The sequence below is a fragment of the Molothrus aeneus genome, chromosome 15 (genome assembly GCF_037042795.1).
Source record: "Molothrus aeneus isolate 106 chromosome 15, BPBGC_Maene_1.0, whole genome shotgun sequence".
Lineage (NCBI taxonomy): Eukaryota > Metazoa > Chordata > Aves > Passeriformes > Icteridae > Molothrus > Molothrus aeneus.
Genome location: NC_089660.1, coordinates 15858352 through 16091703, shown reverse-complemented (window position 1 = coordinate 16091703; position 233352 = coordinate 15858352). Strand labels below are relative to the sequence as shown.

The window sequence follows — 233352 nt, the reverse complement described above, 5'->3', positions numbered from 1 at the left end:
TATTATTTACCTGTTCTGAACTGGTGCCTTCTTCAGAAGATAAATACTTGTGAGTCAGGAAACCTGGTTTTAAAGGATAATTATGCTTAACATTATCAGTGTTTCTTGGGAAGACCGACAGAAATCTATCACTTATATTCCACAGAAAACAGATAAGATGCAGTGTCCATTATGCACTTCTCTCCCAGGAGAAAAAGGAACCAGACCTGTAAGCTACAGAAATTCTCTCAAAGTAAACCTCAGAAGAGAGGAATAGACATTCCTCAACACAGATGGGCAAGGGCCCAAATATCTGCCACATTGCCAATGAGAGACAGGAAATAAACACAACAACAAACAAACCCAGCAAAACTAAAGCATGTGCAGTTCGATAGGGAAGAGAATAACAATAATAATAATAAAGTCCCATTCTCCTGTATTGAAATGCAACTTTTGGCAACATCTTGGATACCAAGACCCATCTAGCGAGAAAAGAGCAGAGAGGCAATGAGGGAAAGATTCAGAGAAGGCTCTGCTGCATGATCCAAATTCCAAAAGGTTCTCTTTGACCAACAACATCCCACACCAAACCCAAGTAATTAAAGGCACGAAGGGCAGATGGCTTCACTAAGAGCAATACCTGGAAGAACAACAGTGCCCTAAGTTATGCAGAACTTCTGGGTGTCCTGAGAGGATCCCAGGAAAGCAGCACTGTGTGATGGGACCATTCCTGAAGTTTTCTACTGTGATCCTGTATATTGCACCCTGGGAACTGGGACCTCCACAGCAAAACAGACATTCTCCATTCCCTCCCCAAATATGTATGCAAATCCTCCCCTTTCCCCACGCCTGCCACAAAGAATATACAGGGTCCTGCAAATGCATTCTGTGATTCTTTGACTTTTCCCTCATGCCAGGATGCTTTGTGTCTTTTCAGCAATTTGAAATACAAAACAAGTTCTTAAAGGTTCTGCAAATAGTCAATGAACAACACTGATTCCAGTCCCCACAAATCTTCTTCAAGAAAATGACACCAAATCTGAATCACAAATCCAGTCAAAATATGAACTGAGTGGAAGAATTTCTACAATAGAAAACCAGAGCTGGGCTGCTCTGTAGATGTGGAGGATTGGTGTGTACATCCAGACACCAGAATGAGCCATGTGTGATAACAGGAATCACCATCTCTACCCAGACTGACCATACCAGGAGCACAAGAAGGGGGAGAAAAAACACAACAAGATTACACCCAGCCCCTCAACTGCACTTAAATATCATGTCTCAAGAGAAGTACAGATCCACCATGGCAAGAGCTGTGGAAGCTGCTGTAAGTACCCTACAATACACATGGAAAGCAGTTTGTAATGCCACCCTCCCACAAGAACACCCCCAAAACAGCAGCAAAAATGTTCATCAGTTTGCATGTTACCAACTGTTACCCCACATATTCACGGTGTCAGGCTAGAGGCAGTACAAGGAACAGTCTCTGATGGAGATATTCATAACCTCAAAGATCTCCGCGGCCATTTCAATACCACACATTATCTCAAGGGCCAAAAGGTCTCCAATATCAGATCCTTGAAACTTGGGAAAGAATCCTGGGCAGAAACACTCCATGCCAATCCTGCCTCCTGCTAGGCATGCTCCGTTTCTCACTTGGTAACATTAATTCTGGAGAAAAAGGCATCATCTCACATCTCCTATTCCTCTCTTCTTTTGACATGGACCATGATTTTACAGATTATTTCCAGCTCCCTCAGACCAGCCTTCCCACTGCTCCAGAACACCATCCCAGTTTTCACAATGACTCTGTGGGACCAACCAAAATGGAGAAATTACACTCTGCCGATTGAAAATACATTAGACCACAAGTCCAACTGTCCCCACAACTCTTGTAGAGGAAAACGACAGAGAATGAGAACAGAGAAGAAACCAAAGGTGATCCCATCAAAGTCAGCACTCTGCAAAGGCAAAAAGGCAGTACACAGTGCCTGGGGGCTGCTACCAGCACAGCCTCCTGTTTTTGCATTCCTACAATTAAGGCGGCAGAAAATACAACCAGACAGCAAGAGCGCTATCTGCAAAGCTGACTCCTTATAAAAGTGATTTCATTTTAGGGGAAAACAATTCATATCCACGCCTGGACCCTTCACCTGCGGACCGTAACAGCACAGGGCTGCAGCTAAACATTTTTCACTAGCAAGCCTTCCCCTCCAACCAGAAGGAGTTCTGGGGACTGCGGGAGGACCCTGCAACAGATGCAAAGGTGCCTTTGATTTCTTAAGCTCCCGTCCAGAAACCACCCCCCTCACAGCACCGACTGCTCAGGGCACAAAGAAAAAGAGCTAGAAGAAGGAGAGAAGAAGTAAGGTTGAGCAAGGTATTGCCACTGACCGTGTCGAGGAGAGCGGAGGGCTCCGGCTGCGTGTCCTTGGCTGCAGGGCCGGGCAGCGGCGGAGGGAAGTTGGGGCTGAAAACCATGAGGTCGCTCTTGGCAGCACCGTCCGCCACGCACAGGCTGCGGCTGTGGCGCTGCGAGTAGGACCAGCTGCCCACTTCGCTGGCGCACACGAGCGTCGTGGGCCCGGGCCCCGAGAGCACGGCCGCCCGCGGCGCCCAGCGCGACGCCCCGTACAGCACCACGGCCAGCAGGAAGAGGCTGGACACGGCGCAGATGGCCACCACCAGCCACACGTTGGTGGCCGCGCTCGCCGCGCCGGGCCCCAGCTCCGCGCCCGCCGCCGAGCGCGACACCGCGGACGACGACGACGACGACGCCGCCGAGGATCCCGCGGCCAGCGCCGCCTCGGCGGCCTCGAGCAGCGACACGCTGAGCGTGGCCGTGGCCGAGCGCGCCGGCTCGCCGTGGTCGCGCACGACGATCAGCAGCCTCTGGCGAGGCCCGTCCGCCTCGTCCAGCGCCCGCGCCGTGCTCACCTCGCCGCTGTAGAGCCCCACGCGGAACGGGCCCTTGCCCCCTTGCGGCTCGCACAGCTCGTAGCGCAGCCACGCGTTGTAGCCCGAGTCGGCGTCCACGGCGCGGATCTTGGCCACCACCTGCCCCGCCGGCGCCCCCCACGCCGCCCACGCCCACAGCGTGCCCGACTCTGAGCCCGCCCCCGCCAGCGCCGCCGCCGCCGCCTCCGCTGCCGAGCCCGCGGCCGGCAGCAGCGCCGGCGCGTTGTCGTTCTCGTCCAGCACGAACAGCTGCACCGTGGCGTTGCCGCTCAGCGCCGGCTCCCCCGCGTCCACCGCGCGCACCTCGAACTGCAGCACCTGCAGCTCCTCGTAGTCCAAGGGCTGCAGCGCCCACAGGCGCCCGCTCTCCGCGTCCACCGACACGTAGCTCGACGCCGGACGCCACCCCATGCCACCCGACGACGACCCCGCCGCCCCGCCCACGCCCACGCCCAGGCCGCCGTCCCACACCGAGTAGCTGACGCGCCCGTTGGCCGCCTCGTCCGGGTCCCGCGCCCACAGCCGCGCCAGCTCCGCGCCCGCCGCGTTGTTCTCCCGCGCCAGCACCGTGTACACGGCCTGCGCGAACAAGGGCGCGTTGTCGTTCACGTCCGACACCGGCACCCGCAGCCCGCGCCTGGCGCGCAGCGCCGGCGCCCCGCCGTCCTCCGCACGCACCTCCACCTCGTACTCCGACACCCGCTCCCGGTCCAGCGCCTCGCGCAGCACCAGCGAGTACGAGCCCAAGAACGTCGCCTCCAGACCGAACGGCGACGCCGGCCACACCCAGCACCGCACGCGACCGTTCTCCCCCGAGTCCCGGTCCGACACGCTCAGCAGGGCCACCACCGTCCCCACCGACGCGTCCTCCGCCACCGGCACCGACAGCGACGTCACCCACACCTCCGGCGCGTTGTCGTTCACGTCCAGAACCTTCAGTTCCACGCTGCAGTGCCCCGACAGCGGTGGTGTCCCTTGGTCTGTCGCTTCAATACGAAAATCAAATACACTGACTTCCTCGAAGTCCAGGGCTGCTGTGAGGTGAATTTCTCCCGTGTTCGGATTGACGGAAATCACATCTTTTCCACTCGGGGGAATGAAGCTGTTCGCTGTAAAGGTCACTTTGCTATTAGTTCCCAAATCCGGATCCGTGGCATTCACCCTCGTCACCAGCGTCCCCACCTCAGCACTCTCCGGCAGTTGCACTTTATACACGGACTGATTGAATTTGGGCGCGTTGTCGTTTGCGTCCAGCACCGAGATCACCAGCTCCATGGTGCCCGTCAGAGACGGCCGGCCCCCGTCAGTCGCCGTCAGCACCAACCGGTGCACGGGAATCGTCTCCCGGTCCAGAGCTTTCGTTAAAACGAGTTCGGGTACAATATTTCGCTCATTCGATTTCTGTAAATCCAGAGAGAAATGCTCGCTGGGGCTGAGTGTGTAGGTGAGCTGCGCGTTCGCTCCGATATCCGCATCCGACGCGCCCTCCAGCGGGAAACGAGACCCCGGCACAGACAGTTCCGCGATGCTGAGGTTTTTCCGGGCGGCGGGGAAGACGGGGGCATTGTCGTTGATGTCGGTGACCTCCAGCTGCACATGGAAGACGCGCAGCGGCCGCTCCAGCAGCACCTCCAGGCGCAGCGCGCACGGCGCGCTCTTGCCGCACAGCTCCTCCCGGTCGAGCCGCGAGCTCACCAGCAGCGCGCCGCTCGCCCCGCTCACCTCCACGCTCGCCCGCCGGCCCTGCGCCACCAGCCGCAGCCGCCGCGCCTCCGCCTCGCCCGCCTCCAGGCCCAGGTCCTGCGCCAGACGGCCCACCACCGTGCCGGCCTTGGCTTCCTCCGGCACCGAGTAGCGCACCTGCCCGCCCGACAGCGCCCAGGCCGCCTGCAGCACCAGCAGCCGCACCAGCGCCGCACAACAACGCTCGCCCATCCTTCCTGCCGCTCTGCCCGCCGCCAACGCCGCTCTGCCCGCCGGCCCCGGCCCGGGCCCCGCACGGCTCCCCGCCGCCGCCCGGACGCGCCGCCTCTGCTGCCCGGCCCAAGCCGCCCCCCCGCGCTCACAGCCGGGCTCTCCGCCGCACCGGGCCGGAGCCGCCCACACCGAGCCGTTCCTGAGCCTGCAGCGACACCGTGCGCTGCTCCGCCGCCTCACACGCTCCGTGACAGCGCCTGTGCCTCTGATCCGTCATGGCCATCTCCTCTGCTGTTTCTTCCTACCGTGGTCGAATTTCTTTCTCTGTTTCTTTGTCTCTTTTGTCTTTCCTTCTTTCCTTTTCTTCCTTCCTTAGCCTTCTCTAGTTTCTCAGTTGTCTCTTTTTTTATTTTTTCTTTCCGTTTTTCTTCCCTTTCTTCTTTCTTTTTGTTCTCTTTTTCGTCCTTGCCTTGTCATGCCCTATCGTTTACTCCCCTTTCCCTTCCCTTTCCTTCCATTTCTCTTACCCCTGCTGGTCGATCGTTCCTTGCCTCCGGCACTGCGGTGAGCATCATCAAACGAGCGATCAGCACTAATTAGGGACACCAGGGCCGGATGCGGTGCTCTCTGCCAGCCGGACCTTTTTAGGCACCAGCTCCATTCCACATCTAGAGGTAATTGCGGTGCGTGTTGGTCATCTCGCCTGCTTTTCTCTGTCCTTTCTTCTTCGCTGACTTACAGATCTATATTCCTTCTTAACTTTCTCCCTCAGTCCTGTGTTCTTCGGCCATGTTTTTGGTGCACTCTTGTAATGTAATTTATAGTTTCATCCTCTGTTCTTTTCTTTGTAATCTTTTTTGCCTCCTTTCTTTCTTCCTTTCTCATCTTCCTTTCTTTCTGTGTGCAGTGATACCGTCAATGACATGTCACTAAAATAGTTTATGGTTTCTTCTGTTCTCTCTTTTCCCATTTATTTCTTCATCCTTCTCTGCTTCTCGTTCATTTCTGCATTGTTTCTTCCTTCTTTCTCTTCTTTCTCATAGTCTTCTGTTCCCCCGATTCCTTCTCTTCTTCTCTTTTTGCCTATCCTTTGTCTCCTTAACTAAGTAATTTTTCATATGATTACATCACACTCGACATGGAGTGCAAACATATGTTTTGGCAAAAGTCCCCTTCCTCTTTCCTGCTGACTTTCATCTCTCCAGATGAGGAACAAACTTCCTGCTTTTCTGCAATTTATGCAAGACAGACAGACTGTCCCGTCTCCATCGCTTCCCTCCCCTTTTGGAAAACGGATACACTCCTGAACCCATTATCTCAATGAAGAAAATCCACCTCCCTCTGACAGAGCAGCCCAAGCCCCAGCTTTTTCGACATCTGTGCAAAAGGCTTCGATTACACCAAAACCCCAGGGGATTGTTTGAATCTTTCCTTCGGAGATTCAAACCCATCAGAGCTCATTCAAACACCAATCCTCCAAGACCAGCACAGCTCCTGCATGCTATTCATACAGCTCGATGAAGAGCCGTTCCTGCAGCCTGGTGAATGGCAAGCTCTTCTCCATTCCGGCAGACAAGCTCTGCCAGGATACAGCAAGAACCTCTCTATGCAGGGGCAGAGATCCCCAGCTAGGCAGACGTTCGGCAGTTTGTCACCAATAACAGAGCCCACGTGCTACACAGCATGACCTTTCATCAAGGAAGACTCTTCCCTACTCAAATTCAGCCTCCCTATGACAAATCCCCAATCCCTACTCCATGTCACTCAGAGAGAGGGATCACTGCCACAGTACGAAGACACTGCCCCACCACAACATTCCTCATTGATGGGGAAAAAGAAAAGAAAAAGGTGTACGATTTCCCTTTCTCCATTCCGGCAAAGCCGATTTCGTGCTGTGGGAAGATTTCTTACCACAATTTCAAGCTTTTCTTACCACCATTTCAAGCTTCAGGGCAAATTCCTCCACATGCCCACACAGCTCTTGCCTGCCCTTGTTAACATTCACCACCTACCCCACAGCACCTCCCTAAGGAGCACTAAGGACAAGAATAACTTCTGCTGCTACCTCTGTAGCTTCTGTACACAAACCACGGCTCAAAACATTATTAAATACGATTGTGTTACTGACCTGTTTGTGTTCCTGCTTTATTGATCTCTGCAGTGCCGCCGGTTCATATGGAAACCTGCTGCTGAAGGCAGTCAGGCTTTCTGTGGATATAAATGATGTCTTGATTCCAGATCCATCCCTGATGCCATTTTTGTCTGGCCTATGCCATCAATGCAAAGATGAATTCTTCCTACTGTGTCTTTGTAACTTACCTGTATTTTCGTATCACAATCAGCAACAGGGTTTTTTCCCCGAGGAAGACATTCAGACAGTTTGTTTCATATCCCAAATCCTGGTGGAACTAGGCTGTGAAGATGAAGAGTGCTCCTCCCTTCCAGCGCTTCTCTGGAGCAGCCCACGGTAAACAGCAAAAGGAGCCTCTGGCAGGCACTGCTGTCGCCGAGGGCTCGGGTTTATTAAACCCATTAGCACATCCTTTTCTCATTCCTAACATCCACACGGGTTTTGTCCTTCTCCTCCTTGGATTAGGTTTGCAGATTCACACTCTACTTACCATAGACCACAGGTAAACAGACACAGACAAATCCATTCTATCAAGTACAACACCATTTGTTAACTTTTTTCCAGGTGCAGACAACAAAACTGATCTTTTTCATAACAGAGAACTGGCCAGAAAATCCTGCACAGCACAATTTTTGTCAGGTTGATCTGGAGACACGTTCAGGAACTCGTGAATTTCCTGGAATTTTCTGGCAGTTTGTTTTAATTTTTGTAGCAAAAGGAAATAACGGTTTGGGTAGAGATCACTGTCTTGACTCGTGGATAGGAAGAGATGCTGGGGATGATCTTCTGTCAACAAATCAATCATGTTTGCTCCATGTGAATCCAGGACAAGAGGTGTTTAAGCAGGACAGATTTTGGCTTTTGGTGTCTTTTTGTTTGTTTGTTTGCGTTTTTAATTTGGTTATGTTTTAGGTTTTTGGTTTGTTCGGTTGGTTTTTATTTTTATGGCAAGTTTGTTTCAGTTGATTGAAGTTTTCTCCGCTACTTACCTGTTTCTGTTCGCTAAATTAATTCACTTACCTGGAATAAGTAGGTCTTCTCTGGAGAAATATTTCATGCTGTGTTCATGGAGGTGAAAATCTAATGCCGATGTCAGCAAATTCGATCTACAGGTATCTTAAGAGCCGTACTAAGTTAAGGCTGCTGTATGCAAAATGTAGTAGAATGTTTTAAATCAGTAAAACAGCTGTTAATGAGGTGACAAACACTGACGTCGAGGACATAGGACACGGTGTCCTTTTTATTTTGGTCTGAACGCCTGTCTATATAATTTTCATATCCACCAAGTAGCAGCTTCACTAAATGGTTCCACAACGCCAAATATGTGAGCTTAGCTAGATATAAAAATGTTTCTAAACGCGAAGACAGAGTCAAAGACTCCAAGATCACCTACAGGAAGAGTTGTTTCTTGCTTATTCAGATGCAGTCCGTGCGGGATTCTCACACTGATGAAATCCAGCTACTACCCGAGTAGCAGTGGGGTAGGGGGTGACATGGGCGAATCCTTAGGCATTGTAGCATTGCACTACTACCACAGATGCACAACTAAGTGCCTTTTATACCACCTGCACCTATAAGAGGAACCCACAAATGTGCTAAGAAAAAGCTGAAATGATCCTGCAAAAAGCACCCGAGGTAGTGGAAGGCTTGGTTTAGCTAATTCAACTTTGGTCAGCCTCGGAGCATTCCCAGCGCTTCTGACTAAGCAGCGAGATGTGAGGAATGGTGATCTACAGAGAGGATCTGTAGAAAAAATCCGTATAAACTACTCATCTTAACACCCTGAAAGCCCAACAAGCGCCTGAGCGTTACTTGAGCCTCCTCCATTAGGCAGGAACGGATGAAAGCCGAGTTAAAGTCCTGAAAAATAACGTGTTTCGACATTCCAAATTCAGAGCACCCATCAGAGCTCAGGGACTCACCACTGGACTCATAGAGAAGCAAGTACAGCCCAGAGGCAAACACAAGTCAAAAGGTTCGTCTCCTATTGTTCTTTAGAGAGCGGAGAGACACACAGACTTTTCCAGGGGTGTTTGGAATGCTCTGTTTAGAACCCCGCTGAAATTAGATCGTTACTCCAGTTACACTCGGAGACAAGACATGGAGAATTGGCAAGAGAAGGAAAAGCAGCAGCTCCGACAGAATCGCTCCCGTCACACAGGACACTTCCAGCCCCACCACGCCAGGATGGAAAGCACCGCACAGCAGCTCCACATCAGGGAGCCTCAGGGCGACTCTCTCCGCCGACGAGGATCTGGAAAGAAAAGCCCGTTCCCTCCAGAAGGGCAGACGAGTCCCGAACTCGCACCGTGGGATTTGCCTTTGTGTCGTTCTCACCTCCTTGGCGCAGTTTAGCGCTTAGAGCACCGCATAGAAAAGCCGGGTCCGGTTTCAAAGCCTCCTGAGGCCGAAAGCTCTTGTACCATTCAAGAGTACCCTAAGCACCAAGACAAGGGCTGCTCACAGGGTCCCATCGGTCTTTCAGCGAGGCATTCCTCCCTGGACAATGCGGGTGGGGGACGAGGAAGGAGATGCCGTGGTGGCTCAGCGGCCGGAGCACCCACGCACGGGGTTTCGTCTTCGCTTCTGCACATCACCTGCAGCAGTGACCGAACAGAAGGGGTCAGGCTCAGAGAGCGGGGAATGGACAAAAAATCCGTCCCCTTCCCCTTCTGTCTCCGGGGCCTGGCACAGCTGAAGTCCCGACCTTCTTCGGGAAGCTGCTGGCGGTGCCGATGACCGGACCCGCGGTCGGCCCTGAGCTGTCCCGCTCTCCCGGGGGACTCAGTGCCTTGTCAGCTCCTTCATTCCCTCCGCAGAGGCCCAGCTCCCGGCTTGGCCGGGTTTCCACGCCTTAATCCGCAGGAAGAGAAGAGCGGCACCAGTCGGAATGCGCGTTAATAAAATATACAAAAAATAAAATAAAATCTAATAATAATAAAACACTAACAGCCACTGCGAAGCCACTCCCCAGGCAGTGCGTCCGTCCCGGGCCTGCACGGAGCCTCTCGGTGCCGGGGCGGAACCCGCTTCCCTCCACCTCCCCCGTCCTCCCCGCCCCGCCGGAAGCTCCCGGCAGCCTCCGTTCCACCGGCAGCGGCAGCTCCGGGATCGGCGTCGCTGGCGAGAGATGGAGCTGGAGAGAGATGGAGCTCGCCCCAGCGGGTCCCGGCTCTCGCTCATCCCCCGCGGGCAGCGGCTCTTCCCTCGCTGTCTCTCTCCTGTCGCTCGAAGTGCCGTCCTCAAGCATCCTTTTTCGGCTGAGTTCCGCTGTGTGCGGTTTATGGAAGCCCGCACAGGATTTTCTCACGTGTTAAGAGCTGTAGGGTTATGGTGCCTGCCTGGTGGCCGCTCCTGGATTCTCCCTCTAAGGGAAGGCACGTCTGCCCCCACGGACTGCGGGCAGGCAGAGATGTCCTTCAGCAAGAAACATTTTGGTTGCTTATTCCGCGATGAGAGCTCATGCGATGAGCGCTCCACGCTCCCGGCCTTGCTCAGTTAACATAAATGACACTCAGACATTGGCAGTGGCCCAGGAGTCCCGGTTTTCCCGGGACACAGCGGGCACCGAGCCCTGGCCGTGGGCTGAGGGGGTTCTGCCCTGCCCGCTCCTTCGCTGTCAGCGCGGGGAGGAGCTCAGCTGAAAATCCCCCGAGAAAACACATGAGGCACCCTTACAGATGGAGGATAAAACGTGGAGAACAGTATTTATGGGCTGCAATTAGCACTGACCCACAGGAAAAGCGGGAGAGGTCGGGGATCCCGCCCAGGGCTGGACAGCGCCTGGGAGCAGAGCTTCTCTGGGGCAGGACTCTCTGGAAAGGATCTCGGAAAGGAGCCCGAGTTCCCAGGGAGCTGGCCGAGCCTACGAGGCTTGCAGAGATGATGATGAACACCCACGCTGGGCCTGAATCCCCCCATTCTTTGCGGATCCATGCGGGTCCTGTCCCGGGGGTGAGGGAAGCTCCGCGTTGTCCGTCCCTGGAAAAGCCGTGCGGGGACCGGGCGCTGCGGGAGCCCGGCTGGCCGATCCCGCTGCTTTCCATTTGCCGAGTTCATTCCCCAGACACCATTAGAGCTGCCCCTCGGGAGCAGATGGTTCCCCTCCGTCCCGAGCTTCATCCCGGACAGATTGCATACAATTTATTAATAACCCAACAGATGCTCGGGCACTTTCCAGCTCAGATTATATTTCCTGATTGCTCAAATCCCGGCGGGGGGGGAGCTGTTCGTTTATCTTCCACCGTTCCTCTTTGTGCCTTACCAGCACCGACCCCACAAGGAGGGAAAGGGTGACATCCTCGTGTGCGTGTCCCCGTCCTAATTCAGGGTGTAAGTGTCTGATAAGTAAACGTGGCCCGATGCCAGCCTTGGTTTGGGTCTCCGAGCCCCGTGCCCGGGAGAACCGGGCTCTGTGCTGCCGGGGCTGCCCCGCTTCCCCCCGGCACTGCACGGACGGGCCCTCCGGTGCTGCCGGTGCCCGGCTCGCCAGGGTCTGGCACATGTCGTGATTCCCAGTGAAACAGCAGGGACTTACGCCCTTTAATTCCAAGGGTTGTGCTAATTGGGCCGCGAAGAGCCAGGTTCCCCATCCCGGAGCTGCGGGGATTGCTGCATCCAGGTGAAATTAAAACATCATCGTGAAAAAACGCTCGACACGAACTCCCCCAGCCTTGGGCAGTTCAGGCAGCGAGACAGGCAGAGCTGAGGGCCGGTAACCTCTTCTCCCTCACCAACACAGGGTCTGAAGAGAGGAGTATTTGTAATTTCAGGAGGGGGATGTACAAGGAGATATACAGGGCTTATGCCCTGTGAGACCCCTCCTGGAGCAAGATAAAATGCTCCGAGCTCCAGAAAAAGCCATCACAGACCTTTCAGCAATGCTGTGTTCAATTTTAATGTATAAAATGGGCTTTTCTTTGCTCTGTAGGGAGAAGCACAAAAGCAGCAGGTTGTTTATCCTACTGAATAAACTAAATGTAGGTCTCTGAGGGTTCTTATGCAAACCACTTACCTTGAAACACAGCCCCACGGGAAAGTGAGCTATGGAGAGAGGCACAGTAAATGTTTTACATCTTCAAAGCAGCATCCAAATGCCTGGCTCAGCACCAACTACCATCAGGTATCAAGGAAGGTAGGGGCTGCGATTGTAATTAGGAATGCAGGAATCACTTTTAAGGCATAGGTAACAGGATATTTGGGGCTGGAGTTTATTGGAGCCTGAGGCAAGGATTGACCCTAAAGGCTCACGGCTAAAATTAAGTCTTGAGGCTGAAGGTTAATTGCTAAAGAGAGAGTTTGGAGGGAAAATGCATTTATTATTAGGACACATGCCACAGTGTAGCTTTAAAATAAAAATAGGCAATCATTTCTGCTCAGTGGTAAAAGGCACTTCACTTTCTGTGAATGCAGGTGAGAGACACTCTCAGCAATAACAGCAGAAGAATATTAAAGTCTGTTACATTTTTCATAGCCCTTGACATTTGCAATATAATTCCACTTCCTTGCCTTCACCAAGCCAAACAGATTTAGTGCGGGGGGGAGTTTTCTTCATTTCAGCCTCTGTAAATAAAGTCAGAGAATGATGTGGTTGCAGGAGAAATAGTTCCTTCCTCCTTGCTCTACAGCAAGAGGGGAGAGCAGCATGAAATGATGGAAAGGGAAATCAGGGTATAAAAGCTGAGGGGGTTGTTAAGATGGCCAGAGGAGAGGATGCAAGGGGGGGCTGTGGGCTGGCAGAGACTGAGCTCTTTGCAGTTTCAGGCAGAATCCCTCTAATACCTTGCACCCAGAACCCACAGCAATTTCATTTCTTATCCAGAGGTTCCCCTAATGCCTCAGGTTCCCTGAAATGTCCACCAGAAAGGAAGTGCAGGGAAATTCCGACACTGGCACAGGTTTCCTGGCCAGATAGTAGCTTTTAAATCCAGGTTTTAATGCTTTGTCCATCCTTTTTCCTTGTTTTTACAATAACAACTACAAGTATTATCCAATGGCAGAAATTCTTAGAGTTGGTTAAATTAGACAAATGTCTACCTGTAGTTCTTTTCTCTCCCTTTGCTGTACACCAGCTGTGCAGGTCCTGAAAGCCATCTCCTTTTTCTTTCACAGGCCTTCCAAATGCTTACATCCTCGATGAGTTTTACTAGGTCCCAGAATAAAGCAAAGAATGAGCAAAACCTGAGACAGCAACAAATCATTTTCTGGATTGATCAACATTCTTCAATCACTCACCACTTTCTGTCACTGACAAATTGTCAGCACAGTAAGTAAATCTTCCTTAGTCACACACATATTTTAAGGGAATGATGTAATGATGTGATCTGATGCTGTCTTGCTTATTTCTGGTCCTTCTCATTAATAAACTCAAGAAAAGGGAAATACAAGAACAACCAAAATAACAGTGTTACAATTAGAACCTTGTAACAAACCAAACTAAAATTGTAAGGATTGACCTCCTACATTTCCCCCCTTTGTTCCCATCATAATTGCCTTGTGAATGAAAGGCTCAGCTGTACTATTCATCACTTGGAGGGAGAAACATCCATATAGACCAAATGGAATCATCCTCTGAAAGATCAGCTGGATAAACTTGCAGGAGAGACCTCAATTGGCAACTTCAGCTGTCACCAGGGAAAGGGAATGTGGAAATGTCTGGGGAAGAGGGAGAGGGGTGGGGAGCTGGGGCTCCTGCAGCACTTATTCCAAGTAGGAAAAAATGTTCATTTTCTGCAGACTGCTTCTACCTGTACAGATTTCTAAACAGGCACAGGTAATGATGCAGGGCCTGGCTCTGCAGGTTGTCCTTGTACAGTTTGACAGGAAGACATTGAAGTTTTCTCTAAGGTACAAATCTGGTACAAACCTCTGTCTATATTCTAGACAGAAATGGTTGAATTATAAGTGATTGCAGAGACTTGGGCAGTTTGGAAAATTGCTATGACTAGTTGGGCCTCTTCCACATGTCTTAAATCACACTACAGTCTTAGCTACAACTCTCCTCTCCTCTCCTCTCCTCTCCTCTCCTCTCCTCTCCTCTCCTCTCCTCTCCTCTCCTCTCCTCTCCTCTCCTCTCCTCTCCTCTCCTCTCCTCTCCTCTCCTCTCCTCTCCTCTCCTCTCCTCTCCTCTCCTCTCCTCTCCTCTCCTCTCCTCTCCTCTCCTCTCCTCTCCTCTCCTCTCCTCTCCTCTCCTCTCCTCTCCCTCATATTCCCAAAATTTCCAGTGTTTAAACTCAGATGAATGATCCTGGCAGTATCACAGAGACACTTTCTTCTGCCCAAGCAATACCAAAATTACATTGCCCTGTATTTGAGGTGGGAGGCCAAAAATTTGGGTCAGTCAGCAGAGCCTGATGGGTGTGCAAGTAATAGGAGACATGATTGGTGCAGGGCACATCCAGGCTTTGGGAGATTCCTGGGAAGCCTGGCTCCAACTGAGACAAACAAAAAACAGGACAGGTTTGCTTGATAATTCTGCAAAATTTTGCCCTGAGCTACACAAATGTGTACAAACTGTACACAAATGTGATGCAAATATGGAAGTGTTCAAATTGCCTCATTTCTTGCTGTGGTCACAGCAATGTGTTTGGCTATTTTGGGTTAATGAAAGCAAAACCTGTCAGCACAGAATGCCAGAATAGTTGTGTTTAGAAGAGATCTCTGGGCAATACTTGGTGTGTCATGTTGTGTCCCCTTCCTCTGCTCACAGCAGGTTCCTTGGGACTGAATCCAATCAGTGATTTTACTGTTTGTTTCTTTGGGATCAGCTTTCAGCATTTGAAAGCTGAAAAAAAAAAAGGATTTATTTGAAGGGTTTTGCTTGGTTTGTTTTGATGGAGATGTGTCCACATCATTCTTGTTTCAGAGGCATTTTTGTGTACATGAGCTTAAAAATGTTCCCTGTCTTTGTCAAGCCTGCTGCTCTCTGCTCATCTTTAAGGCAACAACCAGCTGTATGTGTGCCAAAAGATTTTACTGGAAAAAACCCCATAAAGCAGCAAGCAATCCAGTTAAGCCAATGAATGACAGCACCACAGCCCCAGCCTAGAAAGCACTGAGAGCTGCATCCAGACTGATGCTTAATTTGCCACCAAAATAAATAAATAAATCAAGCCTTAAGCACCCTGAGGTTCATCAGGGGAAAAAAAAGCCAGTGCAGATTAGCAGATTCCTCACTAGTAACTGGGAGGAAAGGAAAAAAACCCTGGAGCCTGACTCACAGGCTCAGCCCTTGCAACAAATCCAGGCGTTACTGTCCCCTGTATTTTGCAAACTGCAGGATGTCAGGGGCTGCAAATTTCCATCAGACACCCTAGTCAGACTTGCAGCATAGAAAACTGTCCTTGGTCTTTAATTTTTTTTTCCTTTCCTTATCATTTTAGTCTCTTTTGGACAAAAGCACATTCAGGTCTGCCCCACAGGATGATCTGCTGTCTCTTCTCTCTGTCCAGGGCCCAGTTCCAAAGGGCTCACTAGAAAGCTGCAGCCTGGGGGATTCTGCAGCTGCTTTATTTGTTCTGGAGAACATCAGACAATGCTGCTTTCCCAATTTTTCTGTTAGTACAAACTTCTTATCAGGCTTATACCACTGCCTTGTTTACCACTTCATGGCTTTTCCACTGAATCCCAGAAAGAAGCCAGACATACAATCCTAATGAAAAGCTCAGCATGTAAAGAGAGAATTTATATTTCAGTTCTTGCCTTTGCTATTGGTTTTACAAGTGATTGCTCATCAGAAACCAATTACCCCAGAAAGACTTGGGTTTGGGTCCCTACTGATGTTAGCAGGATGAATAGCCTCATTTACAGTCTCTCAACTGGAAAACAAAAAGTAATGATAATAAAAAAAAAAAAAAGTATTTTCTAATTCTCTCTGCCTCCATTGTAATTCACAAGAAAATTAAACTAATAACTCTCTCTGTGAGCGTGTTATGCAGATGCCAGGAGTCAGGGATAAATGTATGAAACTATCCCAGGGAAAGTCCCCCGGGAAGGAACCTCTGAGCAGACAACTATTATACCTTGCAACACTCAGAGCTTCTCCAGCAATGCAATCTGTGCAGAGAGGAGGCTCTTTCAATTTCCTTTCCTCTCCCTCCCCCCCTTTTCAGTTGAATTCCACTTGCAGGCAGCAAAAACTTCCATGATTTTTTGCTGGGCTTATTTCCCACTCCATCTCCATTCCCCATTTGCATTTAGAGGCCGTTTTTTCTTTATGAAAAAAATTCCCCATGCCAACAGAATCAAGCTCTTCAGAAATGGCTCCCAGAGTGGTCTTCCTTCCTAATACCTTCAGCAACCAGGCAGGAAAGCTTGGGGAGGTGGCACGAGGGTCCCCACTGTGTGCTGTGAAGATCCCTGCAGCTCACATCCATGTTTTAAATTCATTTTTATCATTTAAAGAAGAGATAGCATTAATAAAAAAAAAAAAAAAGAGTGTGTGATTTGTCTGCCCATCTCCAAGAGAGGAGGAGCAGGAATGAACTTCCAGCTCCTCCCTTGCAAGACTGGGGGTGTTTTGCTGGTCCCTGAGATTCCCTGTGTGGATTTTGGACACACAAGGCTGGGCACAGCAGGGCTCAGGAGGCACAAGCACAGCAGATGGATGGTCCTGTCCCAGCTGGGTGCTGGTGGAGCTGTGGGTAACATGGAGGGGGCACCATCTCACCAGGGATTTGGGAGTTTGCAGCCAAATCTTTGTGGATCTTTATGGATACACAGGAAAAGCAGAGCAAAACTGGAAGTGACTGGGTCGGGCTTCTGTTCAAAGCAGGGTCAGATTTGGTTGAAATGCACAGGGGAGCTACAGCAGATATGAAATTTGGACACAAAAAGATGCAAAAAAGAGGCCAGAAGGTGGGTCCTGAAGCGACAGCAGGAGCCTGCTGGAGGCTGCTCGGATACCAAAGGAGCACAACCATCAGAGTGTGTGATATCTGATGGGCATTGAGGGGTTAAATGGTTCATGTCACATGGCACAAGGAGCCAAGAGGACTCTTGGGGAACATGGGGAAAGGATTCAGCCCCAGATGATCATCCCTTTGATGATCTCCTTACATTCTGGGGCAGCTGTCAGGCTGTTCTGCAGGGGGAGATTAAGACAAAGAGGTGGTTTAGGTAAGCAAGTGGATTATAACATGGCATTTCCTAGAAATAGGAAAAAGATAAATTTCACTTTTAGGAACTAATTTCAGGATTACGTTCCTGAAGTTTGGTCTGTTAGGAGATACTCAAATGGTAAATCTTTTCCTCTGATCTCTGATAAAAAGCTAATGTCAGAGGGGTGCTGGGCATGTCTCCTCTAAATGATATTAAAGGAAGATCAAGAAGGAAAGTGGGGACAAGATCGAATCCTACAGGTGGGATTCAACCCCAGATTAAACTCCTTACATTTAGATCCCTGTGTGGATATGTTCCATCTGCACTCTGGGGAGCTTTGGAGATTTAGTCAATAGAGACTGAACAACTGCAGAGCAAGAGCAGTGACAAATTAATCCTAGAGTCCCCAGCCTTCACCCTCGGCAGTATGAAAAAAATTCCTGTCAGCTAAAATACCAAGAAATAAGGACATGGACTTAAAAGTAAACTCATCAAACCAGTGAGGCTCCCCTGTGATGCCACAGTCTAAGCTAACCTCTGAATTTCAGATATACTTGGGCTGGAAGAATCTCTGTGTTATTGTCTGCACCATGCTGAACTCCAGTGCTTTCTAGAGGAAAATTTGGACACAGAAATTGGGTGACTCACTGCAATAGAACAGAACAAATTCAGACAGCTCATCTTTTCTCTGGGTTCATGTAACAGTTTAACCCCAATTTTTCTATTTCCCATGCAGCCTGCTATCAGAGAGTCTCTGCATCCTGGCCTATCAGAAATCCTACAAATGTTCATAATAATTTTCTTGATTGATGGTTGCTTTTCCTGCTTCTATTTCCTTTGTGTGATTTATTTTCTATGAAGGCAAAATGTATGATAAGAGACTTCTGGAGCTATTTAATGATATTTTCTCTTGTAGACATCATTGAAATGGACGGATTGGATGTGAAGACCTTAGTGAACCTTCTGGGAATCTTTGTTCTCTCTCAATTTCTTCTGACGCAGTATTTTTCACCTGTTGTTGCAGATATTCCTAGCAATGAATTAAAATAAATATCTCATCAGGAATGCCTGCAGATCCTCTGAATGTATTTCTGATAGTTGACTGCACAAATGTTTTATTTTTCAATCCGTTTAACATGAGCTTGTTTGCCTTGCTTGCTGGCGCTGGAGGAGCACTCTGAATCCTGAACACTGAAATAAAAATCACTGCTATTGTTTAAAACATGCAAAAATGTATCATTTATTCAAATGTAAGATTTGTAAGTCATTGAATTTCATGGGAGAAGAATCATTAGTCAGAGTGCAGGCTGCACTAGGGGTCATATTTAATTTATTTTCAAAGCCTTCATTCGTGCTTTTTGGTCCAGTGTGTCATAAGTTATTCAATACACAAAGGTGTCTACTTATGTCTCAAAGTAATTAAGCTGATTAAGTCATATTATCACTAACAAGAAGCATTAATTCCACTTGAGTGAATGCTGCAAAACAGAGCCAGTGACATTTCCACCACTTAAACTGAAAATACATTATAGGCTAACTGGGAAGCAAAAGTTTCCCTCAGCCCTGGCCTGTTCTTCCATCTGATCTCTATGGAGGAGTTGGCAAGTGATGTTTTCAGAGCAGTGAAAAGAGAAAAGGTGCAAAGGAGCAGAGGAAATCAGCACGTGACAATCATGCAGACGTTTTTCAGTGTGGCACAGGCTAAGCTATTATGACAGAAGCTAAAGAATATTTATTTCTACAAAACATTTACCAAGATCAAAAAAGGAAACAGGAGGAAGGGATCCAGCCAGGAACAGGCTGCTTTGTTGGTGGGTTCAGGGACACATTTAAGAGGCAATTTGAAAAGAAACCCAAATGGATCCTGACCCAGTCTTGAATAAATTAAGGCAGGTTCCAGCATCATCGAGGAGAGGAGAGGAGAGGAGAGGAGAGGAGAGGAGAGGAGAGGAGAGGAGAGGAGAGGAGAGGAGAGGAGAGGAGAGGAGAGGAGAGGAGAGGAGAGGAGAATAAATTCCTAGTATCTTTGGAAGATCTAATTAACCACTGAGTGCCACAGATTGGGCTGGATCCAAGGTCCATGCAGAGGTTCTCATGGATTTTGGCTCTGTCCTGCCAATACCTCTGGGAACTGAGACCCACCTGTACCCATGGCTGTAGCCAGCCTGACCCAGCTGCATGCAGAGTGCTGTGTCCATGCTGAGGCTTTTTGGGGAATTTGCTGGCTGCTTCTTGATTCTGTGTGTGGCAGATGGGAGCAGATCTGAGCATCAGCCCCTCTGGGTCTTTCCCTCTGGCCTCTTTTCTCTCTACCTCTGGATTCGTTTTGTCTCTCTGGGACACATTTTCAAGTCATTACAGAGGTACAAGTGATGTTTCCATCTGAGCAGTCTATTCAGCAGCAGCAAAAGCACAAACCCCTGTTTGTGCTGGTGCCCAGAAGTGCTGTGTGCCTGCCTTGCATGGCCTGAAGCATTTTGCAGCCAACTGCACCACATGGCAGCTTTCCCACTGTCCTAGAAGCAAATCTCAAGCTGGCTGGCGGGTCCCTGAAAGCCAAATTTGCCTCTGGATCTCTGAGAGAGCTGGAACATGTGAGAGAGGCACCCAGAGAGGGTTCTGCTGAGCAGATCTCCAAAGGAGCTCTCATGCCCAGTGCATTACCAGGCTACAGAAACCAGCTAATGCTCAGGAGTGTTAGCACAGGGAGAGTTGTAAAAATAACCAGTTGTAGGGCAAAGACCTTGCATTTTTAATGAAACCCTGTCCCTGTGGGAGAGCTTCAAAGGAGATCTCATCTATTAGATGGACGATTCTGACCAGACATGCCCTTTGAAGAGGGATAGTAGTATGGTTGAATTGGATTTATGCAAGTCCTCTCTGCCCTAAAGCATGTCCCTTTTTATTGTCCTTTTTATCAGTATGGTGATTGAAATGAAAGATTCAAACTGAGCTCCTGTCAGTGCAGGTTTTCCTTCAACTGAGCAAAAGCAGATTCTGGGGGAATGTGGGGTGCTGGGGCCTGGGCTGGGTGCTGGCTGCTCAAATCCCTTTTGGAAGGTGCCTGAACTGAACATGAAAACCTGGGGGTCAGCAAGAAGTACAGATATGTGTGTGTGTGTGTGTGTGTGTCATGGTCAGGAGTAATGGACAGGACATGGAAGCAATTCAGTGGGTATCAGTGAGCCTTGGTAGCAGGGATTAAAAAATGCCAAGAAAATACTCTGGAGAGTGAGAGGGGAGATGGCAAACCTGTCCCCCTTGGTTGCTCAACCCCACGATTTTCCAAAGACAGAGATGCAAAATGCAACTTTAATATATCTGTGGTGTTTGGGGGTCAGCTTTGAGATCAATTTCCCTTTGGGAAGCCACACCTGGGAATCTGATGCAGAACACCAGTCCCATGTGCTCATTTAGCCCATGGATGCCATGGAGCACAGGCTGTGCTGGATGCTTTTGCTGTGTGAGCTGGAGCACAGTGAGCAGCTGGGCCCTCCTGCAGAGGGGCTGCAGTCCTCTCCCAGTGCTGACCAACACCAAAATGCAGCAGAGGTACTGCCAGGGTTAATCCAGGAGAGGGAGAGGCTTGCTGCCCTGCAGGGGCTCAGGTCCATTTGATGCTTTTATTACTTCTTGAGGCTGTTATTAATCTTATTGTATCACTTTATATAATTCCCTTGCTCTTTTGAAGCAGTGGAACAGGCTAATACTGTGCAGAGGTCTCAGGCAAGCTGTTTGGGGTTCTTTTTTACCCTTAACACTCTCTGGAGACCCTTGAAGAATGCACTTGGCAGCATAAAATCCTTCATCCTACTGTCTAATTGGGACAGGGAATATTTCATCTACCCGCAGCCAGGCAGATGTGAGCTGGGATTGAAGTCACCAGCAGCAGCCAGGTCCCTTTCATGTCCAAAGCTTTGTCCTCCCGGGCCCCTGGCTCCCACGAGGCCCCTTTGAGAGCTCTCTGGCCCTGCTTCCACTGAAGAGCACATTGCCCCCTTGCAGACAAGGACTTTTCTGTGTTAATCCCAAAAGCTGCATTGCAGCCTCCCCGAGCCAGCCACCAGCAAGTTCAGGGTATGGGAAGGACAACCATGGCCTGGCCACCTCAGGACTTCATCTGGAGGCCAAGTGCTTCCCACATCAAACCAAGAGACATCCCACCAACAGATACAGGCTTGCCCATCCCCAGGGAGCTGCCCCTACACCTGGCACAGGTCCAGGTTATCTCTGTGGGCCCTGTGGGTGCCTATCCAGGGAAAAGGGCAAAATAACCAGAGAAATCACTGTAACAACCACGAGTTGTTCTGCCATTAGTGCCACATCCAGCCCCTCTCCCAGCAGCTCATGGATGCCCCCACCACGGTGCAAATCTCCCCCTGCCCGAGCTGGAGCATTGAGCAAGGAGCTGTGTGACATCTCCAGCTCTTCTGGCCATGACCCCAAAGTGCTCCTGAGTCCAGGGAAGGAGGGAAGGGGACCTTGAGCCCCCAGAATCCAGGTGAAGTGAATAAAATGAGCTCTAGGCACAAAAGGAGCTCTCTGCTCCAGAAGTCAGAAGGACAGACGTATTTCCTGGAGCTGGGAGTGCTGCTCCAGGAGCTGTGCAGCAACCCCTGCTGTTGTGTGCAACTCAGGGACAGCCAGGAGCCAGGGTGAGCTATTAAAATACAATTTATTGGTACAAATCAGACAGAGTGAAACAAACTCAGTTTAGAAAGAGCTGTCATGTTCTGCACAGATGGATTCAAAATGAACTGTCCCATGACCAGAGCAATTGGCAATGATGGCAGACAGACTGGTGGACAGGTGCAGGGTGCACAAGGCAGGGGAGAGACTGTGCTGGGGCTGGAGCCCTGCCCTTGAGGGCTCCTGACTGCCAGCTAAAGGTTCTAAAAGAGAAACAGGGCACACTTGGAGATGTTTGTCCTGTGCAGGTGGGGCCCCCAGTGCACCAGAGCAGGGGTTCCTCCAGGCATTCAGGACTTGGGGAACACAGAGATCCAAGTGAGGGCAGGGGCTGGAGGGAAGAGACCTGTGCTGGGGTCATTCCAATGGTTGGAAACTGCTTTTCATTCAGATGATATTGCCTTGGGCTAGAGAGCTACCCAGCAGGGCCTCACCTTGTGCATCTCTCAGGTGCTGAAGCTGGCAGCCCCTCTGGCCATGCAGTCCGTGTGTGCTGCTCCTGAGCAAGGCTGGCTCTGCCCTGGACCTGGGCTGTGTCCAGCCCTGCAAGTGTTGGGTCAGGGCTGGAAGAGAAGCACTCATGAACATTGGGGTTTTGTACTCATTTCCCAGGGAAAACAGACACCAATTGCTGCTCTGGACATGCAACACATCCTGCTGGATCTCAGGGACAGAACAATGGTCACTGCCCCAGTGGGTAAGGTCAGGCTTGGCTGAACCAGGCCTGGTCTGCACACACTTTCCATGCCTAGTGGGACAGAGATACAGGCATGCAGCTCAGTACATTCACACAGCCAGACAAGACAAAGAAGTGACAATGTTTACAGAGATTAATGGTCCCTAGGGGGACATGGGAATGGATAAACTCAAGGCAGATTTGCTTAAATCTGGTCATATGGACCTCAAACAGCACCTGCTGCCAATACAGCTCTGCAAGATGAGATGGGAGAAACTCCCCTCGCCACCACCCCCCACTCCCTGTAATTTTCAGTCTCTTGCTCCTTAAATCCTTCCCACATGCTCTGTTGAGCCACTCTCCCAGCATCTCCATAAAGTCTTGAGTGGTCCATACATGGAGGTGTGTGCTGTGGGTGGACCTGGCAGCTGAAATAATGCAGAAGATTCCAAGGATAGAGCCATCCAGGCTCTATTTCAGGTCGTTGTTGATAACCACACTGTCATGCATGTCACAGTAAGTTGTCATCTTCTTCCTCTTGCCAAAGGTGGAGAAGCTGTTTTTGTTCTCCCGGCCCGGGAAGAGGGGCCCATCCTTGCTGGAGAGCAGAGTGGGGGTGCCAGGGATGTAAACGTTGTGCTGATAATCCAGGGCTGGGTACAAGGGGCTGTAGTGGGGTGTCCAGATGCTGTTGGGGCCTGCTGAAGCCTTCTGAAACTCTGGAGAAAAAATGAGTGAAAGATTGGCTCAGGTCACATCCACATCCCAGGATGCAAGTCCTGTGTCACCAGCCTCCATCCTGGTGCCTGGACGCCCCTTCCACCCACAAAACTTCACCACTGCAAGGAACAGGGGTGTGATGCCCCCACTGCACCTCCAAAAGCAACCGGAGGGTCTGGTCATGCCAGCCCCAGTATCCCAATACCAACCAGAGACAGGGGTCACCAGTGTGCACAGCCTCTCGTGCTCCTTCTGGAGGGCTCTACGGATTTCCCCCACATCTTCCAAGCTCTGGGAGCTAAAGAGAAGAGACTGGTTCAAAGCTGTGTGGGACATAACCTCCCCATTCCCATATCCCCCTTCCACTTGCTTCCCCTGTTCCCCAGTGCTGCATTTGGTACCTTTTCAGGGCAGGTCTCTGTGTGCTCTGTGTGACTGGAGGCAGCCACTCCGTGTTGGGCTGCTTGGCCTGGAAAACACAGGGAAGAGCAAGGCTGGTTATTGGGAGCCTCTGTCAATCAGCCCTGGGACCCTTTGTCAAAAAACCCAGCCCTGCCAGCACAAGGCTTCAGCAGGCAGGGAGGCAGGACCACATCTCCACTTTCCCTGTGTCCTTTGTGGAGAATCAAGCAGCACATTCCTGTTCTGGGGAAACTGAGACAGCATGGAATCAGCCTGTTCCCTCCTGGACCTTCCTCAACCTCCTGAGATATGGGGGTGGTTCTGGGCTTGTCCTCTGTCTCTGGGGGTTTTAAGCCTGTCATTCTGGGAAGAGACAGGTGGTTTTCTTATTCCTGCTAATTTTCAAAAGCCTTTCTTCATGTGCAATGTTTACTTAGCCCAGGTCTGAGGTACTAAATGGTGAGAGATGCAGAAATCAGCTGTGTGCTTGATGTCCCAGGAGGGTTGCAAAAGCTGCAGGAAAATCTAATTAAGTATTAGAGAAGAGAGTCTAGGGGTGCAAGGAGACACGTGGAGAGACTCTCTTGGCAGAGAGTCCTGGGCTCTCCTCGGAAGGGCTGGTTTATTAAAAGACAGACATAAGTGGATTAGATGCCTCATCACTCTCCATTCTTGTAATCGTGTTTTGGAGGGTCTTTCATTGGGAAAATTAGACATTCCTCATTTCAATACCTAACAAATGTTGACATCAAAATCCTGCCCCGCAGACCCCACTCCCTGCCTGCTGGCACAGCCGGGTGCAGAGCAGCAGCCAGGCCCGGGACACTGCGGGCCCTGCCAGCACAGGGCGGCAGAGCAGCAGCGATGCTCCCACTGTCCCAGTGTGAATTGTTTACCCGCGCCAAGGAGAAGCCACCCCCACTATCCCACCGCCCCCAGGGCACTGGAGCATCTCTGTTGCCTCTAATGGGTACAAAAGACGGTGAGAAGGGATTTCCTCTCGCCTCAGCCGAGCCCGGCACTCCCCCGGTAATTAGACCCGTCGGGAAGCTCGGTGGAGATCCCGCTGCCTGACGGCTCCTAATTCCCGCACTGATCAAAGGCTCCGGTTGTTCTCTGGGAGAAGCCGTGTCTGGCTTCCCTCGTGGCAGAGGCTGAGGGAGGGGGCTGGGGGGACCTGCGGAGTGCTGCTAAGCACTGCTGGGCGTGATGTTACCTCTTTGGAGACCTGGAGATGCTGCTCTGGCCGGGACCGCTTCCCGGGGTCCTTCTCATTGTTCCGGGGAGGGCTGCAGGGTTTGAGGAACATGAAGTCACTCTGAGCAGACTCAGGACCAAGGCAGACCTTGTAGCAGTAGCCTGGGGGGCCGCCCGCAGGCACATCAAGGCAGGTGGCAGCCGCGGTCCCTGCAGGGGGCTGCGCCGTCAGGTTGGAAGTCTTCAGGCCATCAGAGGAGGGTCTGGACCCGGGACAGCAGTGACAGCGAGGTGGCGAGCAGCTGCCCCCCTGGCGGGAACGCCGCTCGCCGCGGCAGCGAATGGCTGTGAGAATGAGGATGGCGAGGAGGAAGGTGAAGGAGATGGAGCCCAGGGAGACAAGAAGATAGAGGGTGAGCGGGGAGGATGAGGAGACCTCTGGAGGGAGGCTGAACTCGCTGAAGTCGGAGAGAGTCTGGGGCATGGTCTCCACCACCGAAAGCAGGAGGGACACGGTGGCAGAGAGGGCTGGCTGCCCCCCGTCCCGCACCTGCACCACCAGCTGCTGCCGGCTGGCATCCTGCTCCAGAAAGGAGCGCAGTGTGCGCAGCTCCCCCGTGTCGGGCGCCACGCTGAAGAGGGTGAAGTCAGTAGCCTGGAGGAGCTGGTAGGAGAGGCGAGAGTTCAGCCCCGCGTCCGCATCCACCGCCGACACCGTGCCCACGAGGTAGCCGGGCCTGGCCGAACGCGGCACCAGCTCGGTGGCAACGGAGCCGTTGCGCGGCATGGGGGAAACGATGACCGGGGCGTTGTCGTTCTGGTCCAACACAAAGATGTGCACGGTGACGTTGGCACTGAGTGGGGGAAACCCCGCGTCCTGCGCTTGCACCTGGATCTGGAAGCTGCGGATCTGCTCGTAGTCGAGGGAGCGCAGGGCGTACATGTGCCCGCTGTCTGAGTTGATAGACACGTAGGTGCCCACGGGCATGCCGTGGATGTGCCCGTCGGCAATGGAGTAGGACAGGTAGGCGTTTTGCTGGCAGTCGGGGTCTAACGCGCTGACAGAGCAGATGGAGGCGCCTGGTGCATTGTTCTCCATCACGTAGACGCTGTAGGAGGGCTGGAGGAAGCGCGGGGCGTTGTCGTTCACATCAGACACGGGGATGGTGAGGGTGCTGCGGGTCAGCAGGGCAGGTGAGCCCATGTCCCGAGCCGTGATGCTCACGTTGTACTCAGGCACGAGCTCCCTGTCCAGCGCTTGCGTGGTCACCAGCGTGTAGTAGTTCCGGAAGGAGGAGCGGAGCTCGAATGGCACATTGGGGCCGACCTCACAGCTCACACGCCCATTGTCCCCAGAGTCCCGGTCCAGAACACTGATGACAGCGATCACAGTGCCTGGGGGGGCATCCTCCAGCACGGGTGTGGACACTGAGGTGAGGGTCACCTCCGGTGCATTGTCATTGACATCAAGGAGGTGCACGAGCACCCTGCAGTGCACAGCCACAGCCGAGGGCCCGCGGTCCTTGGCTTGCACGTAGAGCTCGTGGAGGCTGGCCCGCTCATAGTCCAGGCGGCCCTTCAGCAGCACCTGCCCGCTCCGGGGCTCCACGTGGAAGAGCTCCCGGACACGTGGCGGTGCGTGCCCACTGAAGGAGTACTCAATCTCCCCGTTGGGGCCCTCATCCAGGTCAGTGGCATTGAGCTGGATGACCAGAGTGCCAGCAGGAGCGTCCTCAGGAAGGCTCACACCATAGGAGGGCTGGTCAAAGGCAGGCACGTTGTCGTTGGCGTCCAGCACGGTGACGAGGATCTGAGCCGTGCCGGAGCGCTCGGGGACGCCGCCGTCGAGAGCGGTGAGCAGCACCCGGTGCACGCGTTGCTGCTCACGGTCCAGGGCGCGCTCCAGCACCAGCTCTGCAAACTTGCTGGCATCACTGCGTGTCTGCACCTCCAGTGAGAAGAAGCCATTGGGGCTGAGGCGGTAGGTGTGCACAGAGTTGGTGCCCACGTCAGGATCCTGGGCGCTCTCCAGGGGGAAGCGAGCACCGAGCACGGCAGACTCGGCCACCTCCAGCACATATTCCTGCCAAGGGAAGGTGGGTGCGTGGTCGTTGATGTCCAGCACCTCCACCTCGACGCGGTAGAGCTCCAGTGGGCTCTCGACGAGGAGCTGCAGGTGGAGCAGGCAGGTCCCCCCGGCCTCGCACACCTCCTCCCGGTCAATCCGCTCGTTCACAAAGAGGATCCCGTTCTCCAGGTTCACTTCCAGGTGCTGCCTGGCCCCGGCCCGCGACACGATGCGGAACCTCCGTGCTGACAGGGTGGACACATCCAGTCCCAGGTCCTCACCCAGGTTGGCCACGAAGGCTCCGTGCTCCAGCTCCTCCGGCACGGCGTAGCGCAGCTGCCCCCGCGCCGGGGGTCCGGCCAACAGGAGGAAGAGGAGGGAGCGGAGAAAGAGCTGCCCCCGCCCGGAGCCTGCTCCGGCCCCCATGGCCCCGCGGCAGTCCCGGGAACGAGGAGTCGCACCCGCGCCGCCGCCTCCGCCCTCGCCTTCGCTTGCCTCTTGCACTTTCAAAGAGTTGAGGGCTCCCGAGGGCGGCGGAGGAGGGCCTTGCCCGGAGCTGCGGGGCCGAACCGCGGCCACCAGCAGCGGCTTAACCCTTTCTTTGCTGGCCCCCGCAAGGGGCTGCAATCCGGGGCCACAGCAGAATCTGTTTACCGGAGCCAGACGCACCTGAGGAGGGGACCAACTTCGGGGAGATCCCGTTAACGGCGGTGGGAGCTCCAGCAAGACCGATCGCTGCCCGGGGCACCGGTATTACCCCGCAGATGCTGCGTTCGGACCCGCGGTAGATTAAGAGGAGCCCAGATCGCGGCTGCTGCCAAATCCCCCGGCCGCGTCCCCCGCCGTGCCGGTCCTAACCTTTACCAGACGGTTAAGCCCCTCCAGACTTGATTACATTTCCCTGCACACCGTTTTCCTTGTAATGCGGAGTTTTTAATTACAGGAGCAGGGGGATTACAGCCCTGGATAAAGCTGAGCCCATCAGCGCGGAGGCACAGAGACCCCCCCCCCCCGCCCCTTCTTTCCCTGCCTCCTTCCTACCCCCGACACCCCGCTTGCCCACGGCCCCGCGTCCCAAATCCCGCTCCCCCACCGGGCACCCCAGTGTCAGCCCCCTCGGGCTCTCGGCGCACGACCCTGCCCAGAGACCCCCGGATCTGCCTCTCCACACCCCCAGCCGTGCCCCCACCGCGGGCACAAACTTTCCGCCCCCAGCGGAGGGGGAGGCGGGAGCAGAGCGAGCCGCGAGTCCCCCGCCGGCCCCCGAAGCGCGACAGACGGCGGCCCCTGCGCCCCCCCTTCCCCTCCCCGCCCCGGTACCGCTCACGGTCCCTCCGCGGCCGATCCGTTCTCCCCGCAGACCCGTCTCCAGCCGCCGCCGCGCCCGGGCAGCTCCGTGAGTCGCCTCCCACCGTCGCCGTCCCCGGGGGCGCTCGGTAACGGGACGGGGCGGCCGCTGCCCCCGCCCCGCGGCTGCTCAGGGTGCGGATAATCCCCTAACGATCCAGTTAAAGGCTCGAAGGGGCTCGCAGCCGCTTTAGCCGGGCACTGATATTTCACCGCCTTTGTCCCTCCTCACCGGTCCCCGCTGGGAAGGGAACCGCCGGCCCCAACCGCTCCCCCCACCTTGCTCCCCACGGGGACCCGAGTGGCAAGCAGGATGCAGAGCCGACCGGGAGACCGGAGGAGGCAGGAGGCGGCGGAGCTGGTGGGGTTTGTCGGGCTGGGAAAAGGATTTGGTCCCTGGGAGTGCAGCGAGACCCACGCGGGACGTGCCGCGCTCGTGGGGTCGCCGGTCGGGGAGGAGGGCAGGCAGGGCGGGCAGGTGGAAGGAGCGGAGCGCCTGGGGCACGCGTGGGCTCGGGCCGCTCGCGGGTGGAATCGGGACGGCTCCCGGTAAGTGAAGCCCAGCCCGCATCGGCAGCGCCGGTCACTGCCAGCCTGTCCCCCGCGCCATCTCCCACGCCAAGACCACCCCTGGCGGCGGCGTTGTCACCCCCGCCCCGATCCGTTTCTTTCTAATCCCCCTCCAATCCCCGATTTGCGCCCCCCCTGCTCGCCCCCCTCTCTCCGTCCATCACCGCCCAGCCCTGCCGGGGCTGAGATGCCGGAGGTGGGATGGAGCGGGTATTGCTCCTCCGGGAACCCCCTCTGGTGCTGCTCAGGCCAGAGGGGGATTGCGGGTGGGGGTGAGACAGGACAGAGAAATTTTCGGGGGTCTTATTTCATTCCCTCCAGTCTTTCCCCCGTCTCCGACCAAACGCATTCTGCAAAATCATTGGAGCGGCTCCGGTCCTATTGTTTGATTGAGAGTAAAATATTCACCACCACCTCCTGCTCCCCCAGGTGCACCGGCAGGATCCGAGCCCCCCCCGGCTCCCTGCCCGGTCCTTCCCGCCCTTCTCCAGCTCTGCTTGGTAAGGTTCCCCCCACCCTGCACATCTTCATCTCCGCTTCCTTTGGGGAGGGAACCGTGTCATGTCCCCCCTTGCTTCCCTCCCCTAAGGGAGATCATAGGATAGTCCCATTCTGTTCCTTTCCCTCATCTCCCCAGACCTTGTAGTCCCTTCTAGCTCCCCTCCCAGACCCCACGATTCCAGAGGACCAAGGTCAAATGGGGTGGGGGGGTGGGAGGGGTTAGGGAGAACAGACTTGTTCCAGGGATCCCTTTCCTGAAGGAAATGGCTCTGGCTGGGGGTGCTACAAAGGGGTGAGGAATCCAAAGAAGGAAGAGCCTTTTTTGGGGGGAACATAGCAGAGGAGGGTGAGCAGCAGGATGGGGGGGATGGAGTGGGGACAGTGCACCACTAACACCCCACTCCATACCCTACAGGTTTTAAGGCCCCTCTTGTGGTGCAGAATAGTGCTCAGCTGCCAGCCCTGTTCTCCCGGGGTAGGGAATCAGGATGCGGCTAGGAGGCTGTTTTTGGAAAATGCTGGAAGCTACAGGGGTTCTGTCTCTCTGAGATGCCTTGGCACAGGCGGGCGGGTGGCCAGCTGCCTCAGGTCAGCACTGACGAGCTTTGGCAAGGCCAGCCGGGGAGATCAGGGTGGGATGTGGGATGCAGCAGGAGACGCCGCAGGTTGAGCTGCCTTGGAAAAGTCACGCAGAGAGCAAAGGACTGGGGGGGGGACACACACAACAACACTCAGCTGCCTGTGGGCACTAAACCTTGCCCAGCCACCACCGCCACTCCATTTTCCTGCCTGCTGCGTTCGGGGGCAGCAGAAGGGGCTGAGAGAAGCGCGGTCCCTGCCAGAGCACAGAGCTCCTCCCCCAGCTGCCCAGGGCGGCCTCTGCCCAGCCGTGCATGCGGCTGCTCCCCCCTCGCTCCGAGGCTTGTGGTGCCCAAGAGGGCAAACACAGTGGGAAGGGGGGGGGTCTCCTGGTGGGAATGAGAGCAGCCCTGGCCCTGCAGCTGGGAAGTCACTCTGGGGTTGCTTCTGTAGGGTCTGGTGGTGGGGATTCAGTCTGTGAAGCCACAACGCTCTCCGCAGCAGGATGCCCTGAGCAGAGCTCCTTCCACTTCAAAACTTTGGTTCCCTGCCTTGCCTTGGGAGGAAAATCACTGTCCTGAAGGGGATGGTGGCTGTCTTGGCATGTTTATCAGGGCTGGTGGGCACTCTGCCTGCCCTTGTGTGCTGGGATGCAAGATATGACACATGCCCATCTCCTTTCAGAAGTGCACAGGGATGGGATGAGAGAATAGGGGCATGAGCTGGAGAAAGGAAATTATCATTAAGGAAAAAAATCTTCACCATGAAGGTGTCACAGGGACCAGATTGGGGTGGGGATTGTCATCCTGGAGATCCTCCTGAGCTGCCAAATCTAGCTCTGAGTAGGGATGCTCCAGGGTCCTCCAGATGTCCCAACACCACTGTGAACCTGGAAAGTCCCAGTCACTGAGCAGAGGTCACCAAAGCAAGAGAAAGAGCTGCCCAAAGGGCCCAGGCTTGCAGAGCACAGGTCCCAGATTTGTCAGGAGCCACTTCTCCTCACAGGCACCATGCCCAGGGATGGATGGAGCAATGAAGGATGCCAGGACTCCATTCCCACTGGAAATCCTTGTCCATGGGCTTTGCTCTGCAAGGTGCTGGAGTTGCTTACCACCCTCCTCTTCCTCTGCAGTGGTGCAGGAAGAACTTTTGCACCAGGCATGATGTGTTCATGAAGTTCCAGGGGGTTTTTATGTGAGGAGATGTCCCTGAGGTGACCAACTCAAGGCTTACTACTGGTAGCAGGCACTTGACTCTCCTGGCCCAGACAGACACACAAAGGGACAACTCCCCCAGTCCCTTTGCCAGGGACAGATGGAAACTGAAACAGGCTCAGCTCTGAGCAGACCCTCTCTAGCTGTCACCTTCTTTTGGGCATTTCCAGTGGGGCCCAGTCCTGCTCAGCCTCTGAGGGAGCAGTTCTGACTCCCTGTAGGACACAGACTTCAATGGCAGCTCAGGAAGCCAAGTCTCTCCTCCTGTTCTGCAGGGGTGGGAATTTCTTGCAAACCCAAGCTGCCAAAGGAGCTGCTCTCATGGCTGGTGTCTTGTTCCACTTGAATAACAGACTTGGGACCTGAAGCAAAAGAAGGGGTATGTCCCCATTATCCTGAGGGCTGGGACTACTCACTTTGCTGTGGGCATCCTCTTAGAGGGTCTCCCTAAATTGCCCTGAGGGAATGTCTCCTTCCTGCTGGGAAGGAAGAAGGAACAGTGAGCAGGAAAGAAAGGTGGGCAACAGTGTGATGAGTGCCTGGGGGAAGAGCAGCTTTGTGAGAGAGGAGGTGATACCTCTCCTCTGTCAGGCACCAGTGTGACTGGTGTTGGAATATTATGCACAACTCTAGTGCCTGAAGTTCTGAAAGGTTAAAAAACTGATTTAAGGCTTGGAACAATACCCTATAGGGAGAAGTGTAAGTGAAACTGCCTCAGCTCTGTGGAGAAAGAAACCAGAGGAGAAATGATGGTAGGGCCAGGGAGGTGTTACCAGGAGGAAATGCTTTGGACAGTTAGAAGAAATGCAGAGCCATGGCTTCAGCCTGAGAGCTTCATGTACTGGGCAGTGAGAGGGGACCAAGCTGTCAGGACTTTTGATGGTGTCTATGTCTTTTGGTGTCCACAGATCCACGTGAAACAAAAGATTCCCAAGTTCCCCACTGTATCATGCTAAAGTGGGAAGACTGAGCCTGGGAAGAGTGATTCTGATTGATCTCACCTCCTCCAGCAGAGAAACCACTGCAGCTCTTCTACTCATGTTGAAGCTGCGTCCCCAGTGAGGAGGCCAAGGGGCAGAAGTCAGAGTGGATGTTTCCTCTCCTCACAGACATCTTGCATCAGCACCCAACCAAAAACTGTGTGCCTGCAGTTCACATTGAATCCCACATCCCTGGGATAGGTTGGTGGTTTCAGAAGGGAAAGGCATGGAAAGGCATGAAAAGGCATGTTCTTCTTTCTCCCCATTTCTAAAATGTAATTCTTCCAGTCCTGGACAGTTATGGGGATGTTTCCTGCTTCCCTGTCCCTTCTTTCACTTCATTTCTCTGTCTCCATTCCCAGGGCAGGGACCACCTCTACCCTCCCACTCTCCCCTGGCCCGTGCCAGGGACTTTGCCTCCCTGAGACACACCCCACCATCCCCATCTTCTCCAGGGAGCTTTGCAGATCCTCCAGGCCTCCCTTTTCTCCCCCACCAGCCCTACTTCTTTCCTCTCTGTCTGAGAGATCAGTCATCGAGGGTGTCAACGCACACGCACCCGACTCCCCCGGGAGGATGGGGAGCTGCAAGCTGGGGGTGGTGTTCTGCTGCAAGGAGGCAAAGCTGCCATCAGCAGCTGCTTTGATCTGGAGACAATTACAGATGAGTGTAGGACCCTGCTCCACTCAGCCAATAAATAATGGAATTTCTGTGTTGACACAGACAGATTTCCCCCAAACTGTCAGAGAAGGGGAGACGGAGTGAGTGAACGGGAGCCTGAGAGGCTGGAGGGAAGGGGAGAGAAGCAGGAAGGGGAAGGAATGAAGTGGGCCTGTGGGAAAACAGGGAGAAGGGAAAATAAAAAGAAGTTTGGGAAGGCAACACTGATGGGGGGAGCTGGGCAGGGAGGAGAAGAAGCCTAAGGAACACATATTTGTAGAGGGGAAGGAAAATCAAGACAGGAACTGTGGGTGGAAACGGAGCGGGGGGAGTGCTGCATACGCAGCTGGAAGCAGAGGGAAAAAAAATCTGAAGGTGGAAAAGAAAGAGAAGGAGGAACAAAGGCATGGCAGTGTCCCCGGGGCTCCCTGGCTGCCTGGCAGATCACACGCTCCCCGAGCAGGGACCGTATTCCCGCAGCCCTGCACAGAGCGGCCCTGACCCCCCCGGGGCGCTCAGCGCTGCCGAGCCGGCATGGGAGGCACGCATGAGTTAGTGAAATGGTGCCACTGGTGTGCAGCCAACAGCAGAAATTTGCTCTGAGATCACAAGTCCCTGAAAAACCTCCTGCGGATGGCCTGTCCCCATGCTCCCCCTGCTCCTCCCCATCTCCCTCTCCCTGCTCCCTCTGCAGCCTGGAGCTGTTTGTTCTCTGCCTGGTGATGGTTTTGTACTTCACTTACGACAAAGCAAAACCTCCCTTGTGCTCAGGAGCCCCACACCGAGCCCAGCAGAAACCATCCATCCCTCCTGCAACCCTCCAACCTGGGTGCAGCAACAGACCTGACAGGGATGGGGGGGCACTGGGGTTGTCTCCTTCCTCCCAGTTTGGAACACTCAAGAGCCCTACTTGTTCCCTCTTGGCCCCATCTGTGGCCTGAGCTGGCTCAGCCCCAGAAATTTTGGAGTATGGCCCAACTTGCCAAGGTCTCCAGGCCAAGCACCACTTCACTGTGGGTGTCCCTGGCTCCCAGCTTGATCCTTTTTGCAAAAGCTGGCATTCAAGCTTCCCACCCAAGCTCCAGATGGGATGCAAATACCTCCCAGCTCAGGGATTCTCCCCTCTATAAATCTTCACCTCACCCTATCTCTGCCTCCCACCTCTTCCTCAACCAATGCCCAGAGAAGTTGTGGCTGCTCCATCTCTGGAAGTGTCCAAGGCCGGGCTGTATGGGGCTTGGAGCAACCTGGGACAGTGGAAGGTGTCCCTGCCCATGGCAGGGGGTTGGAACTGGCTGATTTTCAAGGTTCCCTTCCAACCCAAACCATTCCAGGATCCTGTGATTCCTGTTCTCCTTCACAGTAGCCCCAGCTCTAATCAGGGGCTGAACCTTGCCCTGGCACAGATCAGATTCTCCCCCTTGTTGCCCCCACACAAGGAAGGCAGGACAGGATCAGATTGGGCCAAGCACTGACTGATCCAGGTGGCTCTCGGTACACAGCTCTCCACAGAGCTGGGAGGGGGCAGGAATTCTGCCTCTGGAGTTGTGTGGGATGGTGCCACAGCACTGATGAGACTGATGGCAGCTTGGGACACCCAGGAGCCTGGACAGAGCAGGGGGTGGTGGCACAGACTGCCAGCACCACGGCACCAGGTCAAAGCCAGGCAGGGGGGAGGCTTTCCAGGGATATTGCCTATGGATGTTGTTTAGCTTTAACACTGGCAAATGGCAGGAATGCCTGCCTAACTGGGCAGCAGTAGCTTGTGGCCTGAGCAGTGGGAGGACTGGAGCTCCTGCCAAGCACTTAAATCTTTCAGGATGTAAAACTGGTGTAAATTGCTGAAAAAAAAGGCCTTTCTGCTAATAAAGTCACAGGGAATGATTCAGCTAGCCCAGACAGGGTAACACACAGGGCCAGGCTGGGACCCCTTCTCCAGAATCACTTCAGATCCCTGGTCCCACTCATCTTACTGGGATGGTGGGAATGCTGCTGCTGCTCCTCTAGTCCCTAGCAGGATGCATAGAGAGTGAGGGGAAGGTGGTTTACAGGAGAGGGCGGGGTTGAGGAAGTGCCCAGAAGCCTCTCAGGGTGCCCAGGAAGGAAGGAAAGAAGAGCAGCTGGGTATTTGTGCTCAGCCCCTCCATGAGACCTCAGCCCTTCATCCCAGGATGAGGCCAGGGAAGATGTCAGGAGAGGGGAAGTGGAAGTGGCAAGACAGATTTATGTTTTTTCTGGGGTCTGCTGTGATGCCTGAGTACTTCTCCAAACACTGCCATCAACAGTCAGTGGGATGGAGACAAGGGAGGTCAGCTCAAGCTGAGCACAGTCCCCAGCCTTCCTCCAGGTCTTCCATGCCATAGGTCACGAGGAAGCTGCACCTCTGCCCAGGCATTGGGAACAAGCACCAAGCTGGCTCCAAGACCTCAAACACTTTTACATTGGGAACAGGCAGGACATCCCAGCCTGGATGAGCAAACCATGCAAAACATCTCTCCTTACTCCACCAGATCCGTTTTAAATTGTGGAAGAGCTAATGAGAACCAGCAGTGACAGAGCACCCCAGCCTTGTTCACTGGTGAGAAGAAGAAGGGGAGCTGCAGAGCTGGGTCTTCTCTCAAAGTAAAGCCCCAAGTCCTGACCCATCAGCACCTTAAATTCAACATGGAGATGGCAAATGCTAACAAGGAGTCATGGAGAGCCACTGCTCCAGATGGGGGGCTGAGAGCCAGGAGTTAACACCTCGCTAAGCAGTGGTGGGAGCAAAGAGTTAACATGGCTGGTAAAGGGAATGTTATCTGTCTCTTCTCTAAATATTATTTCCTCCCATGAAACCAGCTTTTCATCCTTGGCTAGAGGCAGCTCCCGCTGCTGGGAATCCAGCAGGAGCTTGTATCTGCTGCTGCACACACCACTGCTCCCAGCAAGCTGCCGAGACAAAGAGCTGCGCTCCCCTGGTGCCAGCAGCCCCAGCACGGGGAGCTGGGGCTGGGGCTTTGGCCCCCAGGGTGCAGGTGGCCTCGGGAAGGGCTTGGGGATGACAGGCTTTACACCAAAGAGGAATCTTGTTATTGAAAGCACTGCGCTGTGGAGGGATTTGCTCCCTGTCTTGCAGGGACAGGCAGGGCCCAGTGGCAGGAGGCTGTGCAAACCTCACCACCACCCCAGGAAGGTTTCTGTGGGGCTGCCCATTTCACACCTTGTCCCTTGGGTGTGCCAGGATGGACAAGATCAGGATACACCGTGGGAAAACCAAGACAGCAGTCACTGGCTCCAAAGTCACAAGCTGGAAAAGATGGGGGGTGTGGGGCAGCCTCTGCCCCTTTCTCAGCAGCATCAACTGAACAGCTGCATTGAGGGGCTGGGTGTCTGCAAAGCTGGTGGCTGGAATAAAATGGCTGCTGCTAAATCTTCTCTGAAACATCCTAAACTTTTAATGTGCATGAAAGCACGGCAGCATCCCTTTCGCACCCCGGAGGGCACAAAGGCGCGAGCGTCTCCGCTCTCCCATTCAGCCGGAGCCACGTGCTGCAGCCTGAACAGCGCCAGGAACGTGGCTGGAATGAAAGTCGCCCTCCCAGCCCGTGTGCTCAGAGAGCCAAAGTCAAAGGATTGCCAAGTTAAAAGGGTCAAACCTCCAAGGACAGCTGTATCTGACTGGCTATATATCATTTCAATAGCATCTTCAATGGGGATTATAATCTGAATTGAAGCGGAAAGACCTGAGGCAATGAAGCTGTCAGCAGGCTAAGATTAAGGAATTAAAACAGCAGCACAACATTACAGGATTTGTTCTAGATGTATTAGAAAGAGCAGGCTAAACACTGCAGCCTTCCCCAGGCTGGAAATTTCATACGAGCACGGAGAAGGGCAAGCACAAGGATTTCATCAATATACATAAAAAGAGAGAGGAGAGCGAGACAGAGCTACCAAAACCCAGCCATGCAAAATATAAATCCTAACTGCAGACGGAAATGAGTCACACAAGGTTTGACTGAGGTAAATAAAAGCAGAAATGAAGTGGATTTAGGGGAAGGTAGAGGTGAAAAGACACTGACAGCCAGCAGACAGGAAAAATATGGCCCTTAATATACTAAGGCTGGTAAAATCTGGAATACAGCCCAGCCTGTCTTGAATTGCCTGATGGGAATGAAGGTCCCCAGCCCTGAACTCCCTTCCCCTTCCATATTCTTACACCCATCTCCAGAATTACTTAAAAAAGCAAAGAATGATGGCAGTGGTCTGCCTAGGGCAGCTGGGAGCTGAGCCAGGAGAGGAAGGCACACACCTCACCTCTGCCACCACTGGGTCCCCAGAGGGCCACCCCAGCTCCGTGCTCTTCAAAGCTCTCAAAATAAAGAAGGCATCAAACCCCCACCAAAGGGCCCATTAAAACATTTCATTTATTTCTGGCAAATTGTACACACCTTTCTTTCATTGGCTCTATCCTAGACCAGTCATGGGGAGGAATTTCTCCCCTACCTTAAAGATACTGAAATTATGGGCTAAAACACAAAGAAAAAGAGGGAAGTCTCCCTTGCAGATAAAACACACAAGAAAGTTTCAGCAACCCAGACTCCATGCAGCCACCAGCTCTGCTCAGCACAAGCCATAAAGATGCACCTCTCACACTGCTTGCTGTGGCACATTTCCTTCATTATGAGCCTAAAAGCAAGTGAATCCCTCCCAGTATCTCAAACACAGCTTGGGTGACAAGTAGGGCCTGGTTGACAACTAGATTAATCCTGAACCAGGCCACCTGTGCAGAATGTGCACTTTATTGACAAAAAAATGTACCCAACAGAGCACTTCCCTGCACACACACGGCCACAGAGCAGTCAGATCTAGGACACAGAAGGAGAAGGGGAGCTAATGAGAGGCAGAGCTCGATCTGCAGCACAGGTAGAGTATGGAATTGCTTTTCAACTCTTCCAGCCAACTTCTACTGGGAGATTTACATACATGTCCTCAATCAAGTCTTTGAAGAGTTATCCAGAGTTCCCTGGGTAAAAACAAGCTGTTTAGAGAAAGAAGAGAGTCCAGAGCTGTTCAGTGGCTCTTTTTGGTTGAGCCAAAACCAGAGAAACCCATCACAGCTGCCATTTCATCATCCTCTTCAAAGGTCAAATCTTCCTCTGCCCGCCTCTTCTTCTCTCTCTGCTTCTCCTTCTTGTAGGCTTTGGCCTTCTCCTCCTGCAGCAAGGGACACAACAGCAAAACAATTTGACCTCCTGAGCTGAAGGAGTTTTGAGACACCAGGTACTGCACAATTACCACAAATCCTGCCCACAGTAGCCAAGCTGTGCCTGAGGAAATAAACAGCAGAAATCCTGGCCTGCAGTCCTCAAGGAGGAAGTTCATCAGTGAATCCAGGCCACCCCATTTCCCAGGCCAAGAGCAGAGAGACACACACACAAATAGACAAAATGAAGCATTATCAAACTCTCTCTTCTGAGCAAACATCCCAGGTTTTGCCTGGAATCAAGGCTGGGACAAGGAGCTGGTCTGAAAGCAGGAGGCCATTCCCTTGTCCAATGCTTGGTGGCAGTGACTGTGATGCCTGCTGGCTCCCAGCCTGGCACAGTGACAGCTGCTCACTGGAACAGAGGCTGAAGCTCTGAGCAGCTTTCAGGGGGGTTTTGGCATCAAAGAGTTTGCACTGCTCTAATCAAAGTGTTTTGCTCTGTGATGATCATGAGCCCTGGAACAGAGCCAGGTCTGTGCTGGGTGACACCAAAGCATGGCTTCAGCTCCCAACTTAGCAACTGCTCCCACCATGCTCATCACTGCCCACTGTGCTCCTGAACACAGCCATGCCCTGGAGAAAGCTACACCAGGAGTTGCTGCTGATTTCCTTCTTGCCATCCATTGACTTGCAGCAGCTTTTCAACCCACAGCACCCCCTTTGCTGCTGGGGCACCTCCCTCCTATCCCCCAAACAGATGGGGCTCAGCAGCACCAGAGCCTGCCCGAGAGCAGAGCACAGGGCTGCTCTGTGAGCCCCCAAAGAGCTCCCCCGTGGTGAAGCAAAGCTCAGGGCTTGGCAGGAGGACCCAAACAGGCAGTGATTTGTAACCTTTGGTTATGTGCTGCTGATAGAGGAGAAGCACCCATAGAAGCTTCTCAGCTGTCAGAACTTTGTTGGGTCTTCAAATAATTGATTTTCATGTCTACTAACATCTAAGTGCCAGTTTGAGAGAAATCTGTTTGTCTTTTACCATCTCCTCACACATCTTGCATCACAACACACCATTCACAAAGCCCTTCTACACTCAGAGAGGCCACACAGAAGCAAGTGCCCTGTGGAAGGGGATTCCAGCAATCCTAAGAGCTGAGGAAGATAATGGATGAAGATGCAGATCTGCTACCAGACCACACAAGTTCCAACACAACTAGCGGGGGACAAAAAATGGACTTGTCCTGTTCTGAGTGGAAATCTGAAGCATCAAAAGTTATTCTCACACAGAAAGAGGGGAAAAGGGTTTCCAGGGAAAGCAATACAAACTTTTCAAAGGCAGAAAAACAAACCCCACTCATAGGAGCAGATGAGAAGCCCAAGCTACCAAGAACAATGCTTATGAGGAACAAGTGGGAACCAGGGTTGATTTCCTCCCAAAAATTGTTTCTGGGAAGCTTTGCTTCCTCAGTTGTTGCCCAGACTCACCTCCTCACGGAGTTCCTTCATCCTCTCCTCAAAGTCATAATCCTTCTGCTTCTCCTCCATCTTCTTCTTGTTCACCTCAAAGCGTTTCTTCACCTGGTCCAGCGTGGAGCGCTCCACCCGCATGGACATGCCCAGATTCCTCTGGTCTGGAGAACACGAGTGGAATCAGCAGTGCTCTGCACTAAGTCTCCATCCCTGATCCCAATTTAAACAGCACAGCACCACCTTCCTGCCTGTCACCCCCCTCAGAGCACCTTCCAGGGCCACACTAAGGGTTTCTTAGGTTGGGGAGTGGGCTTTAGGGCCATACCATAACCCACACAACAATCCAAACACTTGTAACAAGAACAGAGACTATTCTTTAAAGGTTCCTTATTTGGATGCTCTCTGTCATTTGCTCTGATGCCTCAGGAAATTTAATCTTGGACCAGTGAAATAAAAAAGGGTTGGAGTGTTGAAAAAGGAGCTAGAATAAAACTGACAGGCTGGCATCTCTCAGCTGTGGGCAATGCTAAACAAGACATGAGTGGCACTCAGAGATCCTGATTACACAGGACATTCTCAGCTAAAGCAGAGAATATAAAGTCAGGCCTCTGATTCAGTGGCTCCTCAGAGCAGATTCACAGTTTTTCTCTTGTGAGTAAGCCTGTGCTGACGGGGCCACCCAAGAAATGCTTCCAACCCACATTCCTGAGTGGATCCAAACAGCCTGTTCACTCCAGCAGCCCTGCACAGGTTTGACCCAGGGATGCAGCAGCACTTGAAGCTTAAACTACACACCAGGAATTAGCAAAAGGGCTGCCAAGAACAAGCAGGTTTGAGCCAAATTTACTGACAGGTTTAAAAGTTCCCAGACATACTCATCCACTAAGGTAGTGTGCAACCAGCCACTTTCCAATCCATGCCCAGCCACATAGCCATGGCAGGATTTTTGATTCCAGATTCTCTCCTATGAACTTCTTGCTGGCACCTTCCTCCCATGCACATAAAAGCACAGGTTTTTAAAACACTGTGTTTTCTTTTCTGAGCTACAGAAAACCAGTCCTCAGGTTTCTACTGAGCCTCCTGCTCTCAAACAGCCCCATGTGCAGGTCTGAGGCACACACGTCCCTGCGTTTTTGTAAAGGGTTGATTTCCTGACTTCCACTACAAGCCAAAAATACCTTCATGAGCAGGAACAACATGCAAAGTGTGCCAGTCTGTCCTGCTGCTCCTTTACTTTCTCTACATTCCCCCCTCTCTGAACATGCCAGGAAGAAGCAATATCCACAGTCAGATCAACGGTGATATAGTCCTGATCCATACTCTGGAGCTCAGGTATCAGCTAATTCTGAGCTTTATATCCAACTTCTACAAAGAGAAGTTTCTGATCCACAAATAAGCCAGCCCCAGACCTTTTACTTATCTAAGTACTTCTGTACAGTTTCAGTGCTGTAAAAAGCCTCTCTCCAGATTTACAAAGGAGACATCATGATTTAGGGGGTGGACTAAATGATCTCTGAGGGTCCCTTCCAACCCAAACTATTCTAGAATTTTCTGACCCTGGGTTTCTCACAGCACTGACAGGATGGACAGGGAAAATATGTTCACAACCAGAGTACACCAATCACTGTTTCTGCTGGGCTTACTCCATGAAAATGGTCCAGCACTTTGGAAGGTGTCAGGAGATAAGGGCAGCATCTCCACAGCTCTCATGATGAGCTTCTACATCCTGATCTCCTAAGCTCTCTGACCCATGGATAAGTGTTCAGCCCTCAGACATGGGTGATGCACAAAAGGAACACTCCCTCCAACTCAACCAACCCTCCAATGAGGCAAAGCAATGGTCCTTACGTTTTTTGCCATTGATGTGATCCAAGAAGTTGATGGAATCCTTCACCACACAGTCACATACATTACAGTAATACCTGTCAGGGGAGACAGAAAAATGAACCCCAGAACATGACACAAAGCTCAACTCACAGAAGAGACAATCTGCATGTCACTGGGGACACAGGACACTTCTCCAAGACAAGAGGACCCCAGTGAAGAGCAAGAGCAAGGGCAATGGACAGGGCTGCCATGGAGGTACCAACGCTGATACCAACACCCCTCTGACATGATAGAAACAAATTCTGAGCTGCTCTGCAGGACACCAGGCACAGCATTTTCCTTTGCAGCCACACCCCACTGGATGGCATGGGCTTTGAGACACAGTCTGCCCTCCCCCAAGGCAGGGCTGGCCAGCAGCCCAGGTTTTTATTTCACAGCCCTCTCACCTGGCTGCAAGGTAAGTGAGCCATCCCTATCACTCCCAGTGCAACTCCCTGATGAGCACAGCTCTGCCTTCTGCCCATCTTAAGAGCTGCTGCAAAAGTCCAGCCAGGGGCTGAACTGCTGGGCGCTGGTCAGGGCTGCACATCTCCCTGGCACTACTGCCCAGGGAGACACTAACAGCTTCACTCCTGAGGTGACACAACCTCAACACAATCTTTTGATGCTTTTGATGGCTTAGGGTAAGCTCAGAACCGTTTCAGACTTTGGTGGAACATGAATCACACAAACAGTGGCCAAACACCATTCCTAGGAACAGCTATCTGGCTATTTTTCCTATTCCCAGTGCACAGATACCCAAATGAGCAGCAGTCCTGGTCTCAGTGCAAGCAGGCCTGGTTAAAGACCCAAGCAAGCAGCAGAGATCTGCCTCTGCTGGTCCTACAGGTGGGCAACACTGATACCAAGGAATAATGTCCAAAGGGGCTCAGCCTGCTGGGTCTGTTCAATACGTTACCCCAGGAGACACAGTTTAGGTGTAGAAAAATGCAGCCCCACCATCCCAGGCTCCAAACACAGAAGGACAGCAGCTCCTGGTGCACTGTGAGGGGTCTCTGCTGTGTCACAGCTTCCCAGTCTAACCAGCATGACTCTGAGACCTCAATAAGATCACAACCTACCCTCCCATCTCTGACTGAGGGGTAGTTTTGGTGATGACAATGGTTTTCCCCAGCTTGGATTCCAGGTCCACTTTGTAGTCCCGGTGCCGCAGAAGTTCCCTTTTGACAGGCTGAGCTGGTTTGCCTAAAACATAAACAAAAGGTCAAGCTTGACATGCTGGATTTCATGTTCCCAGATAACCTGCTGGCTATCTGGGACTCCCTGCTCCATGCAGAAAATGCACCTTTGTTTTTAAATCAGTAAAGGATATAATTTCCTCCTCACTGTTTCCTGGCTCCTATTAGAACCAGGTACATCTTTGAGGTACCTCCAGCTCTGACTTGAGTCATATTCTGAGATCTTGTTTCCAGCAAATGACTGGAAACAAGAGTCCTCCTTCCCCAAAGAAGAGTCAGCCCCTGGAAAGGTTCTCAGGAATTTCTTTTGTCAAAAAATATATACTCAGTGGCAAACAAAGGAGAAAGGGAAGGAGCTCTTTCCATTTGGGATTCAACTTCTCACTGCTCTGTCCCTCCCAAATTCCAAGGTTTGGGAGCCTCAGTGCCAACCCAGCACAGCTTGCCTGGAGCCAGCACATTGCTCACCATCTTTCTTCTCCCTCTCCTCCGTGAGGCGCTTCTCGGCGAGTTTCTCATACTCATCCTTGTCCCACTTCCTGCGGAAGTCCAGGTTCTTGGTCTGGGAGGGAAACAGAGTTCATTACCATTTATTACACAGCCTGATCACCTCTGAGGGGGCAAAGAGGGGGGAATCACATGGCCTGTGAGGCCAGTGCAGAAAATTAGGAGAATTGTATTATATCCCCCTGTCCTCTGTTTTCCATCCAGGAGTTATGGATGTGGTTTAAGATAATCACTCTCAGCATGCCTCTAGCTGCTACTAGAATAATTTCAGAGCACTAAAAGAAGAAATGAGTTGATCTTAACAGCTCCTGAGATGATCATCCAGGCTTTTGCCTTGAAAATCAGACTCAAACGGGATTGAAACTGATGGATCTCAGACCTGGGAAGTGCCCCCTGACAAACACAGCAGCAGATTACACCTCCTTCTTCCAGAAGCCAAAAGAATCCAAGCTGCAATGTCAGACAAGGAAGCTGCAAAACACAGCCTGAGCTAAAGAAGAGTTTGATTACCCTGCAGGAGCAGGGAAGGGTGCGCCTGTCTGCTCTCAGCAGTGTCTACGTGGTGCAGGCATCAAAGTGCTGAGCTTGCCATGAAATCACAGGCACCAGGGTGGGATTTCCAAGTAAGCACATGGACAAGCAAACCAGAACAAGCTCTGAAATCCTATCAAAGCAGGGCTTGGAGGTACCAGGGAAGCACCTGTACAAAACCCACAGGTTTTGCTGTTCTGCTCCTGCAGTTTCACATAGGAAAGGGCAGAAACACCTCCAAGGCATGCTGGTCCTTTGGGGGCTCCACAGAACTATCTGGCAGTGACAGGATACTTTAATAGAATCCTGGAATGGTTGAAGGGACCCTAAAGATCGTCTTGTTCCACAGGCAGGGACACCTTCCCCTATCCCAGGGTCCTCCAAGCCCCATCCAACCTGGCCTTGAACACTTCCAGGGATGGGGCAGTCACAGCCTCTCTGGGCAACCTGTGCCAGGGCCTCACCACACACAGAGTTTTTCTTCCCAGTATTAATTTTTTTTTTCTTCCCAGTATTAAATCTAACCCTGTGCTCTGGCAGTGGGAAGCCATTCCCCCTTGTCCTGCCACTCCATGCCCTTGTTCCAAGTCCTTCTCCAGCTCTCTTGGAGCCCCTTTAGGCACTGGAGGGGGCTCCAAGGTCTCCCTGGACAGAGATTGGTGTTCAGTCCCTGCCAGGCTGAACAGCCCCAGCTCTCTGTCTCCAGAGCAGAGGGGCAGCAGCCCCTGGAGCAGATCCATGGCCTCCTCTGGGCTCACTGCAACAGGTCCATGCCTTTCCTATGCTGGGGCACAGGAGCTGGACACAGCATGTGCATGAAGCCAGGCTGAATTCAGGTGAAGCTGGCATTGAAGAAAACAAAGAGTACTTTTTTTGGGTGGATTTCACTCAGTCCCCAATGCTGAGGGCAGAAGTGATTGGGAAATTCCTATTCCACTCACATCCACTCTGACCAACCCAGCTCAAGCTCTTCCCTGCATGTGCCCCATCTGCAGCTCAGGCCCCTACACCTGGGATCAGTCACGGTTTCATTCAGCCAGCTCCTGAATTTCCTGAGCAGAGAACCCCCCTTTGGATAGAGCTGCATTTCCCTCAGCATGGCAGGGAGAGCCTCTCAGTTTCACATTAAAGAAAGGACAAGATGTATTTAAAAACACCTCCGGGGGAGAAGGACCCCCCTCACCCCACACCCCACCGCCTTCTCCGCTCAGCCAAATCAAGAATCCAATCACAATCCAAAGGACACAAATCCCATTTGGAGCTACAGCAGCAGCACAGCCATTTAAAGTTCTCTCCTCTGGCAATCCTTCAAATGGAACGAACAACTACTGATAGGGATGAAAATGCCTTGGGGAGGCGTAGAAAAATTCTCATTTATTCCCAGAGCTTCTTAAGCACTTTAAGGATGTCGTAACAGGTTTTATTAACCACCCTGAGCAAAAGAAAAGAAAATATCACTGAGTGTAAATTAACGTTTGGGGGTATTTTCCAGACTCTCCTGCATGCCAGGCATTATCACAAATCGTAGCTGGTGGGAGCCTGCAGAGGGGGAGGTTTATTAGCTGCTTCTCTCTCCTGTTGCAATAAAAGGAAAATAGTCTTTTGCAGCTCTTTTACCAATCTGCCTCATCCAGGCGTGGGGAAAGGAATTAAACTAAACTGCGTGACAAGATCTTGGTTGGACAATATTTGAGGGGATGTTTCTGAATTGCTCTGGTGGAGGCAAGGGAGCTGCAAGCCCCCAAAATCTTTATCTCAGAGCTGTTTTAGATAACAGAGAATACTTCCCAAATTAATAACAATGATTAATAACCAGAAGTGCCTCCTGCTCCCTCTGGAGATGGACACCAATGGTGTGCCCAGCATCAGCACCAAAGCCTGTTAAACAACACAGGAGTCTCAGGCCAGGCTCAATCCAACAGCAATTCTCAGCTGGCAGCTGACAAAAAGCCACAGGCCCCACCTCCCTCACAGGCAGCCATCCCGCTCCTGACCTCCCTCACTTCATGGAATCGATCCTGGAATGGTTTGGGTTGGAAGGAACCTTGAAGATCAGTCAGTCCCACCCCCCTGCCAAGGGCAGGGACACCTTCCACTATCCCAGGCTGCTCCAAGCTCCATCCAACCTGGCCTTGAACATTTCCAGGGATGCAGCAGCCACAGTTTCTCTGGGCCTCACTTCTCAGAAAGTGGCTTCAAGGAAGGAAAGATGGGCCAAAACCTCTCAAAAAAACAGCCCCTGTGCTGCTGACAGCTTTGGGATGGCACTGGAGGTGTTCCAACAGCCTGGCTCTCCAGTCAGGCTACACCTGCAGCACCTACCTTACCCATCCCCTTTTAACACACACAGAATCTTTAGGTTGAAAAAACCTCCAAAATCATCAAATCCAAGCCGTGAGAGATCCCCCCCCTTGTCACCAGTCCAGACCACTGAGTGACACATCCAGCCAGTCCTTGAACACTTCCAGGAATGGTGACTCCACCACCTCCCTGGACAGCTCCTTCCAATGCTGGACAGCCCTTTCTGGGAAAAAACTCCTCCTAATTTCCAACCTAAACCTCCCCTACTGCAACTTTTGAGGCTGTTTCCTCTCATTCTGTCTCTGGTTGTCTGGGAGCAGAGCCCAACCCACACCTGGCTCCACCCCCCTGTCAGGGAGTTGCAGAGATGTTCCTCCATCAGGACAGCGGAAAAACGACCCTGGGAAGGGAAGGGAAGGGAAGGGAAGGGAAGGGAAGGGAAGGGAAGGGAAGGGAAGGGAAGGGAAGGGAAGGGGCCACCTGCAGGAGCCATGGCCCAGCCCCTGGAGATGGGTGGGGGTCCCTGCCAGGGGTCTGGAGATGGGTGGGCACCTCCACCCCGGAGGCTGAGGCAGCTCAATCAGGAGATTGTCCCGGCTGGGACAGGCGGAGCTCTGGCCCTAGGACGGGAGGATCACAGAACCACTGCGATTGGAAAAGTCCTCGGAGATCATCGAGTCCAACCTGTGACCCAACACCACCGTGTGAACCGGACCAGAGCACCGAGTGCCACGTTCTGCCGTGTCCCAAACACCTCCAGGGACGGTGACTCCACGACTTCACCGTGGGCGGGATCGCGCTAGGGCCGCCCCACTCCCAGCCCTGAAGGTATCAGGAGAACCCCAACCTCCCACCGCCCACACACAGAGCTGGAAAGAGCAGGGATGAGCCCCCTCCCACCCCACACCACCCGCCCACCGCGGCACCCCCGGCCCCGCCACATCCCTCATCCCGCGGCCTGGCACCGGCCCGACCGGAGCGCGGCGGGGCCCTGCGCCCGGCCCTGCCAAGCCCGGTAGGAGCAGCGGGGGCGGCCGAGCGGCCGGCAGCCCACACTGCGAGGGCGGCCCCCACCCGGAGGGAGCCCCGGCGGCAGCACCTACCCCGCTGCCGGACGCCATGGCGAGCCGAGGGCACAGCACCGGGAACTGTCGCGCGGCGCCGTAAAGCGCGGCCGCCCGCGCAGTCACGTGTCCCGCCGCGGTCACGTGCGGGCGCTGCCGGTGTCCTGGTGCCGGCCATGCTGCGCCTCGGCCCCTTCGCCGCCGCCCGGTGCCTGCCGGCGGGGCCGCTGTGCCTCGCTGGGAACCGCGGCAGCTTCGCCCGGCCCTGGCCGCCGGCCGGTGACCGCGGACCCCTGTCCCGGCAGGTGCGGGCGGCGGCGGGCGGCGAGCGGCTGCCGGTGCTGAAGACACCCAAGGTAAAGGGGGGGAGCGGGGCTGCCGCCGGTGGGTACCGGCTGTTCCCCCGCGCCCTTGCCGCTGACGGCCGCTCTGTATCCCGGGCAGGGCACCCGTGACCACGCACCGGCGCAGGCGGCGCTCCGTGAGCGGCTCCTGAGCGCCGTGGTGTCCTGCTTCAAGCGGCACGGGGCGGCCGCCATCGACACCCCCGTGCTGGAGCTGCGGGTGAGGCGCGCCGGGAGCTCTCCTCGCCCTTGGTGCGGGGAGCGGACCCGCCCCGGGGCTGTGGGTCCCCTCTGCTCCATCCCGTGGGACCGGGGAGCGCCCCTGCCCCCGGGGCTCCCTCCGTGCGGGGCACGGCCAGGCGGGGAGGGATGCTGGACATTCACTCTTGGTGCTTTTTGGGGGGACGGGGAGGTGGGCTCAGATCCGAGAGGGCTGCAGGGGGGTTTGTGTGTAATGCCCGGTTCGTGGGGACCGAGCTTTGTGCCCCATCTCGGGGACCCTTCAGCCCAGAGCCACCCGGTCACCAGCCCCTGTGTCCCTCCCCAGGAGACGCTGGTGGGGAAGTACGGGGAGGGAGCGAAGCTCATCTACGAGCTGAAGGACCAGGGAGGGGAGCTGCTGGCCCTGCGCTATGACCTCACCGTATCCTGTGCTCCCGAGGGGATGGTGGCACCCCGAGGGGATGGTGGCACACCAAGGTAGTGGCCACCTCTGCCTTGAGGGATCGCTCTTACCCTGGCCTGCCTGCAGGTCCCATTGGGGTGATGGCAGCTCCCTTGGCCATCCCAGCTGGTCTGGCTGTCATTGTCATGACTCCACACCATCTCCCAGCCAGGCTCACAGCAAAGTCCCTTCCTGCTGTGGACATGCACCAGTATGCTCCACTGTACTGGTTTTATCTCCACGTCTGCCGTGCCCATCCTACCTTGCTAGTGCCACCTGCAGGTGTTCATCCCAGGCCTTCTCAACCTCCACATCTCAACAAAATCTCTTTTCTTCAAAGTCCATATAGCTGTGCCATGCATTGAATTCCCACTGATCCCACTGTGAGAGGGTGGAATGATGAGAGGGTGTCCTTGTGTATGTGACATTGTCACACATTGGGTCTGGAGGAGGAAATTGAGCTGTCCCAGCATTGAAGGAGCTCTGGTGGTTCACTGTACTCATCCTCAGACTGGGGGATGATCTCCCCAGAGGTCATAGAGTTATAGAATATCACAAGTTGGAAGACATCTGTAAGAATCATCCAAGTCCAGCTCATGACCCTGCACAGGACACCCCAAGAATCTCACCATGATTGTGAAAAATATTGGGAAGTAGCTGGCAAAGGGAAGGGTGATGGGAGGCTTTGGGGTTCAGCTTCTGCAGCTCTGGGGATCTCCATGTTCCCATCCTTAACTCCTCGGGCCCAGGTGCCCTTTGCTCGCTACCTGGCCATGAACAAGATCACCAAGATGAAGCGCTACCACGTGGCCAAGGTGTACAGGAGGGACAACCCGGCCACCACCCGGGGCCGCTACCGCGAGTTCTACCAGTGCGTGAGTGTTGTGGTGGCCGCTGCTGCCACCAAGGCCACAAGGCCAGCAGGGTTTTCCCACTCCAGCTGCTGCAGAGCAGCAGGGTGTGCCTGGCTAAGGCCCCCTGGCTCTGCCAGGAGCTCCCATCACTTCTTCTGCCCCCAGGACTTTGACATTGCTGGGCAGTTTGACCCCATGATTCCCGATGCCGAGTGCCTGAAGATTGTGCACGAGATCCTCAGTGACCTGCAGCTCGGGGACTTTGTCATCAAGGTGAGACTGGCTGGGTTCTCTGTGCCATGGTGGGAAGCAGTGGTCATTGTTCTGTGCTTTTACGCAGTAGCACCTGCTCCCACTCTAAGGCCTGACCCAGAAGTTCATCCCACATCTCTGCCTCCTCATGGTGTATATACAAAGGCTGGACCTCAGCTTGGACATGCCTTAAGCTGGGAATACCAGGAGTCCTCTTGAGGATGTAGTCAGCAGAGTTCTCTCCAGGACTAACCACAGTCTGCAGAATTCCAGTAGCTGACTAGATCCATATAGTCACAGGGTGGTTTTGATACTTGGTTTTCATACTTCTACATCTTCTCTTCCCATGGAATTTGGGTGCTGGGGGAAAGGCATGAGGAAATGCCAATAGCTGCAGCTTCCCACACACTAGGCAAAAAAGAAATTACATCAGAGGGTGCCCCCAAGGTAATTGTGCCTCTCCCTCCCCCAGGTCAACGACCGTCGGATTTTGAATGGTGTGTTTGCTGTCTGCGGTGTTCCAGAGAGCCAGTTCATCCCTGCCTGCTGCACCGTGGACAAGCTGGACAAGGTCAGCATTGGGCTCAGTGGAAACACTTCTGGTCTTGGGATAGATACCTTAGGCTGGGCAGTGTTGTGGCTGTTCTTGTTGAGAAGAGTTTCACAGCAGCTGAGATGGGGTCTGTAAAGGATATGAGGAGTTCTTGGGCCTGGTTAAGAATAAAGGCTGGTGATTTGTTAAAAATTCCTGTGAGAGAGAGAGGGGCATGGTTAGTGAGATTGCTGCCTATTGTCCCACACAAGTTGTGCCCATGTGGGGAGAACATCCTGCAGCAATTGATGCCATTCTCTGCCCTGCAGGTGCCATGGGAAGAAGTGAGGAGTGAGATGGTGGGAGAGAAGGGGCTCTCTCCTGAGGCTGCCGATCGCATCGGGGAGTATGTCCAGCTCCACGGTGAGCCCCAGGGGGTGCTGCCCTCGGCCTTGTTCAGGGCTGGGGATGGAAGGTGCAGGGCACAGCCCCGGCTGGCCGGGGCCACCGTGCCGGGTGCTGCTGCCCTGGCACAGCTGAGGCACGGCTGTTCCTCACAGGTGGGCTGGACCTGATCGAGCAGCTTCTCCAGGACCCAAAGCTATCCCAGAACAAGGTGGCCAAGGAAGGGCTGGGGGACATGAAGCTGCTGTTTGAGTACCTGAGCCTGTTTGGCATCACAGGGAAGGTGAGGAGCTGTGGGGGCAGGAGGGGGAGCTGCCCCGCTGGGCCCCGAGCGGGCGGTGACGGGGCCGCCCTTGTGCCCCGCAGATCTCCTTCGACCTGAGCCTGGCGCGGGGCCTGGACTATTACACGGGGGTGATCTTTGAGGCTGTGCTGCTGCAGCAGGACAACGAGCACCTGGAGGAGCCGCTCAGCGTTGGCAGCGTGGCCGGAGGCGGCCGCTATGACGGGCTGGTGGGCATGTTTGATGCCAAGGGCCGCAAGGTGCCCTGCGTGGGGGTCAGCATCGGCATCGAGCGCATCTTCTCCATCCTGGAACAGAGACTGGAGGTGGGTGATGCAGGCAGTGCATTGGGGAGAGCTCTAAGAAGCAAAATATTGTTTATTATTCTCCAGCTCCACAGTGCTCAAGGGAAAATAATTTTGGGGTGGTGCTTCCCATGCTTTAGGCACACAGAAGACAGAGTCCTTTTATGCAGCACATCAGGATGCAGGTGGGCAGCTGAGGGCACCATTCCTTAGGAGATGTCAAGGAAATGTTAGAGACATTCTTGAGCTCTGGGCCTGGCTCTGAGCTTTGTGCCCCAGTCACTTGATTGTGTCTTGCCACTGAAGTTTTCTGTCCTGGGAATTCTGAAGCAATGAATTTGGTAACAACTCTGAACTCACTCTAATAAACCCCAGGGAAGCCTCTGTGGAGATTTATCATTTTGTGTTTGGTTCCAAGCCTGTGATTCCTTGCAAGTGAAGCTTAGGCAATGTGTTTGTACCTGAAGAATCAAAGGAGACTTTGGGAAGATGTCTTCCATCCAGGAGGTTGGCCAGGGTCTCTGAGGAACAGCAGCACACAATTAAGTAGTGTGACACAATGCAGAATCTCTGGGGGGCTCATTAAAGGTGCCCAGGTTGTCACTGACTGAGTTAAGGTCTGGAGATAGATGAGGTGAGGTGTTGTGAGCTGCAGATTCCCACGGAGTCACCCCCATCAATGTCCCATGTCTGTCCCTTCAGGCTTCTGGGGAGAAACTTCGAACAACTGAGACCCAAGTGCTGGTGGCTACACCTCAGAAACACCTGCTTGCTGCCAGAATGAAGCTCATCTCCGAGCTGTGGGATGCAGGGATCAAGGTAAAGAAATGACTTGGGCTTGGCAGTGTCACAGGTGAGGGAGGGAGAGCCTGAAGGGAGCTCTAGCACAGCAAGACCAACTCCATTAGTTGTGTGTCTCTCCAAGATCTGGGCCTGTCTGAGATCACAGAGTCATTCAGGTTGAAAAAGACCTCTAAGACCATCAAGTCCAACCTTTAGATCTAGGCAGGCAGAGAAGAACAGCCCAGAGCAGTAACATGGTTGCTGCAGGGTTTGGTTTTGGTGCTCTTCTGCAGTATCCATCAGAGCAAAGTTGGGTTAGTGGTTCACCCTTCCCATTCCCTCCTAGGCAGAGATGCTGTACAAGAAGGACCCTAAATTGCTGAAGCAGCTGCAGTACTGTGAGGACACAGGGATCCCCCTTGCTGTCATTGTGGGAGAGCAGGAGCTGGCAGATGGAGTTGTCAAGCTGCGAGATGTTGCAACAAGAAAGGAGGTGAGAATGCCCTTTTACACCAGATGTTAAAGTACTTCCAGACTCTGGAGATCACTGAAGAGCTCTGGGTTTTCCCTCAGTGTTCCTATGGGAGGCCATAGCACAGATCTATCGGATGACTGCAGAAAACCAGTCACAAACTGCATTGGTATCCTCACTTAGTCCTTAAAAGTGCTCTTCTCTACTGCTGCTGTTTGCTTTGTAGGTTGATATCCCCAGAGAAAAGCTTATTGATGAGATCAGGAGAAGGCTGGAGCCCTGAAGACTTCTCTGGCTGGAGCTGCTTGGCAGAACTGCACAGCTGGAACCCTGCAGCACCCTCATCCCCTCCCTGCCAGCTGTGATCTGGGGACATCCACTGGCCTAAGGCTCATTGCCTCGGCTCAGGCAGTGAGAACTGAGGAGTAAGACGGTTTTAGAAGCTATGGACGGTGCAGTCACCAGGTTAACCTTCAGGTTAGCTTCTCTGAAGGTCAAGTTTGCGGGTTCCTAATCCTGCAGTCCCTGTACAGCCATTTCCGTCACTGGAGTTGGTGGTGGCACTGATGGATGCGGTGAAGCTCAAGCAGGATCAGGTGGAACTCCAGATTTGGGAGGGGGAATCTGTGGTGTGTTGGGGACCTGCCAGCTCAGGGAGGGGGCAGTGGAAGGGACCCCCGCCCCTGTTCGGGCAGCAGGGCCGGTCCCAACCCGCAGCCGGGCGCTGCCGGCGGGCGCGGAGCTGCGGGAGCGCCCTGCAGGAAGTTGTGTCCCATCACCGCGGGTGGAGCAGCTGCGCAGGCCGGGGCGCGCGTGGGAACATTGTATTTTTATATATTAAACAAAACCCCCGATAATAAACCCAAACCGCGCCCTCCGCTTTTCACTTCCCCGCGCTGGCGGCGCTGCGCGTGCGCGGCGGCAGCGGCGGCGCGGGAATTGCGCGTGCGCGGGGCGGGCGCGGCTTCGCCATGGCGGAGGAGGCGGCGGTGCGGGCCCAGGCGGAGACCGTGCGGAGGCTCAAACAGGACAAGGCCGATGCTGACGAGGTGCGGGAGCTCCGGTGCTCCCGGAATGGGGTGCCGGGGGAGCAGCAGTATGGCTGGGAGCGGCGGGGAATGAGAACGGGGGCCGTGTTGGGATGGGCAAGAGGGGCTTGGGGGAGCTGCGGGCACCGGCGCTGGGCAGGGAGAGGGCGGCGGGGCTGAGGGTAGGGGGAGAACTGGGAGTGCCGGTGTGGGGACGCTCGGGCCTGGGCTGGCGGCATTGGGAAGAGGGGTCGGGAAGGGTGGGAGTGCAGCGCTGGGAAATGGAAGGGCTGAGGGTGCAGAGGAGACTCGTGGTGGGAACCGGGGATAGCGGTGTTAGATGGAAGGGAAGGATGCTTGGGAGGAGGATGCTGGAAACAGCTGATGCTGGTGCGTGTAGCAGGAGCTGGTGGTGGTGGGGATAGGAATGGGGACGTAGCTGTGGGTGGCAATGGAGGTCGTGGGAGTCAGGGAATGGTGGGGGTGTTTGCGTTGCTGAGATAGGGGTGCTTGTTTGAGAAGTGCGAAGTGCTGGAGAGGAGCAGGGAATGTCCCTCTGGTTGCTGAGAAACTGGGAATAGTGGGTGTATTGAGGCTGTGGAGTCCAGGTGCGCTGGGAATGCTGAGGTTGAAGGTACTGGGGAAGGCATGGGCTGGGGCTGGTGGGTGGTCTTATCCCCAGCTCCCTCCTTCTCCATCCCCAGATTGCAAAGGAAGTGGCAAAGCTGCTCGAGATGAAGGCGCAGCTGGGGACAGATGACGGGAAGCACAAGTTTGTGCTGAAGACCCCGAAGGTAACTCCCCTCTCCTGTGCCCCTCTGTGTGCATGTCCTCCTCCACACACACAGCCAGCACCCCCCACACTTCTGTGGGCCAAGGTCCAGCATGGCCACACCTGTCTTTGTTCACATTTCTGTTTCCACTTTCACTTTTAGCAGCAAGGGGGAGAGGGATGAAAACATTTCCTGACAGCATTCAGCCCGGATACTCACTACCTTAGAGACTTCTGGGTGCTTCTGTGACATTCCAACCACTGCTGGTGTCGTCAGGAAATTCCCTCCTAATTATTGTAGGCCCTCAGTGTGAGAGGGCTCATATCTGTCCTTGGTCTGAGAGGCTCATTTACTGAACAGGTCTGGCCAGCTGCTGGAATTTATGTCCTCTGTTGGAAGGACCCTTCCTTTACAAGTGGTTTTTCAGCCTCCAGGCCCCTAAGAATAGTGTCCATAATGCAATTTCTGCTGAAATACTTTGTAACCTGAATGTTTCACCACTGGCAGCTGATCAGAGACCACCTGCTCCCATGCTGTGCTGTGGAGACAGTTATGAATCTGTTCACAAACAAACCAGGCTATGGTGATGCCACTGACATAGGAAATCATAGACACATGGAGTGGTTTGGGTTGGAAGGACCTTAAAGCTCATCTTGTTCCACCCCCTGCCATGGCAGGGACACCTTCCACTATCCCAGGTTGCTCCAAGCCCCATCCAGCCTGGCCTGGGACACTTCTAGGGATGGGGCAGTCATAGCTTCTCTGGGCAACCTCACAGGGAAGAATTTATTCCCAATATTTAAAAGTCTCAAAACTGTCCCTTTGTCTATTTCCTTTATGATATGTTTTGTTGAATGTAATTGTGGTGTGATGCCTGGAAAGTGGAAGGGTATTTCACTGTTTTAAAGTGTGGAGAAGGGGATTTTGCTGCTCAGTTGTGTTTCCAGCCTATCTCAGGCTTGCCAAAGGCAGCTGAAGGCCACCTGAGTGATCTGTGGGTGGGGGTGCTTCCTCCTGCCTAACAGGTTTTTGTAAAGTGGAAGTTGGAGGTCTAGCTAATAACAATGATTTTATGTTACTGAGAGCATGAAGGTGGGTCATTGAAATAATTCAGTGATCCTTGACACCAAAGAAATGGAAAGGGTGCATGGCCCTGTGAATTGTAGACAGACATTTCACAGGTGTTGCATTTTGAAAGGTGATTTTTCTCTCTGTTAGGAAAGTGCAGAGCTGACGGTTATTGCACAGTTTCAGAGCATGTCTGTCCTCTGTTTCCACCTTTGGGGGGGCTCACTGGGCAGGGGTCTGGCTAACAGGTCTGCATCAGAGCTGAGGACAGGTCCTGGTTGCACTGTCAGGCTCGAAAGCACTGAACTCTGACTGCTGGATCTGTTTTATCCCCTTTCTTTCCTGTACTGTGAAACTCCTGACTTAGGTTTCACTCTGCAGACCATGGCAGACTCTGTCTGAGCTGTGTCCTGATGTTTTCCGACGTTTTTAGTGCTGTTTACCAATATCTGGTGTCTGGACCTGCTCTCTCTGGTTTTGTTAGCAATATGGCAGCATCTTTCTCATGTCATGCCTCTAATCCAAAGTATCCTTTGCTCCTTTTGTTCCCTCACCCCAGGGCACCCGGGATTTTGGCCCCAAGGAAATGGCCATCCGTGAGAGGGCCTTCAAAGCCATCATCTCCTGCTTCAAGCGCCACGGGGCCGAGGTCATCGACACGCCGGTGTTTGAGCTGAAGGTGGGTGAGGACACAGCAGGCTGGCTGAGAGCTGAGTTTCCTTCCCTTCCTAGGCATTCTCCCTTTCTCTCCTTGCTTTCTGTGTGCTCTGGGGCTGATCCCTGTCACTGAAGATGCTGTTTGTTTGTGTGTTTTGTTGTAGGAGACACTGACAGGGAAATACGGGGAGGACTCGAAGCTCATCTACGATCTAAAGGATCAGGGAGGAGAGCTGCTGTCCCTGCGCTATGACCTGACAGTATCCTGCCACAGCTGGTGCTGAGGGGCCTTGGCAGCCCTCCTTTTGGGGTAGCACTGTCCTGAGGGGGAGGAGGGACCCCAAACTGACAGGAGAGCATGAGCAGGCAGTGTGGTTCAGTGGTGCAGAACCCTTGCTTGGTTATTTACTCTGCATTGCTTCTGTTTGGTGAAGGAATGCATAGAATCATGGAATATCCTGAGTTGGAAATGACCCCAAGGATCATTAAGTCCCACTCCTGACCCTGCACAGGACACTCCAGCCAAGTGCCTGAGAGCATTTTCCAAACACTCCTTGAGTTCTCTCAGGTCTGGTGCCATGACCACTTCCTTGGGGAGCCTGTGCCCGTTCCCAACAACCCTCTAGGGGAAGAACCTTTTCCTGGCATCCAGCCTGACCCTCTCCTGACACAGCTTCATGCCCCATGTGTGTGGAAGTACAGAAGATCTGTGTGAGTGTGGTTTCTCCAGGCAGGATTCCCAGAGCAGGCTGCTGCAGTACACAGCCCATGTCAGACTGAGATCCAGGCCAAGGTACTGCTGGAAGAATCCTCAAGGGACACTTGGAGGCAGCATGTGGAGACCCTGGGGAGCTGGGATAAATCCAGCTGTCTCTTAGCAGTTCTTTGCTGTGTGGGAGGCAGTGAGGACCCAGTGCTGCCTCTGACTGACAACTGGGGGGATGATCCCTTCTCGTGTTCATCCTGAACTCTGTCTCAGGTGCCCTTTGCTCGCTACCTGGCCATGAACAAGATCACCAACATCAAGCGCTACCACATTGCCAAGGTGTACAGGAGGGACAACCCGGCCATGACCCGGGGCCGCTACCGCGAGTTCTACCAGTGTGTGAGTGTGGGCAGGGACACTGCTGGGACAGGCTCTGGGCTGGGCAGTGCCTGTGGACACATAGCACTGTCAAAATAACAGCTGTGTTACCCTTCCCTGTGCCTGTGGAAAGCTCTGAAGGATCCACTAATCTTCTCCTTAGTGTGTCCTTATGAGTGTGAAAAACAGCTGGAGAATGGGAGAGTGGGTGTGACAGCTGTGGCACAGTGCTGGCGTGGTGTGGAACTTCATAGAGCCCCCAGGTATCACCTCCTTTGCACTGTATGGGAGGGCAGCTCCTTGCTCCATCCCACAGTGCTTGCTGGATGGGTGGTGGGGAAGAATTTCCTTCTGATCCCAAATCTGGAAAACAGTTCAGCTCTGGGTGTGTTAGCAGGACATACCGACCGGGCAAGGCAGTAACATACCGTACTTCCCCTTCCATGTTTACTCAGTTTTAACTTCAAAGGAAGGGAAAACCCAGAGGCCAAATTACAGAACAAGTAACAAAACAATTTCCTTCATGGCTCTCTCAGGGTAGCCCTAGGGAACAACAGCTTTGCTCTGCTCTACTGACACAGTCCCCAGAGACTCATATTGCAAACTATTTATTTTGTTTGAGAATATTCCTATTTCATTATACAACCCTTGGGAATACCTTCCAGCTTTGGCTTGGTGATTCCTGTTTCCAGATGACTTGGGGTCATTGCCTCCTGTCTCATCTACTCCAAGATCTCACTCCTAGGATAGCTATAAATGGTCTCCTAATATCCAGGCTAAATTTATTTGTATCTGATTGTTTCCTTCCTCTAGTTTAAAGAGTTCAGCTCTTAAAATACTAGCTATCATCCCTTGATATCTATTCTTCCCCTTTCCAGGTAAACATTTGGGAAATGTTTAGAGAAATCTTCCCCTCCTTAGACCATATAAATCAAGCTCTGTTACCTCTGCTACCTTCTCTCCTTGGATATGTTTTCATTCTTTTCTCAGCCTAGGACCTTTTCCTGCAGCTTTTCTTCAATATAATTTACCAGCCCCTGTTTTTTTTTTTTCAATGACATTTCATCTGTGCCATTTACAGCGATATCAGCACTTTCCTGACTTCCTGTACACTTCCTGTACTTCCTCACCCAACTTTCCCAAGGATTGCATCAGCCCTTTTTGCACTCAGCTGATCAGGAATTAACTGTGTGATCTCATCTCTTCCTCCAATGCCCCTGTTTATTTTGAGAGCTTGGTGAAGCCCTATTGAAATATATCCACATAACGAAAAGTATTCTTGAACCCAAAATCTCACAGAAGACTTTGCATTTGGGGATTCCTAAACAGGAATTGAAGATGGGCTCTCTTGCTTCTGTGTTTCATTTCTCTCTGAACACTGATGTTGTTTCCAGTCATGGGATACCAGCCTATTAAAGCTTCTTGATATTGGGCTTTGGTTCTTCTATGTGTTAGTTCACGTGGTGATCTCTGGTGGGGACCACTCAGGGTTCCTGATTGCTTTTTCTGTCTTAGCAGTTGAAACTCTGGTTTTCCTTCTTCTGCCTTCCCTAATCATTAACTTGGTTGGCATGTGCATTAAAAAAAGCATCCTAAGAATCAAGGCCAAACATTTGGCATTTAGGTCATAGCAAATGAGAAGTAATTTTTCCTCTTCTTTCTGGTTCCTTTGTTCTATTTATTTACTGCTGCTCCTCCTTTTGTTGTTTTTTGAGGATCTCTGTTTCAGAGTATCACACAGCAGCTGCAGTGTGCAAACTCTTTGAAGTGCAGTGGACATGAGAGCACTGCTGCCTTCCATGGTAGAGGCCCTTACCCACATCCTGTCCCTTCTGGACTGACTCTGTAAGGGATAATGCTCCCTGACATCCCAGTTCTGTAGGGTTTTGTATACAAACTGCTGTTCCCAGCAGCTGAAGGTGTTTTTCTGCAGCCATGCTGTGGTGCTGAATTGCTCACTGCCTTTTCCTGTGCCCCCAGGACTTTGACATTGCCGGGCAGTTTGACCCCATGATTCCCGATGCCGAGTGCCTGAAGATTGTGCACGAGATCCTCAGTGACCTGCAGCTCGGGGACTTTGTCATCAAGGTGAGACTGGCTGGGTTCTCTGTGCCATGGTGGGAAGCATGGTCATTGTTCTGTGCTTTTACACAGTGGCACCTGCTCCCACTCTAAGGCCTGACCCAGAAGTTCATCCCTCTTCTCTGCCTGGAAGCTTCCCCTTGTGTTAAAGATTGGACCTCCACTTGGATTTGCTTTGAGCTGGGAATGACAGGAGTTTTCCTGAGGCTGCAGTCAGCAGAGTTCTCTCCAAAACTAACCGCAGTCCCTTGCAAAATTCCAGCAGCCAGCTACAATGATAGAATAGTCTGGGTTGGAAGGGACCTTAAATATAATCCAGTTCCATTACCCTGCCATGGGCAGGGACCCCTTCCACTATCCTAGGTTGTTTTAAGCCCTATCCAGCCTGGTCCTGAGCACTTGCAGGAGTGGGGCAGTCACAGCTTCTCTGGACAACCTGTGCCAGGGCCTCACCACCTCTATAATAAAAAATGTCTTCCTAATATCTATCTAAGCAGGTGATTGTCATATTCACTGCCTGCAGTAAAACAGGCTCTGGTCCAGGATTCCTGCCCTTATCCCAGCAGGGGTATCTGCTCTGTGTGTGTGGTGTTGCCTGCAGACTCCTGCCTTTCCACCAAGTCCTTTTTGGAGCTGAAGCATTTTCTAGACCAAGAGTTGTGCCCTACTGTAGGCTGAGCCTGCTATTTGCTTCCAGACATCTCTGTTCCCTTGGGATGGCAGCAGATGGTGCTCAGTGTGTAGGTGAGGCAGGATGGGAAGAGTGCACAGGTGCAGTAGAGCAATGGGTAGGAGTGCTGGATGCACAGGAGGGCAGTGGGATCTATGAGGGACCTGGAGCTGGGCCATTCCTGGGCACTGCAGGCTGGATGTTGTGCTCCTATTGCAGCCCCATGGAGCAGGGGCCAGGTACTTCCCCTTGCACCTGTCTCAGGTGAGATGAAGGAACTGGGTTTGGGCAGTGGTGCCTTTGAGGGTGCACACTCCTGCAGTGGGGAGCAACAGAATAACCTGCTGTGGTTATTCTTGTCTCCCACAAGGCACTTTCTGGTTTATGTTGATGCTGGAGGATTCCAAATTCCTGTGCAGTTTCTTTGTTCCTAACTAATTGTAGACATTCTCACTACCCATGGAAATGTTGAATGCGGCTGAGTCTTTGGCCTTAACTATGTGCTCTTACAGAGCATAATTAAGCTATAGAATTCACTATACTATAATTAAAAAAATAAATCCTCATTGAAGATTTAATATAATCAGATTTCCCTTTTGTTTTAGGCTGATAGTGTAAGGTAATACTCTGAATTCATCTCCTTGGCTGTGGTCTGTTCCCGAGCTGGTTTTACATGTCCACATGAGGGGACTCATAGGCCCTGATGGTTTTTTTTCTCTGTTGAGTGGAGGTGTCTGGACAGCTCTAGAAAGAAATGGGATGGCTCTGCCCAGGCTTGGTAGATGTCAGTTGTGCTATTTGCTCTGCTCTGGGAAGCTCAGCTCCCCAAGAATGGGAAACAGAAATTACAAATAGCAAACCCCCCCCTTCATATACGTCTCCTATATTCTCTTCCATGCTTAAAACTACAGGGAGTGAAGCAGGACAAGGCTGAAGCATCTGCTTGAGTTCATAATTCCTGATGTTCTCCCTTTCCCCAGGTCAACGACCGGCGCATCCTTGATGGGATGTTTGCAGTGTGTGGGGTTCCGGACAGCAAATTCCGAACCATCTGCTCCAGTGTTGACAAGCTGGATAAGGTATGGGCTGGAGCTCCAGGCTGCATCTGCTGCTGCTGGAGTCTCAGTGAATGAGCCATGGTCCATGAGAATTGGCTGCAAAATGCTGATAAGCATCCAGTTGTTCCCACCTTTCCCTGGAGGGGATAGTGCAGGGCACAGCATTCACATAGGAAGAGTGGATCCTCTGCTTTGTTATCCACTATCCCATGAGGTCCTGATAAAAAGAAAGGTGGGAGGGGGAAAAGTGCTCTTCACATAGGAGGTTCAATATCCCAAATCTTTACCTGCTCAAGGTGTTGGTGGTTATGAACCAGGCTCATGAAAACCTGCACCAAATTAGGCTAGGGCATGTTAAAACCAGCAGCTTGTGTGTCATCACATGTGGTCATGGTCCTTTGTTGAAGGGTGAACTGCCTTTTCCTGTGGAGGACTCATTAGGCAACTGGAGGGGGTCTCACTCACAGCCCTGTTAGCAGAGATGCATTGCAGAGGCATGACCAGAATTTGGGGCTGTGTACGTGTGGAAAAGCAATGGAAGGGAGCACTGGGCTTCTTTCTGATGGGATCATTTCCTTGTGATTTATCTCAGGGCAGCTGGATGAGATCAAGATGCTGGTTCTCTAACTTGTGGTCAGTGGGAAGATGGCAGCATGTTAAGCTTCCACTGGGTTTTTTCCATTACCCAAGCAATACCTCACACCTTTCCAGGTGATTCCATGACCAGCAACATTTTCCTGAGTGGTGTTTATGACTAAGTACCTAACCAGGGAAACCACAGCAGCAAGATGGGTCTCAGACTTGGTGGTTATACAGTGCTGATATTTTATTCTGGCCAGAAATCAAACCAGAAGTATTTTTATAGGATTGAGATACAGACAGGCTGTGCAGAGTTACAAGAAATGGAGTTATGCACACATGACTGTGCTCTGAGAGCTGCTACTGCTGTCATGCACCTTCTAACCATGATGGTGGGATTCTGCCATGCACAGGAGAGCCCATGTCCCTGGTGCAGTGGCTGATGCCCTTCTCTCCCCTCACAGGTGCCATGGGAAGAAGTGAGGAGTGAGATGGTGGGAGAGAAGGGGCTCTCTCCCGAGGCTGCCGATCGCATCGGGGAGTATGTCCAGCTCCACGGTGAGCACCAGGGGGTGCTGCCCTCGGCCTTGTTCAGGGCTGGGGATGGAAGGTGCAGGGCACAGCCCCGGCTGGCCGGGGCCACCGTGCCGGGTGCTGCTGCCCTGGCACAGCTGAGGCACGGCTGTTCCTCACAGGTGGGCTGGACCTGATCGAGCAGCTTCTCCAGGACCCAAAGCTATCCCAGAACAAGGTGGCCAAGGAAGGGCTGGGGGACATGAAGCTGCTGTTTGAGTACCTGAGCCTGTTTGGCATCACAGGGAAGGTGAGGAGCTGTGGGGGCAGGAGGGGGAGCTGCCCCGCTGGGCCCCGAGCGGGCGGTGACGGGGCCGCCCTTGTGCCCCGCAGATCTCCTTCGACCTGAGCCTGGCGCGGGGCCTGGACTATTACACGGGGGTGATCTTTGAGGCTGTGCTGCTGCAGCAGGACAACGAGCACCTGGAGGAGCCGCTCAGCGTTGGCAGCGTGGCCGGAGGCGGCCGCTATGACGGGCTGGTGGGCATGTTTGATGCCAAGGGCCGCAAGGTGCCCTGCGTGGGGGTCAGCATCGGCATCGAGCGCATCTTCTCCATCCTGGAACAGAGACTGGAGGTGGGTGCCTTTGGTGCTGAGCTGAGCATGGTTAATCCCCCACTCCAGCAGATGCTGAAGTGAGTGTTCCTTGCCCCAGCCTTTGGAGAAGCCAGCCTGGCCAATGCTGTGCTCTGCACCAGGAGTCAGAAGCAGGATATAACTTCCAGTTCTCTCTGGCTTGGTGGATGGTATCTGAGGCTCCCACTGAAAACAAGAGCCTTCTTCCCACAGCCCTTAGACATGGCTTCTCCAGCTGCAGCTGGTGGGGGCATTTTAATCTTCTGCAGGGGCAGGTACCTTAGTGCTCCCCACTGCATTAGGCATCCACATGAGCCCACATCCTCCTCGGTGAGGCAGCAGCCTCACACATCTATTTGTCCTGCCTGTGGCACTGCAGAGACCAGACAGGTACCACATGTTCCAGGGCAGGAACAGTAGTGCCTCTAGGGGTTTCCCAGATAGATTTTTCCTCATCCCTGTCCTCAAAGTTGTACTGTTCTCCATTCCAATCAATGGGTGTTAAATAGGTCTTTGTAAGCTCCCAAAATGGGCTACATGTTCCCCTCCCCCAGAAGCCTGGTGTTAGTTCTCTCTCGGCAGCCAGACACAACTGGAATTTCTAAATAGAAACTGAATTCCTCCCCCACCACCTCCAGTCCTGGCCAGGTTTGTTCCTTTGCAGGTGACCTTTTAAAAGCTTCTCCCTTCAGCAAGGCAGCAGGGAAATGCCACATGGAATATCCAACATCTGCCAGAGGGGCTGGTGGAGTATTCAGCTTGCTGCTGTTTAACCCATGGTTTGAACCTCAGCTGAAGAGCAGGCACCTGCCTGTGTCCACCTTCTCCTGAGTGTGTTGCTTCTGAGCTGCTTGGAGCAGATATTTAGGAGGCCCTTGGGTGTGGAGAAACATGAGGGAGGCTGTGTTAAGCACGCATCATTGACAGTTGATTCTGCTCTAGGATGGGATCTGTGGGATTTCTCTGACTCTGAGTTAAGGCTGTTGATCCCTCTGAGCCCAGTCCTTTTCACTGCTAGATTGATGAGCTGAGTGGTGACCCATCCTGCCCATAGAATCTCAGGTGTCTTGGTGTGTCTGTGGCATCTTCTGGGTCTTGTCCCCTGTCTAGGCCTCTGAGGAGAAGATCAGGACAACAGAGACACAGGTGCTGGTGGCCTCTGCCCAAAAGAAGCTCCTTGAAGAGCGACTGAAGCTCATCTCCGAACTGTGGGATGCTGGAATCAAGGTATGACTGGCTGATGGCAAAGCCAAGAGCTGCCTGGTTCACTCTTTCTGGGAATGGAGCAGATCTGGCTTTGCTTTGGGCAGGAGTTACAGGGAGCAGGTGGGAAGCAGACACTGCCTTCCTGAATGGAGCCTTCCTCTTCTCAGTGTCCCAAATCATGGGCTCTCCAGGAATGGCTGGGCAGCAGGACTTGGTTAGCCCTGTAACTGCAAGGCCTTGTGGAAGCTGGTGCCCAGCCTTCTCCAGGAGTCCATCCTGTCCCCACCACACAACCTCACACTCACCAGACTGGCCCAGCAGTGCCTGCTTGAAAGGGTCCAGTGAAACATCCCAGTTTGATGATTTGTGCTCTGGCTTTCTCCCAGGCAGAGATGCTGTACAAGAAGAACCCCAAGCTGCTGAATCAGCTGCAGTACTGTGAGGAGACAGGCATCCCTCTCGTTGCCATTGTGGGTGAGCAGGAGCTCAAAGATGGAGTTGTCAAGCTGCGGATCGTGGCAACCAGGGAGGAGGTACGGCCTGTGGCACGGTGGGGTTGGCTATGTGACCCTTCAGCCCAACCCTCCAGACCCAGTGGTGTTTCCAGCAAGTTCTCTAACACCCCATATTTCAGTTCCTTGCCCCATGCAGCTCCCTGGAGTCATGGAGTGCTGTTGTGTCCAGCTCTGGGGAGTTTCCTATCACGTGGCCTCCTTGAACTGCTCAGTTCAGGAGCCTGGAGCATGCAGGGGTGATTCAGTGGTGCTCTTGGAATGAGTGAGACTGAACAGAACTTGGTTAGCCCTGAACTGCAGGGCTGCTCTGTGCCTGTTCCCTCAGGACAGATTCCCAAAACAGGCAGCACTGGAATCAGTGCCTAGGTCACTGGCTAAGATCACTGCATAGATCAGTAACCTAGGAGCCAATAGGAAAGTGTGGGAAGAGCATCTTTCTCACAACCATTATGCAGGAGAGGGTTTATTGGGGTTGCTGGTGTGTGCCTGCTCCTACAGGTTCAGCTCTGTGGCTACTGCAGCCCACCTGATCCCTGTAGAGAGGCTGGTGACACCTTGGTGTGACCTCCTGAGACACAGGGCCACGACTGTGGTGACGGGTCAAGCTGCTGGAGTTGTATTGAAGGAACTTTTTGTTTCCCTCGTGTAGGTCAATGTTCGAAGGGAGAGCCTGGTGGAGGAGATCAGGATACGAACGAGTCAGTGTTAACCCTTCAGATGCCTCTGCTCCTTTGCTGGATTCCAGCTGACAGATCTCCTTCCATAAACGCCTTCACCAGGCTGTGCAGCAGTGGGTGGGGTGTCAGGGTGACTTTGAAAGCTGTATTTATTCTTGTCTTAAGCCCTTCCTTCCGTGGTGGGAGCCAAGAGGCTGCACTGACTCCTGTGCCATGCCCTGGCCCTTGAGATGTTTCTGGGAAGATGTTGTGGAAGTGGCTGTGGCAGATGCTGGCCGCACGAATGCCGCAGCGACCCATGGAGCAGCACGCTGGCAGCAGATCCCGGGGGTTTGGCTGCAGCTTCTTGTTCCCATCACTTTGAATAACCATCCCAGCCCATCTCTCTGCTCTGGCTGCAGGGGGTGACCTTATCCCCAGCAACATGTAATGGCACTGCTCCCAGAAACATAATAAATCTGTCTGTCCCCTGCTGTGACTCCTGTCTCTGCTTGCTGCTCGGGGCAGGGATTTGCTCACCTGCCTCGTTAAGCCCAAGCTGTTCTTTAAAGGTCATTGTGGATGTTTCTGCAGCCATAATGTTTCCTCCTCCCTCTGGATACCCCTGGTGTGACAGGTGCAGAGCCAAGCCCGACAGCCAGGTGGGGCTCCATGAGCGACCTCCCAGTCATGGGTGTGACAGAGCCCCCAATCTCCTGTGGGTGGCTCAGGGTCTGTCCCCTGGCCCCCTTCGCTGCTGAGCCACACATTTTACCTGACGTCCCTAAAACAGGTCAGTTTTTAAACCTGTGGCTCTCTAAACAAGGGTTAGACATGAATAAAGAAACAATGCATCTTTTCTGTGCATGAAAGGACAAGACAGGGGAGTGGCAGGGAAAGCGAGGTAAGAAAGGGCTAGGAAAAGGTAGGACAAGGAGGCAGAGGCAGAACAAGGCAAGAAAGGGGTATGCAAGGCCTCCCTTGTCAGACTTTGCCAACCCCTGCCTTGCCCCGTGGCCCGATGGGAGCTCTGTGAAGGGTTCTAAGGTTGCCTCGGGCCGGAGCTGCAGCTCTCACCTCCACTCGCGTCCGCGCTGCCGCACTGGCACCGGTGCTTACCTGTGCACCGTATTTATAACCTCCTGTCGGCACAGCGCGGCCCGGCCCAGCCAATCACATTCACAGGGCATGCCCGGCTCAGCCAATCATATTCACAGGGCATGCCCGGCCCAGCCACTCCTGGCCCGCCTGTTCCCGCCCCGCTCATTTCCCTGAGCTCCGCTCTCCCCTCAGGCCCTGCCTCCGCCGCTCCGGGAGCCGGCCCCGCCCGCTCCCCGCCGTCCCCTCCTTCCCCGGGGAGAGCTCCCAGCCGGGGCCCGAACGGGGAGCCCCCGCCGGCCCTTCCTGGGCCCCAGAAGCACCTGCCGCGGGCTGCCGCAGCGAGGCCGCGCCTCCGCCGTCTCCCGGAGCGGCGCCTCAGGCGAGCGGGGAGGCGGGGCCGGGCAGAGGAGCGGGGCCGCGGCTGAGCGGGCAGAGTTTGGCGGGAAGGCGGCCGGATTGAAAGGGCGGCCGTGATTGGACGAGGCGAAGAAAGGCGGGCCGGGATTGGCCGGGCCGGGTGCCTCCTCAGTTCGGGTGGGCGGGGCTTGGGGGGGTCTGTGGGGAGCGGCCGAGGGAAGCCGGGAGTGCTCGGGGGTGAGGGCTGGAGAGCGAGGCCGGGAGAGCGAGGCCGGGAGCCCTTCCCGTGGGTTCCGGTGCCTCCAGGCGAGGCCGGGAGCCCTTCCCGTGCGTTCCGGTGCCTCCAGGTGAGGCCGGGAGCCCTTCCCGTGCGTTCCGGTACCTCCATGCGAGGCCGGGAGCCCTTCCCGTGGGTTCCGGTACCTCCAGGCGGGGCCGGGAAGGATCAGATAAACAAGGCATGGAACAGGCTGGCAAGGGAGGGATTGGTACAGCGAGGCAAGGGAAGGAAATCAAGGCATAGGAGGGGAGGGGAAGGGAAGAGAAGAGAAGGGGAGGGGTGGTGGACAAGGCAAGTGAGAGCTTTGTAAGGCAAGGCAAGGGAGGGGTGGGGAGGAGAAGGCAGGTGAGCCGTAATCAATGGAGGGACAAGGTACATAAGGCAATTGAGGGAGTGGTTGAAAGGCGAGGTGAGGCAGTGCATGGGAACAGCACAGGCTCGGGGCAGAGGGGCTGGGAAGCTGCCCTGATGGGAAAGGCCCTGGCAGTGCTGGCTCACGGTGGCTGAACGTGAGGCAGAGTGTGCCCCAGAGGGTCAGGAGGCCATGGGCATCTGGCCTGTACCTGCTGTAGTGTGACCAGCAGGACCAGGCCGTGAATTCCTCTCTGTCCTGGGTGAAACCACACCGGGAGTGCTGCATCCAGTTCTGAGCCTGTCACAGCAAGAAAGATTTTGAGGGGCTGGTGCATGTCCAGAGAAAGGAATGGAGCTGGGGAAGGGTCTGCAGTGTCAATCCTATGAGGAGCAGCTGAGGGAGCTGGGGGGGCTCAGGTTGCAGAAAAGGAGACTCAGGGACTTTCTCGCTGTCTTCAACTCCCTGAGAGGAGGGTGGAGATCAGACTCTTCTCCCAGGGACAGGATAAGAGGAAATGGCCTCAAACTGCACCAGGGGAGGTTCCTGTTGGACATCAGGAGGAGTTTTTTCATGGAAAGGATGGATAAACGCTGGAACAGGCTGCCCAGGGCAGGGGTGAAATCACCATCTCTGGAATTGTGCACAAAATACTCACTGCTCCAGTCTGGTTGACAAGGTGGTGGTTGGTCACAGGTTGGACTCAATGATTTTTGGAGGTACTTTTCAACCTTAATGCATGATAAAAAGGACAAAGAAGAGCATTGAAAACCGCCTTTGCTGATCTTTTCCATTTAGAATGTTTAATTACATTTTTAGACATTAATTTCTGTTTGCAGTTACACTTTTCTAAAGGTTGTGCATGTCAGCATTGGGCTGTTGAAATAAAAGCTTCCAGCAGGGTTAAAACTGGGAGCACCGCTAGTAAATATGAATTGAACCTTTTTAGTAAATGAAGTATCTACTTTCATCATTAAAATGAAAAGAAACCCAGATTTTTTGTTGTTGTTTGATGGCTCTGGTAATAACTAAAGAGAAAAGAACAAACCTAGTGCAATACAAAATATGAAACTTCAGTGATTTCAGACATTGCCTCACTGGGCTGATTAACTGTTTCAAATGCTTAAACATGCAGAAATGTAGGTGATAATCTGGGTTTTACCTTAAAAATAAGGCCAGTGGAGCTTCCTCTTCATAAACTGCTGAATAGAACTATATTGCAGAGTCTTCAACTGAGAAAATTAAAATTAAATAGTGCTCTTATTAAAATGCTAAGTAATAACACCAGGCACTAATTCTTATCTGGTTTAAGTGAAGACAAAAGATATTTCTGAAGTGGAAGTTTGATGCTGATGCAACATTTCCCCCCATAAATTTATACCACTTAAGGTTTATATGTTTCCTTGTGATGCTTTCTAGCATGTACCTCAAGTCTTTTCTCATCATAACTATTAGGTGCTGGAACTAATTAATAAGAGAGCAGTACTGCTGCAAGGGAGGTCATTTAGATTTTAGTTTAAAGCAGTCAAAATGTGCTTAGAACCTCTTGATATAATGTCACATCTCTAGAAGGAATCCTGTAATTAGCAAAGGAAAGCAGCCAGTGGACACTGCTGGTCCAGTGGTTAAAGCTGCAGAGCTCTGACTGCTTTCTGCACTACCCTAAAGCTGTTTGGGGCCTGAGGTGCTGCTTCTGGGAAGCATCAGCACTGTCTCCAAGAAATTAGATGAAGCCAAGAGCAGCATTTATCTCACTAACACTCAACATTTTAGCTGCTGATTTTAAGTTCCTTTGAGAAGTTCCTCACATGGATTGTTTGTGTTCCAGAGCGTGTGCACTTCAAACTGGGAATGGATTTCCTCATCCTCAGTCCCCACCCCCAGGCTGCCTGAGATGGATTAGGAGTGGGTGACAGCAAAATTTAAATGTGTTATCTGAGTGTGTGTGAAGCAGCTTGAGAAATCGAGACTATGGATACTTCTGCACTCTGTATCATCAGAGAGGTGTGAAATGATCAGAGGATATTAACAGCATTTCTTTAAAAAACTTAGAGGAGAGGCAGTGCTCCAGAGAGCTCTGTGGGCTATGGGGTGGAACTGCATAAACCAATTAAATCCACAGTGCCAATAGCTCACAGCAGCTCTGCAAATCAGGGCTGTTTACAGGAACCAGGCAGTAAAACAGAAAAGAAAAAAAATAAGGCCTGCTGGAATTACAGTTTCAAATGTGATGCCCTGGGCTTTTTTCTTGGTTCCATAGATTTAGGGGGTTGACTTGGACCTGTCTTCATTCATCTTGTGGCCTCTTCCTTTGTCTCTGCTTGACTTGCACAACTGAGGTGGAAATAAGTGATGGTGGAAGCACAGAAACAGCTTAAACTGTGGTTTTTTCTGCCAGGTGGGGTGTTGGGACAGGGATATTTGATAACTACAGATAACTGAATCTGGGCTGCATAACATGATCTCGGGTTTCCAATAGCTGGGAGGAAGGTAGTGGAAAAGTAGAATTGCTACCTAATATTTCACTTGATTTCTTTATGAAGGGTTTTCATAACCTGAAAATTACTGATCTGTCACATCAGAAACCTCTTTCTACAGAGTGAATGAAGACATGTACCAGAAAAATTACCTGATGGGAAGTGGATATTTTCCTTGAGGGGGATTCTGTCTTTTGTCTCAGGAGCAGTGCAGAGAGAAACCTTGTATGTTTATCCCCTGGAAATTGGCATATACAAAAGATCTGGTTGGGAATCAAGTTATCTATTTTGTTATCTTAGGTAAAACTGAGCTGGGCCTGCTGAGATCTGGATCTGATTGCAGCTGTGGAGTGTTTTCATGTAATGAGCCTCTTTAGGAGACTTTTGATCTGCAGCTGACAGATCTGAGAACCCAGACTGCTCCAAGGAAGCATGTGAGTGGTTTTTTATCTTTCTGAGGGAAGTGTCAAAGGGGCTGAGAGATCCCCCTTATATTGTGAAGAGATCTAGCTGGTGTTTGTACTAGGAAGAACAAATTCAATCTTTACAAGGAGAAATCTTATTCCCCTTGTCCAGGATTTCATCATTCAGGCCAGAAGAACAGTTTTGGTTTCTAACCCAGCACCAAAAATGACACTTGCCACTGTACCTCTACTTCAGGCACAAACCAAACCAAACCCAGATCTCTCACTCTTCAGGGCCAACCCCAGAAAATGATGACTTGTAGAGTTACAAGATGTCTCACACCTTTCCCTGAAAAGTATCATGGGTATAGGCTTTCCTTATTCTTATCCTTACACTTTCCTTATCCTTTTCTTCTTTTGAACCACCAAAATGTTCCCCACTCTCAGACAGGCAGCTCTGAACAGGGAGCACCAGTGCAAAGATAAAGATGATGTAATGAGGGTCTAGGACAGCCTGCAGTGCTGGAGCCTGCTGCTGAGGCTGGCAAGCAGAGCTACCACTGCCCACACACCACCAGAACATTTCCTCTCTTTTCTTTCTGCCTTCCCATGCTTTTCCTCCCCTGGTCCCTCCCTTTCCCCTTCCCATGAAACATCCCATATGCCATTCCATACATTCCATAGGTTCTGCTCTGCACCATCCCAGATTTCTCCTCCCTTGCTCTAAGTCTGATACCAGCAGGGCTATCATCACCCTTGAGCTTCATGACATTGCCAGGAAAGAGTTGCCTTCACCTTGGGCTTGGATGAGCCAGAGGAGGAGGGGGACAGTTTGTGTTGGGGTTGTTGCCTCCTGTCTGATGAGCTGAGTGTGGTTTTTGAAAGTGAAACGTGTGTTGAGATAAGGACAAGGAGAGATGTGCAGCAGAGGACACCAGAGCAATACCAGTCACCATGATGAACTTGGTCCCCCTTGGAAAAGGTGGAAGTCTGGGGAAAGCAGAAGTGGAGGTGACACCTGGGACTCCTCAGACACAGCTGAACTTAGGGAGCCATGAGCCTCCCCTGCTCGGCTGTGTGGGCTGGGTTAGGTCAGGAAAATAATGTCCCAAGGACACAGGGCTTGAATGGAGTGTTAGAAATCTGAGTAGCTCTGGACAGATGCAGAAGAAAAAGCCTGTATCCAAAAAATGAGCTGCCACCAGGAGACAGAAAATATTGTGGACAACTGCAAAACTGGATTATGGAGCTGGTGCTGTTCTCTGGCCAGGTGAGTAAGGTTAGAATGCATAAAAGAGAGGAAGTGTGTCACAAAATCAGGGGCATGTTACCCATGGAATGCATGAATGAGACCAAGCAAAGAAAGAGAGACCAAGCATGGAAAATTAATTCTGCACATCCAAAAATTGCTCTGAAGAAGAAAAGGTGGAGAGGCCATGAAGGACTGTCTGGAGTAGCCACCTATAGCAACCTATCTTGGAATATTTCATCAGGCACCTGTAGCTTGGAAGGACTTTTTCCTGAGCAGTACTCAAGGAGCTCCATGGGGAATTCAGGTGTACAACAAATGTGTCCAGAACTTCTGTTCTTGTGTGCTAATCATCAGCCAAGATAGAATGGAAAGAAGTCTCAAACTGGAGATGCAAATCTTTTGGCCCCTGGTGAGAAGGGGAAGGTAACCAGCACGGACATTTGGGTGCCTTCAGCACTGGCTGATGGAGGCTGGACACAGGTGGAGGGGAATGGGCAGACCTGGGCATGAATGGAGAATGAACATGGGATAAACGTGGGTGGAGAGGAATGATGGTGAGGACAGGGAGGGGAATGGAGGAACCCTAAGAGCGGGTGGAGGGAAAGGGAACGAACCTGAGGGCACAAGGGGCTGACCTGGCTCTGCTGTCTATCGCACCAGAAACCTTTCCAGCCCCAAAATCCCCTTCCCTCCTCAGGATCCCACCCCGAGACAGACACACCCCAAGGGCCCCGGCCATCCCCGCCCTTCGCCAGCTCCGTCCGGGCGGTCCCCGCGCCCCCCCGGCCTCACTGCAGCCCCCGCCCCGGCCCGCCCCGGCCCCGCCCCTCCCGCCGCAGCCGCCGCGGCTCCGGGCCTGGGCAGGCGGCGGCGGGGGCGCCGCGCCGGGCGGGCGGCGGGGCCATGCTGGGCAAGGACTACATGCTGGCCATCGTCCTGGTCAACTGCGACGGTCAGCGCGGGCACGGCGGGCACGGGCACAGCCTGCGGGCTCAGGGGCGGGCCGCAGCAGCGGGGATGAGTTGTGGGGCCGGTGCCGGGCTGTGGGGCTCCAGTCGGGTTCTGAGCCGGGGTCGGGTTGCGGGGCCCGGGTCGGGTAGCGCGCCTGGGGTGGGGTTGCGGGGCCGATACCGAGTTGTGGGGCCGGGCCCTCAGGGTGGGAGCGGCGGCCGCGCCCGGCGCTGTCCGCGGTGCTGATCGGGGCCCGCGGCGTCCGGCCCGGCCCCGCCGCTCCCCGCCCCGCCAAGGTCGCCGGGAGCCCACCCGCTTCGGGGGCACCTCCATATCCACCTCCATATCTCTCCATCCCCGGAGCGCCCCCACCCTCCCAGCCCCCGGAGCCCCGCCCGGCCCCACAGCCCGGCCGGTCCGGGCGCGCCGCCCCCGCGGCCCGGGCTCGCTCCGGCCGTGCTGCGCCACGGGCTGGAGTCGGTGCCCGCGCAGGGCTGGGGGTGCGGGGCCACGGCGATCGCACCCTCCGGCTGCAGCCCCCGGGGCACCATCCTCTGCCCGGACCCCGGCGTGTGTCCCGGCCCCTTTCCCGGCCGAGGGCAGGGGAACGCTGGGCTGGCGGCCGCGGGCCGAGCCTGAGCCTGGTGCCCCGCAGGGTTCCCGCCTGGCAGGCCCAGGCTGCCCCTGCCCGCTGTGCCCTGCCGGGGTTCTGCTGTCTCCCCGGGAGCCAGCGAGGCAGTTCCCTGCACTGGGGTCTGCCTCTGCTGCAGCCTCGCTGGCATCGTGCCACGTTCCCTCGCCAGGCTCCTCTCCCGGCCCATGCACCCAGCCACGCACCCAGAGGCCACCGCAGGACCGCTCTGCTGCTGGGCAAAGCTGTTGGCTGCTCAGGGCAGCTGCAAGATCTTTCTCCCCACCCCGTATTTCACACTCCCTCTCTGCACAGACAATCTCTGGAGCGACCAGAGCCTGGAGACAGACCCTGACCTTCCCCCAGGCTGGAGGAAAATCTGTGACTCTTTGGGTACCTATTACTGGCATGTGCCAACAGGCACGACACAGTGGCAGCACCCTGCACGCAGCACTGGCCCAGGAGGGCACACGGAGGCTGATGGAGATGACACAGTCCAGGGAAGGGTAGGGAATGTGGGCATGGGTGTGAGGGCTGGTGTTGGATTCCACCCCTGGCAGAATCCTGCTGAAGGGCCCTCTGGGCATGACTGGTCCAGTGCCCCCTTGGAGCACCCTGTCTGTGTGACTCTCAAGTCCTGCTCAGCCCATTCATGTCTGGGGTTGAGCCCTTTGAAAGGTTCCAGCAGGCCCCATCCTGGAGCTCATCCTAGTTGGACTCGACTACCCAGGACACTCACAAGCTTGTTGCAGTCCTGTAGTTGCAGTCCTGGGAGGGAGGGCTCCTACCTGGTGCCTCCTGACTGCCTCTCTTGCAGCTCTCACTCCTTTCCTCTTCTCTCCAGGAATGCCAGGGCCCTGCAGGGAAGCACTCAGCAAAGGACCGGCCCATTCCCAGCCCCATGGCTTCGCTGTCCCGGAGGTGGGGCTGTCCTTGTGCTTTGCTGGCTTGTTGATCCCTGAGCAGCGCTGGGCCCCGGTGCTGGCCCCAGAGCAGCCCCCCCATGCTGAAACCAGCAGGACCATGCTGGGCACCCCATGGGATGCTTCCCAGCTGGTGGCATGGGGATCAGCTGGGTCCAGGGCATCCTGATGCTTCCCTGGGTGCCCCAGGAGCACACAGAGGGAGCTTCCCCTCACTGCCCTGTCCCTCTGCAGGCACTCCCTGTCCTGGCATGGAGATGACTTCCAGCACAGCGCAGAGCCCGGCTCCAAGGTACTGCCAGCTTCACTGCCGCATCGTGGGCTGTGCTGGCAGAGGAGGAGGAGGGTGGCAGCTGGCAGGGACGTGGATGGGAGCCAGAGCAGGGGTGACCACTGTGGCTCAGTGAGGCGTGGGGACAGAGGTGGCTGTGCCAGGGGCACTGAAGCCCCTCGTGTCTCTGCTCAGTGCTTTGCTGTGCGCTCTCTGGGCTGGGTGGAGATCCCCGAAGAGGACCTGGCACCTGGCAAGAGCAGCATCGCCGTCAACAACTGCATCCAGCAGCTCTCCAACAGCAAGGGCCAGGGCTCTGCAGAGAACCAGGGCGAGGTAAGAGCCTGGGATGGTGCTGCCAGGCAGGGTCCCACCCCAAGGCTGCTGTTGCTGAGGCTGGACCGTGCTGGATGGGAGCAGGTGGTAGAGTCAACTCTCTACACACGGCATCCATCCGATGGTCCCAGGTAGAGCAGGTGGGCGGGACAGGGCTGTTCCTTGGGAACAGAGCCAGGGTGCCTGGGTGGGTCCCCACACAAGGGAACCGTAACTGGGAAGGGCAGGGCTGACCCCACAGCTGGGGCAGAGTAGGCTGCTGGGGAAGGGGTTTGCCTACACAGAGGTTGGGTGCTGGGGATGCCCAGGCTGTCTGCCAGGCTGAGGGAACCACTGCCCCTCTGCAGGGCCAGGACCTAGTGATGATTCTGAAGAAGGACACCATGAGCCTGGTGGACCCCCTGGACCGCAGCCTCATCCACCGCCAGCCCATCCTCAACATCCGTGTCTGGGGCGTTGGCTGCGACAACGGCAGGTGCCAGGGGCCAGGGCAGAGCTAGAGCCAGGGGGGTGGCTCTGCCCACCTGGGGGGAGGCACCCCAGCAGTGACCTGTCCCCTCTCCTCCCTCCCACTGCCACCACGGCTGCAGGGACAGGTAAGGGGGCACAGGGCTGGGGGGCAGTACGGGCAGGGGGCTGCCTCCGTCGGGGTCTCACTGCCTTGCTCGTGGCCTTGCAGAGACTTCGCCTTCGTGGCCAGTGACAAGGACACCTGCGTCCTCAAGTGTCACGTCTTCCACTGCAATGTGCCTGCCAAGGGCATCGCCAAGGCTCTGCATGAGATGTGCTCCAAGGTGGGACTCAGGGGCCACCGAGGGAGCGAGCATAGTCGGGGATCTCGGGGGTGAGGGGAGGCTCCGGGATCCCCGTCTCTTGCAGATCGTGGCCGAGCGAGCTGTAGCGAGCAGCAGGCTGCCCCGCGCCGCCACGCTGGAGCCCATCTCCGCCGAAGACCTGCCGCTGCAAGGTACCGACCCCAACACTGCCGGCTGCTCCCCCTGCCCACAGCCCGCCTGTGAGCCAGAGCCCTCTGGCTTGTCCGGCTGTTTCCCCGGAGTCCTTGGGGATGTTGGGGGACACAGCGGGGGACACAGGGGTAGCCCCTCTCCCGTCCTGGCAGTGGATATCCTAGAAGCGGTGAGACAGTCGATGCAGACCTACGAGGCGCTGTACATCGGCAGCCTGCCCGTGCCCAGGGCCATGGGTAAGCGCCGCTGTTCCCCCGCAGTTGGGGGACGCCCAGGAAGCCCCTCCGTGCTGGAGACGGCCGGGCAGCCGTGCCCTGGTGCTGGGCAGCCAGCCGGGGCCGAAGGGATGGGGTGTCCCTCTCCCCAGGGATGGATGTGTTGAACGAGGCCATCGAGAAGCTGACGAGGCGCCCTGGGCGGGAGAACTGGACGCCCTCTCTCATCTACGTGTCGGACACGGCCATGAGGGTGCACCCGGCCCAGGTGGGGAGGGAGCAGGGGGCTGCGGCCGGAGCGGGCACGGCGCTGCCCCCGGCAGAGCGGTCCTGGGGGGCGGCAGGGCTGCCCGGGCGGCGGCCGGGGCTGGATGGGCCCGCGGGGTCCCCGCAGGAGCCCGAGGAGGCGGCGCACATCTGGGAGTGCCAGGTGCGGTACGTGACCTTCCTGGGGGTGGGCCGGGACGCGCACACCTTCGCGCTCATCGTGGACACGGGGCGACGCTTCCAGTGCGCGGCCTTCTGGTGCGAGCCCGACGCCGGCACCATCTCGGAGGCGGTGCAGGCCGCCTGCATGGTGAGCACCGGCGGCACCGCGGCCGGGCACGCCCCGCCCGGGGGAGGCCGGGCTGTCCCCGGTGCCGAGTGCCCCGCGCTGCCTCTCGTGTCCCCGCAGGTGCAGTACCAGAAGTGCCTCGTGGCCGCCGCGCCGGGGACGAAGGCGAAGAGCGCGGCCGGGCGGGGCCGGGCCGGGCCGGCGGCCGCGGGGGACGCTGCCCGCGGGGCGGCCAAGGCGGGGGGGGGCGGCGGCGGGGCGGGGGCCGGGGCCCGCAAGCGGGGACTTTTCTCCTTCCTGGAGGTGTTCCGCCTCCGGCGGGCCCTCCTGCACAGCCCGTAGCGGGCCGAGCCGGGCCGGGGCCGGGGCCGGAGCCGCCGAGGAGGAGCCCCCGGCCCCGACCCCGGCCCAGCCCCGGCCCCGGCCCCGGCCCCGGCCCCGCCCCGGCCCCGGCCCCGGCCCCGGCCCCGAGCGCGGCCCCCGGCGGGGCGGGGACAGGCCCGGCCCCGCCCCTCCCGCCCCTCCCCGCCTCACGGGCCGGAAGGGGCGGGGCTGGGCGTGACGTGGCGGGATGGCGGAGTCCTACGTGAAGCCGGGTGAGGGGGCGAGGGGCGCGCGCGGCACTTCCGGTGCTGGGGGGGGTCCCGGTCCCGGTCCCGGGACACCTCGGGTCTGCCCGGGCGGGGCTGCGGGGCCGCCACCGGGGATCGGCTCCGCCGGGCTCCGTGTGTAGGGGGACGCCGGTTCCGTTACGGGTGCGGGGAGCGCCGGGAGGGACGTGCCGGGAGGTCTCGCTTGGCGCGGGGGCTCCTCGGTCTCCTCCGGTCTCACGGCGCCCTTCGCTGCTGCAGGGAACCAGGAGCGCGGCTGGAACGACCCCCCCCAGTTCTCGTACGGGCTGCAGGCGCAGGCCGGGGGCTCCCGCCGGACCCCGCTCACCCGCCGGGCCCCCCCTCCGCCCGCGGGGGCACCCCCAGGTCAGCACCGCGGGGCCCCAGAGCCCCTCAACTCTGCCCGGCCGAGCCCCAGGGGCCGCTCCCCGCCGGGACCCGCGGGAACTGCGGCCCGGCTCCCGCAGCCGCGGTGCTGGGGGCGGCGGAGCCGTGGCTCGGGCCCCCCCCCTTGTGCGGGGCCCGCTGCCAGCCGGGTCCGAGCTGACGGGCTCGGCGCCTCTGCCCTGCAGGTGCCCCCCCGGGCCCGCCCAGCGCCCCCGCCGACCCCGCAGCGCCGCCGCCCCGGGCGCTGGGGCCGCCCCCGCAGGGCTCTGCCGGCGCTGCCCCGCGGGCCGAGGCCCGGCCGAGCGCGGCGGGCCCGGAGCAGGAGGAGTGCAGCGTGTCCGCCGACACCGTCCTTGCCCCGCTGCGGGCAGCCCTGGACGCCTGCCGGGCCACGGTGCAGGTGAGGCTGCGGCCCCTCCCGCCGCCCTGAGCCGCGGTGCCGGCGGGGCGGCAGTCGGGGCAGCCAGGCAGGGGCTGCCGCTTTCCAGGAGACCTGAGGGCGGAAGAGAGCCGCCCCTGCCCCGGGGCTGCCCAGAGCTGGCGGGGGCACGTCCCCCTCACTCCCAGCTCACCTCTGCTTCCAGAAACAAGTGTGCAATGACATCGGGCGGCGGCTGACAGTGCTGGAGGAAGCCTGGGCTCAGGGGAAGCTGTCGGCACCAGTGAGGAAGAGGATGAACCTCCTGGTGCAAGGTATGGGGTGAAGGGGGCTGCAGCCGCAGCAGGCCCTTGGGCAGAGGCACACGCAGGGCGGTGGATCCTGCGCCCCTGACGGGGCTGTCCCCCTGTCCTGGCAGAGCTTCAGCAGCAGCACTGGGACGCAGCTGATGAGATCCACCGCTCGCTTATGGTGGACCATGTGAACGAGGTGAGCCAGTGGATGGTGGGCGTCAAACGCCTCATCGCTGAGACGCGGGACCTGCCCAGCGGACAGACGGACGGCAGCACTGACACCGAGCCCGTGACTGAGCCCGTGACTGAGCCTGTGACTGAGCCCGCGACTGAGCCCGCGGCCGAGCCAGAGGAGGAGGAGCCCTGACAGCAGGGATGGGGCTGTGGACTGTGAGCGGGGCAGCCCCTACCCAGGGCCACCGGCAGGAACAGGGACCCTGCTGCTGGAGGGAGTCTGGGCACCCCCTCTGCCTCCCAATCCTCATCCAGGAAAAGGGGATTTTAATCATTGCGACATTTTAGTGGCGATTCATTATGTTTAATAAACAGCACCAACCTGCCCCCTCCTACAGTCTCCCTGAGGGTTCTGGCACTGACAGCTCCTGGGGCTCCCAGGGTCAGCTGGAGATGGGATTGCTGGGTGAGGCCATGGCTGCTTCATCAGGCTTGGCCATATCAAGGGAAGAATTCAACATCTGGCTGGAGCAGGCAGTACTGTGTGTCCCTGCTGCACTGTGTCCTCCAAAGCTCAGCCCCTCATCTGGCAGCAGTGGGCCTGCAGCAGCCCCAGGGCCCAGCCCTGCTGCAGGAGGGGTCTGGGCTCGCTGCAGAGGCCGATGTGCCAGCAGCTCCTGGCATGAGCAGGGTTTGTGCTGCAGCCACAGCCCTGGCTCCCATCTGGGCACAGCTCAGAGTCTGGAGCCCAAGAGACCTGGGTGACCTCAGGGAGGTCCAGGGACAGACACATGCCCCGGTCAGGTGTTAACTGTGCTGTTCTCCCCGTGTTCATGGCATGGCCTCACCCCCTGCCTCCACCACAGCTGAGAACAGACCCCCAGGCCCTCACTACCTGCAGGGTCACCCTCTGCACCCTCCTGGTGGTGCTCACCTCCCCTCCCTGGGGGCGAGGACCCTGCTGAGCCCTGACAAAGACACACACCATGTTAGCACAGGGGTTTCACGGTGTTTATTGATCAAGCATGAGCTCCTAGGCAATTGCACCAGCCACTTGTGCTAGAGCCTGAGGTGTCACATGTCCATCCCCAGCATCAGAGAGGGCTGCAGCCAGCTGGTCACGGTGCCAGCACCTCCACGAGGCCCAGGAACAGGCCCAGCCATGGCCTGGAGACGAGGAGATGGAAACTCAGATGTCCATCTCAAACTGGTCTTGATCTGCAAGGGCACGGATGGATACAGGACCAGGGTTAGGATGGGGCTGGCTTGGCAGACATGGGCAGGCAAAGGGAGCAGGAGCTGGAACTGGGCCAGGTTGGGATCTCGCCTTGTCCCATGCCCCGGGCAGGTGGTCCTTGGGCAGGGGCCATGGCCCTGGGCTGCTCACCTGGCATGGCCTCTTCGCTCTCATTCTGCTCCTTGAGCTCCTCCAGCTTGACGAGGCTGGACTGGGCCAGGGATGTGACACCGGGGGTCTGGGGCAGGCAGCAGGGAGGGGTCCTGGCCGCGGGTGAACTCTTGCACTCCAGCAGGAACTTGCGGTCGCAGATGATGCGGGTACCTGCCAAAAGCACGGGGCTGTCAGGCACTGCTGGCCTGGCCACCCCCACCCTGAGCCCCTCGGCCCAGAGCAGGGGTGGGACCCAGTGCTCGGCCATGGCTCATGGACACATCTGCCTCTGGAGCCACCACGTCTGGATTCCCACAAGGCAGCCTGTGACACCCATCCTGCTCAGCAGCTATTCCCCACATTATTCCTCCCCTCCAGGCTCCTGGAGCTCTACAGGGTGCAGCACAAGGGGGTCCAGCCTCCCAAGGGCTACCCCATGGTGTAGCCTGGAGGGCAGGGCCGGTCCCGGGGCACACAGCGAGGCCCCAACCTGCTGGCCAGGCAGCAACAGCTTTGTATAGCACCCTGTTCCAGGGTGGAGCAGCAAGGGCTGGGTATCCCACCTCAGGGACCTGTTCCCGTTGTCTCAGCCAGCCACCTGCTGGTCCCTGCAGGAGGACAACAGCTGCGTTTGATGGGACATCTCCTCCTCCAGCCTGCTGGGTGTGCAGTGTCCACCCCGGGCACACGCTGCCTCCTCCCCATGCTCCAACTGCCTGCCAGCAATGCCTGAGGTGGCACCAGCCTGTGTGCCACGCCTGAGGCCCTGCTGTCCCCTGCCCATCCCTCCCTGCAGCCCAGCACCCGTTCCCTGCCAGGCTCTGGCAGAGGGTGCAGCCCGGGGTTCCAGGAGCCCAGAGCTGCTGCCCGAGGTGCCAGCCTGGAGCTCCTGCTGGGCACTGCAAACATCTTACACAGCCCACACCTGCACAGCCCTGCAGCACCGGGCTGGGCTCTCATCCCAGAGCAGCTTAATTGAAGGCACAGACAGAGCTAGTGCCCACAGGGAGGGCACCTGGGGCTCAACCCAAACATGGCCAGCTCAGGAATGAGGCACATGCTTCCCTGAGGACAGACAGCAAAGGAAAAGGACCTGCTCAATGGCTGACCCAGGGGGTCAGAAGGGGGAAGGAGGACAGGTCTGGGGGAACCCTGCCACCCAGGGCTGGTGAACTCAAGTGGGCACAGACTCTGCCATTTGTTACCCCCACGCTCTCTCTGGATCCAGGCAGCCTGGCCTGAGGGACCAGCACTGCACTCACCAGCCCCCTGGCATTGCCAGCAGCTCTCTCCCCAGAAGAACAAGGCCCCCTGCCTCTGCCTGTACCCCCTTGTAACCACGGGGCAGTCATGGTCCAAACTTTGAGCAGGATCTTCCTACAAAACTTGGGGGTTCCCTTTTCCACTTTAGTGGAGGCTGCTGGGGTCACTTGGATCTGGTGCCCAGAGCAAGTGCCCATGTCCTCAGGGAAGGAGCTGTGCAGGGAAGAACCCAGCAAGGGACCTGTGCAGCAAAGAGCTGCCTCTCTGGCAGGGCTGGGGTGGCCAAGGCTGTTCCAGGGACAGCCCCATCCCCATCCCCATCCCCATCCCGAGTCTTGCCCCCTGGTGTCATGGAGCACACTGTGCCACCCACCCTGGAGCTGCAGCCCTCCAGGACGGGCACACAGTGGCGCCCCAGGATGGGGCAGGAGGAGGTGGCACTGCTTGCAGCAGCCAAGGAACACACAGAAGTGGGCACCCTGCCCCAGAGAGCACACACCTACTAACACAACACTGTTTGTTTCCAATTCAGCTGCTGCTGACATGTGTCCCCTGCCCATGTCAGGGCATCAGATTGGGTGAACTTTAAGGCCACTTCCAACACAAACCTTTCTGTGACTCATTCTGTGTGTATCTCCTTTGGGGTTGGCACTACCACTGGGGCAGCAGCAGTTCAATTTTTTTTTTGCATTTCATCCTCAAACACCAAGAAAAATATCTGAATATACCATCCAGTAGTGCCTCTGAGGTTGATTTGCCTGTGGTACATAGATACTGCTTGTGCACTTTGGGTTTTCAGTACTTTTTTATGCTTTTACTGGGAAACTCTGCTGCTGCATGTAGGGATTTGTCTGGATAAGGTGGAAGAAGCTGAAGTCTCCACCTGGTCTGAGATTGATCCATTGCATTAGACACTATGTGCACCGGAGTTTCCTGCTTAGGAATGGATTCCATGTAGTTACTGCATTGCTTTATGCAATGCAAAAAGCAGAACTAAGCAAAAGCAGAACTAAGCACAGTCCAAGTGCAGAAAGTGGAGAACTGGGTCAGGAGCTAACATTCATCTTAAGCAGCGTGCTAAAATCCTTTTCTTCCTCACAGAAGGCCTGAGGAGCTCTTAGCAGATTCACAGCATTACAAGAAGCTTACAGCTGAACCTATTACATCTTCCTCTAATGGGAAGCACTTTTCTAAGATCTGCTCCTGGACAGGTGAACAACCCTGCATTCACCTGTCACTCTTGTCAGCCCTTCTTTGCAGCCCTGAGCAAAACCTGATCTCTCAGGTGACATCTGCCAGAAGTGCCAGAAGCAGCAGAACTAATCCAGAAGGAAAAGACCATAACACAGAAGCAGGTTCACACCAATAAAAGGCTCACAAGTGGCAGGGGCAAGGACTCTGCAGACCCCTGTGGCTCCAAACCCTCCCAACCTGACTGCACCCATGTGCTCAGGACGTGACCCTGGGGAGATGTGTCACCCAGCACGGCAGCAGCTGCTGGGGACAATAACATACAGCCCTTTCCAAAATTCTCACACACAACCTATAAATGCTGTTTGCCTTTTATTGAGTATTCAGGTAAATATTTCACATTAATACAGGCTACATAAAGTAGAGCCACTATACGACATGAAATTTACTCAGCTTTTCCTTGTAAGTCTGTAAACAATTATACAGGTATTACCACCCTAAAAGGTCAAAATCATGTCATCACCTAGTTCTCTGCTGCATACAAGGAGCATTCAGTAGTGTTTAGCCAAAAAGCACTAGTTTTGTCTGATTTTTAAGTTTGAAGTGGCTAAACTAACTGGAGAACAGAATCAGTTTGTATAGGTAAGTCAATTTGTTCTTATCCAACGGGCAATTGAAATTCCATTGTTACAGCCCACAGAAAATCGCTTAGTTAGGCACATGAAAAAAATCCCCAGGGTTCTTCAAGGTCATAAAGATTCCCAAACCAGGCTAAAAAGGACAGACCCCTTTAAATCAGTTGACGTACTTGAGATGCATGTTTCCAATGTGAGGTGCCCAGGTGCCAGGCCAAATCTACAGCAAGAAATAAAAAGACAAATCTATTATAAAAACAAATAAAGGTTCCTTTAACAGTGTTTTACCACTGAGGGCCAGCATAAGGCTTCCCTCAAAATACAACCAGACTGTCCAAAGGCACGAGCTCTTCAGCTCTGGCCAAGGTCTGACTGACAACCTGCAAGGTGCTGAGTATGGAAATAAACCCTCTCACTTGTACCAGTCCATTACCTGGCTGAGCAGTCTTGAAATGCTGCTTGTTTTACCTGGAAGGTTTGGTATCAATAGCACCATGGATATTTTATGACACGTGCACACACACACACACACACATTGTAGGGAAAAGTCATGCAAACAACCTCAATCCTAGGTTCAAAGAACAGAAAAAACCAAATGTGTCACCCAGCCAAAACTGGGTCTCACAGCACCACATAAAGCCCCAGGAAAGCACAGGTGGGAGAAGACAGCCACACTACCTGCTGAGCATCAGTACATTCTGTTGAGTTCTGGACAACTTTGATCATGGGATTCCAGGCAGGATCTGGAGTATGGAGCCCGTTAAAGAGGGGCCCTCCTGGGCCATCTGCCAGCTGAGGGTGCGAGGGGATCAGAGTGCCGCCGTACATGGAGATGGGCAGGCCCTGAGGGGACAAGAGAGCTCTGGTGAGGGACATGGGAAGGGTGGCTGAAGGAGCAGACACAGCCAGGCCTCCTCCATTCCAGTACTGGCAGGAATCTCAGCCCTGTCAAGGAACACTGGGGCAGAATGTGGACACAGTGATTTCAGAGCTGGAGATTCCAGCCAGTTTAGCCATTTCTCTGAACTTACACCTAAGCAGAGGCTGCAGCACACACAGAGGTTTCAGGTAAGCCCACAAAGCCAGGCCAGCAGCTGAACACTGTGACCTCAGTGTTCCCTCCTCTCTGCAGCACAGGACAGCAAAGTGCACACAGGGCTGCACTGATCCGGCCAGACTGGGTTTAAGATCTTCCCTTATTCCTAATGACCATCTAAAATAATTCTGCCTATTCAGAAAGAGCAAGTTATAGAGCAGCTTTTTGCAATTAGAAGAATTCTTTTCCTATGTGTGAATGGCTCTGCTTTGCCACACAGATGCCAAGACCACATGCTATGGCTCTTTCTGAAACATGCTGGGAGTCCTCTCCTCCTGCCACTTCCCTAAGGAAGGTGTGGGGCATTGTGGCCATGATTTGTGCTGAAAGCATTAAGCAAACTTGTAATCACCCTCAGGAGCTGGGCAAGCTTTGTGAAACATTTCAGGAGAACTGAGCTTCTGAGAGATGAAACACTGAAGAGTGATGAAGGCCTTCAGCTACTGACCAGAGAGTATCTGCAACCTACAAACTCTGGCTTTGTTTAGACCTGCCTCCAGGCTTGGGCACCTTTTCTGGTCAGTTCTGGGATAAAAGAAGGTTCAGGACTGGGGTAACAAGCAATGGCAGCAGAGGCACACACACACAGGGTGAACAGGCAGAACAAGAGATGCAATAAAGCCAGGCCCTGGCCATTTCATAAATCCAACTCTCTGTAACTTACTTTAGAAAAATCCACAAAACTATTTGGCATAGGTTGGTGGAAAATATTCGAGGGAGCCACTATTCCAGAATCATCTCTCTCCATTGGCTGATGCTGAGAAAACGTGCCCGGGTCTGACAGCTGCTGATGCATTGGATGACTTCCCATGACAGGCTGAGACCAACCCGACAAGCCTTCTGCAAAGAGATGAAAAACGGCTGATGAAACTCACTGCAGACACTCGAGCAGAATTCAGCAGCTGCACACACCTAAGGCCACCCAAAGGCACCCTGAAAACACACAGCCACAGAGGGATCTCAGGTATCCAGACAAGGGTGGAGAAAATGGGGACTACCACGAACTGTGAGTTCCACATGTCCACTGCAAAATGGCTAAAATCCAACAGAGCTCCCAACACTACCTGTAAGCACATACAAGCTTTTCTTAAAAACACACAGCAATGCTGAGACATGAGTTAACCAAAGTGTGGAGGGCTTCACTGAAGCATATAACAAATGCAGGACTCAAACGTTTGTATTGAAAGTTACCAATGGAAACACTCTACACCTCAAATGCTGCACCTCCTCCTTTCCACAAAATCCAACTACCAGGAAACTGAACGTAAAACTTCAGCTGTTTCAAAGTCATTCTTTGGGAACCAAGGCTGCCTGGAACAGAAGTTATCCCATACTGTTCAAGAGTCATGAGGAAATCAGTGCAAAAACCAGCATCCACAGCTCTGTGTCCCTGGGTGCATCAGCTGCACCTCAGCTGACACTGTAAAATTTGAGTGGAAAACAAGAGAGAGACCTGGACAGAGAGAGCCAACAGTCAGGCCTAGCAACAGCCCCCTGAACAGATAGAAACTGTTTACTCTGAGCTCTGGATCATTCAGAGGACTCTGTATGAGATCTCTGCACCATTTCAGGCTCACAAGTGCCTTGATCCAGGCGAGTGAGAACCACCAGCACCACGAGGGCAAACCACAGCATCTCCATTGGCCTGTGCTCTCCCACCACTGCCACCAGCTCTCCCCTTGGACATTCTCCATGGGAGTACAGACCGTGGAGCTTTACTCCTCCTGTCCAACCCTCCTTCCAGACACATCCCTCCGAGAGCCCTGCGGCGTGTGTGCAGCACACTCACCAGACACGCTGTTGACGCCGAAGGACCAGATGCCGCTGTGGCCCACGGGCGCGGTGAAGTTGGTGCCCAGGGGCGTGGGGGTGACGGAGCCGCCCTGGCGGATCCTGGCCAACCTCTCGGTCCCGATGGGAGGCGGCACCTTCCTGTCAGGGTTGGTGTTACCCGATTTTGGCTGGCCCAAGTTAGCAGGGGCAGAAGCAGCTGAGAGGGGCGAAGATGATCCTGAGGAAACTGATGGGATAGGAGATTCACCTGCTGAAGAGAGTATTTCTCTTGCTTAATTACATACAAAGTAGCAAGTGTAAATGCCAGCCCACTTATTTCCCCGATATTATCTCAGAGTAAATGATAAAATGTTTTAAAGGCTTTTTTTGGCAAGTATTCAGGTTTTTCACAGAAATTCTGTCTAAGAATTATTTGAATTCTAAAATCCACATTATAACACAAATGCTTTCAGCCATCAGAATCATGATATTCTCATGACATAGCGGTGTATCTAAGTGAATTACAAGAAAGAGTAAGAAACATGGAAGAGTTTCAGGAAGAGGTGAAAACATCAGCCAAAATACCATAAATATCTAAGCAGCCTGGTTTTGGTATCCACCAGTTCCAGCAGAAGAGAAATCAGACAGCTTCCCAAAGCCACAGGTGTGACCCAAGAGCATAAAGTCCCGCCAACTTCAGAAGTGTCACTGACTCTCCTTGGGAAATCCAACTTCCTTTGAGCACTCATTTAAACATTTTGGTTCTTAAACTCAGAGTGGCAATGAAGTTGCATGCAGTGACATGAAAAACCTCTTCAGCTAAGTCTCTGAATCAAAACCCCATATTTTCCGGAAAGCTACTTCCATGTTCTTTCCATTAGGAGGAAAACCCACTGTTACCTTGGATGATGCTTAGAGATTTTGGAACATTTTAAGTATAATTACAGATCCCAATTAAAAAAAAAACAGAAAAAAGAAAAAAAGAAAAAAAGAAAGGCAAGTATAACTTCAAACCATGGCTAACATGACATTTTCACCTAATGTTGCATTCATACTACTTAGAGGGGCATCTTTAGCTTGGTGTAATCACCTCCACTCCCCCACAGCTTCATTGCTCTCTCCTCTCAAGAGCCTACAATGACTCATTTTTCTGCCCAAATACACCTTTAGTAATGCTACCAGAACTAGTGGCATGAGAAAAACCCCACAAAATAGCACAGCTTGGGATTTGCACACCATCCTCACAGCTGCTAAAAGCAATTGGAAAGCATTTTGTGCATTACTGGGTAAGTTCCCCTCAAGTTAGAAATCTACTAAAGACAATAGCTATGAATTTATAGTTAACTAAGACAGACCCATGAAGTTCCTACATGAATTTGTTGCGCTTGTCCAAGGATGTGGTGAAAAATGCTGTCTGTTAAAGCTGGGAGTCCCAACAGGCGCTGGCCCTTGAAGGTAAACCCGTGCTCCTTGTATGTTTGCTGAAAAGCCTGTCAAAGGACCTGAAGAAGAAGTTGTAGAGCTGTTGGATGGATCTAGAGAGGGTAAGCCTGAAATAAACATAAATTTGATTAAATATCTCTCTTCGGGAACCTGCTTCAAAGCACCAGAGAAAGCTAGTGCTCCAAATATAATTAAAGCATCTCATCACCATTGGGGGCATCTGCACATGGTAAGGTGCATGATTCTCCCTTAGAAACCGCAGAGGCATTTCTGGAGGCTCTCTGGTTTGGCCTCAAGCTTTAACAAAAACAGCCATCCCTTTGGTCACTGAAAGAAAATGATCTTAGCAGGGAGGGCAGAGCAGGAAAGCTGGGAGTGGCCATGATCTTTGCTTACAAAAAGCCACACAAATGCAACAGGGATCCAGGGCTCTGTGAAAGTCCCAGGGGAATCCAGCACCAGGGAAACAGTTCTGTGCAGGATGGGCTTTGCCATCCCATAGGCACCTTCATGTAGAGATCAGTCAGAGCACGCTGTGGCCACAGAGACAGGGCTGGCGTGGCACAGCACCACAGGGGAGGGGGTTGCTTCCTCCAGGGACATGTGAGAGGAAGAGAGACCTGGAGAAAGAGCTCAAAGTCCCACAAAAATTACTAGCAAGGGTGAATTACAGTTTTTTTATAAGCCAAAGCTTTTAAGTACTTTTCCAAAATGTTGTAAAAGCTCTTATCACACGTTATTACCTGAAAGCAGAAATGGGCATGGCCATATGTTCACCTGAGTTTAGGGTTTAGTTTCAAGGGCCTATTAAACAAGATTAGTTTCAAAACCATTTAAACATTTCAAAATGACCACAACCAGGACCAGCCTATGTTGCTGCAGAGTGAGGTTGAAGGTTTTCTCTACACACACCCCACCACAAACAGCAGTGCTGCCAGGCAGTACCTTAGGTCAGAAACTAGAGGGGCACCTTTCAGTGCCTGGACAGTTCCTGAAAGCCAGGTCTTTTCCCCCAGTATTATCAACCAAGTCAACCTGATTTACTCCTTCCAGAAGTGCCAGATCCAACCTGCTCACATGGACAGAAATGATTTGTTGGAGTTAAAGGAAGTATTTTTCTCACTAGCCCAAAGGTTAAATTGAGAAGTCTCCCTTACAGCCAAGGAGAAACACATCCCCCTGCTGCTGGAACATGGGCTGCTTAGCTGAGGGGAGACAGCATGGGAGGACACCTGGGTCTTCCTGGGTTTGCCACAGCACAAACTCCATGCTCTGAGGAGGATGCCAGTGCCTGTGGCTGCAGTGTGGCTGAGCTGGGTTTGTCTGCAGTTGCAGCTTGGCTCCAGCACAGAGCTCAGGTCTGAGCTGACAGTGGTGCCTGCAGCCCAGGGCCCTCCCTGGACATTCTGGGCACCCCTCTGTCCACAAACCTGGCAGCCAAAACCCCCCTGGGCATTGATTCCACCACACACCAAACCACAAACTGCCAGCTGGCTGGCAAACCACACAAGATCTGCCCCAGACAGAAGGGCAACAGAGCTGCTGCCACCCTGGGTGCTGCTGGGTTCCCAGACAGAGAACAAGGCAGGGACTGGGACAAAAGCAGCTCTCCTGAAGGAGAGGGATGCTCTGCTGTCTTCTGATGGCTCAGGAGGCTGATGGGTACACAGCTTTTGGGTACACAGCTTGTAAAATGCAGTGACTGGACAGTCAGGACCACTTCAGCACTGCTGGATATGCTCCATGGGCTGAAGGGAGTGTGACAGCCAGAGATGCACACATCCAGGAGTCAGGTCACAAAGAAGACTTTTTAACTTTATCTTGTCTTTCATAAAAGTGGATGAAAATCTTTGCTCAATATTAAAAATGGTTATTCTGAACAGTAACTTACCAAATCCTGACTGCAGTAACAAGCTTCCTATTTGTGTACTTACAAAAAAACCCCAGGTTTTCTAATACTAAAATCTTCTGCAATACCATACTCTGCACTTACCTGGGCTACGAACTCAAACTCCTCATTGTGCTCTGAATGCATAACTGAGCTTTTGAGAGGAGTGTATTGATCTCACACAAACTCTGCTCAAAATTCAGTTTATCAAAGACCCCAGGTAGATGTTGGTTACTGCAATGTTACCTGCATATTTAGAGAAAGGGCCACAACACTTGGTCACTCTGTGAAACAGAGTCCAACCATTTCATGCAGTTCCATACTCATGTGCTGCTTCCTAAGCTGGCATATTTCAAGTTTGTGACCCCTTTTAAGAAGCAAGGTCTCAAACTCCTTAACATGCAGAGGACAGAAGTAACACAAACTGCCAGGACAAGAGAGTGAGACAAACAGGCCATTTCCAGAATGGATCCACAGCCAGTGAGATCTGCAGAGACACCTGTGCCTCACAGGAACTGGTGAATCAGAGAAAACTCAAGCTGCAGCTGAGCTCACCCATGAACAGGAAAAGCTGACTACCTGAACTCCACCCTGAGCTGAGAACTTGTTAAGAAAAAGCTGGCTTAGATTTATTAAACTATATTAAAACTTCACCAAATCAGTTTAGAGGTGATCCCTTAGAAATGTTGATTTGTGGAAAAATTTCCCATAGGCCTACTGTGTAAGAGAGGCACAAAATGCAAACCTGTGCTCCCTCAGGTGTCCCTCCCCCAGCTGGGACCAGAGGATGGGTGTCCACCTGCTCTGAGGCTGTTCCCAACCCCTGAGACCACCCAGAATTGCCAGGCCAGGCCCTGGCTGCTCCCTGCCCACTGTGCTGCTACTGGCCAGAGCATGAGCAGTGACCCCAGCCCTTGTCCCCCTTCTCTAAACCTCACGATCACCCTGTCACCAAGCCCTGTGCAAACAGCCATGGGAGTGCCCAGCTCTGCCAAGCCCAGGGGCTGAGCCAAGGGCAAGGTCCATTCCCCTGGGACAAGCTGGAGAATGAGAGGGGTGGGCAGACCACGCTTAGCTCTGAGGGAAGGCAACAGAGAAGTCCTGATCACTCCTTTGCTCTCTATCACACCTTCCAAACATCCTCAAGCTCCCTTAACCCCCCTGCTCCTGGGACATCGAGATTCTGAAACAAAGGTGATCAGAAACAGCAGGAAGTAAAATGACATTAAATGAATCAACTAAGGACCTGACTAGTACCTCATGCCCAACACAATTTTAGCAGCACACTCCCTATTTATAGGTTTTCTTCACTTTGCAATATCCTAATCAAATCTCAACTCAGGAAAAGTGTGTTCTGTCCAAATATTTTTGAGCTTCAGTTGAGAACTTCACACATATCTCTCCCAAAGTCAACTGTATGAGTTTTCCTTGGCTATCTACCCAACCCTTCTAATGGCAGAAACAGATTTACACTGTTTTTTAAATACTTACAGTCACTTAAGGATATATAAAGTATAAAAGGATATATAAAGTAGAAATACAAATTTTCCCCCATTAAAAACATAAGGGAACAGCAAAATACTTTGTTGCTGTGGCAAGTCCCAGTCACCCATGTTTGCACATGCAGGATGCCATCATCAGGGGAATCAGCAGATCCCATTTGCCACAAGTTTCCCAGGAACTATTTCAGCAACAGCCAGCCCCAGCTCAGAGCACTGCAGAGGAAAAGCTGAGCCACTGTCAAGTGGTTCTAGAGCCTGCTGGGGGTCTGGCAGCTCTTTATTGACAGTCTCACATGAACAAGGTCCAGTTACTTCATGTGACACATCTAATTCTGCTCACTGCACTGAGGCTGGATGTGGCACAGAGCTCTAGGTGTGCCCTTGCTTGGCAGAGCAGTACAACCCGAATTCAACAACTGAGAAAAGTACAGTCATGGCAAACATCCCAGTTTTGTGGTTAAAGGCAGTGAGAGAGAAGTGTTCTGGTTTGCAGAAGTACTGCACATCTATCAAGCAACTGAGAGGAAAGGGAATGCTGAAAATCTGCTTTCCTTACCATCACATCTTCCAAATGCTCCCTTCTCCTTTAATCTGAAAGTCAAACTACTTGACTTGTCCCAGACGAGCATTTAAGTCCTGAAGCTTTAGCCCAAACACCCAACACCCACTGTGTGGGCAAGGATAACTGCACATACCCAGGTTCCAGGGCACCCCAGAGCCCCCATGGCAAACACAAAGGGGTGGCACAGAAGAGGGTCCCTTCACCCTAATGGGTGCAGTTGGTTGTCTGCAACATAGTTTGAACACTGAGAAGATAAAAATCCTGCAGGCAGAGCACAGCAAGGGCAGGGAGCTCAATGTCCAATGCTCATAACCCACTTCAAATAAATCCAGATGTGCTAGTACTGCTATACTGAACCTCTGAACAAAACACCCCACACAGTAGCACACGAATAAGCTCCACAAAGTAAGCTTATTAAAATCCCAGAGCCATATCAAGAACCAAAAGGCAGAGAGAGTTTCCCCTCACTGAGTCAAGCTGGAGTCTCACATACAGTATGGAGCACCTGCATGCAGTCACTGCTGCAGCTGGAACCTCCAGGAGTCCTCAGGTTTGGTGTCACCCCACACTGCTCCATTCCAACCCAAAACCCATAATTGATGCTACCCTACAAGCAGGTGGGAGCATTCCTGTCTCACACAGAGGACAAGTAATGCAACATCTGCAATCTTCCCAACTCCTCACAGCCTAGAAGAGCTGAAGAAAAAAAAAATCATCAGCATTTTAAAGAGCACTTGGTAAAAACAGGCCATGCTCATTGCATGAGCATTCTCCAGCTGTCATCTGTAGACTATTTCTCCATCAGTATGATGATCAAAGTGCAATGGCTGAAGACATGATTTTGTCCAGAACATGATCTTAATGACTTACCTACAGGACTAGTTGAAACCCGCTGGGAAGGTGGCCTGAAACCAGGAGCCTTGGAGTTGTCGGGATGAACGTTTTCCACATGTCCTAGCACAGAGTTATTCAGAAAGGTAGACTGAACAGTGAAAGATGGGTCAGCTGCTGCTCGGGTAGAGAGTGGACAGTCTCCCCATGCTTGGTTAGCTGGCACCTGGTTGCTATCAAAAAGACTACTAAAGTGATTGAAGAGCGTTGCTGGCCCAAAGGCAGGAGGCAATGATTTGTTTGCTGGGTTAATGTGCATCTGAGAACCGTTCATAACGTTCATGGCTGACGAAAGCTGCACTGCAGCAGGTGGACCTTGAGAAGGTGTTAAAGGAACTTGATTCGTAACAAAAATAGACTGAGGATCTTGATGGAGGTTTGCATTTGGTACCACTGAATAGAAAGAACCTCTGGACTGCATCCTGTGAGTAACTCGAGGTGCTGGTACAGCTACTTGAGGTAAGTTACTGTTGTCCTGATTATCTGCAACAACTGACCTGGGCGACGCTAAGCTTAAAGGAGCAGTTTCTGAGCTGGATGAAAAAGGCATCGACATGGAAGGGCTGATCTCGGCCATGCTGGTTGGCAGAGGCTCATCCTGCGCGCTGCTGGGCGGCGCGGGGCTGCCGGCCGGGCGCGTTTCGGTGCCCGCGGAGCCGCTGCTGGCTGACACGCTGCAACTGCTGGAGACTGAAACCGGCGGGCACGCGCTGGTCGGAGGCTGCTCGGGGGTGGGCACCTTCTCCTTGGGTGCAGAGACAGCCGAGAAGGAGTCTGCCTTCAGGGCAGAATGCTGCGCTTGCGGAGCAGTAGATGGCAGAAACGCTGTGGGCACTTGCCCGTTGTTTGGGGGGGCAGAGGAAGCTGAGGGCAGAGTGCTACAGGTGCTCGTCACAGTTGAGATGGCCGTTGCTGCAGCGCTCGTCTTGGGGACGCAGGCAAAGAGCTGCTTCCTGACCGAGGAGGGAGTCCTGTTACTGGTCACACACAGAGGCTGCGTGGAAGCAGCTGCAGACGAGGCGGTAACGGGACAAGTGGACGTGGCTAACCCAGGAGACTCCGTCTGCAGAACGTTGCCATTCTGACTACCCACACGACTCGAGCTATTATGCTTTGGAGAGCTGTTCGTGCTGCCAGGGTTAACTGGTCTCACTGGGAATGGTCCCCAAGTGTTCGGTGAAGGTGAAAAGGTTCCTCCAAATTGGGCCATAGGTAAGCGAGGGTGCCGGATCTGTTGCATAGTTTGGGCAGCCAGCAAGGCAAAATGAGGGTGAGAATAAGCAAGAGGAAGAGACACCGGAAAAGACGAGCGCACGTTGGCTGGGACATTCTTGTTTAATTTGTTAGGAGGCTGGAAAGTCGACAGTGTTGATGACTGCGACGTGACCAGCGGTGGTGCTCCCAGAGGAAAGGAGTTCTTGTTGGAAGCAGTCGCAGTGCTGACTCCAGATGAAAAGTTTGCATGGATTGATTTGCTACTCGAAGCAGGGGTTCTTATATGAGTTTTAGGAATCAAGTCTTCCAGTTCCTTGGCAGGATCTTGAATAAGGGCATTGATGAGTTGCACTGCGTATCGCGTGGACTCTGTACCACCCCTAGGTTAAACACAAACAGATTTATCTTCTGCAAAAGGAAACCCCACTTTGTGCAACATTCTGTAGCTTCACCCTTATTCTGATCTGTAACTCTATTGTAAGTTTAATGCAGTAAGTTATTTCTTCTGTGTAGCTTAAGGATTATCTTTGAAGTCGACTGTCAGCATATCTTGGCAGCAGGAATGTATGTGCTATTGTAGAACAAAGAAGCTAAATACATCCTGCCTTAGAAAGCAAACAAGCTTTGCAGTAAATGAAACAGTGGAGTAACTCAAGACTTTCATTTTGAGATACTGTACCTTATAGTGATCATTCTCTCTCCATTCTTATCTTTTTGCTTATCCACATCAATGTGGGCACCAGTGACATCTTGAATTGCTGTGATGTTGCACCCACCTCTTCCCATTATTCTAGATACGACAGAAGCTGGGACTGATAATTTCTTTGACCTATATCACAAAGATCAGAAATCTGTGAAATGCATTCAAACTTCAAAGACAGACAAAACCCCTCTGACAGTGGCTGAAGTGATATTCTTAAGGGCAGTAAGTGGTTTACTGCTGATCCTTTCTTCACCCCTTGGAGCCTCTCTCAAAGTCCCCCACTCAAATTACTCAGCATCCTCAGTACCTGACAAGGATTCTCCAGTAGCATTTATTCCACCACTGTTGTAACACAGATATATGAGCCTCACACTACTTCAGAATCCTTTCTGGATTTTATCTTAGCTTGGGTACCTCTCCAAAGTGAGACAAATCCTCAGCTTATCAACCTGAATTTAGACAAGCAGCACTGTTTCAAATATAAAAGCCCATGGCTTGGCTACTTGGACTGTTTATAGCAAGGAGAAGATGACTTTCCAGTGATCAGATTTGTGGTACCACCTGCATCCACAACCTTTTGGTATCCACCTCTTTCAGACCTCAAGATCTGGAGGTGCAGTGTCACCAATAAACAATGGTGGGTGAAAGCAGGTGAAGGGGTGCAGTGCTGTGATTTAGGGAGCTGCTGGCAGCCCCTGTGATGGCAGCATGACTTGCAGAACCAGGCTCACTGTCAGGCCACAATGCTGCCACCAAGGTCAGTCAGTCCAGGGTTTTCCTGATTCACACAGTACTGGTGGGTCAGAGCAAGCACACAGTTTTTGGAAGTGTCTGAACACAAGCTCTGCATGCACACAGACCTCAGCTGAGGTCTCTGGACCGCCACTGTCCCCAGACCTTAAGGTTTGTTGGACCTCTTGCACCCATAAGCTGCTTTCAGGCTTGCTACTGATGTGCACTGGCTCAATGCTGGACAATCAGAGGGGATTCAAAGGAGTTTCAGAAATCACAGCACTCACAGGTCCCCACCACCCTGTGGAAAGGCTGCCAGCTTCACCTAGCTATTCCAGCCTTGGAAACTTGGAAGTAACTTGATTCTCAAGAAATTGTTTGTTACTTAACAGGACTTAGAGGAAACTTGTTGAAACATCTAAACACACGGAAATGTTCTAAAGCAACACCTCATGTTGCCAAGGTGTTTTTTCTTTCCCCCATTCCTGCCAGGACAGCACACTCCAACCCTGCCCATCCCCAGAACCCCCAGTGCATGCACCAGCTCTATCCCAAGGCTGTTTCATGCTTTGGGTTTTCTTCTCCACCTCCACTTCCAAGGCTCCCTTCTCAAGACAGACATCACAGTTACTCCCTTCCCAAACCAGAGCTCCTTGCTCACCCAAGTTTCAAGATCACCTGTACTGCTCACAGGGCTCCTGACTGCACCTTGGTCTGCTTCCACCCCAGCCCACTGGGGACCTCTGACAGCCACTCAAGGAGGCATTTCTCTTTCAGAAGAGCCCACCCCAGTGTCCAGTCCCTCCCACCCATCATCCACAGCTGTTTCCCTCCCTCTCTCCCTCCCAAGGCTGATGGTTTTCACTTCTCTAAGTGTCCCCAAAGTACCTTTTTGCTCCGGAGCAGCAGCGCCCTCCTCTCTGCAGCTGAAATTGCTCAATTGGTGTTGGCTGCAGAGTGTTGCTGGGGGGAGGGTCTTTCAAAACTCTGCCCACTTGCCTGTCAGGGGCAGAAGGGATGTTTGAATTGGTTACTTTGATAGACATCCCTTCTAGCTGGGGGTCACTCACAGGGAGAGGGAAGAAGAATTCTTGTTGAGACCAGGAGAGGCTTTAGCAGGAGGAGCTCCTGGGCACTGCACCCACACATCCACAGTCACCAACAATGCTCTTTGGCAGGACATGCTTCCATCAGTAAGGGCACAGCAAACACCAGTGCAGAACCCTGAATGGGATGTTCCTTAGGGCATTCCTCAGGAAAGAGAGCAGGTTCTGGATGCATGTCTAGAACACTGCCAAGGCCAACTCAAGAGCAGGCAACACCCATGTGAACATTTGGGCTGAGCCAAGGAGACTCGAGAGCCCCAGGAGAGCAGGAGTCAGCCCCAGGTCAGAGAGGGTCAGGGCTGTCTGAGGGGTTCCTGCCTGCACCACTCCCCAGGTGGGGACCAGGCTGCCACCACACACCCACACGTCACTGCAGAGAGCCCCATTGGTGACCACATCAAAAGGCAGAGACCAAACCAGCTCTAAGAGATCAGACATAAATTTTCATACTAAACTGCCTTTTTAACCCTTATTAAGAACACTCTGTGGCTTCCACTAATCCAAATACACCAAGCCCTCTATACAATTACATTCTTTGCAAATAGCCTAAAATTCTCCAAAATGAGCACATCTTGTCATTGCCACTGCAGAACACAAAAGCAGGAGGGTTTCCTAAGAGCACCCAAAGCATCTAACATTGGTATGTTTGTGCTGTATTCCTTTTTGATAAAAAGAACAAAAAAAACCCTCAAAGCCAGATGATCATTCTAGTTCCAAGCAGCAGACAAGATAAAGATTAGAGATACTGGGGTGTTAATGGCCATACAGTAAAACGCAGTACATTTTCAAAAGAAAAGATTGCTTTACAATAAAACTTTAAATCTCACTGTAGCTCTAAGCACTCACTGTCAGGTAACAAAATTTTCCACTGAATTAGTGATCAAGGTCACTGCCCAAAGTACAATGAATTTTGGCCTTGAAGGGATCATTTGCCTCTACTCACATCCATTCTGCCTTCAGTTCATGGGCAATCATCTGCTGTAGGGCTTTTCACTGACCTCTGCTCCCTTCCCCTTTTATCTTGCCCCCACATCCTTTACTCCACTAAAGTCATAGTTTGTCTTTATTTTCTGATGCCAAATACAATGTTTATGTCATGTTCACATTAAGTTAGTGAGGAGCTACTGCAAATTAGGGCTGCAGTTGGTTTTCCCAGCACTGCAAGAGCAAGCAGGATAGATTTTCCTGTAAGTTAATTCTTCAGTTATATAACCTTGCTGGACATTCTGTATTTGAGAATAATTTACAAGCTAAAAAGCTCACAGACAGTTTTAAAGCATAATATTAAAGTCTTTACCTTCTAACCACTTCTTTCCAGCCTTCTTCTCTTTTCTGGCCTCTTTTTGGACTGGTCAGATTCAGCTTTACATTTGGAGAGCTCAGAGGCAGGGAAACAGACTTATAAGTACTTGACAAAGAACTTGAATGACCTTCACCATCAAGTCTGGGAACAGAAATGTGCTGATTACAAATTACAGAATAAAATGACAGCATACAGTTTACATTCCTGCAGCTTAAAACTAGTAACATGAACTGCTTCCAGAGGAACCACCTCTAACAAGAACTCAGAAGGATGCTTTTAGCTTGTCCTGCTGCAGTGAACTGCACAGGACCCCAAGGCTCTTGCAGCAAACCTTGGATAAAAGGTCCAAGGCAGAAACAATCTATGTTCAAAGAACAGAACAGAGACTAATTCCAATTTTTAACACTCCTAATGGGAGCCCAAAACACACACCCTCTAACCACAAGGGTTGGTGAATCACTTATTCTGCATCTAACCTGAATCTGGGGAAAAATAGGAAAAACAAAAATATTCTCTCTTCCCACTCCCAGACAAGTGTCCCAATCAGTCTGACAACAGCCCTGTCTCACTGCCCTTCTTGATGCCACAATGTCTGTGTTCTTATTGAAGCTGGCCTCTCTGTCAGCCCAGTGTCCTGCAGATCAACCTCCCTGCTCTCTCCCCTCCCTTAGTGCAGAAAATGGAAAGAGAAAACAAAACTATGGGGGATCAGACTTGTATTACTTAGATGTAAAAACAAAGACTGCAGAACCACATGGGATCTAAGCTTTCTGATTCAGACCAATGACCTCTTCAGAAAGTGGTGCTGTAAAAGTTATCAGCACATCCCCAGGCAGCTGAAGGACCCTTGGAACCATTCATGTGGCCCCTACATTCCCTGAGTTCCTGTGACTCTCACCTCTGGCTCGACAAGGTTATATCAAACTGGCCATCAACCTGGCAGGTGAAATGCTCAGAGTCATCTTCTTCTCTCCTTCAAAGAAAGAGATTGCAAGTCAAACGAGTTAATGAGGAAACCATAAAACAATGAAAAGGTAACAAAACCACTTCTGTGTGTGGATGATTAGTAAAGCTGGTACTTCCTTATTAAATTCTCAGCATATTCACTTTAAGATCTATTCTAACAAAACTAACAATGCAACATGGATGCTTAAAAAGTGCAGAGAGAAAAGGACATTTCACTCAAGTAGTATTAAAAACTGGCCAACAATGCCAAAAAAATCTTGTTCTAACAAGATTTTAAAGAGGTTGTGTTCAACAAACTTAACACAGCTTTGCAAATAAAGCAGCCTCAGTCTCTCTAGGCTCTGGAAGGTACAGTTGTGTAGGGCTTAAGCTACAGACCATTGACACTGGCATGGGTGGAACCTTGTGAAACAGCAGGGAAGGAGCAGAGCAGTCTCACCTGGTTGGTGTTTTGGAAGCTGAGGTGCTGTTTTTATCTTCCTGAGAGGGGATGAGCAGTGAGGCATAGCGCCGCTCCGAGGAGTTCGTGTCCATGGTGAAGTTCAGCTCCTGGCTTTTCCCTCCACTGCTGCTTTCACTGTTGCAGTCTGTGCTATCCAGGTTATCTGAATCACTGTTCCCACTTGCACCACCACCTCTTGGCTCTCCATTTATTTTATTTTTATCTGCTTTTTGCTGTGCTAGAGATATATGCTGATCTGGCAAAATTATCTGCATATTCTGAGGAGTCTCTTTTGTTTTATTTTTCTTATTTTTTCTGTTCGTGCTGGGGGTAGTCACCACATTAGCTCTCTTCTTCCCAAAGGCATTTGTGAAGGTGGTTGAAGTTGCAGAAATTCCAATTGTAGTTGTAGTAGTTGCACTTGGAGGCTCTATGGGAACTTCTTGCTCCACTGAAAGAAAAGCAGTTTATATTCTATCAGAACCCACAAAATAGAGAAATCACTGAATACACCACAGCTGATGTTATGTTCCTTGCTGAGCTGTCAGCCTAGCACCAAATTCAGCTGTAAATTCTCCAAGAGTGAAAGACTTCTGTGAACAAAGGAGGGGCTGAAAAAATGAGCAAAGGAGTTTTGCCAGGCAGCAGCCATGCAGCACTGTCAAATATGAGAGCCCAGCTTTCAGATTTCCTTTACCTTCATGGTTAGAAGGTGGCACCCCTACAACTACATTGTTCCTAGAAACACTTGTTTACCTTCATCATCATTTTCCTCTTCATCATCATCTTCTTGCAGCTCCAGAGTTTCCTTAGGCTTGTTTTCTTCATCTTCTTCTTGTTTTCTTTTTTGTTCCTCTTTCTTCTTCTTTCTCTTTTCCTTTCTTTTCTCTCTTTTGGCTGCAAGAGCTTGTTTTCTGCTCTCTTCTCTTGACTATGTAGGAGAAAAGAATCCATATTTAAACATTTCACACAGACTAAATTATACTTATAATTCAGATCTTCCCTAGAAATCTGGGGGGAAGGAGAAAGGAGAAAGCACAATGAACTAGAATGACTTTGGCACATACTGAATCATTACACAGAAACTGGACAGAGCTTATGCAATAACTGGACTAGCTGGTCCCAAAACTTCTAAGGAATGATAACAAAGTAATAACCAAAACAGAAGTATTAAAAAAATACAGTTTTAATGTAAGACCAGAAAAATCTCTCATCCTCTCAGTCCTTTCTCAAACATTTAATAAGCTCAGTGATATTTTTGGTGTGATGTCCATATCTTTGATTCAAAAGCCAGTACTCAATGGCTCTAATTTGAACCTTTTTTTTTTTATTTTAAAATATATGGAATCAGTCATCTGCTGCACTGTTTGTGCGCAGCAACTGATGTGTGCTCAACAAGTCCACAACCTGGAAAATTTAATAAACCAATGTGCAACTTTTTAAAAACTGTAAGAACCTCCATTAAGAGAGCCCACTCTAGAATGTGTTACTTTAGAATATTTTACAGTATTCTCAGCAAAGAGAGAAGGGATTTTCTCCACTATCTGCTCAACTCCCCTGAGCAGAAGTCCATAAAATGCTTATGGACATTATTTATACCCATAGAAATACACCATGAGATTGGAGACCTCCCTTACTCACACATCCTCTGTGCTGAGGTGATCCCAGAGAGCTACTGCCTAAGGAACTATTGCTAAGTCCAAGCTTTCCAAAAAAGGACAATGGAGTGGCTGAAGCAGAAATCAGTTCTGATTTGCCCCCTTCAGCATGTGCCTCACTTGTATGATACATTAGGGGAAGGAGCACAGACATAGCCAGAGCGTGAAGACTGACTGCCCCAAGAAGCATTAAAGGAAATGCAGCCTAGAGATTCACACACAGTTCAAGCACTGCTACATGACAGCAATCATCTACTCACTTTTTCCAGGTCTAGCTCCTTCAGCAGTATAGTTGCATTTTTATTGGCTTCTGCAGCCTGCTGGTCTTTAGCTTTCACAATTGTCTCCACACACTGGTGACACTTTTTCAACAGGTCCTGAAATGCAAACTTGTCTTACTACCACTGTAAAAAACAACTGAGGAGTGAGGCTTGCTCTACAATGAAATTAGGTCCCCTCTACAGCAATGCTGTGATGATTCTGACAAGGAGAGAGAATGATGTGTCTGACTCCATAGATATTAGAAAGCTAATTAATTGCTTTATTATACTACATTATTCTATACACCTAAAACTGAATCTGCCAAGCACTCAACCCTATACAAAAATGCACACACTCTCTTGGCCCTGACAGGCCAAGGAAACAAAACACCATGACTTTAGGTAAACAATCTCCATGTTGCATTCTACTTTTGCACAAACACAAGCACAGCAAATAATAAGAATTGTGTATTCTTTCTCTGAAGTTCAGAGAATATGAATCCCAGAAATATTCTTGGGAAGAATTGTGCCTTGTTTTTCTCTGTGAAGAGAAATGTAGCTACACCCCTGTATTCATAAACATACAAACTATTCACAGAACAGGATCTAACGCTGATTTACTTTTTAAGTGCTATATTAAAAGCAGACATGCACAAATCTCCAAATCAGATGTATGTGAGCAAACATGTACATTCAGTGTTTGAATACTTAAGAATTCCCCATGGATATTTTTGCTGGAAATTCAGGCCAGGGTCCTGTCCCCAAGTCCCTCTCACCTTGTCCGTGATGGTGGCGATGTAGCGCATGCACTCAATGTCTGAAGGAAACTGGTTCACTTCTTTCACCAGGAACTGAACTACTTTCACATGCCCCTGGAACACCAAAGAAAATTCTAATCTTTTGTATACAATTGTCAACATTCATCATTGAAATATAAGTTTGATATCTCTCAGTTCAATGCAAAACACTGAAAATACACAAGAACATTTCTGGTAAGCTGCTGTTTGGGAAGAAGGGCAGCTCCTGCTTGCTCAGTGCTGACAGCACAGCCACTGCTCTGCTTCAAGGTGGCAAAGACAAGCTCTTCCACAAGTTACTTTTTATCTTGAAATACAAGAACCAGAGGCAGACCTTCATGGTTTTAGGAACAACCAAGACACAAGACAACCCTCTTTGGACACCATCTGTCACCCAATCCACTCTCTTGCCACTCACCCCATGGACCTGACTTAAACTGTTCAATTACAGTCCAAGTCAGATCAGAAAACTGAGCCACCTGAATGTTATCCGGGTAAGCACATTCCTCTGCTCCCAGGGTACACTGTGCAACCACACAAAGCACCCAACTGTTGCTTCTGAAGTTATGTGAAAGCAAGGCAGTGACAAAGCAGGGGCAAGCTCAGCATTTTTGTTTGTAAAAAAAAGCTGCACAGTTATTTGCTCCCTTGTTAAAGGCAAAGCAGCTACAGTTAATAAATTCCTCTGCTTATGCTCCTTGCATCCAACACCACAACTGATGGAACCATCCCAAAGCAATGCTCTTCCTGCCAAGAAGAAAAGGCAGTGAGTGACAGAAGAGCTGACCACAGTGTCCCATCACAACATATTAGGAAGAGAATGAGGGAAGCACAAAGAAATCAGGACAGCTTATTGCAGATTGGTATTGTGTTCACCTCCAAAGCAGGACTGAAACGAGCAGTACAGACTGCAGAAATACAGAAATCTCAAACAGTCAAAGTTTTTGCACAGTGTACAACTGGAAATGATAAAGCTAACATCTTTTATGGAACAAAGCTTTTCAGCTCTCAAAAACTGGATCTTTGTGAAGTACAGTAACTGACTTTGAAGCAGGTATTTCATGAAAGTGGCAATTTTGCCATGTTGTATTTGATTCTTCCAAACCCAAGCATTCAGACTCAAGACCAAACAAGAGGCACTGTTTTGAAAACGTACAAGAAGTTGGTCCCTACCTTGCGGAATGCTGACATGAGAGGGGTGATTTTCCTGTTATCTGCAGCATCCACGTCTGCCCCTGCCTGCACAAGCAGCTGCACCACGTCGTAGTGCCCCCCATTGGCTGCCAGCCACAGCGGCGTGTTTCCTTTCTTGTTGCGAACATCGATGTGTGCCCCTCTAAAAGCAAAACACAGAGACATGGCATGAGTAAAGGTGCAAGTCAGAGAGCAAGATCCCAAAACAGAGTACAGACTATCACAAATATCACAGTACAACTGGATATAGAACTTTAATAACTAAAATACAATGGCAAGATATGAGAAATTCTGTCCCTGAAATTTGCTGTTTCATCTGCAGGGTAGTGACAAGGGAAATATTGAAACCTCCCTGACAGAAATGAACACTCATTTCATGTCACCTAATGCAACCAGCCACCTTTAAATGATCAGTGTGGTGACTACCCACAGGACAAAGCAGCCCCTTGAGATTTTAGCAGCACTGGGTTATGCTTGAAAAGCTCAAGGGCTACTTCCAGGCTTTGCCCCCCCAAGTGACAGTGAGGAAATGCTCACGTGGGAGTTGCTGGATCCATACACAAACAAGCTGTCCAAGCCAGACACTGTCTGCCTGCCTCTGGTCCCAGTTGCCTGCTTGGCTTAATTAACACTGCAATGGCAAGATATTCCAGGATAACACTGCAGAGTAGGGAACAGATTTAACACCCTATTTTCAAAACTTTCCATTCCCTTTGCTCTCAGGTGCACGAGGTAATGTGAACAAGAGCACCCTTGCCACAGAGGAATACAGAACAAATGTGCCACTAATCATTAGTTATAACTGCTTTGGGTTGGAAGGGAACTGAAAGCTCATCCTGGGGTGGGAAGCTCATCCCATGGGCAGGGAAGCCACCCATGAGATCAGGTTGCTCAGAGCCCCACCCAGTCTGGCCCTTAACACTTAATGAGCAGAAATGATTTACCTGTTAATGAGGAGCTCGCAGAACTTGTAGTGACCCTTATCTGCTGCAATCGTTAGAGCCGTATCTCTTGAGGAAGGCACAGGTGGGGCATTCACATCTGCTCCTTTATCAAGGAGAACCCTTCCAACCTCTGCATAGCCTCCTGAAGCTGCTTCCATCAGAGGTGTGAGACCAGTCTGTGCAAAGAGAATGAGTTACTCTGTGAAATCTGCACAACGTACTTCAGATAAGACATAAATGATTCCTACAAAGGGAAATCAGGTTTTTATTTAGCTGCTTATATTTAGTTTAGGAGCCTAACTTCAAGCAGTCTCTTCCTCAAAAAAGACCCCAAAAACCCAACCAAAAAAAAACCCAACAACAAAACAAAACACCCACACACAAACCAACCAAACAAAACCAACCCAAAACCCAAACACTCTTGGGCTTTGATTTATACAAACCCAAGCAAACTGTTGACTAAGCACCACCAGATACCTGTCTCAACAGCAAATGCAAAGTTTATAACAAGATCTCTACAACAGAGGTTAGAACAGATTCAAATGAAGACACAAGTGTTTCTACAAAAATACTCAGAAACTGGCTTTATAGCTTTTCTCTAGCCTCCCTTGGCACTGAGACTGATCTGGGCCCAACTTAGTTGCCAGGTCAGACTGTTAAAAAAACTTACACCAGCTGCTAACATGCCCAACTGACCATTTGAGAGCTGGCTTTTATCCATATCCCCTTTTCTCCAGCCACAGTCATTCCAGAAGCAGGCGGGGTAGACAGACACAGCAATTATTTCAGCAGCCTTAGGAGTTACCAAAAATTCCTTTGTGCTGGGGAAATCAGTCTGGCTGTCTACACAAGCTTTAAGCTTGCTTTATGGCAGGAGACACAAAGCTGTCCCAGAGCACCAAAGGATGGGACCTGTGGAGCATTTCAGAGGCACAGAAGGTCACAGTACTGAAGCCACGGGTTCTACAGCAACGTAAAAGCTTTACAAAGTTTGACTGCACTACTTTGGTTGTAGACAAGAAGTCTGTTCTATATGAGAATCACAAGCAACACTATTCTCTTCCTGCCTAGACTTCACTTGCATGTAAAAATATCTGTATCTGTTCTGTTACTGAGTATCACGTCAAGTTTAAACCTGAAAAAAGTCTAGACAAGAGTCAACCTAAGTTTCATTATAAACTCAGAAGGACCAGTCAGTTTTCCCTAATGCAAAAAAAAAAAAAAATACATCATTGATGCTTTTTTTATTTTTTAAAAGAAACCACACTCATTTCAGAACATTAAGCGCTCTGATGTAATAACTCCTCTGAGCCCAGAGAAGCTCAAAGTTACAGGAAAATTTGAAGAAACTTGATGACTCAGAGGCAATAAACCATAAGGAAAGGCAAGTCCCCCACTTACCTTTGCCCTGTGCTCGACATTGGCCTTCCTGTCCAGCAGCAGGCTGACCACCTCTGCCCGGCCCTGGAAGCAGGCCAGGGTGAGGGCTGTGTTGCGGTTGGTCTCGATTTGGGCGTTAATGTCAGAGCCCATATCAAGCAGCAGCTTCACGGCAGGGACGTGGCCATTCATAGCAGCCAACATCAGAGGAGAAATCCCCAGCTTACTGCCAGTCCTGGGGGAAAGAAACAAATTGCAGTGCCCACGGCAGAAGAAAAGCTCTGGGAAATATAAGTGTATCCAAGAGGGACAAAATATTTTGTTGTAAGTCAGAAAGGAACATGTTATCTACACAAAATAAGGCACTGACCTAAAATAGCAGCATTTTTAATTGATTAGGAGAAGCCAGCAGAGTGACTATATGCAATAGACAATTGCAATTTATAAACCAGGAAAATACATTTCAGCTGTTAGACAATCTGATGGCTGAAGCAAACATAAGCCTTAAGCTACATCTGATTTTTTCAAAGAAAAAAAAGGTTCTAGCACAGCTGCAGCTTTAGCTTTCTCTAGTTAAGAGTTCTCTTGCTCTATCTAGTGTTAGAATATGTGTAAGTTTTCTTAAAACTAATACAGAGCAGGCTTAAGAGACACTGCTGTGTAAATTTGTTTCTCTGCTTCAAAAAGACATCTCCAAACACACTGAGCTGCCCTGAGCACTTGGCTGCTTTCTCAATGAAGTTCTATTTGGAAATAGTTTGACTTTCAGACCTCAGAATGGTGCAAAAGGGAAAGAATAGGTTTGCAAACTATAATCTCTTAAAATTTAGGTATAAGTCAGATGAAATTTGTGATAGTTAAAGGACTTTAAAGCACTAGGATAACATGAACATAGAAGATGTCATCAGTCTAAAAAACACTCTTGTAAGAAGGTCTGAAAACACCTGAGATTCCAACCTGTGCCTCAGGATGGAGCCAACAGGGAGTGCCTGTGCCACACTGAAGCTCAGCTGCTCACATGGTACATTACCTGGAATTAATTTCTGCCCCAGCATTGAGAAGAATCTTGATGATATTAACATAGCCACCAGATGCAGCAAGGCTCAACGGCGTGTAATCAGACACATTCCTGTGTTCTTTATTTGCTCCCCGGGCCAACAGCAAATCAACAACCTGAAAAGACAGGACAAGCATTAACAGACATTGTGGCCTTTGCTATTATCCAGGGAGTGAGAGGATGTTATCACAGACTTTCCAGCGTGCTACCAGTTTCCTCTGTCAACAGACAAGATTTCATAGGAAAATCTCCACCCTCTTGTGCTTGACTTTTCCCTATCTCTGTCCAGCCCCCCACAGCCCATGACCACAGCAGCTGAGCACTTGTCAGCCAGAAAGGTTGTTTTACCTAAATAAAACTGCAAGGCTTTAAAGTGAAGCTCTTCCTGGGAATCTTAAGTTAGCAAACAGCAGATCTACCCTACTCCCATAATGTCTCAGAGTGTTTGAGCATCTCCTTCAGAAAAACTCATCTCACAACTTGAAATTCAAATGACACTTGAGCCAAGTTTGGCCATCTGTATTATATGAACTTTCGAAAAAGAAAAACCATGGTAAAAATCAGAGTGACTGATGTTAATGGAATGAGGGATGAGGAAGGACTCCTCTATCAGAAGTTGAGAAATAAAATGGCAGAAAATTCAACCATTTTGGTGATGTACTCCAGTGGGCCTCAATTTACTATTAACATTAGCTAGGTGATTTCCAAACAAGCCAGAAAAAAAGGCTCCTTGCTAAGCCAGAAACATAAGAGGTAGATTCTGGCATAAAGAAAAAAAATAAAGAGGAAGAACAGAAGACTTCAGTTGTTTAATACATAATGATACTACTACAGGCCATGCTGATCTTGCCTTTTTTATGAGAAGCACTTTTACTGTTAATGACCTGCAATTCAAAAGTAAAATGGAAACTTTCCAGTTTTGGCCAACTATTTTAATCCTTATGTTAATCTACTACAGAGCTCTTGGCCATCTCCATGCCATCTTCTAAAGTACTATGCACATGACTGAAATAGGAAGGGTTTCACAAATCTTATCTGGACAATAACACACACACAAATCTGACAGAACCCTGAAACATCCTTAAAAGATGGGTACAATGTGTCCTGCATTGCATTGGCACTTATCAGCCCTGTGCAGCATTATCACTAAAGCCATGTACTGCCCACACAAAATCCCAGTTTCTGTCCTTGTGTAACTGCACTGGCTGTTTCAGGTTTGACAACAGGGAAGATGGATAAGGGAAGTGCTCAGTGAATAAAGTTATTCAAGAAATATCTGCCTCCCTCACAGAAGTACCTACCATGTGAGGATACACTGACTGAAAGACCACAAATCATCACAAGTGACTGTGACCATTAACTAACAAAACTGGGATAGGCAAAGAAGAGAAGAAAAAAGTCTTAAATTTTTTCTTCCTTTCTTGGAAGAGGAAAAAGTCTCAAATTTGCTACACTGAAACAGGTGAAAAACCTTTCAGAAAAAGAGCAAGAAGTATCAACAACAGAAGAAACCTAACACTGTACAAAAAGTCCCTATCTGCAAGTAACAACCCTTGGAGGACGTGTCTGTACCTCCTGGCGTCCACCGGAGCATGCCAAGGAGAGCGGAGTATCCTTCGTGCGCTCCGACTGCGCCTCTATATCCCCACCTTTGTCCAGAAGAATTTCCACAACACCAACATGTCCAGCAGTTGCAGCCAAAATCAAGGGTGTAAAACCTAGTAACATGAGATTGTATTAAAAAGCAACCTTGAGTATCTCACAGGTATTATTAAGGAGCAGAAATGCACAAATGGGTTGATTCACAATGACTTCTATTGATCATATCTCTTCCTCAGACTGGGGGTTTTGTGCTGGGTGCCACAGTCTCAGAGCCTTTCCCAACCCTCTTCTGACCAGCATTGAGGCTTTGATTCCAGCCAAAGGCTGTTCAAAAGAAATTTAAACACTGCTTGCAGTGATCAGTTTGGATTAAGTTCTGACCAACTCCTCTCCTTGGAGAAGTCACAGCTTTCTGCATAATTACTGTTAAATTAAACTCCAACCAGTGACCACATCTGCCCTGCATGTGTTGCTGACTGCCAGTGGTCAATGTGAGCTCCAACACAGGTGGTGTGGTGGTTTTGTTCTCTCAGCTCTAAGAGATGTGAGATTTTGCTGAACTCTGTTCCTGAAATCAATGATACCCAACCTGACAACTGCCACCACTCAGCTCTGACAGCCAAGATGGGCTGATTGCCCCATCAGCTCCTCTATCCACCTTGCTGAGGTCATTTGCAGAGGGTGAGTGGTAAAGACAGAAGTGCCTCATATTTCACAAATCTGCTTAAGATCCCACTCAGGTGCAGACAAGCTCATTGCCTTTGTATGACCAATGTTACTACATAAAGTGCGAGAATTCAGCTCATGTTTTGAAACTCGTTGTTTCATGCTTTAGTTGATGGTCACATTGTGTTTTGGCTTTCACTCACCCTTCTTGTCTCTGTGTTCAATATTGGCACCACGGGCGATCAGCACAGACACGAGCTCCTCGTGCCCTCCCGCACACGCCAGGGTCAGCGCAGTGTCGTGATTGCTTTCAGTCTTCACGCACAGGAAAGAAACAGAAGCAGATATTCAGAAATAAAAAATAAAGACACTTGAATATTTCTCCAACAGCACTAGATTTTTTTTTTTCCAAGCCAGTGCACTCCAAGCTTAGCTGGGTTACTCACATGTGCATCGATGTCCACCGATGGGTACATGGGCAGCACGGACTGCGGGGGCACATTGCTGCCTGCCTGCGGGCACGGCTCGGGCGTCGGGGACTCGGTAGTGTGCGAGGAGCTGGTGGAGCCACTGGGCACTCTGCTATTCACAGCTGAAAATGAACACCAGGTCATTAATCCACTCTTTGGAATGTCTCATTTTATATGAAAAATATTAAGTTCGATAAAACTGCAGTGGTCTAATATCAGAATAGTAACAAGGCAAGCAAATTGAATGTTCCTAAAAACAAAAAGCAGCTTTGTGGCAGTTAAACAGTGTAAGCATGATCTCCAAACTGTGATAAGTTAGAAAATAATTTTATGAATTAGTCTGTATGCATTACAAGTGTGAATTATGAAGGTGATTAGTTACCCTTTTCTAATTGTAACCTTCACTGTTAAAAAGAGTTCAATCATATGCTTAGTTTAAGCAGGCAAATTATTTATCACTTACACACAAACCTAATGTTCAAAAATGTAGTCTTCTTCTGCAATCCCAAATTTTTTCACATAAAGGTTAGTGCACACTTAGCCTCCAGAGAAAGTTTGCAGAGCAAGATGACTGACAGCAACTCACACTATTAATTGTGTCTCAGAGTTAAACCAACCCAGGAAAGTGGAAGGGAAGCAGACAGGAGGGGGCAGTCAACAAAAATAAGAAAGCTGAAAACTGTCTGTGCTCCCTAAAATTTATTCTGATTGATGCACAGCCTGTAAAAGATGTCATCCTGAAGATCCAGCATTGCTCAGGGACACAAGGAATGCAACTTTATCTTCTTTTTTTTTAAACAACGATTTAAAAAAATAATAATTGAGAATCAGATTTTTTTCACCTAGTTTTAAATCAACAAGCAGAGGATATCCACTGCAGGGCCAGAACTCCTGCCTGCTCTGTAACCTGATGAGAGTCCAAGTGGAGGCTGGATCCCTGTAATCAGCTGGGATTCCCTGCCAGGAAGGTGTAACACACCTACACAGACTCGGTGTGTGCTTTAGCTTCAGTAATCCCTGCTGATAGAGCAGCTGGATTTCACAAGTATTGTCACTGCTGGATTGCCAAATATCTCTATCGTGTAGCCTCATCAGCTGGAACACCTGGTGAGCTTTAGTTATTCCAAAACACACAGTACTTAGCAGCATTCCTGGAAGAAGCAACTAAAGGAAAACACTAACAGCTACAGGTAGGAAACAAGCAGCAGCAGCATTTTGCTTTTGTCCAAGTGCTAAGGGAAGATGAAGGATGAACTCAAACCTGTGTATGACCTTGAGAAAAAATTTTGCCAACCAGCTCAACCTTCCTCATTTCATTGACAGATTACACACCAGCAATTACTCACAGAAAAATGGTGCAGATGGAAAAGTCATAGCAAAAGCCCCAACATGACCATTAAACCACCAGGCTGCCAGTGCCTGACAAAGGAAACACAGACTGAAGCACAGCAAGGTGGGTCACTTCCACTGGGCCCTGGAAACATGGCAGAGGGCTCACTGAAATTTGGGGAAGTTCCATTTTCAGTTGTATTTTCTAAGCAAACACTTCTCCTTGCATAGGCAAACCCAGCATTAACATGTGATCACCATGTTTAGGCAGTGAAGTACCAGATCTGAATTCCTGTTACAACCTCCATGAGCAAACCAGATTTGTAGTAAAAGTTTCAAATACAAAAGCTCACTATGGATTATCACTCACAGCAGCAAATGAGCATTAATTAATGCAATATGATTGTTTTCTTGCTCAATGCACTGAAATAACTGGATTTCTACAGATTACTCCTACCAAAATACCATATCAGCCTGTTAAGGATTTATGTTAAATCAAGCTGGTCCTTCCTCATGGAAGACACTGGCTCAATTTTTTCAGCTCTTGCAACTACAGATACACATAAAACCACATGCATGTGCTGTGCATGCAGAGCAGGGTGTGCAGAGGGACTCCACTGGAGCCAATTTAAGGGTTTTAAAGTAATATATTCAGTGTTGCTGTCACAGGTTCCACAAATTCTCTGTATTTCACAACCATGACTGAAAATATCAAAGTATTTCTTGCATACTTTAGATTTTCATCTTGTGTTTGAAGCATATGAGTGTGCACTACACACTTCATGTGCACAGGAATAACATTAAACATGAGAGAGAACACCAAAGGCAGTAGAAATGAAGATAAACCCTGCACTGATACCTTAAAATATGGTTTAAAATAAAATCTAACACATCTTCCTACAACACCCACCAATTAATCACCCCCTGTAAAACTACTGAGCTTACAAAATGGCAGATTTTTCAAAATGCTATTTTTTATTTCCTCAGTGTGGACCCAAGCTGGACCCATAGAGCAGCAGCATGATTTGTGCTCTGTGCAGCAAAAAAAGCCTGAGAACTTCTGCCTCCAGTTTCATGGGGCTGATTTATCCCAGCTCTAGTTACACAGCAAAATACAGATTTTAAACTTGAAAATGACCTTGCAGCAATGGTTCCACCATGGCATTAACAGGGAATGTCTGTGGGACCACAGCTTAGCAGTGAAAGCAGCACTGACACTGCTTGCCCTGGACTCCAGGGATATAGCAATTTTGTGACAGAGGTTTTAGACATGTCCATAGACTTCAATATTCAAAAGATTTCCTTATAGAAAAAAAAACTACCCTACACATGACAAAATCCAGGTTTCCCATGCCCTACAAAGGGTTTGCAATGTTCCAAAGGTCTGTGTTTGTATGAGCTGGAAGCTGAATGCTGGTCTTTAAAGACATGGATGACTATTTTCAAAGTTATGAAAAAATATCAAAGGAAACATGAATAAAACAAAAGAAAGCAAGAACTTGGTCTTTTATCCAAATACAACTCTGGAGCATTGACAGTACCTGGAGCAAACAGCTCTGGATGAGATTTCAGCTGTAGGCTGAAACTGTGGCTACCCAACTGCTGTCATGACATGAGCACTGGCATACAGAAATACTGGAATTAGATTTCAGTTCCTCTTTCCTCAAAGGAATTGGGATTTTCAGGACAGAGAGAATCATCCCTTTTCTAGCCTGAGCAGTCTTTCTGCCTGTCCAGGCAGCTACTGCAGAGGCTTTGGGATGTTGGTGATTGCAGCTCCTCTCATGGCCCACCATTCATTCCTCACTCCAGATTGTCCCAATAACCAGTTTTACTCCAAACACCAATCCTCAGCACAGTAACTCAGATGTCACCTCCTAAATCCTTACCTTAAAATACCATAATTCTGGATCATCAACTACAACCAGAATGTCAGAACCAAACAACAAAGATTCTCAGAACACACCTGAAATTTCAGTTTGGAAACATCAGCTCACAGGACGAGAGTGGGACAGAAAAGCACACACAGTCTCTTGACTAAAAATACCAGCTAAGCAAAACAAAGAGAAACAAAAATATTCCAACTAGACACAAACTCCAGCAACACAGAAATTTCCTCATCTTTAATAACCTAAACCAGCAAACAGCCTCAATTCAGATACTTCAACTAAGAAATTTGCAATTGAAAATGCAGAAGGTGAACTGAAATGAAACTCCAAATATGCAAGACAAGAGGCTTCAAGAAACCAGATAGATACTGAGTAAGGAAAATTATATCTGTGCTCCAAATTAATTTATTGGTTTCCCACTCTAAACTGCACCAAGTCTGTCTCTTTTGTAAACCTGGTTAAAACTTTGACTGTAATAAGTCACATCTTTAATCTACTATTAGGTGCAAGATTTTTGCAGCAGCACATCAAAATAAACTCCATTATAAACAAAACATTCTGGAGTTTATTTACTCACACCACCCAATGTGTGGGAAAGAGCTGCTTCATTCTTAGGTTTTAGCTGACTTTCCAAAAGGTACTTGGTTACTCCTGTGTAGTTTTACAGAAGAGGGGATGTGTGCCATGACTCACTGACACTTTGCTCCTTGACATCCACCACCTAAACACCTCACAGCTGACACATCCTGCCAGCACAATGTAAGATAAATACTCCATTTATGTTTGTTGTCACTGTTAAGTTGGTCGGCAAAATACAAATTTGTTGCTTCATAGAAATTGAAATTCTCCCTTACAAATGGTCCCAGCTGAGACTTGGAAAGATTTGCCTCCCACATCACAGAATCCCAGAATGGTTTGGGTTGGAAGGAACTTTAAAGCTCATCTCATTCCACCCCCTGCCATGGTCAGGGACACCTCCAAGCCCCATCCAACCTGGCCTTGGACACTGCCAGGGATCCAGGGGCAGCCACAGCTGCTCTGGGCAACCTCAGGGCCTCATCACCCTCACAGGGAAGAATTTCTTCCCAATATGCCATCTATCCCTGCCTCTGGCAGTGGGAAGCCATTCCCCCTTGTCCTGTCTCTCCAGACCCTTATTCCAAGTCCCTCTCCTGGAGCCCCTTTAGGCACTGGAAGGAGTCTGAGGTCTCCTGTGAGCCTTCCCCAGGTGAGCACCCCCAGCTCTCCCAGCCTGGTCCAGAGCAGAGGGGCTCCAGCCCTTGGAGCATCTCCATGGCCTCCTCTGGATATCAGCACTGCTAAGAGCAACAGTAAAAGGTATTTCAGGGCAGAGGGAAAAATCATTTCTGTTCTTCTGAAGCAGTCCTCACCTAAACTGAACTACTCAGAAGGAACATAAATGCTCATACCTCTTCTAAACCCAGAGTCACTCACTGACATCACTGCAGCTCCAGCAGTGGGATCAAGGGGAGCCCTCAATGACACCCTGAGTGGGGACACAAGCTCCCTAAAACCCAGGCACAAGCCCCTGAACCATTTCCAGAACCATTTTACCTGGCATCTGTAGTGGGCATGTAAAAACTGATCTTGTAACAGCTTTTATTGCTCAAAAATTCTTTATAAAATTAAGAACTATAGGGTTTGTGAGAAAAATGTATTTTACATATGGATCAAAGAGTTCAGAGTATGAGTAGATAAATTTCCCATTTGTTTTTACATGGCTATAAATCTGATATATAGTAGGATTATAATTTACATGGAGATCACTTTTACACAGTCTGGATGTACAAAGTGAGAAAGATACCTATCTTCTGACAATTTTTTTGGAAGGAAGTGAAAGAGACTAATGAATTTCAGAAGAAAATATACTTCAATAAAGCAATCAATATATTTTTGCAGAAGCCTCTGGAACTCAATAACTAAAGACTCCTCAAGCTGCATTTCTGTAAATGTCATTTCTAATGCAGAAGATGGTGCTATTTGTAGTGATTTTTGAAATAAGTAAATCTCATGTCTTAGCAAAAAATGTCTTTAACTACTTAGCAAAACCAGTAGCTGTTTTCAGAAAGCAAACCAATGTCTATTCATCTTTTTATAATTATTTTTAAGCTACAGTTTTTCTGGCTGCTTGCAATCTTTTTTCCTGCAGCACAGTTCTCACACTCAGCTGGACTGCAGCACTTTTCCCAGTGGGGACACTGAGTTTGTGGCTGCAGAATGAGCTGCTGACCACGAGAGGGTACAGACTCCATGGCCTTGTGCCAGACACGTTCAACTCTCAGCAACAACTCCAAAGATTAATCCCTTGTTGATTGTGTTTTGTGTTAGCCATTCAAATTTTCCTCATTATACACTCCAGTATTAAAATTTTGAGTAATAAAAATTGAGAATGTTTTAATGTTGGCTAGGTATTCTAAAGAGCACCACAGAGCAGGGAGGGAGGCTCACTATGCCAGAACAGGAGGAACTAAAACTGATGCTGTATAAAACAACTGGAATTACAGTGAGGAGAGGACAGGAGCTGGTACAACCACCCCACTGCTCCACCAACTCTGGGCAAAGTCACAAGTACTCTTGACTTGCATGAGCTTGATGCAATTACCATTCCAAAGGCTCCCAGGAATGGCTGGCCAAAGATCTCACTGCACACTTCTACAGCCTTGACATCAGAGGACACGGCAGTGACTACAAAGGGGCAGGGGGACACAGACAGGAAAATAATGGGCAAGGGTACAGGCACAAGGTACAAAGAAAAGTTGAGAAACACTGAATTATTAAAAAAAAACTACAGACCAAACAACACTGGCTATATCCTACATACCTCCAGCAGCAAACCTCAATCCTAGTCAAGTCCAGGAAATGAAGTGACCCAAAGTGATCCCTGTTTCTGCACAAGGGCACTCACACAGCCCCATGTGTGGGCATTCCCATTCCTCTTCACACCATGCCAACACGTGGAAGGATGTTGGGGTTTTTGTTTTTCATCCAGCTAACAGGACAGGTTTTTGCCATGTGGAACATCTAACCAGCAGATATTCCTGTACAACACCCAGGGTTTAGCAGGGATTCTGCAAACACAAGCCATCACAGAACGGAGGGGTTGTGCGTGGGTTCCAGGCTGTGTCTCCCTTAAGCTCCAGCAGCAAGGACAGGGACATGTTTGTCCATAAAAGTGACAACAATTTGGCTCTTTCTAGAGATGGCTACCACATTGAAGAAAGTCACTGATAAGCTTGCATAGAAAATTCTACAGAAGATATAATTCTGTCATGCTTTTGGGTTTCCTAATGGGCACTACTAATTACTCATGATGAGGCTTTTTAAAGAAGCACAGAAAAAGATGAGGCCAAAGGGGCTAAAACAGGTGTCCAGTACAGGAAGTTTTGCACTTGGGAAAAAAAGATATTTAAAAGTATCATGTTAGAATTGGAAGTCACTGTTAGGATTAATAGCACTAATCAGGAACTTTATTCTTAAGCAAGTATTCCCAAACTGGAAAACCCCAAGACGTATTTGGAGGGAAGGAGAGAGAGGGAAACTGAGCACACAAATTAATGCAAAAATAGGTATATTGCTTAACCCACCTGCTATTAGGTCATCAAGAGTGTCGGTAAGCGTCTGTGCTGGAGTGGCAACCATTAATCCGTCTGGTTCTTGAACTAAGAGCCCCTGCCCAGCAATCTGCTGCTGCTGTCCTACATTCTGCTGATTCCCTAATGCTTTCTGAAGTTCAAGAGACTCTGTCCCATTATAACCTAAGTTACCAGAAAAATTACATTGCGGTGCTGGCAAAGGCTGGATAGGGACAAACTCTATTTGTTCAGCAGGTGGTGGAGACTGGTGTTGCTCATCATCTTTAGACAAGATTGTGTCAACCTGAGGTAACCCTGAAAAGTTATCCTCTGGCAGACCCTTATCAGCTTCCACTTCTGGGAAGACCCCTGTAAGTGAGCACTGCTGCTGCAGGGCAGGTGGTGTGTCTGTCTGACCTTTGGTCTCCAAATATTCTTTGGTAAACTGCTGTTGGGTTTTCATCTGCAACTGCCTTTCCACCTTCTGCAGCTCCTTCAATATTTTCTTCTTCTTCTGTACTTGTTCTTCTCTGTTCTTTTTAAGTTCTTCAATCTTATCTTTATTTAAAGGTTCACCTTGAATTAATTCCAATGATTTAAGTTGTGCTTTTTCAATAGCACTAATTCTCTGTCCAAGTTCATTCAGCTTGCCTTCAGTCTCTTCTACTATGCATTCCAAAGGCTGGTATGGGTGAAAAGGTGGCAGTAGGTCCTTATCTGCTACCTGCAGGGAACTTGACTTCTGCTTGGATGCACCTAAGCACATGAAAAATGTTTGAAAAAATGCCATGCTGAAGATACCCCAAACCTCCCCTCTCACCCACCAAAAATAATAATAATAAAAAAATTTTAAAAAAAATCTTTACAACTAACACTGCACATCTGTCAAAGCACAGAAAGGTAAAGCCTACACTCATGTTAAGACAAGAAAGGACAAAGCAGATAGATGGAATTTTCAATATTGATCCTCACATGATCCCTTCGAGCACAGCTACTTTAATCTTACAAGGAACCTTGACAATTTCTGACACAGGTGACAATGCACTTGGGAAGGGGAATCAGCCAGAACAGCAAGGCAACCTACATGATCTACTGAGTTCCCAAAGTTCTTCTGTGTGTGCAGAGCTTAAAGTAAGAGTATTTTCCAGAGGCTGACTTCCAACAGCGAGGTTAGGAGCAGAAAGACTCTATGGTAGAGAGCAGACTAACCTGACAGTAAGATGATACTTTGAATTAGGATTTCTCCAAACACTGTAGCATTCACCTTCACATTACAAGCAGAACCTGTCACTGCAAACTTAGTGCTTTCAAGTGGAGTGTGAAGTTTTAGCGCCTTTTAAAAAATTCTGGGACCAAACTAACAACATGCTCACTTCCCCTTCCATTAACAAATGAACAATTCTGTTCATTATAAAGACTTTAAAAATCACCTTCACCAAGGCCCACCAAATCTGGGCAGCCCTGCCCCAATTACTGACTGCCCTCAAGCAACCCATGGCTGCTTTCCCAAAAGCCACATCTGGGAAACTCTAGTCACATCTTACTGAAAGGAATCTATTAAGTGCTGAAATTTTAATTATTATTTCAGTGTAAGAACTTTAATTACAAATGTGAAAGGTTTTACTCTGATTAAATAATTTTCTGCACAAATACTCATTTGCTTTACCCAAACACTGATATATAGAGCCTTCAAAAAAAAAAAAAAGGAAAGAAGACTTGAAGTGTTACAAAGCAGACTCACATAATTAATCATTAAAAGGGGAACTAAAATGATGTACAGTTTGAGCCATGGTTTAATAAAGTTACCTAAACATTACACAGCTAAGTGAAAGTCTGGAAGCAAGAACTAAGCCATGGATCAGTCACCAGCCCTGGAAGGATTAAGTTTCCTGAAACACAGATTTATTTCTCTCTGGGCCATCCTTCACCAATACACTAATTCACAAATAACTTCACTTTGCATTGCTGTCAAAACAAGAGTCACATACACCTCAATTTTGAAATTAATCTTTTTTGGAGGAACTAACTATAAACCAAACAAACGTGAGATTTTTCTCTTATAAAGAGAAAGCACAAATATGAAAATAGAATTGGACCAACTCTGTACTGCACACCTTCAGCAGACTCCTGGGAGAGCAAACCATATCTAATTACATGAAAAATAACAAGAATCTTACTAATCCCAGGGAACAGCCCAGCATCCCACAGCCCCTGGGGCACCCTTCAGGATGCTCCTTGTGCAGCTCCATACTCTGTGCAGCTCAGCAGTTCCAGCTGAACACCTCTCCCCACCACTGTTACTTTGTCTCTGAACCAGGACTGAGTCCCCAGGCAATTTCTCAGCAGACAATAAGGAATTTGGTGGAAATTCAGCAATCCCTGGCTCTGGGCTGGCTGGTGGCTCTTTAGCTCCAGCCTGCTCTAATCCGCGGCCTCTTTGGCTTTGCCATGCACTCAGGGTTATCCTTTCATTTTAACAAGTGTAATTAACAGGTTTGTGAGACCACTCTTGAGAAATACATTTGCACTCATCAGAAATCTCTGCAAGGCTTGTCTATATCCTTGTTTTGAAAGGAAGCTGTGCTGCATTGCTATAGTAACCAAAGTGCAAATGAACCCTGCCTTCAGCTGAGGTGGGAACCCTCTGTCCTGCTCGCTCACTGTCACCCCTAAGGGTCCTGTGTTTATCATTCCCATCCTCACACAAGGCATTCCCACAGCCCAGCAGCTCTGGACTCCTTCTATCACTCCAGGAAAGAAAAGCTGCAGTTCAAAGAACCTCCCAAATAATGAAGTATCAATGTTGTCCCTCTCAATCAAGTCTGAGCTGGGGAGGAAACAAACCTGTCATGGGAAAGCTTTTCTAGGAGCACAAGAGGAAGGAAAGAGCAGAAGCACAAACCCCACCTGGAGAGCTGGGCTGGGCTGAGGAGCCAGGGCTGGGCTCACACAGCAGCTCCAACCAGGAATCATCACACAAAGGTGGGGCAGTTTCTGAGGACTGGTGTTAGGAGACCAGCTGGGCTCTCAAGTTCCAGAAAAGGTCTAGAAATTTACATTAATCAGCTGCTAATTAGATAGCAGGGCCACTTTTCAGGTTCCAGATCACCCTTTCCATGCCAGAAAACATTTGTAAGCTGTAACTGGAACTATTGGAAGAGGATGAGGGGTAGGAAGAAAGATCTGCTAAACCTGACATGCTCACCACAAGAGTCAGGTCAAAGCAGAAGTGGAGAAGCTACACTGTTGGTAGCTTTGAATATGCAAATATTGGATGTACTAAAAAGTAGCATTTCCTGGTTTATCCAAATCTCCTCTATATTACAAAATCCTGAAAAATACTGTGTCCATTTTAGTACATAATTATGAACACACACTTTACACTTCCACTTCTAAAATACATAAATTCAGTAAGACTTAAGAATTCAATCACAGGCCAGATCATAATCATGTCAACCTTTAAAAAAATGTATTTTGTACATTTATCTTTTAGGGGCAGCATCAGTCATCTACACAATCAACCTACTACCAAAATTACACCTGGCAACATTAAGCTGTCAATCTGGCCTCAAAAGCCACTATTTCCATCACTTTTAGAAGACTTGTTTAATATGAAAGGAAGTTATTTATACTGAAGATGACTGAAACCCAGATGTTGCTACACAGATACCACCTGCCATCCAGTACCATGGTTACAGGAAAAAAATTGATCAGCAAGCCCAGAGTGGTTCTGGGCATGCTAGGAAAGCCACAGAGTAAAGGAGGGACTGATTCCCCAATTATTTTGTGAACAATATCACAAATTGCTCTTGTATTTGCATTTCCATATTCCCACAGGTTCTGGTTCCTACCCTGTCCAACACAGCCTTCACCACAATTCCTGCAGAGATCTTCAGCCAGGTTTGTGACCACCATTTATGACTCAGGGTAAGACCTACTCTGCCAAACACAGCTTCCCATCCACTCCTCTGATCCCCACTTCTCCCCAGGAAATGGCAGCTGTTTCCTATGGCAATTTCCTGTAGTTCTCCCATACACTTAAGATCATCTCCCACAGAGCTGAGTTGCAACAGCCCCCTCACCCCAAGAGCCTCTTGCAGGCATCATTCCTGGTCTCCTGAACAGAGAGGACACCATGACCAGGTTTGAATGCTTCTGGCTGCAAATAACATTTCAAGTCCCTAAACACTGTGAGCAAGAACCTGCAAAAATACCCTTCAGTTCTGTAGTCCTCAGGTGGCTTTCTCAAGCAACTGAACTCTTCTAATCTGAATTTGCTTAGAACACATTCAGTATTTACACAGTTGCTGCCAACAAACAAGTCTGACACTGTATTTCCTCATGAGTGGTTGTGATTCTCAAGGAAGTTGCTCTTCTAGCTGTGATTTATAATCCACAGGATGTCAGTTCTCCCAGGAAAGAACTAATTTATATGCCTTTCAGTTGTATTAGACTTTATATTTTATTAGACAAAATTATTATTCTCGAAATTCTAATTTTATTAGACAAAATTTGTTAACAGCTCCTTAATTTCTATTGTCATTACCAAATGAAAAAAAAGCAGATCGAAATCCAAACATTAAAATTAAAAAGGTTTTTTTCCAACATAAAAAAATGACAGTAAGAAAAAATTCAGTTGTGTGATACACATTTGTACACTCAAATTCATCTTCTCTGCTGGAGACCCTGTAATATAAATCTGTATGAATCACCATATCATTTGTGTGCTCTGTAACAGAATTGCTTGTCTGTTGTTCTTGCACTTGAGGTTTCTTTTTGTAAATTTGATTTCACTCAGAAGTTGAGAGTTCAATTTGCAGCCTGCAATTAAAACCCACCAGCCTCATCAACATGAATAAAATGAACTCAATATTGAATTTTCATGAAAATTCTGAGTTTAACTATTATTTCTATCAAAAAGAAACTCATCTTTAAGGACTTGGAGAAACCATCAGTTGCTCCACACACACACAAATGCAAAGTACAATATTACATAATCTTACTAATTTGGAAAAATAAAAAGCCTGCATTTCCCAAGAAAATTCATCTGCTACATGGTTTTTCATACATACTGAATTCTTCTTTATAAAGAAGATGTTAGTTAATTGGTAGAAGGCTGAATGATGAGTTTGAGTATGTTCACAGCATCCCTCCTGGAACCATGGGGTAATTTTGCCAGTCTTTATCCCTCCTGCAGCTGTTTCTATGGAAAATTGCAGGGAATGGGTGCAATGCTATCCAACAGGCAATGGCTGCACAGTGAAACCAAGCCAAGCTGAACTCAATTTTCAGCCATTCAAAAATTTGAGTTACTCTCTAATCTTGAGTCTTCTTCCCAAGTTTCCTCTGGTGGGTTCATGGTATGTAACTGGAAAATTGCTAAGATGTAATTGAATTAGTTGGTGGCAAGCAGGTGACTGAAGCTTCAAAGGAGCAGAATTTCACAAACCACTGTGAAAAGATTGTTACACATTTGTGCTCCTGGGGACCTACACCTGCCTGGGTGTCAAATCACCTGCCTGCACTGCTGAGGATTGGCAGAAAAAAGGATTTCAGTCTACAAAGAAAGAATTAGTAAAGTTCAGAAGTCAGGAGGCATGGATGGTGAAATCTCCCTTGGGAACTCATCCCAGATACCTGGGCTAGCTGCTGACCCAGGCAGGAAGTTTCCAGGAGGAAATGGCAAGAATTGATCAGATGATGTTGAAGCACATTAAACAATGAACAGACAGCTGGGACTGTGCAGTAGAAAAATCTGGTAAAAATCAGAATGTAAAAGCTGGAAAAGCAGGAATATCAATTTGCCTTATTAATGTTTTCACCTCCATGAAAGTCATATAACTTCCTAGTTTTACTGTTAACCTGGCCTCTATTTTTATTAAATCACACAATGCATGAGATCTCTGCTGAGATATATAACTCAGTATTATAGAAGTCAGATATGAGATTAAAAATAAATAATAATTTAATTTGTATCTATTGAAGTTACATAGAGTTTGTTTTTCTTCCCCTTCTCCACACCATATGATTTTTAGATTTAGCATGGGGATCCAGGAAATACCATATATTGAATATCTAGCTGAGAAAGCTTAGAGATTCCAAAAGTACCACTCACCCTTAGGGGAACTCTGGTCTCCTACACAGGGATCAAAGGCAAATGTGGGCAGCTTTCACCTGAATAAGTCTATTTGGGCTTGTGTAATTCTAAAAAACACCTGCACCCCCAATGAGAACCACTGCAAGCTACTGCCCACTTAAAAATGACACTAGAAATGTCTAATGACAGCATGTTGACAGGTTTTAAGTGCTCACTTTAGCCAATTAGTTTATTTATAAGCACAATTTCAAAGAATGAAGTAAAACTAATCTAGAGAAAAAATTACTGAAAACCTGATACTTCTCCAAAACAAGACTGCTTGGAACTTTGACACATTTAAAAACAGCTGATGTTAGTAAAAATATTTTGACTAAGAAAACAACCCTGCTGCTTTCCACAGGCTCCCTGAGCATCCCTTGCTGTCCCAGCCTGTTTGATGATGATCTAGAGCATGCTCTGTGTTCCAGCCCTGCACAATGCACAGGGCTCTGCAGGATCCATTCACAAAGTAGAGGGGATTATCAACAGCTGGTTTCCTGAAGAAATCCAGCAGCATTCCCTTGGATGTTCCCTGGGCTGGGCTCCAGCCCCTCTCCCAGGGAAGCAGGTGCAGAGCCCTGCACTGGATACACCCCTGGGCCTGTGGACACAGCACACTTGGGTTTTGTACCCAAAAAGCTCCTGGTGCTGTGCTGCTGCACCACAGCTGCTGCTGAGCAATCCTGCCCCTCTTCAGCAAGGGCAGAATCCACCAAGGAAGGGATCTCCTGCCTCTCCCCAGGGAAGCAGAAGGAGCTGAACTGGGATTTCTTTTACATGGACAAAACAGACATGTGCTAAATGGAGTGCACTGAGAACAATCCCTCCTAAGCAAGTAGGGGCTGAGGTCTGGTCAATCCCACAACTAATTCTGCTCCTTTTTTCACCTGATTTTTCTTCTTTCCAAGTTATCATCTTGGTGTGTCACCTTTATCTAAGCCTCTCCAGATCCACTGTTGCCTCTGAAATGTTTCTCTTTTCAGTTGCTAAACACTGATATAAAATCCTTTGCCAAAGTAATTATTCAAATGGTAATGTTTCCATGTGCCTTCATGCTTTACTGAAGAATAATAATAAAATTCAAAATTAGACCATAAATTCCTCTTGAAAATCTCATGTCATATCTGAATTGTGGAACACATAAATGTGCTCAATTTTTACATCTGACTTGCCAAGAACTCTTCAGAAAACAAAGTGACACTATTGCATTTCTTGCAAAACTCACACAGGTCCATAAAAAATTTTACAGTACTAAGGTTAAGGAGGCAAGGTACTGCTCTCCTGCCTCCCAGTAGTTCTCAGTTTATACAAAAACTCAGGGGCTACTTCTGATTGAAGGCAAGTAATTGTTCTGCCCCAGATAAACCATTTTGTTATGCAAGAACTTGACTGCTCTGCCACCTTGGAAATAACAAACACCTCAGCTCACCCCCTCTTTTGCCCCTCCCTCCCAAGAAGTTCAGTGATGAAGGTCTGGTGAATTAAAGCCATGTGTGTGTAACAAGTCACAAATGGCAGTTCAGCACAGCACACTGACTCTGCACTGCAATGAGCACACAGTGTTTAGCACAAAAACTCCATTTCCCCCCTGAAGATCTGAGAGACACAAGAGCTTTGCAGTTTTTGGAATGCTTCATCAGCCTGATGACACGTTTGGGATTGCTGCATCTCCTACAACACAGCACAGATGAGTTTTGCTGACATGCATGAAGCATGTCCTGAACCCCTGTGAACAATGAGATCTCCCTGTGCCAGCCCCAGCATCACAGTACTGTAAAAAACACACCTAGGGATGTGCTGACTTTGGCAATAAGGTGTTTGTAATGAGAGCAGTTTCTAAACTACAGTCAACTATCTGCTTTTCATAATTGGATTAAATAAAATGAAACTTTCAGCTTTTAAGTTAAGTCATTAACTAATCCCTTACTGATTCCCATGCACCACAAAATGTGCTCCCAGAACACTCCCATTCCACAGTGCTAACAGGCATTGACCTGGAAGGGCACACATGCTGGTATACAGGTTTTTGGTGGGTGATTTGAACCAGAAGTTGTATATTCTTTTCATTTGTTTGGTATTCGTTTTTCTGAAATCCAAAATACCAAGTGTTGCACATCCTAGGAAACGAGACACCAAGTGCATCTGAGAGGTCACACACGTGGCAAATGCATGGAGAGGGGCACAGCTGCACGTTCAGACACCAGCAGGTACATAATGTTTTTCTCTCTTTATTTGTGCCCCCAAGGGGTTTCTGTTTGTTTGTTTACTCTGGAATTGCTCGGTGCTTCCTCAAACAAAGGATTTCAGCAGATTTAGCTAACAGAGCTTTGGACACTGTAATATTAAGATCCCCATCCAAAACTGTAGATCATTATGAGCTGCTGTTTGTAACTTTGCACTTGAGAATCTGCTTCTCTTTCTGAGCTGATTTAGCAGATATGAAGATTTCGTTACAGAATCCACAGCTGGAAACAAACTCCCTAATTGCAATTTAATAACTACAAGGAGTTTTAACCAATCAGTTTGACCACGTTCAAAGCAAAAACTCTGATGTTAGGATTACTCACAAGAGAACTATTACTAACACAACAAAAACTCTCCTGTAAGTAGATCTGCACTGGTATTTATGGTGCCAACACGTTTGCATTGCTACTGATGGAACAGAAAAGAGTTGGTGCATCAAGTTCATGGATAATAGCTGAAACTATTCTAGAAGACCAATGTACAATATTCAAAAGTGAACACCACACCTGGAGCACATTGGCTTTTTTATCTGTCTGCACTAGGGCAGTTAGCACAAGCATTTTCTTCCACAAAAAATTGAATAAGTATAATTCTAATAAATTAGAATAAGCACAATAAGGTTAGAACAACCAGTGTTGCTATACTGTAGAATGCAAGAAAATAAGGAAAAAACTATGAACTACATAAAACAGGTTTAAGTTATACTTCATTAGAGATGTTCAAGAACTGATGGAATGAACTACACTAGGCATAAGCCCTAATAAAATGATCCCCAGTCTATCAATTTCCAAACCACATATATTCTCTGAGTGGCTACATACTGACCTTTCACCACTCCCAAGAGAGGTGGGGAGTTCTCTTGAGGGGTCCTGTCAGGCTCCTGGGGAGGTACAACCATGGCGAGCGTATGCACCGGGACACGGGGAACCTTCAAACAAAGGCACAGACACACTCAGCTACAAACTCCTGCCAGAGCAGCTCCTCAAGTGTTAATACACAGGCTCAGAACTACAGCATACTCCTGCTCACTCTTCCCAAACTGTGTATTCTATGCTACTTCTTAGTATGGCCTGACCTTGTTTTTGTACTGGGGACAGCATGTCAAAGTTAACTGTGCTACTCTGTGCAGGATCCCTGGCTGTGTTGGCTGGAAAACTGTTAATTCCTTTAGGCTTTTAATCAGCTAACTCCCTTGGAGCTGCCTCTTCAGACTGCAGAATTCTGAATTTACACAATATATTTTCTTTTATGCAACAAATAGAATCATTAATACCATGTGAGGGGTACTACCACAAGGTTTTAGAACTCTTCAACCAAAATACCGAGCAAATGCAGGAAAGAAACAACATCCTTTTGAAATCCTGGGTTTGGGACTATCCTGTCCAGGAGCAGAAAAGGGAACAAAACTCATGTGTTCTTTAGGTCTCTGCAAGTAGCACCAACCAATTCTCTCACTCTCTATGATTCTCATGTGAGCAGGGTTTTTAAAATTTCTTCCACTGTCTACATTCATTTTGAAATTAATTATTATGCAAGTGTTTCTTCCCAACACTGACGGTGCTGTTTAAAAAAGACTCCTTGTGCCTTACCTGAGACTGATCCTGAGATGGAGGTGTGAGCTGGGACAAGTCTGCTGCAGGAACTGACAGAACATTGTTTGGGTAATCCAGCAGGTAAGAAACAACATTTGTGTGTCCTCCCTTGGCAGCTTCAATGAGCATTGTTGAGCCATCCTGAAGTGAGATTTTGGAAACAAAAAGCCAGAAGATGAGTTTTGCTCCCCAGTGTAGCATCCCCATGTAATAATTCTATGACTTAAATTTACTACTTGATAAATCAGCCAGGTGGCTCTTTCAGAACCTCTGAACAGGAGAGCTGCCAGTGAATACCTTGAGCCGATGAGTAGGATCTGCCCCGTGAGCCAGGAGAAGCTCAACCACGGCCAGGTGACCTCCAGCACAGGCCAGGGACACCACTGTGTGATCATTGTTGGCTGTAGCCCTGTTCACATTGGCACCTAGTAAGAGAAGAGCTTAGAATTAAAGACAAAGAAATTCTTTCTAAAAGAAAGTATCAACAAGTACAGTGTTCTGTGGAACAGAGACGAACTTTACTCTTGTAATCCAATTACTTCCTACACACTTCTAGGGAAAGAGCACAAGGGATTTTGACTAACTGATCGGCTTCCACACATCCTCCTCCTCACCTTGTAAAGACAAGGCAGTTGCAACAGAAACAGTGGGCTTGTAAGTGTTAAGTGAGGGAACACATGGTGTAAGAAGCACAATTCCAAATGTTCTCTCTGAGCAGCATCACTATGCGGTGCAGTTGCTACTGTTTCAGACAGTACTTGATGTGCTTTTCTGAAGGAGGAAGTCCTTTCTTTAAGAAACTGAAAATATCTGCTGTACTTCAACTCTAATCTATATAACAGAGTAAGAAGAGTAACTAGCAAAATATTTTGTAATTCATTCTATCATGAACTACATGAAATTCAAAAAACCCTTAGGTAGTTGACAAATGCTCACATACATATAACCAGAATAATTTTAAATATGGATCACAAACATGTGGCATTATAAAGTGGCATTTAAAGTTTTTAATTAGCTATGTAAACTAGCATTTACCTTTGCTAATAAGGAATTGCACAGTGCACAAGTGACCAGCTCGTGCAGCCTTCATCAGTGGGGTTCTCCCACCTTCAGATTCGTGCTCCTAGAGAAGAAATACAAGATGTATAAATGGGAAAAATTGTACCATTGTTTCAGCTTCTGAAGTATCTTGTGATGGGACCAGAATTACCCATCTGAGTAGAAGATCTCTCACAAGCAGCCTGTAATAAATGTAAACTGGCTGGTGTCAATTTTCATGTTACCTCAAATACTAAATCACACTGATAACAAGGATTAGGACCACATCCATACTGCTATCACACCACAAAGCTTCCATACTTACAACCCCCTTTTTATTTTAGTGCTCAAATGTGTAACACACATGAGAAGAGGAAGACCTTGCTTCCTGCTCAGAAAGGGTGGAAGATTTTACACAAATGTCACCCAACATCAATAATCACAAACTGCAGTGCCACAGTTCAGAGAGCTGCCATGTGCTGCCAGACCTCAAAACTGCAATCATGCCCTGAGTGCACACAACATTTATAAAACATACTGAAGAGGATCAGAAATAAAAATGCAGCTCACAGGAAGTCTCTAAGAGGATTGGAGAATAAAGCAGAAAGCTGAGAAGAGGATGATACAAACCAACAAAAAGGGAATGAGCATCAAGAACTATTTTCTAATTTAAAAAGTCTAAATACTGCAAAGATGTGGTTGAATGCAACTGTATTAGAGCAGCTACAGAACTAGACAATGTGCCTGCTATGTAGACATGATCAATACCACAAAGAATGCTGAGCAATGATATCAACCCTCCCAAAGAACAAGGGGAGAGAACATAATCTTCCTGGGAGTGTTTGTATGTGCTCTCTATATTCAATATTATCCTATTTAAATAACATTCAGTCTGATCAATAATAGGAATATGTTGTTTTTAATCAGGTATCTGTGAATTCAAGCTCTAAATTCACTCTTTACTTCATAATTGCATATATACCTGATAGTGAAAGTTAACATTTAGTACTGACAGTGGGTGACATGGCTACTTACAAATACAACCAGACAAGAAGAGATTTGACAGAACAACGCAATTCCTTCCTTCATAGTTTCTGTATTCCTGAAAACTCTGCATATGTCCTTTGACATATGGCTTGCTCTAGTTGCAAACTGCATGTTAAGTTAGTTTTCTGTTCATACACTTGAAGAAGAAACTTCTTGACTGGATCTTCTGTTGGAGACTGGCCCCCAATCCAAGCCCATCCTTCACTCTAAGAGGTTCCATTGCCCCTCTCCTGCTCCTGCTCTGCTCCTCACCCTTCACAAGAGCTCTGTGTTACTGTCCACCACTGCTTTAACACATGGCTCAATCCCACATTAGAGCTCTGATTTCTTTGCTCACTCAGGAGTAAAACACACAAGCACACACAGGCACAGCAAACCTTACAGACTTACTACTGAAGTAACTTAAAAAAAACAACTTACTGGATACTCCTTGGAGGGCAATGACTGCTTAGATGTCAATAAATACCTGCTTCTGGACTGTCTGCATGGCAGAAACATTTACAGGACATGTAAAGGTAATTATGTTAACATGTGGCCCTATGATTGTAAGAATTAATGGCGTGCCCTTAAGTCCTGATGCTTACTCTGGTATTTGGCATAGTTTCTCCTTCCTCAGCCACTGCCAAGAGATCCTAAAAAGCCAGAAGCTGCTGTGTGCCTGAAGCACAGCAAACCCCTGGTTCCATCAGCACATCACTCCCAAAGCAGCTGTGGGTGCAAAGAATTCCTGACCACCACTCTGCTCTGAGCAGGACCTGGACACTGCTGCTGAACTATCTCACACCCAATTCGAAATCCTTGCTGATGTAAAGATGGCAAAATGCAAAATTTATTTTAGGTCACCCTAGCTATACTCAAGGTAGTGAAAAGCATCCTGTATTGCACTGAGATGTAGCAGATAACAGGCAGTTAGGAATAATTATTTGCAACATTCTGCCTTCCTAACAGACTTCACTGTTGGAAGTCTCAAACACGGACGCCAGGAGGCTTCCTCATTGAAATGCATGCAGGGATCCTGCCCAGTTTAACCAACTGTCACTTCCTCAAGCAGGCAGAACTTGATCCTCAGCTACTACACACTTCCAATCCTTGCAGCACCAAGCACACCATCAGTCCAGCCAAACCAAACCATTTGGGTGCCCACCTGCTGTAGATCTTCAAAACTTCTGGCATTCTGATGGTATTTTTCACATTGGAAGACAGAAACACATGTTTTCTTTTAAGATTAAATTCCTTCTGACTTCAGCACTCTCTATAGCCCTAATAATGGCTATCAAACAGCATCAACTCAAGCTTTAAGGGAAGACATCTAGGACAAGCCAAAATAAGAGGCTGAGACAGTGCAGTGCCTTTGTCTCCTCACATCCTTTTTTACCTAGATAATCATAAATTTCAAAGATTCTATCTATGGATATATCTCTAGATCTATCTCTTTTTCAGCTGCATTAGATAATCAAAATCAGGACAGGGAAAATGAAAGTTGTCCCAAAGCATCCTCATTTACCTTTACAATGTGTTTTTTTCTTTAATTTATATGAAGTGCACACTGATGTTTATTTTGTAATATCTAAACCCAGTAAATTGTCTCCAAACACAATCCCCTTGCCCCTCTGCACTGTAGGGCTCACCACAGCAGCCCCTCTTGTCACTGCTGCAGCCCTGAGGAATGTGGGAATTAGTACAAACAGGAAGATTAAGAAAGGAGAACACCTCTGCCACACCTGGAAAGCCATTCTCCAAACCCCTGGGTAATGTGTCCTCCTGCTAATTCTGCTGGGATAGAAAGAACACCTGAGGAGAATTTTCTGTGGCTTTGGGTAACAGATAGGAAGGGAGGGGAGAGTGAGAGTGTTACCCAAATCAGGCAGGAGTTTACACTGTCTGCACCTTTTCCACTGGGACTCAAGGAGATGAGATTCCAGTCAGCAATAATTATTTCCTTTCTAGACAAATCAATACTTCCAAGAGCAGAGCAGAGTCATCAGGAGCATCTTATGACAATGACTGGTATTTTTTTTAGTTCTTCCTTTTGAGTTCTGTGGCTTAGGCAATTCCAAGATCAGCTACATAGGGGCTTTCCCCACATACAATTCTTCTTGGTTCACAAATATTCATGGTTATATTGATCACTAGGAGAGTTTTTTGACTTTTTTCTCAATGTCACATGTTATTTAAATGTTCAATAAGAAAATCTGTATTTTCAAAGTAAAGCTCCAACTTTTCAGTTCTTTAACAAGTCTCCCTCATCCATGACAACAGTGAATATTTAACAGAAATCTAAATATTATTCTGAACAAAATGATTTAGAGAAAGATTTTGTTGCAAAAAGTTACAGTCCCTACACTGCTGATTTTCAAAACTGAACTCATTCCAGCAGTCACCAACCTACCTGTCCCAAATAACCTTCCTGAAAACTCAACTAGGCCTCTAGTTTAAAGTGAAATGGAAGAACCTAGAGGAGATTTAAGAGATAACCTATCAATGAGATAACCTGCTGCATTTGGGAAGGTTGGGATATTGTTTTTTAAAAGCAGTTTTAGAAAACCCAATAGGAGGGAAAATACAGAACAAGAACAAGCCCCATCCAGTCTGCACAGGGAGTCTCTAAATCTTTGAAGAGACTGATGCCTTATCCTTAGCATGCATCCTGAGGCTGCAGCTTACAAGCATCAAAGGCCAAGCTCCCCTGATGCCTGCCCAGCTCTATGCCCTCCAAAATTGTCTTCTTAAAGTCCCCCTGCTTGTCCTGCAGAAGGAGAAAGAAGAACTCATGATTCTTGCTCTACAAACAAAGGTTCCTGGTCATGAAGACCTGGAGCATGAACTTAAACTGGATGAGATGCACCAGCTGAAAACTGGTTTGTTGGCATGAGGCAGGCAAGAACAATGGTAAGACCAAGCAATGAAGCTCTCATGAGTTCACACTCCTACCATGAGCCATTCAGATCCACAAAGAGAGCACAAAGGTCAGACACAGCATCTTTGTTACAGACAAGATGGATTTTTGTTCACTACTGGCAAAACAAAGAATTTCATTGTACTTTGCACCATCCAGAGAGTGCAATAGCCAGAAAGTGTTGACTACAAAAATGAGCTTCACTTGTCCTACCATGCTTTATCTACACAAGACTAAGGGCCAAGTCTAAAAAAGCCAGAAATCCCTGACCTTCCCCTGATGGTTCAAAAACCAGTAGGGAAAAACGTAACAGCACCTCAGATTCCTCACTGTAACAGCAACACAGCAACCTCCAGAGTTGTGAATTCAAATTCCAGAAGACTGGCTGCTTTTGTAGATGTTTAAATGGTGTCTCCTACTCAATGCATAAACCCACAGTCTGTCACACACCTCAAGGAAAGGGAGGTTTTAATTGAGGAGCCATGTTAGTGTGAGGGATGCTATCACCTGAAGGCAAAACAATGATCCCTGCCATGACAGAAAGATGTCTGCAAAAGCATTGTGTCATAGGAGAAGAATTAAGAGGTAGTCTGGCATGCTGTTTTTTTTTTTTACAATTAGAATTATGTAGATACCAGGCAGTCAGTTTTAGTCTTCCAAGCAAAGCAAAATGTGGAATCTTAACGAGTACTGAAGAGGTTTGGGGAGACCCTGACAATGTAAAATGAGAAAAATACAGGGATGAAGCTGTCCTCATGGGTTCTCTTCCATCTCTTCATTTCTGCATAAAAGCTCCCATAAATCTTGTAGGAGAAAGGTAAATTCCATCACAAGACCAACTCTTATGTAGCACAGCTGCAAGAGGGTCCAGGTTAAATTGGGTTAAAAAAATCCCAATTTAAAACTCTTTTCTGTATTTCCCAGCTGAGAAAAGCTGAGATGATCTCACTGTCCAAAAAAAGAGCAGAGCTGCCTTCAAAAGGGACACCAGAATCTCCTTTAATCCAGGTGTGATTCTACATCAAGAGGGAACAGGCATTCAGAATGGTCCTTTTAGTTATTAAAAGGTAAGCAGCTTAAAAGCAGGATATCACCTCTCATTAAATATCACCAATGCTCATTGTGAGATTTACAGTCCCTAACCTGGCTCCTGTGGGAACATTTATGTACCTCCCACATCTTACCTTACACAACCCTTGAGATGAAGGTAACTGCTGGGAAAGACACAAAGAAATAGGAAAGAAAAAAAAATCTTCTAGGAAAAATTATCCTTTCACCTTTGACATTAGACAATCCTTGCCACACTGGTAAATGGATGTTTTACTGAAATGCTGGATATTTTTTCCTGAAGTTACTAAACCATATTTCTGCTTTTAACAAATGCTTTTATCAATCTGTATTTCAGAGTTCCAATCTCCAAACCTTTACTCACATAGATCACAAAATCTAAAGTAGCTATTCTGTCCCCATAAAAGTTGCAAACAAGTAAAATTACATTTGATCCAGTGGTAGCAGCTCAAGCTGAGACCCTGGAAGTCCCTACTCCTGGAGGGGATGGGGGAACTAGAATGTAACTATGGCACAGATGGGATCACAGGCTGAAGGCTTCAGATGTGCCTCAGATTCAGTCACTCATACATTTGGCAAAAGCAAGCTGATTTCAAAATGCATACATTAACAAGAAAAGGTGCAGGCCTGCCAGCTAGTTTTGCTACAGATTTTGACAGGCTAACTCTGTAAGGACATGGAAAAGATCCCTTGAAGAAGGGCATCAGAAAAGCACAGAAGAATTGTTAACATGCCAGACTTCATGAACAATTAGTCACAAGGAGAAAAATCCATCAAATTGAGACAAATCCATAGAGGATTGAGCAGTTCTCCAGCAGACAGATGAGCACTCTAACACTGCTCATTTCTAGCACTACTTGTCACTGCAGAGCTTTAAGAAAAAATTAACCACTAACTGAAGAAAGTTCATCCCAGCCATCGTTTTTTAAAATTCTCCTGGTGTTTATAAAGCCACATTGCTTAATGAATGTGACAGAGCTCTCAAGATCTCCACTGGTTCCTGAACTGAATGACATATTTGATATCTAGGCCAGAGGATCAGTCCCAGAGAAGCATCAGTTCCTGTTTCCAGTCACCAGAACAATACCTGTTTGTGCTGAGACATGGTGGTAATGGTCACCCCCAATTCACACAAAACTCTGTGGGGACTAGAATCACTTTTCATAAAACAATCACAGAATGATCTGGGTTAAACAGAACTTTCCAAGACCATCCCATCCAATATTCCTGCTAAAATCCCATAACCCCCCCCAAAAATATGATTTTCCTCCCTCATAAGAACAAATTAAGCAGAACATTACTGACATTACTGCAGAAGAATTAATAAACCCTAAAAAAAAGTAAAGTCTCAAAGAAGACTGTAAATATTACTCCTAATTACAGCATTAGTTTATTTATATTTCTAAATAAAACCCAAAAAACTTCATTAATGACTGAAATTTAAGTAACTTCATTAGCATGCTGATTTATCAGGTTCAATGGGAAATTTTCCTGGCTTTCTTAGTTTTTTTAGAAGGAACAAAAATTTCAGAATATTCAAACAAAACCCCAACCTACCCTCCAAGCAAAATAAAACACAGAGCAGTGAGTACATAGGGGGGGGGGGGAAAGGAGAGTAATCCTCCTAGGCAACCAAAATAACAATTTTTCCAGCTTGAGCCTTCTTTTACATAAGGGTCCTAAACACCTTTGGAAGAGTAAAGTATCAACTGTTTTAACTAATTATAAGTCAAAAGTTTTATCTCTGTAGCTGGTGAAGAGGCAGTTTTGGGTCTCCCAACAACTTAGTTTACATTACAGAACATAAACATGGGGAAAGCAATGTGCTAAACCCAAGAATTAGAAGAAAGAAAAGAGATCAGATTATGCTGATAATTTAAAAGACATTGCTTTGTTTGGGGTTTGGTGTAGTAGTTTGCACAAGTTAAGAGACTCAAAGTGTTCAGAGACCAATACTGACATACAGAAGCAGGAGTTCCTACTACTTAAACATTTTAAATTCAGAGCAGATTACCCATAAGAACTGTTATTTTGTAGACCAGACAGAATATGCAGCCTCTAATAAAAGCTTCTTTCATGCCTTTTTACAGAGCCATATATGAATCTCTATTCCTAAGCTCATGAGTCTGTTCTCTAAGCACACAGGCTTGGCCTTGCAGTTTGAAACCAAAGCACTTTGCCCAGCAGATGCAGCAGAAGCCTTACCAGATCAGCACCAGCCTGAAGCAACACATCTGCCACATCTGTGTGTCCATTTTCACAGGCGTAGGTCAAAGCTGTATCTCCCGTTGCTGTAGTGGCATGAACATTAGCTCCTACAAACACAACATTTTGTTCATATTGGATGTGTCCTTATCGAGTATTTCACACGAGATAAACATAAAAATCTCTGACAGCAGCTATATCCTACTGACCAACAGCCTCCACAGTCCAAGAGCATTGCTCTCATGGCAAAAATTGCTCTCATAGTGAAAATACTCCAAGGAGAGGGGGTAAGCCAAGGCTTGGAAAAAGCATGACTGACAATCTAAGCAGTTAAATCTAGATGCTCTCTTATTCCTGCAGTCCCTCTATAGCAAAAAGGATTTCAGTTGTTACATCAAGTAAAAGGTAATCCAGACAGTTTTGCAGACTGTCCATTTGACTCAGAGCTGTATGCCAAGGGAGACCAGACAAAATGCATATCACTGAACTAGTATTAATACAACAAACACATACACTTTCCACAAATCTCCCTCCTTTCCTGCTCTTTAAAATCATTTCCTTTAAAACCATTTTGTTGAAATAATTTGTCTAGCTTCATATACACCAGCTCTCTGAAAACTACACTTGACTCTTGATATGTAACACATTATTCTTAAAAAAAGAAATGCCAATGTGATTAGCCATTTTCTTATTTTTAAGGTGTAAGGTATAATTAGAGACTCCCTGATGCCAAAACAAGGCTCCTTAATCAACTTTCTACACTATCAGCAGTGAAGTGCAGGCAGTGAGTGTTCCAAGGGAGCTGGTGACAGGTGTCACATGCTGGTGTCACTGCACCAAGTGGCACAGTTGTTACTGTCCCTCGATGAGCAGGGAGCTTCACTTTCTAAAATTACAAATCCAGCCAATTTTATGCTTATTCTTAGAGCATACAAATAAATCACCTTCCATAACAAGAAAGATATCCCAAATACAGCTCCTTTTTCTTTATTATTTTAAGCAGAACACTTCAGATTCTACCAACTTTATAAACTGAAAGATGAACATTGAAGCATCATTTTACCCCAAACTCCAGCAAGATTTAATTTTTACTACTGTATAATGTAGCAGTAAAGCTCATTCATCACAGAAACTCAGCACATTCCAGCATCTGTCTTGCACACTACTTCCCAGCACACCATTCCTAAAGAACTGGTTATTCAGGGAGACTGAATGCAGATAACCAGGCTTAGTCAAAACTGGAGTAGCAAGCAAAACCAAGCATTATCTGTATTAAAATTCTGTCCTAGATGCAGATAGCTGGAAACAATGTTTCCAATGAATGTGGATGCTTTCTAGATATGGAACAGGATCACCTGCTCCAGGAGGCACTTTCTCTGTTACCAGTATCAAGCAATACTTAGGTGCAACATAGTCTTTTTCCTTCTTGCTAAGTTATCTGAGGATATTGTTTCTTGTTACAACACTGCCACTATCAAAAGCCCAGGAATGTTCCAAATCATACAAAACACATCAAGTCCACAGTATCTGTGGGCTTCATCACTTGCTCTGAACACATACCTGCTGCCAGCAAGTATTTCACCAGTTCAAGATGACCCTCTTGAGCAGCTTCCATCAAAGGTGTTGAGCAACCAAGCTCTATATCAGCTCCTGCCTTAATAAGGAAGTCAGCAACTTCAGAGAAGCCTCCACAGCAGGCCAGGGTCAGGGCTGTTTCCTGCGTTTCCTCTGTCTGTGCATTAATATTTGCCCCTGGGAAACAAAACAGCCATTACTGACACTGGCTGGGGAGGTGAATGCTCATCACCCCCACAGCACTTTGGGTGTTTGAGCTCTGCTCTGTGGGTACAGCAGCATCAGAGCAATGTGCACAGGACACCTGCTGGCCATGGATCACACCGTGTCCTTCTGAGCGCTCCATGGCCACGGGATCTCACCTTGTGCCAGCAGCAAGGCCACCATCTCTTCGTGGCCTTCCCGGGCAGCTTCCATCAGAGGTGTGTAACCTTCATCATTAACCTCCTCCAGGTTGGCTCCTCGCTCGATCAGAAGCGCTGCCAGCTCCACGTGCCCGCCACAAGCGGCCAGAGTGAGCGGGGACTCGAAGGAATCCGCGGGCATGTTCACCTGGGCACCGCTGTCCAACAGCAGCCGTGCCACCTCCACGTGCCCGTCCTGCAAGAAAGGGCAACCAGGAGTGAGAACTCGAGTCACTGGATGCTGTAGTTGCAACCACTATCACACCAGGCCTGAAAATGATCCTACAAGGACAGGGCTTTTTTATTTATCATGGTTTAATGGTGATACTTAAACCTAACCACTTTGAGGTTCCATCTACATCAAAGTCAGGTTTAAATGCATAAGGAAAATAGAGTTAAATATACTCTATTATTTAAAGAGAGTATTTAAAAAATATATTATTTAAATAGAGTATTTAAAAATATATACTCTATTATTTAAATAGAGTATTTAATAATAGAAATACCAACTCTATTATATATAGAGTTGGTATTTCTATTTTTTGAGGAAAAAAGAATTATGGCACAAGACTTAATTTGCAGTACAATCTTTGGGACACAACATACTAGAGATAGCAAACAAGTGCCATAAGTAATAAACCCACTCCATGACTAAACCTCACAACAAGCATAAGAAAAAGAGATTTTCTTATTCTTTGTAGTAGTAGTTGATTCATGACTCCTACAAACAAAAAACCAAAAAAGCCCCAATTTGCAACTTCTAAATCTTGGGAAAGATACCTGCAAGAGAAACTGAAGTGGGTAACAATAAGGCAGGTAACAGGAGGAGAGAAGACTTGGAAAAACTCTTAAAGTTGACTGAAAACTTCCCAGGGGTGAAGCCATAGAACAAGAGAATTAGGACTGCCAGAGCAGGCTGAGTCCTTACCAATCAAAGCACATGGATGTTTCTGTCAGCTTCTCAAGAAAGTACTGTTAAACCTCTCAGTTATTTGTAATAGACCAAGTACCTAAAATCCATATTTGACCAAAGGTGTAGTTGGTAGAGAGCCACAACATCAGCAAAAGGGGAAAGCTAAAGCTGACCATGAAGCAGGCTGTAGGTAACCTGAGATGGACAGCAGTCAGGGGTGCACATTAAACACAGGCTGTTGTTCTCAGAGGTTGAGAAACCTAAAAGCCAACAGTCACCTCATTAGAGGCATTAACCCAAGTGTGGCACTGTCCTGACCAAAACAAACTCTGAGGCACTTACAAAAGAATTGGTGATCAGAGACCAGACATCTCAGCAACCTGTACCTGCTGCATTCCTTAGATAAAAAGAGATGAAGACTGGGAACAGTCACAACAATTTGGTGGAACAGCTCCCTTGTGCAAGGGTGCAGCTGAATGATAACAAAAAACAAATTTCTTGTTATGGAGTTGGGACTTCAAAGGCTCATCTTCCTTTCTGCTGCTTTCAAATGTCAATACACACTCTGTAATGTCAGAACACCTAGACTGAAACACCAAAGAGCTGAAAATACACAGCAAACCTCACAACTCTCTTCCTCAAGTGAGCTGTTTCACAGCCTCCAAATTAAGCCAGCCCTTGGATTGTTTCACCAGGAAACGAAGAAAAAGCAAACAAAAAACCCCAACCTAAACAGAACAGTGGGGCTGACTAACCTTTAGTCTGCAGTTGTGGTGCAATCTCCTTTAGGTGACAGCATGCACCCACTGTCCTTGTGGATTTCTTACTGGCACCAGGCTCTCCTCCAGGGAAGGCTATTCAAGGATTCAATTACCAGCTCACTATGGAAGACTTGGACACAGCTCCCCAGTTACACCCTGACCTTGGTCTCTTGCATCACCTCACAACTGCACTGAAAGAACACTTGATCCTCCAGCTCTCAGCACACTGGAGGAACACTGCAGCCTATCTTCCAAGGATTACAGGCTACTGGGAGAAAAATCTGTTTCCCTCTTTTTGCTGTGCTTCCTATGGAAATGAGGTCCCTGTTCTTTCTTCAAAGAAGTTTCCCAGATTGAAGAAGAGAGAAAAGGTCATCCAAGGTCTGTACAGAAATGGTGACAGATATGCTTTGACACAATAGCACACTATTTATTAAGATGATGCTCTTGGATAGGCAAGTTTTTCCTCAATGGCTGCATTGAAATTATGTGGACAGTTGCTAGAGAACTAAGGACTACATTATTTTTCAAAATAAAATGGTAGGTCAAAAGAAAAACCTCACAACATCATTTACAGAAACCTAGAAGAGAGCAACTCATCTCTCCATGCAAAACACTTCCGGCAGTGATGAACAGACAATTGTAATGCATGAATCATCCAGCTCAGTGCACTTTTGGAAGGTTCATTCCACGACACACTGAGAGACCTTATTTATAAAAACAGGTGAAAAACACTAAAATAACTAAACTAACACTAAACTAACAAAAAAAAAACCAAAACAAAACTCCAAACTAGTGATTTGTACTACATCACTGCACTGCAGATTAGTCACCCTAAACTTCACACATGGAGCATTTAAAACAACACATCATCCCCCCAAAAATTAGAGTACTTTTCCTTTGTGAGCAGTTAGACTGAGAAAGCTGGTGGGAGCTGCAGTAAGCACTTTTTTACAATAAGAACACACAAATTCACTTGCAGCCCCCAAACAGCTTGTTATCCAAGGCTCACTCTGTTTTATCACCTCTTGCATTCCTCTCTCCTGAGGAGGGAGCAGCACAAACAAAGGTATTTACCATGCAGGCCTCCATCAGCGCCGTGTGCATCTCATCTGTTTTGTGCTCTTGATCAGCTCCAGCTTCAAGCAAAAAACGAACCATATCTAAATGGCCTTCAAATGAAACAGATGAAATAAATGAGCATTCCACATCATCAACTTTTAATAGTACAGACAATACACCTAATGAAATAATTCAGATTTTCACAGTTTGCTGTTAGAATCTTCACAAGTTACAATTGGCAAACATGGCATTTTAAAGTACTCTTTAAAAAATACCAATGCAAATGAGTCAGCAGCCTTCAGAAAGCCTTTCCCAAAGATATTGCTCAGCTGTGAGATGCAGACAGACCTGTCTAATTCAAGTTTATACAAGAACCTTTCCTTGTGACTTCAAGCTACAAAACTGTGTTTATTCCCTACTGAACTGTACAGTGACAGATCATTTGAGAGTTCCAAGGCAGCATACAACTGGGGGGATTATCATTTAGCTATGGGTCCATGTAGGTCTGAACTTAACTTTAAGCTTTAAATAACACTCACATATTTCTAAGAACTAAGATACACACATTATATCATATGATCTGACATTGTTGTTAAAAGCTTCTACTGAGCTTTACCAAAACTTGATTTAAACTCTATTACAGTTTCTGTCATTTTAGAAATTGTCCTTTCTAAGCTTTTAGCCTCTTGATGAGCTTTCTTCTCTGTGGGAAGACTTAGTCTTACCTAAACCGACAAGAAAACAATCAACCATCTTGTGAAAGATAATACAGGACATCTCTGTGATTCAAGGTTTTACATTCCATGACTCAATTAGGTTCTGAGTCGAAAGAAACAAGAATGACCCTCCAACACATTCAGGGGTACTATTACTGGCATTTGCCTGTAAGGAACTACCATATGCTGTAGGAAACCCATGACAAATGCAGATGCAAGTCCTCAGATAGGTTATACATAGTATGTATCCTCAATCTTAACCACAGAGGCAAAGCCTAAAGATACTATGACAATAATCCACATCCTGCTTTTCTATTTGTAGAAAAACAATGGTTGGAAAGCAAACCATAGAAGCACATAGTAGATTACCACTGCACTGTTACTTTACATAGAAGCTTTAAATAGCAAAAGAAATTATGTCAAAAGTCCCTAAAAGTTCATCACACTTAAGAATTCATAGCATTCTCCCAGATTACACTGAAAGAAAAGAATCCAGTAATAATGGAGGCATTGTCTCCCCATCAGATATTACAGAAACACACATTCCAACTTTGCATTTTCTGAAGAACCAACAGAGATGTTTTCAGTATTCACAGACAGTTGGTGAGGGAACTGGGAATTAAATAGAGAATGTGGTAGTGGGTAGGAGGAGAGAATGGTGGTGTGTCAAGGCACAAGTTTGGACACAGCCAGTTACAAGTTTTCATCTGCAACATGTCAAACATGTCCACCACACCTGGACACAAACACAGAATTAATACCACTACACCACAAGGGAACATTTAGTGATACTGAGCTTAAAACCAAAATCCAGTTTTACAAAACTTTTAGGAAGACATTCAAAGTATTGCTGAAAGTTTTAGTCAGATAAATCCAAGCAAACAAATTTAAACAAAGCTATAAAACAAGGCAAGAGACGATACCTTTATAGCATGCGAGTGTAAGTGCACTTTCTTTGAACTCGTTGGAGTGAGTGTTGATTCCTGCACCATATTCCAGCAATACTCTTGCAACCTCCACATGCCCTGCACTGGCTGCTTCCATCAGGGGGGTATGTCCATTCTCATTGTGGTCTTCTATGTTAGCACCAGCTTTCAGTAGCACCTTCACCACGTCCACAAAGCCCCCGGCACAGGCGTAGGTGAGAGCTGTGTTTCCTGCAGAGGAGAGGTTGCATGAGAGCCCTTTCCATCACCCACTCCTAACACAGGAAGGAGATCAGTGTTAACAGCTCCAACAAACCCAAGGACATCACCAGCAGCAGTCTTTCACCTCACAGCAATGTTCCTCCAGCCCATCATTCCAGGCTTGTTATAAAACCCCAAATGACTGTAACATGAAAGTTTTAATGCCAGGCCAGTATTATAAATCAGGACTTTTTCAGTTTGACTGTTATGTTTTCTACTTTAGCACACAAAATTAGATCAAATAAACATGCACAAAAATATCAATGAGTAATTGTTACTGTAGATTGTTTTTTTCTCTTTCTTTTTTTTTTTGCCTAAGACTGTATCCTGTAATTCCTTGAAAATCTTCTACTGCTGGCTGAGAATAAATTTATAATTTAAAACTCTGATACTGTAAGTGACAGACACTCACATATGGCTCATGTTTTAAATGCTACAGTCAATTTTAAGGTAACTTAGCTTAAAATGGCTAAACAGAAAGATAAAAGAATATCCCATAGTTTGGACACAAGACTTGTTTGAAAATTTTAAGAAAGTTTAAATTCAATCTTAATAAACAGAATCCAACTGCAGGTTAATGCTGTCAGTGAGGTCAGTTAAGCTGTGGTCAAGAACCAGCAATACAGAGAACATTCAATGCACTCAATTTTAACTCCTCTTTAGTAAAAAGGAACAGACAGAAATAACTGGTGATGATGGGATGTGTCCCATGGCCATCTTACTGGGTAATTTTGGATTATACCAATGAGAAAAGATAAACTTCATTTTTCTTGTTCTCTAACACCAGAGTGTTTTTTGCAGGAACAGTGCCTTCCATTAGAATTTATATTAAAACCCATATTTAATAATGGCCAGTTCAGACTCCAAACACATTCACTGCAGATCTGGTCTATTCCTAACAGTTCCTGTCACGTTTTCTTGTGAATTAAAGTGTTAGACAAAAACACAGATGTTCAGAAGAGCTGTGTGCCTTCTGTGCCAGCCTTACTAACTGTGCTCCTGCTCCCCAGTTACCTGTGGAGGACTGTGCATTGACATCTGCACAATGGACAAGGAGGAGTTTAACGATGTCCACGTAGCCTCCACTGGCAGCTGCCATCAAGGGAGTGATGTCCCCTTTATTCCCTCGATCTTCAACATTGGCATGCATGGCTAGAAGTACCTGGGGGAAAAATTCACTGCAGTGAGCAAATTGTAACACCAACCTTTTGTTTTAGTGAGACTGGTTCCCCAGCCAGCTGCCACATCCCCTCACAGCCCAGTGCCACCCCCAGGACCATGCACAGTTACTGCCTGCACTGGGCTCTGCTGCAGAAAATCCTGAGTTTCTGCATTTGTTCATATCTAAGTTCCAGTGAAATATGGACACTTTCAAAAGTCACAGGGCAATTTATTGACCAGAATGACAGCACAGAAAATGTCACCCACAATAATGATGAGGGGCACCCACAGGTGAGAAGATCTCTCCCTGTCCTGTGTTTTGGCACCAGAATGTGAAGTTGGGCATTTCTGAGAACTATCACCTAAACATTTCAAAGCAGCTGCCCTTAGATACAGAAGCAATATAGCTCAAAATTAACAGAAATTAATGCACTGCTGATACAAATTTGATTTAGAAAAAGGATTGTGTGACTGAGACACGAGCTTTTAGAAGGTAACCAGTTGTAGTATTTGGGTTTACTGATATTTTAGATACTCTTGCTCAGCAGAACAGCTGGACTGAATCTATAACAATGCCAGAAAAGTAGATACATCACAAAACACAGGATTCATTCCTCAGACAAGTCCCTTTAATCTAAAGACATCTGTGGCTGCATTTTCCATTAAAGAAACCCAAACAATAACTAGAAACCCATGATAAGCTGTATGCATTGATATTCTGTTGAAATAACAAAAAATTATAATAACCTGAAGAGCTAAAATGTTTACCTAACCAAGAAGCCCCTCAGAAAATGCTTCACAAATGTTTAGTTCTAACTCAATTTGTTACTTACTTGTGCCAATTCATAGTATCCTGCTGAGCAGGCCAAGCAAAGCAGACTCTCCCCTTCTTCAGTGTGTTCATTGACGCTCCGTCCCTCATCCAGCAGCTTGCGGACAGCATTTACATCCCCATCGGAGCACGCCTCTGCCAGGCTGCGACTGCAAAACAGGGACCTCACAGTCAGCTCAAAACACACCTGCAACACCTGGGCAGCTTTCCTAGGCAAGGAGGAAGCCTTTCAGTAAAGACTCTGGACTTCAGTGCTAAGCTTTACTTGGAAATACACCTTATATATATATATATTTAAGTTTATCTATATACATACACAATTATTTCCACAGGTGAAATGGAGATAGACACTTTCCTTATTGTCTAAATTAGCTTGTTCTCATCAGTTGCTAACTTGTAATATGCTCTCATACAGACCAGATGCAGAGAGGAGTGCTCAAAGCTGGTTTTTGTGGTGTTTGCAACACAGGAGCAAACCTCTCTGATGCTATTCCCCTTTCAGGGAATGCCAGATACACAGAGGCTGTGACCATGACAAACTGCTGACTGCAGGTGCCAAGGCAAATTCCTATTGCAGACAAAGCCAAAAAGTCAGCAGTCAAGTATCACAGCGACCACTAATGTGACTACTCCAACCAGACAAACTTCTGCAATTAAGAGAGCAATCACCTATTTTACTACAGCTAAGAGTTTGAACTTTCTTGAATAACAACTCAACTCTCTGGTACACAGAAAGAGCAGCTGGTTAGAAGTAACACTTTTTTGTACTTTTCTCTTACCCTGTGAAGTGAATAACCTGATGGGACAGTAGTTACACCTTCAGATGCAATCTGCTTCTGCTAGCAGTAGAATAGCTCCATTACTAAGTACTAACTATAAAATTACCTGAATTTGAAAAAAAAATCCCATTCCATAGCTGGGGAACTGGGGGTGGTCAGTATGTACAATTAACTGAATTTGAAAAAAAATCCCATTCCATAGCTGGGGAACTGGGGGTGGTCAGTACATACAATTAACTGAATTTGAAATAAAATTCCTTATTTGAGGAACTAGGGGTGGTCAGTACATAAAATTAATTGAATTTGAAATAAAATCTCATTCTATAGCTGAGGAACTAGGGGTGGTCAGTACATACATAGAACTGGATTCAAAATAAAATTCCTTATTTGGGAAACCAGGGGTAGTCAGTATGTGAAATTAACTGAATTTGAAATAAAATTCCATTCTATAGTTGGGGAATGGGGGTGGTCAGTACGTACACAGAACTGGATTTGAAATAAAATCCCATAGTTGGGGAACCAGGGGGTGGTCAGTATGTACAATTAAGTGAATTTGAAATAAAATCTCATTCCATAGTTGAGGAACTAGGGGTGGTCAGCACATACAATTAAATGAATTTGAAATAAAATCCCATTCTGTAGTTGGGGAATGGGGGTGGCCAGTATGTACATAGAACTGGATTTGAAATAAAATCCCATAGCTGGGGAACCAGGGGTGGTCAGTACATACAACTAATATGATTTGAAATAAAATCCCATAGTTGGAGAACCAGGGGTGAACAGTATGTACAACTAACTGGATTTGAGATAAAATCCCATTCCATGGTTTGGGAACTAGGGCTGGTCAGTATGTACAATTAACTGAATTTGAAATAAAATCCCATAGTTGGAGAACCAGGGGTACTCAGTACATACAACTAACTGGATTTGAAATAAAATCCCATAGTAGGGGAACAGGGCTGGTCAGTACGAACCATTAACTGAATTTGAAATAAAACCCCATAGCTGGTGAACGAGGGCTGGTCAGTATGTACAATGAACTGGATCTGAAATCAAACCCCATAGCTGGTGAACGAGGGCTGGTCAGTATGTACAATGAACTGGATCTGAAATAAAACCCCATATCTGGGGAACCAGGGGCGGTCAGTATGTACAATGAACTGGATCTGAAATCAAACCCCATATCTGGGGAACCAGGGGCGGTCAGTATGTACAATGAATGGATCTGAAATCAAACCCCCTAGCTGTAGCACCAGGGGTGGTCAGCATGTACAATGAACTGGATCTGAAATCAAACCCCATAGCTGGGGAACCAGGGCTGGTCAGCATGTACAATGAATGGATCTGAAATCAAACCCCATAGCTGGAGCACCAGGGCTGGTCAGTATGTACAATGAATGGATCTGAAATCAAACCCCATAGCTGGTGAACCAGGGGCGGTCAGTATGTACAATGAACTGGATCTGAAATCAAACCCCATAGCTGGGGAACCAGGGCTGGTCAGCATGTACAATAAACTGGATCTGAAATCAAACCCCCTAGCTGTAGCACCAGGGGTGGTCAGCATGTACAATGAATGGATCTGAAATCAAACCCCATAGCTGGGGAACCAGGAGTGGTCAGCATGTACAATGAATGGATTTCACTGGAGAAGCAGGGTGCCCAGCACGTACTTGTCCACCTGTCCGTTGTTGTGGTTGTTCTCGGCCCTCATGCGCGTCAGCGCGGCCGCCGCCTCGTCCAGCGCGCAGCTGACGGACGACGTCAGTCTCCGGAGAACCTCGGGATCTGCGAAGGCTTTGCCATCGGCAGTGGACAATTTACCAATTCCTTCAGGGCACGTTCGTTCATCAGTCGGGTTAGTATGAAAGTCACACAAAAGAAATGCAAAGACACTATTTTAGAGTTCAGCCACATGCACTATTAGTTAAAAATCATTTGCAAACATGCCAGATAATTAGCTACTTAAAACTAAACTATCTACTAACATTTGCCCAAGACCTGAATATTTAATTAACTATAATACAGCAGTAAAAACCCTATTTCTTTCAATTGGCAGCTTTGTTACTTATCCTGAAGTCTCAAGTCATACCTTTGAAGAACTTAAAAGAAGCTCAAAAACCATCATAATGGGGTATTAAGGATAAATCCAGGCATTGAAGCCCAAAACCAGAAGTATGGGAAACAGATGTGATTTAGTATTTTCTGAATGTGAAGAATTTTTCAGCTTAAAATACTTATTATCCCTTTCCCACCCAAAACAAAGCAGACTGAGTTCTAATATACTTTTTTTTTTAAGAGTAGGAAAACTTAAAACGTTTATTACTTTTAACTCCACCAATTTACCACTCTAAACTGCCCTGCTCTAGCTACAGGAGCAAAAGTTAGGAAATGAAATTTCAAATACTTTAAATATACTTGAAATCAATGCCTCTCCTTCACAGACATAACACAGCAGAAATGCTTAGATTCAAGGAACTTTCTTAACAGTTTCTTTTTTTATAACAGGTTCTTTGCTCAAGTTTTACTCCTCATAGTTTAACATGTGGAAACAACCACTGCAGTGTGGGCAGGGCTTGTATCTTCAGGTACAAATGCACAAACACCTCCCAGCCACCCACAAAAAAACCCCAAACATAAATCAATCAATTTCATGTGCTACAAAAAACAAATGGTTACTGCTTTATAGATCAGCCACTTTCACCAGTCATGAATCAGTAACTTCAAGTCCTTAGCTGTTAAAAAGGGTCAAATTAGATAGAAACCTCTGGATATAAGCACCTTATCCCTCAGAAGATTTGCTACTTGGTATGTGCATACCTCTGCAGGCTTGATTTACACCACAGTGTAAATGTAAATGTTTGATTTCCCACAACCCAGCTTGTAATTATTACAGAATAAATCATATTTTAAGTTTGAACATTGTCTTCAGACAACATATTTCCACAGTTTGAGAACATCCAATTTGTTTCTCAATAATGTCAGAATCAATACTTACCAAATCTCTCCCCCCTAAATCTCTTTATGCCAGCACACCAGGCATGCTGTGACCTTACCCTGCACAGCTGGCTAGCAGCACTGGAACGTGGTGCTGGACATGATGGAGAATCTCCCTCCTGCCACTGAGACAGACAGACAGACAGACAGACAGACACCTCCCCTGGGGTGCAGCTGATGGAAATGAGCAATGGAGGTTCAATGAGCACCTTAAGAGACTTGTGCACCTCCTCCCTGGCTCCAACATCCCACATCTGGATCCCTTCAGCATTGTCAAGGGGCTACAAAAACCAATTCATAACCAAGTGCCCACTCTGCAATGAAATCAGAAATCACACATCCAACTGTGTGGGTTGGAAGCCTGGCTAGTCCAGAGCAATCAGAGCACAAAAATGAGGGTCCATGGACTCTTGGAGGCCACATGAGCCCTTCCACCTCCAAACCGTCCAGGCCACCACCCCATGGCCATCACTGTTAAATATAGCAAAGTTAATAAACAAGCCCCAAATGCCACAGCTCATGCCTTATATATCCACGTGAACTGGATTTGCTGGTGGTGTGAAGGGGTTGGAAGTCCTGTCATCTCTGCAGGTGGGACAGTGGGGGACAGTCACTGCAAAACTGGGTCAGGACATCAATTTAGTTGCAAATACACCAAGAAAGTGACAGTTTTTCCACAGCTCTGCTTCCCCAGTGGCTCACAGAGCAACTGCTGAGATGTTTACAGGAGCTATTTCTGGTGGCAGTGCTGGCTTACGCTGCACTGCAGTGTACATAAAGCACTGCTGAAGGAAAGACAAAGAATTAAGTCTTCACAACTCAGCACTGAGGCCTCATCTGGGACTGCTGCAACCAGAGCTGAACACCGTGGTAAACAACATGGAAAAGTACTCAGAGAAATCCACAGGACCCCTGAGCAAAGGCTAAAAATGCACAGATTTAGCTTACAAGGAGCAACACAACTGCAGCTTCCCTCCACTTTAAAAGATCTAATTGAAGGAGCTGCTAACAGCTCTACTGTTGACAAAAGAAGTGGAAAATACAAAGTCCAGCCAAAAGAAACCAACCCAAAGAACTACCAAAACACCACCATCAAAACCCCACACAACCCACAAGCCCACATGACCTGGCTATCTGCAGCTACACTGGATATCTCCATTATTTCAGCTCACCAAGGCAGCAGAACTGACAGGTTGCCTGGACAAGCAGGGCCTACACTTGATACCTTCTCTGTTTTAAAAACTTGTTGTGGCATTTCATACCTGGGATTTCTGAAGGCAGAAGTCACACCACAAATTCACAGAATTCACAGAATCGCTGGGTTGGAACAGACCTTAAAGACCAGAGAGTCCAAGCCATGCCCCAACTCCCCAACTAAACCATGGCACCAAGTGCTATATCCAATCTTTTTTTAAACACATCCAGATCTTCTGTGCCTGGTTAAGACAGACAAACTTGACCCACTACAGCTCTCCAATTCCCAAGAATCTGTTTTCATGGATTTTACCTGGTGGTCTCCTGGAGGACTCAGTCAAAGCACACTTACAGTTCACTCCTGTTTCACACTTTGTTCCAAAAAATGAGCTATAACCACATCAAGGCCTTTCAGAGGGTAAGTGGAAGGTGCTTTTTATTTACCTCACCAGCTAGAGCTCAGTCCAGGTGCCATCCCCAGCTCTTAATTTCATATTTTTATATTGCACATAACTAATCAACAGCCACAGAAGACATTAGAGCTGACATTTGTTTGGCTAGCTGGAGTCAAAGGGAGACAGACTACAAGAATTACCACTGCAGACACACATTCATTCACCCCCCTTTTGCACATTATACTCAATAATTTACTATATAATAACAATCTGAAGTTTTTATTTTGCTATGCTTTAGGATGACTATGCCAGAATCTCAATGCTGTAATGCTCATGTGTCTTTTAATCTCTAATTTACTTCATTTTGTGCCCAAACCACTTGTTCTTGTGTCACACTCATACACACAGGGACTCCAGCAGTCTGATTTACGTTCAGGATCTTGGCCAAAATTCTTCTCGCTTCCTCCCATCCAAAAAACACTGAAAGCATCCTCAGGACCATTCTACACACTCTTGCACAAGAGTGACCACAGTTTCTCACATTATTACAGTCTGTCCAACATGTTACTGATCCGACACTATCTGAACTGGACCCAAGCTCTGACATTCTGTACTTCCTGGAACATTACACACATGCCTCTGTAGAGGCCATCCTTTCCATCTTCTCATGGACTGATCACTGTTGCAGGTTTAAGTCTGAAAAGAAAATATGGGATCTGTTTTTTTTATTGAGAACAGTCCACAGCCATTAATTGTATGGAGGGAGTGATGCTTCTAATGCAAGGTTACAGATTAACACTGAAGTGATGAAGAGTATGTTCTTAAGCAATCAAAAGAAAATGCCTTCATCCAACATAAGCTGCCATGCAAAGACCAAAAAGGTGAACACAAAAATAGCTTGGATAGAATCACTGTAAAGCCTGTGCCTTCTAACATCCTATGAACAGTGGCCCTGAAAGTCACTATTTAAGGATATTCCTGAACTATAGACAACTGGAAGAACAGAGAGTGGAGAGACTTTCACTTGTGCTGTGATGTTCCTGCTTTACCCTCTGCAGAGAAAAGCAGGGCCACTGCAGGGCCTGCACACCTTCAGATGAGAAGAGGCAGAGACATCTTCACGTCCTCTGTGGTGGGCAGCTCTGTCTGAGCACCTGCTGCTGGAGCCACGTGCCAGGGGCTCACAAACCCCACAGGAACAAGGCCAGCAGCACTACCCAACAATGGAAAAGGTCAATGGCTGAACTCGGGGCCAGATAATGCCAGATGTTCCACACCTCAATGCCATATGACTGAACTATTTAAATTTAAGTAAGCCTGGAGTTGATTACAGAGGTGTATTAGCACAAGGAACTCACCTTTCAAGGGAAAAGTTTGCTCATCAGATACACACCTACACTCCTATATCCAACACTCCCATTTCCTTGTTGACTTTCAGACTCATCAGGGTATTCCCACCTTGTAACTACCAAGGTTAGAGTTTTAATATAACCTGAAATGAGCTGGAAACTTCTCAGTGTGATCTGAGTTTAACAAGTCAGAAATACAGATATTGCCTCAAAAAAAGAAATTAAATACCAACAAGTTTGTGCCTTTAGAAAACACAGTTAAATCCTCACAGGACACACAGCTGGCATCAACATATACTTTGAACAACAAAGGAGACTGCTCCAAAAACATCAACCTACCCAAGAGATAGTGTCCAATATTTTTCACAAAGCCCTGCAGATTCAGTGGTGATTCTGTGCTTCCCCTGTCAGTTCCAGCACACTGCATGTTCTAACACACACTGGAGAACATTTACTTGTAACATGTTCAATTTATGCCCTGATGTTCATCCCAAAGTCTAACTCAGCTTCAGTTCATACAGAATTAGCTGGGAGTCCTTAAGGGCTTACACAGCCCAAAGACAGGTTGTGATGGAAATGTGGACAGCTTTAAAAGGCCCAAAGAAGTACAAAATGAGAACCACAGCCCAGAAATGTGTCTGATCTTTCTAATAGTATGTCAGGAATCTGCTCTAATCAGCCTGCTGTACAAGCAGCACCTCAAACAAGGTGAAGAGGGTTCCAGGAAGGACAGGGGGGGAACTTTGGTTTATTCTTTACTGGAATCTCCATTCAGAGGAATTGAGAAGTTCTAGACTGTCCAAAGCCTCGTGCCAACAAGCAGTGGCCCCACCAGGACAGTCTCAACTCCAGCACATCACCCAGCTGCTACGAGACAAGGCAACAAGCAGAACTGAACACAGGCTGCTCTCTAAGGTCTCAGGTGGCAAAGTTACACATTGCCTGTGTGAATAAGAAAAATGTGCATTTGGCTCCTCTCTGATGATATCTAAACGTCTCCCCAAACACAAATTTCATATTAGATCCGTTTCAGAGCCAGTAAACCAAAGAAAAGCATCCCCCATTTGCTTGTAAAGAGCAGTCCAAAGCCAAGCAAACCCAAAGGAACAGTCATTTGCAAGTTTCACTGCATTAAGATACCTAATTTGCAGCATCAGAATGAGGGACACAAATACATTTACAATTTTTTGAATATATTTTAAATATTTACACATAGCTTATTGTATGCTGATTGCTGAGGCTAAAGTCCTCAAGGCAAAAGCCACATATTGAGTAGTGCTCTTCAGGTAAAGAAATTAGAAAATACTAATAATTCATTCTAGTGCACTCATCTTTTAAAATTCATATGCTTTTAAAAACTTTCATATGAAGTGTTGTTAAAAAAACCCTAATTCACACTCAGCTAAAGAACATTAGAAGTACAAGGCAAGTCTAATTGTAGTATAAGGAAAATGTGAGAGTACAGACTGAGCAAGGCCATTTGGGATTTTTGGCTATTTTTTTTGGAGAAAAGCATTATCCAGAATGCTTCTCCACTTTTCAGTAGATCATTTCAACACTACTATTCCCAGGCATGGAACAGTTTGATATGGTAGGGATTATTTTGGCTTTGTTTTATAAAACACTACAAAAACTACACTGAGGCTTTCAGTCTTTGCAAGCCAAGCACACTTTGGAATCACTACCACTGAAAATCACAGTTAGGGTCTGATTTCAGCTCAGCTCCAGAGCAATGAAAACTCACTGTACCTCCACCAGTCCTGCTGTATCTGCACTTCACACGAGAAAATATCCTTTTATTTACAGGTTATAGAAATTTTCACTAAAAAACTATTTTCCTGTCGTACCAACTGCATGGCAGGAACAGAACTCACTGGCTGCAATTTTTATTTTTCTTCTTCTCAATTAGTATTTGGACATGCTAAATAAAATTCATTTAGCATGAAATTAAGAGCTACAGCTTGAGGGTTTTTTTTTTTACATTTTATTAATTAGCATTTTACAATATTTCATGTGTCACCATCACAGTTCCCCATAGATTTAAGAGCAGCTGAGTTCCCAAGTGCTACAAATCATACTCCTGACAGCAAACTGTGATGCTCAAAAATGACATTCTCAGTGCAATCTGAAAAATCATATTCAGATCATCTGCTAAGCATTTTTTGGCAAAAGCAGAAATTTATTATGCTGGACTGTATTTCAGGGTCCTTTTCTCAAAATATCCCTTCTTCACAAATCCACACTCTTAAACATAATAGGAAATCACCCACAATAGTCACAAGTGAAAGGGAATGCCTGAAAAAAAAACCCTGAAAGGCCATTCCAACATACACACAGCTTGGGAGAAAACTTCTCCTAATTCCAGCTCCCATTTTTTCACTTACTTGACACTACAAGCTCTTAATATTACACTTGCATTTACATCTATTTCAATGCACTTGTGGGAACAGGAGCCAGCAATCTCCAGCACATTCTCTCCTCTTTCCAGCATGGCAGCTGTAGCAGAGAGATTTTCCTTTTCCAGAATCAAAAGCCAGGAAGTTTCTCCAGCTCCAGTTAGTTCTTACTGTTATTTCAGTAACATTTTGATGGCAAGGGTTCCTTTTTGAGATCATCTCCTCTTTACATTAGTGTGCTTAAATATCTCACACTCTGAAAGCTAATTTTAGATTCCACACAAACACAAATCCTTGATTAACTAGTCAATATTCATTAACATTTCTTTTGAGAAATTCGATTCATTAAGAATCAATTTATAAATTTAGATTTCAATTTAGTCTCACGTCACTTCAATAAGGGTTACCTAATCAGGGAATTCACTACCTCAGCCACCAACTTCCATTTTTAGTTAAGCTTGGAAACCCAGTAAGCAAATTCAGCAATGAAAACCAGCTTTATATAGACTTACAGATGTTTCTAGAAAAATCCCAATCTTCCCAAAGAGTCTGAAATTTCATTTAATTTCTCTCTGCCAACCCAATCCACCCCATTCCTTTGTTTTCAGAATGCAAGGAAGAATACAGGTATTTGACAGATATGGAATACCAGACATATTTTAGCTTAGAACACTGAAATAAAATATTGGTTTAAACCTTTTAGCAGAGATTTGTTAACACATGAGAGGTCAAATAGGACAGAATAATACCAGAAAAATTATCCACATAACTACCTCCTCAAAACGCCTCATCTTATTTAAAATCTTGACCATGCCAGACTTTGCTACAGCAGAACTCTCATTTTTCTGTCAGTTTGATTTTTTCCAAGCTTTCATTAGGCATCCATTTTCTCCCAGGTATGAACACTAAGTTACCTTTTCTAAAGCTAAAATAACATGAGCTTTTTTGTGCCAATCTAACATTTGGCCACTTCAGAAGGATGACTTTGTGCTCCTCCTCTCCCCATGTTTCTCCCACTGCCCTCACACTGGGGAAAAGAAGAGGGAGTTTTCTCTCAGCACAAGATAAATCTGACCAGCAAAAGATCTTTCTAGGCACCACCAGAACTGGCAAGAGGAGAGAAAACCATGCAGGAACAGCAGATTACTGCCTGACTAGGACAGCAAACAGCCACCAAACCGTCCTACCCACCTCACACACCCTCCAGTCACTCATTCCCAATGTTTGTTCCAAATGTTTGCTCCCTAATCCATGATCTTTATAAAGAAATTTAACCTTTCCTTTTTTTTAAGATTTTGTTTCTATTAAATCTATATCAAAGAAACATTTGTCCTACTACAAGGCAACAAGTTCCCAGATGCAACCCTCAACACTGGCGACCCCTTAGAGGAACCACAACTTCCACACACACTCATCACACATGTGCAGAAAATCATGCTGATCACTCAAACCAAGGCTTTTGATCTCACACATATTGCATGTAGTTTATATGGAAACCTCATGAATTATTCTGGTGCCATGATTACAGATGTACTTCAGCAGCAGCAAACAGCTTTTCCACCCATCCCACTGTGGGTGACCATCTGGAGGGAACTCTGACTCTTGGCTTACCTTGTGTTTTAAAGCAGCAGCTGCAATCAGGACAGAAGCAATATTACAGTGAAAACAACTGCCAGCTCTGTCTGAGAACAACTATTTCTACCAGCTTCACTAAATTGTTGGGGTTTGTTCTGGTTTGGTTTTTATTTTTTTAATAGAAAAAGCACTCTTACCCATTGGCAACTAAGACCTTCCTAACTTGCTTTTGATTGCAAGAAAATATAAGATTTGAGAAAAATATTTAAAACATAGTACTAACTTTAATTCAAATTATAAAGGAAAAGAATGGGATTGAGCAGTGGTTTATCTATGTGACTCTGAAAAACCTGAATTTGTTTTGGTGCTTTGCTGGGATTAAATGGGAGTTACACTGGATATCACAGTTAAAATAGGAGCTTAGCACTTTGTTTTAAAATTTTTTTGAATGACCAAGTCAGGGATTTTTTTTTTCACCCTTAGCAAAGATAAAAGCCAGCAAAACACACCCAGAATCATTTGCCACAGCAGCAAAACCACAGGAAACTACTTGGGTGCCCAGTGCCTTTTCCCTTGCCAGTCCTCCCTTCCTGGTTATCTCCTCCTGCCACAAACCCTCCACACCTTCCCCAGGGCTGCAGCACCAGAGAGTAATCAACTCCATTTTATACTTCTAGACTTAAAACAAATGCTCTTCTGGTAGTGTCCTGCTCACCAGCCTTGCTGTGATTAGCTAAGGGAAAACTTCAGCCACGGCTGGAATTGTTTGCCTGCCTTTGTTTGGCTGTGAACTGGACACAGTTAAACAGCAGAGTCAGCACATGTGCCGAGCTGGGCAGTGACCTGCCCCCAGCCTGCCCAGCAGAGCATGAGCACACACATCCCAGTGCACCCCAGTGCACCCCAGCACATCCCAGTGCACATCCCAGAGCACCCCAGTGCACCCCAGCGCACATCCCAGAGCACCCCAGCACATCCCAGAGCACCCCAGTGCACATCCCAGTGCATCCCAGTGCACATCCCAGAGCACCCCAGCACATCCCAGTGCATCCCTGTGCACATCCCAGTGCACCCCAGCACATCCCAGTGCACATCCCAGAGCACCCCAGTGCACCCCAGCACATCCCAGTGCACATCCCAGAGCACCCCAGTGCACATCCCAGAGCACCCCAGTGCACCCCAGCCCATCCCAGTGCACCCCAGAGCACCCCAGCCCCGCCATGGGGAGCTGCTGTCACCCACCCAGAATCACAGGAGCTCTGCTCCAATTCTGAGCTCTGGACATCAGCTCAGACACTCCTCTATGTCAAGGAGGAGAAGGAAGAATCTGATTGCTTCTGGGTGCTTATATGAAGTAGTTTTAAACCCCTAAGTCACTCTTGGGGAATTTATTTTAAGCTAGGATTGTAATGCATGCAATATTTACCCACACAACTACAAAGGTGGTGTCCTGGTTTTGCATGGGATGCATTTATGGAAGTGATGCAAACTTGCAAGTGATGCAACTTGCTAAATGATCCAGAAGCAGAACTTATGACCTCTGTAAAGAAAGCTACAAATTTTTACTTTGTGCCATCAAATATGGAAAAATGTACCATTTATTTAATTATTTTACAGAAAAATATCACAGCTAATGGTTGGCAATTATTTTTCATTTCCTGGTTCTTCCTTTCATGGCTTATCAGAGAGAAATGTTTCCTCATTTCAAGTCTGACAATTGCTTGGCTCCAAGAATCTGAAAGATACATGTCAAAGAGCTAAGACTGCTACTAACAAGGGAAGGAGGAACATGGAAATGGCACTGCCCACTGTGGGAGGATAGGGAGCAAAGAGAAACCTCAAATATCCCTGAGAAATATCAAGAGAAGAAAAAAAAATGCTGAGAAAGGTGCACAGAATTCCTGTTCTTGACTTCTAGCATTCTAACTCAGCTCAGTATTTCATGTCTCATCCTCTTTAGGGCTTGTGTCCCTTGAAAACAAGTTACCTTACAGACACTCCCACCTATTCAGTGGGACAACGGGTAGACAGCAGATTTGCTTTTTGAGTAACCTAAAGGAAGGGAAAGTATCACAGCCCTGTGGAGACTGACCCCAGGATATGACCCCCCTGCACAACAGAGATGCAGGAAGGCAAGAACTCAAGTAACCTTTGAGTGCTATTTATAGACAAATAGCCCACTTGAACTCTTCTCAAAGTTTGTGGCAGTCAGGGGCAAACTGAGCCCCACTGGGCTGTAATTGCCTCCCTGAATCACAAAGCAACTCTGACTATCACACAGTACCCAGTGACTGTCGGGATAAAGACATTTGAAAATACCACTACATTTTCAAGCAAAGATCTAAGAGCAAATTGAGTGCCAGTAAGATCACTGAGCTAACTCAGAAGCCCACAGAGCTTTAGCCCCCAGTTTATGCTAATTATGTATGGCAAAGCAAGCCAAAATACTGAGTATTTTCAGAGAGTGATCAAGTGCACCACTTCTTTATAAAAGCAATCACCACACTAATGGTGTATAGCACAGACTAGTGTATAAATTGATGTCTCAAACTGAACATTTGAGAAACTCTTCATGAAACCCCCTCCTCTGCCTAAAATGATCCACAGCCTTTCAGTGTACTGCTATCATTACATACATGCTGCATAACAAAAGATCTTGAAAGTAAATCCTTTGACAATGCCACAGTAGATTGGAGTACCAAACTACCAAAAATCAGGATACTACAGTCTTCAGAAAGAAAACACAGAATTTATTTTATCATGACCCAACTTGAAGAAAGAACACACCCATCTACTGCTAACACCCCTCTACAAGAACATCCCAGGGGAGGTCATCCCATCTATTTGTTTTTTGCAGCATCCTCCTGCAGTTTTAAAAACAAAAGGGAAGAGATGCATTTTCACCCAGCTCCATGTCTCTAAAGTGCTTCAGATGGGAGCTTATGTCCATCTGAGGTCACAGAATCCAAGATATGGCACCACACAGAGCAAGTTCTACTGAGCTTCTTCAGAGCACTGAGAACTGCACAGAGAGAAACTGTAACAAGCAGGAATCCAATGGAGGGAGTTGCTTCCAATAGTGAGTATGGAAAAGCCCAACCAATTAAGCTTCTACCACAGCAAACTTCTTTCACTATTTCCTCCAGGTCTTTGCTCTTATCTGTGTAAAGCCTAGAATATATTTTCTATATATATATATAATATATAATATATATTATATATATATATATATATATATATATAATTGTATTGTTCTATATCTTGCTGTGTCTCTGCTGCTGGGGAGGATCTGGTACTGGGTGCTCTCTCTCTAAGTGAAGGCTGATAGCCAAAAGCACAGCCACAGTGCAAGTTTATCCTTTTCTCATTAGCAAATCTTCCTGCTTTCCCTCCAGAGACTTCCAAAACATGCTGCTTCCTTGGTTTTAGACAAAGCCAGCTGGAAGTCAGGCCAGGTTGGTTAGAACATTCTTGCTACTCAAAAGCCAACTAATTCTTTGAAAGCAAAGACACAATTTTAGCTTTTATAATGGTTCTGAGTTGAGAAGGTGTTTTTTTTAAAGGACATATTCAACACAAGTGTCAGAAAATATATATACATACATACACAGGAACAGTCAACTGCACACACAGGAATAATCAAATGCACAAATATGGAATAATTTGTTACAGCTCTTCAGAAAAGTTGTGGTAGATTTAAAGACAAATTCAACTTGCAACTAAAGGCAAAAGGAAGACAACAAATGGAGATGTATAAACAAAACACAGCTTGCAGGACAGATGAAATAACACTCCTCTCTCCATGCATCAACAGAGCTCAGCTTCAGTAACAGGACTCATTTGGGGCAAAAAGTTATGAAGAACAGAGATCACGTCCAGAGACTCCAGAGAGCAAGAGAAGATGAAAGTCTAAAGAACATGAGTTAAGGGCAGAAAAAGGTTAGATGCTATTTAGAAAAAAAACCCCAAAAACTGAGGGTGCTATCAGTCTGCAAATCAGCTCTAAGGATGGCTGCACTGGAACACTGAACATGAGCTGCATTAAACAAGAGTCAGAGCCACTAAAAACCACTCACTGCTTTATTCCACGTTTCTTCCTTCCCTCACAAAGCTCTTCCAAAGGAAGCAGCTCAGTGCTCCCTTCACCCTTGAGTCACACATTTCAGTACACAGCACTGAGGACTGGCAGCCCAAAAAACCTTCTCAGCCCAAGGACTGCAGTGGGCTTGGCGTGCTCTGGAGCTTCTAGCACTGGAGATTGTCTGTCTAACCAGTTCCTAAAGCCACCCAGCAGGAATGGCACAAGCACAGCTGAATTGGCCTGGGGAGAAGGCAGAGAAGAAGATAAAACTGAATCTACAGAGACTTTTTTCAGCCAAATTTATGAAAAACTTTTAAGAAGCTGTGCAGAATTTCAGAGAAAGGTGATGCCTAAATGACAAGTTAACAATTCTTGGTTTGGAGGCAAGGTTTATTACACAGGGGGAAAAGTCCCACACAGTGCATTTTGCTCCTACTGCAACTACTTTCCTGATGAATACTACCAGGATAACTTTATGCAATGCAATAATTTTTTTATATCCTAGTATGTATTGGATCTTCAAGTATTTAAATAATTCATATTCACAAAGAATATAACCTGCCTTTTTGTGCAAGATGTTTAATGTATTACAGCTCATTTTAAATTTAGAGATTTAAGTTCTTAGCTTTCAAAGTAAGGTCTGTCAAACAGCACAAAATAATTTATAGCAGGAAACAAAGATGCTCATACCTCACTGTAAAAAAGCCACTTGTTTCCATAAGTAGAATCAAAGATAAGTGGCAGTATATTTCACATGTTTTGTTTTTCATTAATCTGGTGAAAACTAGCTTGACTTTCTAGAAATAAGCAGAACTTAATCATTTGTGCTATGCATATACTTTATTACCATTTGATTTCCCAGAAACTTGTTTATAATTACTTCCCGAACATACAACAGTAACATTTTGTCAAAGTTGAGTAAACAATTTTAAAAAATCAACCAATTCATGTGTTACACTGCAAAGTATTGATGACTCAGTAAATCTGACTCTTTAAAAGACCCCAAATATTTGCTAGGATTACAGAACTGTCAGAAGTGTTATAGACAGATGTGTCACAGCCCACCCCTGGAGGTGTCTCCAGACCCAGAACATGGCCCAGAGTGTTTTGGCAGCCAACAGCCCTGCTCCAGTGCAGTGACTCCCCACAGGACACTTCCCCCAGCTCCAGGAGGTGTGGCTCCACATCCACACTCCTGACCTGACTTACCAGTTAGTCCAGTATGGAGCAAGTGCCTGGCACTGGTTACTGCCACCATGCTTGAATATTAAGCTACAGAACATTAAAAAAAAAACCAAACCAAAAAGGGAAATCTGAAAAACTGATTAAAATCCGATCACCTGTGCACCCCAAAGCATCCAGCCAGTATTCAAATTTTCTTTTGAACACTTCTAAACTCTGATTTTAGCACCATGTGCTAAGGAAACGACATGACTGACAAATAACAAAAAAAAGCAAACACAGATGTCAAGTTAGTGTAATTCAGGTTTTTTAATAAACTACTAAGACTCTTCTTGCAGAAGATACAAACAAGAGGTTGAGGCTTGTCTCCCTCCTCACTCTCTCCTGACACATTTCAGGAGAAGAGTCACTTTCTGGTCAACTCCAACTTCCAAGAGCAGAAACTGCTTCATTTCCCAGAGCTCCCATCTCGGCTCCCCTCCCTGCCAGCATCCCAAGGACAACACCACAGCCCCTGCTGAGAGGAGGCAGGGACACAGAGCCAAGAGAACAGCTCTGCACAGCTACATCCCATCTCCATCCACAGGACTGGCAATAAAGCACTGCTGCTTTTCTCCTGCCCAAACTCTCCCCAACTCCTTTTGGCTGAAGCTACTCCAAGTACTAATATAGGAAGAAGTCCTGAAATCAATACTGAATGGAAAAAAGTTTTTAACCAGCAATAATATGATTCCCATATTGGAACAAGAGGCCAAAGGGTGTTTCATCTTACAGAAGAATCCAGCTTGCATGAAAAATAAAATACAACAGAAGGAAAATAGAAAGGAGAAGCTGAGTTAATAAAAACTATATCCAGAACTGAAAAAATTCTTGTTAAAAGGAGGATTGCACAAATTGTTTATGGTACAATCATGAAGAACTTACTGATTACTTATTACTCCCCCTGACATACATACACAGATATATATAAATATGTAGGCAACTTGAGAGATTGAGGAGAACCCCAGCCAATTTTTATACTTGACAAAATAAAACTGGTAAGTTTTTTGTCTCATCTCTTCTCACTCCCCATCCCCTCTGAAAAAAGGTTAAAATCATCTTTGCCAAAGAATTCCAGAAGTAAAGCTTTCAGAGCTGGTAAGGCAACATCTGATATCTAAAGGCAGCAATTTAAGTGTTATGACAATAAGATTGTTCTTCACAGCAAAATCCATCTGGAAAACAGCTAAAAAATATGAAGCTGATACATTTAACACATTGTCAAAGCATAGAAGTTAATTTGACTAAGAGCAGGATTAGACTAGACTTTTTCTAATCTAAAAGCTTACTAGAATAGAAAAAATATTTAAATCATGCAAAATCTCAGAGAGATATAATATTAATAATTCAATTACATGCACTCAATTGAGTTTATCCAACTTACTCAAAAGCACAACAAATCTCTATGTTTCACATACCATATATTCCTTCCCACTCTGAATCTTTAGGTGGTGAAGAAAGAAAATGAGTAAGTCATTGCAATGTGCCAGTATCTCAAAAGGCAGAAACTTTGCAGTGAACAATTCAGTGGTGATTTCAGTGGCAGGGCTGCTTTGATCTCTACAGAAACACCTACAGTGGAGCCTGTTCAAACTGTCCCAGTGAAAATTGTTTCCTTTATTTGGTCTGTATACTATGCCCATATAATACCAAGGATTTTAGATCAGATCAAATTATGGTGAAAAGCCTTTCTTGGTTTACAATCAGTCACAATAACTGGACTAAGGTAAGATTGTGGCCATGTTGAAGGAGGCTAAACACACTTCAAATTTGATATTGCAACATTTTTACAATAAAGTTACATCTTTGTTCAAATTCCAGCAATCCTCTTTGATTCCCCCCAAAAAAGATCCTGCTTCTCTTTCTTTATTTCAAAACCCCAATACAGATCTAGAAATGCCTTTGCTGTATTCCACAAGCACAGAGGTACAACCAATAAAATGACAAACATGAATCTGTTTCCTGCAGACCCCCACTTCTATAGTTTCAAGTGGAGCTTGGACAACCCTTCAGACATTAAGTTTCTAATGCCCACCCTCATTTAAATCACAGCTTAGTTTTTCATCAGCCCCAAGAAAAGAAACACCAAGTTCACACATGAATCTTATTCATCATAAATATGAATCAAAGAACATGATCAAAGAATTTCTCTAGCCCAGTCTCTGTCACTTTGTGAGGGTTCCCTCAGATGCAGGATGAAAGCAAGCTGTGCCTCCCTGGCACTGTTCTTTTAGACCACAGCTCACTCCCTGGTAACCCCTGTTGTTAGTGAATAATGAATGGGTTAGATCACATCACAAGGGAGGGAAAAAAAAAAAAAAAGCAGGTTTGGTCAATAGGTTGGCAAGTGAGTAAATAGAAATATACATGTACAGAGGAAAGCACTCAATTCCACAATTGCTGAATCTACTCTAACCTTTTAGTTTATCCTAAAGCAGGCAGATTTCATCTGGGCTCATTCATGTTATGATCTCTGTTCTGTATTTCCACTTCCACTTTTTGCCTTTCCCAGTTCCAAAATACACAACCTTTCCCCCCACCACCACCCTACCAGCTTTTCCAAAGAGCAGCATCAGGCCCTCATGCCTGAATGAACTATTGAAATTCACAGGTATCAACAGACACATTATTAGAACTCCATTTCTCTTTCACCATTTACACTACAATTAATCCCTAAAAGTCCCAAAACCACCAAACCATTTGTGAGGGTCTCCAGCCACCTTTAACATTGTATTTCATCAGAAAAGAAGGATAACTCTGCTCCCTGTTTGAACATAAGAATGGACTATTCACATGTTTCATTAAACAAACCTTTGGCTCAACATTCTCCCTCTCCAAATATTTTCATCACAAGCCTCTTTGCAAACAATAGTGGGAGTCCTGGAGAACTCACTGCTTACAGAACTACTCCCTGTGTAGATACAGGAACATCAAGTCCCCCAAAGGCAGCTGAAGTTTCTTTACCACTTTCTTCTGCATCTTTTTTTTTGATGCTTCATTGTCAAAGTGTTTCAACATTCAGATTGAGAAGGAACACACTTAAAATCTCTGCTGGAAGGGACACAGGCACTCAAGCTATTTCCTCAAGTCAAAAAGCAGTTCAGTAACACTCTCTTTCACTTCCCAGAAAACTCAGCCAAACCATGCTGAAACACTATCAACAGGGTATTTTAACTGCAGGGATTAACATTTTGACATTTCACAACTTTCTGTAGTAATCTGTGCTTTTGCTGCAGAATACACCAAATGGGCACCCCAGATTTTTATTTGGCCATGTGCCTGAACCAACACCTTTCTCTATCTTCAAAAACAACCAGCAGAAAGACACTGCACAACACAAGAGAGTCATTTCCCCTTCCTGATGCTGATACAAGTTGGGAACAGAAAATGAAACTGGTTTAACCTGTTGGAATTATCCCACTTTGCCCTTTCACCAACACATCTTGAGGACCCACAAAGAACTCACCAAGAAGAACAAGAGCTCTCAACACCCCAACCATTCATTCCCAGTAGCAAAGAGCTCTCATCTCCAGCTGTCAAATTCTGCCCCTAAAAAGAGCATTTGATCCTTTCTTTCTGAAGATCCACACAAGAATCATGACTCTTCAGAGCTGAAATATTATTTTAAGAAATCCACAGTACCCTAATTAACACTGGAGCGAAATGTTTCTAGTGCAGAGCAGGACTCCACTCTCAGAATACTAATAATCTGTTTAATTACAGCTTGAAAAATGGAAACATCCTCCAAGCAGGATGGTTCTCATTCCATAGGTTATTTTACCTATAAATGCCTTCTCTGCTAATAGGAGTTAAACTGAAGGAAGATATACAAGACTTGGTTTGTTTAGGTTAAAACTTGCCAAACAACACCAGTCAGTTGTGTTAATTTATCTTCAATTTCTGAAGGTGGAAACAACTGATATTTACAATGGTGTCTTGGTCTTCAGGTTGTAGAACTATTTTTTGTGAAATAATACAAACATTGACAGCTGTTTAAAGGTAGTTGTTCATTAATAAAGTGCCTGTTCTTTCACAGAATAAAGTATGGTTGTCTAAACTGAAGCTAATCTGGCAGGTTTTTACAGAAAAACAAGAAATTTTTGGGTGCACATGGATATGTACATGTGTGTAATTGCTGCTATGCCAAGGGGGGTGAGACACAACCCTCTTGCTGGAAATTTGGCTTAAGGCTCCCACCTTCAACACCCACAATCCTTGAAACAGAATAAGCAAGTCAAACAAGCAAGTGAAAAAATACCCAGCACTCCCATGGTGGGTAAATACAACCTACAGAAACATCTTCAAGCAGTTCAAATAACCTCTGGCTTCTCCACTTGCCTGAGCAGCAGCTCTCAAATCAAGACAGCTCCTTACAAACAAAACACAGCTCCTACAAATCACACAGCACACAATGGTTGAAAAGCACTTCTGCACAAGTACTTTGAAGAACAAAATCCCACGTGGCTGCAGTTGCTAGAACTTTCCTTCCTGAGCTGATAAACAACACGGCCATGTGCGACCGGAGCATTAAAGGATTCAAGAAGAATGAGCAAAACCAGTTCTGCAAGGCACACTCATGAAATCCTAATGACACATCCACACACCTGGCACGTGAGAAACCCTAAGAAATCAAGACACTGAACACAAGATTGATTTTTTTTCTAGGTTTTAAGATGGAATCAAGCCTCTCACAGGGGGATCATCACAACCAAGGCCAAGCTATGGCTGGAAGCTACAGACAAGGCTTTAAATGAGTCTGAGCCACAGTTCTGCCATCTACTTTTCCAAGCTATCCTTAATGCTGAGGACTGAACTGTGACTAAAAGAACAGCAGAAATCACTTGCTTCTGTCAAACTGCAAAAGAATACAAAGGTCCAACACTAGGTTGCCATGATGGAAGCCTAGAAGCTCAGTCAGGGTTAAAAAAGGCATTTTCAGCCAAACCAGCCAGATAAATCCAGTGAAGATATTAGAACATCTCCCAAAAACACTAACTTCTTTTTCCATCACTGTCAAATTATGGCTTTTATTAATGAACTACCAGATTCATTCAGCATCTTCTTTAGGTTAGCCTGTTATTTTTAGTATTCCAATCCACAGTGGGAAATACAAGTACAGCTTAACTAGAGAACTTTCCCAAGAGTATTTTCACTCTTTTGATCTCACACATTCATCAAGTGGCATTAATTTTGTCCAGTCTTTCTAGAGAGGGAGATGAAGTCCCCAAACAAAGGCACTCCTTTTTATTATTTGCTCTTCTTTCCAGATTCCTTCTGCTCTGCTCATGTACTTGGGAAAACCAAGACATGGAAACCTCAGCTAAAAAACAAATTATCTAATCCTGGGGACAAATACCCAACTACTGCTTAGAAATCTGAGTACAGCATTCTCACAGGTGCTACAAGCAGCAAAGGCACCTCCTGGATATGTCAAATAGTCTGAGATCCCTGTGAGCACTGCAGCCCCAGCACTGCCCCACAACACCAGCAATTTATAAAGCCAGAAATAGGCTTTGGGACACAGCAGCCACCAGGTACATGAGAAGAACTGATTTGCATTTTTAAAAGTGCTTCAAAAGGGAGTAAATTATTTAAATTCCCTCAGTGCATGTAATATCCCAGAAACAGCCTGTCTTCCCCACAAAACAAAGTTTGGTTCTCAAGAGTTACAGCAGATAGGCTGCTGCAACTTCCTGCTGATAAAAGCTGTGCTGTGTTCTAAGTTGGGTTTTTTTTTAAATCCAAAATGCAAAGAGAACCCAAATCACAACCCTGCCCCTTTTGCTTCCTTAGAATAAAATTCTCCTTTAAGACTGTACACAGCTTAGCATCTACACACCTGCAAATAAGTGCTATTTTATGTAGCTCCTTAATGTTCCAAAGTAAGGTGTGAGAACTCCAATTTCAGCACACCACTACAAGTCTGAGTATACACCCATGATGATCAAATGTGATTTGTTTCAGAGCAGGAGTTTTATATCTTTTTGTCCTTGGAATTTTGAAACTAACAAATAATTTCCAAATCCATTACAAACATCCCAGTCACAAATTGTAGGAGGATTTGAATTAGTCAAGCTTTTACTCTTAAGCTAATAAATGTAGAAGCAGCTATGTTCATCAGGTCTGTTCCAAAACAGGAATTTTTAATATGTATTTTCCAATAGTGATACCTCAGAACTAGAAAATGCAAAAATGCTTTTGTGTAAGTTAAAACAGAGAAAAAAAGTATTTTACCTTTAAATTTCTGGAGTAATGAATTAACAATTATATATTGACGAAAGCAGCAGGAATAAAAGTAATTTCAGCAAGTCTACTTCCTTCTATTCTCTCTCCATTAATTCTCCCTCTCATAACATATGTAATCTCAAGTCAATGAAATACCATTTAATTCAAATTAATTTTTCTAACTCTGTAAGTACAGAAAGAATGGAATAAGCAACCTGCAACACTTGTAAGAGTTATGAACTTCTTTTCCATGTTCTGCTCATCCTGGGAAATTTCCAAACTCCTGAACATTTCACTAGTGTCAAAATTTATGTGCTGCCAGATCTGTGCACAAGTCAGGTTCAGAAAAAGAACTACACAAGGAAAGTACCTGCTGCCTCCAGTAAGGCTTCTAGTCTTGCTTGTGTTTCTGGATCCACAGTTCTCAAGTCTGCACCTTCTGCAGCACTCGATAGGAACAACTCCGATGTGGTTTTGAGTACTGGGTTATCAAGATCTTCTTGGTCCAAAATAAATGATTCAACCTGTTTGCCAAGTCAAAAAAAAAACAATTTTACCATTTTGGAAGCTTTAAAGTTAATCTAAAATACTACCCCCCAAAAAATATCACTAAAATAATCTAACTGTACCATCATATTTGTGTTTTAACTGCCAAGTTCATAGAACAAAACTACAGAAAACATCTGGCCATCTCACTGAAGAGGTAGTTAAAGTCACAAAATACAAACACCCTGCATAAAAAAATTATTGCAAAAATTCCAATTTAAACCACTTTAAATACAGCAAGGTCAACTCAGATAAAATACTGAATAAGTGTAATGCATGTTTGCACAGTTAACCACCCAAACAGGCAGACACAAGAAGCAGTAACATCTTTGTCACCAGAAGCTCATCTACCATGTTATTAATAAAAGCCACCAGTAATGACTGTGGTACAGCTGGACCTATCTGAGTGCCAGGCTAAGATGGAATGTTTTCCCAAGATGCCTTTCATTTCTCTTTTAAAAGTAATTTCAACAGAGGTAGCACAAAGATTTTGTTTATTTTGAGCAAGAACACAAGAATTGACCAAAACTCAACACCAAAACATCTGTTTCCAAGCTGGCACTCAGCATTACCCCAGTCTGCTCTGCTTCCTGGACAAGAACAGATCTGCAGCAGGATGAAGCAGGCAGGTATTCCAACCAAGCAGCAATAATGCTGTCCCACCAGTGCCCCACGTGACCTCCAAACACAAGCCCATGGAATTACTCAACACAACACACTGCAGTTTTATGACAGCTTGCCAGAGTAAACAAGGAGGATACCTGACTCACACTCTAAAGAGAGCACAGCTACATTTCAGAATCTCCCAAGCTCAGAATGATTTCCTCTATTTTCAGTAGTATTTTAAGACAAAAACATTATTTCATAATTAGATGTTGTCTGTTATCTGTACCAACACTATTGGTGCTTTAGATTTGCTGTAGAAATGAGACATTGCTGTTACTCAGCCACTGCTGCCCTCTCCCACTTCATGCCCCAGTCTCATCTCCCTTTCCCAGTTTTCCCCAAAATACTTCCCCCTATTTTTCTCACCCCAGCAGAAAACTACCATCTTGTTTCCCCTGGAAAAGGAAAATTTATACTTAAAAAAAAACCAAATCAGGCCATCTGCAAATTCATTAAGTGCTCCATTGTGTGAACAACGTTAACAGGATCTGGGAGCAGCACAGAGCACTGCTATTCAAGAGCAACTTGGGCTCGTTCATTTCTTCCCCTTTTTGATATGTAAATGCCTGTAACACTATCCCCTGGTGTCCGAGCCGGCCCTGTGTGCCAGGGAAATGCTCACATTGGAATATCATGGGAACAGGAGCAAGTATGACTTTTTAGGAACACCAAACACGAGCCCCACATCTCAGTGGATATTTGTGATCCCAGCCAGCTTACAGATCTTGTGTGCCAAACACAAATATTAAAGGTAAGGCAGCAGGCTCTGATTTGGTGCTCAGAGAAGCAAGATTTCTAGGTTAGTCCAAGCAACAGTCCTCAAATAAGAAACTGTCATTGCAAGGAAGAGTTGAACATTAAATGAGCAGAAAATTAGTGGCCTACACCAGTGATACATATTTTTACTACAAACAAAGAAGAGCTATTTACAACTCACAGCAAAATGCATCCCTACAGTAAGAGCCCCCTCAGCAGAACTCAAATTCCAGGTTAGTCCATAGCCTGCTTAAGGACTCCATGCTTTCATGAGTTCTGATGCAAAACTGACTTCTGGGAAAATTCACCCTTACCACCTACATGAGCACTTCAGGGTTTTCCATTTTTCCCACAAGACTACCCAAGGCATTAATATGATGGAAATATTATTCCTATTGCAACATGTTTGTGTGATCTGGTGAAGGGCAGAACTTCCCACTGTGCCTGCATGACCATTCATTATATACAGCTGAGAACTAGATAAAAGAAATTTTATTACATTCTTCTGGACATTTTTCCCTACATTTACCAGCAGTCCTCCCTTTTGAGGACATACCAAAAGGAGTAAAAATGCCACCTCCCACTGAAGGAACTGCACTTGAGAACAACAAACAGTGCAGAAACACTCAGTGGCTCCTGGCAAGCCTCAGGGCTCAGCCTTGGGAAGAGCCAGGCACTCCTCAGCCAAGGGGAGCACAGCAGCCTTGCAGAACCTGCCAGAAGCTGTCCTGCTGCAAATTCTACAACTTCATGGTTTTGACACTTTGGGAAAGATATGGACCATTTTCTCCCTGACTGCTGCCAGCACAAGCTCACTGGGATATATTTACTGGATTTTACAGGCAACAATCCACCTCTAGAGCCTAAATCAGTGTTAATTCACCATTCAAATATTCAGCTTCCAAGAAACCTCTGTCTCCCCAACAGGGAATACATTTTGCTTACAGGAATCTCTAAATAAGTCTGTATTTTTAACAATGATTGTGCAAACACTACTAATTAGAGTAAATTACACACACAGTTTTTACTTAAGAATACAAGTTGGGTAGTACTGGTGCAGTCTGCTCTTTTATTAACTCTTCCTGCCTTTCAGCTCTTCTTTACATCAGGAACTGTACTTCCAGAGACCTTGCTCAATTAAAATCTCTCAAAAATTCTTGCTTCATATACAATACTTTCATCATAGTTTTGTATCATAGGAAGGCAGATGCTTTCATTATTACTGCACATGTTGAGCATCAATTTTTAGGTTTTATTTTGATTTTTAGTAAGAGCTTAACAACATACCCACAATAAAAATATATCTTGAGTGTGAAAATACTGAAAATCCATATGCAAAACATTAAAATAGCTGCACCACTGCCAGTCTCCCAGAATAAACTTCAATGTATTTTCAAGTCAGAATGTCTGACATTTCTGTAAATCAATGCAGTTTCTCACGTACTAAGACAAAGCTAGAGAGAATGAACAGTTGGATATCTTATCACTAATAACAGAGTGAGAAATTACCTAATTGATCAGATGTCTCTTGTGAATGGAAGTGACCTATAATAATCATATATAATAATAATTTTTTTGAAATATCAAACTATTGCAAATATATCAAACAAATCTGGCTTTTTAAACAAAAAATAAACTGCATTAAAAATCAAAACAAGCAAGTAAAAAATCCAAACATATTTCATATTAGCATTCCTGGAAGACATAATGCACTGCTCATGTGGCAAAATTTAGGCACTCTGCTCTATCCTAATCAGATCTGCAGCAAAGTGATAGAGTAACCAGTCACTGTGCTATTTTTGGATTATTTTGCGAGCTGCTTTGGGCAGTTAATAAGCATCTTACTTGGGAAGGCTGGTTAGGAACACATGGATTCCAGATATTATTCTAACTGCCAAAGCAATTTCACCTTCCCAGCCCAAACCCCAGAAGCTGCAGGGGACTGGAGGGCAGAGCTCCACCACCCCGTGTGCCTCCTGCTCTCCCACAGCAACCATGGCGCTCGCCTGAAGCCCTGCCAAGGACTGCAGCAGCCTGGCAGCTCTGCAGATCCAGTTACAGCCCTGTGCCTCCCTCCAGAGCAGCCACATCGCAGCCATGTGGCCTCAGCTCCATCAGTGTTTGTATGTTAACAGCAGCACTGAGTTTGCTGCAGCTCAGGGGGATGCAGAGGGACTTTGCAGGCACCACCATCCCCACTAACCCCGGTAATTCTGGTGAGATGGACATGACGTGCAGGGTTACAACACATTTCTAATATTAAATCTAAACTGAGCTTCCTTATGTTGCACTACTGCAAAGTACTTTTCCCAGAATAGCCTGGACCTGCTCACAAATAGCCTGCTCCTGACAGGCCACAGAGGATGGAAAAGCTTCCTGGGTAGCTGCAGGTAGCACTGCTCTCTCCTCCTCCTCCTGCAGGCAAGGCAGCAGCAGAGACAGCTCCTTCTACCTTCTCCTTCCACTTCTGCCACACTAGTGCTCCTGGGAAGACCATCTTCACAAAAAGGGTTGATAGGAAAGACAAAGGTGCTGTTAAATTCTTTCCTTGAACTTGTATTTTCCAGAAACCCCTTGAGCTGTGAACACTTCTTTAGGGGTAACAATACTCATTGCTCTGTTTGTGAAGTATTTACAAATAATAAGGACCCAAGCTCTTGACTGGGACTCCTAAACTCCTACTTTTTATGCAAATAAATGACTGCCTGAATTTCTCTTTTGTGTTAGGAAACCATTCCTAATTACTTCTATAATTCCATTTGGACATTTTCACTCCATAATTAACAGCATGTGCAATGCTGCATTAGGAGAAATGCAGCAGAGAAAGTTCTTGTGGATTTTTCACAAAGTCCCAATCTTTAACCATTTATGTTGTCATGTCCTTCATTAAACTGAATGCCAATATTGGATTAATACTTGGAATCCTGCCCTAAAATTTTTGGGGAATAGTGACAGGACATATCACTAAGACTGAACATTATTTTGTATTTCAAATTTAACATCAAACCTCTGTAAATCCTACATACAAAGGATGTCAGCTATCAAAACCATTAAAAAGAATCATTCCAAGGAGAAAGTAAAGTGAAGGACTTTGTCCCTGACAGGACACTCTTAGATGCTCCCTGCAACAATTAAGTGCAGCACAACCCCCTTGGTGTGGACTGAACTCCAACAAAAAGCCTGGTTTTGATTTACCAGAGAATGCACTTTTCAACATTCTTCCCCTGCCAGCCCAGCCAAACATCTTTGCACCTGCTTAAGGTACTTTCCTGCACAACCATTTCAGTTTCAAGAGATGGAGTAAAGGAAGAGGAAAAACCACACACTAATGTGGGTATTTTCACAAAACCTTTCAGTGGGGTCTCAGGACACTGTCCTTTCTTGGCATTTCAAAGCTACAGAAAGAAAATAAACATTCCAGGGAAGTACTCTAGAGTCAGTACCTAGAAACAACATAGAATCAATGGGAACATCAATTCAGACATAATTAATTATATAAAACCATATCTACTCTGTTTGGCTAGAGCTGTAATTTCTGAAGGCAGTTTCTTCCATTAAAAAATAAAAGTTCCAGCCCAAAACAGAAGCCACCATGACCTGTGAATCACCACTAGAGCATCATCCAGAACCAAGGATGCTGTGATACACAGAATCCTGCCAGCCTGGGGGGTACAGGCTGCTTGGGGACATCACCACCCCAATGGGGAGTATGCAGTACCTGGAGCACCATTCGCAGTCACTGCTCACCTTGTGACAGGTCAGGCAGCTCTCAGACTAGCACATCAAAAAGGGAGAAACTCAGGGGAGGAAACAAATCATTTTCTACCACTTTATATGAATTTCATGGACTTATAAGGGGTCTGTCAAGCTGGAATATCATTCTCCTGGTAGCAGAAAGGCATTAGATCATGGCAGCTCCCTGTGAGGCCACAAACCTGCCCATGGCTCCACCTTTAAGTGGAGCTGCCAGTGCTCACACCTGCAGCAGCAGCAGCAGCAGCTCCCTAGGCAGGGCATTACAGTGGGAGGGTGGGGAGAGAAGGGGTGCAAATCTGTTCAGCTCTGATTGCAGCAGGAAGCTGACTGACTGACTGGAGGCAGGATTATCTCAAGGACAGCCTTTATTCCCAGAGATATTAAACAATTACCAAACAAGCAGCTACAGGATCTGGGCTGGGATGAGCTCATTTCAGAGCACAGGTTCATGTTGCAGATGCTGCTATAGACACAGGGTAAATAAGGTGGACACAACCTCAAGATTTGTTGCTGCAGGAAAGGAAAGGCCCTCACACACATAGTGTGGGCCACAAGAAAAACATCCCTACACACAACACAATGTTCTTGATGTGTTACCACAGGAGCTGCCTAAAATGATGGGAGAGGCAGCAACAGTGAGCAAGGACTGACATCTTTATGGCTGTTTCACCACAGGGTCTCAAGCCTGGCACCCCAAGTCATCAGCCAGTTCTCAAAATTACAGCTGTCATTTAAAACATACAGATAAAACAATAAATCAGAATTAATGTTTTACACTACTACTCATCCTTTCCAGAGATTGCTGATGCTGGTTTTCAATTTTCTTGCACTCACATTGAACCGTGAGCAGACATTCCTGGACAAGCAGCTGTCAAATGGTTCATGTCAATTTAAGCACTTACCTGAATTCTCTCCTAAGCAGACAACTGACACTGTGCCACTGAAGTAGTTCTGAATACCACAAACTACACCCTATCACAAGCCTCTGGAAAGAGCTGGCTGATCTGTGGATCTGCCAGAAACAGATCACTACAATTTATTTTTATTAAAGCACTGTTTCACAACAATAAGCAACATGATTGCACCCTGTTAACCCTCACAGAATTAAGGCACACAACACACGTGTTGACTCCTCTTGGTACAAGAAACTGGCAATGTCACAAAGTTTCTCTGTATAGCAGAAAAGAAAGATTTACTCATCTCAGTAACTACTGAAATAACCCAAAACACTGTTAAAGCCAGACATATTCAATGTCTGATAAACAAAAATAATTATGACTATATTTTTCCCATGTACAAAACAATCTTTAGCAGCAAGGAGCTGTCACGTACAGAACTGGAACTGACAACTGAAGCTTATTCAAAATTCACATCAATCCCAGTAAATCAAGTGCCAATTCTTGACTTTATACCAAAGAAAACCTTTGAATGGAGACCAGGAAACTTGACTAACACAAGCACCACTTGCACTGAGCACTCCTTATTTTCACGTATTCTATCTCAGTCCACTCTAAATCATGTTCTGAGTGCTCCATCTTCCCCATGAGCTCTAGGATTCCCTCCTCATCTGTTTTTTTATCTAATATTCCCACAGAAAGAGCCCCTCTTGTTTCCTCACCTCAAGCCAAGAAACAGCTGGTGTAATTCAGTATTTGATTTACTGGAATATAAACCAGAATTGTTGCATCAATTTAGCCATGGCTTTCCTTGCTCAAGTATTAAATCCCAGGCATTAAACCAAAGTGAAGGCAACTTTTAAGGCAGAAGATGAATAGATGTATTTGTCTGCTGATGTAAAAGCTCACACCCAACCAAGATGGGAAGCATTCTAAGCCACCTTCTTGGAAATGACCTTTTAAGATCTATTTTCAATCCAAGGGGACAATGCCTAAATAGAAAAAAAAAAATCATACAAGTGGATCTTGAATATAATAGTAATTCAATAATCTGTTTCCAGGCCAACCTATACATTTCAGACAGAGGAATCTCAGCATTTAAAGTGACCAATCAAGTTATCTAGAGGCTTATAGCAAACTGAAAATCATCGTGGCCTTTCTGCCCCTCTCAGAGCCCAAGCTGGTGGCAGCAATTCTTTTCAAGGCCTGGATAAACAGGTCTGTGCACGCTGTCCCACTGCCAAAGCAGCAGAAACCCCAATGCAACTCCTGAGCCATCACTTAGTCATTTCAGAGAAACTATCAGAGAGCTCTACCTAAACTGGGATCCACTGAAAATTCAACATATAGCAGTGCAAGAGCTTAAAAATATAACTATTTTATAAAAACAATTAAAAGAGAGACATTTATCTAAGCTGTTGGATTTATCCTAAGAAATCCTAAATGCCAAACATCCACATGAGAGCCCCTTTTCCCCTGGCTCCCTTTCAGGCTGTGGAGGAGCACATACTCTGAAGAGGTGATGCTCAGCAGTCACCATGACCAAGGATGGGTTTGGGAGCAGAACATTCAGCCCCAAACCCCCAAAGATCTCCCCTCTTCCTTTGCTTTGAAATATGACTGACTTACTACCTGCCTGCCATGTGACACTGTTGGTTTAATTCATGATTTTGGAAAGGGGAAAGTTCAACAGGTTTAGGGATTTTCCTAGAAGAAAATCCTAGTTAATTAATAATCCCTCTGCTTTACTGAATGCAAGGGAGAATAAATTAGGGACCTAGCTAAAACCTAGTGCTAACACATGAAATGGTGAAAACATCTGAGCTGACTTTCTGTTGGCCCACTGTCCAGCACCCAATAAAACATCCTATTTTTCTTTTATTGGGGAGTATTTTCTTCCTGCAGGGTGGGTATGCAAGAAGATACCTTTGAAAAGCTCTCCTGGCCAGAAGGGCCAGCTACCCTTGTCTCTTCTCAGCCACCACCAGCATTTGGACAAACACATCATCATAATTCAACTGGGAGTAACCCCTCAGTCTACAGCGCCTTTCCTTACACATTCTGGGATGCTTTGGAAGAGCTAAAGATGAAAATAATTTTGAAAAATGTATCAATTCTCTCTTGAAAGCAAAGGACCAAAGTGAATAAGGGGGTCTCATCTCACAAAAAGCAGGAAAGAAGTAACAGGGTCCAGCACAGGACCAATTCTTTTATTTATGCTTTATCAGAATGTTTTCTATCTGCACTTCAGCAGAAAATACACAATACTGCAAAAAAGGAGAAAATTTTTTAATATTTTATAGAAGTTCTAAACAATCAACATTACATAAGAAAAAAATTCTTAAGTAATGAGTTGCAAGAGTAAAATGCATTTCCATAAATTTCACTTGCTCAGCATTCCTCCAAAACTATGCAAAATAAAACCTCTGCACTTTTACAATAAAAAGGGAGAACTACTTGTTGAGGAAAAAAAAAAAAAACAAACTATCTGTATTCTATTACAATATATCTTTGTGTATAATAAGGATTATAGCATGCCATCCTAACTAAATTAACCCCTAAATCCAAATATTCATTCACCTGCACCTCACTTTGTCAGAGGCAGCAAAGGTTTATAACACTCAGGCTGCAACCTTGTTACTGCAGTCTGTTGTTACAAAAAAGAAATATTTGTATCATTTCAAAGTTAAAGTAATCTTTAGTTTATCATCCACCAAGGTCACTTGAGGTACCAGAAAGAAAGTTTCTATTTGAGACAACTTCTGAGGCCAGGCACTGCGCAAAAATCTCCTGAAATTAATGAAGTACTTGCACAAATCACTGATTCCTGAGGTTTGCTCACAGTCCCCAGACCAGCAGAAGGCCATTCCCACCAGAAAGACAATGCTTACACCAGGCCTTTGGTTGGTGTTTGCCTGGCACACGGGCTGCTGCTAGGGAAGAAAGCATCTGCAGGAGCCAAATGAAAGCTCCCTGCTAAGAGTGAGGCCTCAGAGCTTCACTTCAACAAAGGAAAGTGCCACAAAGGTGCTCAAACAAGATGCAGGAGTTATTTTTCTTGCTTCATGAAGTTTTCAGTGGGAAAGAAACCTATGGTTCCTTCCATGTAAGTCAAGACTTGCCTCTGTTTTAAATCCAAGAATCATTTTTACTCCAATAACAGCTTAATACTTTAAAGGAATCATCACAGATATAACAAAAACTCAAAATTACCTCTGATTGAAGCTCTCCTCACCTGCAGGGTCTGAGCCCAGCTGTGGACTCCAACAAACCCCCAGTTCAGTCCTGGAGCTGCTCCCAGTTCTGAAGGCCAGGCCACACATGTGCACAGAAAAAGGAGTGCCTGTGCATTCCCCTTCCCTCCACACTGACCCTTCTGGCAAGTGGGTGTTGCAGGGATGCTTTGAGCTCTGAGCAGAGGACAATGTCCCCATGGCACCATCCAGCTGTCCTCACAGCTGGATTTCAGCACCCTCCAAGGCAAGGAAAGGAGACAGAAGAGCTGCCCAATATCAAACCCATGGGGAACAGCTGGGCAGCCCCAATTTCAATCAGAACACAAGAACTCATGATTCAGCATTAATGCTCAAACAAACCCTTCCCACCCCCACCACACTGTAACTAGTTGACTGCTGAAACCTATGTGCAAATTTGTACCTAAATATAGATGTTCTGCTAAATTTGGCAACTCTCTCCTTACCAAGGGGTTGCACTGCATATTTATGTAATTATACAGTAGTATTTCACATCTTTACTTTCTACACCTATCGTCAGAAAACAGTTGCTGACATTTATTTTAGGTCATGTACTCAACTGGGTCAAGCTGCACTAAAGGGAGACCCAAGTTCTGCAAGAAACCTTAGAAAAGAGCTCACTGTAAAATGTTATTTAATAGGATGAACCATACATGCATACAGAAACACTGCTTGTTCCTGGTCACCACACTTGCAAAGTTACTGAGATACCTCCCATGATGTTTCTGGAAGTTAGATGCCTAATCAGACTGGGAATAAATGAACACCCTACTAACCAGGCTCTCTGCATCCTGAAGAGTCACCTCAATACTTCTGGAAACCTGAACATGTTACCCCTTGATGTTTCCTAATCACTGAATAATTCCTAGAAGAATTTTTTTTTATTTTCCCATCTCTTACCTTCTCAACTTTCAAAGAGCTTGACAAAAGAAAAACATCAACTGCTAAACTGAAACCTACATTTTTCAGAGAAAAGGCTTTTCTGCTTACTACTATCTACCTGAACTTGCATCCACTTTTTGAATTTCTATTCCTTATGGTAAAGAAAATGCTGCTATTTACATTGCTTCTAACACAATGAAAATTAAAGTGTCTGAGCATTACAGTAGCCTCAGAAGTCAAAAGATGCATTGTGCACACCAGCTACAAAGCAGATCCATGTTAGGAAAGTTCAACAATGCAGCAATGGCAACACTGCTAATCTGAAACAAACTAGGTATTTACTCTGAATTTCAAACCAAGTTTAAAAATTAAGACACCTCAGGTTGCAGGGAGGGGGGCCCCAGACAAAATCTCCAGGTACTGAGCTGCTCTGGAGTGCATGCCATTCAACTACTCATCCTACTCCTTGTAGGAGGTATGTTATGTCTGATTTTTAATTATGCTTTATGTAAATATCCCCAGAGGCTTATGCAATAGGTACAGGCTTAAGTAAGGCGAGCTGGTGGAGGCAGCTCAGGAGAGGGAAGCCGAGAGCTGAGCTCACTCCATAGCCAAGAGCTGGGTGAGCTCCAGTTGTCACTGAAGGCCTCCAAAGCCCTGAATTACAGAATTGGAGAGATTTGCTACATTTGTACACTCAGTGCCAAAAGCCACTCACTGAACCAAGCTCCCAGATCCCCTGCTACTTCTGTCAGCACGGCCCAGCTTCTGCTGCTTGATTTACAACAGCTCAGCAAACTGTCCTGAGCACCAGCACAGCCACGTTTATCACCTGCTTCAACTCCTGCTGCCACACTTTGCTGCTGGGAGGGTTTTTGATGAGGATCTGCACTTTCTGTGGCCACCAAAGATCCCATGGACATGCAGTAATCAGCAGTGCCCTCCCAGCACACCTTCACCTTGGCCTACAGCCCTCAGAGCCAGGCTGGAGGAGGCTGTTCAATGTTTGTGCCTTTGGCACTGCTCTAAGTATCAGCAAAATTCACAAGGAGTGGTAATAATACACTTAAAGTCACACCAAAAATCTCACTCCAAACAAGCTGCAGGCTGTGTTCACACCCTGATCATGCTTAGAAGGCAACTAAGCAACTATCTGCACTGAGGTCAAAACCACCTCATTTCTCAGGCTGCAGCCAGTGGTGAAGTTTCTCTGAGCACCCAGGAGATCCACAGCAGGCAGTTTTAACAGGAATAGCACAAAGCTCCTGGCCTCAGCCCTCCGTGCCCAAAAACGTGCTGCAGCTTGCAGTTGTTTCTATTTGCATGGGATAATTTTAACTGGTAATTCTAGAAAATATTCTGCACAGCTGCATTCAAATTTCACCTTGTGGACCTAATACAACTCATCTGTACAGGATCCATTTTAGTCCTTGGTTTCCCAACCAAGAGCTTGGTCACTACCATGGGCAGGCACTGAGCTAGGAAACCAGAAAACTTCAATTTTCTCCCAGTTCTGCAAGCCAGGATAAATGGGGCACACCCTCTTCACCTGTAAAATGGGGACACTACCCTCCTCTGTAAAGTACTTGGAGATCTGATCTAAGAAATGCAATATATTTTCAAAAAGGTTAGGTTAAAATATATTGCTCTTTTCATTCTCCAGATAAATGCTTCATTATACTCCATGTCCTGCACTTCCCTGATGATTTTCTTTTTTAACTAATTTGCCATTTTGACCAGTCCAATTATTTTAGCATATTAAACTCAGACTAATACAAGGATACAAAACCTAAATACCACTGCAGACACATAGTCGAGTCTACAGAATTTTGTACCATTATTTTTATGGCCTCAAAAATAGACAGAACAGATCAAGGCAGCATGGCAAAAACTCGCCTTTTTTTGTTTCATTTTTAATTCTCCCTTTTAGTTCCCACTAATTCCACCCACTGGTAATAGCTGAAAGCATACTCCCAAATCAGTGACTCATGGCACAAGAGCACAGTCCAAACAGTGACTGACTGGCTTCTCAAAGCAGTGCTGTTCAAGAATTGCACTGCTCCATCCCTGCACCTTAACTGCCTTTTCTTTGCTCAAAAAAGGAAAACAAAACAAAGAGAGACACCCACCAATGACAACAGGTGCTTCCTTAGCTCTCAGAAAAAAAAAATCTGAAGAAAAAGAAATTCCCCCCTTGGTGCTCCCAGCCATGCAGCCCAGCCTAGGCACATTCCTCCCACCCAAGCTTCTTCCCAGGTAACTCTCCACAACCAGAAACACAAGACAGGAGAACTCCCCAGGCAATTTCAGCTTTGAGATTAGCCCACCTCCTCTCCATGTGTGCTGGAAAACTTCAACTATTTCAATTCCAATTGATTTCTTCTATTCTGTATTTTAAATAATGAACTTTTCTCCAGGTTTTTCAAATGAATCATTTAATTTTAAGAGCTGTTTGGGAACCTTTATTTTTTTGACCTCAATGGCAACCTCCCAGACACATTATTTCTAATAGGCTGTCTTTCTTAATACTTGCTATTAGTCAAAAGAGTGCTTAGTAAACATCCTAGTTATCCAATCTTCACATCCCTTAAATAATGGGGTGGGTTCAAAAGGGATAAGCTTTCAAAGTAGGACTGCTCACCTTGTAAAGAGCCACCAACACCCTGATACAGCCCACTTGCCATCATTTGCCAGATTCTGTAGCTACTGCTTTGTATCTTCAAAGATACATTGAAATGTGACATGAAAGACCTCCTAGAGAGCAGACACTCATTGATTACTCTATCCATGGTGGGTCTTCCAGCTCCCCCAAACAGGAATGTCCTGGAACACCTAATTCCATATGGGACTGATCATGGATGTCCAGGACACCAATCACACAAGGAATGTTCACATACAAGTGCTCATCTGCCTGACCATTAGATTTTGAGTTTAGTTAAACGTCCTGCTGCTAGCACCACTTTTAATGTAGCTTAGGTGGTCATGAGCAAAACGCAAATGTGGATCTGCAACAGTTTTATCACTTTTTTTTTTTTTAATTCAGATAAGACCTGGCTCAGGTTTCAGAAGGGCTGGACAAAAGATGGTCATCAATAGAAGGCAAAAAACTTAGCCACAGGAGTGCAGGCTCCTCTCCTTTCATCTCTCCAGAAGGAACAAGGACACATCCTAAGTACACTTGCTTGGCCTCCAAATTAAAAATGGTATCACCTTGGCTATTTTCTTCTTCCTGCAGAAGCCCAGAGGAACTGGGAAAAGCCTGCAAGCAGTAAGCAGCCACTTTCTCCTGCTTTCCACTAAAGATATGGACGGGCTGTGATCCAGCTGGGATCCCATCTTTTTGCTAAGGAATGAAGATTCACCCTTTGGTATGGCAATGACAGATAAAAGCCCTCATTTACCTTCTCTCCCTAGGATACATAAAGCAGCATTAAATGCCAGTTTACAGGTCCAACAACGCTCCACATGGGTTGGGATAAGGCCCCCGTCCCTCCTTCACACCCTCCCTTTAAACCTCTCCACCGGTTTGGAAGATCAAAGGAAGACACCTCGACTACCCTCTTCCATTTTGTTGGGTAAGAAATATTTCTATTGCATAAAAGCGTCTGTGTGTGTGTATAGCTATATCTACAGGAATTGATCCGTGTCTGGGCACCCCGAGTTCAGGGCAGCAATAGTGGGGCTGACGGCTTCACTTTGTTCTCCGCCGGGTGCAGGATCTCGCCTCCCCCTCCAAGCCTGCTCCCAGGTGGAAGCGGCTCCTTGAGGTCAGCGCACACAGGGCCCGGCCGCCCCCGGCCCTTCCCCGGGGCCGCCGGGAGGCGCGGCGGGGCGAGACCCCCGCGCCCGCTGCCTCCTCCCCGGCCCCGGGCCGCGCTGCCGTGCGGGGCCGCCGGGACCCGCCCATGGCGGCGGGAGGCCCGGGACGAGCGGGTGCGGTGCGGCCGGCGCGGCGAGCGGGAGGGCGGGCGGGCCCCGGCCGGGCCTGTCAGGAAGCGGCGGAGGGGAAGGAGGGCGGGCCAGGATCGCTCACCTCGGACACCTCGTCCTCGTCGCTGCCGGAGCCGCCGCCGCCCCCGCTCCGCAGCACGGCGGCCGCCAGCTTGAAGTCGAGGGCGGCCTCACCGGCCGCGGGCGCGCCGGGGCCTCCCGGCCCGCCGGGCCCGGCCTCCCCGAAGAGGCGCACGGCCCGCAGGCCCAGCGGGGAGGGCCCGGCCGCGGCGGGCGGCTCGGCAGCGGCGGGCGGCGCGCGGGGCGCGACCGAGTCGATCTCCTCGTCGGCGGCAGCGGCGGCGGTGCCGTCCGTGAGCATCGCGCTGGTCCGGGCCCGGCCGTCTCCGTCCCCTCACGGCACCGCGGCAGCGCCACTAACTTCTCACACCCTACCCGGCCGCGGCCGCCGCGCCGCCCCCCCGCCGCTCCGCGCACGCCTATTGGGCGCACTCGTCCGAGGGCGGCGCGCTATTGGCCGCGGCGCCCGCCACTCAAGGGCGCGTCACGCGCTCCCAGCATGCTGCCCTGAGAGCGCACGCCGAGGCGGTAAGAGCGCGCCGCCCCGCCCCGCACGCCCGGCCTCGCTTCCTGAACTTTCCGAGCTATGATTGGCTCTCGGGGACATCAATCATGTGCCTCGGCGGAGCTGCGGGCGCCGATGGGGCGACCGAGCTGTCGATCAAAGCGCATTCAGGAATCACGGTTTTGATTGGCCGAAAGGTACATCGCTCACAACGCACGGCGTCTGGCGTCTTCCGATTGGCTCCTGCATGCTCTGGGCCCGCCTCCCCTTCGAACCCATCTGAAGGACTCCGTCAGCGCGAGACACCGTTACACGCCCGCCTGTCCCGTGCGGTGATTGGGTCACGGAGCTGCCAATCAAACAAAGGGCACGGCCTTCTCTATGGCCCCGCCTCCTCGCGGGAGCGGGCCGCCATAGGCTGGGCGCCGTGGTTCTCCGCTCCAGCGGCCACGCCCACTGTGACGTCACCGCGCGGCCACGTGGCCCGGGGGTCTCGGTTCCCCCGGGGGTCTCGGTCCCGCAGCCCCGGCCCGGAGCGATGGCCCCGCTCAGCCCCGGCCTAGTTCACGGACAGGTTGATCTGCGCTCCCGGGCGCTGCATCGGCTCGCACTGTGGGGGGAACAGGGGTTACGGGACTGGCACCGCGCCCACCCCGGGCACCCCCGCGCCAGCGGTTCGGCCCCGGGGCGGCTGTGGCCGAGCGAGTCTCCCAGGACAGCACCGACCTCCTCGGCGGTGCCCCCCTGCTCCGGCCGCTCCCGCGGGTGTGTCCCCGCCGCCCCCGGCCCGGGCAGGGGCCCGTCCAGCCAGCTCAGGTCGTGCGGGGAGAAGATGCGCTCCAGCCCCTTGCGGATCCCCACCAGCGCCAGCAGCTGCGGCCGGGCCAGGCTCGGGTCAGCACCGCTGGGGCCGGGGGACAGCCAGCGTCCTTCTGTCACGTCCCTCTGTCACACACCCCCGGAGATGCCACGGTGCTGGCCTGTCACCCCTCCCGGCCCTAGGGGACCATACTTGCCCAACAGTGTCACTCAGCCCCTGGTGACAGCCCCAAGCCCCAGAGCAGGGAGTGAAGGCTGGTGGCAAAGCCACCCGCTCAGGTCCCCTCCCAAAGGACCGTGCCGGGCCCAGTGATGCCCAGGGTGGGCAGCAGCCAGCCCAGGCCAAAGCAGTGCTGCCGATTCCAGCGGTGTCATACCATCACTGGGAAAATGATAGCGGCCACGGTGGACTTGAGGAGCCAGAGCAGGGCCAGGCAGAGCAGCTGGATGCTGGTGAAGAGGTGCACCCGCCGCAGGGGCACGTGGCGCAGGTAGGCGAGGTCTGGCTGGTGCTTGGCTGGCATCAGGAGCAGCCGCACACGGTCCGTGAGCTGCAGGGAGGGGATGGCAGGTGGGTCACACCTGTGCAGCTCCTGGGTAGCTCTCACCCTCTCCCTGTTGAGATTTGGGCTGGCAGGATGGGGTTTCACCACCATTTCTGCACTGCGGCCCTCCTGCCCTCTGTGCTGACCCCCAGCTGATGCCTGGGCCAGCGAGTTTGTCCGTAAGACCTGGGGCCACTGTCACCCCAGGCCAGGGGAGCACTTTCCAGGCAGACCTCAAGAAAGGACAGAAAGGACTCTAGCTGCCCTTACAGGGTTAATTGAGAGATGACACCCCTTGATCCCCCTCACTTCACAGGAAACTGCTGCAGCCTCCTCCAGAGCACAGCTCTGGGTTTCCCAAGCAGAGGGAGGGTGGGAGTTTCCCAGCCTGTCATCTAGAGCAGGGTAATTGCAAGGAAACTGTACTATTTAGAGGAAAAAGTGGTGTAGATAATTCTGGAATAGGGATTTTTTTTTCCCCCTCCGTTGGTTTCTCGGGAGAAGAAGAGAACTGGCACATGAGCAGCAACACCAGAACCAAAGGATTGTCCTGTCCCAGCTCTGCCTGCAGCTCCCAGGTGAGGAAGTCCCTGTGGCTTTGAGAGCAAGTCTGTGTTATCCACTGGTCCCACTTCTCCCAAACCACCTGATCCAGCAGTGCACAAGTCTCTCCTGCTCCTCAGCATCCCAGAGCCCTCCTTGTCCCTTTCCTTTGCCCTGGAAAGGTCCCTCCTCTCCCTCCTTGTCCTGGGCCTGGTGGGAGACAGCTCTGCTCCAGGCTGTAAACCACAGAGAGCTGAAATCCAGGCTCTGCTGTGCAGTTGCTGAGCAAAGCCTCTCCTCCCCCCCATCTCCCCCTCCCAGTGCAGCCCTCCCTCACCTGGATGCTGTTCAGGGCCGTCACCCCCATGTGCAGGAACACCCCGTACAGCACCGGCATCGGGATATGCTGCAAGGCAGTGGGGTGGGGCATCAGCAGGGCAGTGCCTGGGGGTCTGTGCCTGCTCAGTGCCCTCTCATGTAAAAGCCTCTGTGTGTGTCCACAGGCTGTGCCTCCTTTATCCCAGCAGCCCAGCCTGGCCTTATTGGCATCAGCAGTTGATGTTCACATGAACCACGTCCTGCATGGTCCCTTTGGATGGCATTTCATTCCCCAGGGGTGTCACTGCACCTCAGCTTGGTGCCATCTGCAAATGTGCTCCATCTTGTTGTCTATGTCTTTGATGGAGATATTTAACAGTATTTGTCCAGTAGGAACACTTGGAAGACACCACTTGTTACTCATTTCCATTTGGACACTGGGTTACTGACTGTGAATCTCTGGACATGACCATCCAGCCAATTCCTGATCCATCTAACAGATCTTCCATCAAATCCAGCTGGGAGGTGAGGGTGCTGGGAGGACCCTCTATCAAAGGCTGTATGAGACCAGCCTCAGAGGTGAGCAGAGAGGTGGAGGAAAAGAGACCTCCTGTCTGCCCACAGGTAATGCAGGGCCACTGGAGGGGTTTTTCCCAGCATGGCAGTGGCAGCAGGTGAAAGCCAGCAGCAGCCAGGTCATCCACGTGGCAGTGTGGAGATGTAGTGGTGGGGTGTGTTTGGGGAGCACAAGGACCCAGATACACATGGGGAGGACGGGCAGGTGACATGGGGCCACAGTGCCTTGTGTGCCAGCCCTCCTGTGGCACTGGACACAAACCCTTGGTCCATAGCCACACAGGGGTCAGCTCCCTGCCTGCCACACAGGCTTCCTGTGCTGCTTCAAGGGCTCAGGGTGAGGAACCTCCAGCCTTGCAGGGTACAGCCACCCCCTGTCTAGGAAAAGAGGCCACCCCAGCCAGGCCTCCTACCTTGAGCACAGGGGCCATGAAGACAGAGACTCCCATCAGGATGAAAACAGCCAGGCCTGTCAGCCTCTGCTCCCTGTGGGTGGCAGCACAGGTGTCACAGGTGCCCAGGGTCCCTTGGGAGCCCACCCCCCTACCTGCCCTTCTGGCCCCAGGGTCTCTGCTCTGGGCAGTTTTGATGGCCACAGGGATAGGGATCAGCTCAGGCTGGTTGTTCACCTGATGCCCAGGAACTCGGGGTGCTCTCCAGGGGCTGAGGTTGCACTCTCCTTCCTCAGGCTGTCCATGTGTGCCAGGGAGATGACAGTGGCTGAGACATACCAGGGGAGGCCGGTGACAGAGGTGACAACCATCAGGAGGGAGACGCAGAGGAGGTCCAGGTGGAAGCCTGCTCCTTTCTGCAGCGGAAAAGGCAGCAGGGCTGGGGACATCTTCCCACTTTGCTGGCCACTTTGGGGTTTTGCTCTCCCCTGGTTGCTTCCATGGAGCCCAGCCAGGACATGGATCCTCCCCCATTGGCTGGTGCTGCCTTTTCCCTGTCTCCCTGCTCACCTGCAGCTTGTACTCCCTGCGGTTAAGAATGACAGCTGTGATCTGCTGGTCCATGAAAATGAGGATGGTGACAAGGACAGCAGGCACTGCAGACAGCAGGCACACCCACCATGGGTTGGCTCCAAAGGGGAAAACGATCCAGCCCCGTGCTGGGTTTGTGGGCTGTGGAGAGCAGAAGGGTCATGGCAGCTGCCCCCCACATGTGGGGTGTGCAGTGCAGTCAGGTGATGGGATCAGCCCCAGGTGCCCAGGCTGGAGCCCTACAGGCACCCAGGGATGCCCCATCTCAGAGGTGGAAGAGCATCCTCACTCATCCTGGGGATGCTGCTGACCCACCAGCCCCCCAGAAGGACAACCTGGCTGTGACAGAGCAGGGTGTTGTTCTTGGACACCACAAGGCAGGAGCTGGGCATGTGCCTGTGCAGCAGGTGGGAGAGGTGGCATTGGGCTGTGATGATGGTGAGCCCAAGGAGGTGGTGGTGGTGGTGAGTGCTCTGGGGCACTGCCAGCCTTTCTCCACACCCAGGGTGAGTAGCCCAAACCTGGAGCTGGAGCTTGTGGCTCTTGCTCCAGTGTGATCTGTACAGTGCAGGTCTGAGCCAGGTTATTTATAGTGCAGGATCAGCTGTGTTCAACCCTTTCTCATTTGCTGGGGTGCAGCCTGCACCCCTGTAGGGCTGGAGCCAGTGATGAGGAGGACAGTGACAGCACAGTGGGGTGGCTACCGTGGTGGGCACAGACCCACACCCTGACAGTGCTGTGCCCACCCTGCTGGCACCTTCAGCTCGCTGGGGACAAGGAGCTTGGGGGTCTCCAGGCCCAGGAGAGCATCGACAGCGCAGGAGGCGAGGATGGCCAGGATGACAGCGAAGTCGCTCACCAGCTTCCGCACCTGCAGATGGACAGGGCTTGGCCCAGGCTGGCAGGGGTGGGGGCTGCACCCAGAGCCATCCCCACACCAGTGGGACAGGTGGCCATGGCTGAAAGATGCTCACCCCCACAGGGAAGTAGCGGCTGCTCCTGAAGCGCTTGAGCGCGGTGCAGGAGAGGAAGGTGCCCCCGAAGAGCAGGAAGGAGACGAGGGTGACATCGGGCACATACTGGCAGCTGGTCCCCAGGAGATGCCCACCTTGATCCAGGCACTGGCTCCTGCTCAGCCCTGCTGGGGTGGCAGGAGGCTGCAGGGACAAGGTGGGTGGTGAGGAGGGGTCACACATGGACACCTTGGGCTCAGCCCAGGGCCTCTCCTGCCTGCCTGGGAGCAGGGGCTGTACCTGCCAGGTCAGGGGTGAGGGCAGTGACGTGTCATTCCCTGCAGAGCTGTGACCTGCAAAGTGACAGGGGACAGATTGGTACAGGTTTCATCAGGATGACTGGGGTGATGCTGCCATCAGGTTGGGTCCTCAAGCTCTTCCTGAGGGTTCAGGGTACTGGATGGGGTCCCATGGGACCTCTGAGGCCCTGGGACCGGTTGATGCCCAGGGAGCACCAAGAGGGGGATGTCCCTGTGAAGGGCATGGCTAAAGCACTGGGCACTCAGAGGCACCATTGATCCCAAGCCGGCCAGCCCTGATGTTTTTGGCACATGGTGTAGGTCCCATTTCCAGGGTCAGTGTGGGTCATGTCATTTCCAGGGTCATGACTTCAAGCCCCAGCCAACAGCCCCTGATTTACAGACTGGGCTAGAAATGGCAGAGTGAACCCATCCAGGCACCCCTTTCCAGCCTCTGACATCCCCCATCCTGGAGGCACAGGAGATGGGCCAAGGCTGCCCTAGCTCCCTGTACTGCCCTGGCTCCTGGGCAGTTCTGTGAGGCAGGAATAGATGGACAGACTATGGAGGGAAGTGGAGGACATTGCAATGTGGTCAGGCAGGCAAGGATGAGATTAAACAGCCTCCTCCTCCTGTGCCTTCCCCCATCCAGCCAGGAAACAGGTTCCAGTGGCATCCTGGGGCAGCAGCTTCCTGCTCCCCACCCACCCAGCCCACGGCCGCTTGGGCTCACCAGGGCTGGACAAGTTGCAGGTGCAGCTGTAGGAGGTGATGTTGTCCAGCCGGTAGTGCCAGTTGATGGGGAAGGCATCTGCCAGGCTCAGCATCTTCTTCAGGGAGTCGTAGATGAATATCAGGCTGATGAGGGCGCAGAAGCCTTCCTCAGTGAAGCGGGTGAAGTGCCCCACCAGGTGACTGGCTTCGGTGGCCACCAGCACCACACCAAAAAAGGCCACCCAGAGCCCAATCCAGAGGCGGAACTCCAGGTAGTCCAGGCTGTGATCCCTGGGGGAAAGGGTGGCTCAAAGCCTTGCCAATGACCCCTGCCCGGAGTGATGGTGGCCCATGCTCCAGCTGGGGGATGCTGGGCTGAGGATCCATCCCTGGCACTGAACTCACTGGCTGAAGGAGAAGAGGAGGCGCTCAAAGACAAGCACGGGGCCGGTGCTGCTCAGGATGGTCAGGGGTTGGCCCGAAAAGAGGCAGAAGATGAAACCAGCAAAGGCTGTGCCCAGGAAGCTCTCCAGCACCCCCTGAAATGCAGGGAAGGGGTGCCAGGTGCCAGGCACATGGCAGGGAGGAGGCTTGGGGGCCTGCACCCCCAGCAGCACAGAAGAATACAGGGTCAGTGCTGGGGACCACAGGGGAAGGAGGAGGAATTCAGACAATGCTCAGGATGTCCTGGGGATGCTGGTAGGAGGTGGCCACCCCAGGGCTCTCTGGGCTTAGCAGGGTTGGTACAGGCACCCCAGGCCACACTGACCTGCATGTTGGCAGTTGCATCCCCCAGCATGCCCCCGAAGGTGATGGCGTTGGTGACTGTGGCCAGGTAGATGTAGAGCACTGCTGAGAGGCACTGGGGGTGCAGGGCATCAGAGAAGTCACTGCCATACCATGGTGCCTTCCTCCGGATGTCTCGCAGCAGCCCCCCAAAAAGCCTGGGGTGGGGAGGGAGGTCTCAGAGCAGACCCCACAGAGATCTGCCCAGCAAGGGATTGTCCCTTCCCCTGGGTACAGGAATCAGAGAGCTGCACAGCAAGGGATTGTCCCTTCCCCTGGGTACAGGAACCCAGAGGGGCTTGGACATGGTGGCCCCATGAGAAACCAGTGACCTGGAAATCCAGCACCTGCTGCCCCTCCCAGTGCCCTTGCAGACACTGACCTGCCTGTCCTCTCCAGCTCCTCCCCAGAGCGTGGGTGCCCTGGGCTGGCTCTGTCCCCAGCTGCTGTCGTGTCCCCATTTCCATGTGGCTGCTGCTCCAGTGGGTCCACAGCAGTCCTGTGGCAGAGCAGAGCCTGAGACAACAGGCTGCAGGTTGGGACCCTCAGGACCCAGCTGCATTTAGGGGACACTAGGACAGGAAAGGGAGAATGGAGAGAGGACAGGGGTGCAAACAGGGCCTGATAATGGAGAGGAGAAAGATCAGGAAGAGGAGGAGATATGGAAAATTATGATCTTCTAAAGGTTTCTTCCAACTCAACCACGATTTCCTCTGGCAAGCTCTGGAGCCAGCCCTTGCAGGACTGGTTTTAGTGGAGGAGCTGGGCAGAGCTGAGAATGTCCTGCTCAGAGGTTGAATTTCACATGTAAGAACTGCATCCCAGTGTTCCCATCACCTCCCCTGGGAGGGGATTTGCCATCCACTGCCAGGTGGGACAGCAGGACTAACAGCAGGGGGACCAAAGCAGGGACATGTGGAAGGGCTTGGCTGGGAGGACCCCCTGGTTCCTGGGCAGCTTCATCCCCATGGAGATGGAGGTTCCAGTGTCACAGACAGAGGGGCTGGCAGGGGTTGGGGGGCCCTTCCTCCAGCCCACCTCCTGCGTGAAGCTGGCAGATGGCTTGGTGGAGGGATTCGGGCACCAGGGTCCCACTTCCCAGGAGGAAGCACAACCAGCTCATCCAGGAATGCCTCCATCCCTGCCATGAGGTCCTCTCGGTGCTCAGCCTGCCGGGCAACTCTTTGGAAGAGCTGTGGGGAGATGCTGTGCTTTAGCCACCATGTCCCTGCATTCACCCACTTGGAACCTTCCTCCAGCCTGCTGCCATCACCAGGAAACAAACTCTCCCACTTCAGGGCAACAACAGGGGCCCTACATCCTGCAAACCCACCCAAGCTTTTGGTTTTTTATCCTGGGCAAGGGAGGCCACCAGCTTGCCCCATTCTCTGTACTCCACTGCAGCCTGCAGAGGAGTCCTGGTGTCCCCATTCCAGGCCCATCCCACCCCTGGGTGCTGTGCCAGGCTCACCTCATCTGTCAGCAGGGTGGCCATGGCCCTGCCAACCTCGTGGTAGGCTTTCACTCTGGGGGGGCCCAGCAGGATGAAGAGGAACCTGTGGCAAGAGAGCACATCTCCAGAGCAGCCCTCTGCCCTCCAGGGGATGCCTCTCTGAGGGGGGGTGCTGGGCAGGCCTGGGGGGGCTTCTGCCACCCTAAAAGTGGGGTTGGGGGCAGAAGACAAGACACATGTCTGAAGTGTCTGCTGCCACTGCATGGCAACCTCACAGAGAGCATGGGACACCAGGAGCCCGGCTGGATCACAAGGGTCTGCAGAAATCCAGACTGGGAGGTGTGGGGGAACAGGTCTTTGGGACAGAGGAGGAGAAATCCTCAGCTGGAGGTGTCTGTGGCATCATTTTCCTGGGAATGTTGCTCGCAGGCAGGATGCTGGTGTGTTAGGGAAGGAGAGTTTGCCAGCAGCACAGGCAGCAGGTTTGACAGGACTCTGGGGACATGGGAGAAGACTGGAAAGAGAGCTCAGAGCCCTTGATAAAATATGGTAAAAATCCCACAACTGAGAGGATGGTGCAAAATCTCCAGAGGGACAATCCACACAAATCCTCCACACCTTTCCAAAGCTGTCAGGAATGGTTACAGTTCTGAAAGCCTGAGATTGTAAAGCAGTTCCAGTGACTGTACCCTGAGCAAACCCCCAGAGAGGGGGCAGGGAAACTCCTCTGGCTGTGCAAGTGGGACTTGAGAGAACCCCCAGATGCTGGAGGCCCCTCGACCTGGCTCCAAAGGGATGGGAGGTGACAGTTGCCACATGGGGTTGCTGCACCAAGGCAGTGGGAAAACCGTAAGACCCTAGAAATGGATCTGGATGAGAGACAACCCTGAGGCAGTGGCTGCACCTGTGGGACAGCCTGGCATGGCCAGCAAAGGGGATGGCACCCTGGGCAAAGGGATGGGTATGGGCAAGGTCTCCCTGCCCTCCGGTTTGGGGGAGGAAAATAGGAGGAAAATACAGGGCAAGGGGTTATCGTGAAAGCCTCGAAACCCTGGGGCATTCCCGGGGACTTGCCCCCAACTCCCGCGGAGCAGAGAGCAGAGGCGCGTGGTTGTCTGTCCTGCTCCTCCCAGCTCCTGGGGACGGGTGCTCTGGGCAGAGTGACCAGGAGGTGGCAATGTCCCTCCTGATCCCCGCCCGCTTCCTCCGCGCACTTCCTAAGGAAGTCCCCAGCTGAAGGCGCACTGCCCGTGGTAGGCTTCACGGCCCGTTTCCCCTCATGGCTTTGGAGGATGCATTCCTCAGCCACGGGGAAACCATGGGGACCTTGTGCCCTGCTCCTCTCCGCCCACCGCCTGTCAGCACTCAGGAGAACTGGAGGACAGGAGTCTCCTAAAAACCTGCATCCCGGTCCCGGCAGTAGGTGGAGAGCATCCAGAGCCAGCTGAGGACAGGGAATGCAGAGCCCAGTGGGAATGACCCAGGGGATGTCCCTTCCAGGCTGCCCAACAGATGCTGCACGCTCAACCCATTTTGGAGGGCTCCTAAGGAGCTGGGAGAAGCAGGAGGGGAAGGAGTGAGACAGGATTCTGGGACTGCACGTGGCACTGGCTGCAATTCCCTTTGCTTTGGACAAAGCCTTGTCTGGTGTGGGGGGAAATGGGGAGACAGGGATGGGGGAGGGAGCAGGGCCATCGGCCATGCTCTGTTACCTGCTTGGAAGAGAAACCTCAGCCAGTGAGCCAAGGGACACCCCATGCCTGAGGCGAATGAAGACAGTGAAGGGCTTTTCCAGGAATTCAACTTCCCCAACAGCAACGTGGGCTGCTTCAGCCCCTTGTGGGACCTTCTTCTTGAATCTGTTTCTCAGCTGAAAGGAAAGGGATGCAGCAGCTGGGTACTCAGGATGCCGTGACTGGGCATTCAGGATGCAGTAGCTGCTCCCAGCCCAGCTCCATGCTGCTGTACCTGCTCCTTAAGAGGTGTTTTGGAGACCTGGGTTCTGGGCTCAGGCCTGCCTTTGGATTTCCCTGCAAAGAAAGAGAGAAAGCAGCAAAATCCATGTGCAGGTGAATGGCCAGCATGGGTACTGCCCTGGGCTGGAGGCAGTGGGAGGATGCCTGGTGGGACAGCTGGGTTTCCTACCTCGGCAGGGAGAGAGACCAAGCTCAGCAAGGAGCTGCAGCAGGGATTTTGTAGGCTGGTGCTGTGGCTGGAGGAGCAGGAGGGCTGCCAGGCGCTCCCTCAGTGCAGGCTGCAGCTCTGCTTCCTCAGGCTGCTCAGAAAGTGCTTTGTCTGCATCAGGGACAGGGACAGCTCTGAGTGCCCTTGGTTCACTGCCCACTGGGGAGTTGCCCAGGGGAAAACCCCCTTAGCTGGAGTAGCAGAGAGCCCCCCCAGTACCCAGCTGTCACTCATCAGTGCTGTCCCATAGGCACCTCCTGGTGGCCTGTCCCTCTCTGGTGACCAGCCCATCCCAGGAGGTGACCCTTGCATTACTCATGTACCAATTATTTCCTTGAAACTGGTGGCATCCAGATCCAGGAGCATTGTCCCCTTCTGCAGGCATGTCCTCAGCTGGAACAGGCTGTGCAGAGGCAAAGCTGGGACATGGGGTGCACTCCAGCGCTCCCCACCATCCTCCACCTTCTCCTCAAACTTGATCCACCTGCCCAGGGAGATGTGGGGGGTCAGTGGCAGGGCAGGCCCTGTGCCAGCAGTGGGAGCTAAAGCTTGGGTCTATCTTTGAGCTTAGCATGGGGCTGGCTAAGGGAAGGGTTTGGGTGGCTCAGAGGGGCCTGCATTGGTTCATGGTGTAGGGGCAGCCAGGCAGACAAAGTGGTCATGTCCCCATTCCTGCAGACCCACACCTCTCCAAGGTATGATCAGGGGAATTCCATCCACAATGAGGTAGCAGGATGGATCATGTTTGAAGGGACCTTAAAGCTCACCTTATTCCAAGCCCTCCACCATGGGCAGGGACACCTTCCACTATCCCAGTTTGCTCCAAACCCCTTCCAGCCTGGCCTTGGACACTGCCAGGGATGGGGCAGCCACAGCTTCTCTGGGCAATCTGTGCCACACCACCCTGACAGGGAAGAATTTTTTCCCAATATCCTATCTAACACTTATCTCTGGCAGTGGGAAGCCATTCCTGCTTGTGCTGTCACTCCAGTCCCTTGTCCAAAATCCCTCTCCAGCTCTCTTGCAGCCCCTTTAGGCACTGGAAGAGGCTCTAAGGTCTCCCCTGAGCTTTGTCTTCTCCAGGCTAAACAACACCCCACCTCTCTCATCCTGTCTCCATAGCAGAGCTGTTCCAGCCTTCAAATCATTTCCATGGTTTCTTTTGGATGTGCTTCAACAGGAGCTGGATGTGGTGCCCCAAGGGGGTGTCCCCAGAGCAGAGCACAGGGGGAGCACCCCCTGCTCACCCTGCTGCCCGTGGTGCAGCCCAGGACACACTCACCTTTCTGGGCTGCCAGTGCACGGTGCTGGCTCATGTCCCATCTGTCACCCACCAGCACCCCCAGGCATTTTCTGCAGGGCTGCTCCCAGCCCATCATTCCCCCAGCTGTGCTGGGGCTGGGGGTGGCCCTGCCATTAACAGCGCTTGCTGGAGTCAGAACAGAAGTGTCTTGAGCTGTTTTCACGCTCGGGCCGTGCCAAATATTTTAACGCGGGGCTCAGACAGAGCTTCCCTTTGTCCCCGTGGGTGGGCGCTGCCCAGGCAGAGCATGCCCGGCGCTGCGGGCTCCTGCCGGGGGCAGCGTGCGGGGCTGGCTGCCGGGGAGAGCCGCAGCCCGGCGGCTTTGGTCCCACAGACACTCGGACCCCGCCTGAAGACCCATTGCTGTCCCCAGACTGCCGTGGCCCTGTGCCACTGCCGGGGGCGGAGGGGGTGCCAGGGGGCACGGGGACATCCCAGCCCCGGCGCAGGCGCTGGAGCCTTGGAGAGGCAACAGAGAGGAGGAGGAGGAAGGGCGCTGAGCCTGGCCCGCCTGGCATCCTGCCCTCTGCCGTGAAATTAAGTCAGCCCAGCTGGGCACTGGCGGGGTAGAGCCCTGCCTCGGGGCTGAGGCTGGGGAGCAGCCAGCCTCGGGACATGCCCTGGGCGCCCAAAGCGTGGCCCAGCAGCCTGGCTCTCGCAGGTGTGCCTACCTGGCCATCTCCCTCCACTCCAGCCCCGCCGGGGTGCTGAGGAGCTGGTTGAGCTGGATGAAGAGCAGCGGGCAGGTGACGTCCCCCCTTTCCTCCCATTGCAGGGCGGCACCAGCTCGCCGGGCCGCTGTGGCCGTGCTGGAGGGGAAGATGCTGCAGCCGAAAGCCTGGGAGGGAGCTCCGGGGTTGCTGCACTCCAGTCTGGGCTGTGAGCAGCTGTCTGCTGCCCGGAGAGCCGGGCCACCCGCCCCGGGCTTGTGGGCTCGCATGGCCACCGGCACCGGCAGCCACAGGCGTGAGCTCCCCTCCAGCACTCACAGGATCCCACTCATCCCACACCTTATAACAGCTGAGAGCTGGCTTAAACTGGCCACAAACCAATACACAGGAGCCAAGCCCAAAACAAGCATCCCAAAACAGCAGGGCCAGCCCCACAGGTCCCAGTATGGTTGTGTCCTGCCGTGTCCAGCTGCCCACCTGGGCCAGGGACCCAGGGACCCACCTGCCTCCTGCAGGTGGCTTGTGTGGACAGGGATATTCGTGTGTTCCCAGCCCTGTCTGCACCCTGCAAGGTGCTGGTGAGGGGGTGGCAGGGCCAGCCCTGGAGAGCTGGTGGCAGTATCTGTGCCTGTGAGAGGATGCTGTGCCCATGGCAGGAGGGGTGACACAGCCCATGGCAGCTCCTCCTGGGAAAGAGGATATGGGGACGTGCTCTGGGGAAGGATGTGGCGCCACTGAGCAAATCGAGAGTGGGGAAATAAGGGGCTGCCCGTGTTGGGGCTGACAGAAAGGGCTGGGAGGCCTCCGGGGCTGTGCCGCTGTTCAGAAGGCTTCTGTGTGAGTGGATGGAGGGGCAAGGATGTGGGCACAGCCTCAGCACCCTGCAGGGACAGGGACATGGCAGGGCCTGCACAGCGCTGCCAGCAGAGAGCAGCCACGGTGCTCGCTGTGCCCATGCCGTGCCCACCGCCACCGCTCGGCCCCCGGGAACAAACCGCGGCTGTGTGCACTGCAAACACGGCGGCGGCACCGCAAACACGGCGGCGGCACCGCAAACACCCGCTGTCCGGCAGCGGCCGGCTGAGCTGGATCCCGCTGGACACGGCAGGATCCAGCCCCAGGAGCAGCTGGAGCAGGGCCAGGCACCACCACGGCAGAGTCACGTTTAGGGAAGGGCGGGTGGGAGCGTGGGTTCCTGAGGTCCTGGTACCTGCCTGGCAGGAGCTGAAGCCGAGCATGGGCGTCCAGGGCGTCCAGGCTGTTTGCTCTGCTATACCAGCGGGTGCCATGGTGTGTGCACGTGTGCCCTTAGCTGGGGTGGGAGCCATGGGGAGACCCCTGGCAGAAGGACCCATCGATAAGGAGCATCAGAGATGTCCTGAGGCACTCAAACCTTCCCGGGGTTCATCTCCCCCTCCTGTGGGGGCTGCCTCAGCAGCATGAGATGGGGCATGACTGGCAGCAGGCACAGGCAGGGAGGCTGTGTGGGGCTGCAGGGGGTGGGAAGGGGTCATGGCAGGGCGTGAGAGGCAGAGGGGAAGAGGCAGCAGGAGGCAGAGGCAGGAAGCAGAGGCAGGCAGGTCAGCAGCCTGCACACATTCCCCCCCTTTGCCTGCTGCCAGTCCTCTGTGCCAGCTGACGTGAGCTGGTGCCTCCCTCTCCCGAGGTGCCAGGGCAGCTGGCAAATGCTGCCCTCATACACTGCCTGCACATGCCCAGCCCGGCCTTGGGATGTGGTGGGGGCCTGGCAGGGGCAAAAAATTCCATCCCAACCTGGGGGCCTCCCCAGGAGCCAGTGTGCAGGACTGCCCAGGGACACAGCCCCTCGCCCATGCCACCACCTCCCTCCACTGCCAAAGGCTTTGGGCTCCTGATGGCCGGAGGAGGCGGAAGGAAAAACATCCAGCAAACAATTGCAAAAGTCAAGTCTGAGCAAGAAGGAGGGTGTGAGCGGGGGGGTGCCAGATCCGGTGGTATTCCTTGGAGACAGCAACAACAATGGCAGGAATATTTGCTCATGCCTAGCTGAGCCCAAACCAGCCATGGGCTGGGGGCTCGGGACCTCGAGGAACTGACCAGGGGCCTCTGCTGCCCCAAAGGAGAGCTGGGGCAGGACCCTGCACTCACCCAGCACTGATGTCAGTGACATTTTCTGCGTGTCACCTGTGCTGAGGAGATGGCCAAACACAGCACACAGTTGCCAGCATGGTGAAGGACATGGGGAAGCTCTGGCAGTGCCCAAACACAACAGGCTGGCACAGGGACAAGGACAGTGGCTGGCTGGGGGGGGTGTTGTGAGATGAGGCTGTGACTCAATCACTTGGGCAGTGTAGGGGCATAAATGGGGCCCTGGGGACAGAAAGGGTCTCTGCTGCCATCTCAGATTGCCACCACCTCCCCAGCCCACTGCTGGTGCAGTGGCACACGAGTGGCAGTGTGTCCTCTTTCTGAGGGTCATCCCATCCCCAAGGCCAGGACGAGGTGCAGCCCTGACTCCTGAGGTGCTGCCTCTCACCTGATGCTCCTCGGTGCACTCGGTCTCCCAGCACCCTCGGGCCGCCTCGGCCATCTGCCAGCCAGGGTCTGGGGCCACGGGGACCATCGGGATCCCTCTCCTGTCCCCTTGGCTAGGGCCACACTTTCCCCCGGCCATCTCCTGCCCTCCGCGCTCTCACCACCCAGCCCGGCCCGCAGCGCGGAGCGGCACCGGGGTGGCGGTGGCCCTTGGGTCCCTGGCCCGCCTCCGGAGCGAGGCGAACCCACCGGGCCCAAGCCAAGTCCCGGGACCTGGTCCCGCTCCCAGCCAGCGGGACGCCCCCGGGGGCGGTGGGGAAGCCCTTCCCGGGGGCGGGATGGTGTCAGCCCCTCCCCGCCCCGCCCCGCCGCCCGCAGCTTTCTACCCGCCGCGGGGCCGCGGTGCCGGAGAGCGGGCAGCGCTGTGAGACCGAGCGGAGCGCGGCGGGGGCTGGACGTGTGTGCCCGCGGGTCATGGACGGGCGGGCGGTGCTGATCCAGGCGCTGCTGGCGACAGGTACGGGCTGGCGTGGGGAGGGTCCCCGGTGCGGGCAGCGCGTCCCAGCGCCGTGCTCGGCTGAGGGTCCCGGACATGTGGGGGGGTGGTTTTGGGTAACGCGGGCATGGCCGGTTCCGGGCGCGGGTAACGCGGTCCTGGCCCCGGGTGTGGGCGGACGGAAGATTGGTCCCCGTCCCGTGTGGGGGCCCGGGCAGGGCGGTGTCAGCCCCACTCCTGACCGCTCTCTCCGCAGTGTGCTCGGCGGCGGCGGGCGGGCTGCGCCGGGACGAGCTGCACAACGAGGTGCTGCACAAGGGCGGCGGTGGCGGCGGGGTGCCGCTCCCGGCCACGGCCCCGCTGCTCGGCGGCAGCCCGGAGAAGGAGGGCGGCGGAGCGGCCTCGGGGGACGACTTCAGCGAGCTGCCGAGAGGTAGGGACGGGATAAGGGGTCCCAGGGCGGGGCCGGGGTCGCGGAACGGGCTGGGCTGGGGGCAATCAGAGCCGGTGAGGTCGCGAAGGTGCCGGGCTGGGCACTCAGTCCCGCGGGTGCCCCGGCCGCAGCTCCGGTTCCGCTTCGGAGGGACTTGCGGTGGTGGGTGGGAGCAGTCTCAGATAGCGAGCCCCGGCGGTAGCAGACCCGAGTGGGAGTAGCCCGTGGGGCACCAGCGCGGAGCAGTGGCGCTCCTGCCAGGGGCTGTCCGTGCTCCTGAAGTCCCCTGCAGGGCGGGTTCCGGGGTCTCAGCTGCTTGGCCGGGAGGCTCAGAGCCCCTCGTGGCGGGGTTGCCGTGTCCGCGGACCCGCGCTGCCCTGCCGGCCGTGGCCGTGGCGCGGGGACCGCCGTGAGTCACCGCCGCCCACACGCGGCTGCTCCTCATTCCGCGGCAGGGCTCGTCAGCCGGCAGCCCCGCCACGGGGGCGGTGGGGGCACCGCCGCTCTCTGGGGCTCCCGAGCACCCACGCCGGGCTCCTTGCCCCGGGCTGGCAGCAGAGAGTGGCCCGGGGTCTCTCATGGTGGTTGGACGGGGCCCCATCGCGGGTGAGGGGGTGAATGTGCCTGTGCCTCGCACACGCGGCGCGCCGAGGGCAGTACCTGGCACCAGGAGCGTGCTCTGCTCCGTACAGATCACCCTCCTGTTTTTCCGTGTTTTTCTTTGCTTTCTGCCCGTGCCAGCAGACTGTGACAAAAAGCTGGCAAAACCGGGTTGAGCCACTCGCACTGGGGGGACTCAGCCCTCGGAAAACGCAGCAGTTTGTGTTGGCTTGCCAGCAGTGTGTATGGCTGGGAGATAATTCTTAGGGCAGGAGAGGCAGGGGACGGAGCAGCCCCTGCTGCCAGCCTCATCCGGCGGTTTCTCCAAGCCGCAGCGTTTCCTGGAGTATCGGTTTTCTCCCGGCGCAGCGTGGAGGATGTCGACATGGCTTTGCTAGGTGTGCAACCGGTGTGTGCCACGAGAGGTTCCGGTTCCGTGAAGAAGTGGTTGAGTTGTAAACCCGGGCAGGTTACAACTTGCCAGGTTGGACTCTGCTGTACTCTCCTTCCCGAGCAGCCCCAGGCTTAATTCACCGGGGTTACTGAGCACCATAGCTCGGGGGGAGCTAAAAAATCCTCCTTGGAGTGCAGTGCTCTCCAACACCTCAGCACCTATTGAGATCAAGCTGGGAGCTGGTTTTTTTTTGGTATCTGCACACCTTAAAAACCATTCCAGTACCGTTGTTCGTGTTGGGCTGTGTCGGGGTGAGGAGCTTGGTGCTCTGGTTTCCACCAACCCGGCAGGGGGCTGGCATGGCACCAAAAAGCCGCTGGTTACTGCACCACAATTAAAACATACCGTTGTAATTCATGGGAATGATGCCCTCACCATCTTTTGGGCTCTGCAAAACCAAAACTTAAGGCAGGCTTGCTCTTTTAATCCTGCCCTGGAGTGAGTAAGGCATCCTTGTGCCCACGGGAAGGAGAGTCCATCAGAGCCATGAATAGGGTCTTAGAAAAGCCTGTGCTTGTCAGGGAAATAAAGGCCAGATAAAGGGGCAATTAGCAATGTTCTGTATTCAGTGGAAACTGGTGCATATAATAGCAGCATTTGAGATGTATAAAGCTCTGTTCCCCCTGCCCGACTCCCTTCTTTCCTTGAGAATTGTTCTTATGAATTGGAAAGGCCATGATATTTGTGAGGAGCTGAAGAAAAAAAGCCCCCTCCACCCCAGGCTCGGGGGCAGCTCCCAGCACAAAGGGCTGTGGGAGCCAGGGCTGAGCAGTGGTGGCAGCTCTGGGATGTGGCTTTGCCTTCCCTTTGCTTGGCACGTGGAGCTGATCTGACTGCTGTTCTCTCCTTCCCAAATTGTTCTTCAGTTGCCTTCCTGTCAAAGCCTCAAGGCCTCGTTACTCCCAAGAAAAAAGGGAACGGCAATAAAAGAAGAAAAGGCAAAGGTCTGGGGAAGAAGAGAGACCCGTGCCTGCGGAAGTACAAGGATTTCTGTATTCACGGCGAGTGCAAGTACATCCGAGAGCTGGGAGCTCCCTCTTGCATGTGAGTTGCTGCGTGTGCCTGTGCTAGGGGAGTCTTAGTCATGGTTCTTTCAATTCTCCAGGCCAGGCAGAGGAAAAGCAGAGATATTTTTAGTGCATGTTCCCTCCCCATGCACAGGGATAACTCTGACTTGGCCTCTTCCTTGTAATTCTTGAGAAGTGTCCACCCCTTCCCCAAAGCCTGTCATGGCCTTGGAGCCAGGGTTCCCTGCCAGCACGGTGAGCTCTGGCTGAGCTGGGGACTGCAGAATGGTGTGTAGGGCTGGGGTCTGGCAGCTGAGGGCTTCTGCAGGTCTGATTTGGGAAACCTCATCCTGACCCTGTCACTGTAAATGCCCCACTCTGAGACCTCTGGGCTCCTGCATCTGTCGGGGCACATCAGTGCAGGTGGGAGGAGCATCTCTGCCATGCCACCAGCAAAGTAGAGGGGAGGTAGCACCTTTGGGGACAGGCTGCCAAAGCCATGCCTGAGCTGTCCCTTGGCCTGATGAATGGCAGAGCTGTGTACCCCTCCTTGCCCACCCTCCCCCGGGGTGCAGAGCAAGCAGGGACTAGATGAGGCCAGTGAAGGAGAAAGTATTTGCCTGCTGCTGGGGCACCTGGATACAGCCCTGCTGCTGCAGGAAATACCCTGGGGTGCATATTTGATCCCCACTGACGTGGGCAGGACTTGAGCTGGCAGATATGTAAGAGGCTTTGTTCTTCACTATCAATCCTCTGAGCCACCCAGCCTTGAGCCCAGGAAAGATAATAGCTCCTTGGCTTATGGTGCCCACAGGATCTGCAATCTGCAGGGATCAAGCTCCACAGAGCTCCTCTAACTCCCTGGTTCCTCCCCGTTGAAGCTGTCATGAAGTTGGGCCCTTGCATGGGGGACTCGGGACTGCCAATGGAGGGGACATCTTTGCAGGCTCAGTTTGGGTTGGTGACCCAGCACAATGTGGGTTGTGACACCCTGGCCTAGAACAGGGACAGCCAGGTGTCCCCTGCCCAGATCCCTGGGGCTGGGAGAGAAACTGGGACACAGACAAGCAGCAGGGATTTGGGGCCTCGCTGTGTCTCTTCAGCATGGTGGTCTGTCCCTGAGTGGCATCTCTCAGAGCCATCAGAGTTTTTAGTTACAGTGTCCAACTGCCCCAGTCTTCTCTGCTGAAGAGGCCTCGTTGCCCGGTGTCACTCGGTTGTGGCTGCTCTTGATGCTTGGCTGTGCCCCTGTCACAGGGTCTCCTGGAGTGTCACTTCCCAGGGCACAGGGTGGAATGAGGATGCTGCTGGGCTGGGTCCTGCACCTTTGCCATGTGCCCAGCCTTGCTGCTGTGCCCGGGAGGTGATGCTGCATGTGGCATTGTGAGCCCAGGAACTGGGCTGAGTCCGGCTTGGAGATCAGCCTGAGGGTCAGTGGTGCTGGATATAGAGGGATATATTTATCTGATTGCATCAGTGCAATGTGGCTCAGGGAGGGCTGGAAGCCTCCCAGCCTGTGTGGAGCGTTATTTCTGTTACATGAGCAACCTCCCAAGTCTCCAGGGATGGGACACCTCTGAGCTGTCAGGGTGTGCAGGAACATCCTGCTCCATGGGAAATGCTGGCCCAGCTGCCTCACTGCTCCCTTCCCACTCCCAGAGGTGGTCTGAGCAACCTGCCTGTGGGTGACTGGGAAGAGCACAGATCCCAGTGCCTTCTACTGGGGGAAACCTCAACCTCTCTAGGATCCTTCACTAGGTGCAGAAGAAGCTTAATTTACCAGTCCAATAGAGATGATGGTGACATCAGACCTCCCAGCTCAGGGGTGTGGAGGAGCAGGCAGGGTGCTGGTTAAGGCTGAGCACAGAGGCATTGCCTTCCCACGGGGTGTGGGGCACACAAAGACCTCCTGTCCTTGCTCACCACTGACCTTTATGAGTTTCCTTCTTGCCCAGATGCCAGCCAGGCTATCATGGAGAGCGCTGCCACGGCCTCCTGCTGCCGGTGGAGCACCCGCCCAGCGCGTACGACCACACCACAGCCCTGGCCGTCGTTGCTGTTGTCCTGTCCTCCCTGTGTCTCGTCATCATCGCAGCCCTGCTGATGCTCAGGTGAGGGGGATGGCACTGAGCTCCCAGATCTGTATCCCTGGGAAGATCATGTGCAAGAGGAGGGATGACAGGGGTTTCTCCATGCCCTGAGCATCCCTTTGCTTGGCCTCGCAGGTGTCACAAGAGGGGTGGCTACGATGTAGAAAACGAAGAGAAAATCAAGCTGGGCATCACTGTGAATCACTGAGGATGCCAGGTGCTGGCGAGGTGAGCCCCTGGCTGGGCGTGGGGCTGGTGGACATGTGGGGGCTCTGCTGTTTGTGCTGTGGGACAGCTGTATGGATCCTGTGCCAGAGCTAGGCAGGAGCTGAAGGCAGCCTGAGTCTGGAGAAGCAGCTGGCTGACAGTCTGGGCTGCCCTGTGGGGCTCCAGTCTTCTTTTCTCCCCTTCCTGCTGAAATCCTGTCCCCTGGCACCCCTATCATTCCTATGTCTTTCTTTCTAACCCTAAGTCCGTGCTCTGTGCTGGTGTTCCATGCTTTGGAGATGTTTGGTAGTAGGGAAGCTGCTTCTGTTTTGTTTAGCTTTTTTCCCCCCGCTCATTCTGCTCTCTCTCTGACCCTCTGAGTCACTTCCCCTCCTTAGATATTGCCTCTATTTATATACATGTGTAAAAAACCCCTTTCCTTTTCATTCCCACTCTGCTTATTACTTGCACCAAAGCAATGCCTATCAGCTTGGCACAGGGAAGATCTTGCTGCCAGCCCATGCCATGTTCTTCTGGCTGGGCTGGGATGTGTGCTCTGCCCCAGGGGTGGCTCTGGGGCTGGGTGCTGAAAATCTGTCAAACTTCCTCCGATCTGACCTAAATCCTGACGTTAGATGTAGTCATACATATTACAGCTACTTCTCTTCTTTAAAAAAAAAAAAGTCATTGTTCTTTGTGAGGATGAAGTAATGCCTTTGGAGAATTTCTGTCATGCTCATCACAGTGTTGGGGGTGGGAATTTGAGCTGTTCATAGAAGCTGAATTTTCAGGAAAGAGACTTGGCACAAGGCTGTCCTCACTGTCTCCTTTACCCTGGGGGTTACTGGGGTGGATGTGTCCGGTGGAAAACGTGCTGTGATCCCTGGAAGGGAGCATGGTGGGGCACCTTGGCTCCCATCCTCCCGGGTCCAGCCCCGAGGGGCGGCGTGGGGCTTGGGTGGGCTGGGTGTGTCGGCACCTCCATCCCAGCACGCAGGGAGTGCTCTGTGGCAGCGCAGCCCAGGATGGCGGTGTGAGCTCTCCCGCCTCTCTCTTGCAGGAGCCGGCACTAATGCACTTCTACCTCCTGGAAGAGGCGAGACCGCGGCGCCAGCGGCACGGGGCTGCGGCACGCTGGGGGCTCGCTGGAGCACCGGGACGGCACCGGCGGGGCTGCGGCGGCTCCGTGGCCACCTCCGGGACGGAGCGGGGCTGACCGGGGGCACGGGGGCTCTCCGTCCACTGCAGTACGTGCCGAGGAACAAGCTGTGAAAGGGAGGAGACCGAGCTCGGGGCTTCCTTCGCCGCAGAAAGGGGGGGGAGGGTAACAGCTATTTAACAAGATATTTTTCATTTTAAATTATATATTTATTTTAGATAAACTGTACATAGTATTTATATTTATTGTAGGTCTGGCCCTGCATACTTCATGTATGTCAAGATGACAGGGTCAGACCTCCCTTATTTTTTAAGTGCAATGTAATATTCTAATAAATAACACTTTGTAACAAACACTTCTTGGGTCGTTAATTTAATCATGGAGGTGGAAAGCAGTCAGAAATCTGAAGGCTGTGTTCAGCACCAATTCCATGCTGGTCTGGTACTGCCAACAGCAGCAGAGATCCTGAGTGTGTGGTCAGGGCGGCTGGATCAGCTTGTGCCATCCTTGGGGAGCAGTGTAGTGTAAGGGGCTGGAGGCAGGATCCATCTCAGCTTGGCCCCATGTGGATTATTTCAGAGATTTTCTTCATCTTTGCCAGCTGGTGCTTCGGGAAGAGTGTGATGTTTGTGTGTCTGCTCACCAAGCAAAGCTGTCTCCAGTATAGATAAAGCCACTCTGGCCACTGATCCGTTCAAATGGGAATGGTCCCTGGTTTTAAGCCAGCATTTGTCATTTAGACACTAGCACAGGTTGCCCAGAAAAGCTGTGGCTGCCCCATACCTGTGGGTGTTCAAGGCTGGGCTGAATGTGGCTTTGAGCAACCTGGTCCACTGGAAGGTAGGCTGGATTATCCTAAAGGTCCCTTCTGACCAAATAATATGATGGTTCTATGATTTGGCAAAACCAAAAAATCCAGAGGTGGGATCACACCCCTCTTGAAAAGAATCCCAGCTGTTCTTGGGGGGATTAGAGGTTCCTGAAGCTGAGGTAATTCCAGCAAGCATCACTTCTTACAGTGATCAGGAATGATTCCTTACTTTGCAGTAAAAATAACCTCCAAACCAGTTCTTTCCTCTTCCCTGGGGGGAAGTGAGAGCGGGGGAGTTGCTGGCTCTGCTAGAGAGCTGTGAGGCAGAGAGAAACCAACAGGATCCTGGGCTGCATCCAAAAGAGTGTGGCCAGCAGGTCAAAGGTGATTCCTCCCCTCTACCATGTACAATTCTGGTGTCTCCAACATAAGAACAATATGGAACTGCTGGAGCAAGTCCAGGGGAAGCCACAAAGTTGGTAAGAGGAGTGGAGGATCATCCCTATGAAGACAGGCTGAGAGAGCTGGGGCTGCTCTGGTGGAGAAGAAAAAGTTGAGTAGAGAATTTATTGCCACCTGCCAGTGTCTGAGGGGGCCTCCAAGGAAGCCAGAGAGGGATTCCTCACCAGGAACTGTAGTGACAGGACAAGGAGTAATAGGCACAAATTAAAAGAAGGGAATTTTAGGTTAGGTATATGGAAGAAATTCTTTATTGTGAGGGTGATGAGAGATGGAAACAGGTTGCCCAGAGTAGCTGTGGCTGCCCTATCTCTGGGACTGTCCAAGGCAAGGTTAGATGGGGCTTGGAGCAACCTGGGATAGTGGAAGGTGCTCCTGCCCGGGGCAGGGGGACTTGGCATGAGATGATCATTAAGGTCCTTTCCAGCTCCTTAAGCAGGGATGGTTCTCCTCTCCCCCTCCTGCCGCTCCGGGCCCTCTCCAGCCCCGCGCGGCGCCCTCAGCCCGGGGCGGGCACACCCAGGCGGGGCCGGCCCAACGAGCTGGTCTCGGGCCCACAGCCCCACCGGTGCAGCCGGCCCCGGAGGGCACCGCAGGGTGGAGCGAGGAGCCCCCAGCCCGCTCGGTGCCGGGGCCGGTCCCACAGCAGCCCCCAGCCCGCTCGGTGCCGGGGCCGGTCCCACAGCAGCTCCCGGCCCGCTCGGTGCCGGTCCCACAGCGCGTCCCGCCCGCGGGTGGAGCCCTGACTGCCCCCGCCCCTCCGCGCATGGGCGGTGCGCGGACAAGATGGCGGCGCCCGTGGACCTGGAGCTGAAGAAGGTACGAGACCCCCGCCCGTGTGTTTCTCTTTCATGTGCGCTCCCTCCTCGTGTGCCACCCTTCCACTGTGTGTCCTGCCCATTGTGCGTCCTTCTCCGTCTCCCCCTCCGTGTCCCGGCGTCGCCGGCCGGTCCTCCCAGCCCGGGCCGGTTGTGCCCCCGCCGCTCCTCACCCCGGCGCTCTCCCCTGGCCAGGCCTTCACGGAGCTGCAGGCCAAGGTGATGGACACGCAGCAGAAGGTGAAACTGGCCGACCTGCAGATCGAGCAGCTCACCAAGACCAAGAAGCACGCGCACCTCACCGACACGGAGGTGATGATGCTGGTGGACGAGACCCGCATGTACGAGGGCGTGGGGCGGATGTGAGTATCGGCCGGGGCGGGGGACACCCCGGCTCTGGGTGCCGGGAGAGGGGCCCCTGGATTCAGGAAGGACAGTGAGAGTCTGGAGCATGTCCGGAGAAGGATAACGCAGATAGAGAAGGGTTTGGAGCAAAAGGACTGGCTGAAGGAGCTGTGATAGCTCAGCCTGGAGAAGAAGAGGCTCGAGGGGAACGTTCTTGCTTTCTTCAACTTCCTGACTGGAGAGTGTAGCGTGGTGGTCAGCTCTTGTCCCAGAGAGCAAGTGATGAGAGGACATAGGCTTAAACTGCACCAGGGGAGGTTTAGGTAGGTCATTTCTTCACAGAAAGGGTGATTAAACATTGGAAGGGGCTGCCCAGGGAGGTGGTGAAGTCACCATCCCTGGAAGTGTTTAAGGCAAGACTGGGCATGGCACTTAATTCCATGATCTAGTTCACAAGATGGTGGTGGGTCATAGGTTGCACTCAGTGACCTCAGAGGTGTTTTACAACCTGATTGATTCTGTGATTCTGAGATTCCCCAGCCTGAGGCTCTGTGAAGCCTCCAGGCTGCTGCCCTGGGCAGGAGGCTCTCCACAAAGAGCATGTTAGCTTTCTGTCAGCACATTCACTTGTTTCCTTTTTCTCATTGTCTTCCATTTATAATTTCAGCAGTCTACCTGTGAATGCAGCAAGGCTTATTCCTTTACCTCTTGGGATTAGGTACTGGCTGCCTCAGTGAAGGCTGTTACAAATTATATTGGCTTTGTGTGGTTTTGCTTTCTGGCTCAGCTCCTGGCCTTGATGCTGTCCTCTGGCACCTCTGGGGAGTTTGTAATTTCAGCTAGCAGAATGCTCTAATGCCAAATGGTGTTTGTGGGAAGGCCCTCACAGATCTGCCCAATATCAGTCATTTCCAATGTAGTTTATGTCAAACTCCTTGAAAACCCCCTGTGCATAGCTCCTGTGCTCAGGGCTTTGCTGGCACAGATGTTTTACAGAAATGTCCTTTGCAGTGTCATGCCAGGCAATGGATCTAATGTCATTGTTTGGATTTTTTTCAAACCCTTGGAAGTGAACATAAAGCTTGTATGGGTAGTCCCAGTGCATTCTTAAAGATGTGCTTCTCTGTGTTGGATGGCTGTCAAAAGAAACACCTTAAACCAGGCTGAGGTGTTCTGATTGATTTCTGCAATGCCTTTTGGTGGGATTTCAGCAGCCTCTGATAGAAGACCCTATAAAGTGGTCTTTATACAGAGAGGTTTCACCATATAAAGTGGTTTCAAATCTGAGACACATGCTTGCTTGACAAATACCACATTAGATTTCTGCATTTCTGATTTGAGAAATAGGATTTTGTCTCGTGTGAGTTGGGTAACAGTGATGACTGCCCAACTCGGGATGTGGTTTGTGAAATACTGGATCTGCTTGGACTGCTGCCAGCAGGGGAGATTGTATCAACCTCTTCCCCGCCCTGTTTACCCCACCTCCTTCGTGTCAAAGTGGCTGATCACAGGACCAAGCAGTGAGCCAGGTCAGCCTTCAAGTGCCCTCATCCCTCAGCTCACACAATCTCCAGACAAAGTTGCAGGGAGGTGGCAGGACTGGGAAGCCAGGAATGGTGTGTGCTTTGCATTTTGCTGGGAGTTTCAGGGGAGTTGTACCCAGGCTAATGGAGCTGTTCAGAATGGCAGGGTTCCCACTAAATAAACTTTTCCAAGTAGGTTAAATGTTTATGTTGGGTTTGGTGGGCATGCTGATGACATCAAAAAGAGACAGAGTCTGGTCTCTTGCAGGAGGGGACTGATTGACCTGGACAGGCTGTAGATGTAGCAAACACTTGTGTTTGGAGTAGTCATGAGATGTCTCAAAAGGCTTATTTTTTCTGTTTGGGTTCTTCACAGAGCAGACAGATGAAGAGTAAAAGATAATTCTGGAGCCAACATGTTTCTCTAAAGCTTTTTCAGAATTCGAGAGTCTAGAGTGCCTTTGGATGGGAGAAGTCCCTCAAGGTACTTTAAGAATGTGAGAGTGTTGGTCTTTATCATTAAATGATCCTGCCTGTGAATCAGGTGTGGGGGGCAGATATTATTTCATCATGGTCTGAAGTGCATTGTCCTGCTTTCTGCTTCTGCCTCCTCCTTGGGAGTGAGACACCTTCTTGATGTGCTAAAGCACTTACCCTTGCTGTGTGCAGGAGCCCCAGTCCTGTGGGGAGTCCTCTCTTCCTTCCCTTTCCATGAGCAGACAGCTGTGAGGCACGGCTGGCAGCTCCGGCTCCTCAGGGATGGCAGAGGCGCCAGCAGGAAAATATTTGCACTGTGATATTGTTTAAAAACTGAACTCTTCATGGCCTTTGTTGTATTAGTGGCTATGCAAATACAGATTAAGGGAGTGCTCTTCTTCTGAATGCTGTTCATTCATTCTTTTTTTTTTTCCATTTTTTTTTCCCTGCCTAACCTTGACAGGTGTTTCTGTGAGCTCTGCCTGTCCTGGCTGTGGGGCTGAAGCTGCCCTGCCAACTGGCAGTGATGCACTGGTGTAATTTGTGTCACTTCCTAGTGCAGAGAGCTTGCACCAAGTACATGAGGAACTTCCTGAAGCCCACTCCAGCCCTAGGAGAGCATTTATTGCTGGAGTTTGGGCTTTTGGCAAAACAGGCTAAAGCAACCCTTGAGCAGGAGTTTAAATGGAAGGGCAGTCTGGCATCTTGTGTTCCACTGGAGGCCAAAGGAGGTGGGCACTGTGGTTCCTCTGGACATAGAAGCCATGTTCTGTGAAGTGGACTAGCAGATGTCCTGCATGGACATGAGTTTGGCCACCAAAGGCATATTTGTGATGTCTTAACTTCACTTAACTTCATTTATGTAGTCCAGCATGGAAATACTGGAGCTCTAAGGGGTTTCAGTTACCCAGGAAGGGTGGAGGTTTGAGTCACTGTTAACTCTGATTATCAGGGTTCTTCTGCTTGAATAACTAAATTCTTGAAGTAAGTTTTGTGCCTCTATTCCTGTGCTTAACTTTTTTTCTTTTAAAATTCCTTTTTTTTTTTTTCCTCAGACCCATCTAAGCTGCTACTTAGAATCTGGGTTTCTGTGTTTTTCCTCCAGCTGGGGTGGATGGGCTGTATGCAAAGGGCTAGCACATACCCTTCTGTAGGACAGGATACTCCAGGTCTTCGTGGAATTTGAAGGCTTGAGAAACTGTGGTGACGTGCTGCATCCTGGGAGGAAGCCTGCCTGCTTTGGTACTTCCTTCTGCATTACTTGGAAAGTAATCATGTGGTTTTATTTTCTGAACCCCTATCCTGAGTCTCCTTCCTTCCCAGAAAGCTTTTCCTTCACTGCTGATGAATGTGAAAGTTTCATTTGTTGTTCCTCAACTTGAGTTTGATTTGTTTTTTTTTTTTTTGGGAGTATTGCAGTTTGTGTAACATGCTGAGGCCTTACTGGGCTCCACACGTGGGGCTCAATTTACTTTTGCTGAAGCTATTTTTGCTTTGACAGAAGAAATGTCAGTGCCACATAGTATGAGCTGATGAATTGCTGTGTACTGTACATATCTGTGAGGCTGGGATCTCATCTGGGTGGTGGCATCTTGCCAAATACATTTCAGTTCTGTTACTTCATACTCTTTTGAAGGGCCCGTTACGTAGCCTGAGACAGCTACCACTGTGCTGGACTTCTGCTTCAGCTATTTGTGAACTGATATCATCGTGTTGCTTTGAGAACTATGTTGAAAGTTTAAGCTTCAGAATTCTGTCTGAATATTTCAGACCTTTCCCTTTACATTCTTCTAGCCCATAACCTGGACAAGATCCTTATTTACAGGAGAAAAATGTCTGGCACTTGGTGTGGGGCACAGTGAGGAGAGTGCTGCAGATTTTCATGCCGTGCCAAAATAGACAGTCAGTTTTGGTTTGATATTGCTTTATCATCAGTTTACTTGTACAGCTAATGGGACAACACTTAAAAGAGAAAATACAAGTAAAAATCAAGCAAACACTGTAGCACAACTTTTGGCATAAGATTTTCTGCAAGCATAATATATTATCACAGCTGTCCCTATAAAATGACTTTGTACCATTACAGTATTTTATGGGACAGCTGTAGTAACATGATTTTGAATTTAAATTTTTTTTAAAAGAGTGGTTCAGATTTTTGGTGGCTGAAGCATATGCATGTGAAACCTGAGAGAGAATTAAGTGTTCTTGATGATTCCTTGGATTTAAATGCATTCTTGTTTTTACTGTGATTCATGGTTTTGTTTGAAAATGAGACAGGATCATCAGTCACTGTAAGCTCTTTCCTGAACCCCCAAAGGCAGCAATCCCTGCTGCACATCACTGGGTAAAGCTGCAGAAGCTGCATTTTCACTGTTGATGTGTGTGAGGTGTTCGATTCTGCCAGCACTGAGCACGGCAGCTGCCCTGTGCTTCCTGCTCACATGTCAAAAATCTCACAAAGAGCTGAAGGACACCCAAGGCTTAACCTTGATGGTTCAACTACTAACTATAGGCTGGTGTGTGAAATCTGAGTGCCTTCTCCATGGGCTGGCTCTGTGGGGAAGGCTCGGTGCGGGCTGGGCGCTGGAGCCCGGCTGCCGAGGAGCTGACAGGTGCTGACACCAGTCCCAGGCAGCAGCTTTGGGTGTTGCTTTCTGGCCAATTTGTGGTTTATAAACCTAAAGTTCTTCCATGTAGCTATTGGAAAAGGGAGGATTTATTTTCCACAGTAAGTCTGGTGTGTAGAGAAGTTCAATCAGGCGCTGAGCTGTGAAGAAAATAAAATTTGTGTCCAGCTGCTTGACCACTGCCACTGCTGCACATTGAACGAGCTGTTGGGAGCTGGTACATGAGGAATCAAAGGCTATATGGGCATAAGCCAAAAAGTTCTCCATCCCACAGTTGGTTTTTATTTCAGATTTTTCCTGATTTTGAACTACTCACTTTTGTTGCGGCCTGAGCAATGATCTTCACAGTGTTGTTAGGTGTGAGTGGGCCTAAAAGTTTGCAAATCTTTTTAGAGAGCTGTCATGGAAAGCAGAAATGAGAACGATGCTTGCAGGGGTGGTGCAGTAGTTTTCTGTGCTGCTGCCTGTGACTTGGTCTGTGAAGTAAGGGGCAGGAGCTTGTCATCCCCTTCCTGGTTAATTGGGAGGATGAGAGGAGCAGAGCTGGTCCATGGACTGTGGTTACTGCTGGCAGTAGTGAGATACTGGCAATCTGGACTCCCGGATTTGGTTCCAGCTCAGAAAGGGAGCTTGTTCTCTTGGGCACAGGCTCCTTTTCCAACTGACATCTCATTTCCAAGCACATTTCCTTCCCCACTGCCCTGCCCCCGCTTCGTTCTTGATCTTGTTCCTGCTGCCCAGGGCTGCTCATTTGTAATCTCCTGGATATCTTGGTCCAGTTATAGCTCTTCTGCCCTCCTGCTCTACATAATTTCTTCATGCAAGACTGAAATGTCAGAGAAGAAAAGATTTCCATGGCTTGTGTGCAAGATGTCTGTCTGCCCTGTTCTAGGAAACAGCTGCATTTCTTTAAAGAATCAGCTTTAGGCAGAGAACTTGGACCTGTCTGATAAGTCAGTGTTTGTGAAATACATAAGGAGTAGAAACAAGGGTCTTAAAATAAAAATAATAGCTAATTTAAAATACAAATAAGTCTTTTACTTATCCCTACTGGAAATAAATCTGTTAGTTATAGTCCCCCACCTACTGCGTGGGTGTTCCCATAGGAGATTAGCAATACAGCTTTTCCTCTTGCTTGTCTCCCTTGCCTGGTGACATTTAACTCTTTAGGAACATTTTTTTGTTGGGACTAGGACTATGACATTCCCACAAGTCTGTTCCATTCTTTTCTTTATCCCTAACTTTTTCTCCACCTGTTTCCTAGACGACACAGAGGAAGGAGCTACCTGAGTAAACTTGAGATGAAATCTAAACTGAGAAGAATAAGGGTCAGAAGGGAGGCTGAATGCTCCTGCAGGCTGCCCTTGTTGCTAGAAGAGGGAGTTTGATGTGTGTGAGCCAGAGGCAATGTGCTGTCATGGAAATGCCAGAGCCTTCAGGAAGCCTGCTCTCTCAGAGCAGGTTTGCAGGTTGGGCTCCTGTGCATTGAGGGCTGTAGTGAGGCACCTTGGCTTTGTCCCTGCCTCTAGAGAGAGGGAAGCTGAGATCTCTTGCAAATACAGCCCATCTCTTATTTCAGGGGCTCAGAGTTCTGTTTGGATATGGGCTAGACAAGTATTGAATGTTCTGAGGAGCTTACACTGCTCCTGCTTTTGTGACTTGCTGTGCCAAATGACTTTGCAAAACCATTATGGAACATGAGTGACTGATTTCTGAAGTTCTCCAAGCACTTAAAATGTCACTCTGGTATTCTGAAACAGTAAGGAACTTCCATTTATTTTAATATTTAGTGGATTTAAAATACTGTATTTTGAAACTTCTTCCCCATTTCTTGAAGAAAATTTTGGAATCAAGGGTGAGAGTCCCTGGAGAAATACTGAATTCTAGAGCACTTCTTTCAGAACACAGGGCTGTTAGGATGTGGCTTTCCTGCAGTAGAGAAGAATGGCCAGAACACTGGCCCAAAAAAAGGGTCCCTGCTGTATTTCTGTTTTTGTGGAGATGCCCTTCCAGGTGTGCAGTCAGTGGATATTCAGCCAGCAGGACAGGGTGTGACAAGGTACTGAGGGCCCACAGCTCTCAGAGGGACGTGCCCAGTCAGTCTCTGAGCTAGGATGTGAATGTCAGCATCAGATATAAATTTTAGGTGGAACAGCCTTAAAACAAATGACAAATCTAAGTCTGAACATGCTGGCCTTGTCACCTGTTCAAAGCCTGAAAGAAGGGGAGGTTCATTCATGACCCCTGAAAACTGAATTAAAACACTGAATTAAATATGAAGAAACCAATCCCATGGCATGAGAATTCCATTTTACACAAGTTTAATTCAGAGATGCAAGAACCAAAGTGCTGCATCAAATCTTGAACCAAATGCAAGACAATTTCTGTCTTGAATTCTTACTTTGTTTTCTCGAAAACTATTTGCTGAATTAACGGAATGTTTTGGCCAATTTAGCAAAATAAAAAAAAAAAAAAAGAAGTTTGTTCTTGCTGATTAGGACACAGCAGTGTGGTTGTTTTAGTGCAAGCTAATTTAACTCCAGAGTCCAGAAATATCTGTCTATTAGTGTTATGCTTGGATGCTTTTGGCTCAGTTATCTTTGTGTCCACTGCTGTGAAGTTTTCTGTAGTGCTTTGATGCTTTGTTGTGGCAGCATTTGGGATGTGCAGAAGCCAAGACTGTGCTATTTACCCACAAGCTGGGTCTTCCTCCTCACTTTGCATTTCAAAGGTTTCCTCCCAGACAAGGCAGAAATCTTTTTTCTCTTTTTTCTTTTCCCCTCTTGCAACTGGGGATGGATTTGCTTTTCAAAAAAGATGGATCCTGATTTTGGCAGTTTCCCTGTACAGGTTCTTAGGGAGGGTCTGCTGCTGGGAAGGGCATAAGTTTGTCTGTCAGAGTATAGCAGTATCTTCATGTCACTTAATTTGCTACTGCAAAGTTCACCTTTTTGATCACAGAATATTTATCAATAAGAAAAAAATGAAAATAGAAATGTCTTTAGGATTATTTACCAGGGTGCTCACACCAGCATTTGCTTGTTTATGTTTTCCTTGGTGCATATCCATGTGGTGTTGTAGTTTTAATTTTTTTGTTGTTGTTGTTGTTGTTAAGCATTCTTCCATAGGAATTTTTGGGGAATCCTTGAAAATAGAGCAGATTTTAGAAATGGATCTTAACTTCCTATTATTGGAAAAATTTTTCTGTTTTCTGTTTCTTTCTGCTTCTGGTACAACCCAGACTGCAAAAGATCTATTTGAGGTGCATGTGTGGTTGGCATGTTGTAGTCATCTGAGTTCCCTTGGCTTAAATAAACCACAGCTCATCAGTGCTACATACTAACAAATTATATGAAAACAAAATTAGAAGACAAAACCACTAAATCAGGAATATAGTAAGGCAGAACCACTCAAGGAGATTTCAATTGCATGAACTGCTGGTGTTCTTGCACTGATTTCCCACATGGATTTAATCTCAAATGTTATGAATTCCTGTATGATAGAGAGGAATATTTTTAAAATTCCATTTATGTCAATTGAGCCTTGAAAAAGAATTTATGATGTTCATTAAAAGCAGACCACAGTACTATTTTCTTTTTTTTGGCTTGTGCTATATTTAATACACACTTAGAGGTATATTCCTGATGTCTTTTTTTAAAGAACCCAACATGAACAATGGTATAAATCTACCATCTAGTTAAGTGTCTGGCAATGCAGAAACTGCTGTTTGCAAGCTGTGTTACTATCTTGGCTTGAGGTAATGTAATATGCTGGAGCTATTGAGAGATGCCCCCCAAAAAAGTGAAAGCTCAATGTAAACATGGCCTGAAGTGCAGCCCAAGCCCCTCCGTGGGGCTGGGCGCGTCAGGCCAGCCCTGCTGAGCTTTGGGGAAGCCAAGAGCGTGGAATTCTTTGTTCAAATCCTTTAGCTCCTTAGAGTAAATAGGTTTATGGCTTACAAACGTTCATCTGAGTAAAAGTTACCCTTGTTGGGGCCTACATAAGACGAGGTTTGGCCGATGTCCAGCGCCGCTAATCCCGGGCTCTGCGTGCTCCGGTGTGTCAGGCTGGCTCTGCACAGGTTGTGCTGCCCACTGGGGATGTCTCCTGCCCAAAGAGCTCCTGGTGCTCATCCACCTCTCTGAGGGCAGCAGTCAAATGTCATGTGAGCTATAAACTGCTGCTCCTTGGAATGTATTCATGTATAATCCTCCCGACATAAGCTGCGGGATTTGTTTTGCTTTAAGGTATGCGGGGGGAATAGTTAGGGTCAGCTATATCGAGGTGACCCAGTGAGACGACTGACCACTAAAATAAATGCAAACATAGGAAAAGCTTCAACTCATCTGTTCAAACTCCATCTGTTCTGAACCAGCTCTAGTTAAGGCATATGATCTGTTGATGGGAAATTCAAAATCAGGCTGAAAAAATGTGAAACCTTTAGACATGAAGGGTGGCAGCACAAGCTATAATTAGTGATGATTTTTCTTTTTTTTTTTTTTAAATATTGCTTGCTTGTCTTGTTTGGAACTGGTTAATTCATCTATGGTGACTAAAACTGGAATTTGGAGGGGTATAAACTGTGCCTGGTATGAAATGCATAGAGAATCATTTACAGAAGCACCAGCAAATCCTGAGAGAGTAGAAGAGGACTACTGGGTGCTGGCAGTTCTGCACAGCTGGTTTTGGTTCAATCAAGCTAGATTGCTTGGGATCAGCTCCTTGGAAGCCTTTCTTCCATTGGCTTTGAACAGTACTTAAAATGCAGTAATCCCCTGCTGAGTCTGCCCAAAGCTTGAGCAGCAGTGCAAGTTCAGAATTAAAAAGCGTCTTTAAATAGATAAATGCATCACTGGGCTTAGCCAAACTTTTCTCACAGAGTGGTCTAATGCAAGCACTTGGTTTCAAGGGGCAGGACATTCCATGTAAACACTGCTGTGATATACCACAACATGTTAGGTTGTTTAGAACTACAGTAAACATGTTAAAATAATGTTAGGGCTTTGCACCAAGTTGTTTGTTTTCTTTTCAGTTTTTGTAGAGAGTTTCCCAAGTGGAATGAGAACCATGTAGCTGAAGTTACAGTGGCTCTTTGTGTGAGCTGGGAGCCAGGTGAATGGACTTACAGATGTGCCATTCATCATTACTCTGGCAAAATAACACTGGACATATGTACCTGTAAAATTGTCTCTGTCTGGAATTAGGCAGAGAGCTGTGTACCCATCTTGGCAGGGGAAAAGCTGAGGCTTCCCCTGCTACCCTGATTCTTGCAGGGATCTACATGGAGCCAGGTGGGAAGAGCTTCTTTGCAGACTGTTTGTGTGGGGGTCCTGTGGCCTGCTGTGGGGCTCCTTCCCTCCTGGTTTGAATACTTGAACACAAACAGCCTCTTGCCCAGGCAAGGCAGGCAGGAGAAACACTGGGACCACATTTCCTGACTCCAAGGGCAGAGGAGAGGCTGCTCATGCCCAGCTGCCTGCCACTGAAAGCTCCAGCTGTAAAGGCTGAAGTTTGTTGCAGTTGCAAGTAATTGAAAGTAGGGATTCTTCATGGAAAACCTGAACTATGAGCATCACTGTGACTCCACCTTTAATAACTTTAATGACTTGTATGTCATAATGAAGAGTGGCATGTGCTGAACAAACATCTCCATAACCTCATTCATTAAGAGGCAAATCTGTCAGAATCCAATATTATGTCTCAAAGTCAAGTAAACAGCACATTTTGGTGCAAACAGGCTGAGTTATGGAATTACTTACACTGGACCATCATCACTTTGTGGGTGTGTATGTGTGACACAAAGGAGCAGACAGATGATGAAGTGGGCAGCACTGCTGACCTGACAAGAGGCTGAAGGACTTCTGGGCCAGAGCATCAGGGAGTGCAATATAAACACTGATTGAATGAAAATTATAATAGAAAATTAGAATTGTGAAGGGGTAAGAGATCCCTTCAGAAAGAAACCAGCAGTGAGCCTCAGAGAGTGTATATAAACCACTTTCTCTGCCTTAGGGAAACAAAATTCCTGGTGTGGAGCTAGCAAGGGGAGGAAAATAGAAACAAGTGGGAATATTTAGAGTGAGGTTTCTCTTTCAGTTCACTTGTGCTCTATTTCTGTTCCCATATTGCACTTGAGAACCAGCAGTCCCTGGGAGGCCAAGCCTGTAGGTGCAGTCGGTTGGCATCCACTTGGCTCTGCTCCATGGAGCTGTTCTTGTTGGCAGCCCAGGTTTGGCTGAGCACTGCTGTCCTCAGGAACCCCCCTCCTCTGCAACTTTCATTTCTAATTTTCTTTGGCTTGTTTTGAGTTTTTACCATAATCTATGGACACTGGAAAAATTATTAGCAAGTCCTGTTCTATTTTTACCGCCATTCTCTTTGAAATGGGTGGCCAGGTGAGATGGGGTCAACTTGTCCATTCTGACCCAGATATTTTTTGTGTTAATTTAGCAACAGTGAAAAAGCTCCCGTGTGAAGAGGTGATTGTTACTAAGCTTTGTCATTGCCCCTGTGGCGCTGAATCACTGTTTCATGGTTGATAGTGTGGGTGTCGTGTTTGACAGGTCTGTGAGTGTGTGCTGTGACGCTTCACTGAGAGCAGGAGCATACAGACAAACTCTCATATCTGGGGGAAGACTTGGTTTGCTGCTTGTCTTCTGTGGATTAGCAGTGCTTAAACTCCATCCCAGTCCAACACACAAACTCTGGGGGCTTGGAGCCTCCCATGAACTCCAGCAGAGCTGTGGAAGCAGCTCTTGGGTCAGTATTAGCTGTGTCACCTGCTGGGCTCTGCACCACTGAGCAGAAAGGGGCTCCTCAGTTCAGTGACTCTCATATGGGGCCAGCTCTCAGCTGGTGCTGAACCTCCAGGCACAGAATTAACTTCATGTGTTTGAAAGGATTGGTCACAAACTCACTCAGGGAAGAATTAAGTTGTCAGAATGAACCGTGCTTCTTTGATGAGCTTGGAAATCTGTACATAAAATAACTACATCTAACTGAAACCAGGCAGCAGAATGGCACTGCCCCGTTTCTCCAGCTTGGTGAGGGAAAAACCTAAAAATCACCCAGTTGATGTATTACTTAGGGTAGTTGGAAAAATGAAATTTAGATTAAATTTAAATTCTGGTTTATTACAAGTGCCCTGCAGCACTTCTTACCTAATGAGCAGAACAAACTTCTGCTTTTTCCAATTGCTGCCCTAAACCACATTATTTCCTTAGGTAAAAACTTTGGCTGAGATCTCCATAATGTGTGTATCCCAAACTAGACTCTAAAAAACTGATGCATTTTTGAGTCCTGCTTGTGTTGGAAAGTGAAGCCACAGATTTGAATGGTGAACTGTGGATGTGGATTTACAGTTCAGCTTTCAGAGGCCTGGCCTTTGGCATCTTCCAGGGTGACACCTGTGCTCTGGAGGCTGAGGGCTCCATGGTCCTGCATCAGGGAACTCAACTGGGTGGCTTTAAGCAGCACTGGTGAAGACCTGCAGGATGCTGCTGCCCAGCTCAGGGACATCTGACCTGCTTCTGAGCAAGTGTGTGAACAGACCCAGGTTCCATCCCACTGTTTTATAGCAGGCAAAATCAGGGTGGTTGTGTTTGTGCCCAGCTGCCTGCAGAAGTCTCGTCAGTGCTAATTTCAGCCATCCAGTTTTAATTTGCTGTCGCATGTCTGCCAGAGCATTGCAGGAGGGTGGGAAGGAGGATATTTTCCCCGATGACTGCTGTTGACATTTGCAGAATAAAAGTGAAGTCAGGCAGTTGTTTGTTGGAGGTTTTGGTGCCTGCAGCAGTTGTGAGCCAGCTGGGATCGCCCAGTGCCTGTCACCCAGCAGGGATATTCCCAGCTGCAGCATGGGGAAAATTGCTCAAGCTGTGTTGCTTTTGAACTTTGTTTTTTAGACCAGGGACGTCAGGGAAACCAAAATGATCAATCTTCCTGTACAATTTGGGGAAGCAAATGAGAAGGGATTGTATTCTTCTTTGCTGCCTCCACAAAAAAAGGAAATAATTCAGGAAACGTTCACATACCCAGGCAGGCTCAGGGAAGCAGTGACGTGGGAAGGGACTCAGGGCTTTGTGTACAGAAGGCATCTTGCAGCTTTGGTATTCACTAATGGCAGCTACTGCAGAAACAAGGCAAAATTTGAGTTTACAGGGGGTGTGTGTGAAGGCAGATGTTTTTTGTTCTGGTATCGTATGCCTGAGGTAACAGCATCAGAATGATGTGTTTGCTGGTGGTCCTGAAAAGTACCTTTTCTCTGGTTGGATCCAGGCTCTGTATCTAACAGCAATGAAAATAACTTCTTTCCTAGAAGGGTGGTCTTGAACCACCTTGAACACTGGTGATTTTCACCAATCACCTGTGTTGTTATTTCAGCAGTCTGCTGTATCCCAGCACCCCAAACCATCACACTGTGTGCAGGTGAATGGTGGGGACACCTCCCATTGGGAAGGGTGGATTGAGGGGACAAAGAGAGTCTGAGTGAGCTGTGTTGGTAAGAACAGGAGCAGACAGAGAGCAAAGATGGTGCCAGCAATAAGCATGAGCCAAGACTGGGGAAAAAATTAGAGAGATTTGAGAAAATTGCAAAACAAAAGATGTAGTGGAAGTTCCTGTGGAGAAGAGGAGGTGAAGCAGAACAGGGAAAGAAGTGGGAGGAGGAGGAGGCACTTCTGTGTTCAGTTAATAGCAACCCCAAAGAGAGTTTTAATTGGAAACCTATTATAATTATCCACGGTTTTCCTCCCATGCGTTTCAGGAATGCGTGTGGCAGGTACTTTTCCTTTTGGCTGGGTTACTGATGCAGAGGGCCCTGGGTTTCCAGCCAAGTGGCAGATCCGTGTTTGTGTTTACCAGGCACTGAGCAAACACTTTAATAATGTAATTTGTCGTGGGAGATGACTCTGCAAACTGATTTCAGGTTTTTCTGTAGCAGACGGGGAATGCACTCTGATTCTGCCCTGTCTAAAGCTGCTCATTTTAACTGTTGGAGCGTGAGCTGCTGTCACCTGGCAGGAAGACATTGACCCTAGTTGGTGCTAGAGGAGACCTTGACCTCGTTGGTATGACCCATGGAGGCTCCTTCTAAATCCCCTGGGGGACTTTCTAAGTAGGGAAGGGGGTGAATCTGCAGCTTTTACATTCTTTATGTCTGGAAGGATGAAAACCAACCATGAAGGGTTCCTAAAATTTGTTTCAACTTAGTTGTCCTTTACCTCTTTGTGGGATGCCAGTGCCACGTGCTGGAGAGCTGCTTTGGATGTTTGGTGCTCCTCCAGAGGCTTCTCTGAGGCACCTTTCTGCTTGTTGGCAAGCAGGACTCAGATGTTATGGATGCATCTTTCAAATCCCTTTGGCAATTGAAAACAGAGCAAGTGGAAACCAATGGCCACAACTTCAGTTAAAAGCAGCCACTTCCCACCTCACAGAAAAACCCTTTGGTTGGTGAAAGTGTAGATTGGTGGAGATCAGTGAGGAGTTGGATTAAAGTCAAGGCTTAAGAAGTGGGGTCTGCTGGAAGCACTGTCTCTGCTTTGTCAAATCACAGCAGGGTGGCTTGGAAAGGTTCTTCACAGACCATCCAGTCCCACCCCCTGCCTGCCCTTCCACTATCCCAGGCTGCTCCAAACTGTGTCCAACCGGACCTTGGACACTTCCAGGGATGAGGCAGCCACAGCTTCTCTGTGCAGCCTGTGCCAGCACCTCACCATCCTCAGTCTAAAACATTTCTCCTCAATGTCCAATCTAACCTGGCCTGTTGCAGTTTAAAACCATTGCCTGGCATGACAGACCCTGGTAAAAATCTTCTCTCTGTCTTTCATGTCAGCCCCTTTTATACATTGAAAAGCTGCAGTAAGGTCTCCCTGGAGCCTGCTCTTCTCCAGGTTGTACAACCCCAATTCCCTCAGCCTTTCCCTGTGGAAAACTTTGGTTTTATTGTGTGGGTTTGTTTACCTTGTGAGCACAAAACCCTTAATAAACAGCTCTTACCTGTCAAGAGTCTTCCTTGACTCTGTGCCATAACTGATTTCAATCCCTGTGAAGGGAAGGTGCTGACAGACTCCCCTTGCTGGCTGTATGCCAGAACTGCTTCCAGATCATTCAGGGACACTGAATGATAGAGGGAGATCTCTGTGTGTCCATGTTCATCCTCCCAGAGCATGGGTGAGGCTGGTGAGCCTTTGGGGCCAGCCTGGGGGGCTCTGGGAGCTGTCAGAGCAATTTCTGCTATCTCTGTCCAGAACATGGGAGGGAGGATGAGCACTTAGCAGGGGTGGCTCTAGTTTGACTTGGTGCACAGCTGGTGAACACTGATGTGAAAAGCACCCAACTTTTTCTGTCTCTTCTTTTTCACTTGTAGGTTTATTCTTCAGCCTAAAGGAGTGATTCACAATCAGCTCTTAGAAAAACAGAGAATAGCTGAAGAGAAAATTAAGGAGTTAGAGGTAAGTTTTTGGCAAGTGATGATGAAAGTAAAACATTAAAGGTCTACAGATACTCTTTGCTACATCTCTTGTTTTTACCTGGTACTTTTGGTGCTGAAGGATTGTAACAGAGAATTGTTACAAGTAACTCAAGGCACTTGGTTCCTTTCCTAGATCTACAAACCAGTAGGGATTGATTGTTGCCTCTGTGCCCTGGTATGAAAATTGGGAGCGAGGCATTCAAATGAGATTAGTAAGAGCAAGGTCTAAAACAAGCCAAAGGATGTTTGTGTGGTTATTTGCAGCAGATAAGTGATGTAAAATTTCGCCAGTGCTGTGGGTATTTAGAGGTTACACTGGCTCAGAACAATTGCACAAATTCATGGAAGAGAAATCCATTGAGAATTACCAAATATGTAGAAATGGCATCCTGCTCAGGAAGTCCCTGAGCTAAAAATGTCTGGAGGGTGGGAAAGTATGAGGAGGAAGTACCATATACCCTGCCCTGTCCTTACTCTCTGCCCTTAAGCATCTGCTTGGGGCTGCTGTTGAAGAGCAGATCTGTGAGGAGATGGGACTTTGTTTTGACAGCGTGGTCAGAGCACTTCTGTGTTCTTGTGTTTATCTGGTTGGAGTATTCAAGGCACAGAAGGATATCTAGGAAATAAAAAGCAGTGGCTGCGCAAGTTGCAGTGTTCAACCAGGCTATCTGCTGAATCTTGACTATCTTCTCGCGGCTGCGTCTGCAGCTTACAGCTCTTCTGAGCAGAAGTGCAAAATGTACTTTTCCAAGGCTGTTAGTGTGTGGTTTTTTATAATTCTCCTCAAATATCATTAATACAAACCCCTGTTTCTTGGTCTTTGGGGAATGACAGAGAAAGCAAAGACCAAGTTTGTGCCAAGCTGCTTTTCCCATCTGTTATTGTTTTGGAGAAAGTGGAGTGGAGACCAAGTAAGTTGGGACAAGCAGGAATAGGAAGTCTGTGTTCAAACCCACTCAGACCTGTGCAGTTCTGTCTCTGTTGTCTCCTACTTACACTAAAGCAGAAGTTGAGTCTGTATTTTTTTAATCCCTTTTTAAAACTCAGCCTGCCTGAGAAGCTATGGAGCAAGCCCATCCCCAGATGTTGTGTTGCCTGTGCCAGACTCTAAGGGGATTTATGTTTCTGCCCATGAGAACTCTTTCTGCACAGGCCAGACAAGTGCTCTGTGGACAGGCTGTGTGTCTAAGGGGGTGTGCAGGCAAGGCACAGTCATATTTATGGTTATGTGGTAAAAGCAGTTGTATCCTTGCTCCTTTGGAGCCATCCCAGATGCCAGTGGCTTTGTGCAAAGACAGCCCTGCAGCTGGGGCTGGAGGACTTCACAGCAGCACCCCTGGGTTTGGGAGCAGGTGGAAGTGGGTGGCAGCACCTCTGGGTTTGGGAGCAGGTGGAATGTGGCTGGCAGCACCTCTGGGTTTGGGAGCAGGTGGAATGTGGCTGGCAGCACCCCTGGGTTTGTGGGAGCAGGTGGAATGTGGCTGGCAGCACCCCTGGGTTTGTGGGAGCAGGTGGAATGTGGCTGGCAGCACCTCTGGGTTTGGGAGCAGGTGGAATGTGGCTGGCAGCCTGTTTATAAACTGGGGTCCCTTGCTGCCAGCTGTGGTCAGTCTCTTGGCTACTGTGCCCTTCAGCTGTGCCATCTGGGTTTCTTCCTGTTCCTGGTGGGGAATTATCTTACCTCCTGAACTTCCCGATCGCTGAGTTCAGCAGAATGCGTGGATTTTCCCACAAATTATAACCTTGCTGTTCTTACACAAAACCTCAGAACTGCTGCTTCACAAATGTGTTTTTCTGCTTCGTTGCTGAATCTCTGGTTATGGTCATTGAGTTGAAGTTTCCAGCAATAGTCTCAAAACTGAGTCTGTCTCAAAAGGTGGAGAGGAAAGGTGGTTGCCACATGGGTTGGTTTTTCTTTTTAATCATGAGTAGTAGGGCTCAGAATGCTAACACTTTCAAAAGTTTGTGTTAAGTAAACATTCAGGTCCATCTTTTAAGTGATCTCCTTCCAGCTGGCCATGGCAGTTTTGTGAAGAGGGTTTTCCTTAGGCCTGGGATTCCCCATGAGAGAGGACAAGCACTTAGGCTGACAACTGCTGGAAACTGAGATTTCAGGGGAAATACCTGGGTCCAACTCAGAAAGCACTTATCACAGGAGCAGGGGATTTTGCTGTCCTGAAAACAAGTTGTGACCAAAGCAGGAAAGAATGTGAAACTTTGTGACCTTGTGCTTCCACCACATCGTTGTAAAATAAATATCAAACCAAGAAAGGTTAAACATCTCTCCATTCATTATTAAAACTGCAAGGGTTTTAAAGCTTAGGTTTATATTTTACATTGTTAACTACCTTGTGACTTACTCACATTTCTCACTTGGCACAGCTGAATCAGGCTGGTCAGAGTAATCCCCCACTACCCTATGGTGTGGCTGATCTCATTACTCACATAGCTGAGCTCGAGGCAATTGTGCTTTGCTATGATGACATTACTGTGAAATGTGTATTTTTTGATACATTCCTGAATCTGAGAAATGCTCTCCCCTCTACCTTGGTGCTGTTTGCAGAGGAGTTTGCAGAGGAGGGCTGGGTTCACTGCTGAGCTCTTCTGGAAATCCATCCAGCTGCATAGCAAGGAGATCTCCAGTTGCCTGTTCCTGAAAATATGTCTTTAATTTGCTTCAGAGGTGTGAGCTGGTTTTGCTGGCTTTCACAGCTGCCAGTGAACTTTGAAAACTGTGAGGAGTTTTGTCTCTCTTCTCCCTCTGACACTCTCCACTGCACTACATGATTGCAGTCATTCCCTTGCTTCTCTCTCATGGGTTTCTCTACTGTCAAAGCAGTGCATTGTATTTTTCCAGGTTTTCCAGGCAGCATCACAAAACTGATGGTTTGCTGCTGGTTTGGGCTTCCTTGCAGCAAGGACAGCCAGACCTGTCCTTGTGAAGGGCTGGGAAAATAAAATTTGGCTGGGACACACATTATACTTGGTGAGAGGAGCTGTGTTCTGAAAGCACCAAGGGGTCTGGGTGTGGATGATGCAGTTAGTTATTCTGCAGAAGTTGTCTGAAGAAAACCAAAGGTAGCTTTACCCTGCTTGTTAAAGTTGTGTGTGGATGTGGATATAGCTAAGTGTGTTTATATAGATATAAAAATAAAATCATAGAATGGCTTTTGTTGAAAGGTTTGGATGGCTTTAAAGATCATCTCACTCCACCCCTCTAGTATGGGCAGGGACACCTTCCATTGGCCCAGGTCTCTGCAGGTATGGAGTAGCCACAGCCTCTCTGGGCTTCCTGTGCCAGGCCTTCACCATCCTCAATTAGTAAAGAATTTCTTTCTAGTTTCCCCACTAAATTTCCTCTCTTTCAGTTTGAACCCATTGTTCCTTGTCCTGTCACTCCAGTTCCTGATGGAGAGTATCTCTCTGGCTTCCCTGTATGCCCTTTCAGGTCATGGAAGGTGCAGTGATGTTTCCTCATCTCCAAGCTGAACAGCCCCAGTGTTCTCAGCCTGCCAACTCCATATGCACCTGTGTGGCTTTCTGAACTTCACAACTTGTATCTAATCCTTTGGAATCCAAACACACTGCCCAGGCTTGCTGGCACAGTAGCTGTGCCTGCTGGCAGGCTATGCCAACGGGGCTCACTCAAACCTCCAGAGATTGGTGCCATCAGCTCCCTCACACGCTGGCATGGGACACGTCCTGCTTAGCAGGATTGGATTTTTCCAGTCCTGATACTATCAAATTCTTGTTGTGTTTCACGGTACAAGGGGTATGTGTTAAATCTATTTTGAAAGCATTCTAAAGGGATGAGCACAGACTCTTTTTAGCTCAGTAATGTTTGTGCAGTATTAGGAGAAAAACCAAGTAATGTTTTTCTTCCCTTGTTTTTAAGGGAACATGATATGTGAGGGGTGGAACAATGCTTTGTTTCAGGAAATGTTATCCGTTTCCATTGTAGCACTAGATGGATTCTGTTTTTAAATGTGGCATTTTAAAAAGAACAAACTCTATGATGTTATAAAGACATGGAAAATTGATTCTTCATTAGGGGTGGAGAAAGTGATTATCACTGTGTGCTTTCTCTGATAATATCTGATAGTCCCCTTCTCTCCTGCTATATTCAGCTTGTTTAGTTGTCAGGCGTTGTCAGACTAAATTGCTAAAAATAACAAATAAGGGGGAGGCTCTGCTGGGCAGCTCCGTCTGCTGTGTGCCACTGAATTTAGCTCCTTTGGGAAAAGGGCAAAAGCAACCTGCAGCTTTCTGGGGGAATTGGATTTTGGTTTTAAACTCTGACCACAACACAGCTGTGTGCTTGTTTCCCAGGCAATTCTTTCACATGCCTGTGGGAGACTGAAAGTTTACTGCTGCTGAGATAAAGGGTTGGTTGGTTTCTTCTCTGCCTGCCTGGAGTAGAAAATATAATCAAGAAAGCTGTACCTAAAGGCTTGATTTCTAATTCAGAAATCCTTCATGCGAGCCCTAAAACACCATGTCCAATTTCCCTATCCCACACAGAAAATGTCTTGGCTCTCCTTCCTGGTGGAGGAAGGAACACTGTGCTCTCAAACACTGCTGTGCTCCGTGTTTAAAGCCTCAGGTGATGTTTGCAAAGCTGATGAAGTTACACAGTGACTGCACTGAAATGCCTTCAGGTGACCACTGACTGTGTTGCCTGAGCACAGTCCTGCTCGTGCTGCAGCTTCCATTTCTCTAATCTGCTTTTCCTGGGAGCTTTGAAATGGCTTTGCTGCAGCCCTGAGGCGCAGTGGCGGTGCCCCCCCTGTGATGAGTCGGCTCTGACAGTTGCCACAGCAATGTTTTCTTCCCCTGTGGGAACAAAGATTTTGGTGAGGTGTGGCTGGGGAGAAGCGCTGGAGCCTGGGGCAGGTATGGCTGGGATGGACCTGCTCGGTGTGGTCCCAGCCTCCAACGTGCTCCAACTCCCCTTCATTCTTTATTGAAACCCTCAGCATGGAGGCCAGTTCTGTGGGTGGCTCTAACGATGTGAAAACAGGTCTTGAGATTTGTGGTGCTCTTTGCAGGCCACAAAATGCTCATCAGAAGGTAGCAATTGTTAGGCTGTTCCCAAGTTAGACCAATTTCTTCCAGCGTTTTATGGCGCAGAAGTTCTCATCACATGGTTTGCTTGGGGTAGGCCAGTGCCCAGGAATGTGTGGTTGGCTTTTTAACTAACCAGGGGGAAATAAGGAATGCTCCTGTTTGCTTTGGAGAGGGGAAGCCTCAAGAATAACTCTCTGTGCATTAGCCTGGAGCAGATTCTACTTTGGATGAGGGTGCTGTTCCCTCATTCCATTGCTGGCATGAGCGCACGTACCGGGAGCAGGATTTTAAACACGTTGTCACTGAAGTTGCCCCTTGTTTCCCTGAGTGTGCACAGGCAAGGTCAGTCCCTCTGCTTGCTCTAGAGGGAGGCAGGACATCTAAGATGGGGATAGGTGGAGTTTGGAAGTGAGTTTACCGTGTAGGATTAGTATTTGGGCTTGTGTGGACATTTTAGGAGGAAGCTATGGGATCTCTACAAATGATGGATGTTAGGGTGAAGATGAGCTGCAGAGCCCCTCAGTGGGGACCAGGCCAGGCCAAACCCAGCATCTTGCATGGCTTTGGGTGTCAGAGGCAGCTCTGGGTGTCTGGGCAGGTCCTTCTGGACACAGACATTTGGACTTGGTGACATTCCCGGGAAATGTGTTTCATCTTGACTCTCTTGGCTGGTGTCATCCCATGTCCGAGGCTGTGCCCTCACTGAGGGTTGCTCCTGTGTTTCAGGCTGCAAAGCTGCAGGCTTAGTTTGCTTTTTGAGGACATGGGTGGTCCAGCTGCCTGCCTGTCAGCTGTGGAGCATCCACAGGCACTCCCATGGGAGAGCAGAGCACAGCCTGCATGGGCAGGGCTGTTACCAGTGCTCTGCCCTCCATGAGAGCCTTGTTTTGAAGAAGGGAGTAGCCAAAGCTCCTTTTTTTCCCTATAGGTCTGGCTGTCTTACAGGGAGGAGAATCTGGGTTCTCATTCCTGATTTTTGAAATGAAAGATACTCTGAGCAATGAGAAAAATAGCTTCAAAATGACAAAACACTGAGGAGGTTGAGAGTGTAATGGACACAGAGCTAATGCTACCAACACAAAATCCTGCTTTGTGGAGAGCCCCTCTGACATTGGACTGGGGCCACACAATTTAAGGTAAATCTGGAGGAATTGGGGCATAGCTAATGCTTCTCTAATTCTTTCTGTTCCCCAAACTGACTCTGCTGATGGTTACATGAAGAACAGGCCTTCACAGCTGTGAGGAATCATTCACTTCACTTGCTTTTTAATGTTTAAAGCCTCAAGGTCTGTCTTGTTTCTCAAAAATGAGGGTGGCAAAAGGATTGTATTCTTACAGCTGAACTTCATGGGTGTTTCTCTGTTGTGTGACTGTCACCTTTCATTGCAGACAGATGGAAATCAGCTGTGTGCAGCCAGCACCTGGCAGATTTTAAAGGCAGCAAGTGTTCCTCAGTATCTGCAGGGAAGGAGGTGGATCTGTTTAAAAGCTGGCTCTTAGTCCTGTGTTAAATTTGTTAGATAAAGATCAAATAACAGTATGTTCTGCTTTGAAAATTGTGTAAGAAGCTTGTCATGTGTTAAATAGTGCACAAGTCACTGGTTGCAAAACATGATGTTGGAATCTTATAGGCACAGGGAAAGAAATTCTCACATTTCAAAGGGGAGAGGGGATTCCCAGCTCTCTGGAGGGGTCATCTGCCACCTTGGACCTGGGCTGGCTTATAAAAACTAATGTCTCACCACATTTTTGTGAAGAATGGTTGTGGGTAATGCTGATTTGAGTGCAATGACGTGTATTTATATCATCACATGTGTGTGGGAATGCAGTGGCAAGGCTGGATCTCTCATTTGGAGTAATCATTCGCTGCAACAAGTTTTCAAACTCCCAGATTTTTGCAAGCAGTTGTTTAATTAGTAAATCTTTGCCAGTCTTCCCTGTACTGCAGACTGCAAAGTAAGCACACAAACAAGCTGAGAGGGCAAAGGCTTTATGAAGGAAGAACTGGAATTTGATGACTTTGCTTTCACTCTTCCTACCTTTATTTTTGGGTGGATAATTGTAGATTTTAAAAGCAAGAGGATAATTAATGTGGGGGTTGTTTGCTTCCTTTTTAAGTCTTTTAGGCTACTTATAGACAGGCTTTCAAAATAAAGGCATCTCAGAACATTGTTATGGTTTTTTTTTGGGAGGGGGATTACTCTTGATTAAAAAAAACCCCAACAACCTAACAGAGAAAACTTTTCAAGCAACTCCTGCCAGTCCACTCACATTCCTTTGTAATTCAGAGGAAAGTGAAACACACTATGCATTAATAAAAACCCACTTCTGCTGCTGTGTCTAAATGGTTTTGTCCATCCAGGAACCTACATTTACTCATCTGAGCCTGAAAACATGGTTTGTTTCCTCTGATTAGCATTAAGCTGCCTTTATGGTTACACTGAAATCATTTTAACACCAAGTTGGTTGATAAGTCTTTCATTTTAGAGCAGGGTCTGATTCATTGTCAAAGCTCTCCTTTGTGCTTATGGCTGCAGAAGTATCCAAAGCAACGAGCTGAGCTGAATGTGGGTCCCTCTCCAAATTCCTCCTTGCATGAGTAATAATTAGTCACAAACCCAGCACTGCTGTCCTTCCCTTAGTCACCAGGCCCCTGCAGTGGCTCCTGGCTGCCTTTGTGCCAAGCAGCTCTGGGGAGGGGGATTATCTGTGCCTGATAAACCTTCAGCCCGCTTCCATCTCCTCCTCCATCTCGCCTGGGGAGAACAGGAAACGATTATTTGGAAAGCATGTTCCTGCCTGTTGGAGCCCTGACCCAGCCCTGAGTCAGCTGTACAAAGCCACACCTTGCTCCCAGGTATGCAGGGCAGCCCTCACCGTCATGCTTCCTGCTGTCCCCACTGCTGGGTCACCCCTGCTCTGTCCCTCATGCCATGGTGGTGGGCATGTGGCTGCTCTGAGCTCGGGGCTGTCTGAACTGAGGGGGTGATACTGCCTAGGTGGGAGTTGACACCAACTTCTTGTTGCTGATTTGTCTTTGAAATATATGGAAATGATTTTGCTTTTAAAGTGGCCTTGCTTGGCCAGGACTGCAAGAGCTGAAAGGTGTGGTATGGTTTTGCACAAGTCCTACTGCCAGGAGGGATCCTGATGAGCCACACCAGCTCTGCAGGACCACAGAAACTGAGGCACTGGGATGGGGAACTTACCACGTTTTGCAAGAGGCAGTTTGGTGAGGGACGCTTCCGCCGAAACACAACGTGGGGGTTTTCAGGATCTGAGTGAGTTTCCCCTCCCCAGGTTCTCTGTTTGACCTGACTCTGCTGTCATAACCTGGTTAGGGTGCAGTATCCAGCCTGGAGCAGTGTACTCCTGGAAACTGCTCTGAATGGGGAATTGTGCCAAGAGGGGGTGTCCCTAAAGGAATCCTTTGGGTTGATAATACATTTCTGCTGCCACCTACTGAAAGGTTCTCATCGACTTGCTTTTGTAGTAGTTCACATCAGGCTAGGGTGTAGGAGTTCACTGGAATAATCCATCATTTCCCTCTCACCGAGAGCAGCTGTCTCCATCTCTGCTGAAAGTGCTGTCCTGTGGCTCAGACAGTGGGTCCCTGTGAAATGCTGCTGCCACGAGGCTGGGGTTGGGCAGAAAGGCTGGCAGGCAGCCTGGCTTTCTGCCCCTTCTTCTCTTGAAGGCGGGAAGAATGGAACTTAATGGGGGTTTTCCAGCTTAGCTTTTTCAGAGTATGTTCCTCGAGGTGCTTCAGTAATGATGGGGGAAGCCCAGCTGGTTGTTCTGCAGTAGGATCAGTGCACCATGATGGTGGGTTTGCACCAGCAGTTCTTTAGGCAGGTGCTTGTAAGGATTCTCTTGAGTTGGCAAATGTAGTTGTATGCTTGATGTTTTCTCTTCTACACTCTAACCCAGATAGTTCTGTGGGTCCCCTTTACCTTGTGGAAGGAAGAGATGATGAAAACCAGGGTGTGAATCATCACTTCTCCTCTTTGGTATATGGCATCACGCTTCTGTCAGCAGCTGTCGTCAGAAACCAGCTGGGCTCCCTTCCTATTCCAGGCCATTCATTCTTGAGCAAACTCTGGGCAACTTCCTGAGGCAATAACTGCTTGGAAAGTCTTGAAGTGTATCTAAATATTTGGTGGTTGCTGTAGAGTAGTAATTCCCAGTGTGTACATGTGCCACAGTGTTCAGCTGGGTGAGGACCAGTGCTGGGTGGACCCATCAGGGCGTAGGGCTGCCTGCAGCCCTACCCCACCCCCTTGCTGGTGTCCACTACTTCAGCTTCTCCTGGAGCAGGAGCAGCTGGGTGCTGTTCAGCAGGTTCACCTCCTTCCTGTTCAGGGGTTCAGAGTGAAATCCTGTAAACAGAGCACGGTGTCTTCAGCACATCATCTTCCATGAGCTTAGTCTGACCAAAATGTTTGCCTTCCCCAGGGTGTGCATGCCAGGGCTTGGAGTGCTGCTCTCCACAGGGAGTTTGGGCACTGCCAAGCCCTGAACAGCAGTGGTGGCCCCAAGAGTGAGGGCAGCTCAGGCTGGTGCTGCCTGGTGCCCAGTGCATGGGCAGCACAGTTTGCCATCCTCCCAGGGAAGATCTTCTCTAGTCAACCATGTGCTCCCAACTCTAACTCAGGATCTGCTGATCACTTTCCCACAGAGCCCTCAGGCAATGCCAAAAATGGTTTGGGTTAACTTTGGGGGATACAGAAGTTCTTGGCTAGCCACAGGGTTGCTGAGGTGTCACAGGATGAGTTGTCTCAGGGCTCCTGTTTGAGGCACTGCATCATGCCTGAAGACTGCAGTGTTCCTCAACGGAAGCCTTCCGAGTGTGAGAGTGGGATGCCAGAATCTGGTGGCTGGTAGCCAAGCATGCTGAGAGCCATGGGAAGGGAGATATTCTCTGGGAAGGGACCTGCCAGCTTGTTTTGTCCTCACAAGTTGGGTGTAAAACAAGCTCACAGAAAAACACTTTAAAAAACAAAAATGGGGAAAAAAAGAACAGGCTGAAATGAATAGGCATGTTCCAATACTAGATCCTAAAATTTCCATGGAAACATTTTTGTTTGGGCCTAAGCAAATCTGTGTTTGCAGGTCAGAGGTTGAAGCTTTCTTTCATTTGCAGAGGTGATGTGAGAGGAGTGGAATTTGAAGAGCAAAAGTGGATGTTGAGTGATAAACCATGACTTGACACAGGAAACTCACCTGTGAGGGGGAGGGTATGGCAGCATGGATGGGCAGGGCTGCTGTGTCTGTTCTCTCTGGGAGCACAGGGCTGTTTGGGCTCTTGGGGCGGGTGACAATGCTGTCCCCTGTTCCACTGAGCCACCGGCTGGAGCCAAGGCCCTGCCACACGCGGGGCTGGCAGCGGCCAAGCTGCTCTCCCTGAAGGCAGAGGCGTCTGAATCACAGTGCTGGGGGGAAGGCAGTGCTTTGATCATCAAAAGGCCATCCAAGAAAAGCTGATTAATAGTTTTCTCTTGCTCTGGAATCTGTGGATGCTGGCTCTTTAATCTGCCAGGAATGCCAGGTCTGGGTGCGTCATCCTGAGGAGCTCGGGCCTCTCCAGCAGCAGCAGCAGCAGCTGCGTGATGCAATGGGAGCGGAGGTGGAGGCTGGAGCAGGAGGTGACTCCTGCCGTGTCAAAAGGCCACGGGCCACTTCTGTTAACCACAGCTCCTTTTCTTCTTTGGGGTGTGAGCTGGAATTGTATTTGCATTCGGTCGAGTCTTTCCACAGCTGCTGCCAAAAGCAAACAGCGCGGAGCTGGTCAGGGAGCAGGCACTGCTCCGATGGGGAGTGAAGGGCAGGGGAGGGCTGAGGAACGGGGTGGTGCCAGGGCGAGTCCTCTGATGTTGTTTGGCTGCAGCCACCCGTGCCAGGGCACAGCTGGGCACGCCAGCACACCTTGGTCAGGAGCGTGCACAGCGAGGGCTGGCTCGTGGTGCTGCTGCACTGCCCCAGGCTGGGGCCAGCCAAGCTGGTGCTTCCAGGAGTCTGCACTTCCTACACCAGCAATCACAGAGGCAGCCAGGGCTGATGGAACCCCCAAAGCCACCGCCTGCAGCCCCCCACAGGTGTCTGGGAATGTGTTGGCATTGCATCCCACCAGGCCCATGGCATATCAGTGCCCTGCCCTCCCTTCTCCTCCTGGGGCTGGTGGTGCCTTCCCTGCCAGGCCCTGCAGCTCTGCCTGTGGAGCTGTCAGCTGGACAGCCACCATTCCTCCTGGGCAGGGTTCATGGATGGATGGATGTGCATTGCCTGTCGGATGGGGCTGCCTGAGTGGTCAGTCCCATTTTGGGTGCACCTCCAGCTGTGGGAGATGGTGTTTTTAGTCCATGTAGCTGCACTGAACCACACACACCCTTTGCCCTGCACACCTTTTTTAGGAAGGCTGCAGGAAGCCTTGGAGGTGGAAAAGGCTCCTAGAGCTGGCAGAGGAGAATATGGGCCAGGTTGGTGACACATCTATACTCAGGGGCAGGAGAGGTGCCAACTCCAGTTTCTGAGCCCCCAGGATGTGCTGGGAGGCCCAGCTGGTGGAATTGGCTCTGCTGCCCAATGAGGGATCTTCTTGCTCTCCATCCTGGTGCCAGACAGCTATTAGTATGGCAATTCTGTTTCCAGAAAGCAGATTTAGGTGAGAACACTTCCTTTGGGTCTAGTTTTGAGACAGATCATCAGGGCTGTGGTTTGTCTTGTTCCCAAGTGCTGCAGCCCTTCCTGCCTGGGGAAGGAACTGTTGTTGGGAGTGGTATTAACTTAAAGGAATTGGGAAATCAGGCTGGGAGGCATTGGCTGCACTGGCTTTTGAGGCCATCCTCTGTGGGTTTGCACCCTGTCAGTGTTCTGCAGGTGGCCCAGACCTCACTGGGCTGTGGCAGTGGCTGTGTGTTGGTCTTGTGTCCCAGTGCAGGTGGCAGAGCCCTTTCTGTGTGGGGCAGAAGGGGGATCAGAGGGCTGTCACCACAGAGGAGAGAGTGGATGAGAACTGGTGGGTGCCCTGTGGCAGGAAGAAATGAGGAGGCAAGAGCATGTCCTGGGCTGGATCAGGTCAGCTGGCTCAGTTTTGGAAGCGTGCTGTCCACCTGGAGTCCTGTAGCTGCAGATCCTGCTCCATTCCCACGCACCCTGTCCTGTGCAGCCTCCAGCTCCCCTTCCTTGCTCTGTGGGGGAGAAGATTCTCCAGTGCTGACGGGACCTGCAGCCCTGGGTCATCCCTCCCTGTGTGAGGGAGCTGTGCCTGGGTCATGGGAACACACTGGCCTTTCTCTGGCAGCAGGGAGCTGCCAGGGCCCGCCAGTGTTGGTCAGAGGCTGTTCCTCTGAAATAAGTTTCAGTAAAACCCCACAAGAGAGTTTTGGAGAATAATTTTCTAGCAAGTGGTTGTGGGAGTTGTGAAGCAGGAGGAGGAACCAGCCCCTTGCTGCAGTTGGAGCCCTTGGCTGACACACCAGCTGCTGCTTCCTGTCGTGCCCTCCGTGTTTCCTTGTCACTGCCTTGCCACACTCCTGGTGACACTTCAGGGGGAGAGCAGCACACCAGGGGCACTGCCCAGCCTCCTGTGGAGCCTGGCCCTGCTGTCAGCCGGAAGCTGGGGCTTTTCTGGGAGCTCAGTGTCATGTGGCAACTTCCCCCTGCTGCCTTCTCAAAGCCTCTCTCCTTTCTCTGCTCTTCCTTGGAGCTCTGTGGCTCAGGCAGTGGCATCTGGGGCTGATTTGGGCACCCACCTTACCTGTCCAGGGGCCCACAGGAGCTGGGGGAGGGTGGGGGCAGTTCAGGGCACTGGTGTGGTGAGTAGGAGCTGTGGGTCAGCAGCTCACAGTGGGGCAGGCCAGTGAGATGCTGTGCCCCCTTGGACTGCTGCCATGTCCCCTTGGGCTGCTGCTGTGCCCCCTTGGATTGCTGCCATGTCCCCTTGGGCTGCTGCCATGTCCCCTTGGGCTGCTGCCATGTCCCCTTGGGCTGCTGCTATGTCCCCCTGGGCTCCTGACTGGTGAGCACTGGAGCTACAGCTGTAGGAGTGAAACCAGAGGCTTCAGAGAGCAGCAGCCACCTTTGGTTTCACGAGGGACCAAAACCAGCAGCGCAGTTTTGATGTTGCCCTGGGAATTCCCAGAGGCTGCACTTGCCATGGCACAGGTAGCAGAGGATGATCTCCTGGAGCAGCAAACCCATTTTCCCAGGGGAATGCATCAGCTGATGCACAGCAGCCACAGGCTGGTCCAAACCAGGGCTCAGAGGACATAGGGTTAACTCGGGCTGCGGTGCAAATGCAAGCTGTGAGCTGGAAGCTGGAGGTGGGGTTGGGGATGCAGGGTGGTGTTCAGGGAACAGATCCCACCAGCCTGGCAGGTCTGGCTGGACCGGAACAGCCTCCAGCATGACTTCAGAGCTGTGCTCTGTGTCTCGGGCTCTGGGTGAGTAGGCAGAGCGTGTGTCAGCCGCTCGCTCGGCGCTGCTCCCTGGGAGAGACGGAGTTTCCTGTCTAGACCCCGGTAATGGCAGTGGGGAGGGGTTTGCAGCAGCCTCTTGCCCCTGCTCTGGCGATGACTGAAGCAGAGCCCAGGCTGCAGTTCCCCTTCCTGGGGAACAAACACCTCGCTTCTGCCACGTGTCTCGGAAAGTGTGGCGCCCGTCTGTGATCCGGGCTGTGGGCTGGAGTGGGAGCCAGCCCCAGCTCCTGCCTGGCTGCAGGACAGCTCAGGGATTTGCAGCCCCTGGCTGTGGGTGCAGGGCTCCCCTTAATGCTCAAAGGATGCTCCTGGAGCCCAGAGATGGGACTCTGGAAACTGCTTCTGGGAGGGAGTAAAAGTACTGGGACCAGCCCAGATTCTTGTGCCTTGGAAGTTAGGTGACCAAGGAGAGTGATTGAGGTAAAGAAAAATTCCCTGAATCCTGCCCTACCTGGGACTGCAGCTGCTGCCTAAGTGCAGAAATGCCTTAAACCCTTTGCCATGGGGAGGGCAGAGCATGTCAGGGGTGCAGTGTGGGTCCATGTGTGGGCTGTGTGGGTGCTCCTCTGCTGTGTCAGGGTCCCTTGTCCTCATGGAAGTGGGGCACACATGGGCACCAGCAAGGCTTCCTGATGGGATATCTGAAGTTCTCTTGGGCTCTCCCAGTCCTGCTGGACAGTGTGTCTATGGAGATGCTCTCTGGAGCTGTCTCCTCCTGCCTGGTGGGAGCAGGAGACAGGGGCAGGAGGGCAGGACTATTTCATGCACTAATTTAATGGTGCTAAGAAAAAGCTTTAGTAAAAAATGTCCCCCTAGAAGTCAGCTCTGCTGCTGCCACCCTCCTCTGGTCAGCAGAGCGAGGTGAAGCTTTGAGCCACAAGGGTTTTTTGGGCCTGTGTCCTCTTGCTGCCCTCAGACTCAGTTCCCTATGCGGGAAATCCCTCGACATCTGTGCGGCAGCGTGGGGACAGCGCAGCGGTGACAGAGTCCTGCTCTGTGTCACTGAGTCACTGGCAGTGGGAACCTGTGGCTGCTCCTCTCCCTGTGGTTTCCTCAAAAGCAGTTCCTGTAAGCAAAAGAGACCCCACGTGCCTGGGAGCAGGGAGAGGGACAAGGAGCCCTGGGCCATGACCCTGGCCCTGGCTGTCAGGAGCAGCATTTAGGATTTCAATACAAACCCTTCAGCCTTTAGAAGCAGGGCTGGGAGAGATGTGCTCATGGCAGGGCCATTCCAGCTGAGTGTGCAGCTGTGCCACAGCAGGGGGACAGAGGGGCAGTGCTGGCAGCAGGACTGCTCCACAGGCTAATGGATTTTCAGTGTTACAAGTCCCATGGGCTCAGGGTGAGGCTCTCAGGGCAGCACAGCAGTTCTTGCCCTTCACCTGTCCTTGGCTTGGGTGGGCTTTGGGGACACTGCTGCTGTACTGGGCTCCTGGCACTGGAGACTGGCAGAGCCTCTGGCAGGATGCTCTGGGTGGAGGCCTGGACTCCTGGAATTTAATGCCAACCCTGCCAGTGCTCAGTGGGAGCTGGCATGGCCCAGGGCAGGGCTTTACATGGGCAGCACGGGAGCCTGTGCTCACAGCAACACTGGAGGAGACTGTTGTGTCTGTTGTTTGGAAACCCAGAGAAAATAGTCAAAAGAGCCAAGTGCTGATTTTTCCAGCCACAGAGGAGCACCCAGACCAGCAGGAAAAACGCTGCACACTGAATTCCTATCAGGGGATGCACGGCTTGGGGCTGCTTCCCTGCCAAGCCCAGCCTAATTACAGATGATTAAGGAAACACGTACTTGGTGATGATGCCAGGGAATTGCTGATAGAAAGGAGGATATAGGGTTAGAAAATGGCCCAGCTGGGAAAAAGAACCTTTTGTGCCCAAGGAGAGGGTTTTGCTGTGTCTCCATAAGGAAGCTTAGCATGTCAGTCTCTCTCTAGGCTCCAAGAGTTATAGGATCTGATTTGATTTCCTTCCTTGCTGAGGTTCATGGCTCTCACTTTTTGCAGCTCTGAGGTTTCAGGGGGGAACAAAATTCAGTCTGTGTAAACATTGCCCTGTGCCTGTGCCTCTGGGAGTGAGTAACTGCTGTCCCCACATGGGACATCTGCAGTGTGGTGGGTGCCCCATCCAGCACCCACAGCTCTGCCTGGGTGGCTTTGGGCCCTGTACCCAGGTTTGTGCTGGCAGGGCTGGGGGGATCCTGACTTACCTCTGGTTTCTGCCTTGCAGCAGAAGAAGTCGTACCTGGAGCGGAGCGTGAAGGAAGCAGAGGACAATATCCGGGAGATGCTGATGGCCCGCAGGGCACAGTAGTGGCACCCCTGGCTGATCCCCACCCACCTCAATAAAACACAGCACGTGTCTCTGGGCTGCTCTCCCTGCAGGGGTGTGATGGAGAAAGGGGCTGCTGGGAGGAGTTGGGCTGAGGGGCCTCATCCTGTGGATGTGGGCATTGGGAAGGTCCTGCTGGGGAGGGGTGGTGGGGGAAGAGGGAGGTGGGCAGGGCTGGCACAGGCATGGACATGGACACAGGCATGGACATGGACACAGGCATGGGCACAGACACAGACAGGGACCAGGAGGTCATTCCCACTGCTCCAGGTCATTCTTGGTGCCCTGGGTCATTCCCTCTGTCCCGCTTCAGTCCCTCATTCCAGCTCCATTCCCCCTGTCCCACTTCAGTCCCTCATTCCCACTCCATTCCCGCTCCTTTCTCTGTGTCCATTCCCTTATTCGGCACTCCATTCCTTCATTCCCGCTCCGTTCCCT

The 233352-nt window shown here is 49.2% G+C and overlaps 11 protein-coding genes across 16 annotated transcripts; 6 read left to right on the top strand and 5 right to left on the bottom strand.

Moving 5' to 3' along the window:
• Positions 1 to 2241: 2241 nt before the first annotated feature.
• LOC136562943 (protocadherin alpha-8-like) lies at positions 2242 to 6188 on the bottom strand. The gene has a single exon (XM_066560043.1). The coding sequence runs from the start codon at positions 4870 to 4872 to the stop codon at positions 2260 to 2262; it is 2613 nt and encodes an 870-aa protein (XP_066416140.1). The 5' UTR covers positions 4873 to 6188; the 3' UTR covers positions 2242 to 2259.
• Positions 6189 to 21739: 15551 nt separating this feature from the next.
• On the bottom strand, positions 21740 to 27286 carry LOC136562983 (protocadherin-10-like). Its single transcript, XM_066560100.1, has 4 exons — positions 24787 to 27286; positions 23570 to 23637; positions 23378 to 23466; positions 21740 to 23167 (listed from the first exon to the last, which is right to left on the bottom strand). Exons 1-4 carry the CDS (start codon positions 27259 to 27261, stop codon positions 22920 to 22922), a joined length of 2880 nt encoding a protein of 959 aa, XP_066416197.1. The 5' UTR covers positions 27262 to 27286; the 3' UTR covers positions 21740 to 22919.
• A 9180-nt stretch (positions 27287 to 36466) lies between these two features.
• Positions 36467 to 46910, bottom strand: ZMAT2 (zinc finger matrin-type 2). The gene is made up of 6 exons (XM_066560001.1): positions 46843 to 46910; positions 42869 to 42962; positions 42284 to 42407; positions 41184 to 41257; positions 39351 to 39496; positions 36467 to 37879 (listed from the first exon to the last, which is right to left on the bottom strand). The coding sequence occupies exons 1-6, from the start codon at positions 46858 to 46860 to the stop codon at positions 37736 to 37738; spliced, it is 600 nt and encodes a 199-aa protein (XP_066416098.1). The 5' UTR covers positions 46861 to 46910; the 3' UTR covers positions 36467 to 37735.
• A 69-nt stretch (positions 46911 to 46979) lies between these two features.
• Positions 46980 to 52564, top strand: LOC136562906 (histidine--tRNA ligase, cytoplasmic-like). The gene is made up of 12 exons (XM_066559992.1): positions 46980 to 47159; positions 47248 to 47367; positions 47695 to 47790; positions 48561 to 48686; positions 48831 to 48938; positions 49390 to 49488; positions 49779 to 49872; positions 50010 to 50137; positions 50221 to 50463; positions 51145 to 51261; positions 51572 to 51718; positions 51924 to 52564. Exons 1-12 carry the CDS (start codon positions 46980 to 46982, stop codon positions 51978 to 51980), a joined length of 1515 nt encoding a protein of 504 aa, XP_066416089.1. The 3' UTR covers positions 51981 to 52564.
• Positions 52565 to 52641: 77 nt separating this feature from the next.
• Positions 52642 to 64721, top strand: HARS1 (histidyl-tRNA synthetase 1). The gene is made up of 13 exons (XM_066560150.1): positions 52642 to 52746; positions 53430 to 53519; positions 55126 to 55245; positions 55388 to 55483; positions 56203 to 56328; positions 58288 to 58395; positions 60040 to 60138; positions 61161 to 61254; positions 61392 to 61519; positions 61603 to 61845; positions 62956 to 63072; positions 63438 to 63584; positions 64216 to 64721. The coding sequence occupies exons 1-13, from the start codon at positions 52669 to 52671 to the stop codon at positions 64273 to 64275; spliced, it is 1506 nt and encodes a 501-aa protein (XP_066416247.1). The 5' UTR covers positions 52642 to 52668; the 3' UTR covers positions 64276 to 64721.
• Positions 64722 to 71287: 6566 nt separating this feature from the next.
• On the top strand, positions 71288 to 75653 carry APBB3 (amyloid beta precursor protein binding family B member 3). Its single transcript, XM_066560261.1, has 12 exons — positions 71288 to 71397; positions 72343 to 72533; positions 72872 to 72948; positions 73185 to 73242; positions 73417 to 73557; positions 73905 to 74032; positions 74148 to 74153; positions 74237 to 74351; positions 74437 to 74524; positions 74678 to 74761; positions 74893 to 75317; positions 75417 to 75653. The coding sequence occupies exons 1-12, from the start codon at positions 71349 to 71351 to the stop codon at positions 75636 to 75638; spliced, it is 1584 nt and encodes a 527-aa protein (XP_066416358.1). The 5' UTR covers positions 71288 to 71348; the 3' UTR covers positions 75639 to 75653.
• Positions 75654 to 75768: 115 nt separating this feature from the next.
• SRA1 (steroid receptor RNA activator 1) lies at positions 75769 to 77532 on the top strand. Its single transcript, XM_066560260.1, has 5 exons — positions 75769 to 75892; positions 76148 to 76273; positions 76480 to 76694; positions 76879 to 76987; positions 77092 to 77532. The coding sequence occupies exons 1-5, from the start codon at positions 75868 to 75870 to the stop codon at positions 77331 to 77333; spliced, it is 717 nt and encodes a 238-aa protein (XP_066416357.1). The 5' UTR covers positions 75769 to 75867; the 3' UTR covers positions 77334 to 77532.
• A 713-nt stretch (positions 77533 to 78245) lies between these two features.
• Positions 78246 to 178197, bottom strand: ANKHD1 (ankyrin repeat and KH domain containing 1). 6 transcript variants are annotated; one of them, XM_066560254.1, is made up of 38 exons: positions 177919 to 178197; positions 163500 to 163653; positions 143370 to 143526; positions 140919 to 141066; positions 139939 to 140086; positions 138661 to 138894; positions 137037 to 137131; positions 134244 to 134481; positions 133867 to 134058; positions 132307 to 132416; positions 125088 to 125175; positions 124350 to 124477; positions 124050 to 124193; positions 123286 to 123388; positions 114093 to 114836; positions 107246 to 107391; positions 107003 to 107114; positions 106104 to 106249; positions 104505 to 104647; positions 103496 to 103709; positions 102095 to 102270; positions 101130 to 101292; positions 99936 to 100031; positions 99160 to 99276; positions 97998 to 98172; positions 97239 to 97692; positions 96732 to 96806; positions 95828 to 95974; positions 94313 to 94423; positions 92669 to 92818; positions 90754 to 92369; positions 85859 to 86038; positions 84505 to 84759; positions 83380 to 83555; positions 82298 to 82462; positions 81793 to 81839; positions 78528 to 78701; positions 78246 to 78358 (listed from the first exon to the last, which is right to left on the bottom strand). In XM_066560254.1, exons 1-37 carry the CDS (start codon positions 178195 to 178197, stop codon positions 78548 to 78550), a joined length of 7980 nt encoding a protein of 2659 aa, XP_066416351.1. In that variant the 3' UTR covers positions 78246 to 78358; positions 78528 to 78547. The 6 variants fall into 6 exon arrangements, with proteins under 6 accessions (XP_066416351.1, XP_066416352.1, XP_066416355.1 ...); XM_066560255.1 differs by having other exon boundaries at positions 84505 to 84756; XM_066560258.1 differs by lacking the exon at positions 85859 to 86038.
• A 763-nt stretch (positions 178198 to 178960) lies between these two features.
• On the bottom strand, positions 178961 to 190817 carry SLC4A9 (solute carrier family 4 member 9). The gene is made up of 21 exons (XM_066559920.1): positions 190549 to 190817; positions 188898 to 189058; positions 188536 to 188685; positions 188359 to 188420; positions 188103 to 188260; positions 186409 to 186493; positions 185976 to 186130; positions 185320 to 185436; positions 184921 to 185095; positions 184557 to 184690; positions 184171 to 184442; positions 183439 to 183491; positions 183160 to 183342; positions 182943 to 183056; positions 182165 to 182326; positions 181832 to 182010; positions 181616 to 181688; positions 180646 to 180714; positions 179598 to 179771; positions 179128 to 179274; positions 178961 to 179011 (listed from the first exon to the last, which is right to left on the bottom strand). The coding sequence occupies exons 1-21, from the start codon at positions 190815 to 190817 to the stop codon at positions 178961 to 178963; spliced, it is 2943 nt and encodes a 980-aa protein (XP_066416017.1).
• Positions 190818 to 193481: 2664 nt separating this feature from the next.
• Positions 193482 to 199861, top strand: HBEGF (heparin binding EGF like growth factor). Its single transcript, XM_066560273.1, has 6 exons — positions 193482 to 193579; positions 193815 to 193991; positions 195912 to 196089; positions 198008 to 198163; positions 198278 to 198370; positions 199410 to 199861. Exons 1-5 carry the CDS (start codon positions 193537 to 193539, stop codon positions 198348 to 198350), a joined length of 627 nt encoding a protein of 208 aa, XP_066416370.1. The 5' UTR covers positions 193482 to 193536; the 3' UTR covers positions 198351 to 198370; positions 199410 to 199861.
• A 1652-nt stretch (positions 199862 to 201513) lies between these two features.
• PFDN1 (prefoldin subunit 1) lies at positions 201514 to 232951 on the top strand. The gene is made up of 4 exons (XM_066560184.1): positions 201514 to 201597; positions 201792 to 201958; positions 216935 to 217019; positions 232813 to 232951. The coding sequence occupies exons 1-4, from the start codon at positions 201565 to 201567 to the stop codon at positions 232894 to 232896; spliced, it is 369 nt and encodes a 122-aa protein (XP_066416281.1). The 5' UTR covers positions 201514 to 201564; the 3' UTR covers positions 232897 to 232951.
• Positions 232952 to 233352: the final 401 nt, after the last annotated feature.

Bases quoted from the DNA above. Each gene is read 5' to 3' on its own strand.
- SLC4A9 (XM_066559920.1), bottom strand. From the start codon at position 190,817: ATGCGAGCCCACAAGCCCGGGGCGGGTGGCCCGGCTCTCCGGGCAGCA. The intron at 182,327-182,942 runs GTGCCAGCAGGG...TGCTCTCCACAG, and splicing joins TTGTCCCCAGCGAGCTGAAG to CCCACAAACCCAGCACGGGG. The intron at 179,772-180,645 runs GTGAGGGAGGGC...CCCTCCCTGCAG, and splicing joins CGGCCCTGAACAGCATCCAG to CTCACGGACCGTGTGCGGCT.
- APBB3 (XM_066560261.1), top strand. From the start codon at position 71,349: ATGCTGGGCAAGGACTACATGCTGGCCATCGTCCTGGTCAACTGCGAC. The intron at 71,398-72,342 runs GTCAGCGCGGGC...CTCTCTGCACAG, and splicing joins CGTCCTGGTCAACTGCGACG to ACAATCTCTGGAGCGACCAG. The intron at 73,558-73,904 runs GTAAGAGCCTGG...GCCCCTCTGCAG, and splicing joins CTGCAGAGAACCAGGGCGAG to GGCCAGGACCTAGTGATGAT.
- LOC136562906 (XM_066559992.1), top strand. From the start codon at position 46,980: ATGCTGCGCCTCGGCCCCTTCGCCGCCGCCCGGTGCCTGCCGGCGGGG. The intron at 49,489-49,778 runs GTCAGCATTGGG...TCTGCCCTGCAG, and splicing joins CCGTGGACAAGCTGGACAAG to GTGCCATGGGAAGAAGTGAG. The intron at 49,873-50,009 runs GTGAGCCCCAGG...TGTTCCTCACAG, and splicing joins GGAGTATGTCCAGCTCCACG to GTGGGCTGGACCTGATCGAG.
- ANKHD1 (XM_066560254.1), bottom strand. From the start codon at position 178,197: ATGCTCACGGACGGCACCGCCGCCGCTGCCGCCGACGAGGAGATCGAC. The intron at 107,392-114,092 runs GTGGGTTAAGCA...GTTCATTTTCAG, and splicing joins TCTTGATGACCTAATAGCAG to CTGTGAATAGCAGAGTGCCC. The intron at 97,693-97,997 runs GTAAACAAGTGT...CTTTTCTTTCAG, and splicing joins AGAGGAAAATGATGATGAAG to TGGAGCAAGAAGTTCCCATA.
- HBEGF (XM_066560273.1), top strand. From the start codon at position 193,537: ATGGACGGGCGGGCGGTGCTGATCCAGGCGCTGCTGGCGACAG. The intron at 193,580-193,814 runs GTACGGGCTGGC...CTCTCTCCGCAG, and splicing joins CCAGGCGCTGCTGGCGACAG to TGTGCTCGGCGGCGGCGGGC. The intron at 196,090-198,007 runs GTGAGTTGCTGC...CTTCTTGCCCAG, and splicing joins CTGGGAGCTCCCTCTTGCAT to ATGCCAGCCAGGCTATCATG.
- PFDN1 (XM_066560184.1), top strand. From the start codon at position 201,565: ATGGCGGCGCCCGTGGACCTGGAGCTGAAGAAG. The intron at 201,598-201,791 runs GTACGAGACCCC...TCCCCTGGCCAG, and splicing joins TGGACCTGGAGCTGAAGAAG to GCCTTCACGGAGCTGCAGGC. The intron at 201,959-216,934 runs GTGAGTATCGGC...TTTCACTTGTAG, and splicing joins TACGAGGGCGTGGGGCGGAT to GTTTATTCTTCAGCCTAAAG.
- LOC136562943 (XM_066560043.1), bottom strand. From the start codon at position 4,872: ATGGGCGAGCGTTGTTGTGCGGCGCTGGTGCGGCTGCTGGTGCTGCAG.
- ZMAT2 (XM_066560001.1), bottom strand. The intron at 41,258-42,283 runs GTAGGTTGTGAT...CTCCCCTGACAG, and splicing joins CCTCAGTCAGAGATGGGAGG to GTATTACTGTAATGTATGTG. The intron at 39,497-41,183 runs GTAAGGACCATT...CGTGTTCTCCAG, and splicing joins TCACATCAATGGCAAAAAAC to ACCAGAGGAATCTGGGCATG.
- HARS1 (XM_066560150.1), top strand. From the start codon at position 52,669: ATGGCGGAGGAGGCGGCGGTGCGGGCCCAGGCGGAGACCGTGCGGAGG. The intron at 56,329-58,287 runs GTGAGTGTGGGC...CTGTGCCCCCAG, and splicing joins ACCGCGAGTTCTACCAGTGT to GACTTTGACATTGCCGGGCA. The intron at 63,073-63,437 runs GTATGACTGGCT...GCTTTCTCCCAG, and splicing joins TGTGGGATGCTGGAATCAAG to GCAGAGATGCTGTACAAGAA.
- LOC136562983 (XM_066560100.1), bottom strand. From the start codon at position 27,261: ATGGGGGCCGGAGCAGGCTCCGGGCGGGGGCAGCTCTTTCTCCGCTCC. The intron at 23,638-24,786 runs GTAACATCACGC...TGTGTTTTCCAG, and splicing joins ATCTCCAGGTCTCCAAAGAG to GCCAAGCAGCCCAACACGGA. The intron at 23,168-23,377 runs GTTGGTATTGGG...TTTTTTCTCCAG, and splicing joins ACTGGTGACCCCTGTCTCTG to AGTTTCAGAAGGCTTCAGCA.
- SRA1 (XM_066560260.1), top strand. From the start codon at position 75,868: ATGGCGGAGTCCTACGTGAAGCCGG. The intron at 76,695-76,878 runs GTGAGGCTGCGG...CTCTGCTTCCAG, and splicing joins CCTGCCGGGCCACGGTGCAG to AAACAAGTGTGCAATGACAT. The intron at 76,988-77,091 runs GTATGGGGTGAA...CTGTCCTGGCAG, and splicing joins GATGAACCTCCTGGTGCAAG to AGCTTCAGCAGCAGCACTGG.